Below are 240,081 nucleotides of genomic sequence, written 5' to 3' on the forward strand. Positions count from 1 at the left end.
AAAAAAATCCTCCAATGTGGTCAGGTCTGCACTTACAAGCTTTACGGCCAAAACCCAATAGCACATTGGAAATCTTGGTAATACTATCAAACCGCAGGGTTGATGAGATGGCTCCAATTGTTTTTATGCTTCAAGTTGTCAAGACTATTTAAAGCATTCTTTAGTTTCAAAGCTGACTGCCTTACAAAAATTAAGACAGAGATCTCAGGGATGGAATACTGTATTTTTACAAGGAGTTTAAAGTTAATTACACATCCAAAAAAAATAGCTTATGTGGGCCTGTATATTTTCTCTTTGTTGTTGATTTCTGAATTTCATTTAAGTTTTTAAAGAGTTAAGCTTATAAGTCATGAACCCATCCAAAGCCAGAAATGATCCACTCGCAAACCCAAATGCTGAGGCTGTGTGTTCCACTTGCTTGCTTTGTTGTTGTTGTTGCTTGGTGTTTTAATAGTTTCATCTCAGTTTTTAAAGGGGTCCCACCAGCACGTCAGAGGAAAATATTCACTTGCAAATCCAGCCCAAGGCAGGTGTGCATCACCCTCACATGGGAGAGCCTTTAGTCACCAGTCAGGCTGACAGAGAAGGGTCTGCTCATCAAACAATCCTTTTCCTGTCTATTCTGCAGAGGATCTTTTTGAAGGCCCTCCTGAAGTCCTGGTTGAAGATGGTGTAGATGACAGGGTTCAGAGAGCTGTTGCAGTAACCGAACCAGAAGAAGAACTTGAAGAGGGTGTCCGGCACGGAGCAGCTCTTGCAGACCGCGGTGAGTGTGTAGGTGAAGAAAAAGGGAAACCAGCATACGACAAAGACCCCGATCACCACTGCCAGCACAAAGGTAAAGCGCTTCTCCCGGTTCTGCCTGCCCCGCCACCGGGACGCTTTGGCATTCCTCTCCTCCTCCATCCTCCTGGGCAAGCTGTCCCCAGGCTTGATCTGGCTCAGTTTGGTCTTGCCCTTGCATCTCTGGGGCCTCCCCTGCTTCCTGCACTGGTGGTTCTCATTGTGGTCCGAGGAGGAAGTCTCCTCCATGTCTATGCCATTTAGCTCCCTCTCCTGCCCTCCTTCCCCTCCTCCTCCCTCCGTCACCTTCTCCCCATTGAGCTTGGCTGCTGCTGGCAGCTCCTCCTTGTCTGCCAAGCCATTTTGCCTCTTATTGGGGTGTTCTCCTCTCTTGCCGGGGGGCACCCTGGTTCTCCTCTTGGCAATCTGATAGATACGTATATAGACCAGGATCATGATGAGGCAGGGGGCGAAGAAGGAGCCGATGCAGGAGGAGATGATGTACCACTTCTCATTGTTGATCTTGCACCCAGCGGCCCGCTGGTCAGCCTGCTGCCCGTTCTTCTTCTCAATGGAGATGAGGGGCGGGAATGAGATGACGGCCGAGATGACCCAGACGATGAAGATGATGCACTTGATGCGGCGCGGTGTGCGCTTGAGGTTATACTCGATGGCCTGGGTGATGGACCAGTAGCGGTCCAGGCTGATGGCGCACAGGTGCACGATGGAGGAGGTGCAGAATAGCACGTCCAAGGCCAGGTAGATCTCGCACCAGACCTTGCCAAAGTACCAGTAGCCCATCACCTCGTTGGCCAGTGAGAAAGGGATGACCAGCGTGGCCACCAGGATGTCAGCTGAGGCCAGGGAGACCAGGAAGAGGTTCTGGGGAGCCTTGAGCCCACGGCTGGTGAAGACGGCAATGATGACCAGCACGTTGCCGAAGATGGTGAAGAGCATGAGCAGCCCGGCCAGGCTGATGAGGGTGAGAGTGGTGTGGAGAGGGTAAGGGGTACCTCCTCTCGGCCCGGCCTCACTCTCATTCAGGCTCCCGTTGCTGCCAGGAGGCGGGTAACCCTCCTCTTCCAGCTGGTGCTGGTACTCCATGGAAGAGAAGAAGCGCCCCCTCTCCGTGAACGGGTTCTCCAGGTTAAACATCAAACCCAGCTGCCCGCGCTCCCTGCTAGGAGTCACCCAGAAACTCCGGGGCCGGCTGCTGCACCTGGCAGGTCTGTAGCCTCCTGCCAGCGGAGCTAGTGGCAAAGCTTAATTCAATCAGCAGCAGCAGCCGCCTCTAGCTCCCATGACTTCTGTTTACTAGAGCGACAGAAGCAGCGGCGGGGGGAGGGACGGGCAGCGTCTCGGTCCTTTGTTTTGTTTGGGTCTTTTATAAGCAGCAAGCCGCTGATCCTCCCTCCCCGTGTCGAAGTCTACTTCATTTCCAGCCGGCTTGCGGGGGGCCAGATGCTTTTCCCCTGGGCTCCACGCCCAGCGCGGGTTCTGCAGGCCTGCGAAGAGTTCCTAGTTACTGTTCAAGGCTCCGAAATAAAGTTCATCTTACCTGTGCGGAGAGGGCAGGCGGGGAAGGGTCGGACATGTTAATCAGAGGGTCCAGCTAAGGGGGCTTGTCCAGGTGGAAGCGATTGGCTGGATCTTCCCCCCGACCAGCGTCCAGCAGGAAAGCAAGTCCGAGCAATCACACGGGCTGAGTGCGCGCGGCAAGGAGGGGACAGAACTTGCGGGGGTCTGGGCGGTGTCGCTGTCCCACCGGCTGCGGGCGGCTCGGAGCAGGAGCAGCAGCAGGTCCCCCCGCAGCCGTCGCTGGCCGGAGCCCGGGCAGTTCGGGGCTGCGCTCAGCTGGAGCCGGAGCGCGCGGGGGTCTGGAGCCGCGTCTGCCGCCGCCGCCGCCGCCGCTCTGCCTCCCTCGCAGCGGCCTCGCTTTATAGCCCCAGGATCAATCCGGAGCTGCGGAGCAGCCGGCGTCAGCCCCACGTGGGGAGCTGTCCTCCCCGCGCGGGTACACACAGCCTCCCCGGTCACCACAAACACACCACACCACACCACACCACACCACACCCTGGTCACCCCTCACAAACACACACACACACACACACACACAGCCTCCCTGGTCACCACAAACACACCACACCACACACACTCCCTGGTCACCCCTCACAAACACACACACACACACACACAGCCTGCCTGGTCACCACAAACACACCACACACAAACACATCACACCACACCACACACAGACTCCCTGGTCACCCCTCACAAACACACACACACAAACACACCACACACACACACTCCCTGGTCACCCCTCACAAACACACACACACCACACACACAGTCTCCCTGGTCACCACAAACACACCACACCACACACACACTCCCTGGTCACCCCTCACAAACACACACAGACACCACACACACAGCCTCCCTGGTCACCACAAACACATCACACACACACACACACACAGCCCTCCCAGTCACGACGCGCACACACACACCACACACACACAGCCCTCCTTGGTCACCACACACACACACCACACCAAACACACCACACACAGACCCCTCCCTGGTCATCACACCACACCACACACACACAGCCCTCCCTGGTCTCTCTCTCTCTCTCTCTCTCTCTCTCTCTCTCTCTCACACCACACACACAGCCCTCCCTGGTCACCACACCACACACACAAACCCCACACACACAGCCCTCCCTGGTCACGCACACACGCACACACAGCCCTCCCTGGTCACCACACCACACCACACCACACACACACAGCCCTCCCTGGTCTCTCTCTCTCTCTCTCACACACACACACACCACACACACAGCCCTCCCTGGTCACCACACCACACACACAAACCCCACACACACAGCCCTCCCTGGTCACGCACACACGCACACACAGCCCTCCCTGGTCACCACACCACACACATAGCCCTCCCTGGTCACCACTCACACACACACCACACCTCACACACAGTCCTCCCTGGTCTCTCTCTCACACACCACACCAAACACACACACAGAGCCCTCCCTGGTGACCCACACACACACTCCACACACACAGCCCTCCTTGGTCACACACCCACACACCCACACCCACAGCCCTCCCTGGTCACCACTGCCCCAGAGACCTCCCTGGTCACCACTCACACCACACACACATAGCCTTTCCCTGGTCACCACTCACCCCCCCACCCCCCCACACACACAGCCTTCCCTGCTCACCACTCACCCCCCCCTACACACACACAGCCCTCACTGGCCACCTCCCCCCCACACACACACAGAGCCTCCCTGGTCACCTCTCACACCTCACACACAGACACAGCCATCCCTGGTCACCACTCACACCATACACACACACACACACACACACAGCCCTCCCTGGTAACCACTCACACACCCTCCCCCCCACACACACAGCCGTCCCTCGTCACCACTAACCCCCCTACACACACACACAACCCTCTTTGGTCACCACTCACACACACACACAGACATCCCTGGTCTCACCACTCACACACACACCACACACACAGCCCTCCCTGGCCACCTCCCCCCCCCCAGCCCTCCCTGGTCACTCTCTCTCTCTCTCTCACACACACACACACACACACACACACACACACACACACACAGCCCTCCCTGGTCACCATACACACCCCACACACAGCCCACCCTGGTCACACACACACACACACACACACACACACACACACACACACACAGCCCTCCTTGGTCACCACTCACACACACACACCCCTCACTGGTCACCATTCACACCCACACTCACACACCCCTCCCTCTCTGGTCACCATTCACACACACACACACACACACACCTACCTCCCTGGCCACCATTCATGTGCACGCACACACACATATACACTCCTCCATCCATCTCTGGTTATCAGTCACTCACACACACACACACACACACTCACACCCCTCCCTCCCTGGTCACCATTCACACACACACATACACACACATCCCTCCCTCACTGGTCACCACTCACACACACACACACACACATGTTCCTTGCCACCATTCACACCCACACACCCTTTGTTGGACTAAAGTAATAATTGGTACACTTATATTATGGGAAAATGTGAGAAGTTCAGACCCTGGATTTGGCCTGACCACTAGAAAGAAATATGCCTCTCAAGCAGGCTGAATCTGTGCTGACTGAAATATGCTGGTCAGTTTACAAGGGCTGTGTTCCGTGTAAAACCACACCCCAAGACAAAAAGTCTGTGCTAAAGTGATAAGATTACCACAGTTTCCCTGAGCCCAGGAAGATTTGTTAAACGCCCCCTCCACCCCCCACCCCGGCCCTTGTGTTCTTAGCTTGTTTGTTTTCTTTTCATGTGTAGCAAGTGGTATGAATAGGCTTATTGAAGTCTGTCATGTCCCCAATGATTTTAGAGTGGTTATGTTAATGAATGAATAGGTAGTAAAATGTAGATGTAATAGAATATATGTTAAGTGAAACAGAGTGTGATTGCGGTCCTGTGATTGAATGGGTACTAAAAGGTTGAGGCCCCAGTCTTAGGATACCTAGGACTGTTTGGCTGAAGAATGTGCTGGGTTGGGATGGTGAACAGGCCACCCAAATCCACCCCCAACCGCCCCAAGGACAGGGAAGCCAAGAACCGAAGAAGAAGATAACAACAAACCATCATTGCTGTGCCATCTGTGTGATTGACTATCACTTCCAATGTGAGAACAGCATGAGGAGGCAAACCCCATGGACTTGTATGAGTATGAACCCCTATAAAGACAGACCCAAAAGCCTGAGGACTCTGGGTCTGGTTCTGCAACCAATTTCCAGGAGCCTCAGATGCGCATCTGACAAGGCCCGGCTCCATTCTCATGTCCAGGCCACCTGCCCAGTGACTTGGCACAAGCAACTCCTATGCTGGTAATTATAAGAACAACTTTGCAGAACTTGTGTGTGTATGAATGAATTGTGTGAGTAAATGGAATGTTATAGCTAGAACTGCTTGCTTACTCCGAGTCTCTCTGTATTCACAAGAAATGCAGCCTATTGCCTTATCCCCCTCACTAAGATCCTGCCAGTTTTCATTTTCTAAGTATAACACCCTCCCTGGTCACCACTCACACTCACACACTTGTCCCTCACTAGCATTCACACACACACACACACACACACTCTGTTCACCATTCAGATTCTCTCTCTCTCTCACACACACACACACACACTCTGTTCACCATTCAGATTCTCTCTCTCTCTCTCACACACACACACACACACACACACAGTCGTCCCTGGTCACCATTCACACACACACGTGTCCCTGATCACCATTCACATTCTTTCTCTCAGTCTCACACACACACACCAGTCCCTGGTCACCATTAACACTAACACACACACACACACACATGTCCCTGGTTACCATTCACACCCACTCACCCTGCCCTACTCCCGTGCCATTCAGCCCCTTCACACACAGCGTTACATCCCTGCCCCCCGCCCCGCCCGACACCCCTCCAAACCGCCACCGTCGCTCGTCCCAGACACCTACTGCCCCCACCCCGCCCCCACTACAGCTACAGCCCCTGCCCGGGCACTTCCCCACCAGCCCAAAGCCGGGGTGCGCCCCGAGTCCCCTAGGGCCGCCGGCAGACAGCCCCGTGAGGAGAGGTGGCTACCCGCCTGCAGAGGGGCGGCTGGGTGGGAAATACCGGAGGGGGCGGAGAGGCGCTGGGGGTCATTCATCACCTGTTTAGGAGTGTGTGCTGGGGGCTGTTCATCCCGCATGTGTGCACGTGTGCTGGGGGGGGGGTGCGTGTGCACGCGCCCGCTGTGGATTCTTAATTGTATGTGTGTGTCATGTGCAAGCGCCAGAGAGCGCTGGAAGGGTTGTAATGTGTGTGTGCGAGAGAGCAGGGAGATGATTAATCCTGTTGGGATGAGGGCCCACTGGAAATTGTTAATCCCATTTGTGTTGGGGGCAGGGGTGCTGCTCTCTTGTGTCTGTGCTGGGGATTGTTGATCTCCAGTGGGGGGGTGCACGTGTTGAGAGCCTGTGTGAGGGTCGGGTGGGGTGCGGTGCTCGCCTGTGTCAGTGCTGAGGGGTGTTGAGCCCTGTGTGTGTCGGGCGGGGCTGTTGGGATCCTGGGGAGGAGGGGCAGGGTGCTCGCCTGTGTCTGTGCTGAGGGGTGTTGAGCCCTGTGTGTGTCGGGCGGGGGTGTTGAGATCCTGTAGGGGGGTGGGGGGCGGTGCTTGCCTGTGTCTGTGCTGAGGGGTGTTGAGCCCTGTGTGTGTCGTGCGGGGGTGTTGCCCATCTCTCCGTGGGGTGGTAGCAGAAGGAGGCTACAGGGGCGAGGCTGTTACACCCCCCGCATTGAGCAGCACTTTCCCGAGGGGCTCAGGCAGGTGTTTCACCCCGGAGCAGGTGCCACCATCACTTCCTTTTTTTAACCATGTACAGCAAGGAGCTGGAGAACAAACGGGTTCCCAGCCAGAGCCCACCTCTCGCTGTGTCTGCCACCACCCCTTTGCCAGGCAGGCAGCCTGGTGTGCCCTGCAGGGCTGGTTTATGCAGCTGTCATGCTGTGAAAGCAGCTTTTACAATGCGGGGAACTGGCAGCATTTCTCAGGTGCTGCCTGATGGCACTAGATGATTCCACTCAATGCCCAGGGATAGCAGGTGTGAGAAGCTGCTTTGCGCCAACCACTACCCCGGGAGGTTGTGTGGGGGGAGAGAATTTTACTCTGGAGTATTTGCTCTGTGTAGTGATGTGTGGGCGAGCTTGGGTAATGCATGTAGATTGCAAACTGTGCAGGTCTTGGGTTAGCCACCAAGTACAGTCCCAGCCCAGCTACTTACTGGGGTGGCTAGACCCAGCCACCGCTCCAGCAAAGCAAGTGTGTCTGTCTCCTGGCCCTGGGACTTATGAGCACTGACCTGCTCAACCCAGGGGTGTGAGTTCAAGCCTGGAGGGGGCCATTTAGGAGATTGGTCCTGCTTTGAGCAGGGGGTTGGACTAGATGACTTCCTGAGGTTCCTTCCAACCCTGATATTCTATGATTCTACTTCCAGGCTACATAGGTAACCTTACTGTGAATTTCTACAGTGCCTAGCACAACGGGGCTCAGAGTGGGGCTTTTTGGTGCTACGCTAATACAAATAATTACCAATAATAGTCATTGTTTCCATAGGTGCTGGCAGTAGGGGTGCTGGAGGTGCTGCCACACCCATGGTCTGGAAGTCGTTTCCATCATAGACAGGGTTTATGCTTTGGTTCAATGGCTCTCAGCACCCCCACAATACAAGTTGTTCCAGCATCCCTGATTGTTTCAGTGACTTCTTATGAACAAGTTTAATTAACAAGGCACATGGAACCAAAGGATGGAGATTCATGTTAGGCTCCTTCCTTCTGTTTAATCCAGCAGAGTTTGCTGATGGGAGGATGTCAGAGGTGAGATGGGAGGGAAATCAGCTTTTAAACTAAAGAGTCCAGCATGCCCGACAAATCCTGGGCTAGAGCAATACTCATCCAGATGGTGCTGATTGCCCAGGGGACACAGGACTGGGGGAGAACTTACAGAACATAAGAACGGCCAGACTGGGTCAGACCAATGGTCCATCTAGCCCAGTATCCTGTCTGCTGCCAGTGGCCAATGCCAGGTGCTTCAAAGGGAGTGAACAGAACAGTGCAGTTTAGTTTGGTTTTTAAAGGACTCCAGCATAGCTTGTGTTGAATTAGTGCATGTGTATTCCAGATACTGGGTATTGTGTAAGCAGCGCTGGGCTGACTTGAGCAAGGCAGCACCAAGGACAGAGTGAGGGTGCAGTGGCACCTACTGGCCTCTTACGTTATTGTAGGTACAATTTCAGCATTTTTTTTTAATAAGGCTAAATCCCAGCTAACCTGCAACCTGAGGAAACTCTGATTTCTGATTTTTTTTGTACCATGGGGATGTGACAACTGTAAGCTTTATATTTCTGCAGAGCAGGTGCAGAGCAAAAACTTCTACCTCTAAGAATTTCAGTGAAAGGTGGGAGACTCAATTCCTTTGAGGATCTGGGTTTAGAGATTAAAGTTTCTAGTTCACATGTATGTGTAATATTCAAGAGGGAAGAGAACTTTGAAAAGCAATAGAGATGTGAACTTAGGCTGCATCTATCTCTCTCATTTTGGTGGGTGACCAGAGCAACATTATGACTTTCTCAGCCGTAAATGAAAATGCCTTCAGATTATCATTATTTGCACTAATTTAAAGAGCTTAGCCATCTCAGATAAGACAAAGGCCCCATTGTACTTGATACACACACACAGACACACACAAAGAGGCAGCTCCCTGCGCCAAAGAGCTTACAATCGAAATAGCTAAGGCAAACAGAGAAAGTGAAGCCGGTCAGAACATTTTTGATGAAATACTTTGACATTAAAAATAGAATTTTACTGACGCTGAAACATTTCCGCTTCGTGGAGACATGTCGATTTGCAACAAAGTTTTCAACAAAAGGTTTCTGAGGTCCGGGGTGGACTCTCCAATCACAGCAGGAGAGCGAGACCTGCATGGAAAACCTGACTTTGTCAATCCGGTAATGATTGTTTTGACACCAGTCCATTTCACAAACACATTTGAGCGGTTTTTGTCTTCGCTCCAGTGGGAAGTATGATTATCCACCTTCTCACAGATGGGGAACTGAAACCCAGAACATTTAAGTGATTAGCTCATGGTCACACAGGAGATTTGTGACAGAGCAGAGTATTGACCCTAGTCTAGGCCCTTAACCACAGCAACATACAGTTCACGTCATTTCCTACAAACAGAGATGCTATTGCTGGCCTGGTGCATGGTTGCACAAGTGTTTGTGGTGCATTACAAATAAAAATGCCTGCCACAAGGAACTTGCGATTTAAACAAAGCCATAACCCAGGAAAGGATGACAACAAATACAGGGAGAAGGAGTGAGCATGTGGAAGACCGCGCAGAAAGACCAGAAGATACGTTTATTGTTACATACGCTCCTGGCTAAGCCCTGTGTTATTTTAAAAATTAATATATTCAAAGGTGGAATGTATTGATCTAGGCCTTCATATCATGCTCCTTGCTTGATAAAGGAGGGTTGTGGAGGCCGATACTGATATCTTTCCACACCTTTATTATTATTTATTTGTAATACAGGAACACCTAGACGTGAGCATACAGTTCCATTTTACTAGGCAGTGTAGAAATACATAGTAAAAGACACTCCATACCCCCAATATCTCATAGTATCAATAGATGTGATGGACAAGGTTTGAGAGAAAGGGGGGATTGTGCCATTTTACAGATGGGGAAAACAAGGCGCAGTGTATTGGTTTTGGTTTTTTTTCCAAGTGACTTGCCCTAGCCACACAGGAAGGCCGGCTGAGATTCTGTGAAGCGTTTCCTGAGCAACACACCACAGAAGGCACAGCCTGGAGAGCTGGGAGCAAAGGTAGCTTTTTGCCACCGGTGTGATGCCCAGATTCTGGGTTGCTGCAGAGGTCACAATCTCCAAAAATGTAACGTAGAGCAACTCCAGAAACTGCTCGAAGTGAGGCAGCCTCTCACCGTAGCCAAGGGTCGACATTGCAGCCCGGAATCTCCATAAGGGCCCAGCCCTCCTTCCCTGACATGTGCCATCCTGGCACAACCCGCCCAGTGGGGCTTGCCAGTGGGTGGGGAGGGATGGCATCATGGGGAGCTATCAGCTGATCTAGGATCTAGTGGGGCAAGAGCACGGCCCAGACTCAATCCCTCTGGCTTTAGAGCGCTGCTATTAACTCAGTGGATGTTCCCACACCCCGGAAAAAGCAACAATGACCTCCCAGGAAGCATGTCCGGGCCCAGCTGTGTTGCACAGAGCTGTCAGTCCTCTGATCCAAGTGCACGCAAGTGACTCAGAGCCAGGCACAGTTCCTCCATCCCTGCCCTTTTTAGTTGTTCATTTCATCCTGTTCAGATTGATTTAGTGCCGCTCTGCTAGCGATACTGCGTAATGCAGCTTTAATTTAATTGACATGCTGAACACATGGGACAGTGAATCCATTTCCTTTGTGATGCCCAGGCAACACTGGAGTCCTTTCCCTAGACCACGCACAAGCGTCATAAATCACACCCCTCACTGCCGCATGGGAACATGGGGGTGAAATTCCGAAAGGGCGAGATTTCCACAGCAAGAGCTTCCAAAAGAAGGCAAAGGAAATCCCATCACGTGGGACGATGCAAACACCAGGAAGTGAACGCTGGGGAACTAAGGCCACGTTCACAATTGAACTTAGGAACCTAACGCCCATTGGGTCACAGTGTCCTAGACATAAAGCCATAGGTGCCGACTCCGTGGGTGCTCCGGGGCTGGAGCACCCACAGGGAAAAAATGGTCGGTGCTCACACAGCCACCTATCAGCTCCTCATAGTCCCCCAGTGTTTACCGCCCACTGGCAGCCCTGCTGATCAACGCCTCCCCCACCCTCCTCACCGCAATCAGCTGTTTTGTGGCATGCAGAAGGCTTTGGGAGGGAGAGCGAGGGCACAGAGCGCTGGGGGGGAGCGGGTGGAACTGGGTGGGAAGAAGCGGGGGGAGGGCAGGGCTTTGGAAGAAGGAGCGGAGTGGGGGCAGGGCCTGGGGCAGAGTTGGGGGTCAAGCATCCCCCAGCACATTGGAAAGTCGGCACCTGTGCATAAAGCTGAAGACCAGAAGGTACCACCGGATTGGCTAGTCTGACCTCTGGCATATCACCCTGCACCCGCACACTAAGCCTGAGTGCCCTTGTGAATCTGGGCCAAAGTGCGCAACTGGGAATCTCCCAGCACTTGCAGGGAGATGGCCTAGGCCACCTGCTAATATCAGTGATTCAATGGGACTTAAACATTACTGCTACTAATCGACTGGCAGGCACAGCGATTCGCACACAGTAGTCCAGGCACTAGCCAGCCTTGCAGGTAGCGAGCCTTAAAGCATAATTTTCAGTGTCTTTTCGGGCCTGAAACTTGCTCAGTAAAGGCTGCGATTTTCAAAGGGGATGAGGCAGTTAGGTGCCCAACTCCCATAGACATTCAAAGAGAATTGGGAGGCGGGGTCTAAGTCTCTGGGTATGGCTACACTGCACACAAAGCCCAGGCTCACACTCCAGTTCCAGCCCAAGCCCTCGGTCTGTTCATACACAAATCAGTCTGACTTGGGTCAGCATGCAGGCCCTGTGTCCTAGCTAGGATCCAAGTCCCGCTGCAGTTCGGTTCCAAGCCTCGTCATTTGGCAGTGTGGACACAGCTCAAGCCGCAGAGCCGAGTCAGAAGGTCTGCCCTGTGGATGCGTTAGCGTGACTGAGACCCAGGTCCAGCAACTGTAAGACCAGGTTTACAATGCAGTGTGGATGCTCAAGCGCAGGCTTGGAAACATCGAATCCAGGAGCCTGGCTCCCACAGGTCTGGGCTAACTGCACCGTACACATACCCTTTGGTGCCACTGAAATTCCCAGCCTAATTTTGTCCCATTAACTGCTGTTATCTGAACCAGTTTTTCAATACAGTATGCACAGGGCCTGCTCTCATGAGATGGGCTCCCTCACCTCCCATCCAAACCAGAGATTAGCTTGACAACAAAGTCAGAGGATGAGCATAGGATTGAGGCCTGGGACACCAAGAGCTGCAAAGGCAGGTCTGCCTTTCTAAGAGCATGAACACAGTTAGCTGTTGTGAGCCCATCACCAGTTGGCCTGATTCTCCTGCTAAAGTATTAGGAATCGAAGGCTGAGTCGTACACCCCGAAGCAGTCATCTCCCCTCCACTTGCGATAAGAGCTCCGATTTGATCTGTGAACGCACTATCTGGGAGTACAGAGGTAGGAAACTGCGCATGGTGGAGGCTTCTCGGGAATGCAAAGGTGTGGCCAGCCATAAGGGACAGTGGGGAGCAGGAGCTGTATGCAGCATGTTCCTATGGAAACGGGACAAAATTCAGTATCCAAGTGTCATGATGGTTATTAATCATGATGCTTTGCCCTTGAGCAGCACCTTCCTACTGACGATGTAAGTGAATTAAAACTCCTCTCTCTCCAGGGATGTGTCATAATCCCTGTTTAACACAGATGGAAACTGAGCCACAGAAAGATGAAGTGACTTGCCCAGATCTCTGGCCAAGCCAGGGATGGAGTCAGGAGACCTGAACTTTAGTCACATTTTTTTTCCACAGCCTCTGAGCAACACAGTTAATGGCAACCTAAATTTTAAGTGTAGACTAGGCCTCAGAGTGACATGGATGGATTTAAGCTGCCAGGGCCTGGATCCACAGCCTACAAACAGGGCCGACAAGAGGGGGGGAAGCCGGTACAAATTACCAGGGCCCAGCAGTCCGGAAGGGGGCCCGGGGCCCCGCTTCATCGGCCCTGTTTAGCTGGTCCGCCCTTGCTGGGGCGGGCCCGAAAAATTTTTTTCACCGGGGCCTGAACCCACTCTCGGTGGCTCTGCCTACAAAGCCCCAGGCTCACTGCTATCATGGAAGCCCTCGGTGCATGGAGAGCATGCAGTGGAGAAAGCACCTTGTGGATGCTATAAATAAGTTTCACCCTTCCACAGCCAGGGAGAATCCAAGACAAAATAATGTAGCTATTTAGAAATCATAAATCATGTATTTAAGTCTGTTTGCTCCAGAATGGGTTTAATATTAATACGCTGATCTGGAAACACCTAAACACACCCAGGTGTGACTGCTATCTGTAAAGCAAAACTAGTTTCCAGCTGGAAGACTACATTTAGAAGAGTTAATTGCTTACTTGTTCTTGGTGGTTCCCTTTGGCAGGTACCCGATTGCCACCGATATGCCCTGAACTCATACCAGCCAACAAAACAGCCCCAATCCCAGCCATGCCACAACTTCATGCAATCAGCGACTTTCATTTTTCATTCAGATAAAACTACTTGACAGAGATAAGCATGCAGGGCCGGCTCCAGCTCTTTTGCCGTCCCAAAGCGGTGGGGGAAAAAAAAACGTGATCGGCGGCACTTTGGCGGCTGCTGTACCGCACCGCTTCATTCTCCAGTCCTTCCCTCAGACTGAGGGACCCGCTGCCGAATTGCCGCTGAAGACTCGGACGTGCCACCCCCATCCATGGGCCGCCCCAAGCACCAACCGGCCCTGTAAGCATGGACAGACCAGCAGCCGAAAAATGGTTTGTTCCAGGAGCACAGCTGGAATTTGCACTCTTCTGCACGCTGGGGACACCTATCATGTCATTACATTCCTATATTTGAGAGGAAAAGCTCCACCGCATTGAAGACTCCATCCTACTCCTGTTTTTCTCCTTTGCTTTTGTGAGGTTTCTTTGTTGTTTTACTGACACCATTATAACTGAGAGCAGAATTTGGCTCCGAGTCTGTAAAGGGACTCGATAATATTGAATCCACTTTTTATTCTCTCTCAGTGACATAGCTCAGATTTGTTCAATTTACAAGACAAAAGGTAGTTGTGAACTGCGAATGCGGCAAAGAAACCTTGGGCTATGAAAGGTAATCGGGGATCTTTCTGGCTCATCCATCAGTATGATAGTGCGATCAACGCTCACAGTTCTAGCTCAAGTCTCACGATATCTGGCATTTTTCTTAAAGCCTCACTCCATGGAGTCATGGGATTAGGTGAGAATCTCAACTTTGCTAAAAAAAAAAAAAGTTTCCAGTCCTCATGGAGAAAAGCTAGAAGATGTGACGTGCATTCTAAGAATCAAAAACCTGAAGGGAGAGGGAAAAAAAGAACCATACATGTCTGATTGTTTTAGAAAAATGTCATGATTTTTATAGCAGTGGCATATTATTTTGGAACCAGACTCATGATACATGAAGGTTTGGGGCTGGCAATATTAAGATACTGCAGTTGGAACTTAGCTGGCAGCTTGGGGCTGATGCACAAGGCAGACCAGAATCCAGCTCGCTCTCCCATAGCTGTAGCAGTGCCACACAGCTAACAGGCATAAGAGCTTGATTTTATCGGTAAGCAGATCTCTCCCACAGACACCCACTGAGCAGACCCATGGAGGAAGGCGGTGCCATTCCTTTTCTGAACACGTTCTTGTTTACGCTAATGAGTGAAATCAAAGATTATTGATTCCTCATGGCCAGGACCGGCTCCAGATTTTTTGCCGTCCCAAGCGGCGAACCGGGGAAAAAAAAAAAAAAAGATAAAGCCCTGATCGGCGGCCCTTCGGCGGCAACTCAGCCACGCTGCTTCATCAGGGCCGGCTTTAGGAAGTGCGGGGCCCAATTCGAATAGTTTTGACGGGGCCCCGGCAGGGATGACTAAAAAAAAAAAAAAAAAACACAAAAAAAAACCCCTTTCATTTCTTCCATGTATTATTTACTTTCCATGACTATATACATAATAACAAAATTATATATTACATACATTACATCATATATTATAAATATCAATATTTATCGTACACCTCACCTATGTTTTTAAAACTTTATCTTCCTCGCTTTTTGTCTGACAAAATCTTTCAGTAAATTGCCTAACTCTAAGCTCTTCATTACTTCGCATTCAATTGACATGATTGCCAAATTGTTTAATCGGTCTTCCTGCATTGTTGATCGCAGATATGTTTTAATTAGATTTAGCTTCGAGAAACTCCTCTCTCCTGAGGCTACAGTTACTGGAATAGTCAGGAAGATTCGAATTGCTATAAATAAATTTGGGAATCCTGTTGATCGGTTATTATATGTAAGAAATTGAAGGATTTTTAGGGGGTTTGTACAATCAGATGAAATAATTGGCTTTAATGCTTCCAGTTCTTCACAAAGCATGTAGCCATTTATGTCAACTGATTTTACAGTTGAAACTTGTTCGTTTTCCTGCACTAGTTTCACATCTGTCAATGCAAGTTCCAGATCTGCAGCAGCTTTTCGTATGGTGTCCTTGGGAAGATTTTTGAATTTGCATAAAAATCCAAATAAACTCTCATGCTTTTGTAACTGTTCAAACCTTGGTTCAAGTGACTGTAAAGCTTTGTCTAACACTTGATTGAAGCACTGCACTCTGTAAGCTTAACCAGTTACAAAGCTTTTCAAATGAAGAAATTCCTGCAGAAATATCCATTGTATCACTCTGCAGCTCTTTGCTCACAAAATTCACTTGAAAAAGTAAATCATGCCAGAAAACTAGCGAAACCAAAAACTTATAATCCCTTATTTGAAAAGCCAGCGATTTAGCTTCATGTTTTGCTTGAGAATCATCAGTTGTTTCTTCTACCTCTACAAGTGCATCATAAAACTCCCCTGCTTGGTACCGCAGAGCTTTGACACTTTGCATTCTACATTCCCATCGTGTTTCGCAAAGAGGCTTTACCGAAAGGCCAGTAACATGTTTTCTAAAAATAGTCCATCTTTTAGTAGATGCAGAAAAAAGGGCATAAATACACTGCAAGGCTCCAAAGAAACTCATCGCATCTGGACATGTTTTGGCCATGTCTCCCTTAATGAAATGTTCATATACTCCTGCTGGAATACTTGGTGATACACCATCAGCCACATATCTAATTGTCAATGACATTTGTTCTTGGTGACTAATGTCAGAAGTGCAGTCGAGTATAATAGTAAAATATTTAGCATACAATGCTAATAAGTTCATTTTGAATGTTTTTTCCTAAATAATGGTCATGTATTTCTTCGTTCTTGATTCTTCGTAAATGTTCCTGTATCACTGGGTCAAACTTTCCCAGTAATTCAATAACTCCAAGAAAATTTCCATTGTGTGATGTTCCCAGCCGTTCATCAGACCCACGAAATGATAAGTTTCGTTCTGCTAGCAACTGAACGACAGCAACTAGTCTCTCAAAAACTTGATACCAGAGTTTTGCTTCTTTGTCAATAAGTTTTTGTTGTATTGAGTCAATGGTTTTTTCAGCAGATAACCTTTGCTGAAGGTCGCAGCAACTAAGCATAGCTTGTAAATGTCCTTTTGAGTTTTCGTGCTCGGACAATCTTGTATGAATATTAGACCAGTCATTAAAACCATTAGATGCTAATGAACTTGTCACATTATTGCACAAAATCTTACAGTAATAACAAAAGATCTTGTCAGCTGACACTGAGTATATCACCCATGGACGAGGTACAATTTCACCATTTGAAAGTTTCCTTTTGCAGTGAAACTTTGAAAAGTGTTTCCCAATCTTATTTTTAGGGAAATCTTCTACAATAATTTTAGGCGGCCCTTGTTTTACTAAATACTCCCTGATACGCTGGCTAATGTATTCTGGCCAAGTTGCAGGATCATCAGATATTTCCATCTGGTCAGCAGAGTTGAAGTTGCCTTTCTGCTCTGGATCTAAAACACTCACATCTTTATTATCAGAAAAGCATTCTTGACCCTCAGTACCTTCAGCATCAGTTACAGCCCTTTTTGTAGTCTTCTCTTCACCGTGACTGGCTTGAGTGTCTTCTTCAGACTGATTTGGCTCTTCAAATTCTTTGTCACTGCTGTCGTTCTCTGTCTGTGTTGTATGTTCTACTGGAGAATTTTCAACCATATCTGCGTCTTCACTGAGCTCTTCTGGCTCAACAGTAGAATCAGGTCTGCTAAAATACTTGCTTAAAGCATCCTTTTGCTTCTGTCTTTCAACTGCCTTTGCCTTGTATATGGCTCTTTTCTTACTTCCACTTGGGTACTTTCTACCAATATCTCTTGATCTCTTGCCCATATTGATAGAAGTCACCACATTCTAAAGGAATATTAATTATAGATTTTCACTTTCATATTAGGAAAATAATTTGTTTTGATAGTTGTACAACTGATTTTATTCAATAATGTCTATTCACATAGGCAAAAAGAAGTATTCCATTCTATGCATCTGAAGAAGTGGGCAGTAGCCCATGAAAGCTTATGTTGAAATAAATGTGTTAGTCTCCAAGGTGCCACAATTACTCCTGTTCTTTTTGCGGATACAGACTAACATGGCTGCTACTCTGAAACCTGGCACACACAGGGTGACCAGATCACAGCAGTAATCGCCCCCTCCCCGCTCAGCCCCACCATCACACCCCTCCTCACCCCACTGACTTGCTGCGTCCCTCCTAGTCAGTCCCCCACCCACCACTCGCCACCTTTCACTTTCTCCCTCCCCTGCCAGAAACCCCCATGCCTGCCCCTAGAACCCCTGCTGGCTCAGTGCTCGCCTCTTTGCCCACCTGCCGCTTGCCCCCCTGCTTGCCCCCAACTTGCCACCGCACCCCCCCCCGAGTATAAAGCCTCATTCAAAGACCATGGGGTCACTATATTACTGCACACAGCAGTCAATCAATGCAGTTGTAGATAAATCTCTGCATTATGCATTTTTGTATAACTTTTACATGACTTTGTATTGAACCTTAGTAATATGTTATAGCAGGCCCCTAAGGTAGCATAAAGGTAAAAGAAAAATGTCTTTTTGCTAGAAGTAGAATAAGATCTTCCCTCCACTTTGTAATCAATTGCCCCATTGACTGAATGAGGTGTGAATGAGGAAGGTGTGGAAGGCAGCACCTCCAGAGAGCTGCAAATCTTGGAGAGGGGCTGGGAGCCAGACCAAGGAGCTTTGCCCAGAGCTGAGTGGGACAGAGTTTGGGTGCTGGGTGCAGGCTCCGGGTGTGACGAAGTGGGACTGGTCTTACTGGGGGTTGGGTACAGATCCTAAGTTTCTAGCAGCAAAAGGCCATGCAACCAAATGCCTGAGGTTCTGTCGCCTAGCAACAGATGGCCGGGCCCCTCCCTGCAAAGGTGCATCTAAAGGTGCTGGAGACAAAGGAGTCAGGTGACCTCCTGCTGAGAGTCCTGGTGAATCGGCAGGGAGTTTGGGGGTGCAGGGCCTAACTCCCCCACACTTCGTGACACCGGGCTGGGGCATGGGGTGGGGTGCAGGAAGGGTGGAGGGGTGCAGGCTCTGGGAGGGAGTGCGGAGGGGTGGGTGTAGGCTTTGGGACAGAGTTTGGGGGCTGGAGGGTGGTGTTGGGGGGAAGGGACTGCCATGTGGCTTCCTTCCTCCCCTGTTGCCCCTCACCATAGCCTCAGTGGGGGATGGAGCTGCCCCTTGCCCAGTGTTTGCAGGAGTGGTGACTGGGGGGAAACCCAGTCAAACTCTGGTTTTACTCTTTCGCTGATGGGTCACTTAAACCCCTTACAAACTCCTTCCTGCCTCTCTCACTCCCCTTTTCTACTGGGCTTGTTTGGTCTTTTCAGTGGAGCCAGATGAAAACCACAAACCCCAGTGAGACCAACAGGCTGGAAGACTAGACTGAACCCACCACCCAGCCTAGTCCATCCCAGAGCCCAGGACTGAGGGCAAATGTCCCCCCACCCCCAGGCCACCTGCTTCCACTCCTGGCCTCTCCCAGCGCTGCCAATGATTCTGTGTGGCTGCATCGGGTGGGATTTCAAGCGGACCGCTAAATTCACCTGTTTTGTGACCACTCTGCACCAAGAGCACCTCCTAAGGCCGGCCCTGTGCTTCATTCTTCAGCAGCGGGTCCTGCACTCTGAGAGGGACTGAGGGACCCGCCGTCAAATACCCGGACGTGCCGCCCCTTTCCATAGGCCGCCCCAAGCACCTGCTTCCTTCGCTGGTGCCTGGAGCCAGCCCTGCTCATGGCTGCAGAAAGCTGTTTGCCATCAGCTGACTCCTCCCTCTCCCCACCCCCAGTCTCATTCCAATGACATTTGTTTTGTGTCTATAACACACCCCTTACAAGGGTGCTGGGGAAAGGTGAGTCCTTTGAACACATAACCCTTCAGCCAGGTGGAGCTGGCAGCAACCAGGGCTGGGTTCCAAATTGAGGGGTTCTTCTTCAACAATACAACACAGAACCAGCTTGAGGCCCCACCTAGTAACTTGGGAAAATTACACACCACCCCTGGGTGCCTCTGAGAAGCAATACGTCCCCACTCGCAAGCACAGAGTCTGAGTGTAGAAAAGAAACTTTTAACGAAAGGCGGGAAGTCACCCAACATTAATTAGGGAAAATGCCACAAGCAGGATTCATAAGCATAGAACTGTGAGCAGGACGCCCATCGCAGAGTGTGTGGGGCAGAGCCTTCTGCCTCATGTTCCTCAGTTGTACAACCAAAAGTTCCTTTTCTGTGCCCCTCTCTGCTCCCTCACCATACCCCACTCACAGCAGTTGTCCTTGGTCAGTGAGGATCCAGGGGTGAGAGGTGCATCTGTGTGAGTTCACCTCCCACCCAGGGGAAAAGGCACCTGGCTTGCTCTGCCATCTGAGGACTTGGTGTGGCTGGCTGCCCCGCCAGCCACTGCTCCTCTCTGCTGACCGTCCTAGCAGCTGCGCATTCTGCTCTGTTCGCAGCCTCGCCAGTTCCATTCTACTCGCCGGTCACCTTCTGTCATGACCTCTGCAGGTCAGTCTCTTGAGGTTCTCCCCTGATCTTCAGGGCCGTCCCTACCCATACACAAAGTATGCAGCTGCGTAGGGCACCAGGAAATTTGCCACGGCAGCGCTTTGAAGCGCTAAGTGTAGTCAAAGCGCCAGCGCTGGGAGAAAGCTCTCCCAGCGCTGTCCGTACTCCACCTCCCTGTGGGGAATAACATACAGCACTGGGAGCCGCGCTCCCAGGGCTGGGGCTTTGACCACACTGGCGCTTTGCAGCGCCGCAATTTGCAGCGCTGGAGAGGGTGTGTTTTCACACCCTGCTGCAGCGCTGCAAATTTGTAACTGTAGCCAAGCCCTTAGTGATTTTCAGCTCTTAGACTGGGCAGAGACGCTGTCCCACCACAAGTGATTGGCAGCTCTTTTGAGCACTTAAAATAACAAAAGGCTCCTCATGGAGCCTATTTAGCTCTCTCTGAACAGTGGGGAGGAACAGGCTAAACCAGACTAGGGACCCTTAGGGAGTGTCCCCAGCCCTCCTATTTTCACAGGAGTCTGGCATTCAAGGCCCTGGCTTAACAAGGTCCTTTCAGCGGAGGGTAAACCCCTCATTTGGGACAGATTAAGCACAGTTCTGCTCCCCTTTACTCATACAATAAAGACAACAACATTGATAACAACATTTCACTACCCTGGCATCCAGTACTAAAGTGATTTGTAACCCAACACCAGTCTAAATTTCTCACTTTGAGCAACACCGCTCTATCTGCTAGATACCTAGGCAGAGCTGGTGTGTTCATGTAAATACAATTTGCTCCGGAATTCTCTCCTCCTCCCCAACTAGCTGTCAGGGGAGAGTTCATTCAGACCCTTCTTACAAACATAAGATCAACTTCTCTGCCTACATCCTGCTGCAGAACACATGCGTTTACATGCCTCACAACCAAGGTGAACATTCGCTACTGATTCCAGTTGCTTAATTAGGCAAGCAGCTTCAGGGAACGTATGTCTCCTCCATGAACTATATCAGGAGGTTGTTTCTAGAGAATACAGGTGAATTGGGGCCACTGGCCTGCTTTTGAGCTCTAAACCAGGATTATAATAAATGAAAACACTCCACCTGTCTTCCATCTATTAACCTAATGCCATAGAGCAAATCATGAATGGTAAAATATTCCATGGAAACAATAATTATGCCAACATGTACGAAAAATATATGCTGTTTGTACGATCAGTTCCAGGAAATATTTGTTTCCAGAATTACAACGTGATTGTGGAATGAGGGAACATGACAATCAATAGTTAAGGGTTCAAAACTATTCTGTTTTCCAGACATTTGGTACAAATCAGGTCTTAGCCATAGGGGGAAACAGTGTTATTACAGATGGGAGAATGGCCTTCGGACTTTTGATGGGGAGCCAGAATTTATCTGGAGAGCAGTGTGACATGCTGTATAGCGGGGGAACACCCTATATCCCCATGTTCAACCTTATAAAATGATTGTGTGGTATCCAATGCAAAGTTTGTCATGTCAGGTGTCTTTGGGAGGCTCATGATGCACTGAGCATTGTTGTTCTAGTAATGTTATAGGTTGCAATTTCATATATATAGTTATGAGGCTGAAAATGTGTCCTCATGGCTTAAAACAAGCCCAGACAAAAACCCTCCAAGAGCAGAGGGGCAGTTCACACCTCATCAGGGCATGTATGGGACAAACCCAGCCCAGCCTCACAGGAACAAAGGACACTGGCCTAGGCAACAACAAAGGATCTGTTGGACTCTCGAGTGAATCACTCCCCTTCCCTTGGTCAGTTTGGGACTGCGATGAAGTAATGCTCACCTCACTCTGAAGGGGGGGCAGGGGGGATCAAAGCCAAGAAGGAAGAAAGAACATGATAAAAGGGAAAGACATTTGCCAGGCTCTTCCTCTCTCTTCCACCTACATCTACAGACATCACCACCACATGACCGAAGCACTGATCAAAGGGGAGAGCCTGGCTGATGGGCAACCAGCCAGCATGTGGTGAGAAGCATCTAAGTTTGTAAGGGCACTGAAAGTGTTAAGATCAGCTTCAAATGCATTTTGCTTTTATTTCATTTGACCAAATCCAACTTCTTGTGCTTTGACTTGTAATCACTTAAAAATCTATCTTTTGTAGTTAATAAATGTGTTTGTTTATTCTACCTGATGCAGTGAGTTTGGTTTGAAGCGTGTCAGAGACTCCCCTTGGGATAACAAGCCTGATACATATCAATTTCTTTGTTAAATTGACAAACCCATATAAGCTTGCAGCATCCAGCAGGCATAACTGGACACTGCAAGACGGAGTTGTGGCGGGGACCAGAGATAGTGGCTAGCGTCATTCGGTTGCACAATCTAAGGAGCACCTTACATGCCAGAGGCTGTGTGTGAACAGCCCAGGAGTTGGGGTTCGCAGAGCAGAGAAGATCAGGGTAAGGCTGCCTCCCAGAGTCGAGGATTGGAGAGACCTAGCAGGTCACCGGTCCAGATAACACCAGGGGAACATCACAAGCAGACATTAGACAAGCATGTAGAAAACATTCAAGATTGCTAAGAAATGTTTTATGAATGATTAGCCATTGGAGCAAACTACCAAGGGAAGGGGTAGATTTTCCATCATTTGAAATCATCATCTCAAAACCAGCTGCCTTTCTGGACGATGTGCTTTAGTCAAACTCAAGTTATTAGCCTCAATAAAGGGGTAACTAGATGGAATTCTCTGGCCGGTGTTATGCAGGCGGTCAGGCTAGATGATCACAATGGTCCCTTTGCCCTTCAAATCTATGACTAGGCTGAATGTCCCATTCAGTCCTCCAGCCATAAGATAGATGGGGCAAGGTACTCACAGGAAATCACAGTTCTGGCCCCACTCTTTCTCCTGTGGAAGTCCATGAGAAAAGGAACAGGGGGCTCCTTTTTGCAAGCAGGATTTTTGAGAGCTTTCCCTCCTGGAGCCTGATCCTGCAGCCCATGTGCAGGCAAAACTCCCACTGACTTCAACTCAGCTTTGCTTATGACACGTCAGCAAGATCCCCTGAAGGAGGCAGAGATGGTGTTAATGCAGAGGAACAGCAGAGATCACGATCACATGATGAAGACTAATGGAAAACTCAACCAGCGATGTAGGTTTTTCCATTCTGTTCAGGGCCCGTGTTCAGAGAACATGAGGGGTGTGATGCTTTGGTGGGAAGTTATTGTAATTATAATTTTTAATTTGAAAAAACTTTACATGCTCGTGAACCATCAATCTCTGCACATGTCCTGCTCATGTCATCAGGTGATCTCACTATTGTTAGAAGCTAGTGATGCTGGATTAAGCTAGAGATGTGCTCTCCTAGCAGTGGTAAACTAGATGGTTCTTTCTTGTCATGATTTGTTGTTATAGCAGTAGATTTGGGTTTGATTCTTTCCTATCAATCTTATGCTATTTGCTTATTCATGTCTAGACACTGACCCTATTTGTAGCTGTGTATTTCCACCACGCTTGGCTGTTCAGGTGCTGGCTGTTCTTTGTACGTTACTTGAATAAAACAGTACAAAAATATAGTTTCAATGTAGTGTTCTGTGCTGATGCCTAATCTCTTTGTTTTGATGTTCAAGCTGGGAAACTGTCTCCGACCCGCGTACATCTGGAGACTAGATCAGGTTGCAGGGATGCCATGCTGAATATTACCTACTCTTTTGAGTATGTTGACCATTGCGTTGAAAAAAGCTGAATGCAGGAGCCTGCCTGGGACACGTACGCTGAGAGATTTACATCAGTGATTATTTTGCCACTCTTTACTCTCCCTTTGCATGTTTATAAATTGCTTTTCTGCTGTTCTGGGTAAGTGTCCTATATCGGTGGGTTTCTTTTGGCTTTGGTCACCTCTTCTGGCAGGATTCTTAATTGTGCAGGGCTTGCGGGCAGCAGCATGGATTTTCTCAATATAGTGCAGGAGAAGAAACTAGCAGTTGTGTTAGCCAGTAGCAATAGGTCCATGGCAGAGATTAGAGCTCAAGGAGGGGAGAAGTGCTATTGCTGCAGTGTTTATTTTATGTATTAGTTACTGATATTTATTTTCTGGTATCATTTCCATCCAACATCTCCAATATGTTGGGTTTTTTCTCATTTTTGCTTTAGACAATATGGTGGCACAGAACTTTGCCGTGAATAACCTCAGGGGTCAGGGCTAGCTCCATTTGGACGACTATCAGGGGTTGTCTACACTGCGGGTGCTACAGTGACATAGTTATGGCGCTGGGGCCCAGTAGCATAGATGCTGTCAGGGCCGGCTCCAGGCACCAGCTCAGCAAGCAGGTGCTTGGGGCGGCCAAGGGGAAGGGGCGGCATGTTGGGCTCTTTGGCGGCGGGTCCCTTGGTCCCTCTTGGAGGGAAGGACCAGCCGCCGAATTGCCGCCGAAGAAGAAAGTGGCGCATTGGAGCAGGCGCCGATCACGATTGCGGCTTTTTTTTCCCCCCCTCCACTTGGGGTGGCAAAAACCCTGGAGCTGGCCCTGGATTCTGTCTACAACAATGGAAGGGGTCTTCCCATCTTTGTAGGTAATCCACCTCCCCATGCGGCAGTAGCTACATTGACAGAATCTTTCTTCCAGTGACCATGTCTACACTGGGGAGCTATGTCAGCATAGCTACAGCACTCAGGGGTATGAATTTACCCATGATGGACACGACTGTGTCAATCTAAATGCGCGCGCATACATGGGCCCTTAGCCTTCACCTCTTTGGGGAAGAATCCCACTCTTCCTACGGGGGCCTGGAGTGCAGCACCCTGTATATGCACCGTGGTTGCTCAGCAGGCCGGACTGGATTCAGCTGCCCAGCGGTTCTTCCATTGGGGACGGTGGCCAGTGCATGAGTCGTGTCACAAAACAGCCTTTCCAAGAACAAAGTGTTATTTAAAGTCACATAAGAAGAAAGGGTGTTTTATTTTCAACACAATGAACAATCTGCACCCATTTGTCGTACCTAAGGCTTAGGTAGGCCTCACTTAACCCAGGCACCCCACTTCTGGGACTCAGGAAGACCATCTGCTGCACCCGTTGCAGTTCCTGATTGTCTCGTCTCTGAGCTCAGGTTTTTAATCCACTTTGTTTTCCCACTTGGATTCCCTCCTCCCTGCTCTAAGGCCAGAGCGCTGAACTAGTTAACTTCCAAAGGCTCAGCGCCACCTGGATTGCTGCTTTTAAGTAGCAGCGAATGATGCTACCTGAAGCTTGTGCTCTCCCTTCCTGCAAGATTAACCCTCCCTTCCTGCTGGGATTAACCCTCAGGAACTGTATGGCCAACACCACAAGAAAAATTAACCTAGCAGATAGAACATAGAATATTCATGATGTATGACAGGCATCGTCCATGGGCACCACAACTAGTCTTTGCCAATGGCATCAGCATGACCACTTACATGAGCCAGGCTGGATCCCCAGGCTGTCCATCTTGCTATGGAGGAAAGCAAAACTAGATAATCGTAACGGTCCTTTCTGGCTTACGGAGGCAATTCATTTGGTTATAAACCAGACAGTCCCCTTTTGGTTGGCTTGTCCCCGGCCGGTACTGGTCCAGTGCTCAAAGACGATGACTGGGGATCAGGAGATCTGAGCACTAGGTCCCATTCTCCCATAACCTTTATTTGTGACCTTCTCTAAGTCCTTTATTTTCGCTAGTGCTCAGGGTTTGTCCACACTTAACTCTACAGCAGCATAGCGGCAGTGCTGCTGTGGCGCTTCAGTACACATATGAGCTACGCCGATGCTTGGTGTAGGTAATGCACCTCCCTGAGAGGTGGTAGCTAGGTCGATGAATTCGACCTAGTACTTTCTACATCAGGGGCTAGGTTGGCTTAACTGCTTCACTTGGATGTGGTTTATTCACACCCCTGAGTGACGTAGCTGAATCAACCTAACTTTTTAGTGTAAATCAGGCCTCCATTTTTCCACCTGTGAAATGAGGATGACAACACCTACCCATTGCTTAGGAGCTGAGGTTGTGAATATTCATTCAATTACTACTAGGAGCCAAAATACTTCAAACTTAGAAATTTTCCAGGACATTTTCCCAGTTTTTTTCTCAGCCAGCTCTGTCCAGTCCATGCTTGTGAAGGCTCCTTCACTGTAAAAATGCAACATTCCAGGAGCAAAGTATCAGGTGTAAATATCTTTGAAGTGAGAGCTGGAAAGAAAACAGATTCACAGAAGGGACCTGCATGAGCCTCTTGTCTGAGGTTCTGAATAACACAGGCCATAGAACTCCTCCCAAATGATTCCTAGAGCAGATCTTTTTTTTAAAAAAAAACCAAAACCCTCCACTCTTGATTTAAAAATTGCCCATGATGGAAAATCCACCATGACCCTTGGTAAATTGTTCCCATGGTTAAGTGCTCACTGTTAACAATTTACACCTTATTGCCAGTTTAAATTTGTCTAGCTTCAACTTCCAGCCATTGGATCGTGTTCCACCTGTCTCTGGCTAGATCGAAGAGCCCGTTATTAAATACTTGTTCCCGGTGTAGGTACTTATAGACTGTAAGGTGTAAGTCACCCCCTTAACCTTTCCTTTGTTAAGCTAAATCGATATGGTGTCAAAGGCTGAAAAGTGATCGTGTTGAGGGATAGCAATTGAAAACACTCAGGAGTCCCATCCTGCAATGGGATCCTGGCATCTCTGTACACTCCCAGTAGCTCCACCCACATGATGCTAATTACAGTACCATGTCCCAAGAGTGGATCCCCACTGAAAGGGCTCAGGGGATAACATATGCCTTGTATAAATGGCCTCAGAACCACTTCATTGAAAGGCAGAAAGACAACCCGTTACTATTAACTATTTAAAACAAGCGTGAAGCGATAGATTGAAATAAGCATTCATTTCACACATTTAGCACCCATTTATCCATTTCACTACATCAAGCCTGGCAGCTTCAGGATTACAAAGATCAAAGAGCCAGGTGGGTGCTGAGGCAGCAGCAACTGAGACATCTGAAACGACAAAGGATAATTGGCTGAAATTGCAGGTTCCCAGGGAGCAGAGCACATTGAAGTCGTTTCAGAAGCAAGGAGGCTCCGCAGCACAATGTTACGAGGCTTGGGTGCCTGCGTGGATTACTTATTTCACCATCTAGTGGCAAAAGCAAATAATGCTGAGGGATCAGCCCGCCGTCAAACCCTGCTTGTAAAACCTCCCTTGGTGCCCAGCCCTTCGTCATTATCCTTTCTGAGGAGAGGATGTATTTTTAAAGGCACCAAGTGGAAACAACTAAATTGCGGTTTGCACTGGGAAGGACAAGATGCCAGTTGTGATCTGAGCTTGATCAGCTGGGTAGACAGACTGGCAAGAGATCCCCAGCCCATGCAAGCTTCCCCGGTGGGCACTCACACACCACAACAACGTGCGCCATCAAATAAGATGGACGAAGGAGAATGAGGGGCAAGGAGAATGAGGAAGAAAGGATCAATGCAATGATGCCGTGCCTGCATTTCCCTGGTGCCACATATCACAGCCTGGTATCATTACTCTATGCACATGCTAATGCCTATGGGCCTGATTCTGTGAGGCGATGAACGTCCATGGACACCAGTGACATTCAGAATCTGGCCACATTTGGCCCCAATAGGATTCCACCCGTAGCATATACATGGTGAGTGAGGGTAGGATGTTCCTCTGTTTAAGCGTCATTCCTACTTGAAATGAACAAGGTTTCTCCCCTGCTCTTCTCACTTCCTTTACTCTCCTCCCCTGCTGGGGGTTACGAGTACTGCACAAAAGGGACAGGGGACGTGATGACTTTTTACAGGGGCTATCGCTGTTCTTGCTGCAAGAAGTTCCCCCCCTGTAAAGTGCTTCATTGTGGCCCCGGCTGAAAGAGGGAGCGGGCCCTGGAGGCAGGCAGAACGCTGACACTAGCGCCCCCTTGAGGTCACAGCCAGTAGTGCTGAAAGCTGCAAAGGAGGAACAGGCAGGCTGGGGGCAAGGAGAGGGCCCCCTTGTGCTGTTTTAAAGGCGCAGTGAGCACGGCTGCTGCTTGCCCTCCCCCTCCACATACTTGGTGAATGGGGCGAGCAGAAGGCGTCTGGCCACCACCCCTCAGGGTGTATCTACACTGCAAAAGCGGGTGTGTTCTCAACGCAGGCGAGCTAAGCTGGGTTAAAATAGCAGTGAAGATGCAGCAACTCAGCTTAGCGCACAAATTCAACCCCAGGCTCCCTTGTAGGCTTTAACTCCAGCTGACAACCCAAGTGAAAAGCCAAGTTGCTGTGTCTTCACTGCTACATGAACCCAGATTCACGAGTTCAGAACACACGTTTTGGGGCAGTATTGACAAACTCTCAGACACTACATACCTCCCCAGGTAGGCTGTACACGGGGGGGGGGAGGGATTCACCCCAAAGATTTCAACTAAAGGAACTGCTTTTAAATGCCATTGCTTTGTCTGTGTGTGTAAATAGCTGCCCGTCACCTGTTACAGACATAGGCCACTTTCAGGTAGGTCTCAGCTTCACTTTATGGCTCACTATAGGCGCTTTGCAGCAGGAACCAGCTTTTTGTTGTGTTTGTACAGCACCTGGCACAAAGGGGCCCTGGTCACTGAGTAGGGCTCCTAGGGCCTATGGTAATATGAATAATAATGATAATGTTTCCCCTTTACAATGGCATGTGGCCTGTGATACTACAGACGGGATAGGCTGGATAAAACCCATCTGTGGTGTACTGAAAACTGTGTTAAATTACAAGGAATCACTTTAAGTGGTAAGCGGTTTCCTGGTCCTGCTTGCAGGCAAGGGAGCTCTGGAGGGAAGCGTTCACTCTGAGCCTCAGGCAGTCAGGCTACAGCGACAGCCTACAGCAAGGTGGGGTGAGTGGTGCCTCACTCTTTGAGGGAGCAGCCTGTTTTGTCTCTCTCTGGTTTTGGTTCTTGTGTGTAAGAGTTCTGGATTCTAAGAAATAAAGTAGTGTTATGCTGCAACCTTCCTGAAAGAGTATTTTTTGTTTTTATCTATCTTCTCAGCATGTATGTCAGAGACCAGGGATCGGCAACCTTTGGCATGCAGCTCGCCAGGGTAAGCACCCTGGTGAGCTGCATACCAAAGGTTGCCGATCCCTGCCATAAACATAACAATATCCTCCTCTTAGGTAGCTTGGAAAACTCAGACATAAAGACTGCTGACATCAATACAGCAATCCATAGACTGATGATGATGAGGCTCACTAGAACCACAGCTGAAATTCAGCCATCTCCCCAGCAGATGGCATCAGCCTGTCAACCCCTCACAGGAACACTCCCCAGAACAGCAAGGGAAGAGGGTCTTGCCCAGTAGAAACTACAACTGGGAGTTCAGAAGGTGACATGATTGTCAACAGGAACTGCACCAGGCCAATGAGCTCGTGTCCTTTCACAATCAAAATCGACATCCTTAAAGGTGATGTCCTTAAAGACCTTACAGTAACTGTAGTTCTTCAAGATATTTTGCCCACATGGACCTGACACGCATGAAGTGCACGTGTGGTGAGTTATGAGGATGCTATATTACGTATAACTGGTAAAAAAAAAACCCTCAGCGCACCGCTCTACTGAAGCTCCTTAAGGAACAACTCTGTGTGTGAGAGTAAGTAAACACCTGCAACCAGCGTTTGGTATACTTGTGAACACTTCCTACAGTTATTTTGTGGTGTTCCTCTACACAGACGTCTGCCCCACTCTGCTGCTGCTATGTAAATTGCAGTGCAGGGTGCCACAGATCCAGTTGAGCGCCTCCTCCTGGCCACCCTCCAGATTGCTGTGAGGGGAATCCAAGCCTCAGGATCCCAGGTGTTTTAAGCCTCCCAGTGTCTGAACCATTCACTGCCCCAGTCCTGGAGTCTCCAGGCACATCTCTTAGGGTGCAGATCCTGTCACCCCTTCCTGAGAGCTGGGATGCTGTAGTCCAACTGCCTAGCCCCTGCTGACCCCCCCGTAGCTTAAACACATCCTCTCCCAGAACTCCACTTCTGGTTGTCATTTCTCTCTCTCAGGAGGCACATGCTACTGTGAAGCCATTACACACGAGACATTGCGCCCAGGGTTTAACATGATTCTCTCTTATACTTCCTAGTATGAGACACACACAGAGATCCATACAAAAACAACAAACCCTGCCTCAGTTTCCTCACCATTGCACAGCATCCTTTGGGCTGGAGTCAGAGCCATCCACTTCTCTCTGCTGCAGAGCATGGCTTGGGTTCCTGCAACATGGAGCCAGCGCACTTCTTGAGACCTGGGTCCAGCCATTCCCTTCCCTCCTCCTGCACCAACTTCCATCTTATTTCATCCTACGCCCCCTTTGTGACTGTGTGGGTCGGTTTACACAGTGGTCCTGTCCTCACCTGGCTTCCTTTGTTCTGTTTCAAGATTGCCCATTGTTCTTCCCTCCCCATCCCGTCGTCTACCACTCAGATAAGAGGAGGAAGCATCTTCTCCCAGCCCATTGCCTTCACAGTTCTCTGAGCAGTTGTTAAGAGTTGCTGTCCATTTTCCTCAGTCTGGGGAAGACGTTCTTTTGGGTTGGTCAGGCATGGTGGGCACACGTACAGACGGGTATTTGTGATGCAGCAGTTTTCAGAACAGCAACTCCATAACATTAGCCACAATTCATAAATTGTAGAAGCAGGTCCCCAGTATCATCACAGAAGCTCTCCCCCCCTGCCCCTCCCCAGCATGTACGGCTACATACATAGAGATGACTTCTCAGTGTTTGCAGTGCATCACCTGGATGGACTCCTCAGAGCCAGAGGAGAAAGGCAGCCCCATGGCTCCCTCTGAACACTTCAGCATCTCCTCAGCAAAAGGAGCTCAAAGAGCCTCATGGCCAGCGGCAATTCCAGGCCTGGAGTCAACAGTGTGCCCTCAGCTTCCAGCAAAAGAGAGAGGCTGCAGTCTGGATCTAAAGCGGCCCAGATTCTGGGACACTGCTCTCCCAGCAGACACATCTCGGCCTTACCTTGTTCAGCATCTGAATTCACAGGGCTGGCTCTAACCCCCCTATTTATAACCTTTCCACACTGACCTCTGATCGGCTCAGCTCACAGCTGGTGGAGTCTGCTAATCTGCTTAACCAAGGCAAAGGAAACCCTTTGCACAGCTTCCCAGACAGCTACTAAGCATGCGCAGTAACTACCACTCCCTCTCCTCTAGGGCAGCGGTTCTCAGCCAGGAGACGTCTAACGAAGTGGGTATTCGCCCACGAAAGCTCATGCTCCAATACTTCTGTTTGACTATAAGGTGCCACGGGACTCTCTGTCGCTTTATACAATGACTTGTTTGTATTGCTCTGTGTACCCTACACTGAAATGTAAGCACAATATTTATATTCCAGTTGATTTATTTTCTAACTATATGGTCAAAATGAGGAAGTCAGCAATTTTTCAGTTCTAGTGGCTGTGACACTTGTGTATTATTATGTCTGACTTTGTAAACAAGTCGTTTTTAAATGAGGTGAAACTTGGGGGTAGGCAAGACAAATCAGACTCCTGAAAGGGGTACAGTGATCTGGAAAGATTGAGAGCCACTGCCATTGGTCCCCTGCCCATTGCCCTGTGCACATGTGCAGAGATCGAGAATTCAGCTCAAGTCCACAACTCCTCCCCCTGCTTCTCTCTTTAGACTTAAAAAAAAAAAGTCAGTTGCTGCACTACAAGCATGTGGGTTACACATGTGCCCCCTAAGCTGCATCCGCACAAAAACCTGAAGGAGCAGCAGGAATTATTCTGTTTTCTGGGCTTGTTCTGTGGATTTTACAAAGGCAATTTTACTATGGCATGTAATACACTTCCTTCTCCCCGTTGACCCCCCCGCACACACACACACACGAATCTGGGACCTGTATCCCTCAAAAAGGACAGACCTCTACTGTGTGAACTCAAGGAATAACTCCATTACTTTGCACCCGTGGTAGGCTATTATCCTCTGTGAGAGCCATCCACTGGAGAGACATGTAACATACCCTTTACATGCATATTACCCTAACACTTCTTGTCATTCCCATTGCCAACAGCAGGGGATGCTGCAAGGAAGCAGTATCCATGGGTTTTAGGGTGACCAGACAGCAAGTGTGAAAAATCAGGAGGGGGTGGGGGGTAATAGGAGACTATATAAGAAAAAGACCCAAAAATCAGGACTGTCCCTATAAAATCAGGACATCTAGTCACCCTAATGGGTTTCTACCTTAACACTTAGGCCCTAACTGGAAAGTAATTGCCCCCACTCCATGGAAGAGGATGGGCTGTCACACCTGGGAGGGAAATCCTCTGAGGAGCTATAATAAATGCTGCTGGGTGACACACTCAGGGTACGTCTACACTACGGGATTATTCCGAATTTGCATAAACCGGTTTTGTAAAACAGAATTTATAAAATCGGGTGGAGCGCGGCCATACTAAGCACATTAAATCGGTGGTGTGCGTCCATGGTCCGTGGCTAGCGTCGATTTCTGGAGCGTTGCACTGTGGGTAGCTATTCCCTAGCTATCCCATAGTTCCCGCAGCCTCCCCCGCCCCTTGGAACTTCCGGGTTGAGATCCCAGTGCCTGATGGGGCAAAAATCATTGTCGCGGGTGGTTCTGGGTAAATGTCGTCAGTCACTCCTTCGTCTGGGAAAGCAACGGCAGACAAGCATTTCGCGCCTTTTTCCCCTGGATTGCCCTGGCAGATGCCATAGCATGGCAATCATGGAGCTTTTTTTGCCGTTTGTGACTCTCACCGTATGTGTACTAGATGCCGCTCACAGAGGCGATTCAGCAGCGCTACACAGAAGCATGCTTTTGCATGACAGCAGAGATGGTTACTAGCCATATTGCACCATCCAAACCCTTCCATAAATTGGAACTGAGGATGATCATGGCTACCAGTCCTTTTGTACCATTTGCTGCTAGTGCCCCTGGTCAATCAGCCAGGGGCGCAAAAGCCAAGAGTGGTTACTAGCCATATTGTACCTTCCATCGTTTTGTACCATTGGCTGCTGTCATAAGTGCCCCTGGCCGATCAGCCAGGGGCGCAAAAGCAAAAATTGGGAATGACTCCCTGAGTCAATCCCTCCTTTTTGGTATCTAAAAATAGAATCAGTGCTGCCTAATATAGGCAAGTGTGCTAGAGAACCACCTGCTCTGTGTCAGAGCCCACAGAAATTATTATCTGTATGCTATTCACAGGGGGTGCTCCTGTAACAACCCCACCTGTTGATTCCGTTCTTCCCCCAGCCTTTCTTGGCTACCGTAGCATTGTCCCCCCACTTGTGTGATGAATTAATAAAGAATGCAGGAATAAGACACACTGACTTGTTAGTGAGAAATGAGTGGAAGGCAGCCTCCAGCTGCTATGATAGTCCAGACAGGACATTAAGCAGTGTGTAGGAGAGAAGCCCAGCATCCCACTGCTAGTCCAGGGGCAACTGAATCTTTTCTTTACACATGAAGGGTGGGGGCTGATGGAGCTCAGCCCCCTGTTGCTATGATGAGGATGGTTACCAGCCATATTGCACCATCCATCCACCAGAAAAAATTAGGGCCAATAGGCTGATGACGAGGACGGTTACCAGTCCTTTTGTACCATCAGCTGAGGCTGATGATGAGGATGGATTTCCATCATTTTGTATGATCAGCTTATGCTGATGATGAAGATGGATTTCCATCCTTTTGTACCATCAGCCGCCCATGGCGGGGGGGGGAGCAAGGATGTTGGTGTTGAGTGCTGCACTATCGCGTCTATCTGCAGCATTCAGTAAAGATAGGGTGACATGTAAAAGAGTCAGAGGATTGTTTTACCTTTCGCTTCTGGGGGTGGGTGGGGGGTGGGTGAGTAGATTGCCAAGCTATGCCCTGACCCGCGGGCACTGTGTTTGACCCTAGAAGCATTTGGAGCTCAGCCAAGAATGCAAATAATTTTAGGAGGCTGCAGGAACTGTGGGATAGCTTCAGTCCTCCAGTCCATGCGCATCCATTTGATTCTTTGGCTTTCCGTTACGCTTGTCACGCTGCAGTGCGCTGAGTCCCTGCTATGGCGTCTGTCTGGAGATTTTTAAAAAAGGATTCTGAATTTCATCTTCTGTAACGGAGCGCTGATAGAACGGATAGAACGGATTTGCCTGCCCTTACAGCGATCACATCCGCATGGTCCATGCGGGAGCTCTTTTTTTTATTTTGATTTCGGACTGCATCGCCACCCGTGCTGATCGGAGCTCCACGCTGGGCAAACAGGAAATATTCAAAAGTTCGCGGGGCTTTTCCTGTTTACCTGACCACTGCATCCGAGTTCAGATTGCGGTCCAGAGCGGTCACTGGTGCACTGTGGGATAGCTCCCGGAGGCCAATACCGTCGATCAGCGTCCACACTAACCCTAATCCGATATGTTAATACCGATACTAGCGTTACTCCTCTCGTTAGGGAGGAGTACAGAAACCGGTTTAAAGAGCCATTAAAATCGATATAAGGTGCCTCCTAGTGTGGACGGTTTTGGCGTTAAATCGGTTTTACGCTCCTAAAACCGATTTAAACGCCTAGTGTAGACCAGGCCTCAGAAAGAGGAAGCCAAGCAGCTATGCCTGGGCCACATCTCTGCGGGAACAGGAGGTGGGCCGATGTTTGAACTCTGAATGGCAGACGTGCCTGCATGTGCCTGCATGACAATAGCCAAGCTACAGCTAAAAACACCAGATCTAATTGGGGAGGAAACCTCCTTACTCAAGCCAGCATCGCCTGTCCTGGTGTTGGTGCGTAGACTCCATAGACACTGTGTTTCAGAGAGAAAATATTCTTTTTATTCATGCAATTTTTTTTGTCTAGTGTTTAATTTACCACCACCCAGATCTGAGGGGTATTTGTTTTTATAAGATGCTCCGGTGAAGTTTAATGCTGACTTTCAGCTTTATCACTTATTCAGCGTTACTAGTTGCTTTCCAACTGTCTAAAACAGCTTCCTGACCCAAGGAGGTGACAGTCTGAGATTCTACAGGAGCTGGTGCTGTGTGTGTAATGATGTAGACATAATACAGCAAGTGAAGACGAGGAGGTGGCGGGGAGAAGGGTTACAACAAAGAAAGAGAACTGCCTTGCATTGTAGTTTGCACACATTTTGTTGGTTCTTATTTCCACTCCCCACAGAAATCCTAAAATCCTTGGATGAAATTCTGGCCCCGTTGAAATCAACAGTAAAACTTCCATTGATTTCAAGGAGGGGGGGGGGCAGGATTTCACCTCAGGTCTTTAAATGTCACAGATCAATTATTAAAACTCAGGACGGTGTGTATTAGAGCTAAGTGAAAAAATGGATGTTTTGGCGGCTGGCCATTCTGAAAAAATAGAAATAAATCAGGGAAAAAAATAATTTCACCTCAGACTAAATGTTTTGTTTTGTCCACTTTAAAATGCTTTTGATTTAAAATAAATAAATAAAATTAAAGGAAACTTTGAAATGAAAATTCATTTAGAATCAAATAATCAATATATTTCATTTCAAAAGTGATGAAAATGAAACATTTCAATTTTTTAGAATTTTTTTAGGGTGTTTTCTTTTTACCTGAAACGATTTGGCAAAATCAATAGAGATTCACCGACTGTTTTCATATTGCCAAACCTGTATTTCCCACCCCTTAAAAAAACAACAACCTTTAGTGCCAAAAAAATTCACCCAGCTGCAGTGTGTACATCCAGCACATACAAGTCTCTGCTGCTCTGGGTTAAGTCTCTTTCCTTATCCCTGGGGTGTGCATTTCTACCCCACCATAGAAGAACTATTGAAAATCCTCCTGCTCCACTTCAGCCTTTGAACTTGGGTGACCACCACCTTGAGTGGATATCCCCATCAATGAATTATTTCACTGTCAACATCACAAATCACATTGCCTGTTCTCCCCAAGTCATTCTGGGAGCAATGCCATTTAGGGCTGAAGAGACATATTATTCCTTCACTTATTATTCTGCTATTTACTGTATGTCAGTGTGACTTAAATCTAATGGCAGGAGGATTAAAAGGGAAAATAAACTTCAGGAGAAATGCTCACAACCTCCTACAGCTGAACTTTTCCTGAACTCAGCCTTCCATTTATTGAGCCTGAATGATTTGCTGGGTTACCACTTGATTACTGTTACAATTGCCATATGGTGTCCAAGTATTACTGAAAAGCAAGGGAAGTAGTAAATGCAACTGAATGCACTGAGAAAAAGAGAACACCCTAAATCAGGCACGGTGGCCAGACAGATCGAAAGCTCATCCCCATCCAGAATGGCCGTTCTGGGCAGATTTCAATTTGTTTTAATTTATTCAAAACCAGTCTGTTTGAATCAGGCATTACTTACTGTACTACAGAGCAACCTGCCAGCAGAGCAGGGGTGGAGAATAATGACAGACACAGGGAACAACCCACCCAAGTACGTAACCCTATCCTAGGCAGACATTAAACCATCCTGACAGATACCCTAAGCTAGGACTCCTACCACTAGTATAGCTTGTTGGGCAAATAAAATCTGATTGGTTTTCAGCAGTGAATCGAATTCAATCTATTCTGGGTTTTCAGTCAGGTTTATGGGAGACAACAGCAACAAGCCAATGTGGCAAATTTAACAACATCCTACTGTAGAAAAAGCCACGTCTTTCAATGAAGGTAGCCAGGGCTTGGGAGGCAAGAGTGAAATGTATGCGTGAATTGACTAGGTCGTAGGCTTTGTTAATATTTTTCTAATAAATTACAACTCTTTAGTGGGATTATGGGGAATGTCCTTCACTAAAAGTAATTATAATGATCAAACTATTTGAGAGCTCTGTAAGGAATGGAAAATATTCTGTATCATTTAAGGTAGTAATCAGAACAAACAGTTTTAATAAGTGGTAGGGGGCAAAGATTGACCACAGAAATAACTAACTAAATAGCTAAAACTCCTCTTTATCCAAATCTTGGCCCTGGTCTACACTACAGTTAGGTCAACATAAGGCGGTTGATATCAACCTAACTATGTCAGTGTACACACTACAGCCTTGCCTCCACTGATGTAAGTTCCCCCTCCTCATGACATAATAACTCCACCTCCACAAGAGATGTGGGGCTTATGTCGGTGTAGTTAGGGTGACACAGTATCAGTGTAGACACTGCCTTACTTACATCGGCTGTTGTTACAGCGGAGCAGTGAAACTGACAAGAAAGCCCAGCCCCTGGTTCCTCAGCTGGGCTGCTACCGAGTCTCCCCTCCAAGCCAGATTGCTGCCCGGGCTCCCTAATGGGAGCCCTGCTTGCCCCCAGGGTCCCCACCGGGAGCATTGCAGTCGACCACACTCCAGGTGCAGATCTCTGCACCAGAGGTGAGACAATCCGGGGGTCAGTTGGGTTCCCAGCAGGGAGCGTGTGGAATTGAGGGCTCTCAGCCCGCCGACGCTGCCCCACTTCATTCACTGGAAGCGCTCCTGGTGAGGATGCGCACTGCCAACAGAAGTGTGGACATCAGCCACCTCAGTAATGAGTAGGTTGACTTAAGATTATAATGTAGACATGCCCTTAGCTATCTGCACACTCTGAATCACTTATTCAGAAAGCCCCAATAATCCAACCCCTCCTGTTTAGCTAAATGTCTGTGACATCCCTGAAAGTCCAGATCAGCATGGTGTACGCTATTTTTAAAGGTATTATGATAATCAATTATCCAATGAAATAACAGCAAAGGTATGAAATCATATGCAAATCCTCTATGCATCTATCCAGCAAGGTTTTTGCCATGTTGCCCATCACTGGCCACCCATCATATAGGTGTGCTAGAGGAGGCTCGGAGCTTGTTTCTCAACCATTTTGCTCAAGAGTAGGCAGGTGGACACCAGGCTGTTTGTTAGGACTGCTGGCTCTAGAGAATAGGCTGGCCCATGGCACGTGATTAACAGGAAGCCATGGGAAAAGCTCATAAAATGTCTGCCCCCTTCTTAGCTGTTATTTACTACAGTGCATTTAAAAAGCATAGTGGTTTTGGAATAGATGTTAAATGGGTATAGAATGCATGCATCTATGTCACATTTTGTTAGGTATGTCCTGACTACTGGATCAAATAACAAAGAGGACCAGGCCCTGCATCCTTCCTGCCTCTACTTACCTCCAGCTTCTGGCTGGGGCAGCAAGCCACATCCAGTTGGATTTCATAGCTTTCAAACTGGCTGGCAGGTACGATCAGATCATCTAGTCTGATTGTCTGTATTTCACAGGCCATTACATTTCACCCAGATACCCCTATATTGACTTCATATTAAACTAAGGCATCTGAGTCCTCAGGAGAGTAAATTGTTATTTGCCACAGGCAGAGGACAAGAGAGACCAAGGTGCTACAAATGTCTGAGGCCCCTGAAGTGGCAAGGAATTGTGTAGGTCAGATATGCCCAGATGATCCCAGCAGACGATCCGCATTCTGTAAGAAGGCCAAAAATAAATAAATACCAAGGTCCCTGGCAGTCTCACCAGGGGAAAAATGCATTCCTAATGCCAAATCTGGTGACCAGTTTGACCCTGAGCATGTGAGCAAGGCATATCACCCAGATGTCTAGACACAGAATTCTCTGTACCATCTCAGAGCACCAGACTAGTGTCTGGTCTCCACCTATGGAGAATCTCTGATTCTTCAGAGAAAGGAGGGGGGGGGGGGGAAGAAAAAATAAGAAAAGAAAAAGGAAAGGAAAAGAAAGAAAGAACCTACATCAGAATACATCCTGCCAATTGTGCGTCAGTGGAAAGAATTCCTTCCCGACTCCTGCAGATGACTGGCTGAAGCATGAGATTTGCTTATAGTCAGTGTCTTAACGCAGAGCTGCAAGACTTATGAGCATATTGAGGGTAAGGCAAGCAATCTTGTTCTCCCCATGCCTCGTGAAAGAAGGGAATGAAAATGGGGGGAGGTGCCAGATTCACAGATTCCAAGGCCAGAAGGAACCACACCAATCATCCAGTCAAACCCCTCACACACACAGGCCATAGAATTTCTCCCAGAAGCTGGACTAAACCATATTCTTTAGAAAGAGATCTAACATTGTTTTCAAGACTCCGCATAAGGATAAGTCCTCCACCTCCCCTAATGAACTGTTCCAATGTTCAATTACCCTCACAGCTAGGAAACAGTCTTATTTCGAAGTTGAACTTCCAGCCATTGGATCTTGTGATGCCTTTGTCAACAATACTGAAAAGCCCCCCCAATGATCAGAGCTCTTCTCTCTATGTAAGAATCTAGACACAGCGATCAACTCACCTCTCAACCTTCTCTTTGATAAGCTGAATAAATTGAGCACATCGTGAGGCATGTTTTCCTGCCCTAGGATAATTTTTTGTGGCCCTGCTTTCAACTCTCTCTGGCATTTCCAACTCCTTCTTGAAGTGTGGACACCAGAACTGGCCACCGTATTCTAGTAGCAGTCTTACCAATGCTGTTAACAGGAAAACCGCTTCCCTATTTCTGCTTGATATTATAATCCTCTGTTTATACAGCCAAGAGTCACAGTCGCCCTTTCTGCCCCAGCATCCCACCGAGCACTCCTGTTGATGCAATTATCCGTGACCACGCCCAAATCCTTCTCTGAGTCATTGATTTCCGGGACAGTATCCATCCAGTAGGTGTAATCTGCATTCTTGATTCCCAGCTGTATTACCTGGCATTTGGCTGTATTAAAATACATTTTGTTGGCTTGTGACCATTTAGCAAGGAAGTTCAGATCACTCAATGGCAGTAACCCTGCCCTTCTCATTATTTACTACCCCACTGATGTGTGTCATCTACAAACATTACCAGCAAAGATTTTATATGGTCATCCAGATCGCTGATAAAAATATTGTATAGAATTGACCAAAAACAGGCCTCTGGGAGAGCCCTCTAGAAACAGCCCGTGTCATTGGTATCTCCCCGTTAATACTACATTTTGAGATCAGTGAGCCACTTTTTAATCCTGACCTGTCAATGCCATATAATGCTGGTTTATAATCAAAATGTTGTATGGTGCTAACTCAAACACCTTGGAGAAATTCAAGTCTATTATATTAACATAGTGGCAGCAGAGCTCCACCCTCTCCTGGGAAACAAAGGGCATGTGGGGACCAGGTACTGTCTGCCTCATGCCTCTCCATCTTCAACATGCCTCGTTTTCAGTAGCTTGCACTCCAGCTGCCCTATGCTCTCACTGTCCTCCCCAATTTGCAGATTTATCCCCACTTTCCTTCTCCCTCATCTCATTTTCCCTTCTCCTTCACGTTCCTTGCTTCTGCACCTCTCCAAAGTCCACAAACTCCTGCCCATCCCCCATCCCATTACCTCCCGTCACTTTCTACCATCCTCCTGGCTCTTGACTGCTCTGCTCTGCTCACACCTTCTCTCTCTTTTAGCCCCTACCCTCAGGCACACTAACTTTGGCTTCCATGTTGATGGCTCATCCCACCTTCACTGGGTTTCCTTAACTTCCTTACTGAATCTCCAATTCTGAACCATTTACTTGCACTCAAGTCTAGTTCTCTCCCCGCAAAACTTTCCAGTTCCTTCCTGCTGCTGTCTTTAATATTGCTCATTGCTATGTCCTGCATTCAGCCTTGCACTGACTTCCAACTCATCAATATCCATGATTTCTCTACAGCTCTCTGTCCCTTAATTCCTTCCATTGATTCCAGGGTGCTTGGACCTCCCCTCTGTTACCTCTCCATCCATTCCAACACACAAATCTCATTCCTCAGCTCACATTTCCTTCCTCCACTGATATGACTGGAGAAAATCCAAGGAGTTTACAATCTAAAGAGGCAAAAAAGTAGGAGAGGGATGGGACGTGTGGAGTCAGGACACAGATTGTTGGTTCAATATTTTTGGCTCTCTCCCCCAGTCCATTTAATGATCACTGCGTGGAGAGGAAGGGGATGGGAAAACAGGTCTTGAAGAAGTGTGATCTGAAGAAGGAGAAAATGGAGGCAAAGAACAGGACCAGAAACCATATGGGAAGAGCTTTCAACTAGAGCTGTGCAGAGAAGGTAATTCCATTTTGCGGAAGATTTTGATATGTTGACGTTTGGTTCCATTCCAGTTTGGAATGAAACCCCAAAATTTCAGAATTCTCCACGAAAGGGAACACTCAGTCCACCTGGCAGGCTACCCCAGAGCCACAGACCCAGAAAACCATGAGGTCTTGTCTCCATAGCAGTCCACTTAGAGGGCTGCCCCACAGCTCCGGATGCAGGAAGCCCAGGCTGACAAGGAGCCAGGAAGTCTCAGAGCTTGAGAGCTACAGCTTCCAGGGGAGCTCTTATATTAATTCTGATGGATTACATGGGCCCAAAGAGTCAAAGGCATTAACATGACCCTGAAACTGTTGAATAAACAGTTTTAAAGAAGGTTCAGGGTTTAGCATACAAAGACCTCAGACTGTTTAGTACCATGGCAAATGCGTTAAACATCTTTAGTGTTTTATTAAAGGCACAGAAAAAAGGGGGAAGGGTTAAAGCATTTGAACTGTGAAGTATTATGTAAGGCTTTCATTTTAACATCATCCCTTGTTCCCTTTCCCTGGAGAGGGTTTTTAGATGGAACCCTCCCCTTACCATCTCTTGGATGCTATTAACAATGGTAATAGCTGTTCTTTTGCAAAAAAAGAAGTTGGTTGTGATGGGCCGGTGTTGTCAGTGTTTCTGAGATTGTTAAAGTCTGATTCCCTTTCCTAGAAGACAAAACAAAACAAATACACACAAAAGGTGAAAGCAAAGAACAGCAAAGACAGAAACTGCATTTTCTAGCTCCGGGGTTGACTCTCACTTGCAACTTCACTGCTGAAAAAACAAAGGCACAGCACTCAGTCTTATCAGCCATCTGAGAATTGCCAAACTTGTACCAGCGTCAGGCTGTTTAGGGAGGGTGTGTATTGCTTTTAACTGCCTCTTTCTAGTCACAGCAGTGTTGCAAAATATACAGTCTTGGCAAACTGAGCCAGACTAATTAAACAGAAGACAAGAGGAGGACAGGATAGAGAAGAAATAGGCAGGGAAAGAAAAAGGACACACAAAGTGGGTGAGGACAAACAGTGTCAGATCTCAGATGATATAATTTAGCTGGAGCTGGTGGAGGTGGCAGTGACCTTCAATCTGTCACTTTTTGCATCTCTTCCCCTCAACATTTGTTGTTATAGGTTATTGTGACATTTTATGAACTTTCACTCACTTTCACAATTGAGCTCACAATTAGGCCCAATTATCACATTTGTAGGCCCAATTATCACAACAGACCCTGGCTACGTGGCAGCCTGCCAGGTGAGCCGAAGAGGCGCTTAGGAGGATAATTAACATCACGGTGCAGGACGCCGGCTGGTCTCACAAACTGTTATTATACACTTATTCCAAACCATCATCACTTTACTCTGCCAATCTAATTACCTCTTGCTCTCAAGATTTTCTCTTCTTGCAGAAGTTGACTAAGATGACTGGTAAATTAGATTTGGTGCCATCTGATTTGCTTGACCCATGGGTATAAGCCCAGCTATGGTTAGGAGACTGTTTTTTTCCTCCCCGTTGATGCTCTCTACTCCTGGTGACAGACAGTGGTCAGCTGTCCATGGTTTTATTTCTAGATCTGCAATCTTTGATACAGGTGATCATGTCCTGCCTGACTATGGTGCAGTGGAAGAGACTCCTATTCAGTGGTTTTGCTCTTTCCTACTTGATGTGTTCCAAAGAGCAGCAGTGGTGTATTTCTCATGCTCACCAAGCTCTCTCTTGGGTGTTACTGTGCAATTTTCCATTCTGTGGCCCCTTTTATTTTATTGTCTAAGCACCAACATGCTTTGTCTTGTACAAGACAATTAAAAAAAAAATCCCATTAGACACCTATTGACATTTTTAGGTGCCTAAATATATTTAAATATCTGGCTCTGTGATCACTTAAAGCCCCGACTGGGTAATGCATCCTGTATTAGTCCAGGGTCCTAGATAATCCTCTCACCCCACATGCCTTCCTAGCATTTGGATCACCAAAAGGAACTCAAAAAGATCCAAACTTCAGACTTGCAGGCCAGTGATATAGTGTTTATGATGGAGGAGGCCAGAAACTGGAACTTTATTCATTTTTCACACCAGGCAGTTTCTTGAAATTCAGGACCTGGCACAATGCCCACCAGTTCACTTTATCCAACAAATTATTTGAATAAGAAGCAGATCACGATTGGTTGGGGATGTTGTTTCTGAGTTCCATTAAGTCTCAGTGGTTACTGAGGATAGTCTAGCTGATGCCAATCATCAGCAGTCTGTTATTTCCGGTGGTGGTTGTTTTCAAGTGGGCATGTCTTAAATACAAATTTTTTCTGAAAGGGATCCAGTAAATAAGGAAAATGTAAAACCAAGTGATGCCTTGTGAGAAACCACCACCACAGAAAAGGAAAACAAGATCATTTGAAGAAAAAGAACACAACAACAATGGAGATTTATACATGGTTTCAGAAAATTCTGAACATTAAAAGCTTAAGAAAGGCCAATTAAAATATTAACAGCTCTCCTGTCATGCAATGTTAAAGCCATATCTTCCAGCACCATGGACTTCTCCAATAGCATGAAAAATTGCTTCTACTAGTAGTATAAATATTTCCTCTCACTATGTTTTAATTTAATCAATGAACTATTTTAATACGCAGCAAAGAGTCTTGTGGCACCTTATAGACTAACAGACGTTTTGGAGCATGAGCTTTCGTGGGTGAATGCCCACTTCGTCGGATGCATGTGTTGAATGCATGATGAATACGCTGAATGTGTTTAAAATGAGGGCAATTTCTATTTGTCTCAAAATTAACTGCAGGAGATAGTGTGATTCTTCCTATTATGGTTAATTCAATAAAGTATAGCAACTGCTGCAGTAGTTTCTATATAACAGATTTAACACCAAATTGATCATTTTGTAATGGGGCCATTTTCCATTAATATAATACTTCACATTTATCTTCAGAGCCCATTATGAGCTTTAATTAATTTTCACAAAATACCTGTATTATCCCTATTTTACAGATGGAGAAGTTAACACACTAAGAGGTAAAGTGACCTGCCAAAGGCCACCATGGATGGGAAAGAGGATCAGAGTTGAGATTAGAACACAGGAGTCCCTGGCTCCTAGTCCTCGGCTCAGGTAGCTAGATCACTCATAGTATGTAGATTGACGTACAAGTCAAAGATGTAATATTATAATTATGAGACACTTTGGCCAGGTCCTCAGCTGGTGTAAACTGGCATAGCTCCATTGACTTCAGTGCAGAAGGGCTCAAATACTACAGTGATGAGTGGCAGAGATACCTTTATGCTAGTTGAGAATCTGGCTCACTATTTTAAAGATACTCAACCATGATAAGCATTCTGATGAGGGGGGAGGAACTGGAGGGAAGTGGCAGGGGTTGCATCAAAGTTGAACCCTTAAGATGTTCTCATTTAAAAAAAAAGCATTAAGCACTCTCTTTTTGGTTTGCAGAACATGATGTAAATATTTACTACTTGAAACACTGAATATGTATCATATGAGCTATACATACTTGCAAGATAACTTTCAAAGCTACATAATATCACTTTGAAAATGTTTTTTTATTAAACCAAATATTAAATCCAGGTGATTTCTTGTCTCTTAAGAACTGTAGTTCCACATCTATTTTCATGTATGTGGTTATTTGGAACTCACTTTGCACTAAAATCCACAGTCACTGTTTCTTTTTCCTTCTAAAGAAAATGATCCTATACTGTCTTCTTTGCGCCTTACTATACAATAATATAACATGAAAGTAAAAGGTTTTACCAACATTTGCTTTATAAAGGTGTGCAATTTACATTTTTATGTTTAGAGCAGTTACTGTCATGCAATTTTTGAAGTATAAGTTTCCTGAAATCAGTATACATTAAACTTCATATTTTACTTGGAAAAACATCTTCAAAAGAGTGAAGAGGTATATAATGAAAATGCAGTTCTCAATCATTTTTGTGACACTGCGAAAGTATGATTTACATCCAGGTTAAGTTAGATTTTAACACTAGAAAACTTTCAAAAGACTCAGTGGCAGCTCATTTACAAATATACTATTTATAATGAATGCATTGATACAGAATGACATTTATAAAAAAGCAAGGCAATCTTTTATATTATAGACATAACAATCAACATTACAATAATTCAGATTAAAAGTACATTTTTTGTAGACTGTTTACACTTTTGTTTAGCTTTTGACCACAAATTAATGTGGTCAGGTATTTTTCCACAGCAAAAATCCTGTGCGGACCTGTTTAAGACCTAAACATCAGAATAATAAACAGTCTTCGGATTGCTAGAATAAAAACAAAAACCGTTAGATACTGTTTGTAGATACTATCATTTGTTTGTAATTGTCCTAACTGTGCCTTTTAAGTTTGTGTGTTGTGCAAATTACTGCCAACTGTACGTCTAATTAAAAGCAAGTTCTGGCATGCCGATTAAAGATACAATTGAGGTGCAATATTGACTATATAAAAATACTCTGCTGCATTCAGATTCCTTAATAATACAAAAGACATGTCCTCCCTTGATATGTTATGATTTTGTATCGATCCTTAAGAGAGAAACAAGGAAAGGAAGAAACACCTGATAGAAGGTTTTCCATTAAAAAAGGTATTCTGCACACTTCCAGGATTAAAGATGGTACTTGAAGTTTTTGCTTTGTAGGCGCTGCAATGGGTTCAAGTACTAACCAGCTGGACAATGTTTTTAAGTCCTGGTTTTTAAAACCATTTAAGTGAACAAACTTTATTGTTCTTTCAAGAAGCTTGAGCACATGATTTCTTACACAACGTTAAAAAACAAAACTGCCCAAAAAACCTAAAACCAAAAGAGGCACTGAAGCATCAAATATTCTACAATACTAAGTTGTTTTAAAATAAAGTAACATGGATTTAAGAGTTTCCAATAGCATCGGGCAAGTTAAAAAAGGCCAGGTGTGCAACCATATGACCAAACTGCACAGGGTGTGTTCAGCTCGATGTTTTTGTTTAGGAAATTAAATGTGAGGTGGCCAGAGAGGGAACATTATTATTTTTATAGTGTTTATGAAAAACAAGCATTTTCAAAGCCAAGAGTTAGCAGACAAATTTCTATTTAGTCAATTGAAACACAATATAACTTGTTTCAAAACTAAAAGTCATATTGCCAGTTATTCTTCCTTTACATTTAATCAATGTTTTAAAAAAAGACAACCCTTATAATCAGTTTTATACTTATCAGAGTACCATAATACTATACTCTGTAGCACAGTATTTTACTTGTGTTAATCGAGGCATAGTTCATGATTGTGTCCTATAAATACAAGTGCTGATACTTCCACAGGCAGGCAATAGAGGTCATAATTTGATTTGCACCCAGATTTCTCAAGATTGTCAGACTTTTTATAATCTCTTATTTATTTCAGAGACAGCACTACTCAGAACAGTATCGCAAGGGACAAAAGTTTTAACAGAAATCTGGCTCACCCCTTTGACCATCCTAGTCTTAAAAAGTACCCACAGAACCTTATTACTCCATCTTGCTTATGCCTCAATACCATATATTTGTCAGAACTGAGTTCTTTCTTCTCATTTTTAATTTAATCAGCATGATCCAAAATTCTTAAACATATATACAAACTAACACAAATCCCACTGAATGGCATTTGGCATTAAAGACAACCTAAAAACTGTACTTAGTTAACAGATGCACAATGCAACATCCTGGAAAATTAAAAAAAGTTGTCAGGTTATAGAATTGTTTTACATGATCAAGGTGTCAGATAAATAGCTGAGGGACTAAACATTTATACATTAAAGCTTATTCCAAGCAAAATGATACTCACCCATTTAACACCAAAATTAAATAACTAATTTAATAAGGAAACGTCTTGAATTCTTTGAGTTAATTCTTTGCACCAGAACTTAGTATCTCACGCTGTTTTACTCACACTCCCTCTAGACATTGCAAGAAGTATTCACTTCAAAGAGTACAAAATTAAATTCCCAAACAGGACTCAGGAGTATTTGGCATTGAAGTTACTATTTTAGCACAAGGATACATTGAAAAATATCCTGTTTTTAACATAGCTATGTTTTAATTCCTTACTTTATTCCTACAAGTGTAATGGAAATTTTTTTTTAAGAGTGTAAAAAGTATTTTTGGTAAGCCAACTTCTCATCCAACCAAGTTCTTGGAAGAGGGGGTCAGCTCCAATTATACAGTCATTAACCATGTACCTTAACAAGATGAATAAATCAGATCAAAATATTTACATACTAAACAATCTTAATTCCGTAAATAGAGCCCAACAGCACCTATACCTGACTGCCTAACAGTGGCCATGGAAACGCTTGAGGAGGAGGCAGCCTGCTATTAGATGCCCTATCACTTGAAATTTTTAAGAAGCATCTAAAATGACTCCTCTTGGGCGAGTTTCCTACTGTATTACACACCTAAAATCTTGCTCTATTGTAACAGATTGAGACACGAGCTGTCTTATAAATTAAAGGGCAAATTCTCTCATCAAAAACAGGATTAGGTATGCAAATGGGGAACACAACTGATATGCTTTAAGATACAGGGGCAGCCACCTTTGTTTTAAGGAATCATATGAATCAAAAACTGTTTTCCCAAATGAACTGAGGGAGCAAGAAGTAGGTTTCAGCAGTAAAATTCAGAAGTTAGATTACAGTCTTCAAAGCTACACATTTCAGCATTCATATTTTAACACCTTACTGCTGAGAAAGATTATCTCCAGGCAGAGCTGTAATAACTAGTTTCTTTTATAAACTAAAATCTAAACTGAAAAGCTACAGTAGATGTAAAAAATAAGAGAGAGGAACGGACATTACTTGGTAAAATCCAGTGACATCTACAATAGTTTTACAGCATGTTTGAGCCCTCTACGGTTTTATATCTCCACCTGCCTTCCATTTAAAAGTTGTTCCTTGTTAATGAAAAAACATCAGACAAAACAGAATGCAAGTTACTGTTAATGCTGGAAAAAACTAGACCAAAGGCAGTACATAAAATTAAGCATGTCTAAAAGTCAAAAATTATACTCCCCCAAACTTCTGCATGGGAAATAGATTTTTTCTGACATTAATTGATTTAATTTTTTTCAAAAGATACAGTCATCTCTAAATCACAACAATCCAGCAGCAATTCCATTATGAGTATAAATTGGACAGTTTAGTCAACATCTCAAATGTAACTGCCTTTAGAGTTTCCATCTTAAAGAAAAGGTCATCTTAAACTGGCAATCCAAGTGGAGTAACAGTATCTTTAGCTTTCTAAGCAGGCAAGCAAATTCAAATAAAATCGCATGTGAACCACTTACAGTATTTCTACTGAGCTATCAACATCTGTGCACAAATGGAAAGGTGCCTCTTTTTAACAGAACGTTCTTTAATACTGAAATTGACAGGATGAGATTAAAACAAATAGATGTGGTACTGAACTGAATATTCTGAAGCAAGTGCCCCAGCTGTGGGGAAAAGTGCATTTAGTTCAGCAGCAAAACAGCACAGTGTGAAGCTATTGTGCTTGGACACAGAAGTTCCATAATGGAAGGAGGTACAAGGCAAGTCAAGATATAAAACCATAGTACGTTGTTAACCAACCTTAAAACTTACATATATTGCAGTGTTTAAAAGTAAGACATTTATTGTACAAGGACTATGAGGAATCCTTAAAATTGCCTGTTGTAGTTTATGACCCAACACTATAACAAAAAAAGATAATATATATTATTTCCTTGCCATTCAACTATACTGTTAGACCTTATGAATCTGTAACTTCACAAAACAAAAACTGCTCTTCAATGAGACTATTCAATATTTTTACCAATCTGAAAAGGTTACCTGTGCTAGAAAAGACCAGCCACAAAAGGCTCAGTTCAGATATGTTATGCCCACAACTGATAACTCAGGGAAGCAAGACTTACAAGAATTCAAGCTTTTTTGACTGCGTCTTTTCCACCTACCAGTTGTTTTGATGAGTAAATATTTTTAGTATACAAACCAGCTGATAAAAATTCTTCAACAGAAGCATATAAATTCTAGATTGATTAAAACAGAGCAAATCAAAAAACGAAACAAAATCCAGTGATTTACTCTGACTGTAAACAATATAAAAACACCGTTTGTTTCAAATCTCAAAATAAATTAAAGAAAATCCCATGAACTTCAGGATGTGTGACCCTACCAGGTTTTGACACACAGGAGAGGGAGGAAAACAGAAAAGAAAAGTTCACCATAAAACATTGCGCATTTTTTGCTAACTGAAAGTAGATCTAAGTAAAAACTACTCTTGTCCCTTAAATTTAACAACTTTTGAATTCGTTGGCAATTGCTTTAAGTGAACTGGCATTTCCAGATTACTCAGACAAACATCCACCAAATTCAGCAAAGAAAACTTACACAAGCATTTTTACAGAATAAAAAAAAAATCTAAATGGCTATGATTCCTCTATTAGCAGAAACACATAATGCAGTCTTAAATTTGCCTTGTTATATTATTTATATATTTTATATATAATATAATATTATATGTATATTATATTATATATAAAGACAACATTAATGCAGTTTGTATTTTGTACAGTGTATGGGACAATCCAATTTACATCAGACCATGGCACGATATGGTCCCTGCATTTTTAGGAACTGAATGATGAAGGAGGGTCCCCCAGCAACGATCTGAGGTGGAAGGTGGCTGAGTGGGCAGTTCTCAATACTCATTATTGACAGTTTGCTGCAGAGCGCCAGCTCAAAGGGAAGGCCATGCAGATTGGGGTTGTCATTCAAATACAGTTCTTCCAGATTCTCCAGTGTACCTGGTTAAAATAAAACATTCATAAATATAAAAGTAAATATCCCTTTTGTTTCAAATGGCTTATCACTTGTGAGTAGAAGCTTTCAAACTCACAAGGGAAATTCAACTGGAAATTCTCTACCAGGGAAACAACCCATGTCCACTACTATTTTTAAGCATAACAACCTCCTTGCCCACAGGTGCCTAAGTAAGAGTCACATTCAGCTCAATTCTCTGTAGTGATGGTCACTGCAAGGTTTCCACTCAAAGTGTGATTGCTATATAAATCAACCAATATGACGTTGAGCAGAGTAGCATTCTCTTCCTTGCCAATGCTTACCTATCTTGGACGCAAAACAGTCAAACCAGATAACTGTATATCCCTATATATAGATTGCATTCCCTACAGATCACGTATACCATAAGCACTGCTCCTGTTCTGAGGGCCAGCTCCACTTTAGATTAATAAAAATGGTTAAAAAAAAAGTTCATGATGGCAGGATAGTATTGCACCACTGGTTTGTCAAAGCCTCCCAGTGATGTTGCATTGGGGACGTTGGCAGGAGCATTAACTGAGCAAAGACAGGTTTACGTAGAGTAATTCTTTAAGGGTGGCATGTGGAAAATGATGTACTTGGACACATACCGCAAAATACCGATAAGAGTTTCAATGCTAATTGGAAGTAGGTATTGTTAGAATTCTTTTACTATTATTTGTATTACTGTAGTTATGATTAGCAGAATTTTTTCTATCATGTAACAGTTCACAGTCGCAGAGTCAGTAATGAGAATATGTAAATCTCTACTGAATACTCCTGCTGCCTTACAACACTCACCTCTTGGTGAAACATCAAAGACCTAGAGGAGAAGCAGAGAGGGTGACAGGAGTATTAGAGGATTAAAGAGCGTGTTGAGGAAGGAAAGGTTTCAGGACCACTGGTGGACTGGGAGAGCGTGCAAAAGGTTCAGAGTACAAGCGGGGAGCCACATGTAGAATCTGAGGAAGATTGGGGAGCCAGGGGGAGAGAATGCAAAGCAGAAAGGGCAGAATTGAGCAGAACTCTGAGCGCTTCTACATGAGGCAATCAAATCTGAAAACTTTAATAACCAGTCTCTACACCTCACTAGAGTGCTTTAAATATAGTAATTTATTTTAACTCTATAGATTAGAGTATAAGGCAACTGAGCTCAACTAGTTTATGATCTAGAATGCATAGGGCCAGGTTTAGCTGAGATTTGGCCCTTCTGACTCCAACGTATGTGCAAGATTTGCGCTGGCTGTGATAGTGTTTCACTGGAGGTGCTGGGACAGCTGAAGCATCTCTGTTTCCCTCTTCTCTAGCTATGTGGTACTGTATTTCTCACTCATTTCACGGTGTTTAGGTCTCTTCTTTTAATATCTTTCCTCTCCTTTCCCTGTATTTCCTTCTCCCCTTCTCTTCGCTCAGCAAGGCAAGCAGCAGTGTGATGATACGCAAATGGAAAGATTTGTAGAAGGAAAATGCCTCTCCTAGATTCCCTCTGCAGCCCCTTCCCTCACACAAAATTTTACTTCTGCAGCGTGGCCAAAAAGTAAAGTCATAGGATTAGTCTGATTCCTTTCCTACCGAGTCTTTACAAGGAAATGGTTGGAAAGGAAAGTTAACTAACCTACATGCACAATCCTATAAATTTCTCTTTAGCACAGTGAGAGAAGAGCTTGATAGAGAAGGAAACTACTTAATCCTAGTCAGTTTCCCTCTACAAGTTCTTCACACACTAGGTAATTAATCAGAAAAAGCTAAGTCATTTCTCTCACGAAAATAGAGAAAGCATGTAATATTGTAGTGCTGGCAGAAATTTCAAGCAGAGGTGCATACTTCCTCACAATAAAAGTTTCGCCTTGAATTTTGTGGCCTCTGTTTCTGAATACAATAAATTCCTATTGTTTTGTGTCTCCTAGAGGTATTTGGAGGTTATTGCTTAACCATACTGTATACTTATATTTATCAGAAATAGCACCTTACCAATTTCTTCAGGAAGGTGTGTGAGAAGATTCTCTCCTAGCCCAAGATGTGTCAGATTAATTAGGTGACCAATTCCTCTTGGAAGGGTGGTCAATTGATTATTAGTCAAGACCAATTTCTGGTGGAGAAATAAGTTCTTAAAATTACTAACAGTGCCTTCAAACAGCTGAGTAACATCAGAAAATGTAACTATTGAATTGACAGATTGTATTTCTAGCATAAGGAGGGAAATCTCTAGTTCTCTATGGCATTCAAATTCTCTCAAATATTATTAAATTTAACAATAAACAACATGCACTTTTAACCAAGGATATAAAGGCACTTCATAAGCTTTACTGAAACCTTAGGACAATTCTGGGAAGTCTATTATTTTATTCGTTTTATACATGGTCAAACTGGGGCAGAGAAGAGAAGTTACTAAATGTAACTGGAGGTTCTTCGAGATGTATGGTCCCTGTCTGTATTGCACACAGGCACACATGTGTTTTTCCAAGCAGTGTCTGTTGATCTGAACACGCCCAATATCTCCCCTCGTGCTAGTGAGCCAGAGTAAAAAGGACAGTGTGGGTCAATGCCACTTTATTTCCTCTTGTTACTGCAATGTAATCAAGTCCAAAGCAGAGGGGAAGGAGGGCGGGTAGTGGAATACAGATAGGGACCACAGATCTTGAAGAACCTCCAGTTACAGTAAGTAACCTCATCTTTTTCTTGTGCAGCTCCCTATGTGTATTCCACACGTGGGTGACTTGCAAGCAGAGATCAGTGTGGAGGTGTGTACAAGGAGGCTCGCAGCAGGGCTTTTTGTAAGATGATCCTTCCTACTGCCACATCCATGGCTGTCTCGAGTCAGGGAACAGTGTGCTGTAAATGTGTGGACAGATTGCCAAGTCGCAGCTTTGTAAATGTCCCACAATGAGATGCCAGATAAGAATGCCATGGAGGCTGCTTGCAGTCATGTGGAGCGAGCTGTAACACTCCCGAGAGGGGGAAGTTTTGCTATCTTATTGCATTTTAGCATGCATCCCCACTTAGAAATTCTCTCTGAGGATATGGCTTGCCCCTTAATCTTTCTACTATGGTGACAAAGAGTCTCAACTTTCTAGCTGGCTTGGTTCTTTTCAGGTAGAATGCCAGGGCACATCTGACATCAAGGGAGTATAGTTTCTTGTCTTCAGGAGAGGCATGAGGTTTTGGAAAAATATAGGTAAGTGAATTTATTGGCTCATATGGAATTTGGACACAATTTTGGGGAGGAATTTGGGGTGTAGCCAAAGGGAGACCTTCTTCTTGTGGAATACTATGTAGGGAGAGTCTGCCATCATGGCCACTAGCTCACTGACCCTTCTGGCCAAAGTGATGGCTACCAAGAATGCCACTTCCATGGAGAGGTGGATCATGGCACAGGTTGCCATAGGTTCGAAGGGCAGCCCTGTGAGAGCTGACAGGACGAGGTTAAGGTCCCACTGGGGTGTGTGTTTGATGACCAGTGAGGAGGTTCTGATCAAGCCTTTCATAAACCACACTGTCGTCGGGTGCGTGAAGATATAGCATCCCTCTACTGGGGGAAGGAAAGCGCTAATCGCTGCTAGGTCTGCATGCAGCGAGCTAAGGGCTAAACCTGATGTTTTCAGGGCGAGGAGATAGTTGAGGATAACCTGAATGTCCAAGCAGAGAAATGGCGCCATTTAGCCCAGTAGCACATTCTGGTTGATTCTTTCCTGCTTTGGTTAAGGATCTCCTGGACCGAGGCAGAACATGAGCATTCCATGTCTGACGCCCATCCAAACAATGGGCCGTGAGGTGGAGTGAGTTGGGGTGCCTGAGCCTGTTCCACAAATGAGCGGATCCTGATGGGTGGGGGTATGGACAGCCTTAGGAGATGCATGAACCAGAACTGTCTGGGACAATAGGATGATGATGGCTAGAAGGATGATGGTGGCTGCGTCTCAGCGAATCTTCTGAAGAACTTGTGGTATGAGGGGAATGGGGAGGGGAATTTATTGGAGGTCACCCAGGGGAGCAGTAGAATGGCACTCAGAGTCACTGCTGATGGGCCCCTCTGGAGCATTAGATGAGACGATTTCTGTTAATCTGGGATGTAAAGAGGTCCCATAGGGGATTACCCAACTGTGAAAAATTGTTGGTCAAAACTGTGTTGTGTATTTCCCATTCATGGTCTACGTGGTCACTTCTGCTTAGTCTGTCCGCTACAGAGTTCTGAGCGCCTGGGAGATATTCGGCCTGTAAGGAAACCGGATTTCTGACATACCAGATCCACAGTCTGACTGCCTCCAGGCAGAGGAGACAATATCTCACTCCTCCCTGTTTGTTAATTAGATTGATAGATTAGATACTGTCCAATAGGATTTGCACGTGGAGGGAGCATATGAGAGGAAAGAAGGCCTTGCAGGCTATGCGGACTGCTCTCAGTTCCAGCAAGTTTCTAGGGAGCCTGGCTTCCCATGGTGTCCATGTACCCTGGGCTGCATGGTAGGCCAGGTGAGCACCCCATCCTGTAAGAGAGGCATCCATCACAACGGTGGCCCTCAGTATGGGAGGGCTGCAGGGGGTCCCCACCATGGTCTGGGTCGGGTTGGATAACCAAGCAATAGAGGTGAGAACTCCTGAGGGAACAATAGCTCTGGAGTTGATGTGGTCCTTGATCAGCTGGTAGGCTGAGTGGAGCTGGGCAAAAGGTGTCACATAGTTGCATGCAGCCATGTGGCCCACGAAGTAGAGGCACCAACGCAGCATAGTGCAGGGTTTGCGGGTGACGTGCGTGATCAGGCTGCTCATCATGTAAAATCTGTCCACTGGAAGGAAAGCTCTTGCCAAGACAGAGTCCAGCCTTGTTCCTATTAAATTTATTGTCTGAGTAGGTAACAAAATGGACCTGTCTTCGTTTATGCAGACACCTAAGGGGGCAAGGAGACATTGAAGGGAGTCGATCATGAAGACAACTTCTTGTCAGGAATGTCCCACCAGAAGCTAACTGTGCAGGTATGGGAACACCGTATTTCCCTAGCGTTGCATCTAGGCTGCTACTACCGTGAACGCTTTCACAAAGACCCCTGATGCTATCGCAAGACCAAAGGGAGGAGGCAAAACTGGTTTTGTTGCTATGTAATCCTGAATTGTAAGAATTTCCTATGTGATGAGTGAATGTCCACATGGAAATATGCATCCTTCATGTCAAGAAGTGTGAACTACACCCCCTCCTGGAGGAAGGTGATCATTGATGCCAGTGTAATCACTGTGCATTTCAGCTTCCTGATGAAAATATTGAGCTCTCAAAGGTTCAGGATGGATCTCCACCCTCCACCTTTCTTGGGGATGAGAAAATATGGGGAGCAGAACCCTCTTCCTCGCTACTGAGGCGGGATGATTGGTATCACTCGCCGGTAGAGTAGGAAGTCTGCCTCTTGTTGATTAATCAATTGGTGGGAGGGGTCCCCCAGGGATGGCCAGGTGGGAGGTTTGTGAGGAGTAAAGGAAAGGAAATCTATGGAGTATCCATGATGGATAATCTCCAGAACTCAACTGTCCATGGTAACCTTGCGCCAAATGTCGATGAAGGTGAGGCAGCCTCCAAAGATGACAGGTGGTGAAGTAGGCATCATCAGTGGTGGTGCATGAGTTTTGATCTGGATATCAAAAGTAGCCTTTGGCATGCAGTTGGGAGTACATGGACGATGTGGTAGTGGTTGGAGCCAGGAAACAGCCTCTCTGGGATCTCAGTCATTTGCAAGGGGGTTCAGGTGGATGATGGTAGTAAGAGAGAGAGGAAGAAGGTGGCCATGATATGAAGGGCTGTTTCTGATGTATTCTCTTGGGGGCTGGAGCACAGATCCCAGAGACCTCAGGGTGGATCTCGAGTCATTGAGGAAATGTAAAGACTCATCTGTCTTTTCACTGAATAGTATTTTGGACACCCGCTGGGAAGCCCGATGATTGGAGCACAGAGTTTCTATGCATGACCAGCCCTGTAGCATCCACCGGGACCTGGAAAGCCACCTTTGCCACCAACCTCCCCTCATCCATCAAGAAATGCAACTGGGGCTGATCTTCCCCAGGGGGGTTGTCTTTGAACTCTGCCAGCCTGGTATAGGTATTAAAGTTGTATTTAGCCAATAATGCCTGGTAATTGGCCATATGAAACCGAAGGCCTGCGGAGGAGAAGACCTTGCTGCCCAGGAGATCCAGCCTCTTTGACCCTTTCTATGGCAGGGTGGATTTCTGAGGGTGCTGCAGCCACTTGCACAACTAGTGAATTAGGGGAAGGGTGTGTTAAAAAGGAAATCAGCCCCTCTGGCAAGCACAAAATAGCATCTCTTTGCTTGCTTCCGGGTAGGGGCCCACTATGCAGGTATGTGCCAAACCATTCTGGCCAGTTGTAGTATGGCCTCGATTATGAAAAGGGCCACCCTGGATGGACCCTAGGGCTGTAAAATGTCCAGGAGAGGGTGCTGGGGGTCCTGGACCTCCTCCAATGGGATTTACAAGTCAGTAGGCACCCTTTGGAGAAGATCTTCATATTGCCAATGGTCATCTAGCAGAGAGGGTGGCAAAAGGGATGAACATGTCATCCAGTGATGAGGCAGTTCTGGTCGGAACCCGTGGTACCGGCTCAGTGTCTTCCTCCTCATACACTGACTGAACCAGCTGACGAGAAGGCGATGAGTAGCAGGACTCCTGCAATAGTGCCAGTGTCTGCTATAAGGGTGCCCAGTATGCCCAGAAGGAGGGATCTATTAGTCACCGTGGGCCCACAGGAAATGATATCAGACATCCCTGGGAGAGAGGGGTCATAGCCAGGAAGATAAGGTTGCTGCAGCTGTCTGGGCTTCTGTGCTGTGTCGGAGATATCAGTGGGACTATCTCTTCTGGCTCCTCTGAGTCTGAGCAGAGTGCTGTCGGAAACAGTGGTATTGCTGGTACTGGGAGGCCCCAGTATGATGGATAGGGAAGGGGTCTCTCCTGTGGCAGTAGCAGAGGTTCATGCTCCAGGGTAGGAAGCTCCCTGAGAACCGTCAGACCTGACAGAAGTAGAGACTGCGGGTAGTGGAGGAAGATCTCATCCAGGTCAGAAAAGCGTCCATGGGGCCTGGGGTCCACAGGGTTCCCATCAAGACACCGGAGGGACCTGGTTTCACTGCCGGAGCTGGCCATTCTCCATATTGCCGAGGTAGAACCAATGGTACATCTGGACTGGTGCTCATGGAGGCAATTGGTCTATCTTTATCCTTGACACTGTAGTCACCATTGGATGATTCTTCTTCGTCTTACCCTCCAGCCGAGGGGCCCTCAGTGACAGTTCTGTGGGATTTGTACATGACATCTCACCCGACCTGGGACGGCTTGGGGAGAAAATATGCTTCTTGTAGGGAGTCCACTGTGTGGATCTGCCGTTATGCCTATGAGTGTTTTTCTTACTGTCACGGGCAGCCCTGTGTCATTGGGCTTCAGTGCCAGTGGCTCTGCTCCATTGTTCATGCTCAGAGGTGTACTGCTGGCCAGCTGAGACTGATGTACAGTGGGATCTCCCAGGCCAACCTTAGGTCAGGGCCTCTTCCATCAGAAGCTTCCGCAGCCTGAGTTCTTGGGCCTCTCTGGTTCTGGGGCGGGAAGGACCAGAATGCTGCACTTCACCGAGATAAGCGCCTCACCCAGACAATAGAGACACCACTGATCTTTGTTGATGATGGAAAAGAGGCAAGGGCAGGAAACTCAGTTCTTGAAGTCCAGGACCCTGGGCACAGTCCCTGGGATAAAGAGAATTTCCCCCCGACCGGGGGGGGGAGAGGAGGCAGGAGAAGATAGGGTAATTTTCTTATGCTATCCTGTATATACAACTAAGATTTCTAAACTACAGGATAATTGTTTATAACAATACACGCACTCTTTTAGAGACTAAGAAGAGTGAAGCAGGACAGGATTTTAACTCAGGCCACGTGGCATCAACCCACACCACCCCTTAAACCCTCAGTCAGGAGCATGAGGGGAGATACTGCGCACATGTGGGTCAATGGACGCTGCCTGGAAAAACTGCTGGACTCAGGGGCATGGCACACATGTATACCCACATGTGGAATACACATAATGACCAGCACTTGAAGAATTAAATGTTGTTTTCCCAAGGTCAACCAGGGAAACAATGGCACAACCAGGAATAAAACTCAAGAGTCCTGATTCTTTATACTCTTCGCTAACAGTAAACTCCTTCCGTTAACTTTCCTAAAGAGCTAGATACCATTAATTTGAGTGGGAAAGGTACAAATTAGCCTGTTGAAAGTAAAAGCTTGGTATGTTTATCTCCTCTCATTACTGTTTCACCTGCAGATCCTTAAGGTAAGCGATTTCATTTGGCAAGGATTCCAGTTTGTTCTCCTCTAAATCTAACTCTCTTATTTTCCGTAGGTTTCCAATGCCATGGGGAAGTTTCTTCAGAAGATTATTTGACAAGATAAGAACCTGAAGGAAAAAAAACGGAAAATTTAAAGTAATGCAGCAAGCAAGTGCCAACTAAAATAGAATCCCTTTAGACTTCAGAATTAAGTAGCATTCCATACAATGCAAAATTAACATACTGTTTAACAAGTTTTGTAAAGCTCCAGTGAAACTGAACTAAAGGATAAAGTTAAACTTAAATCAGTAATCAAAACTAACACCATGTTACAAAATGGAGCTTAACAGAAGTGAAGTTTAAATTCAGAACAATAGATTTCAGATTAACAGGACTATTTAAAAATGTATATATATTTAAAATAAACAGTGGCGAAACAAAGAGCTAAGAGCCCATTTTAACCAAATGACTCAAGAAAAACAGACTACTTCCTACTACACAACTTCCCTATCATTTGTATTCTTTCACATGCCCGCCTCAGTGCCGTCTGCCCTGCTATCCCTTATGCTTGACATTCCATCCTTGACCCAATCTGCCAAACCTCCCCACCTCCTCTTACTTTTTATACCACCTTCAAGAAGTTGGTTTTGGGAAGGGACTAACAACAAAATACTTGGCTACTCTACACACATGCATTGGTCTCCTATAATGACCACCTCTCATCAGTCCCCTTTTTTAATTCTTCTTGTGCTCTCAGTTACTGTTTGCTCTCATTTTAAATTAGGGCTTGCTTACAGGGGGACATGCAGGGAAATTAATCCAAATTAACTGAAGGTGTGAATTTAAAGAGGATTCATTAAACTGCATTAAATCCCTGTGTGGGCATTCTTATTGAGAATTCAAGTGTCATTAATTCAATTTAGATTAATGCACTTCCAAAGTACATCAAATTAAGCCCACTTTAATTCTGAATAAGACTGTCCACACAGGCATTTTCTCAACTTTAACTAATCCACTTTAAAAATTATTTTGGATTAACTTTCTTGAGTGTCTCCATGTAGACATCAGATTGTAAACCCCTCCAAGTAGAAAATCTGTCTTTTCTATGCTGTAAAGTACCATGCTTGGGGTGTGGGGGAGGAATAGCTCAGTGGTTTGAAAATTGGCCTGCTAAACCCAGGGTTGTGAGTTCAATCCTTGAGGAGGCCATTTAGGGAACTGGGGTAAAAATCTGTCTGGGGATTGGTCCTGCTTTGAGCAGGGTGTTGGACTAGATGACCTCCTGAGGTCCCTTCAAACCCTGATATTCTATGATCTATGAAGCCAAGTAATTCATTCAATAATAGTTTACAGTAATATAGCACCTTTATCCAGAGCAGCTCAAAGTTGCTTATAAGCAACTCATAACATCTCAGTGAGGTAGGTAATGAGCAAGATGAGGCACAAATGCAAAGGGCTGCATTTTTAGTGGTGCTGAGCACTCACAAATCCCTGTTAAATCAATAGAGCTGCAGGTGCTTAGATCCTGATAATCCATGCTCTAAAGCAGGGGTGGGCAAACTGCAGGCCACATCCGGCCCACCAGCCATTTTAATCTGACCCTTGAGCTCCCGCTGGGGAGCGGGGTCTGGGACTTGCCGCATTCCAGCGCTCCAGCCGGAGAGCAGGGTCGGGGGCCACTCCGTGCGGCTCCCTGAAGCAGCAGCATTTGCCCTCTCCAGCTCCTATGCATAGGGGCAACCAAGGGATCTGCTCCACACTGCTACCTCGCTCCCTGCTGCAGTGTAGACATACCCTTAGTGACATCACCAAGGCCAGACAGCTCTGGACGAGTGTCCGGCTGGCTTTGGATAGTTAAGTTCTTCCAGCTAAACCCAATAGGGTCTGGGAATTGATCCTAGCACTGTGCTATAATTGCTAGATATTTCTCCTTTCCAATCCTACCATGTTATTGTTTTGCAGGATTAAAACACACACACACACACATAAGTGAGTAGTTCAACAGTTAATGCAAAATTCTACAACAACGCATCGTTAAGGTTGTATGCAGTATTGTCAGAGCTGTGCCGGTCCTGGATATTACAGAGACAAGGTGAGGGAGGTAACGTCTTTTATTGGACCAAATTCTGTTGGTGAGAGAGGGCGCTTTCCAGCTTACACAGAGCTCTTCTTCAGGTCTGAGAAACTTAACCAGGTTAGGGTTGCACAATTAAAGTTACGAAATGCCAAAGTTAAGGTTAGCATGTCAATAATAATGTGGTCTTGTTGCATATCCTTTGTATTTTAAGGCACATACTAAACAATATGAATAGTAACTTATTAAACTACATATCTAAAAGAAAAACAGAACAGAAAATATTACTGACGCACAGGGCCAGAAAGGGTTACACAACTAGCAGGCTAATTGACCCAGATTCAACCTTTAGAGACATATTAAAGGATATGGTAAATGGTAATTAGGGCCATTTCATGTTAGATAGACTAGAGTTTGAAATGCAAACCTGTATGATTAGAGAATTAGAGGTAATGCTAATTGTAAGTGTTTGCTTACATCTTGTTAGGTGTTAACCATGTAACCAAATAGTTCCTGTGTATTGCTGAATTCTGTTAATTCAGAGATCAAAAGAAAACATTAACATTTAAATGAACTGTGAATATAGTGATATCACTGTCAATTTCTCTTTGAAGTATGAAGCAAATTATCTGTCAATAAAGGGAGATAGGCAATTGCCTTACATTAATCCAGGTAGCCAATTATCGTTGATGGTTAGGAAATAGGAGGATTACTTCAAAGCTTGGATAATTGCCTGCTGTTCACCCAAGTACTGCATGCTGTCAAGAGGCTGCCCGGGAACTGTTTAAAGGGCTTTTGGGACCTGATCCTTTCATCTCAGATGTGCTTAAGCTTCATCAGGGGGAAGTTTGAGTCGCAAAACTGAGGTCTCCAGTCCCATCTGGATCACCCTGATATTGGACTAAAACTATAGACTAATTCTGAAAGAACTCTCTGCAACTAAAGTCCACCATATCTACTATGAAACTGATCTAAAAACTCTTAGTCTGTATGTATAATGATTTTTTAACCAATACTCTCTTCTTTTTTAATAAATTTTACATTGGTTAATAAGAATTGGCTATAAGCATGTATTTCGGTAAGATCTGAAATATTCAGTGACCTGGATGGTAATGTGTCTTATTCTTTGGGATTGGTAGAACTTTTTACATGATGAACAAGATTTTCAGTAATCCTCTTCATATTTGACTTGCCTGTCTGGGAAGACGTCCAAGGCTGGGTTGTTTTATGAGATCTGTGTTTTTGGCTTCTGGATAATCAGTAAGTTTATTGTGGAAGCTGTTTTGTTGCTGGCTTGGTGAATCTAAGTATTAGACTAACCACCAGTTTTGGGGATTGTCTTCGCAGGTTGCCCTAATTGAGCAATCTCAGTGTGGTACCCCTGCGACCACAGTCCACAACTACCTATGTACAATGTGGCTGAGTTAAAATTGCTGTAAGAACTTTCACTTTTGCATGAATATTGCATAAGCAGTTATTTCTGTTTAATTCCCTAGTGTTTTTACCTAGTTGTAAAAAATTATCTAATTTTACAACATAAATATGCCCTTTGCTATTGGCACTCGCTCTGGTTTCAAGGCCCAGTCCAATGCTTTCTAACTGAACTCAGTCCACTTTGTCATCCTTTTGCTGGAATATTTTGGCCCACTTTGTTTGTATGCTGGTCCCCCTGGGTGTTCAGCTCAGATTTAATTCATTTTATTTTCTGCACTGTACATTTTGTGGTGTGGGGTTGTCTATAGGTTAATAAATGAAATAGGCACACAGGCTTAAGGAACAAAACATTTAAAAAGCTATTAATGAAAGCCATAAACTTATGAAACACTCATATGTTCGGTTAGCACACTTATTATTGGGACATATACTTTTTTTTTAAAGTTCATTTCTGAGGATTTGCTTAGTCAGATGTTCACTGTATTTCTCTCACCTCAAGGGAAACTAGCCCAGACACATCCTCAGGAATTTTTGTGAGCTGATTAGTGGCTAAATTCAGTTCCACCATGCTGGTCCAAGTCCCAAAGTCCAAGGGGAGCGAGGTTAGCTGATTGTCCTGCAATTTAACAAAGAAAATATGTAGGTTTTGGCATGAAAAAACAGGAAGGTAGCTTGGAGATTAAATAAGATGAAACATTTAGATAAATCAAAAATTTTATTGGTTCTTATATAAACCAATAGAAAAAACTTTGCTAAATGGCTGAATCTTTAAAATGCATTCCCAAAATGTAATGAACACTACCCAATCTAGACACATGGAGCTGTATTTGTACTAGCAATGTGATGGACTGAAATGGAAACAACATATTACAAAGGCAATAACTCATGAAATTTCCAAGGTCTCCATAGTTAATTTTGACTTCTCTTTTCAACATTATGTACCGTTGGATAGGATGTGAACACTTAAGACATGAATAAAAAAACCACAACAAACACCACATCATGTAAAGAACCTAGCAACAATTCTGCAATCCTAAAAATATGGAGGGTGTAAGGTAAAGAAAAAAACCCTAATCATAAAAGGTCAAGTACCATTACAAAACAACTTAAGTGTCAGACATTATTTCAGGATCTGGCCTATGACAGGCAGTTGGAACAGGTATCAGCCAGCAGTGCCCATAGGCACCATGTCTACTGACATCAGGGTAGTTTTTAAAATAGCAAATACATCCAAATTGCTTATGTAGTAAAAAAAACTGGAATGAAGTCAGACACTCTCACTATTTAGAGTGCTAGTGATATAATTTGGTCCAGAGTGGACACAGTAAATTCTAAGAAATCAGGCTGTTCAAACTACTGGTACATATGTGACATTAAAGAGTGATTGGTACCTTCAGAGAAATTTTTTTCTAACTTAAGGACCCATCTAGATTACAAAAAGGAAGATGTTGCCTCTTTTGTCTGACTTTTCCACATTGCCCTTACACCTGAAAAACTCCTTCCAAATAATGTGCCAGACACTATCCTCTCACCATTCAAATCCTTCCCTGGACTAATTTCTGTTGTGAGGTCAACAAAAATTCAGTCATCTAGTAATAGATGTACTGGAGGACAGTTAAACGTAAGTTCTTACAATAAAATAAAAAATTTAACCCCTTGAAATGACTAAAACATGCACCAGCCACTTTACTTTTATGTTGCGCTCTCTTCATCTGGTTCAGACTGGAAATAAAGCATAAATTTTTAACAGTGTAAGTAATTAACCATTAAAATAATTTACCAAGGGATTCTCCATCAGTGACAATTTTTAAAACAAGACTGGGTGTTTTTCTAAAAGATCTGCTCTATAAATTATTTTGGGGAAATTCTATGACCTCTGTTAAACATGAGCTCAACTAGATAATCACAATGGTCCCTTCTGGCCTCGGTATCTATGAATCTATTTTTGTATTTTAGAATGCAAACTCTTCAGGGAAGAGACTATCTTACATAGCTTGAAAGTGCCTTGTATATTGTAGGTGCTATCACAATAGTTATCATTTACTGATATAATTACATTATAGAAAATGTATTTATCAAGACATGGGAGGGACTATGTGTCGAGTTTCAAGAGAGACTGAACATTTCTGAATGTGTATTCTGTTACATATTAAACTAAATCCACTGTTACACTATTATTCCTCATGGCTATTTTCTCCACCTGTAATCTGTCATCATATGCTTATATTGTGATCTTTAGGGGATGTAAACCGTCTCTTTAAAAATATACAGTATCTAACACAATGGGACACGAGTTCGTACTGTGGTCTCTGGGCTACCTCATTGCAAAAATAATAGTATAAACAAGGTCTTAATTTTAGATTTTGTAAAAATAAGCTTAAAAAAGGCAATAGATATTTCTTTCAATGATTCTGTTTTTAATTGAAATAAAATTATTTTAAAACAAAATATTCCCCTGCAATGTTTGCAATTCAACCATTCAGATTCCTGAACATGCAAAGTACAAACAGCTTCACTGATTTTCATTGTCCAAATGTGAAGGCAATGTGAAAGAGCTAACAGAATAAATAGTGAAAAATGAAATGGATCAGTAACACAGGTAAAGGATGTGTGTCTGTGATATCTGAGGAAGGTGACAAAGTATCCCTTTCACATGCTACAGGTTTATTCTTTGTATTATTACATTTGTTACAGTTCACAGAATCTGCTATGGATGTTACATACAGTGGAGCGTTGCTGTGGCTCACCTTCATATTCAGCTTACTTAACACTTTAGCTCTAGAGAAAATTCCAAACGGTATTTTGCTGATGCGATTGTGTTCCATGTTGAGAGAGTAGATTGTGGAGAACTGTGATGGACCACCCACTGGATATGACTGGAAGCAGTTCCTGGCCAATGTTAAACTAGTCAGGTTCACAAGACTCGATAAAAGACCCTGGATAGGGAGAGAGGGTGGGGGGGAAACCTTTCACTTGAGCTTTGCATTTAAATTTATTTGAACATATATTCTTTCACTGTATTGCTTCCCCCCAGTGCACCCAACAAGACAAATAAGAGTTGCAATATATAAACGAGTCTTAACTTCAGAAAAAGCTCTCCCATCCATACATTCTCATCCGCAATCACTAGGAGAGAACTGTATTCCTCTCCTCCCACACATACATGGTGCCAGTATATAAAAAGTACCAACATTTAAAATCATAGCTGCTGCTATTTTTTGTAATCTTTTTCCACTTGTAAAAAAAATAAAATAATGGTTTCGAGCAAAACTGATAGCACTGGCTAGAGCCATCCAGAGTGCAGACAGTGGTTGTCTGGAAAGCTCAGTGGGAAAAAAAATTACATCAGTCCTGACCAGCATTTCCAGTACTGGAGGACATGCAACCAGTGCTGATGTGACAAATAGAGTATCTATTGTGTAGAGGAGGCGATGCAGCCAGTGCTGCTGAATTGTCGCAAGTCACACTCAAACTGGAAATCAGATGTAATTTTTTTTTTTTTTTTAAACAGTGAGCATAACCAACCATTGGAACAATTTAGCAAGCGTCGTGGTGGAGTTTCCATCACTGGCAATTTTAAAATCAAGACTGGGTTTTCTCTCATAGATATCCTCTAGGCATGATTTCGGGGAAGTTGTACGGCCTGTGTTATACAGGCGGTCAGACTCGATGATTACAATGGTCCCTCCTGGCTGTGGAATCTCTGACTATAGCAAATGTCCTTTGGAGAATCGGAGATGAAACTCATCCTCGCTTTGATGACCACCCCAGTTGAAAATGGATGGAAATAGGTGTGAACCCAGTACACTGCTTTTCAACGAGGATTTAAAAAAATAAAATAAAAAAAAATACAAATCTGTACTAACTTAATAAAAGTCTATGCTATGAATTGACTCAACATCAAGAACGAATTCACTTTACAGGTTCCTAGAAACACTACTAAAGCTTCTGCCAGGTCAGCACTTTAAAGGCAGCTTGAAATTCAGATAATGCAATACTAACAGAAACGGACCAAAACATGCCCCCAATGTTTAGGCACACTTGAAAAAACATTTTTCAGAAATCCTAAATTTTTTCTGATCTTAATCTGACCATAAAATAATCTAAAAGTTACTTGTGTGTGTCTTTTTGTGACAAACGAATAAGAAAAAAGAATCAAACAGACCCAAAACAAAACTATTAGAATTAACCAACTGGGTGCTAAGTTTTGTCATTCAAACCAACTGCTTTTAGTCTTGGTTCTTGAGAGTCTTGTCTCTCTCTCTACAGGGATTCTCAGACTTTTGTACTGGTGACCCCTTTCACACACCAAGCCTCTCAGTGCGACCACAATAAATATATAAAAAAAGTGTTTTTAATGTAACACCATTATGGGTGGAGGCTGACAGCTCGTGACCCCCATGTAATAACCTCGCGACCCCCAGTTTGAGAACCCCTGAATTATTGTAAGGTCCTTTAGGCAGGAATCTCAGGTTTGTACCTGTCAGTAAAGCACCCAGACACACTATTGGCAACACAGAAATAAATAATGAGTGCCAAATTAATGCTGAAATTTCATCTTTCACTCATTACAATGCCAACCTTAATTCAGCCTTATTTGTTTAGGTATTGCAGGGATTAAAGATTCATGCATGTTACATACCAGAAATATTACAATATCTACAATCACAGAGAGAATAGAAGCAAGCTCTCAAAAATTTCAACTATCTTTACTTTTTCTGAGTTACAGTTTTAATATTACAATTACAATAAAAATTTTATAGCGTTGGTTCAGGATTGAAAGTGTTTGTTTTTTTAAATTAAGGGTCGCTTCACATTCATTATATAATAAACCATCAAATTGCAACTTGCTCTGCTTCATGTCATGACTCAACAAATTTGCGGGTATTTAAACACAAAAGAAAAAAAAGTTGTATCTCAGAAAAATCAGTGCAATTTTTTTCTTAACTGTAAACAGAAGTTTAAGTTGCAGAGATATTAGTCGTATTAAAATCTCATTGTTATTTAGCACAATCTTTTAAGAGGAAATCCTGCCTTTAGTGATTTTGTTATTTAGTTGGCATTTTTGATTCTGTACTTTGCAATAGTACTTTGGGGTTGCCTAACACCTCATTGTTTCAAACTGACCTTGGAATTTGCAAAGGCTGTTTTTTAAGTCTGGGACTATACATAAATGTTGATAATAATAATATGTGTATTAGCTGGTGCATATAATTTTTCTAACAGCTCACAAGTAACTAACAATTAAAATGTCTTTGAGGGGAAGATGTAGAGTTTAGTTACACACAGTCTAAAGAAAAACAATGCACTCAATATTTATGAAAGCTGTGGAACTGCTGCCTTTCCCAACCTATCCTTTTAAGATAAAATATTTATTAAGCATTGCATCATGAGCTTTGGCTCATTTTGCATTTCAGCAATTTCGTTGCAAATGAATTTTCTTTCTATTGCAGCCAAGAATGCTTAATTTTAAATGGATTACACTACTACATTAACATCTGAGCTGCTTCTTTGTCCCAACATATAACTTATTGTTAGACTAACACATTTAGGTAAGGTAGCACTATTTGTTAAGGGAGTTTTTGATTAGGAGTCAACTTATTTCAGGATAAGCAATCAGTTCTCCAGTCAATTGCTTTTCTATGTGTAATCACATTGTAGTTACTTTCATTTCATGCCTGGGTGGGGTGGTTCAGCTTTGTTCTTAAAAGCAGCCGAGCAACTTTCTCTCAACAGCATTTTTTTAAAGCGCAAGTCTACCTCAATATTTAATTATCTTTTGTTTCCAGTCAGTTGTTGCTGAATTTAATTGTATAAATAATAATTGTATGAATTATTACTGTACTTGGGTGCTTTCAATGGTCCTCTAATATATGTTCACATCTTTTTCCTTTTTTCTCTGTATACACATTTTCTCTTTTCTCATTAGGTAGATTTTAATAATATGATATTTACAGTATAATTTTAGATGTAGTTCTTCGTAGAACAGGTTAGGTAGACTGAACAAAATAGTAGTAATGTTTGGATCACTAACTGAAACAGAGCAGAATAAAAACTGTGCATTTTATCATGAAGCCTAAAACTCTCAAGTTCCACAGGGTTGAAGAGGGTGGAATATCCTGTGATTTGGCTGAGGCAGGAGGGAACAGCACAGGACTAGCAAGTGCAATAGCAGTGGCAGGAAGCAAGACAGCTGGCCCCTGCACAGTCCTAACCACCACAGGATTCTGCAGATTTTACCTTTTGTAGCTAGTGGGTGGTATGCCACCCAACTGAGGGATGCACTGGTAGCAAAACATTGTTGTAATTGCAAACTCCTACATTACATTATTATGGAAATGTTAACATTAAGCAGCTATGACAAACATAGGGGCTTTTTGTCCACCAGTTTATCTAAACAGAACAGTCCTGTTTCAGTTGGAAGTGGACAGAGAGATCCCTCTTAGTTTTCTGTCTTCTTTCCCCCTTAGCAACTGCTACAGGAACCTCACGTCCAACTAAAACGATGGGCCCCTGGCTTCACTGTTTAATTGTGTCATAAGAACATTTAGAAAATGGATAAAATGAGTTCGTCTTGTTGCCTTATGAGTCATCAATTGAATTACTGTCTAACTGATTAGATATACATGTCAATGTGGCAACATTGGTGGATTTATAGATCTTCAATGTTTTATATACACATATACACACATATATATACACACACAGGTTAAAGTGAGGCTCGTTCCTTAAAGCTTTTCATGTAAAAATCAATCTGCAATATTTTGATGTGCTCACGAAACTAAAAAATCTATTACATTTCCCCCAAGTGAACACCATGTGCCTCTCACCTCTGGTAAAGTGGAAATGTTGTTGTTCTCCAAATTCAGTTCATCAAGTTCACTACATTTTGCTAAAGACTTGGGGATTGCTGACAGTCTATTGTACCTTAGGCCAAGACGACTTAGACTGGACAAATTTCCTACAAATGCAAAACAAAGTGTTATTAATATATGTCATTTGGGGGTTAGGGCACAGGACTGAGAGTACGGAATCTTGTTCTACTTCTGATTCTTCCACTGTGTGCACTTAGTCAAGAAACAACCTCTCTCAGGCTCAAGTTTCCCATCTGTAAAATGGAATTATCACACCCTTCACCGGGACACTGAAAGTATTAGCTGATGTTCACAAAGTACTGTATTTTCAGATTCTTAGATGAAATATGCAATAGAAGCATAATATGCATATGTTTTTCTACAAGTTTCACAACAGAGACACACACTGAGCAATCAACAAGTCAATTTTTTAGATGTTCCTCCATTCTGGTCTTTTCACCAGGAAGTCCAGCTTTTACCAGTAGTTTTCCAGTTTTTTCCCAAAATAACAAAAAATTACAGTATTTTTTACTATACGCAGTGTTGTTGTCATTTTACTACATTATTATTACAAACTATTACAGTGGTACACAAAACATGATTAAATGTAATGAGATGAAGTCAAGTCAAAGGAAAGGGAGGCTGAATATGAGGGAAAGTATAACCAACAGTGAGATCTGTTAGCTGGGGAATAGTTTCCGCAAAGAACATGGTGAAAGCCCCATTGCCTTGAACTTTTGAAACCAGACTGGACAAAGCGTATTATAAAGGACCCCTCCCTGTATTGTAAAGGGGATAGACTGAATGATCTAATACGTCTTTCCCATATGTAATCTCTGATTCAGCCTGTTTTCTATAGAGACTTTCTGATGAGTCTCTTAATAAGGCAGGAGACACTCAGAGCAGTAGAAATATCTACCCTGCAGATATTGGGCTTAAGTCCCAAAGAACCAGAAGGCATGTCTGCAGTGGATATCTGTGGCATTTTGCCCAAGAGCATGGGAAAGTGTTTAATTTATTGCCGATGAAGACAAAGCAAAAATTAGGGAAATGAAAGTAACAGTGGCTGAGCTGGTGGCACATGTTTATAATTATTACTATTATAACTAAAATTGTTAACTACATGCAAAGTTAGTATGTCCTAACTTCATTTATAATATAAAAGATAGGAAACATCTCATTTCATTGTGCCCATATTCACAAAGATCTTCAGGGTGAAACATTCTAGGGATGAGTCAAAACATTCTAACAGCACTTCTCAGAAATGAAATAGCATTTAACAATCTAGTCTATAAATGAACAACAGGCAAACATCACACAAAACGTAAAAATCCATCACTTGTTCTTTGCTCTCCGACATGCTTCTTGAGACAGATTTTGAATCCTGAGTTGTGTCATTAGGCACTATGCAATAAGAAGTAGCACAGTAAAGGATATACATTGCCAACTGTTGTTTAGCAATACAAATGTAGGCTATGTCAATGATAACACTGTAAACAAAGTGTACTATGTCTAATCACACCAGCAATTTGGGAAAAAGGGAACCTCAAAGCAGCTGCTGTCAGAGGGTCAGAATTATATACACCTCTACCCCGATATAACGTGACCCGATACAACACAAATTCGGATATAACACGGTAAAGCAGTGCTCCGGGGGGGGGGGGGCTGCGCACTCCAGCGGATCAAAGCAAGTACGATATAACGCGGTTTCACCTATAACACAGTAAGATTTTTTGGCTCCCAAGGACAGCGTTATATTGGGGTAGAGGTGTAGTATTTTCCAGAAAATAAGATAATTTAAAAATGATTTTCCAATGTATCAAAAGTATAAATACCACCTCTCAAACCATCTCCAAATCTCATCTTTGTTTCTACCCCTTTCCATTAATCTCTCTCCTCCTAATGAAAAACACTAGTTGCTGCAATACATCATACACTAGTATTGATCGTGCCGTGCACAATATGCCTACTGCATCAGCATGCACAGCTCTCCCGAGCCCAACAATTTGGTTGCTAGTCCAGGAGCAGTAAGTGTCAAACCTTAAGTGGTTCTTATAGCATTTGCACCAGTCTGCTAAAGCTTTTTGCAATCCAAGGAGGTTGATAGTAATAAAAATGTGACGTTTAAGGTCTGCTATCTTCTTCCTCCCCCCCATTTCATTTCCATTCCAAAAATTAATTCAGCAGTAGATCGCATGAATGGCTGGAGTTATGGGGCTTGACTTTCAGAGATGTTGAGCATGCAGAGCTCCCGTTAATTAAAACTGCAGTTGTGGGTGCTCAGAATCTCTGAAAAAGAGGTCCTAATGCTTTGCACACCTATTTTAGCATTTTTACCATGTTCATTGAGACAGACACTAAACTCATACTAGAATTGAAGTGGGATTTGGGGGGAGAAGCATAATGGTCATCAGAATGAATTTTAAGGTCCACAGAAATTGAAGTACTGGATCAGACACTAGTTACTAGACACTAGAGGTCCTGCTAGTCCAGTATCCTGTCTCTACCAGTGGCAAGTACCACGATTCAGAAGAAGGTTCAAGAAATCCCAATCATGGAGCAACTTGTCCACAAGAGAAATTTCTTCCCAACTCCCCTCAATTAGTGTGACTTGTGTTGGGAGTATGAGGGTTTATATCCCTTTTAAAGACTAAAATGGGGAGTAAGACTGCAGACAGGCTAACATCTGACGTGATCACTAACAACAGCTAAACCAAAAACAGCATGTGACCACTTGATTTATTTGGCATGAGTATGTAAAATGGACAGCAACTATAGAATGATTAGGTTCACGTTCACTTGTATTTGTCACTAGAACCGTACCTCAACAATTCTTCTAGGCATGACTCTGCCAGTGTGCAGGCAGAATGTCTCAAAGGAGAGCAGCATTAGATATTTATGAGCATGTCAGTTTGGCATCAAACTGAAGAGAAGTATTAGATAGGAAAAGCAGCAAGCTAGCAATAAACAAGTAAAGATACCTCCACCTCCTCTCCATGGCAAATGTCTTAATATTTTTACTCCCAATTTTGTGATTCTTTGATACAACTTTTGTTAAGCATGATTTAAGCCTCAGCTTTTCTTCTAATGGAAGATGCCGACCCTAACAAAACCCCTGCACATTATTTTTCTTAACTTTCTTCATGAAGGATTCATATTGCCTTGGGGGAAATCAGATTTTAGACATCCACCTTTGTACCAGTTATTTCAGTTCTGTTTTACTAAATGCAAATTTGGTCAATATTAGGAGCATTACATTCCTCTTAGCAGGCTCCACTCCTTTTCATGGGGTCCTAGTTTTGCAGCAGCTGAAGCACAGAATTCCCAACCACTTCATTAGGGTGGCTACAAAACCAGACACTACATGCTTCACAAAGATGTGGCTATTTAATTTATACAAAACTGAATTTAAAAACTGCTTGGGAGAACACAGAAAAAATTCCACAAATTATTTCAGTTTAATGCATGCTACTATAAACAAAAATCTAAATAGGTTATTATAAAATAATTCTCTTTTAAGGACATTTTCAGATGCGTAGAGGGGAAAAAAGATTGACTGCTACTGTCTGCCAATTGCAATGAGGGAAGGACCGAAAAGAACCAAGAAATGCACACATGCAGAAATATTACTGCTCTGCAGAAAGACCATTTAAGGTGGTTTTTCCATTTCTCCCACATTATCAGTTTTTCTTTGAGAGAGGAGAAACAGTACCGCTTCTACTCAGAATATTTCAAAATTTGAAGAGACATGGTCTCCCCTACCTTCAGTTATTTTAAGCCCTTTGAGACTCTTCAGTGAAGAGTACTACAAAAGTGTAAAGCTTCACAACAAAATGGGTAATGATTACTCTGCACTATGTAACTTAATGCATTATAGGTTAGCTTGGAATCCAGCTGGAATTTTTTTTTAATGTTATGGAAGCACTCAGACCAACATAAAATAAAATATGTTCACCGGAACAAGTGGCTTTCATACAATTACATTAAAATACAAAGCTTTTTATGTTTATAAAACTTGTGCATTAAAAAGTCTTTCCATTATAGTTCTCTCCCCCCGAGAATACATCATAGAGAACATTGAAATCTATTAAACAAAATTGTTAAGGGGGCACATTACAAAATCTGCAATTTTTATAGACATTTTGCAGCTAATTTTGATATCACACTCTCTAAGTAGTCATGTGTTAAAATGTGTATTTGCATTATTATGCATTGTTACCTTGTCCTAGTTCACTCATAGATCATTTTCTACTGAGTGTTTATTGCGATCACATGTATGAAAGGGCAACTGATGCCATCTTTAACATAACAGGGAACTGTGGGCACAGGTTAAGTCAAACTGCATGACATTTTTCAGAGGTAGTATAAAAAGCTACAAAAAATGTAGTATGCTTAATATGACATCTGGACTTAATTCAGTGAACAAAATGTGAGGTTGCAGCATGGAAGAAAAGGAACACAGGTTCAGCCAATATAAGATGCTACAATTGAATACAAGACTTAAAGCAGACAAGACCTAAGTGTTTCTAAAAAGTTGGGAAATGGTGTTTAGTCACCTTCTAACAGAGGTTATTGGCAACCGTCAATCCACTGGCTCATGGTGAAGTGTAAAGGGTCTAGTCAGGTTTCTGATGAATAGTTTAGAGGTAGCCTAACGCATACGTAGGCTACAGTACTTTGTTTAAACATGGTTAGGCACACTGTGTAGTATAGAAGCTGTCTAAAGCTTACTTACTCTGCAGATATTAGACTTTAGTCTTTGCAGATGTCAATCAGGCACCATCCACAATCACTAAATGTTACTTCAAGGAATACAGCAAAAGGCTACTCCTCCCCATATTTTTAAGCCAATGACATAGACCAAGTAATTTTGAAATAAGGAAGGAAGAGGGCAAACTCATGAACTGGTCACCAGTTTATAACTTTCATTAATGACTGCTACCTTCAAAGCGTGTGCACATGCAGTGGATATCAGCAAGCTGCTCACAAATAATTAAGCACCCCAAAAGCCAAAACCGGACTCACATTTTGTGTTTCATTTTTACAATGTTGGCAGGCATAAAACACTGGCACACGCTTCTGGAATGTTTTCTCAGCTATGAAAACTAGACTTGATTTGTGGTTCAATCACTCAGGCTTTGAACATAGAATCATAGGACTGGAAGGGACTTTGTGAGGTCATCTAGTCCAGTCACCTGCACTCATGGCAGGACTAAGTATTAACTAGACCATCCCTAACAAGTGTTTGTCCAACCTGCTCTTAAAAATCTCTAATGATGGAGATTCCTCAGCCTCCCTAGGAAATTTATTCCAGTGCTTAACCACCCTGACATTTTTCCCAATGTCCAACCTAAACCTCCCTTGCTGCAAGGCATCAACACATATGCAGCCATATCAGACTTGCTTTTCTTTATTCTGTCTTGTTCCTTCAGATCTTTCTTGCTTCATCTGATGCCTCCTCCTTGCATGAATAAAATAATCTATTGTGGGTTTTGTTTCTTCATACTGCAAAAAAAAAACTTAAAAAAATGCTGAGTCACAGCTTAGATTCCTATATCCATAAATATCATCTGATGGTACCTACCAGTGACTGAAAAAAAACATCCTATCCCCTAACCTACAAGGATGAATGAGGGCATACCTACACTACGAAATTAGGTCGATTTTATAGAAATCAATCTTTAGCAACCGATTTTATACAGTCAATCGTGCATGTCCCCACTAAGTGCATTAGGTCGGCGGAGTGCGTCCTCAATACCGTGGCTAGCATCAAGTCACAGAGTGGTGCACTGTGGGTAGCTATCCCACAGTCCCTGCTGCCCACTGGAATTCTCCCAATGCCTGATGGGGCAAAAACATTGTTGCGTGTGATTTTGGGTACATGTCATCAGTATCCCCTCCTCCCTCCCTCCTTGGAAGCAATGGCAAACAATCATTTTGCACCTTTTTTCTGTGCAGACGCCATAGCACGGCAATCATGGAGGCTGCTCAGCTGTACACTGCTTTTGTGAGCACTACGAACACCTTGTGCATTATCTTGCCGCCAGCACGAGGAAGACTGTGAGGAGGACAAGGACACAGACATTCCTGAAAGCACGGGATGTGGCAGTTGAGATAGCATGGCGCCATTGGGCCATGTTGATACAGTGCAACGCCGATTGTGGGCCTGGCAAACAAGCACAGATTGGTGGGACCGCATAGTGTTGCAGGTATGGGATGATTCTCAGTGGCTGCAAACTTTTGCATGCGTAAGGCCACTTTCATGGAACTTTGAGAGTTGCTTTTCCCCACCCTGAAGCACAGGAATACCAAGATGAGACCTGCCCTGACAGTTGAGAAGCGAGTGGTGATAGCCCTGTGGAAGCTTGCAACACCTGACTGCTACCGATCAGTCGGGAAACAATTTGGAGTTGGCAAATCTACTGTGAGGGCTGCTGTGATCCAAGTAGCCAGGGCAATCAATACCCTTCTGCTAAGAAGGATAGTGACTCTGGGAAATGTGCAGGTCATAGTGGCTGGCTTTGCTGCAATGGGGTTCTCTAACTGGGGTGGGGTGATAGACGGAACGCATATCCCTTTGTTGGCACTGGACCATCTAGCCAAAGAGTACATAAATCGCCAGGGGTACTTCTCAATGGTGTTGCAAGCACTGTTGGATCACAAGGGCTATTTCACCGACATCAACGTGGGATGGTCAGGAAAGGTGCATAATGCTCGCATCTTTCAGAACTCTAGGCTGTTCGGAAAGTTGCAAGAAGGGACTTTCTTCCCAGACCAGAAAATTACCATTAGGGATGTTGAAATGCCAATTGTTATCCTTGAGGACCCAGCCTACACCTTGCTCCCACAGCTCATGAAGCCGTACACAGGCAGCCTGGACAGCAGTAAGGAGCAGTTCAACTATGGCTGAGCAAGTGCAGAATGGTGGTAGAATGTGCCTTTGGGCATTTAAAAGGGCGCTGGCACAGTTTGTGGAGTAGGTCAGACCTCAGCGAAAGCAGCATTCCTATTGTTATTGCTGCTTGCTGTGTGCTCCATAATATCTGTGAGAGTAAGGGGGAAATGTTTATGGTGGGGTGGGAGGTTGAGGCAGATCTCCTGATGGCCTATTTTGAACAGCCAGACACCAGGGCAATTGGAAGAGCATACCAAGGCATGCTGCGCATCAGAGAGGCTTTGAAAAACAGTTTCATGACTGACCAGGCTACGGGGTGACAATAGTGTGTGTTTGTCCTTGATGCAAAACCGCCACCTTTGGTGAATGTACTTCCTTTTAAGCGAATCTCCCTCCCCTCTTCAACCACAGCTGGCACAGGAAATAAAGTCCCTATTGTTCTGAATCCATTCATTCTTTATTTATTTAAAAAAACTTGAGATCACTGGCAATGCTGAATAGTAAAAGGAAGCCCAGGTGTACAAAGGGTTTGATAACGGGGGGGAGGGGGAGGAGAACAAGGCCACATTGCTTATTGTACCTACACTACAAATCAAAGCTGTTTGAATTACAACCTTCTGTTGCCTGGGCCATCCCCTGGAGTTGAGTGGCAGGGTGCCTGGAGCCTCCCCCCGCATTCTCAGGCATCTGGGTGAGGAGGATATGGAACTTGGTGAGGAGGGCAGGCGGTTCAAAAATGGCTGCACTGGGGGTCTGTAGTCTAGTTGCCTTTCCTGCAGCTCCACCAGATGCCTCATCATGTCCATTTGATCCCCCATTAGCCTCAGCATCTCCTCCTGCGTGTTACGATCACGGTCACTGTCTGCTTTCCTGGCCTCTGCCAATGAATGCCTCCATGCATTCAACTGTGCCCTATCAGTGCGGGAGGACTGCATGAGCTCTGAAAACATGTCATTGCGAGTGCATTTTTTTCGCCTTTTAATCTGCGATAACCTCAGGGATGGAGTTGATGCGGGGAGCATAGAAACACTTACAGCTGCAGGGGGAAAAAAAGGGAGAGTTCACTTTACAGAAGATACATTTCTGAGAACAAAAGGGGAATCTTTCACAGTGAATCAAGAAATTCACAGCAGGCAGCACATGTGTTTTAGGTACAAGGTCACATTTTGCCTTTTACATTGAACACCTGTCAGTATGGCGACACATCACACATGGCTGGGCAACAGAATTCAGTTTGCAGGCAGCCATGGTAAGCAAAAGGGTACATGGGGTTGACTTCTTCTGCGTTCATAACGTGTGGGAATGGTTTCAAACTGCAGCGCCCTCCATTCCCATAGCAACTAAAGCCGGTTGTGTTTGCCATTTAAAAGGAGGGGCTGCGGTTGCCGTTTAAAAGGAGGGGCTGCGGTTTTGGGGTGAATGTGTAGCACGCTCCTGCCCCCCCAGCGTGGCTATTCTCCGAGATGATCCCTTTTAGCCAAGCGCAAACAGCTCAGCATGCCTGGGGTCTAATGTGTTGGGCATTACCAAACAGAGGAGATTACTGTCCCCTTACAAAAAACTTCCCCTATTTCAACCAGGTGACCACGAATGATATCACTCTCCTGAGGCTGACACAGAAGACCGAATGTTGCATGAATGTGACCAAAACCCAGGACCATTCGTTGCCATGCTTTGTGCTGCAATGATTCCAGACTACTTGCTACTAGCTTGGCGTGGTAAAGTGTCCTACCATGGAGGACAAAATAAGGCAGCTCTCCCCAGAAACCTTCTGCAAAGGCTTTCAAAGTACCTCCAAGAGAGCTTCATGGAGATGTCCCTGGAGAATTCCCACTCCATCCCCAGACACATAAACAGACTTTTCCATTAGCTGTACTGGCTGCAAATGCATCCCAATTGTTCAGGGTAAATCAAACATTAAAACACTTTTGCTTTTAACTCCTGAAGTTTCATTACAAATGTGAACTCACCAGAGGTGCCTTCTCTGCCATCAGGGTCCAGGAACAATAGGCCCTGGGAGGGTATTGGCTCCAGGGTGAGGAAAAGGTAATGCTTGCCGGGGAGAATGGATTCTCCACTTGCCTGTTGCACATTCTCCTCCTCCTCTTCTTCCTCATCCACAAAATCCTCATCCATGTTGCGTAAGACTGCCACTTTGCAGGTGTCCATGGAGAGTGTTGGGGCGCTGGTATGGTCCCCCTTGGAATGGCATGCAGCTGATCATAGAAGCAGCATGTCAGGGGCTCTGACCCAGAGTGACTGTTTGCCACCTTTGTCTTTTGGGAGGCTTGCCTGAGCGCCTTAATTTTCACGTGGCGCTGCTGTGCATCCCTGGTGTAGCCTCTCTCCACCATGCCCTGTGCGATTTTGGCATATATATCAGCATTTCTTCTGCTGGATCAGAGTTCTGCCTGCACAGATTCTTCTCCCATACAGCAATCAGATCCAGGGTCTCTCATTCACTCCATGCTGAAGCTCATTTGCAATTCTTCTGAGCTTGCCACGCTGACCAAACAGGAAACGAAATTCAAAAGTTCCCAGTGCTTTTCCTGTGTGCCTGGCTTTTTCCTGTGTACCTGGCATCAGAGTTGAAAGTGCTTTCCAGAGCGGTCACATTGGAGCACTCTGGGATAGCTCCCGGAGGCCAATACCATCGAATTGCACAGCGCTGCATCTACACTACCCCAAATTTGACCCAGGAAGGTCGATTTTAGCACTACTCCCCTCAGCAGGGAGGAGTACAGCAGTCGATTTTAAGGGCCCTTTAGGTCGGCGGAACAGGGTTGGTTGTGTAGATGCATTCATTATAAAAATCGACCTAACGTGGCTAAATTCGACCTAATCTCGTAGTATAGACCAGGCCTGAGTGGCCAACATGAATAATATGGGAAATAAAGAATGTTAAAAGCATATACACACAAAGCAAATGAAATCCAGAGCTAGTAAACCACAGTTAAGACACCAGAAGTCAATCTGATTTATACAAAAGAATAGTATGTAAGTATTCACTCTAATTTGTTTGCATTGGGAGATTCCTTTTAGATAAAATGTGGAAAGTTTAATTTTTCCATTTCAAAGTTGGAAATGGGTGATGGATCCAATAACAAAATGCTTTAGGATATACATTATGGTGTTCTGCAGCAAATTGTAAAACACAAGCCAGGACTTCTTCCTCTTAGCATTTCAAATGAATTAATAATCATTAAAGTTTAGTAACGCTATTTCAGACCTACAGTGAAGTAATTCAATTTTGTTTCTCTGTATTTACTTGGTATTCACTCATCCCTCTTATTTAATCAAGGTGCAACAGTGAGTGTTAAAGTTTTAACCTCAGATTTTACCTCTAACACCCTGAAGTAGCTTTCAGCAGAATTTCAACTGTCTCACATGCTAATGCCTCTTCCCAAAATATTTGGTTCCATGTAAGTTGCCATTTTAGCACTGGGCTCAAATACAATGGAGTACAGCCTGGAGTCTAATTTCAGAACATCTCTTTTTACTCCTGGACTAGCATTTAGAAATCACACCAGTATCAGAAAATGGAAAATGTATCCAGCAATGTATCTTTTGATGCTATTAATTAAAGAATCATTTTGGAGCTACCACTACTCCACTTACAACTCACTATCCTTTTCCTATTAAAATGACTGTTGCTCTAAATATTCATAAATATGACATATCTTACTATGATCAAACTAAACACATTTTAGAACAACATTTACAAAACTGTAGAATGATTAAAGTAGGTGAGAAAGCTTGTAGATATAGAAAAATAATTTTAAATGATTTCTTACCTGAATTCTAATGTTACCTGTTGAATTTCTCCCTCAGATAACTTTTTTACCTTTTTTAAAAATAAGAAAACTATTAAATTTACATTTAGGGGATGAAACTATTTAAGTTTGCTGAAGAGAAATTATAATTGTAATGTGGTATTTAGTGAACAATTTAAAAAATCTTGTAATTCAATGGCCAGTTAATTTAAATGCTTTACTTCCCTCTGGTTTAAAGGTCCACTAAATTGTTCTTTACCTCATTTTACGTCTCTTTTGGATGCTTCCCCCAAGTTAACATTACTGCAAGTTGGCATAAGACACTTCGTAACTAAAACTAGATAAACTGTACATTTCCCAAATATTTCTTCAGCACAAAACATTGGCTCATATAAAAAAAATCACATTGTATCATAGCTATTTTAATTTTGACTCTAGACTGTCTCTTTTGCTTTATGGTACTTGGAAAATGCTAGGCTATCACACAAAGCACATTTTTCTTACAGGAAGTGATCTACATGTAAAGTAATTTACTATTTTCAATCAACAGAAAATACTGATATGACTGCATTAAGCCAATATCTGTAGAACAAGACATTAAGTCATTTCCTGATAACTAATATCTAAATTGCCATTTGTTATAGTACAAAAGTGCACTTAGAAGAAAGCGTTACTTGAAACAAAAATTATACACTTATACACAGTGACTAAATTGGCTTTGCTGCCCTTTTAAATCTTGGATGTTGCGTAGTTCCTTCCCTACCATTCCCCTCACTCTCCATTACAATTATGCCCTTTCGCTAGCAACTCCTCAACATTCCAGTACAGTCCTATTAATCTGTGAGGAAACATTCCTTTAGAGTTTTCTGTTTTTATTAGAAATCTTACAGCACATCCAGAAAGCTGTCTGCGGTAAGACAAGGCTCAGCTAGCTAACCAAGCAGTAAATGCTTCTTATCCAAGAAACACCCAGCAAGTAAATACAAAACTTGACAAACCTTCCCTCTTATAGGATTCCATTGAAAGATGTTTCGGGGGGGGGGGGGGGGGGGGGGAAGACAGACCTAGCAAACTGGAAAGGCAAAATAAATTGTTACAACAGATTGATTCTAAATTAGTTATTTATGATTAACAGATGTCTTTGGTTAGGTTTTTTGCACTGACTAAATCAGTGAAACTTCAACAGTGCTTAGACATCAAATATGCTGGAACCTGGCAATGTGTAGATGTTGCAAGAAACACTCATCACATCCAACCACCAGGTAAGTGTCACGGTGGGGGGGAAGAGGTGGGGGGATAACTAAGAAAAAGAGGAGAGATTAAAAAGTTAGAAAGAAAATTCTCCAGCCTAGAAAAAAAAAACAACACATCTGAAATAAAGCAAGCCAGACTTTGGATTCCAAAGCCATAGACGATTCACTGCATCTGTATCTCCGTGCTAAAACTCTCTCACTGAACTATTCTAACCACAAAACAAGCTATAATCTAAAAATCAAGCCACAACTTGCTTTAATGTTGTACCAAAACCGTCATGACTAAGAAATAAAGCCACTGTTGCTGAACTGGCTAAGACTGCCTCTTTTGTACTATGCATAAATGTAGGTCGATCATTATCAATCAGTGGAGTTTCGTTCCCCCCACAACTACCCCCAGAACTTATGGACTTATTCTGAACTTTATTTTATATAGCAACAAATAATGCATTCTGAACGACAGATTCATCCTCGATCAGTAATACTTATATATGACTGATAATGGCTGATAGAGATTTTTTTTTCCATTGGTGCAAAAATATAATCAGACTAAAATCAACAACAGTTAGCACAGTGCAGTGTTATCTTCCACCAGTCAACATCTGATTTGGCAGACTGTAGAGCTGCAAAGCACTGATGTTCTGTAGAGATAAGCACCATGCAGGTACAGCAATATGTTTAGAGAAAGAACATAAGTAACTTTAAAAGGCTACAAAAATGCCTTTAAAAGCCAAAAATATGCCATTGCAAAACTTAAACTATCAAGAAAATGTACAGAAAAACCATCTTTGGCAGATGAGGAGTTGATTCATTGACAGCAACATACTAAAGATTACTGCAGTATCACTTTTTCAGTAAACTGCATGCCTACAAGAGGCCCAAGCTACTTCAACTGCATTGCCAGTAATTTCCCACTTCTATTAACGTATAAACTGATTATCTAAACGTTGTGTGATTCTTTCATATCCTCTTAAGACTATCTTCTGTAAGCATGGTCTTTCCATGTAGCCTATTCTAAAGTAAGTTTTACACATCGCTTTGAGAAATTTAATGATTGCCTTTCAACAGATCTCTCAATATAGTGTATCAATATTTTGCACAGAAATTAACACTAATAGCCTAGAACAGCTAGGGAAGGTGTTCACCTATAACACATAGGTATTAGCCTATTTAAAAGGAGACATTTCTTTCCATAGTTCTCTAGGTGGTAAACTGCTACTAACTCTTAAAAATAGTTTCCATCAGGCTGCTAAGGCAGAAAGAAATTTATCTTAAATATAACTCCACTCAGCAACCTTTCTAACACACTCTTTATATTGACGAAATCAAAGGCTAAAAAAAGAATGAATACATTCTTTTACTTTAATTCTTTCTAAAGAATGAACCACATACTTAAGGCTAGAGAATCACAAATACATTAGAAGTACTAAATGACGAGTTTCTATTAGGGTGATGTGAAGAAAAGAACTTTAAGATATCCAAGCTCATTTTCTGGAATTTATATGTCAGTTAAAATGTCTAAGATCTGTGTAGAAATCTTTGAGACATAATTGATGTCAATTAGAAGAGCATTTATTGGTAGAAAGTGCAAAAATAATACAACAAGATAAAGGTAGTCTACTGGACACACAAACATAAAAATGTTAAAATCAAACAGCAGCAACTGTTTACTGGCCACATACTTAAGGAACAGAAGTGTAGCTACAGAAGAGCAACGGAGGGGGGGCTTTCTCCTAAAACATTCATATATTTTTTAAAAAGAAATGGACAGAGAGCCCTCTCCCACAAAAAAAAGTCCAACGAACAGGAAAATGATAACTATAATAGCTTTGAGAAACACCAGAAAACACTGTTAGTAAAAAGAGATAACCCGTAGTAGTGCAGAAATAATACTTATTGCTTACAGAACATGTTTTGTTATCTTAAAGTGTTTTACATAAGCAAATAATTTTTTTCCTTTTACAAAGGGGAAAAGTTAGGCCCAGAGTACTTATGTGACTTTCCCAAGGTCACATCCAGTCAGTAGCAGAGCCAGGAACAGAATCCAGGTTTCCTAACTCTTATGTGTTTCCACTACAAAAGAGCAGGTCAATTAGAAAAATGCTAAGAATTCACAGAAACCGTAAATTAGAGAGCATATTAAGTGCTTATCTACACAAGAAAGTTGAATCAGCTTAACTTAAGGTGTCATTTTAAAGCAATTTAGTTAAACTACTTCAAAAGGCTTTATGTACACTTATTTTGGTTTATCTTAAATCAATTACAAATTAATTTAATAAACTGCAATAAACTGCTCTTATTCTGAAACAAGTGTTCATACAGGGATCTGCACTGTTTTAAAAACGAATTTATGTTAAACGAGTGCACCTTTCTCATGTAGACAAGGCCTAGGTCATTGCAATCCTCCTCTGTTAATGCAGAATTGTTTCATACAGTACACTTTCTAGTGCTCTGTCTAGCCTAGCTTCATATGTCCTAGGATATGAGGATTCCACCCTCTCGCTTGGGAGATTATGCCTATAATTCTCATTGTCAGGAACTTTTACTAATATTCATCCTAATTTTCCTGTCTGAGGCTCTGATCCTCCAAAGCATTTAGGCATTTGCTTAACTTTAAGTACCGATTTAAATGGGATTACTAATGTGTTTAAATTTAAATATCTGCCTATGCATTTTGTGGATTGAGGCCTTAATTTAATCTGATGCTTTTACTTAGCTGAGATTGCAAGGCCATACACTCAGTTTAAAGGCATTTCTCTGTAACTTTTTAATACTGCATCTGATCAATTTCAAAATCAATTATCAGAACCCTACTGATTTTGGGAAAAGTCAGAAAACTGAAAAGGGAAAAATGGAGACACATGGCTCCCTGGCCATCCGTTTAGTACTGCCACAGCCTCAAGCACCTCTGCAATGGCCTACAGATCAAAGAATTGGTGGATAGCACTCATGAATGCCTTCCAGCATAACAATACTCCTATTTTAGCTCTGACCAGATTCCTAATAGAGTTTATCACAGTGATTCTCAAACATTTTTACTAGTGACCCCTTTCACATAGCAAGCCTCTGAGTGCAACCCCCTTACCCCATCAATTAAAAATGCTTTTTATATATTTAACACTATTATAAATGCTGGAGGCAAAGCAGGGTTTGGGGTGGAGGCTGGCAGCTCGCGACCCCCCCCCATGTAAGAACCTTGCGACCCCCTGAGGGGTCCCAACCCCCAGTTTGAGAACCCCTGGTTTAACACACATTGACAGCCTACGACCATCTACACTGCACTTTTCTTGTTAAAACTTTTGTTGATCAGGGATGGTTTTATTTTGCCGGCAGGAGAGCTCTCTCCTGCCAGCAAAGAGCGGCTACACTGCGTACCTTATAGCAGCATGGCTGTAGCGGCACAACTGTGCTGCTGTAAGGTACACAGCATAGACACAGCTTAAGTAACTTCTCTCCCAGCAAGAAAGAAAAACAACAGTTCTGGAGGGAGTGCACAGAGTCCCTGGCACTGAGGGGAAAGGAGGCAGCATGGGGGAGCTTGTATGAAGGGACTACACAGAACCCTTAGCCTGGGGGGAAAGGCAAGACAGAACTGCTGCCATGAGGCAAGGGGTGCACATGGAGCCCCCCCTCATAATGGGGGAGGGAGGGTGTCAGATACAGAGTCCCAGGCATGGACGGGTGGGGGAAATTGTAAGGAGTCTCTGAAACAGAGGGGAATGGGATGGTGATACACAGGGAGGGGTGTGTGTGTGTGTGTGTGTCTCGAGAGAGAGAGAGAGAGAGAGAGAGAGAGAGAGAGAGAGAGAGAGACGAAAAATGCAAGGACCCTTTGGTTTGCCAAATGAGCTCAGCCTACAGAAGCCACAAAGTATGAGACTCTCTAGTTCTACCTCTTGTACCATCCTAGTTCCTGTCATTTTCTTGGTGTTTATAACCCTCAGATATTTGTACATGTGTGTACCCTCTTAGTTTCTTTAGTTAACCAAGCTACTTGTATTTGCTATTTTTAATCTTTGACATAAATCAATCCTTGCAGCCTGAAACATTGTTGCCTTTCTCTAAATTTCCTCCTATTCTAAATCACTTTGGCAGCACTTTTTTCTACTCTAGCCCTTAACAATTTTGAAGACCCAAGGCTTGACCTTTCCAAAAATCCTAATTACCTTCCTAATGTATACTGACAATTTACAAAATCTGATTGACATGAGCAAAGAGCACTACACCTGCAGACTGAAGTTAGGACAATTTTATTTTGGTAGTGACATTGCCAATCTTGATAAACGAGTTAAAGTTAGAGCTATGCTTACAAATTCTGCAATCGGATGCAAATTCCAGATGGAAAGATGTCTCCTAGTTTTTAAATATAAAATTAACTGGACAAGATGAAATTCAGCAACAGTGGGTATTTCATCCATGTACGCTCAATTCAGGTAGAGCTCTCTGGGTAAAAAGGCCAAATATCTTCCTGGTCAACAATTTGTTACTAAAAATAGCTGGTGTCTTTCTAAATGGTTCTTCACTCTTCTGCCCCTCATCCCCCCATTTATTTCCCAATTTTATAAATAAAAATAATACTGAAATGCTCTATTAATATTAGATGTTGCCCAAGTGGTGCAGTTTTGTCTTTTATTTGCCCCCTCAACAAGGCTGAAAGCTTACAACCATGATGGGCTGTGTTTTTTAAACAACTGGTTTTATTCTACCATTTGTTCAATGGAGATTTAAATAAATAAGAAAAGTCCTCACCTGTGCAGTCCTATATGAGCTTCTGAAGCCAACTAGGGAAGAATCAGTTTATTTCAGTACTCTTACTCCCACAATCCCAACATCAAAACCTGTATTTTACTGAGCGAGATGGTACATTTGGGAACTTGGAAGTGGATTTTCAAATTATATTATTAAAAAGTAGAAAATACAAAGAATAAATTAGTACTTGAAATTGATTCTGTGAGTCTTCTCTATTTTTCTCTACTCAAAGCAAATACTGAAATACAACCCAGAACGTTATCCTTAAACTAATAATTTTTAGCACTTCTGTGGCACCATTCATCTACAAATAGATTTATTAACATGAACAACTCACTACTCAATTTCACTATGTGGTGGATAAGCAAACAGTATTCCTATTTTATAAATGGGAAATCTAAGACAGAGGTTACGTGACTCACCCCAGGTCACAGAAAACAGTGGTGTCGGAGCCAGGTTTAGAACCCAGGAATTTCTTGTTCTCAGCCTCATGTTTAGACCACTCTTCTCAGGGTATGTTCTCACTTAAAATGCTATCGTAACACAGCTGTAGTGTAGACACTACTTACACCAATCGGAGAACCTCAAGAGGTGCTAGCTAGATCAATGGAAGAATTATTTTGTTGACCTAGCGATGTCAAGAAGGGGATTTAGGTTGGCATAAGTCCGTCACTCATGTGGGTTTTTTCACACCTCTGAGCGACATAGCTCGGTTGACCTAATTTTCAAGTGTAGACCACCTCTTACAATAGCTAGAATTAACAGTGTTTGGGTTTGAGAGAGAGTTTACATTTTTAGAAAGTGTATATCCCTTTGAGATCTTGATAGTGAAAATGCCCACAACAAAATTCCTATCCCTTCTATAGTTACAGTCCACATTTTATTCTTAGATTTTCTATTCTTATTGTTCAGTGACTTGAACATTTGGAAAGCAGTGATTTCTCTCCCCAACACCACCTCCACATACCTATGGTTTCTGGTAGGTCCAAGAGCTCATTGTGCTGCAAGTCAAGGTTGGTGATTTGTGTGCAATTTCCAATCTCCTTTGGAAGATGTTCAAGCTGATTGTGCGCTACATCCAGAGTTATGAGGTTACACAACTCACCTGTGAACACACCAAAACACACTTTTTTTTAATGTCTAGTTCCACCAAATAAAACTACAACATGGAAGTAAAAATAAATGGTCAGATATACACAGCTACGGTTTTAAAACAAAGTATTGTGTGTACCTTAAATTTACGGCTGCAAAATATTTCTGATGTACCAGGATCACAATCTAGTACAGTCAAATTCAAAACCGCATCAGCATCCTTCGAAAGCATAAAGTATAGATTCCAGCTATCTGAATGAATCTCAGCGTATTCAAAAAGACCATGCCAGCTATCCCTGTTTTTGATTTGGTACTGTGAGAAGTATAAGAGCTTGGTTATTCTCATTATTCATCCCTTTCAGCTTAATCAAAGCTAGGAACATCATGGAGGAAAGCAGTTTGTACTGAATTTTGAAAAATTCATTACAGTAAGTTACATATAGAGAAACCACCACCTAGAATTACTTTCAGGCTGCAAAGAACAAATAGCTTGTGAAACATCAAAACAGAACCAATTATTTTGCTGACAAGCTGGAAAACCAAGAAAACTACTGCTGATTGAGACTTAAAATGGCATGTTTGTTAAGTTAAACAGGAAACATATTCCTACAGAATAATGTATTTTAAATACTCAATAATAGCTAAAAATGTAAGGAAGGTTGAAATAAAATCTTATTTGTTAAGTCTTAAAGAAAAAGGGCCTGGATTCTCTTCTGATTTATATCTGTTTTACACCAGCAAAACTTCACACCTGATTTACCCTGATGTATGGGAGGTAAGAATCGGGCACAAATCTCTGCAAGGATAAAGTTTCATTGACCCATTCACCAAAAGACTTGCAAAGAACGCATGTTGTCTATTCACACTTTTTTTATTCTGATTTTCTCAGCCTGTATCACTCTTATGCGCTGCAAAGATCTACACAACTCAGAGGTACATAGTACAAATAGTATTTTGTCACCAAATCCCACACTATACTGTCTATGTTCATTGCACTTCCCCAAAATAGTCTCACATCAAGTGTGAAAGTATTGCTTATGGTCAGGGGTGGCCAACCTGTGGCTCCGAAGCCACATGCGGCTCTTCAGAAGTTAATATGCGGCTCCTTGTCTAGGAACTGACTCCGGGGCTGGAGCTACAGGTACCAACTTTCCAATGTGCTGGGGGGGTGCTCACTGCTCAACCCCTGGCTCTGCCCCCACTCCATCCCTTCCAGCCCCCTCCCCTGAGCTGCCATGCTCTTGCTCCTTCCCCTCCCCCTCCCCGTGCCTCCTGCACGCCATGAAACAGCTGATTGGGAGGTGTGGGGACGGAGGGAGGGGGAGACGCAGATCGGCAGAGCTGCTGGTGGGCAGGAGGTGCAGGGAACGGCAGGGGAGGAACTTATGGGGGGCTGCTGATGTATTACTGTGGCTCTTTGGCAATGTACATTGGTAAATTCTGGCTCCTTCTCAGTCTCAGGTTGGCCAACCCTGGTTTATGGTGCTCCTGCATGACTGGATATGCACTCAATTTATGCATGTATTATAAGCAATGAGCATTGCAATGGAAACAATCAAGAGAGGAGTGAACCCAGCAATACATGAGCAATGAGCAGCAATCCCACAATACACACACAGAAGAGAATGAAAGAGCAAGAGTAGGCAACAATAACGTCCTATAGTGCCCCTTCTAGACTATTGGGACATACTGTTTTTTTTAAATGACAAAATATAAAGAGAAGGGAGAGAACACTAACCCGTTTTTATACCATACTGCAGGTGTTATTAAAGGTAATCAGAGAATGCTGGCAGCATTTTAGGGCACTAGTTCTTAATTTATGATCAGCAAAGCTTAGGTTTGGAACAAGATTCAAGTTCTGTGGCTATAACTTTACTGTTATGTCTCAATGACGAAGTCAAGTTCATGCTATGGCACATTCCATTTCATCATATTTAATTCTCATCCTCCAGGGCCAGTTGTGGGAGGGAAGGGTCAAGTATATCTGCTGAAGCTGGAGGAACACTTTGACTTGGGGAGCAACATTCTCTCCACTCCATTCCTTGCACCTACAGAGAATTGTGGCAAAAGACACACACGTGGTTGTAACAACACATACAGACAGTTCATTTTGTTTGGACATGGCTGCCTTGGATGCTAGGAATATCTGGATTTTGAGTCTTGGGAGAAAAGTGTCAGTGCCTATCTAGCATTCTAACTCAATTCCAGATAGTTATAGATGAAGATCATGCTGCTTTTGCTTGTGTGGGATTAAAGACAGGTTTTATTTTAGACAAACTGTTGGTACAAATGACATGTGCAACAGATCTTTATTTCAAGTAAGTAAACTGAATCCTAAAACTGAGTGAAGGCTGTTGCCCTGTATAAATCAGATTTTAGAATAGGAAGTGGATGACATCATGACATTGTTTAGTGAGTTGAGGAAAGGAATTTCAAGAGACAGTATAGTAAACACAGTATAATGACCACTGTTAGGCCTTCAGTTCTACATACACCTCTACCTCGATATAACGCTGTCCTTGGGAGCCAAAAAAGCTTACCGCGTTATAGGTGAAACCGTGTTATATTGAACTTGCTTTGATCCACCGGAGTTCGCAGCCCCGCTCCCCCGGAGCACTGCTTTACCACGTTATATCCAAATTCGTGTTATATCGGGTGGCATTATATCGAGGTAGTGGTGTAGCATATAGAGCATGTGGTGAGAAGCTGTCAAACCATGTGATGGTCCAAAATAAAGTGCAATATCATTTTATCACCTTTTTTGGGGTGAAGGGGTTACAGAGACGTGAACTTTTTAAATCTTTGTTACATTCTTACTCTTGTCAGTCTACATTGACATACAACTCAGCAGAAAGATCCTGATGAAGCATCAAAACTAAGTTTCCCTTCTTGCCCACTTCATTGCAAAGGGAAAAATTCTCACATTGGAGATGCTTTCCTTACTGATATGGAAAAAACACAAAACAAAAAAACACTGGAAGTGATTCTGGCAGCTAATATAAGCTAATATAAGTGGTAGAGTACCACTGCCCAAGATCAATGCACTGGGTGGATTGAATACACATCTACTGACTACAACGGAGAACACAGAGATGCTATAAGAAATCAACTGAATAAGTCAACAGCCATAAGTGGGCATGTTCCACTAGATGATCATGATGGTCCCTTCTGACCTTAAATTCTACGAGTCTATTTGAACCATTTGCTTTGTGGACGCAGATGCTTTCCAACAGCAGTTCTCTTGAAAGGAGGGCCAGAATGAACAAATGGAGTCAACCGTTGTTATGACAAATAGCTAGCTGAAAGAACAAACATTTCTCTGGCCCAAATATGTTGCCATCTGCATAGAGTAGTTCTGATAACAGAAAATGTAAAGGGATTTGTGTCAGTAGTGAAAAATCTATCACAGTAACAATATCTCACTGCATTCTTCACGAAGAATTTCTCATAGCCTAAACTGTGCCCAGTGAACTAAGTTGTGAAGATGATACATTTCATCAGGATATAACTGAATTCTTGGATCTTTGCCTTGTCAGGGAGATAATTGTGAGCAGAGCATTAAAGCATACAGAAGATGGCTCTCTCTCAAAGAAAGATTCTGTAGGAACTAAGAGGAGAAACACTGGTGAGCTAAGAACTCAATGATATTCAGACTAGAAGAATCAACTTTTTTGGTTCTCACATGATTCCTGGTGCTAAATTGGATTACTTTGTTGAAACGTTGGGTATCTGAATCAAACAAACACAAACATGTGAGTTACAAACATCCGGATCTGATTATTAGAGAATGAAATTAGCCTTATGGAGACAATATTTTAATGCATGGAAAATTGATATGTTCCCATTACTTTTTGAGGAAGATCCAGAATCACTTCCACACCTGAAGAATATTTTGGACACTATAAGTCACCAAGAGATGCAAATGATTGTTTTAGGAAGAAAACCTACTCATATACGAATAATCCAAATTGAAATAAACTTACTCTTTCAGCTACATCTAGTGGCTAAGATAAAACACAAACAATATACTAAATAGAGTATAAAGTGACCTGCTAAACAAGTGCTGGCTGGTCTCATGGAAAGGTCATCTCAAAAACAAGGGCAGGATTAGTAAAATAATTGAGCAAGTGCCATTATTTGGGGGCGGGGTGAAGAATCATTCTGTGCATCAGCTCTCTTGATAGAGAAATCCACTAAATGGGAGCAATTTTCATATAAAATGCATTATGGAGAGACTAAAATTTCTCCATAATTAAAATAATCTCCCTTATAAAGTTAATGTTCAATTCCCCAATAGCTTCAAAAAATTTTAAATGCTCACTTTCTGCAAATTCTTAGAAGGTAAACTTAGTAGACTGTTCATATAAATGTTCAGAGAAATAAAGTACTTTGAGAAGATGCCAAAATGTCTTCTTTTTAAACATGTCCGTAAAGTCTAAAGAGCAGCAAACACCTCACCATCATCTTCTCATGCACAGTATGTGTTATAAAAGCAGCATGACAAAATCACACGTAAGTGCTGATTGACACTCATATTGTTATTATGAAAAGACTAATAATGTCTCCATAATTAAGGCTGAAACCTGAGTCCCATGTAAGGCTGATTTTGAATACCTGTCATGACAACGAGACCAACTAACATGTCCTACATCCAGAATTTTTTAACTGTTTGAGTTACTCAAAAAACAGAATGCAGCTTTGTTTTTTATCCATCTATCTATAGATAGATATAATTTTGTTAGTATGTACATATGTATTATATACATACACATCTAGAGATTAATATTAAATTAGAGAGAGCGGTTATTTCAATATCAAACAGGGTTCAGTATCTCCTGCCAAAATTCACTGCGGAAAATAACCTTGGGCAGTATACACAATTTGCAATATAGCTCCTTTTCCACTGTATTAAATCTTGTGACTGTCCATTCTATCTCTTCCCATATTTAAGCAGATTGAAATTCTGAAATCCTTTACTACATGATAAATCCTGGACCAGATGACATAGCAATAGAATAAAGAGCTCTTGTTGGACAGTACAAGGAAGAGGACAGTGCTAGTATTAGTGATATCTTTTCATTTTAGTATCAGTTAATGTCTTAAGTAGTGTATCAAGTTGTATTGCTTTCAAGTTTATATTTTTAAAAAATGAATCTATGTTCACTAGCGCCAGCAACAGATTACAAATATTTTCCATAGCTGTGGTATTTATTAATCCCTCACTAGGTTCACTGACTGCAGAATAAAGCAAAATAATCTAGTCTACCCAGAAAGCGATACGAGATACATTAAAGATAAAAAATGTCCTGACCCTAGAAAGTATTACAAAGTAATTGTATAACTTCAGCACGACATACTTCCCCCCCTCTCCCCCACTATTGGATTTGAGTGCATCATTATAGTGGATAGAACGGACCTTTTACCATTTATTTCTGACCGCCCTAAGGAACAGACAAAGAAATACAAGCTAATGGTTTTGATTAATAAATGTAATTTATGTGGAAAACATACTGAGTAGAAAGAATTTAGCCTTTTAGGTGAATGGTCACAGTTATAATTGTTTTATCATTTTTCTGCACAATGATTATAGCATTTGTATAAATGGATTTCATGCATATTTTAAGAGAACTTGAATAATATTTTCTTTGAGTTTAATTTAAGATCTTCCTAACTTACAATATGAATTAATTACAGCACTCAACAAGGAGGAAGGAGGATATACTAGAACTCCAAAATTGTTTCCCACCTGAAACCTGAGGTAAAGGGAGCTTGTATGAGTGCAGCATGTAACAAAAGAAATCAATTACTTTCAAGTGAAGGTTGAAAAATTCAGGGAAATTAGGAAATTATCGGTAAATGTCATCAAACCCATTTCCCAAGGAACATCACACCTTGATTGCAGTCACAATTCCTGGAATGGGGAAAAGAGGTTCCTGTACACACGAAATAAATTCCTCTGTATTGTCAGATCCGCTGAAAGGGGGAAATGAAATGGAAGATAGTACTGGACAGCCCTTGAACTGAAGTGTCATTGAGTAGTGGGACACAGTATTATGAGCTGGAGCTAGGAGGATGATTAACTACACCAGTGCAGCTGCTACACCCACTGTCTACACTGGTGGAGACTGAACAGGTGCAAGCAGAAATTGTGTGTATTGATCTGTGTGCTAAACCAAAAAGTAGACATTTTATAAAATGCAACATTTTATCTCTAACGATTAGTATCAACATTTTTTATGCAAGACAGTTCTATACCAGCAACATGGAAAAATGTAATAAAAATGAGATCAAAGGACTGCGCAAGGTTAGACTAAGTAACAGACTTGCAAACTGAAATGCTTTCTTGACTTCACCACCCCAAGACTTTTCCTCTGGTTCTTCATACTTCTCATGCACACAATCTGACTCACTATCACTTTTGCATTTTTCTATTCCAATATTCATCACTGTGACCTCAATGGAATGGAGATTTGCTAGATATGGAGACTAAGCTGGAGTCCCACCTTAGAGGCAGATTTCTACAGTTGACATTAGGAAGTTTACAGAGTTCAGCTGTATTTTTTCCGTTGGTATCTTTCCCATGGGGAAGAACTAACAATTCAACAGCTAGGTGAAAAGGAAAAAAAAAGCTCTCCTCGGTGTCATCCTTCAGGGCAATTTTACTGACCTTCATTTCTTTCGTTTCTGAGGCTAGAGCAGAATATAACTAAAAGCAAGATTTCAAGATATTCATTAAACCAGGGTAAACCCAGCTGCACCATGGATCTTTAATTGCAATGTAGACCTACCCCCGTATCCCACAAAAAATGGAAACGTAACCCTAGTGAGGGATACAGAAAGGAATATTAATTATAGCAAGTAAAATGTAAGGTGGAAATTTGAAGTTAAGAGTAATTTTGAAGAGCAAGTAACCAAAAGCCTCCTAATTTTATGTCCTTCATAAAAATAAACAAAGCAATCTTTAAGCCTATTTAGAAGCAAGAAGACAACTGCTGAGTCTGCTGGAGTATAGGAAGCAATTAAGAAAGACAAGGATATTGCAGAGAAACTAAGTTATTTCTTTACATCAGTCCTCAAATACAAGATGTTGGGGAAATACCTATTCAGAATCTACTTTTTCAGGTAATAAAGAAAAAGTACAGCCAGAAACTAAAGAGTCAAGAGGAGATGGTTCTGGAACAAGTTTGAAAGGCAACAGTTCACCAGGACCAGATGGTATACACCCAGCACTTCTGAATTAACTACAGGATAGCAAAAGTATTTAAGTTTAAAAAAGGCATTAGATGACCCTGGGAAGTACAGAGCAGCAAAACATTAATACAGCAATAGTTAAAGTAATTGAAATGGCCATTACAATAGAATTATTAAACTGCTTACGTACAGTAGAGCCACAGAGTTACAAACACCTTGGGAATGGAGGTTGTTCATAACTCTGAACAAAACGTTTTTTCAAAAGTTTACAACTGAACACTGACTTAATAACAGCTTTGTACCTTTACTAGGCAGAAGAAAAATGCTACTTTTCCTTGAGTTTTTTTTAGTAGTCTACCTTTAAAACAGTACTATACTGTATTTGCCTTTTTTTCTTTTTTTGGGGGGGAGGGGGTCTCTGGTGCTGCCTGATTGCATACTTTTGGTTCCAAATGAGGTGTGGGGTTGACTGGTCAGTTCATAACTCTGGTGTTTAAATTCTGAGGTTCTACTGTACATGTGATATGACAGTGACAAATCAGCATTGTTTCTGTTAAAGAAAATCTTGTCTCTAATCTACTACAATTCTTTGAGTATGTTAAACCGATTGACATGATTTATTTGTATGCATTGTATGTAGCTGTAGCCACATCGTGATTTATTTAAGACTTTTAAAAAGCCTTCGACAAATACCCTAACAAGACTCCAAGGAAGAGGCGCAAGAACTGGTTTGGGGAAACATTCTTTTGGGGTAAGAAAATTGTGCATTTGCATTTAGGATGGGATTGAGGGGAGGATTTGGGAGAGGGAGAGAGTTCTAGATAGGTGATAATTTTTCACTGGAGAAATTCTCTCATCCTACAGGGAGCATAACAAAAGATCTGCTTCAGAGTATAGGGAGAACGGCACTACCAGAACACAAATTTACCACCACCATTATCAGGGAAGGGGAGAGATGAGGGTGGAGTAAAAAATGAGTGAAGTAGTTAGTGATGAGTACACAAGTGAAAATGTAAATAATGCATTTTTGATGTGGTACTGTAGGCAGGCCAGCAAGGACCTGTCTCATTCTGTCTATGAGGCACCTAGCATACTTTTGTGTTCTGCGTAAATACGAATTCAACTATATTTACAAAGACCTTTTGCCTCTGAACATGTGATTTGAAAATATTCCAGGAATAATATTTCATTGGTACTATGGACATTTTATGGTATTGTAAAAGTAAAAAGTGGAGGGAGGTGGGGAAGGTAACAATGGTAACAAACGAAAGGTGATCCAATTATGAAATATAGCACCTGATTCTGAGACGCGGCTCCTGGTTTTGACAGTTCATAGCACTGTAAATAGCTAGATACTTGATTTGAGGGTTCAATCAGGTAGTTAGACATTATGTGCTATGAAGTACACCCACAAAAATCACAATTTACACTAAAACCTATATATAATTAGAACACCCAGTTCTTTTGGCAAACAGAGAGCAGGAAAACCCATTTTTGCATCCTTTGGTACACATTCCAATATATCCAATAAAATTGTCAAGTTTTGCTGTTACTTTATAGAGAGGACTTCAAAGTGGGATGGCAGTCAAATGCAGCTCAGTAAAAATGGCACATACCAATTTAACATTTCTGCACACTCAGTTTGAATCAGTTTGGCTTACTTTACTCACAACATTTTCACTTCTATGGGTACAGAGCCTATAAAACTCTGGAAGAGCAAGATAGTTTCTATTCTGCCTTGTACACAGTGAACTAAATAATCACTTAGGTACTGATGGAAGAACTTTGTTACTGGTGATAATTTAAAAGGGAAATGGGAAACAGTTTGATTTTCAGATAGAGTTTGCAGACCTAGCAATTGGGGAAAAAATCGATTTCTATGTGGGCACATTTGAAGTACGTTTTGATAAATATGCAATCTTAATGTTTTTACATGGTTTATTTTCTGACTAAGTATTAGGATGTTGTAATATGACTACTGTTTATTATTTTTTCTACAAAGAGGTCAGAGTTCACGTAGTCCTGTCTTATTTTCCCTTTTCTAAATTTATATTGTTCTTAAAACAAATCTCACCAATTCAGCTAAAATCTTTGCTCTGTAAGTTTAATTCTAAGTAGCACCCCTCTTTCAGAAGGCTGAGATTTCAAGATAATGCACACTGGCAGATCAACACAATTTTAAGAAGGCTTTCAATAACACAATCCTATGACCCACTTTTTTTCAAAGCTATATATACTTTTAATTAGGTGTTTTGTTTTATTTATTTGAAACCTGTTTTACAGACCAACAATCTCCTGAAGTCTTCATCATGAAGCCATCACAGTTAAGTACTTCAAGGACATCTTCTACTTGACTGAAGAGAAGGCTATCACAATCCCTGGTGCACCATGACAGTAGACAATGAAATTTCAGTTTCATGACATAATTCTACCCAGCCACCTTTGTTTTTTTAATACCATCTCTCACTGTAGCATAGTAGCAATATTCCCACCTTTTATGCAGGAGATTAGGATTCTATTCCTTGTCCAGGCCAACACTCCGAAAAACACACTCATTACCACAAGGACGTAACTCAGCACCTTCAGCACAGGATTGTACCAATTTAGCTAAATAAGTAATTACCTTAGGAATAGCTGACAGCTGCAATAGGGTCTTATCCTCCATGGATCATCCACTAGCACAGCATACTTAACCAGCATGTTATGTAAATCTGCTTGCTAATACTTTTACTACCAGAGAGTGTTGAACCTTAGAACAATGTAATACTTAAAATGAGAAGAAACTGAATCTGACTTGTTCCATGTTTCATAAAAAGATAATGGTTCATTCTGCCTCCTGCTCTGGAACATAAATCTTGGACTATTTACAAACTGATATTACACAGCATTTATTATACATATACTAGACCTCTATATGTGAAAGGAAAAGACTTAAAAGAATGTAAAGGGACTTGTGTATAATTTGGCCAAAATATAGATTTTGAAAAAATAAATTCATTTGTAAAAGCTTAAAACCAATAAGAAATGCTTCAATGACATTTCTGAAAACTATCCAGTGGAAACGAACAAATACATTTCTCTGCAATTCAACTACGTACTAGCCAACAGTACAGCTTTGTGCTAGATTAGCTCAGTGAAATTGACTAGAAACTGATTACAAAAGTGAAACTGATTAGTCTTCTCATTGTTTAGGCTGAGAGAAACATAAGTGAAAATAAGACTTTTTTCAGTGCCAGGTTCTCAAATTTAGGTGCATACAAATTTAGGTGCATATGCCTAATTTATACACACAAGCCAATTATTTATTGACTATAACCTGTTATATACATTCTCAGACAGCTGATTTGCATACATCAGGTGAGTAAAACTTTGTGAGAGCCTAACTCTGAAAGCTGAAAGTAATTTTTTAACTCTAATTCTTCAAGTTATAAGTAAACTAAGTAAATATCTTTAGCTTAAATGTTTAAATGCTGTTAAGCCCGACAGTGTTCTTTTAAAGAAACTTAAAATTGTAAATTCTTGGGGGCAGGAACTGTCTTTTTGTTTGTACAGTGCTTAGCACAATGGGATCCAGGTCCATAACTGAGTTTTCTAAGCGCTAGAACAATACAATAATCAAGATACAAACAATATCTGGATGTGTGGACAAAAAACATGGTGCTCAGGCCAGCATTTGTCCTGTTTGGTAAAATACCAAATACATTTTCAACAAAAATAGTAAATAATAATGACATAAAAAGTCAGAAAAGGCTGTAATAATAAGAACTCTGAAGCAATTCAAAGTATATGCCTATTATACACAGATAGATACTGTGTGTAAAATGGCTTCATGGAGAAACTTTCAAGACTCTTGAGACCAAGTGTATAAATGGGGGTGGGGGGGGGGTTAAACACACATTTTAATACAACATTGGCCTTGAGATTTAAAAAATACAAGAGTCAGGAAACCAAGTTTCAGCTTATATAACAGTCATTCAAGATCTCCTTTGTATATGTAGTGTTAAAACTATCTACACAAAGCTTTTAAGAAGCTATGCCAAAAGTAAACTGGAAAGCAGCATCTCACTGCATTTTATTTCATATGTTAGTATTAGCATATGTTTATATGGAACACTCCCCAGCTGCATTTTACAGCTATGTCTTTACTGAACTACTGAATTTTTAAGTAACAGAGGGAGAGCACCAGTTTAAGTACCAACACTGCAGAGTGTCCACACTAGCTATGCTGTTACAATTGCAGTTTTGCCCCATATCTATATTTGTGTTGTATGTTACTGTTACAGATGCTTACCTCCTGGTTCCAGACACAGATCCTTGAAGCAATGGCTTGTGGAAGATTTCAAAAAGCTTTTTGGGAGCCCAACAAAATTGTAGGGGAGGCAGGAGCGCCGCCAGCTTTTTTGGCACCCTAGGCGGTAGAAGGTCCCACCCCCAAAATGCTGCCCCTGACAGAGGCGGCGGAAGGTCCTGCCCCCAAAATACTGCTGACGACCAGGGCGGCCGCAGACCCCCCAAATGTTAGTGCTCTAGGCGACCGCCTAGGTCGCCTAATGGGTTGCACCGGCCCTGAGGGGAGGTCGTCAAATTCCTACAATTCCATGGGAAATTCCAATAATTCTGCCTGGAGAAAACTCCCAGAAGGGCCCAGGAGCTAGTGCCATCACCAAGTAATTTGCTCAAAATAGAGGCCAACCTGAATTCTTAGCTCTTTGCTTTTTGCCTGGCAAGAAATGTTTCTGCTGCAGCTTTAGAAAAGTTTCAGCAAAGCACCGAGGCAGCTGTAGCAGGGGTGGGCAAACTTTTTGACCGCATCGGGTTTCGTAAATTGTATGGAGGGCGCCGAGGGCCGGTTACGGGAGGGGGCCGGTTACGGGAGGGGGCCGGTTACGGGAGGGGGCCGGGGGCCGGTTACGGGAGGGGGCCGGTTACGGGAGGGGGCCGGGGGCCGGTTACGGGAGGGGGCCGGGGGCCGGTTACGGGAGGGGGTCGAGGGCCGGTTACGGGAGGGGGTCGAGGGCCGGTTACGGGAGGGGGCCGAGGGCCGGTTACGGGAGGGGGTCGAGGGCTGGCCCCCACCTCCTATCTGCTCCCCCACCGGGACTCCTGCCCCATCCAACCCCCTTTGTTCCTTGATGCCCCCCCGGACCTCCACCACCCCATCCAACCACCCCTTCTCCCTGCCCCAACTGCCCCCGAAACCCCTACCCCTGACTCCCCCTGCCACCCCATCCAACCCCCACTCCTTCCTGACTGCCCCCCCGGGATCTCTGCCCCCATTAAACCCCATGTTCCCCCCACCTCCCCTCAAACTCTCCTGCCCTCTATCCAATCCCCCCTGCTCCGTGCCCCCTTACCGCGCTGCCTGGAGCACCGGTGGCTGGCAGTGCTACAGCCGCACCGCCCAGCTGGAGCCGGGCCACGTGGCCGGCGGCGCTGGAGCCGGGCCACACGGCCACCACACAGCACAGAGACAGGGTCAGGCTGTCCCTGCCCCAGGAGCTCAAAGCCCCACCGCCCAGAGCAGGGGCCGGGCCGGGGCGAGCCTCCCAAACCAGGAGCTCGGGGGCCGAGCAGGCCAGTCCCGCGGGTCGGATGTGGCCCGCAGGCCATAGTTTGCCCACCTCTGGGGTAGAGGATGTTTCAGAAGCACCAGCACAAAGCCAGAGACTGAAATCAGCAGCTGACAGTTCTGAAATACTTGTGCAATGTCCAAATTATCCTGAGGAAGCTGTGTACACCAGATATTAATGGTCAGCTGACCAGCAGTTTGGGGTTTGGAAGTTCACAGTGGGTGCTACTGTTATGAAGATGTGCAATCAATACACTACATTGCAGGAGCAAGAGTGTGGCTAACTTGACAGAGATCATTGAGGGATTTAAACAATTGTATAGAAACAGATAGAACCTATGGACCAGTTCTATGGTCCTAATCCAATCAGCCAAGGAGTTTATTAACAGGGAAGAGTTCTAAGTGCCTAAATCAGTTCTGAAAATGAAACTTACTCCTGTCAGTGTTGCAAGTCCTAACACCTAAATACTTTTAAAAATCTGAGCCTAAAAAACTGGGAATAAATTAGAAGATAAAAAAAACAACTTATTTTAAATCTCTTGTGAATGTTTCATGTTTTTAAAATTGCATTTAATACTTATATTTTTAGAACTGGAGATTAACACAAGAATTTTTTTTGTGTTAAACTCACATGCACACACACTTCATTCATGTGTGTAAGTACTATACGGTATTGCTTAAAATGGTTTTCGAAACAGAGATGCTTCCCTGAATCAAGGCCTGTTCAAAAGTGGTTCAGGAATTCCTGACTATCACTACATCAATCGCTGCTTGAAATGACTAAACTACATTAACTGATACCCCATTTACTTTAAAATTTGAAAGATAAGTCTGTATAATAGATTTAGAATAGTTATTTGCTAGTTATATACTTTTTCATTTGTTCAAAAAAATATGTATACATTAGCAATGATGCATGCAATACCTGGTCACAGCACTAAAAGATTCCATTTATAAATAAATTCGTTAACCATTTATAAGCAGCTGATGTTTCATACACGATTGACCAATTGTTATAGATTGTTACTGTGTCCAATATGTTTCTTATAATTATAGTTTATAACCATCCATAATGCATTTTACTGATGTGCTTGTAACCATCTATAACTTCATATTTACGCCTGTAATGTGCTTATAACATCAATAAATTTATTACCCTTTATAAATGAAACTGTGACCCAACATCTTTTTTAATTAACAGATATACACACAATATATTGATTATACCCAGCACGATCTAACATCATGGTAATGTGGCTGAGAGCCAAAGAAACTAATCTAAGATTCTTCTTGATGATGACGATGATAAAAGGAGGGCAGTATCTATAAAAAATTTTATAAAGCAGTGATCTGTGTGTATCTACCTGCATCACAAAGTGAACTACAAAAAGATTTACCATAAACTTTAAATCACAGTGTAAATGCTTACCAATTTCAGCAGGTAGTTGCTTGATTTTGTTCTCTCGTATGCTAAGCATGGTGAGTTTTGACAAGCTTTTGATATCCTTTTCCACAGTAGTTATACGATTAAAGCGTAGATAAAGAGTGGCAAGAGAATTTAGCCTGTACACCACTGAAGGAATTTCTCTAAGTTTGTTATGCCGTAGATCAAGCATGCGCAATTTCTTCAAGTTATCAAGAGAGTCAGGCAAACTGGTAAGCGAGTTCTCACTTAAAGCCAGTGTCATCAGATTCACAAGACAGCCCACCTCTGCAGGTAGAGACTGCAATTTGTTACTGTATAAATAAAGTTCCGTTAACTGTGTCAACTCTTTGATAGATGATGGAAGCATGTGTATAGACCTCTTGGACAAGTCCAAGCGCATTGAATTCTCTTCTCGGCATTTATTTAGCTCTTTGATCACCTCAGCATTGCTGGATTTTTTGCGAGCCGCTGGGGCTGGATTAGGTCGTTTTATTGTGTTGTCTACTGAAAAAGCTACCCCAGGCTGTGCACTACTGGAGTCCTTCTTTCCATCTTTGGCATCTTTCCCTTTGGTCTTAGGCTCCTTTTCTTTGCTTTCTTTCCCAAATCCTCCAGAGGCCTTAGACTCCTTCTCCCGTTCCTTTGCCAATGGGACTTTCGGATCCTTCTCTTTACAGTCTTTTTCTTTTCCTAGATTACTACTCATGGTGATTCAATGTTTAACAAGCACCACATGAAATCCACTTTTTTCGGTTAAGAAAAAAAAAACAATTAATTCACTGCTGAAAGTACAAGGATCCTTAAAACACAAATATGTTGGCTTGATGGACCAACTTCAGTTGAGTGATACCCATTTGCTACATATTGATTCTGAAGACACTTGTTCCTAATCCTGGTATCGAAAGGTTCAACTTTAAGAGATCAGATGGTCAAATGCTCCTTATTAGAATTTCTGCAACACAAGAGAAAAAAAATAAAACAATGTTAATGTAAATATAACTTTCTTTTAGGTTAAATAATGAGTATTTTGATAGCAAGCATGTGGATACTTAATCAGGTCTATAACTTCCCCATATATTTCATATGAAGAACCCAATCCTAACATTCAAATCCCAAGAACATTGCTTAGGAATGATTGGTATGTAATCTAACACTTAAATCAGCCTCTGTACCGGATGGTTGGACGATAGCTAATGTAATGCTGATTTTTTTTAAAGGCTCTAGAGAAAATTACAGGCTGGTTAGCCTGACTTCAGCACCAGGCAAACTGGTTGAAACTATAGTAAAGAACAGAATTATCAGACACAGATAAACACAATATGTTGGGGAGGAGACAACATAGCTTTTGTATGGGAAATCATGCCTTACCAACATATTAGAATCAACAACCATCTCTTAAAGTCAACAAGCATGTGGACAAGGGTGATCCAGTGGATATTGTCTACTTGGACTTGAGGAAAACCTTTGACAAAGAGCCTCATCAAAGGCTCTTAAGCAAAACAAGCAGTCATGGTATCAGAAAGAAGGCCCTCTCATGGATCAGTAACTGGTTAAAAAATGGGGTGGAAAAAAGGTACCAATAAATGGTTAGTTTTCACAGTGTAGAGAGGTAAACAGTGGGGTCCCTCAAGGATCAGTATTGGGAACAGTGCCGTTCAACATATTAATAAATGATCTGGAAAAAGTGGTAAACAGGTGGCAAAGTTTGCAGATGATACACATTTACTCAAGATAGTGAATGCCAAAACGGACTGCAAAGAGTTACAAAGAGATTTCACAAAACTGGATGACTGGTCAACAAAATGGCAGATGAAATTCAATGTCGATAAATGCAAAGTAATGCACACTGGAAAATATAATGCCAACTATACATACAAAATGATGGTCTAAATTAGCTGTTCCCACTCAAGGAAGATCTTGAAGGTCTCTGAAAACATCTGCTCAATGCACAGCGGCAATCAAAAAAGTTAACAGAATGTTAGGAACCATTAGGAAAGGGATAGGAAATATCATAATGCCACTCTATAAATCCATGGTATGCCTGCACCTTGAAAACTGAGCGCACTTCTGGTTGACCCATCTTAAAAAAAGATAGATTAGAAATGGAAAAAGTACAGAGAAGGGCAACAAATATGATTAGGTGTTTGAACAGCTTCCATATGATGAGAGATTAAAAAGACTAGGCCTGTTCATCTTAATGACTAAGGCGAGATATGATAGAGGTCTATAAAATCATGAATGGTGTGGAGAAAGTGAATAAGGAAGTGTAATTTACCCTTTTACAGAACACAACCAAGGGTCACCCAATGAAATTAATAGGCAGCAGGTTTAAAACAAACATAAGGAAATACTTCTTCACACAATGCACACTCAACCTGTGGAACTCACTGCCAGGGACATTGTGCAGGCCAAAAAGTACTACTGGGCTCAAAAAAGTATTAGATAAGTTCACAGAAGATAGGTCCATCAATGGTTATTAGCCAAGATGGTCAAGGACAACTCCATGCTCTGGGTGTTCCTAAACCTCTGACGGCCAGAAGCTGGAACTGGATGAATCACTCAATAACTGCCCTGTTCTGGTCATTCCCTCTAAAGCATCTGGCATCAGCCCCTTTCAGAAGACAGGATACTGGGCTAGATGGATTGTTGGGATTTGACCCAGTATGGCCATTCTTATGTAATACTACTTGACTGTGGAAGAACTGACTATTAAAATAAGATGAAAGAGTAAGCTTCAATTTTTAAATGTAATATTGCCTTCATTGAAGTGTATGAGTCACCTGCTCCTGTTGCTGGAAGCTAATGCACAACTTTAGCATATCCCGCTGATTAGTGTGTGGGGCACATCTCCCTCTGTACCTGATCCACTGAGGATAAGGGTCCATGTTACAACTTTAATCTGAAGAGACTTGTTCTTTTGTTCAAGCCATAGAGACCCTTGTTTTCAACTATGGAGGCCCTGAGTCGAAGCTCTGGTGTTAGCTAAACTGGAGCCATCAAGTTAACGTTTTATATCAAGAAATCTCTTCTAACCTATTCTGAATCACAATCCTCTCTATTTCTGCAATACATTAAACAGAACCTTGTCACCTATCAACAGGTTTGTGGATTTCGAGATGCAAACAAGCAGCTGAAATTAGATTTGAAGTTCTATTTCAAACAGTCTTACCAAAATAAACAGATACATAAATCAACCAAAAAAGTTTTGAAGGGATATAAACCCTGACCTTACAAGACAGGCAAACCTGCAATTAAGGTGGTAAGGAAGAAACCTCTCCTACAGGCAGTTTATTCCATTACAGCTCGTTTTAGGATATTCTGCATCTTCCTCTAAAGCAGTGGTCCCCAACGTGGTGCCCGCAGGCGCCGTGGCGCCCGCCAGAGCATTTATATGCGCCCGCCTAATGCCCAGCAGGGGAGAGAAGACGCGGCCCCACACCTGCCGGGGACAGAGTGCTGCAGGTGCCGGTGTTCTCTGTCCTCGTGGCTTCTCTCAGGCTTCTCTCTGCACTGCCCAGAAATACTGCCAAAAAAAAACCACGCTCCACCTCTGCAGAATGGACCAAATGTTTATGATATTTATTTTGTAAAAACGCCTTAATTTTTCCTACAGATAGATAAAAAAGAGCAAATTCACATGGTACGGTGAAAGAGTAATTGCCGAATAATTTAATAAATATCTTTTATGTGTAAAATTACCTTTTTTATCTTATGGATTCATATATTATGTAATATTAAATATGATGTTTTTCGCATTATTTAATGTACAAATACAAAATAAGCCTTGAAAAATTGCTGGTGCCCGCCACACTCTTCTGAAAACAGGAATGTGCTACTGGCCACAAAAAGGTTGGGGACCACTGCTCTAAAGCATCTGGTATTGGCTACAAGATTTGAATGACCTCTGGTCTGAATACTGTCCAGCAATTTCTATGTTCCTAAATAAATAGAATTATTAATAGTTCTAATTTGATTCAATCCTGTGACAGAGATCAATCATATTAACCATCTGGTCATTTCAAAGCTCACCAGCAACACATTTTGAAGCTGCCTCTCCAATACATGTCTGTAAAAGACAATAAAGTCAATTTTAACCTTTGATGCTAACCTGCCCGTTTGCCTACAAAAACAACACACCTTAGGAACATAAGAATGGCCATACTGGGTCAGACCCAAGGTCCATCCATCCCAGTATCCTGTCTTTCGACAGTGACCAATGCCAGGTGCCCCAGAGGGAATGAACAGAACAGGGAATCATCAAGTGACCCATCCAGTTGCTCATTCCCAGCTTCTGGCAAACAGAGGCTAGAGACACCATCCCTACCCATCCTGGCTAATAGCCATTGATGGATCTATCCTCCATGAATTATATAGGGGTGGTTTGTTTGTTTTTTTTGTTTTTTTTTAACTCTGTTATAGCCTTGGCCTTCACAACATCCTCTGGCAAGGAGTTCTGCAGGTTGTGCATTGTGTGAAAAACTGTGCAGTGTGTGTGTTCTGCAGTATTTGTTGATGGGGAGTTTCTTAGCATTCTACAAAAGGGTCTTGTTTGCCTCAACCACAAAAGCTATTTTCATTCTTCTTATCAATTCCACGTAAGGAACTGCATTCCCTTTCTGCCACTTATCTTCTGTACTAGCTCATATGGCCCACAGTTACAGTCATAGCAAAATTAAATTTTATACCGTTAAGTAAATCATCAATAAGAACTGAAGACACTGAAATCTTACAGCTAAAATGCAAACTTCTATTAATGTTTAAAATACTCATTCACTTACTTATTATGAATAGGCATACATGCACGCTCACACAGTTTGTTTCCAGGAAGCCTCTGATATCAAAGTATGATCAGTCACTATCCACCATTTTCAGTCACACCAAAGAGTATCAAAGATGAAAAACAAATCTAAAATTATATATTTGAGGGTGGAAGTTGGAGGAGAGAAGGCTACCATAGTTTTCCCCTTGTGATCTGCAGATAGTGCTTCCTAATGGCAGAGATGGGAACAGAAGCTTTAACTTCCAGTCCTCTGCTCTGACTTGTTACTTCTATAGCATCATGCTGTCAAGTAATCGCTGTGCCTTAGTTTACAATGCTTTTGAGAACTTGGCTGAAACATGCTAATAATAATACTTTGTACTCTAAATTGGATTCAATTTACAGTAGCCTAAATGATACCACATTAGTCCCACTTTAATGTACTCAATTGATCCTGTTTTCTTTTAATCCCTTTTGGGGTTCTGTTTTTTTGTTTGTTTTTTTGCCTTTTTTAAAAAAAAAAGAATAATCCAGTTTGAACACTCTTCTAATAGAAAGTGTCTCTGATGTGGAGTCCTCTGAACGTGGGCCAAATGGGGTCAATTAACATCAGACACGTTTTCAATTTAGACTCCTATGTAACTTTTAAAGTATCCAATAATTTGCATTTTGTTCTAGCATAGCAACCCCACTATGTTACATTTTAAACCATTTTTCAGCACTGTATAATTTGTATGCTTTTATGTGGATAGTACAGGAAAGATATTGGCAGAATCTTCAATATACACAAATCCGGGTGGAGCTCAGTTGCCTCACTATCAGCTAACTAAAGTCTCAAATGGTAGTTAACTTGTTTTCAGTACAACTAGAATAGAATACAAACGTTTTGAGGCATAAGTCACAATACTGTCAAATACCATTTCAAAGTTTTGATAAATATGAAAACTATCAATTTATTGTTAATACTGAAGGTCACTCAGGATCCAGGTCCCATTGTGCAAGATGCAGTAAAAGCCACACAGTCCCTGCTCCCCAAAATAGCTTTCAATCTAGTCAAACTTAAGCCATGGCAAGTGTGTTTTGCCTAATACGTTATAGGCAGCGCAAAAGAGGTGGCTCTCAAAGGTATCTGAAAGAGGAGATAGTTCAGGGAGGACATTCCATATGTAAGGGATGGCCTGACCTGAAGGGTCCAAATTATTATTTTTTATATACATTTCAGTTACCTATTAGCAATTTTTCACAAGTGTACCATAAAATCAGCTTCTGTACTTTCTCAGTAACAGCGTAAGCTTTTCATTACAAATATAAAACTATAATGAACACATACACACTTTCACCATTACAAGGCTCCCCATCCCCATTTTTACCCATTTAACCTCTTTCACGTCAGACACTTTTTAAAAAAGTATTCCTTTCTATGATCAGAACAAGATAAACAGTTACTACCAGAGAATTCAATCTTTCATAGCTTTCTTCGAAGCTGATGGTGTCTGCAGGCAGTCAGCTCTGCAACCAAGTGACATGCAGAAATTTAAGACTAATGGCCAGATTCGCAGCACAAAACATACATTCAAAACAGTAAATTAGAAGCAACGAATGGGAAAAAACTAAATGTTAAATATACTGCACACATTTATCTTAAGGATTTTATTTTATTTTGTTTTATTTAAGTTTGAGAACGGAGGCTGTACTGGAAATATACTGCGTCTTTTCAGACCTTGTCTCTTCAAATTAAATGTTTCTCCTTCTCCGAGAAAGATTTGCAACTAGCACTTTCTATACAAACTTAAAATTAACAGAGAGGAAGCAGTTAGTGAGAAGTTCTTTGGACAAAACATGCCTCTGAAACCAGACTAGAGAACACAGAAATACTGTTAAGTCTGGAAACAAGGTTCTGTAGAAGATAAGAATAAGGAATCGAAGCTGACTACACAGCCACTTTTGCCAAGTCTGATTACACTAGCATCTTACACACTGGTAGAGCACCCAGTGTAATGGGGCCTTGGATCCTGATGAGGCCTCTGGGCTCTAGTACTATAATTGTAGGTGGAGTTGGTAGCATCCCCTATTGTTAAGGTTGCTTGACACTTCCCCTTATAAGACCCAATTTTCAGTTGGTTATAACTAGGGTCCTACCAAATTCCTTGTCCATTTTGGTCAATTTCACAGACATAGGATTTTAAAAATAGTCAATTTCACAGTTTCAGATATTTACATCAGAAATTTAAGGGTGTTATAACCATGGAGGTCCCAGCCTCAAACAGGGTTGCGGGAGGGGTCACAAGGCTATTGTAGAGGGGTCGCAATATTGCCACCCTTACTTCTGCGCTACTGCGGACAGAGGTGCTCCATTCAGAGCTCGGAAAGCAGAGAGCAGTGGGCAGCATGGTGTGGGGAGGTCATCACTTTTGGGGGGATGTGCAAGGCTGGCCTTCTGGGTGGGTGACCATCCAGGACCCTATGGTCAGGGGCGCTGTGGTCCCCCCACCACACACACCCAGCCCAAGTCCCCTTTAACCCCCAAGCTCTGGGCCCAAAACCAGACAGGGGCAGGACTGGAGGCAAGGGTGCCAGAACCACCAGCTCCAGAACAGGAGGGGCCAGGGAGTTACATCCTCCAATTTTTAACATGGGTGTAGTTTGGGGGGCAGGGATCACCATTCCCCCACTCCAAAACTGCAAGCCTCAGGCAGGCACAGAGCAGTGCCACAGCAGGGGAGCTGATAACAATGGTATCAATGCTCACCTGACTCCAGTGATATCCTAGTCCCAAACTGACCAAAGGAAGGGGGGTGACTCACTTGAGAGTCCAACAGATCCTTTGTTGTTGCCTAGGCCAGTGTCCTTTGTTCCTGTGAGGCTGGGCTGGGTTTGTCCCATACATGCCCTGATGAGGTGTGAACTGCCCCTCTGCTCTTGGAGAGTTTTTGCCTGGGCTTGTTTTAAGCCATGAGGCCACATTTTCAGCCTCATAAGTATATACATGAAATTATAACCTATAACATTACTATAACAACAATGCTCAGTGCATCATGAGTCTTCCGAAGACACCCGACATGACAAACTTTGCATTGGATACCACACAATCATTTTATAAGGATGAACATGGAGGATGTACAGGGTTCCCCCAAGGCACAGTGTGTCACAATGTGATCGTAATTAAAAACTGAATCATAATGCACTTACACCAGGGAACCAAATTAAGATTAACAGGCTACTTTAATTCTGGAATTTCTTAACTTTTGAACGCTTGAGTTTGCACCTTAATGTTTTTCAAAATAGTGTGTGTGTGTAGTAATACAAATAGCTGACAACCTATATTTAAGGTTGCAACAAAATTTGCATTTAGCAGGATTTTAGTCCTGCTATCTCACAATTTAAGGACTAAATTTATCCATGAAAATTAATACAGTAACTTCAGACTTTTTTTTTTTTGTTAAGTTGGTCCCAATCTTCCAAACACTTATGCAAGTGAAGTGCTTTACATTCATGAGTAGTTCTACAGAATCTTGACTTCAATGGAGCATCATTCAAGTCAAAGAGAATACTCATGCATAAATTTAGGCATTTATCTAAGTGCTTATACAATGAGGGATAGAATCACTAATTTTACAGAGGCAACAAATGTATTCATGTCTCATTCACATTTTTCAGATCCCTCTAGCTAAAGAACCAGTGTCACCACCAATTCTAAGCCGCATACAAACATTCATATAACATTTCAAGGAGAGGATTTTTTCAACTTTTAAAACTTGAGCTATTTTTAGCAAAACAAAGTTGATCAGAACTGGACAGTTCTGCCAGCTACTTCTAGTTTTCAATGCTGTTCAGACTGTGTTCCTGATATACTGAGAAAAAGTAGGTTAGGTAATATCTTTCATTGGACCAACTTCTGTTGGTGAATGAGACAAGCTTTCAATCTTACACAGAGTTCTTCTTCAGGTCCTGATATACTGACAAAGAATATTTTTTAAAACTATTAGGTGATGAAGGGCTTAGGGGGAAACAGGAGGTTACTCTGGCATGGTTGAGGATACCAAGCAAAAAAAGAGTTTCAAGAGAATTAAACAAAAATCTCTCTCATGGTCTTTTCTGAATATTACTAAAGAAAAATAGATTTTATGAGATACTGAATATTGTTTTTCTTGTTTTATATGACCAAAATATATTTCCCAGAATTATTTTTAATCCAATTTATCTATGGAAGTCCAGAAGGACACACAATTAAACTCTTCGAAACTAAGTCATCTTTCTTTAGTGGTCTAAAAAAGGAATACCACCATTTAGTTCTTGTATAGAATTTTTCATCTACAGATCTCAATGCACTTTACAAATGGAGGTTAGTTTCATTATCCCCATTTTATAGCTGTGGAAACTACCTATCATACATGTTATTTGCTAAAAACTTTAAAGATTTATGGGTAATTGGGTGACAAATAAAAAGGAGAATAAACCTGAAGAAGTTCTGTTGAATCAAGAGAGCAAAACAATATATAAAAATCTTGGGGAAATTGTATGAAATGGTGGTTATATTTCTATTGTTGAATACAATCCTGAAATGTTTATTTAAATAACTGCTTTACAGAAAGAACCTTTTTTCCTGGGTCTCATGTGTGGAAACTAGGAATAGTTACTATTGCAATTCCAAGAACAACATGAAATTAATCATCTGCAGCTCAGAAATATAAGTACTACTGCTTCCTGGTCAGCTATCAAATGAAACATGGTCCTTGACACAAAGGAAATCCAGCTAACTGGTAACCTGGAAGAGCTGGGGACTTCCCTTAGACTTAGTGACTTAGTATCTAAAAGTAGGAAACGTTAAACTTTGTAATAGCACAATGGGTTACCAAAAAATTACACTTGCAATCAGGGCTGGCTTTAGGAAGTGCGGGGCCCCATTCGAACAGTTTCAGCAGGGCCCCAGCACGGATGACTTAAAAAAAAAAAACAACAACAACACAACAACATGTGGGGCTTCTACTTACCAGGCAGTGCTTCGAGTCTTCGGTAGCACTTTGGGGGCGGGTCCTTCACTCACTCCAGGTCTTTGGCGGCACTGAAGGACCCGCCGCCGAAGTGCCGCCGAAGACCCAGAGCAAGCGAAGGACCGGCCGCCGAAGACCCGAAGCGAGCGAAGGACCCGGAGCGCCACCAGGTGAGTAAAAATTAAAAAGGCACCTCTAGCCAGGGAAGGGATTCTCACTGGGTGCGGGGCCCGATTCGGGGGAATTGGTGGAATAGGCCTAAAGCCGGCCTTGCTTGCAATATTAGTTATCCTAATATTAGTATTAAGATGTTTTACTTGATGTTGTTTCTAAGTAATATGGACACAGGCTAGCATCATTTCCTGGTAGAGACAAAGAACCAAGAAATATTTAAAAAATAATATTAACTACAGAAAAAAACTAACATCTTTCACAGCTGCTTGGACTAGCAGTCCTAAAAAAGAAGGATTGCTAACAGTCATCTCTTTAAGAATGGTCATTTTTGATTCCACTGATGCATTCAGAGTTAATGGCTCATGTCAGCATGTTTTTGTGTAGGGAAAGTAGATATCTTAAAACAAATCAATCTTGGATCCAGCATATTCCAAAATTAAATGCACTACCACTAAATTATAATGCATTGCGATGTAAAATATGACTAATTTTAATATACCAAGAAGTTTACCTATATAAAGGAGGACTGCTATTGCATCACGTGTAATTCTGAAAGGATGACCATTTTCCCCACTCAAACACAGCTCATGCCATCATGTGCCAGCAATGCCCCTCTGCCATGTACATTGACTAAACCGGACAGTCTCTACGCAAAAGAATTAATGTACACAAATCTGACATCAGGAATCATAACACTCAAAAAACAGTAGGAGAACACTTTAACCTGTCTGGTCATTCAATGACAGACCTGCCGGTGGCAATTTTGCAACAGAAAAACTTCAAAAACGGACTCCAAAGAGAAACTGCTGAGCCGGAATTGATACGCAAACTAGATACAATCAACTTAGGCTTGAATAGGGACTGGGAATGGCTGAGCCATTACAAACATTGAATCTATCTCCCCTTGTAAGTATTCTCACACTTCTTATCAAACTGCCTGTACTGGGCTTGATTGATTATCACTTCAAAAGTTTTTTTCTCTTACTTAATTGGCCTCTCAGAGTTGGTAAGACAAGTCCCACCTTTTCATGCTCTCTGTATGTGTATATATATCTCCTCACTATATGTTCTATTCTATGCATCCGAAGAAGTGGGCTGTAGCCCACAAAAGCTTATGCTCAAATAAATGTGTTAGTCTCTAAGGTGCTACAAGTACTCCTGTTCTTTTAGCTCACAAAAAGAAACATTTCCCTTACTCTCTTATGAATATTAAGTGTACTAAAGGAGTCAGGTATAGCATTACCAGAAACAGATCGTAACTACAGACAGAATTGGTGAGCAACAATTCAAATCCATAACAAAGGAGAAAAACACTTTGACGATCCAACTCTGACCTAGGAAAACTCAGTTTAGTCAGATTTAGGGAGAGGTTTTCTTTTTGAGGGGGTAGGAGTGAAGTTAAAAATGCTATTTTAGTAATTTTAGCACCCACACACAAACAAGCAGACAATCAAAATCCTTAAAAACATACCTTCCTGGAAGTACTGAAATTTTACTGAGGAACAGTATGGGATGTATCAGAAAAATATTCCATTATACCATAACTTAGCACGTATGGGAAAGCAAATAATACGTTTTCTAAAATTAGCTGAATGAACTGCAAAGGACTTCCCTCTTCTGCACCCCCAACCACACTACTTTCATTTGAAAAGCCAAACAACCCAAGCCAATCAGCCTGCTGCAAAAGAAGCAAATTCCCTCCCACAATTTACAGGTTTCAGACATCTGACCTACAGCTTTTTCATCTACAAAAGGGGTATACAGACTTCTGCTACTGCAACCACCTCCAGATCAGTTGGGATTAACTGCTCAGTCAGTCACCAGGTAGCTGCACTACTACTACAAAAACAAAGCTTTTTAGAAAGCATGTAGACACCATGACAATCATTGACCATCATATGTATGGCTGGCCTGCATCAACTGTTTTTATAAGTGTGGGCATCAGGCAGAATACCAGCAGAATAGAGAGACGGTATCATAGCACCCCCATACAAGAGTAAAGGACATAGGCGCTGACTTTTATTTTTCCCTGGGGGTGCTCCACCCTGAGGCCCCACCCCCACTCCATCTCTTCCTGTCTCCACTTCACCCTCTCCCGAGGCTCCGCCCTCTCTCTGCCTCTTCTCCACTACACTCCAACCCCTCCCCTAAGGCCCCTGCCCACCAGTCGCTCGCTGCTCTCTGCCCTCCCCAAGTGCCTCGCCCAGCTGCCAAACAGCTGATCAGCAGCACTGCCAAACAGCTGTGGCTGGTGGGTGCTGAGCACCCAGTGTTTTCTTCTCTGGGTGCTTGAGCCCCATAGCACCCACAGAGTCAGCGCCTATGGGAAAGGATCTCACACTGAGTGTGGCAACAACAAACTAATTTAATTATTTTCAACCCCTGGAAAGGTCTTCACTCACATGCTTGATAGGATGTAGCCGCTTAACAGACGTCATCCACTGCAACAACCAGGTTTCACTCCTAGACAGTCAACAATCAACTCTATCCTTACTCTCCAGCTTCTGGCTGACTTGCATTGAGAATTTAGCCACCTGCTTTACATGGCATTTATCAATATCAAAGTGGCTTTTGATTCAGCTGACAGGTCAGCACTTTGGCTCCCACTGAAAGGTGCTGGCGTCCCAGCTGTTCTACTAAATCTTGTGCACTATCTTCACACTTGTACCAGTGTGAGAATGCACACTGCTTCATGGCTTTCACTGCAGTTCTCCATGACCTCGTGTATGCAACAGGGATGAATTCTCGCCTTGGTACTACTCTGTTGAGCTATCAACTGGACATTAGGACTTGCCGCTCCACTCACCAGAATCAAGGTTGGTCAAGAATTATTCACCAGTCAAAACTACTATGGGGTTGAAGTCTCATGGCAGAATCTCAGAGCTGGGCCTAGTGCAGGTAGGGTCGAACACTGTAGAGAGCATTGACAAGTTCATCTACCATGGTCACTCTGGCTGGCAGGACGGTCCTCAGTAGACTATGCACATTTGATATGTATAAAAGCTAAATAAAAAAAGTTAATTGGATCTAAGTTAGCAAATTTAGTGCTCATGAAAGGTGCCAGACAGTTAGCCTGGGACAGCAAAATCCTTTCTTTCACAGTTCAGGAGTGGTGTAAACAAGCATCACAGCTGGCACTCAGTTTATGTGGTATAGTTCACTGAGACTGCTAAACTCATTTCACTCAAGCCAATGAAGAGTGAGACGGTAACTTTCAGACTATATCAACCTGGTGTGAATTCAGTATGTAAACCTATGAGCTCCATGGCACACACAAGCAGCAGCTTATGTCAGCACAGATCCAGCTCTGTGGGCTCGTCATGGGACAATGGGTTGCAGAAAGGATTGGCTAGGCAAACCAGTTCAACCAAATTTCTCTCCAGGGTACTCGAAGTGGGGAGTGGAAAATTCTCAGCAGCAGAACAAAGGAATCAAGTGTTGCTGGTGGGATATACTAATTTGAGAAACTCACTAACTCAGAAACAGGAAGCTTTGGGTAGGACAGAAAAAGTGACAGGCATGCTTTCATGGGAAGGGAGACGGTATGGTTGAAGTGCAGGAATGGCCACGGTCAGAAAAAGCTGGCTGACCTAGAAAGGCTCCTTCATTCTGAGGAGAAATCTTGAGCGATTGGAGAAGGATCCCAGACACGCCAAACCCAAGAATTCTCTAGAGCCATGAGGAAACTGAGGCAGGGAAATTCTGTATAGGTGTGTATTATTTTGTCTCAATATGTGTATTTCCCACACTGCTAGGTAAAGATTAAGTCGTGTTTTAGAATCCTGTGCAAAGTGTGTCTGTTAGCATTCCCTGTTATGTCTCTGAAAAGTGAAGTTGTAAACTCAAGAGTACCCACATGGCTGAAGATGTGGGGAAAGGATGTGTTTAAACTGTGGGGAAGCCTGATGGGTCAGCTCTAGTTCCAGGGGAAAGGCAAATGGAAAGTGGGGTTCTAGCTCTCAGGAGGAGGTGCTATTCAGAGGAGCTGTACCCAGAGTATGCCTAGAGATGCCAAGCCAGGGACAGTGCTTGGACTCTGTTCACACTCCTGAGACAAAGCCCAAGAAGCCCAACAGGCTGGGAGTGCCTAGCCAAAGGGGGAGCTCTACTGTGCGTGTGCGCGCGTGTTTGTGGGTATCAGAAAGTATATTACAATGCCTCAAATTTCAAAACACTTCAACCCACTACAGGATCCTTTATATATCAATTGCATATTAAAAGCCTAACAAGCAAAGTCCAGTACTGCCAAAATGAATGAAGTGTTATAGTGAAAACAATAAATACTAGTAGAAAGGCACCAATGTATTAACATATACTATGCATTCACATCTTCCTACTAAATATTTGTTTCCATATTTTCACTTCTGTCCTTTCTGGATTATTATCTTGCATGGCTAACATATAATATTCCAGTCTTAAAATACCATTTTGTATTGGTTTGCAAAAAATACCTGAACTCTTTCTGTGTATTTAGCATCTAACTCCTGAAAGCAGCTTATATTAACACACAGGCTGGTAGCTTCTGCACATGTGGATCCTCAACATGTACATTTTGAGTGTGCTCACTGTTGCCATGGTAATTTGTAGTGCCACCAGGCAGTGTAATCTTGCATAAATTATGAAATCTGAAATCTAAAAATTGTCATGTGAAGTGAGTTTGGAGCCCTGCTGGGCAGAGCCTGCCTAAAAATATACATCACCACAATGGTGGTATTGACAGTCTCAGCAGAGACCAAAAACTATGGGTTATGTCTGTTCAGGCTGCAGCTGAGGCACATTTAGGAGCATGGAGAACAAAACAGTATACTGTCACTGCGTGTATTGTACCTGTTTTGTGAATACAAGACTTAAGCTTTCAAAGCTGTAGGTCACCTTTTGCTATTGCAAAAAGGTACAAACTCACATCTTTTAAGAAGACATCTATTAATTTCTCTTTCAAAGAAGGCTACATTGCTGTAGCGAAGCTTTCTTCCTTCCCTCTGTGGGGGGAAAAAAAACCAAAACTTCACTACCACCATGTGATCATTCCCCTCTACTCGGCATTGGTGAGGCCTCATCTGGAGTACCGTGTCCAGTTTTGGGCCCCGCATTACAAGAAGGATGTGGAAAAATTGGAACGAGTCCAGCGGAGGGCAACAAAAATAATTAGGGGGCTGGAGCATATGACTTATGAGGAGAGGCTGAGGGAACTGGGATTGTTTAGTCTGCAAAAGAGAAGAATGAGGGGGGATTTAATAGCTGCTTTCAACTACCTGAAAGGGGGTTCTAAAGAGGATGGATCTAGACTGTTCTCAGTGGTAGCAGATGACAGAACAAGGCGTAATGGTCTCAAGTTGTAGTGGGGAGGTTTAGGTTGGATATTAGGAAAAACTTTTTCACTAGGAGGGTGGTGAAGCACTGGAATGGGTTACCTAGGGAGGTGGTGGAATCTCCTTCCTTAGAGGTTTTTAAGGTCAGGCTTGACAAAGCCCTGGCTGGGATGATTTAGTTGGGGATTGGTCCTGCTTTGAGCAGGGGGTTGGACTAGATGACCTCCTGAGGTCCCTTCCAACGCTGATATTCTATGATTCTATGATCACTAGAAGTTGCCCTGTTACCAGATTCTGCAATAATTACTCTAAAAAAGGCACTTACTATTTTGCTACTATTGAATATGAATTTCTCAAGAGGGAGCTATTCACATGTACACCTCTACCTCGATATAATGCTGTCCTTGGGAGCCAAAAAATCTTACCACGTTATAGGTGAAACCGTGTTATATTGAACTTGCTTTGATCCAGCGCAGCCTCCCCACCCCAAAGCACTGCTTTACTGTGTTATATCCAAATTCGTGTTATATCGGGTGGTGTTATATCGAGATAGCGGTGTATTTCATTGGTCTCCTTAGAGGGAGGATGTGGATACAGAGGGAACTTTGTTTAGCATGGAAGAGAATCCATGCTAAAGCAAGCTGCAGATCCTTTCCTTTTGTTCATTCATTTCCCCTCAGCAACATAGCAATATACCAGAGGGTGAGGAAAGAAGAGAAAGCGAGGAGGTGATAACTGTGTAATATATTCTCTATTATACACTTAATTTCTTTGAAAACTCCCTTGCTACCTTGACAACACAGGTACATAAACAATTTCTGAGACAAGATGGGTGAGATATTTTTTATTGGCCCAACTTCTGTTGGTGAGAGAGATGAGCTTTTGAGCTTCCAAAGAGCCCGAAAGCTTGTCGCTCTCACCAATACAAGTTGGTCCAATAAAAAAAATATTACCTCACCCACCTTGTCTCTCTAAGATTCTGGGACTGACATGGCTGATCAGGTATTGCTTGATGAACACTATGGCAATCTTCCACCCAAATGACTCCTCTACCACCTGCCCATTTAGCATCCTCCTTTGGTTTCCACCAACACTGATCATTCCAAATCTCTCCTCCAGAAAATTAAAAGCATATTTATTCTAAAATGTTTGGTTTCTCAATCTGAATGTGTGATCTAATAAGCATCCTGTTTGCTCCAACCCAAAATACTTTTAGATGCCACAGTTCTGGCCTGTACTACAAAGTTTAGAACTGCATGAAACGTTCAGTGCTTGAGTTTTCTGTCCACAATTAGCAAGTCTCTGGAAGTCACAAGATCTTTTTCTCAGAAAATAAGGATTTTAAAGAAAACTGTGTGTTTAAAGATGCAAGCAAGAAAAAAAATCCTATTAGGTCAAGATTAAACAAAAAAAATTAAGGATATCTGCTAAATAATGTGACAAAGAACCTATGCTACATTAACGCCATAATACAGCTACACACACCGCAAAACCTGCATATCAATAAATGCTTTAAAACCAAAATTTATTTTTTACCCTTGTTCTTCAATTTGGGACAGAGAAAAACTCAGATTAAAGAGAAAGGAGGCAATAGTTTAAACAAGGGGTTCGCAAACTTCATTGCACCTTCTGACAACGAAAACCACTACACGACCCCAAGAGGCAGGACCGAAGCCTGAGCCTGCCCGAGCCCTGCCACCCCAGGTGGGGGCTAAATCCTAAGGGCTTCGGCCCCAGGCAGTGTGGCTTGGGCTCCAGCAAGTCTAATGCCAGCCCTGGTGACCCCATTAAAATGGGGTCCCAATCCACAGTTTAAGAACCGCTGGTTTAAATACTGACAGTAGACTTAAAAATAAATGTATGAAACATGGGCACCTACAATAGATTTATTTTCCAGTCAATCTAGTAGTTTTGGAGGAAGCATGACTGCCAAGTTAAGGCCAGAAATTCCATATTTATTTAATAGACTGCTACTAATGTCCTGTCCATGTGAGTGGCATGGGGTTTAGGATGGAAGACAGATGGACTGGTTCAGATGAAACTCAGAGACAACCTTTCGGAAGAAGTTGAGGTGAAGGCGCAGGGAGACCTTGTCTCTATGGAAAACTGTATACAGGGGGTCAAGCCATCATAGCCACCAGTTCCATGACCCGCCAGGCAGAGGTGATGGCCACCAGGAAGAGGAACCTCCTGGATAGGTGGGCTAGGGAGCGTGTAGCAAGGTGGACATGGACCAAGTTGAGCGCAGGGCCCAAGTTCTTGATCTCCAGGATGTAGTCTAAGACAACCGGCATAGAGATAGCGTGGAGGGGAAGGTGTCAGCGTTTTGACCAGGAGGAAGAAGGAGGGTGTCACCCTTGGAGTCCTGTCCCCTTGCCCCTCCAGAGCAGTAAAACTTGCAGTTTGCATGGGTTGTGGCATAGGGTCTTCATGAGGGCCGAGAGGGTAGCGAAGCTGTCTGCGGGGAGGAAGGCTTGCGTTACGATTGAGCCTAGGTGCACTCTGATGAAGTGGATCGTCTGTGTTGGGAGGAGCACAGACTTCTCCAGGTTGACAAAGATGCCCAGAAAGGTAAGACGACACTGGAGGGTGGCGACTGCTGACGCCATCTCGGCAAGGGACGGAGCCATCAACAGCCAGTCGTCCAGGTAGGAGAATACAAAGTGCTCCCCTTGGCGGAGGTGGGCCATTATGACCCCGCAAAGACTTTGGTGAAGACCCTGGGGACCATGACAACGCTGAATGGAAGGACCCATAATTGACAGCGGTTGTCGCCCACACAGAAGTGAAGAAACTCACAGTGGATCGGGGCTGGGGCAGGGGATCTCAGGACTCTGGCTGCGGGGGTTACGGGTGGAAAAGGTGGAGTCAGGGGCTAGCCTCCCCAAAGGGGGGCTCCACCCACTGCCCATACGTCCACCACTCGCCTACTCACCCTCACACCCGCCACTCACCTCCTGCATCCCTCCTCACTCCCCTGCCACAGACACCCGCCCGCCAGCCGCAGGTCAGGTGGTCAGTAATATATACCTACTGCTATATTCTTATTATTAGAGCATGGAATTACTACCCATAGAGATTCAATGGTACACTTTGATTCATTTAAGATTTTTACTTAATTTGATTCTACGCTTTCTTTAACATATAGTGCCACTCCCCGCGCCAGCACAACCTGTTCTGTCTTTCTGATATATTTTGTACCCTGGTATTACTGTGTCCCATTGATTATCCTCATTCCACCAAGTTTCTGTGATGCCTATTGTATCAATATCCTCATCTAATTGATTTTGTTATATTTAATCTGTAGCATGCTGAGTATGCTAACTTTAGGAACAGGCATTTCCTCTTACACACCCATTAGCTATGGCAACCCCTGGGGGAGCCTAGGGGAGCCAGAAGCCATTGAAATTATAAACAGATCTGCATGGAATATTCCACCCAGTGCATAAAGTTTTCCGCATGTATCATCGGGAGCCTTGTACCATTATCAACTTTGTGAGAACAGCACTTACGTTTTCAGTTTGCAGGAAAAACTTTACTATAAGATAAGAATCCATTTTCAATTTCAGCAACTTCCCTGTCTCTAGAACCACTCTCCTCAAGAACCCCGTGCTTTGGGCCCCCAAAACCACTCCTAGCTCTTTTCCTACCCCTAATGAAGCCTGCTGAGATCATTCTCCCATACAGACCTTCAGAGGCCTGCAGAAGCCTTCCCTCAAGCTTTTTACAAAGAGCATGTGCACCTTCAGTTCACTCTTCACTATGCAGTTAGCTATGCACACTGTACTCTTTCTTAGCTGCACATTTTATGAGCTCAGCATGCAAACCCTGATTTTAAAAGGTAATGCTTATGAACAAAATAGTTTCAGGTCACATCTCTGAAATCAAAACCAAATTCACCAGAATGCTCAAGACATTTAATGAGGTCTACAGCCTGTGTCTAGGCTGTAGACCTCATTAAAAATGGAGTGTTTTTTTAATAAATACAAAATTGGGAAGGCTTTTCCACCCATTCCCTCCTGCTTTCCAAGAGATGAACTCTGTTTTCTTAAACTCTAAACTAAACTAAGCTTAACAAATAAATAAATAAATAAATATTCTTGGATAAAACCCAAGCATGGAAAATTTCTGCCAGATAAGTGAGTTTCCATCAAATAAATAAATAAATAAAATAATAATACAGGTGTTTCCAATGGAAACCATCAACCCCAAATACAATGGCCTCTACAGCTCCTGATATAATTTCATACTGACCCTCTGCTCATCTTCAGAGCTTGCTTTCAAAATTTTCTCAGGTCCTTTCTATGTGAGAAATAGGACTCTCTTTTTAGGAAAAAGAAGCAGGTACTAGCTCTTCATTCTGGATTCTTTATCTCCTGAACAAATTCCATAATATTTAACAGAAGACCTTGCCTTTAGCATAGGCAATACAGCTTTATGAAGGATCTTCCCAAACTTGTTTACTGCCATCTCTTGGATCGCCTTTCTTTAGGGTCACTGCAGGCAATTCATCTAATGATTTGAAATCTAAAATCCTGGTCCCAATGCATCTGCATTTAAGTTCTCATACAACTTGCACCTACACTTTCTTTGTACTCTTATTTCTCCTTTGTTTTATATTAGGTTGTTTAATGCTTATATTAATTTTATAATTAAATTGTATAACATACAGTTTAAATAAAAGTTAATTAAAAATGAAGCACCAATAATAGGAATCCAATTCCCAATTTCCAGTCTAGCTGATTCTCTTCATTACATCTCAGGCTATATTAGATATACACATTCTATCAGGAGAATCCTTTTTCTTCCAGAAATTGCATGTGTAACTACAGATGGGAAAAATATGGCATATCAGTTTAGATATAGTTGAGCTTTTATTTGCTTAGCTAGTATCAGAGGGGTAGCCGTGTTAGTCTGGATCTGTAAAAGCAGCAAAGAGTCTTGTGGCACCTTACAGACTTAACAGACTTTTTGGAGCATGCATCCGACGAAGTGGGTATTCACCCACGAAAGCTGTTGCTTAGCTAATAATTCTTAATAGCCATGCCAACAGGTCCATACAACTGTACCTAGTAAAGATTGTTTTTTATTTGAGTAGAGATCTCATCCCAATATACCTGAACCCCAAGCATTCCTAACATATGGAAGAATATTGCTCTAGCAATACTCTTTTCACTGTAAAATTTTCATAAATCATTTTAAGATCATGCCAGTGAATAGCACCACTGGTTTAAACCACAGAAAGTTTTATCACTACAAAAAAGTTCCTGAGGACTAATTCTATTTCTAGTCTGCTTCTTAATTTGCTCTATTCATATTCCCCTTATGCCACTATGTAATTAAAAAGGATCCTGTTCAAATATTACATATAACTCCCAATTTGTAACTTGAAGTTAACCCCTTTGCACAATCACTACACACCAACTACCTAAGGTAGGAAAAACTTGAAATAAAAATTTTACCTATGTTTTAACATAGTATTTCCAAAATGTACGTTGAACTGTCTGATATGGAGATACCAAAAAGAAGGCAGGAATGTCTGAACAAATTTCAATTGACACCTAAGATAATTAGCTAAGCATTGACGTTTATTTCAGGTACCTTACATTAAACAGTTTGCTAAAGCATCCTCTTCACCATACTAACATCCTAGCTTCTACGTCAAGAAGGCAATGGTGTATTTAATGCTAAATATCGAATAGGAAAGCTCTGCAACCTGCACTCATTTCCCATTCTCCAACAGATCTACTTCAATGTTCTGATTTACAAAATCTTTAATGAGACTGGCCCAAGAAATGCAACTACTTCAGGGCACCACCATGACAGTTACAATTAGATATAAACTCAAAGGAGTCAAAGGCAAAGCATTATCAATCAATTACCAACTATCTAAAACTGAGATCAGAAAGAGCCCAACCTTCACCAGATGCATATCACAAATCAAGAATCACGCCTTCACAAAGCATTCCTCAGAGAACCAGACCAAGGGAAAACTCAGCAGCTCACTCAGAGAAAACAACCATTAAACTGAAGAGCGGAATTCCAATCTGGACAGACCTCACTGTGTTCTATAAACCACCCTCATACATTACAATAACACGTACTCCGCTGGCAGCTCCCTGCCGGGAGCCCAGCTGCCCATAGGCTTCCAACGGGCTGCTCCCCCCCTCACCTCCAGTGGCGTAGCCAGGTTCTAACATCAGGGGGAGCGAACACATAAAAAAAGGAACCACCCGACATATCAAATTACTAATTACATATTGTAAATTCATTTTACATATTTATTTTGTACTTAAAATAAAAACACAAGAATGATCCAGCCACGGAAAGGTTTGCACAGCCAGGAAAACTTTAGATTATACTTAGATATACTTTAGATTCTAGAAAGTAAATGACAGAATACAGTAGTTTATAATTGTCACAGGTTTAAAAAAATACTGGTCATTGTTTCCAGTTACTAATTTCATTTTAAACTCAATCAATGAAATGCACTTTATTTATAACAGATTGTAATACTAAAGTCACCAAAAAGGCATGACGGATACAAGTTTTATGAGAATTGGTGAGCAAAGATCTCATAGATCTTCGGGGTTGGACAAAGCAGTAATTTCCCTTAAAGTAGCTTTATTCATGGGTTTTTTTTTTTTAAACAAAAGACATCTCTATGACACAGGCTGGCAGTCTAACATTTTTGAAACATTGAGTACTGAAAGTTAGGGTTTTTAACCAATTTAAAGCTGTTCACACAGACACACACAGACACAAACAACAAAAAACAAACCTCTTCCTGCTTTCCTATCACCAGTTCTGTTACTACAGGAATGAAATCTAGACATCCCATAAAATAGCTAGTTCCATACTGTTCTTCAAACCTCAGATCAGTGAAATGCAGCTTTGCATTTGAGAAATTGTATGACTGTAGTACATTTTGCACTGCCTGCATCTACACTGACATCAGGAGAGAAGACGACAAGACTGTCCCTAGCATATATGATTTAAAAAAAAAAAAGGGGGAGACACACCCACCCACCATCAATGCAACAAGAAGGGAGAAAAGTAGCTGGGGCCAAGAGAAAAGATGCAATGAAGCCCTCTTGTACCCACAACTGATATCTGAAAAGTATCAGTCACTCTGCAGATCAAAGAAAGAAAGAGCAGCCAGTATTCAGACAGGTAGGATCCTTATGACCTATATAGGAGAAGTGCACTTTCTAAGTAAACTGTAGCAGTTTCCCAACAGAGTTTTCTTATGGACTTATTTAATAAGCAAAAATTAAAGATTAGGAGTCTGATTTAAATTATGTAAATTTTCAGTTTTAGTTAACTGTGGAACGATTGCTGCTACTTTTATTCTACTCCTGCCTTCATAAGAAGCTACAGAGTTATAACAGATAATTACAAAGACTAAAGTACATGCTTTAATATAATTAGGACCGGGCCACCCAAGATGAAAACTACACCATGGTAGAGTCCTACAACCAGGTATTTGAGGCCAATCCCTTTATCAATGGAATCCTCAACCAAAATGTGAGGAAGGAGAAGAGTCACCCTCTAACTTTTGACAATAATTCAAGGTCAGCCACCAAGACGACCAGCACCATTCATATTCTGGTTTTTGATAAAACACCTGATCTTGCCTACATCATAGAAACCTTCCTCCCTCCAAGCCTATACCCCACTACACCCTTAGCAATAAAGTAACCATTAAACAAGTTCTGAATCAGTAGTCTTTCTTCCCAATTTAGTTTTAACAAAAAAAGCTGCGACATAAGTAGCTATGGGAGATAACAGTGCAACTGCTAGGTATCGGTAGGGGAAAAGTGTGCTAGTAATGTCCTGGATATACTGGTCTGTTAAGTGTTATTGTTTTTAATATGCTAATACAAACATTGTAATAGAGTATTAATGTCTCAATGTACTGTAGCTTCTTTTAACTTACCGTAATACTAGAAATGGTGCATGTGAAGCTCTCTTAAAAGCTGACACTACAGCAGTGATATTCCCAAGCCAGCATGCGTAGGGCTGGGGGTGGGGAAGGGGAGTGCATCTAGGTATAAGTAACATCTCTCACACCAAACAGGAACTTTTCCACAGTTCACTGCAATTTGGAAGTGTGATTATTATACCTTGTCTTACAAACACCAAACACTATTACATATGCACAAGGTCAATAATTCCCCCCATATATACTGAGTTGTGCTTCTGCACATAGTATCTATCTGAGATGAATATTGAGCTCCCAGCTCTTCAGGAAGCAGTAAAGAGTCAGCAGCCAAGCCACAGGTTGAATCCTATTGCAAACAGTATGGGTGACGCATGAGGCATTCTGAAGCAAGAGGAGATTACTGGAAAACTTTAAATAAGACACAGAAAGAATAAAGTTCTCCTAGGTTTTGTTTCTCTCGGATTTATTGTATTATGTATAGTAAGTGTTTAATATAAAAATCAGGTAGTAGGGTTTACAATGTTACAACAAGAGATTATGCTATTACCATTATCCAGTCAACTTGCACACTACTATTCTGAATTAGTGATAATTCACAGAGAGAGAAAGAAGAAAGCTGAATTTAGAGAATAATTATTAACCAGATTCCTGGTTATTCACCAGCCACTTTGCTCCAGTCCATAGCACAAACCACCATAAACCCAGTAGAATCTGGCCAAGAGAATATTCACCTCAAATTGGCATCTACTACACTCCCCCCGCCCTCCCTCATCCCAGGTCACCACTATTCAGGATATAGCTAAGTGAAAAGGTGGCATGGCTGAAGCATTTAGCAGGCAATTGAAAACTAGTATAGAGTATAGTAGCCCTGAGAACAATTCTTAATTCTGAGCACTGGGTCTGCAGCTAGTCAGCAGTGAGACTGAGGAGACATAACTGGCATCTTAAAGAACCTTTACTCCTCTTTCCTTCACAAGCTGCACTAAGCACATGTTAGATACAGCCCTGTATCTGATCCACAGTATCTGTCACACGTCTGGTTCTCACGGAATGAGTACACTGTGTGTATAAAAGAGTGCACTAAAGTATTTCTCTCTTTAAAAAAAAAAAAGTCTAACATTCTATCCAAAACTTTTGCACAAAACCAGTGATGTCCATGAGACTTCTGCACATAGATCAATGCCAGTATATAGTAGCCTCCAACATATACACAGCTTTCCAGTGTTTTATAGTGAGACATTCTCTTGCCTAGACCAGTTTCATAATTCTCTACAGATTTGTCACCAAGATCAAGGACTGCAATGAAAAGACATTCCAGGCAAAGGTGGTGGTGGGGGGGGGGGAATTAGTTATGTGTTTTTACAGCTTTGTACAGACAGATTCTGTAAGCCAATATTATTACTCAGTTAATGAATTATTGCATTGCTTAAACTCTTTTCCTAAAATGCTGACATTCTAGTTAAGAGAATTTTATGTCACATCAGATTTAGTTTTAGTTCAAGAACATATGTTTATGAACAATCTTTCTGAACTACCTTGAATTCTCTTTCATTGTGATCTAAAAAAACTCTTAAGAAACTGAGCCAATGAGGCAGAAGTCATCATTACCTTCCATATTAATCAATCTTGTCATTATTTCATAAATTAAGCCTTTAATACTTTTTTCCCCACACCAAAAAAATTCCATCTCCCCTATACAACTGTGTTGTTTTCTAGTTTGTGGAAAACAGGTTTCTTTCTGAATAGTGAAAAAAAATTATAAATACAGGCCTCACAAGGCTGCACTTCCAATTTTAACTCCTTATACACGTGTATGTAAAGGAGGGAGGTCATTGGAAGCAGTTACCTTCAGTCCTCACCCGGTCCTGAGCACTCAGTCCCCATCAATTCCTCAACAACCTGCAGCAGTGGCGGTGGCGAGCTGCCCCACAAGACTGCTGCTCCTCAGCCCCCCGCTGCACTGGGGGGCTGTGATGCCACCCCTTCCCCTCCCGGCAGAGCCCACTCCTGCCTGGGTAGCATGTGCCAAGTGGGGCTCGGCTTAGCGAGCCAGGCAGCTGCGGGCGGGTGGGAGCCTCCTCCTCCTCATCACCGGGGAGCCAGGCAAGCAGCCGCCACCGCCTGCAGCCCCGGAGCGAGCCGGGATGGGGATGCGGGAGGGCAGTGTGGAGCCGAGAGGCAGTCGGCGGGCGCATGCAAAACCCGGCTCCGGAGCCCAGTGCTAGCTGCGTGGAAAGACGCCACTTTTGGTGAATGTGCTCAGGGGAAGCAGGCGCTCCCCCCTGCTCTCCCCCAGCTACACTACTGGCCCTTACTCTGCTGGGAGTGGGAGGGAAGCTGCCTGGGGCTTCTTGCCTTCCCATTCCACAGCAGAAGCAGGAGGAAGCTGACCAGGGCTTCTTGCCTCTGGGGAGCGGGGTCCAGCTGCCCCATTTCATCACCTCCCCCCAGGTACTGGGCAGCCTAGTCAAAAATTGACAAGAAAGCCAATGTTCCCAGTTGGAAGTGGGGTGAGGTGGGGGGGGGGGTAGGGAGAAGCTGCCTAAGCTTCTTGCCCCGTCTCCCAGCTCTCTAGGGAAGCGGGGGCAACTGGGGTCTAGCTGCTTGGCTTTCCTGTCAATGTCACGGTGTCACCCTAACTACACCGACATACCTCCACCTCCACGAGAGCCATAGGGCTTATGTCAGTGTAGTAGGGCACTTACATCAGCAGGAGCAAGGCTGTAGCATAGACACTGACATTATTAGGTCAACAAAAGCTGCCTTAGTCGACCTAACTGTGTAGCATAGACCAGGTCTATGTCTACATTAAGAGGCCAGTATAGTTATACCAGCAGAACTTTTAAATGTAGATTAGGCCTTAGACCAAATCAGCTTTGTGAATCAGTATTGACAATTATGGTACCCATGTCCATGAAAAAAACTGTACTAGTTGTGTCAGTTATAAGATTGATAGTGGAGACAGAACATTTTTATAGGATCCAGTAATGCTGCTGCAGTTGACTTTTTTGGGGGAAGGAAACAAGATAGTACAGGTTAAATTTCTTGGCAGTGAAATGCTGGTTTAAAAATATGCATATAGCACTACCTACTAGGGGCCATCACAACAGCACTATCCCCACCAAATCTGGAACAGAGGAAAGCAGTAGAAAATCCACACCAGAAACCTAAATGGCATCAGAAGGAAGAGTCAGATTGGCAGTGCCTTCCTAAAAGCCTCTCTGTGGAATGACACAAGAATATAGCCAAGTGGAGGGTGGCAGGGGACAGCCAGCTTATGTGGCATCATTTCCTAACAAACTAACATGAATTTTCATCATGAAAGTTAATGTTGACCACAAAGAGAAGTCATCATCATAAAGAGGCAGTCAGCCCCTGTGAAGATTTCTTCACAGACCCGGACATTCACACAGCCGAGGACAAGGGTTCCTACCGTCTCTCATAGGAACATTAGTTGGGGACTCAGTTTTGTGCTTCCATGAACGTTCCCAAAACAGAGCATAATTTGATTCTAGACATTTAAAATATGGAGTATGTTGCTCATCAAATACTAAGAGCTCAAAAGGAGGACTGGGGCCTAGGACCGGTAAGATACTTGGCCCCATCTACAAAGATGTTCCTTTATGTGGAAAAGAACAGAAAACGTTGCGTAGAGCCATTTTTAGCACTCTGGTTTGGATATGAAATCTAGTACATCACCACAAAAAAAAGTTTAAACATAATGCAGCATTTTTATTTTAAGTTTAGCAACACAAGTCAAAATACTCTGAAGTCAAAAATTACCTTAGATTAACGAAGTATTGAGCACTGTTGTTTTCTGAACTAGGAGCCTGATAAGATTAGTTTGTGTATGCTTACAATTTTGAAAAATGCTGGCACAATAAATTGAGTAACTTCACAGGAACAAGATATCTTCCTTCGTAAGAAAAAATATGATCCTTTCTAAGCAGATTCTTCAAAGTCTGCTAGGAGGAGACTTTTTTTTTTTTAAACACAAAACAAATGTCTTCAATGATATTTCTACTGTTAACTGAGAAGAAAAACATGATTTCTTCTTGCCATGAACCAGTTGGACCCTAAAAACTCTTTAAGATGTTTTAATCATTTTTGTACTGTTTAAAAAAAAAGTGCAACAGGAGCAACTCTTGTATCTTAAAGTTTCCTGTAACCTAACCAAGAAAAAAAAATCAGAAGTGAACAAAACTACATTAAACAGTTTGGATCAAACGATTCAAGCTCCAGGGCTGCTCATCGCTACATGGGAGTTGATACTATTGGTATTGCTGACATACAAAACCAAAAAGAAAATTCTACTGCATATCGATTTTTAATAAATTCACTTATTCTTACCTCTTTTTGTCCTTCACATTAGACAAAAGCAAGTGTGTTGTTTTTAAATGTTCTAAGTAATTTGGCAAGAAGTCATCTCATCTGTTCATGTTTATACAATCTACTTGTGAACATTTAAAAACTATCATCAAAGAAATAACTGACAAAGAAAAATGCAATCTTTCTACTATTTCAGCACATATTTTCAACAGTAATTAACTGGAAGAGATGAGGCAAGATTAACTGATATTATCCATTCAAACAGCACATGTATTTTGGTCTGTGGGATTGCACCACTGGTACAAAATCCATTCCAACACCACACGATTTTTCCATTTAGGACAACATGGCATGCTGTCCCATCAGAAAATTGCTAGTATGGACACTTGCATTAGACAGTGTCTGTATTAGATAAATGAACCAGTGAGACTATTTGACTATACCAGTTTGAGAACAAATAGCTCAATGCTTCCACACTAGCCATGATTACTCCTATTTTAAACTGCTTACATAATGTCTGCACTAAAAGTACAGTGATGCCTTAAACAGTTCTGATTCAGACAGGTCAAAGCAAGTCGAATCCAAAACAGTACATAACATCATTACAAATCACTGACATCACTTGTGTGTGGATTTACAAGCCTGCCATAGAGTCCTAACAATTAATTCTTAGCATGGTAACTTTAGCTATAGTAGACAAGGCCGGAGATGTCTACAGGTGGTAGTACTTCCAGAATGAGACACTAGAATTGGAGCCAATATTTAATTCTACAAGACTACTCTGCTGTGCAGGGAATAGCTAAGGAGAAGAATAACTGGAGTAGGGGAAAAAAAAAATCTCTGAGACCAGAAGAGGAGGAGAAAACACCGGAGATAAAACTGAACCACAAACAAAAGTAAGAAAACATTCTAGAGACAGATGTTCACATTTTATTTGTTAAGCACAAAACACTTCCTATCAAATTGGTCCTCGTCTACATCACTCAAATTCCTAGCCAAAAAATGTTAATATAATTCTCAAATGAGTAGTGCTTAATGTATTTGCACTGAGCATCCTTGTAATTGGTTACTGTTTAGTATTTAAAAGCACTGAATGCTGTAAACTTATGGTTACTCGAAGAGAGGAAAATTTGAAGATGTGCAAAATGAGATCAACTTACAGAGTGGTATTCTGTGGGGACCAAATTCAGCCCTGGCATAAAAAGAGCAATTTCCACTGAAATTAACTGGGGTCCTGCTTATGCCAGGGCTGAATTTGGCTTTATGACAGCTGGGGATGATGTAGACTGAAATGTGTAGGGGAGAAATGAGGGCCTTTATGATATACTCCTTTGTTAGTTGCTTTTCCTGTACTCCCCCTTTTACCTCCATTCATGTAATTTACATTTGTTTTGCATACCAAATCTGTGCAAGTTAAAACAGGTATAACTGTAAACTAGCGTATGACCAATTTACACAACCATTTACCCTATTACTAAATTAAGCCCAAAGGACAACGACAGTAGTTGGAGCCATTTACTCCAGGCTGCATTTGGCTAAGCGTCACATATGTTTTAGAATTTTTGTTTCCCTATCTTGCTAACATTTTAGATTTGTAAAATTGAAAGTTAGTTTTTGAACCAGGGGCTCTCAAATTTCTTCTTTGAAAGAGATCACCACCTCTCAGAAATAGTCTTGTGAATGCACTTCCCTCTCCCATTCACAATCACGGAACATCCGTATGGCAATTTCATCAGTTGCCTACATGGAACAAGTAATAGCAGGAAGGTATTTAATGAGTTTTTAGATGTCTTAACTAAATACAGGCACCATACAACAAGCCAGCTCTCTACAAACCACTAAGCAAACACTGTTTATGAATCTGTTTTAAACAATTATTTTTCACTTGTTATGTTGATCTACTTCTTACATTTCTTTAAGTTTGGGCACAAAAATCAGCTAGTCAGTTTCTTTCAGGTGCTCAAACATTGCAGCATTCTGCTAGTATGAGTGGCAAATATTGCAGGGGAGGTTTAACTAAAAACTTTGTTTGACCTGCTCTACCCTACAAAGCAGGGCCGCCCAGAGGATTCCGGGGGCCTGGGGTTTCCGGCAGCAGGGGGCCCTTCCATTCCGGGACCCGCCGCCGAAGTGCCCCGAAGACCCGCGGCGGGGGCCCCCCCGGCCCCGAATTACCGCCGAAGCGGGACCCACCGCCGAAGTGCAGCCCGGTCTTCGGCGGTAATTCGGCGGCGGGGGGCCCCTACCGCGGGTCTTCGGGGCACTTCGGCGGCGGGTACCAGAGCGGAAGGGCCCCCCGCTGCCGAATTACCGCCGAAGACCGAGCTGAACTTCGGCGGTGGGTCCCGCTTCGGTGGTAATTTGCCGGCGGGGCCCCGGAGCGGAAGGACACCCCGCCAGACAAGACCGGGAGTGGAAGAAGCTCCTGGGCCCGGCCCCGCAAGAGTTTTCCGGCCCCCCCCCCGGAGCGAGTGTAGGACGCCGCTCCAGGGGCCCCGAAAAACTCTCATGGGGGCCCCGGCGGGACCCGGGGCAAATTGCCCCTCTCGCCTCCCCCCCCCCCCCCGGGCGGCCCTGCTACAAAGTATGGTTGACATAAGCCACTTTTGCACTGACCTAGCTGTGCACATGTCTACACTTAAATTTGTCTCCCACCGATGTAAGTGCCCCATCACAGGGTCATAGTAAAACCACCTCCCCAAGCAGCATTGAGCCATAGTCAATGTATAGACATGGGATGGAAACAGTTGCAGGCTGGGAAGTTGACCCCTTGCTCCCAATCCAACCTGCGTGACTCGTTTCTCTCCCATTCTGCATTGCCAAAACTCCCCAAAAGAGAGTGTGCTGTATGGTGGCAGGTTGCACACTGGGATACCTACCTACAGTGCACTGCACTATGAATCAACACAAGCACTCCTGGTGAGTGCACACAGCGCCGAAGCAAGAAGCCAAGTATGCATGCACACAAGCAATGTACTAACTGCGGCGGCTTTATGCTGACATAACTTGTGTTGACCAAAGGTTGTAGGTAGACACGCCCTTAGAGGATTTGGGGGAGGGGAGACATGCGGGGCGGTGGGGGGTGTTAAGTCATGGAAATATTTCTATTTGTCTTTTGTTTGGTAAAAAGTTGTTTTAAAAAAAACCCTACGTTTTGGGCCAAATTTAACCCAAGAACTTCTTTTAAGAATTACAGATCTAATTGGAATGTAGTAATTTAACTGGAATTTGAGTGGCTTACTATGAAGATTGTATCTTTATAGATATGTCAGGTGTCCTCCCTCAAAGAAAAATATTGCTCCAAGTACATAACTCAGTGTTTCACTGGCTATGCATCCTCCCAGAACATTTTACTCACTGTTCCACATGGTTTCCTTTCATTGGAATACTGTTTACCACTTAAATTACATAGGACACTGTGAAACATTTGGAACCATATAAACACACAAATTATGTAACCACTGGATTTGAAAAATTTTGCCTGACTGCAAATGCTCAGGGATAAATATTAGCGATAAAGTTTGGAAAAACCACCTTGAATGTTTTAAGAGCATACACGACTTTATTTTTAGTTTAGGAAAATGCTACATGTCATGTTTGCTTCCTGAGTTCTATGTAATGGTGGAATCTCTTACTGGAATGTGCTTGGAATCTCTGAAAAATGTTTTACATTCCTTTAAAAGTTAATTGTTTATTGCTCCACAACTCTCTGCAAGCCTGGTCTGATGAAATACACAAAGATATTCCACATTCTAAATTCAGCACTTCTATTCCCACAAAAGATTGCCAAACTGAATCTCTTGAATTTAACTTGATATCACAACAGTGCTACATATTATGCGTTTAATGGTAGTTTACATGCAGTAAGTGCTACTTTTTTTAAAGTGTTATAATTATCGAGTTCCAAAAACAGTGCGAGTTTTTAAGACCTCTTGCAATCAAATGGAAAAACTCTAACACCTGAAGCCAAACAGAAGGCTGCAGCTACAAAAATAAATGTTTTTTAAAAGGATCACTACTCTTCCATTATGAAGACAGAGCTAATCAGAAAATCTATTTTGTGAGATTGCCATTTTCCTTTTTTTTTTTAAAGGCTTACTAATGTAAAATTATAGAATTCTCTATCCTCCTATTCTGGATCATCAGTACAAGAGTTTATTGCATCTTATTTTTAAACAAATCCCCAAAACACAAGAACTCTGTGCAGGTGTGAGAACAGAATAGTATTGAGCAGATTTTTGCTATGTGAATTTAAGAGACAAGACTTTTATTCCAAGTTTCTAAGCTTGTGGAATAGATATTTTCTAAGGGTTTGCCTAGTCACAGAGAACAAAACATAGGACTGCAACACAGCAGTTCTGCATTCTATTCCTATCTCTGCCATTAGTTTCCATTTTCTGAGCATGGGCAAGCATCAACAGGGAAAGAGGCACAGAGTATATACAACCCTTAGGTGTCTGAAACTCTGTGGGAAGCAAAGACTTGAGCATTAAATGAAATGACACATAAATACCATAAAATTAAACAAACCTTACTAAGATTACCATACCTTTGCTGAGATTTTCAAAAGTGAATGTGGGTGAGTGGAAGAAACATAAGAGATCCATAGGCAACTTAAACAGAAATGAGACTGAAAAATTATCAGTTTTAAAATCAAGCTTAAAAGACTACATTCTTATCCTCACTTTCAGAAATCTGACAATCTGGAGGACCCTGATTCTGAGCTGGATGCTTAAAGATATTGTCATGATGTAATTCTTTGGTTGAGAAAGAGTGAAAAAAATAAGAGGGAAACATGCATTTCAGTTTCATTTTCTCCCATACATCAGTATAGCAGAAAAAGATGACTACAGAACATAGCAAAGGAGAGGAAAGCACTGATTAACTAGGCACATACTTTTCTCTACACTTGAAATTCAGCAATCAATAGCAAGTTACCAGTAGGGCGGCACTAGTGCAAACTCCAAGGGCAAATCAAGGAAAACCACAATTTTTACCCATTGAGTTTTCCCCACCTGAACCATGAGTAAACTCGATCATTGCAAATTCAGTGTTCCTTACATATGGCTCCAGATATGTAATGGTGCAGATACATCTGCTGTTGGCCACTGTTTACTGAATCTGGGGGAGGCTAATCCTAAATACAGACAAGACATCAATGGAACAGATTTACTATTAACTAAACTGTTTGGCCACTGTGCATTTAGTGCAACACTAATATAAACTTTTAAAATGAAACTTCATTTCACTATTCCCTAGAGTGACACTTGAAATCCTCTCATGAAAGTGTTAATAATGCCAACAGGCTTCATAAATGCTCACTAAACCTCACTAAATGAGGCAGATACAGTAGGTAGGGCACATGGGAATCTCCACTCACCACTGCTACACAACCTGTACAGGGAGAAATACAGTAGCTGTCTAGCACACTTATCAGAGAAGAAAGTAGACCAATAAGTGAAGAATACTGTATGCAAATGAAGCTACACAGGGATTTTTTGGTACACAGGTTTTAATGGCCTAAATTGGAATTTAACTATTAAAGACACAATGATGAATATGCTATTAAGGATATTGTCTCAAGATCGTCAATGACCAGAAGTAGACAGAACTTGGAGTCCCCATTACCAATACTTCAGCACTATCTGCATTTTCCATTTAAGACTTCCTTCCACATACTGAACCAGTCCATCCTTGCTTAGTTTAGGAGATTTAACAAGCCAATAGCACAAGGTGTCTGACTTCAGGCAACAGATCTTAATTGTTTCAAGAGATGAGAAATTATCCCAGTGAGTCAGAGACTTTTATGTTGTTTTTTTTTAAAAAATGCTATTAAGACCACAGAAAAATTGATAAAGAACCAGCAAATCTGTGATGCTGATGTGGGTTGAAAAATACCATCTGTTGCAATTAAAGTTTCTTCCTCCCCAATTTTGCAATCAAAGAGCTCTCAATTTGTTAATTATGATTTTTCTATATTGTATCAAATGCTAATGGATTTGTTTGAGTAAAATGTACATATTTCACCAAGAACTACTGAATGGCAATCAGAAATATCAAAAGAAAGTTGAGAACAATTCAAAATACAGTCTTTTGCAAGTCTAGTTTAATTTAAGCTATTTAAAAAGACTACATTTAATCACTAAATGACATTTACATGAATACCAGTACACTACACAAACTTTTCCAGCACCAGATAGCTAAGAGTGGACCTATCAGTAAATTAAGCAGCTTGATTCGTAAGAAGAAGCTGAATCACCCCACTGGACCATTGTCTGTTCTCTGGAAAACAATCATGTTTTTCCTGCCTTGAGATAAAACACTCATTCCTGAATGTCAACATTTAAGTTTGGCTATTTTATACTACTAACTTCATATTAGGCCACAGGTGTAATGCAGATGCAAGAACCTACAGCGCAACAGCAGTCAAAAGCAGCCAGTTCTTTAACATTTAAGGGGGTTGAGGATACTATCTGTGGAGAGGGGATGGGATTATGCACCCAAATCCCCCAGACATTAAGATTATTGTCCAATGGTTGCTAATTAGAGATTTGGAAGCAGAGAGATCAAAATCCAACCCCAATTCCGAATTTTGCAGCTGGTTCCTAGCTCTACAGTGGGCCAAACCAGATCTCACATCTGAACAGTCACCTTCAGAGTGTTCAAAATTTGTAGTCACTGAATAACTTCTTCACACATTTTGTGTGTGTGTATATATGTGTATATACACACACACACACCCAACACAGCCTGCAGTGTACACTGAAGAGCAGTTAAATAATGTATTGCCTTTAATAAACTTGTTTAAACAATGTCATTAATACACACACACACACACACACAATAGCTTATATATACACACAGTGCATAATTTAAAGAAAAATCTTAATAAAACAAACAGCCAAGGCAAAACTGTGTTAAACATGGCACTTTCCCTTGTAACTTGCAGTCTCTCATTAAAAATATTCCCCAATATCTAAAGGAAAAATCCTCAAAACAACGCACACTAGAGAGGGGGAGGAAAGCTAAATTTGTGTTGGAATATACATAGTTGTGAGACTGCATGTTATATATTATATCTAAATGCCTTAACATGAACATTGTTTGCAGCGTTGTCTGTGTTTTAACATGAATAGTGAGAGAAAGAATGATTTTAATTTCAGTTTGCTTTCATGACCCACATATCATACACACAAGACTCCGTCTCTTTGGCTCATTATCCCTTGATCATCATTTCTAAACATGGGGAAGTCAGGGTTTTGTGACTGCAAAAAAATAATAAAATACACAAAAGCAAAAAGAATCCAATTAATTGTCTATTAAAAAAGTTAAATCAATGTCATCAATAGTTTAAAAGACACTGTTCAACATGAAAAAAAAAACACACCAGCCTGAAAACTTTATTTTTACCTTCGTGACAAGACCCAAGATATACATGAAGATTATAAAAGCATTTATTTTTTCAAGGGTGAGGGTTCCTAATATTTGACCGTCCTTTGAGCAATCTCAGGCCTGGTCTACACTACGGGTTAGGTCGAATTTAGCCACATTAGGTCGATTTTAAAAATGAATGCGTCCACACAACCAACCCCGTTCCGTCGACCTAAAGGGCTCTTAACATCGACTTCTGTACTCCTCCCCAGTGAGGGGAGTAGCACTAAAATCGACTTTGCTGGGTCAAATTTGGGGTAGTGCGGATGCAAATCGATGGTATCGGCCTCGGGGAGCTATCCCAGAGTGCTCCATTGTGACCACTCTGGAAAGCACTTTGAACTCTGATGCACTAGCCAGGTACACAGGAAAAGCCCCAGGAACTTCTGAATTCCAGGCCTGGTCTACACTACGCGTTTAAACCGGTTTTAGGAGCGTTAAACTGATTCAACGCCACACCCATCCACACTAAGAGGCCCTTTATATCGATATAAAGGGCTCTTTAAACCGGTTTCTGTACTTCTCCCCAACGAGAGAAGTAGCGCTAATATCGGTATTGCCATATCAGATTAGGGTTAGTGTTGCTGCAAATCGACGGTATTGGCCTCCGGGCGGTATCCCACAGTGCACCACTGACCGCTCTGGACAACAATCTGAACTCGGATGCACTGGCCAGGTAGACAGGAAAAGCCCCACGAACTTTTGAATATCATTTCCTGTTTGCCCAGCGTGGAGCTCCGATCAGCACGGCTGGCGATGCAGTCCGAAAACAAAATCCAAAAAGAGCTCCAGCATGGACTGTACGGATGTGATCGCTGTATGGGCAGGCAAATCTGTTCTATCAGAGCTCCGTTACAGAAGACGAAAGTCCAAAGTATTTTTAAAAAATCTCCAGACAGACGCCATAGCAGAGACTCAGCACGCTGCTGCGTGACAAGCGTAACAGAAAGCCAAAGAATCAAATGGACGCTCATGGAGGGAGGGAGGGGGGACTGAGGACGCAAGCTATCCCACAGTTCCTGCAGTCTCCGAAAAGCATTTGCATTCTTGGCTGAGATCCCAATACCTGTAGGGTCAAACACATTGTCCGCGGTGGTTCAGGGCATAGCTCGTCAATGTACCCCCACCTCCCACCCCCAGAAGGAAAAGGGAAAAAAATCATCTCTTGACTCTTTTAAATGTCACCCTATGTGTACTGAATGCTGCTGGTAGACGCGATGCTGTGGCACTGTACTGTAGCATCCTCGCCCCCCCTCCTTGGTGGGTGATGGTACAATATGGCTGATATCTGTCATCATCATCAGCCTTGTGGCAGATGGTGTAGTGCAATAGGACTGCTATCCGTCCTCGTCATCAGCCCATGAGTGCTCCTGACTGGCCTCCCGGTCATTCCCAGTAGACGGTACAGAACGGCTGGTAACCGTCTTCATCATAGCAACAGGGGGCTGAGCTCCATCAGCCCCTGCCCTTCATGTGTACAGAAAAGATTCTGTCCTGTTTGGACTATCATAGCAGCTGGAGGCTGCCTTCCCCTCATTTCATTTCACTAACAAGTCACTGTTTCTTATTCCTGCATTCTTTATTACTTCAGCACACAAACGGGGGGGACACTGCAACGGTAGCCCAGGAAGGCTGGGGGAGGAGGGAAGCAACAGGTGGGGTTGTTGCAGGAGCACCCCCTGTGAATGGCATGCAGCTCATCATTCCTGCATGATCTGACATGGAGCGGCTGTGCTCTCTAGTTCTCTGATACACTGGATCTCGAGTACACTTGCCCCATATTCTAGGCAGGACTGATTCTATTTTTAGATACCATAAAGGAGGGACTGACTCGGGGAGTCATTCCCATTTTTGTCTTTTGTGCCCCCGGCTGATCTCAGCCAGGGGCACCTATGACAGCAGCAGAAGGTATAGTGCAATAGGACTGGTAACCGTCATCTCATTGCCAATTTACAATGGCATGGTAGACGGTACAGAACGGCTGCTAACCATCTCTGCTGTCATGCAAAAGCAAATGAATGCTGCTGTGTAGCGCTGCTGAATCGCCTCTGTCCGCGGCATCTAGTACACATACGGTGACAGTGACAAAAAGCAAAACAGGCTCCATGGTTGCCATGCTATGGCGTCTGCCAGGGCAATCCAGGGAAAAAGGGCGCAAAATGATTGTCTGCCGTTGCTTTCCCGGAGGAAGGAATGACTGACGACATTTACCCAGAACCACCCGCGACAATGATTTTTGCCCCATCAGGCACTGAGATCTCAACCCAGAATTCCAAGGGGTGGGGGAGACTGCGGGAACTATGGGATAGCTACGGAATAGCTACCCACAGTGCAACGCTCCAGAAATTGACGCTAGCCTCGGACCGTGGACGCACACCACCGAATTAATGTGCTTAGTGTGGCCGCGTGCACTCGATTTTATACAATCTGTTTTACTAAACCAGTTTATGTAAATTCGGAATAATCCCGTAGTGTAGACGTACCCTCATTTCCTGTTTGGTCAGCATGCAGAATCGTAGAGTGTAGAATGTTTCTACGCTCCCTCTATCATCTCCGTCCCTGAGGTTATCGCAGATTAGAAGGCGAAGAAAACTGCAGTTGCGATGACATGTCTTCCGAGCTCATGCAGTCCTCCCGCACTAAGCTGTGCCCTATCAATGCATGGAGGCATTCAGTGGCAGAGGTCAGGAAAGAATTAAGTGAGCACGAAGAGTGGAGACAGGACGCGATGCTGAGGACATGACGAAGCATCTGTTGGAGCTGCAGGAAAGCCAACAAGAGCACAGACCCCCACTGCATCCACTGTATAACCGCCTACCCTCCTCCTCCCCATGTTCCATAGTCTCCTCACTCAGACACCCAAGAACACGGATGTGGGGAGGCTTCAGGCACCCAGCCACTCCACTCTAGAGAATGGCCCAAGCAACACAAGGCTGTCATTCAAACAAACAGTTTGATTTTTAGTGTGGCTACAATAAGCAATATGGACTTGTCCTCCCCCACCCCACCCCGGCTACCTTGTCCATTATCTCATTTTTTTTTAATAAAGAAAGAATGCATGGTTTCAAAATAACAGTTACTTTATTTCGAAGGGGGAGGTTAGTTGGCTTACAGGGAGTTAAAATTAACAAAGGGAGCGGGTTTACATCAAGGAGAAACACACCCAACTGTCACACCGAAGCCTGGCCAGTCATGAAACTGGTTTTCAAAGCCTCTCTGATGCACAGCGCACCTTGCTGTGCCCTTCTAATCGCCCTGATGTCTGGTGCGAAACGATTGTCTGCCGTTGCTTTCACGGAGGGCAGGGCGACTGGCATGTACCCAAAACCAACCACGACCATGGTTTTGCCCATCAGGCATTGGGAGCTTAACCCAGAATATCAATGGGCGGCGGAGACTGCCGGAACTGTGGGATAGCTACCCATAGTGCACCGCTCCGTAAGTTGATGCTAGCCACAGTAATGTGGACGCACTCCGCCGACTTAATGCGCTTAGTGTGGACATATGCAATCGACTGTATAAAATCGATTTCTAAAAATCGACCTAGTTTCGTAGTGTAGACATACCCTCAGTTACACTGTGAAAGAGACACAAAATGAAACTATAGAGACAAAATATAAGACTGTAAAGCTACAAAAACCTGATGGGAGACTGAGCAGGTTTAGCTCCTGAAATAATTTTTAAACTAATTTTCTTAAACTGTCTAGATTACAAGTGAACATTTCTCTTCAAAAGCATAATAAACCACTTCATAAAGAATCAATTCTGTACAAATTCTTGAGAGAGTCTTACTAAAAATTCAGGTAGACTGGAGTGAAAGACAATTTTTAGTAAAAATACTAGAAGTCACATCTTTCAGTACAGAAGTCATGGTTGTGAAAAACACACAGCAATACTCATTACACAAACCTACATGACGCCTGCGCCACCAAAAGAAAAAAAAAGTGTTTGTAAATTGTGTACGTAGACCATTTATTCTGACTTTGAGATCATTGCTTCCCTCCATTATTTTTATTATTTCACTGGGCCAATAATCGCTCTAATGTTCAATAGATCTATGCAAGCAAAAGTGATTTTTTTTTAAATCATGGATCATATTTGAGACCTATGAACCTTGACAGATCATATCTTACTGGTGCAAAACAGAGGGGGTAAAAACTCCAAAATACATTTTTCCTAAAGTTTGAAAACTAGAAATTTTCTGTGATATCTCCCCACCTCAGGATATTCCAAGGAAATGTTCTGATTTATGGCATCCTATGTATCTAACATGCTTATGTTTACATGCTGAAATTAAGAAATAATGCCACTTAAAGCTTTCAGAGAGCGAGAGAGAGAGCGCGCGCGCAGTTTTATATCTGCTGCTTTGCTATGTTTTTACTTGTTTGAAAAGAGAACCTGTCTAGTTGTCAGAACACACAATTAGAAGTCAGGTGTTCTACGTGATAATCCAACTCCGCTACTTAGTCATTGTGACCTTAGGCCCAGTCACATTGAGGCAGATTTTCAAAGGTACGGATAGGAATTTGACATTCATCTCCCATTGACACACAATCAAATGGAGCCCATCACCTAACTTCTATTTCTTGTTTTGAATATCTCCCCTGTAGTCTACCTGACCCAGCTTTTCCATCAGTAACACAAGAGGAAATAGTGCCTAACTGACAAAAGTGTTGAAAGGCTAAAATCTATCAATTCTCTAAAGTGCTTTGAGATCTTTGGATGACAGGCGCTATAAATGCAAATTGTAGTGTGTGTTATATTAGATTAGTTCAAAAATTTCACAAACTATTTTTAAAGCTGCTTTTGAAGCAGCACATCTCAATCAAGAGCAGTGCTATATGTTGGGAGGGACAAATGCTGAAGGGGAGAAATAGTTCCTTGCTTTCATCCTTTTCCTTCTCAATTTTACACAATTTGATGTCTGAAAAAAAATTTTGTTTTTCACTACCACAGGAGGGCAACAGTATGTAAAGCTGCTATTGATCTGTATGAAAAGAGTAGAGGAAACAGTGGGGGCTGAAACAAAGAGAGGAAAGTCAGAGACCCAGAGAGGGATGGAAAAATCAGTCATACCAGTGAAGCTAACTACTTGTTAAAGGAGGAGTGTGCATCCCATCTGTCTGTTGCAGAAAGGTTGGAACAGTTTCAATAACATTTCAGAATACACATGCCACTGAATATATGGTCCAATCATGTAATCCTTCCTCTTAAAAATAGACCCACTGATTTCAATGGGATTACACACACAAATCAGGTTTGCAGGATTTGAACCCACATCCTTGTTACACATTAACTGTCACTGTCCTCTGAGAATGAAGATCTTCCTGTTGCTAGTACTGCAATTTGTTGATATATATAAATTCTGCATTTCAGAAAAAATTCTGGTTTCCACTCAACAGCTAATTGGTTCAATAAATAAAATCCTGCTTTAGAAGAATATCACCACCACCACAGATAAGTTTGTAACTGAAGTCTAATCAATGATTGTTTGTGTGTAACTGAAGTCTTCTAGAATGATGAGGTTTGCATAAAGCCATTTTAGAATCATCATTCTGTAAAAGTCTTATATGAGAGAAATACCAGTCAACCAACACTTCTCTGCACACATGCAGCCCTAACCAGGAAAAAAAAGTAAGTGTGGTCACTAAATGATTGAACAAGACAAGGAAAATACAATTATGCGTAAAGCAATGAAAAAAATCCAGTTTGATCTACTCAGGGCAGCACTAATTAAAGTTTTACTCCCCCCACCAGACCTGCCACTTCCAAGTAGAAACCACACAACACATTACATGTCACCAAGCAAGCTACTAATCAGTTTTCCCAGTACACGAGCCAGCAAATACATAACCAGCAGTAAAACACAAATATAACAGGCTACAATCTGCCCTAATTTGCACCTTGTACAATACACTTGTACCATGCACTTCAAAGGAATTACACAAGGTACAAGTCAGCACAAAATTTACCCCTCTTCAGTACAAGTTCCTACTGTTGTAATTCAAATAATTTGCTGACACAAATCTCTTTTCTCTTATGACTAAGCAGAAGTTTAGATTAACAAAACCCTGATAAACTCAATACAAAAATAATCATCCAAAATTAAATTCTATATAGTTGGAACCCTTTGCCAGTAGTATAAAATTCTGTTTGGCTTGAAAGTAACTTTTTAGTTATTTTTCAATTTTTATATATGTTGTATGTTACTAAGCTCAGTAATACACACACACACTGATGAAAAAATATTTCCACTGATGGTAATTGAAGTTTACTGCTAGGCAAAGTAAGAAAAAATGCAGCTTGAGAACTAGAGTTTGATTTAATAATATTTACTTTATATAATTTGACATGTGACGTTAACAATTTGTGTTTTAAATTATAAAGCTTTAACTTTTTGACTCTCAACATCTAGTCATTAAATAATTGTCTGCATAATCTCCTGCAACTGTGAAAATTTAAAATAGATAGTTAAAAAAATTCTTAACCACCAAACATTATCCACTGAAATTATTTAAAAAAATCAAATTCTGCCAACCCTGTATGTTACACACAGATAGCTACTAAATTTTAGAATATATTAGAAAAAAATTGTTACAGGTTTAACAGCAGTTCAAGCCATTTTTTATGTGCATCATTTGGTTTCACCCTTCCCCATAATAAATAAATTGTGGGAAGCAGCTACTTTTGTATATTTTCTACAAGATGAGTATGTAATCTAAGGTATTAAAAAACAAAACATCTGTCAACAATATACATTTGTAAACAAATACCCTGCTATCAGAGGCAATACCAGACTCTGGGTTTTCAAGGCAAATCCCTCATATTCTTCTCTGATCAGCATTTTATACAACACACGTACTACTACATACAGAGCTCCTCTGGTAGCCCTTCACTTCCTTGTTTAGAAGGTAATATTTTGCACTGTTTATTTTTATGAAGATCTATTTTAGGCTGCTATGGGCTTTTGTTTACATATTAAACCACCTGATGCCTCCAGCTTTTACAGGAGCCGTATAGTTTGCTAGTGATGTCATGTTCTCTCTCATACATTCAGTGAGCTCCCTGTAACAAAAGGCTTCTAAAAAGAACTTAACATTTATGGAACTATAAAGGGAAAGGCCTCTGCCTACTCATCCTTTAGGATTAAATAAACATTCTTAATGCATGGTTCTACTTTTCAGATGCAGCTGATTGAAGCCATGGGAAAAATACTAAGCAATTGTCTTGGCAGCACAAAATCCACAAAGTTACAACTTCACAGATACTAGAATTCATACAATAAAAATTGAAAGGGTCAAGCAACTCTTATTTTTATCTTGGCCAATCAAGCAAGTTTTCCTTTTGATTACAGGCTCGTTAAAGGGAAAGGAAGTAGGTATCAATATTTTACTTGACTGCATACAACACAGGAGAAAGAAACATCTGTTGCTTTATTAAGGATTTGAATTAGTCTTTCATATTCTACATGCTACACTGTCTACATTTGCTTTGTACAGGGAGCATTAGATAATTATTCAGAAAATATTCTATTAATTTAGACTTACTGTGTTGTCATACAAAGCTTTAAATTACAGTGACACTGAATTGGTTTCTCTTGTTAAAAAATAGACTATCCTGTGCAAGCTCTTTTTCCCCCAGGAAGTTAAAATAATCAAAAACATTTGGAGATAATGTAAATGTTTCTATTTCCATACTGGTATTAGTAAACACTGTTAATTTCATGAGTTATAGCACAAAGCAATATAATTTAGAGACTATAAAAAGGTAGTGAAAATCTTAAATACAAGAGACTGGTAGCTCAGATATCACAGTTATAGTAGGCATATACTGGAAAAACGAGCAGAGAAGCCATAGCCTGACTAAAACATGGAGACTGAACTCCTCTTTTATCAAGATTAGGGTGATTTGGGAGCATGGAGGAGAGAGGAAGAAAGACGTTTGCAACATCATGATCCATTGCAAACACAGCTTGAGGATAAACAGTGGGCTTCAGTCTCCCTGGCTGCCAATCAGGTAGCTTTCCAATGGCACAAAATTCATGTTAAAAACATCTTAATCTACGCAAACTGTAGGGGGTGGTGGTTCTTCTACGAATTCAAGCTTTCATTTTAAAAGATGGTTCAATTTCTAGCAGTGACAATTAAGATTTCCTTTAGATTTTGAGTACTCTATATCTAATGATTTGAAAATCCCACGGCAGAACTGGTAACCAGTTGTGCTGTGTTCTTCAAGACACCACAGCAAGGTTACATGTATTACAATCTAGAAATAATTAAAAGCCAAATGCACGTGAAAAATCGGCAGTACCGGCTAAAATGTCTCAATCTCTTGGTTGCAAGATTATTTTTATTCCTTCACTGAATGCAGTACTCTAATCTTACACTTCATGGAAATGATTGTTGTCACCATAGTTACTTCATCTAAACTCCTGGTATTCACACTGCAAGATTTCACTATCATGAATACTGTTAAAAATGAAATGTTCAAGTAATATATATTACACTTTTTTGGCAGCACTTTGCAGGACACTATTAAGAGGTCCATGACGGCAGGAGAGCTGAGAAAAATTTTATGGTTTTGCAATATTTGTCACTTGCAAGTTGAGGCCCTCCCAGATTTTCATAATTAGATATCTTTAATTCCAACAGCAGGACCAATCCTTATTTCATGAAATTTCTTAGGTATCTCCTTGTCATATTATTCAAGGAGGTTTTACATATTTAAACATGCCAATTTACTTACATTAGACATTTAGAAATAGGAAAAGCTCATCGGCTCAAACTTGCCTCATTTTTGAGTGTTGTTTACATCAGTTTACAAAGACAGTGTAAAAGAGTAAACCCTAAAATTATAGTTAATAAAGCAAAACAATATAGATAACTACTTGTTATGTCATTGTCTTCCCATATATATTGTTGCCATATCACAAGAAAAGGCAGTATCTAAGGAAAATGAATTTTTAATTAACTGCATTTTGTCCCTACATGGCTAGCAATCATGAGAGCACCCAAATCTTCAGTGGTGAAATAAAATTGCCATTGACAGACAAAATGAATATTCAGCCAGACTACTGTAAGAACCTAACCAGAGATCAAGCCAGGCTGTGCTTGAACTGCAAGGAGACCATCTCTCTTTGGGATTTGCCATGACAACGACGATGACAACTAAATTCAAACTTTGGCAAAAATTGATATTTTATGGTAGTAAAACAACACAGAACATCTGCTCACCAATACAGTCAGGTTAATGGCAGGCTAGTTAGCATCACTTAACAGCTTTGAAAAGGAACCTCATAACAGACAAAGCATCTGTCCCTTTCAGTTCTCACAAATTGTGCCTGGGTTCAGTCATATGAGTGTGTAGATACTTCAACAAAAACTAAGAATCCCTTTAGTAATGTTAATCATAAGTCGTGCACACCCAACATTCCCAGTGAAATCTACAGGAGTCTGGGGTACGCAAGGAATGCAGGAGAAGGTTCCAAGTAAACAACAGTTCTGCAACCTCATATATAAAATAGTTTTGGAAATAGTTGGTGAAAAGAATCACTTATGCTTAAAAAAAAAATTTGTTTTATCTCCAAATGCCTATAACAACATGTGGGCAGAAAGGGTGGGAGACTGGAACATGGTTAAATGAAAATTGTACCTCATCACAAACAGGCTTCATCACTTAATGACGTACTTCAGAACCCCCTTAAAAAACACTGCCAGCCATGAACAAGATCTATGTTTAAATAAAGACTATTTTAAAACACCAACAGGCTAGGCAGTAAGAGAGTGAACCGAGATGTGCTGCAATATTTAGGCAGCCATTATAATGTAAATGTGTAGGGTATTAAAAAGTCTATATAAGGTGCACAGCTTCTGTGGTCTATATATAATGCTAAAAGAATGAACAATCAGAATCCATACATAATGATAAGCCTCCGAGTATTGGGGTACACAGGTCCATTGAATCAGACCATGTCTGTGTAATCATAATTCCACAGGCATACTGTCGTCTTATGGATCACATCATATACCCTGCCCACACTCTGGATGTGTGCCACTTTAAGAGGCAGACATAGGCACACAAAGGACTGGTGTGAGAAAGGTAAGAGTAAACTACATCCAATTTGCTCTGAACATCACATTTCCCATGATGAACATTTAGGCTCCCGTATAGCTTGTGTCACAAATAATATCCCTTTTAGCACGATGATTGCCACTTGCAGCCAAGTGTCAAGTTTTAAATATAAACTCTTTTCAAAATATATTTACATGATTTTCATATGATGAAGTGTACTCTTCAGCACAAGAATGTTCACAACTAAAGGGGTACGTATTTCATGCAACTTAAAATTCAATATATACTTAGAAAACAAAGATGCACTTTAACATCACCAGCACACAGACTACAAGCTATTCTTTGGCACATATGGGAAGGGAACTCAGAAGGAAAAGTTAAAACTATTCAAGCTTTTCCTATTTCTTACTTTTCAAAGGACTGTGATATGTCTGAATAATTAACAGTAAACCAATAAAATGCTAAAAGAACTAAGGATACAGACATGCCAAAATCATTAAAAGAGCTCTTTGAGCATCCACAGTGGGACCAATTTACACTACTTCAGGGTATTCTAGCATGTTTTAGCTCTGAGCAGCATGTATCACTTTACGAGATCATGTACTGTAATATTTTCCTTACAATATACCACAGATTCTTCTTACTCTGTACTGATCTTTACAGGGCTGAAATTAACTATGTGATGTGAAGTCTGAGGCTTTTAAAAAGAAGAATTACAAACACAGCACAATCTATTTATTTATTTTTAAAGAGAGGCACATATATTACCTAGAGGTTAACGACGGTACAACTCCTTTGTAATCAGAGCCATCTCTTTATAAAGAAATACTATGCTGAACAGAGTTTGATTCCAGAATATGCCGCTATTTAAAGAGAGGTTTAGTACTATGTTATCTAAATAACATCGGACCTCAGTAGTGCAGGCACAGTGAGCATAAAAATTAAAATGTTAGTACCTCAAATATTACTTTATCATCACATGATACAAGTTGTATCTCAGTACATTTTGTAACATACCAAACTGTATTTCAGACACACAGAAAATATGCAGTATTGTCACACAGGGCAATTGTAATGTAAACAAGGATTATTTTAGTCTTTACAAGCTTGATGGGGAGGCTGTTAAATCTTCCATATCATCAGTTCCTTTCCTCCCCCACCAAAAAAAAAATCTCCATAAAGAGATGCAGTCAGCTCCTCCAAGATAAAGCACAACGCAATGTGTAATCAAAATTAAATATATGGATATAAAAAAGAGAAAGGGAAAAATACAAGGATTCGTTCAATCCTAAAAGCATCCGTAACCAACCACCCCAGGAAACAAGTACACATAATAAACTTCAGATAATTTCAGAAAACCTGCTGATCCATCATCAGGACTTGTTAACAGGACTCCCCAACAGTGGGTTAAATTAACATTTGGGCTAGTGCAACATATCAACATTTACCTAACACTCCCCACCAAGGATGTAGCCAGAAGCCTCACACTGCTGCCACACTACCAAGGTAACCTGTACCAGACACAGCAAGCATCAAGCTCCTCTGAAAGACACTGAAAAAGCCAACACCTAACTGAGGATGGGAAAAGAGAAACAGTCATCAGAATCTGATGGGAGATGGAGATAATTGAGGGAACCATCCCAGCTGTAGCTAGGTAGACAGAAGAGGAAAAAGACAATCCCCAGCACAAACAAAGACGAGTCCTTGCGGCACCTTAGAGACTAACAAATTTATTTGGGCATAAGCTTTCGTAGGCTAGAACCCACTTCATCAGATGCATAAAGTGGAAAATACAGGAGCAGGTATAAATACATGAAAGGATGGGAGTTGCCTTACCAAGTGTGAGGGCAGTCTAACGAGACAATTCACTTAACAGCAGGATACCAAGGGAGGACCAAGCGCAATTAGCATGAAGGGCAATTCTTCATCACTCCTCAGAAGTTTGAAAAAGCCACTAGCAAGGGAGAATTCTCTGTATTTAATTATCATTCAAATTTAAATGATAAAGGCTGATATTTTAGCCACATCTGAAATGTTCAAATACTCTCTCAGTGAGAATTTTATTCCCTTATTGTAAAATGCAATCTTTCCAAAAGATACTGTTCTTGGGGTAGATGTGCTCAGGGTCCATCAGTCTTTAGATATCTATTAGACAAGGCTGATACCAATGTAAAATTTGAACCCTGTCTGTCTAGTTTTACATTCTTAATCCAGTTAAGATACGGACATGTACATACCTAAAGGTCTTTACTAAACAGCCCTAGACATGGTATACATATATTTTACACACACACACAAAAGTGAACAGTTCCTTCATGATGACAATACTGAAATAAGGAACATCACACATTCTTTCAGCAGAAACGCTCATTTCATAGAAAGCCATAATCATGTAACAACAAATGCAAGGATTTCCTAATGGGAGCACACACAATGAAAATGTTAAAAGAAAACCACATGCAGAAAGCTACGAAAAATATTCATTGGTCAGATGGAAGCCTTTCAATAATCTAGTGTTCTTAAAGTAGAGTACTTCCATTAGTGTGATTTAATTGTCAAGATAACAAAGGAATGCCCCTCCCCATATCCCTTGCCTTACAGATGTGTCATGCTGGGAAGACAGAACTATACCAGGATCAGCAGCTAGTCACAACCAGTACTATTTACCATCCCTACCTCTGCTGTTATGTGATGTAGGGGATTCTACTTTACGTTTCTATAAAAAGCAGAATAGGGAATATTATGTTGCTCTGATTTTGACAAAACATGGAAAAAGCATTCCCTTTTCAAATGAGGAATTCAAGATATATCAATGATGGTTTTTGTTCAAAATCATCTTGCTTTATCATCAGATTATACGTAGGTGATTGTTGCCTGATCATTTCACTTGTTACATCTACAGAAATCCAGCCCCTCAGCAAAAGTGTATATATATATATATATATATATATATATATATATATAATGTTTAACATGAACTGAAAGGATCCAGCTGCAACCTCCTAAATCTTTCATTTTACTTGCTCAGAGCTCAAGATTAACCAAACAGGAAATCAAAATATTAAAGCTCAAATCTTTTTAACAAGAATTGATAATATTAGGGGTTTTTTTTAAATTGGAATGTATCTACAATACAGTATTAAACTTTCAAGATGCAGAAATCCTTTTAAGAAATCAGCCTGGGGTTATATTGAGATCATTATACAAGCTATGCTTAAAATATGGCTGTACATGTTGTATTACTTAATATGACCACCACCTTCTTCAGGCCCTTAATTTTATAAATAGATGCATCCAATAATACCTAAAGATAGATAGATAGATCTATAGTTCCATGAAAAGTGTGTGATTTTTTTTCCTATTAGAAACAATTATATATATTTGTTTTTTCCTATTAGAAACAATTATATATATAATGACACCAAAGTAATTTGTCAAAAAAATCATTGGCTAATTTTTGTTTCAGCAATTTTTGGTTCCAAAAGGCTGAGACTGTGTCACTACTGCAGCAGTTACAATACATGCAATTAAAACTCAATCATTAATATTCTTCTGTGGAACGGTCTTTGTGCACATGTATGCATAATTACATAAAATGCATGCATTCACAGTCCATATCAATTTCAAATACATTAACTAAAAATTACAATTAGCATAATCTTTTGCTACTTTTTAATTTAATATATGACTTTTTTTTAAATTTCCATATCTATTTTTATAAATCCCTGTGCAGTCTGAACGCAAAATTTCTCCATTAAACTTCAGTCATGCTGAACTGCTACGTAGTTCACATACAAACACAACTGTAGTCAAGTATATGCAACAATCCAATACAATTACGATTACAATAACTCTCTAGTGACTTAAAGATATATTTGTGTAATTTACATAGACAATGAACACGCTTTTTACAACCTCATGTGTATTAGAAGCTGTCACTAAATGTTCTTCAAAACACATCTACAGTTCAGATACAAAAAATTATTTGATTGCAGAATACATACTTTTAAAGAGAGGCTTTTTGTATGGCTCCAACAGAGTTGCCACAAAATAAATGCAGTGAAACAGGAAAATGTCACACCTATATGAAAAGATGGGGGAGAGGTATAGCTAGTACAGCCACATAGTAGATGGAATGATTACCCTGAATGTCAGGTAATCACTGCTCTGTATGTTAGTTGCTACTAAACACATACATAAAGCATCTTTAATTTCTCTTCAGCCTGCTCACAATATTTTGGTTGGAGGGAAAATAGGGTTGTAAAAACTGTGCTTCCTTATTTTTTTTAATATCACCATTTCACTATATGAAGAAGACAATGTATCATAAAGTAGTATCCCAAGCTGCAGGGAGGCAGGACACCACTGATTAAGTGCTAACTATACACTAAAGAAATACACACATGGGCACACAATATGCAGCAATTTGAGTTCATCCCACCTGCTCATAAACCTGGAGGCTATACAACTTATCCAAACCATAGCTGGCAAACAAATGCCAGGCAAAGGTTTATTAACACTGTTCCCTGCAAAGCAGGGGGCAACACACAATATATTTTTAAATAATGACTGCTATGTTTTGTCTCCTGCAAGTGTTTGAACCTGCCCATAAGCAGTCTCTGGAAAGGGTTTCCCCTAATAAGTATAAAGCTGACAACACCCCTCACTTTGTTTATAGCGGGGGTGGGGAGGGAGCACATAGAAGATATATTTTTGAAGCATGACACCATGGCATTTTATTTCAAAACCAATAGCCACCATATCCACGCCCCTCCCCCCTTCTCCCAATAAGCCTGTTTTACCTGCTCATAAAGGGGTCTTAGTGCCTTTGTGTTTGGGGCTTCCTGCTTCTGCTCTCTACCATCTCGGCTGTTGTTCCTGCTTCTTCTGTCTTGCTGCCTTTTAGGCCCAGCCCCTGCCTGCTGTCAGCAACGGCAGCCTCAGCCCAGCCTGGAGCCGAGACTCCTCCACCTACAGGCTCTCCCTGGCAGCAGCAAGTGATATGAGAGTGTCTGTAGCTAGTGCTACAGAACATAACCCTTTCACCGCCACAACAGCCTCTCCAGTCCCTTCTCTCTCCACCCTGCCCTCTGCCTTAAGCCACTGCCACTGGATTCCCCTCCACACGCAGCCCTCTGCCCCCCCCCGCACAGCCCCACTACCTCACCCCTACCCCACCCCTATTTCCCCCAGCCCGACTCCCTCCACCTCCCACTCCCCATGTTCGAACCCCTCCATTCCCCAATCCCCTCCATTCACCAGCCTCTTAACCCCCCAACTCCCTCCACCCCCCAGCACCCTATTTATGAACCCCTTCACCCCAGCCCCTTATTCCCTAACCCCACTCTATTCCCTCCACTCCCCTATTCCCTAACCCCAACCCCCACTACTCCCGATCCCCTCCACCCCCAGCCCCCTATCCCCAAACCCCAACTCCCTCTTCCCTAACCCCCATCCAACTGCCTCCATCCCCCAACCCCTATTCCCAAACCCCTCCACCCTCAGCCCCCTATTCCCTACCCTAACCCCCAACTCCCTCAACCCCCATCCTGTAGCCCCCAACCCCTCCAGCCCCATCCCCCATTCCCAAACCCTCCAGCCCCCATCCCCCTACATCCCAGCCCCCACCCAACTGCTTCCACTCCTGCCCCCTATTCCCTAACCTCCACTCCTTCCCCCTATTCCCTAATCCCACCACTAAGTGCCTCCACCCGCCAATTCCCTAACCCCAACTGCCTCCACCCCCAATTCCCTAACCCCAACTGCCTCCACCCCCCAGCCCCCTATTCCCTAACCCCCATCCCCAACTGCCTCCACCCCCAGCCCCCTATTCCCTAACCCCCATCCCCAACTGCCTCCACCCCCCAGCCCCCTATTCCCTAACCCCCATCCCCAACTGCCTCCACCCCCCAGCCCCCTATTCCCTAACCCCCATCCCCAACTGCCTCCACCCCCCAGCCCCCTATTCCCTAACCCCCAGCCCCAACTGCCTCCACCCCCCAGCCCCCTATTCCCTAACCCCCATCCCCAACTGCCTCCACCCCCCAGCCCCCTATTCCCTAACCCCCATCCCCAACTGCCTCCACCCCCCAGCCCCCTAGTCCCTAACCCCCATCCCCAACTGCCTCCACCCCCCAGCCCCCTATTCCCTAACCCCCATCCCCAACTGCCTCCACCACCCAGCCCCCTATTCCCTAACCCCCCTCCCCAACTGCCTCCACCCCCCAGCCCCCTATTCCCTAACCCCCATCCCCAACTGCCTCCACCCCCCAGCCCCCTATTCCCTAACCCCCATCCCCAACTGCCTCCACCCCCCAGCCCCCTATTCCCTAACCCCCATCCCCAACTGCCTCCACCCCCCAGCCCCCTATTCCCTAACCCCCATCCCCAACTGCCTCCACCCCCAGCCCCCTATTCCCTAACCCCCATCCCCAACTGCCTCCACCCCCCAGCCCCCTATTCCCTAACCCCCATCCCCAACTGCCTCCACCCCCAGCCCCCTATTCCCTAACCCCATCCCCAACTGCCTCCACCCCCAGCCCCCTATTCCCTAACCCCCATCCCCAACTGCCTCCACCCCCAGCCCCCTATTCCCTAACCCCCATCCCCAACTGCCTCCACCCCCCAGCCCCCTATTCCCTCACCCCCATCCCCAACTGCCTCCACCCCCAGCCCCCATTCCCTTACCCCCATCCCCAACTGCCTCCACCCCCCAGCCCCCTATTTCCTAACCCCCAGCCCCAACTCTACCTCCCAGCCCCCTATTCCCGAACCCCCACCGCCAAACTGCCTCCAAACCTAGCCCCCTAGTCCCCACCCCCCGCTGCAGCTCCCCCCACCCCCGAGCTCATCCCCACACCCCGAGCTCCCCTCTCACCCCCAAGCTTGCTTCGCCGTGCCAACCGCCCAGCCCCCCGCCTCTCCACACCACCCTCCCTCGGTGACCCCTGCCTCCCGTCCTGCCCCCACCCGGGACTGCCCAGCGCCTCGGCTCACCTCCCCAGCCCCACTCACCGTGAGGGATCCGCCATCCTCCTCAGCCACTCTCAGGCCCGGCCCCGCCGCCCCCCCTGCCGGCCGCCGTCACCGCGCAGCGACCCGTCACGGGACTCCCCACCCACAGGCCTCCGCCACAACATAGAGAGCGGCAGGTAGAGCGCCGCGTGGCGCCGCCATCTTGGATTAGGGCGGAAGTGCCCTTGTTGCCATGGGCACGGTGGGGCAATGACAGTGGGTGTTGGGGTTTGTTTGTTTTTTTAAAGGGGGGTTAAAATAAAGGGAACTGGTAAATGCTACAAGTCGGCGAGTCAAAAATAATGAAAAAAAGACAAAAATAGCCATGTTCCCACTCCCCCACCATGAGGGGTCTCACCATGGACATTCATATGCCCTAGCCTGGCCTAACGAGGGGCCTCACGATGTAACACCCCGTGCCCTTCTCAACACCATCAGAAGCCCCACAGGCCAACGCCCACCACCCTCTGCCATGAGCAGCCCCTTCTTTTACTAGTGTTCTGACAGTACTTGGTCTATCGCCTTAGCGAGCTCGGGACAATCTAGTCCAGCCTCCCTGCCCCTGCTCTGGGAATTAGCAGGAGTCTCTAATACACGGATTCAGAGCTTTCTCCCCCTCCCTAAGCATGCAGGGGGCAGGTGTTAATCCCACAAAACCATCCCTCCGTGCAAGTACTCCCTCGTTAAATAGACGTTAATGAATGCCAACCGTTGCCACTCTATCCCACGGCTCACAGTGTTGGCTGTTTGTCTGGAAGCCCCAGCTGCTGGAATCAGGAGACTAAGTGCGAATCTCAGCTTTCATTTTAAAAAAATAGCTAGTGGTTGCATAGAAAAGCTGGAAAATGTGACTCATGCCCCCTCAAGGCTCAGAAACTGGAAAGAACCCCAAATTTGTTATTTTTAATAATATAAGAACAGCCATACTGGGTCAGACCAATAGTCCATCTAGCCCAGTATCCTGTCTTCCACCAGTGATCCGTGCAAGCTGCCTCAGATGGAATGAACAGAACAGGGCAATTATCGAGTGATCCATCCCATTGTCCAGTCCGAGCTTCTAGCAGTCAGAGGTTTAGGGACACCCAGAGCATGGCGTTGCATCCCTAAGTCATAGTGGCTAATAATCATTGATGGACCTATCCTCCATGAACTTATCTAATTCTTTTTTTGAACCCAGTTATACTTTTGACCTTCCCAACATCCTCTGCAGCAGTGGATTAATGCACAGGTCCATGGAGCCCCCAGCTCTGGCTGCGGGCCCCAGACTCCAGCCGTGAGGCTTCAGGCTCAGAACCTGGGATCCCAACCGCAGGCTTTGGGATCCAGCCACATAGCGGCAAGCTCTGGCCCTGAGCTTAAACCTCCCTCCCCCTCCTTTCTTCCCCCCCCCAGCAAAAGAAATAGCAAAAAAGACAAGAACATGCAAAGCACCTTAATTGTGTTTCTATTCTGTTTAGGTACTGTAAAAAATAGAGACAACTGTATATTTTTATTACTGAGTCTGCAAAAAGAAAAACTCTACATGAATAAATTACAATGATTTGGACATGGATATGTGTATATTTATTTTTCCTAAAGTTAATTAAGTATTTTAGGGAAAAGTGTCAGAGCGGCCACCAGCAAGAGTCGCAGCCACTGGCGAGGGTCTCCCCCTGCATAATGGTCAGGTTTAAGAAAATTGGGGGAGATGCAAGAACCACTTGTTGACCTCTGAACGACTGATTCTTGTAATGCCAGTGTTGTTGAGATCAGCAGTGAACATCTTTATGTTATGGTATGGATAATATTTAGCCATATTCATTGTCTATGTGGAAACTTTGAGCAGTTAATTTAGGTATAATGAACTGGGATATGATTTGCTTCATTATTAATGCAGTGTAAACAGTGAATGGAGTCTTTGTATTAATGTGTTCTGATATAGTCATGTTTTTAATAGAGGCTCAAATGTTCTTTGTGTCCAGGGCCCCGATAAATTTTAATCTGTTTCTGATCCGTGGACAACGAGTTCCACGGGTAAAATATCTCATGATTTTTAAGCCAATCTCATCATTTCTTTGGGGCCTGACTCTTGATTTTTGAACTAGCACAGTTTTGAACAGTTTGACTCAAATCCCTTCCTTCTTCAGTTGCTCAGACTTCAGTCTCTTAGTTACAATGTCACAATTTCTAGACCTGTTCAGAAAATTGCTGTCAAAATAATGTTAATGTTACCTCTCCAAGCAGTAACAGGTCTTTGTGAACCAGTTTCCTGTTTGGAGCAGAAATTGGTGACATTGCAGTAACCAAATACATCCTTCTATCTGTTTATTTACAAGATATACACAGGTCTGGTTTTTTGAAACAGGGGTGGTGACAAACCCCATTCAGGAACACAGGCACCACTGCTCTGCCCCAAAGAAGCAGCTTTCTTCCTCTGCCTCTCTCCACAGACCCACAAAAACTCATAGCCAAAACCGACTGCAGTTGAACACACAGGCTTTCTGCAACAACTGGTAGCTCAACACTTAGTTTAAAACCCATATGATTTCAACACATGGCCCTTGCTCTAGCCCCACCTCTAAGACTACAAAGTCTGAAAGCCATGCGCATAGGTGTCAACCTTCCTTTTGCTTAGCTGCTTTCCAACACAAAAAGAATGTAACTAAGGTTTCCCTGCATGATTAGGAGAATCCATAATTAGTCTCTAAATCCAATAATTGCATCAATAACTGCTGATGACACTCTATTACACTATTATGAAAAATGGGAACATTTCTCCCATTTTCTCCCCAGCTGTAATAATGTATCTACTACTCCAGTCCCCATACTGTCCTTCAGGGTATACATGACCTGAAATACTAATGTAATTAACAAAACAAAACCTTTAAGTCATTATACGCATCCTAATAATATTAAAAGACTCAAATCAAATTTTCCCCATTGCAGGTCATGGTTAACTACTGTTCTGACATTGCAGGGATAGAGTGGAAAATTTTAAAATATTTTGCTACAGAATAGGAACTGTCCCTAGCTGGCATTCATTATGACCTTACAGCAAGGTACTTTGCATTATGTTTACATCAGATCTTACAAGCTATACAGGGTCAGGCTACCACTGAAAGGAACATGTGGGTACTGCAGGAAGTGATTTTGGCTGTGCAGCAGGATGACTACCTTCCTTCTGAGTCAATAATGAATGTATATTCTGCAGCCTAGTGATGAGCACTCTCTGCTGCTGGAGCTATCTTCTTTCGTATGGCATGGAAAAGCAAGCTCCCAATACTCATTATTACACACCCCGTGACATTTTTGCCAAGAGCAGCTTTAGCCTCAGTAGGGCATGATGTTAAACTGCATCCTCCGCTGCCTTGTGGATACTTCCTAGTTGAAGAAAGGCTAAGGGATCTCATCCCAACAGAAAAGGCACTCACGCTGAAGCAAAAGGCAGTTAGCTGCTCTATCTAGGTTGCTCTCTGGCAGAAGCTACAACTTTTGTGTCACTGAACGTCCAGACTCACTCTGGTGGTTGGATTCTGGCTCAGTGGTCATGGGCAGCGGGTAGCATAGGTAGGGGAAGGCTGTGCCTCCTCAAACTGTCCCACGCTTTGCCCCGAGACCCCCTCCTGCTTGCCACTAGTTGGCCCCAGCCCAGGCAGCCTGCTCCTCTTCTGGGAAGCCTGCTAGGGCTGGGACTGGAGCTGGGGCTAGGGCGGCTGGGACTTGGGTGGCTGGGGGGGGGGATCGCGTGCCACCCGCCCAGTGCTCCAGGGCTGGGGGGGCATGCACCACCCACTCAGTGCTCTAGGGTTGGGGGGGCCACATGCCGCCCACTGGGTGCTCTGGGGCTGGAGGTGCTTGGGTGGCCTGGGGCTGGGCAGGGCTGGCGGCCATGGGGGGTGCTCTAGGCTTCCCTGGGGGAAGGGGGACAGGGCCTCAGGAGGAAGGGGTGGGCCAGGCCAGGAGCTAGCCTCCCCGATACTGTGGTTCACCCACCACCATGTCAGTGGTCTAAAGGGGGGGATGACAAGTCTTTGGCAGCCTCCAGTCCTCCATACCTTTGCCTAGGCATATGCACTGAAGGTCTTGGCAAGATGGTCACAGGAATCTGAGAGAGAGGCATGGGGGCTCTGGGGCAGCTTCCAAGAGTTCCATGAAGCCCTGTTTCTGGATGGCCTGCTTGCCTCATGTGAGAGTGACCCTAGAAAAGGTGGGTCAAACAAGTCCTGCCTCATTGTTTACATCCTGGCTCAACTGTTTTTATAAACAGAATTGCTTGCTGGAATATTCGGACTTTAACCCCAAATACGACTTTGACCTGAATTCGGATTGGAAGAAAATGGTAGTGTTGAGTAACAAACCCGCATCTTTCAGAATTGATAGTGCAGCTCTTTTGGAAACGCACTTCTCAGATACAGGCTTCATTAAGGAGAAGGACTACACCATTTACTGGCATGGGAAACCTGAGGGAGTAAGGAGAGAGTATGGTGTAGATTTTGCTATCAGAAAAGAATGTATGTCATCGTGTGACACTCCAATTGCAGTGTCCTTACATATCATGACACTTTGAGTTAGTTTACAGAAGGGATTCATCAACCGTGTCAGTGTTTATGCTCCAACTCTGCAGGCTAGTGATGAGGAGAAGGATAGTTTTTACCAACAGCTAGAAGGAAGGAAGGAACCCATCTTAGTACTTGGAGACTTCAATGCAAGAGTTGGGTCCAGTGTGGACATCTGGCCTGGGATTCTGGGTAGGCCTGGCATTGGATGTAGGAATGACAATGGTCAGAGAGTTCTCGAGCTCTGTGCCAGTCAAGGCTTATCAGTGACCACCTTCTTTGCTGGTAACATCAGAAGAACATCATCATGGAGACACTTGAGGTTCAAGCACTGGCACCAGCTGGACTTGGTACTGACAAAATGTACATATTTGAAAGATATCTTACATACACAATCCTTCCAAAGCACAGACTGTGACATAGTCCACTCTCTTGTCTGCTGCAAAGTGAAATTTCAAGCTAAGAAGATCCACCATAATAAAACTGTCATACAACCTCGTATTGACTTGTGCCGAATCAATTATCCTCTCAAGAAACAGCTTTTTAATGAAGAAGTAGCAAAGACAGCCAGAATGAATGAAACTGCTTCAGATGCAGGGACGTCTTAAAGACAAGTATGTACAATGCAGCAATCAAGAGTTTTGGAAAGAATACCAAGAAAAATGTTGAACGGTTAATAGACCATTTGGAGATACTGCTGCCACTCATTGAGAGAAAAAGATCTGCCTTGATCACCTACAAATCTACTCCTACTACTGATTCACTCAACAACCTAAGAGATGCTCATAAGGTTGTTCAAATAACTTCCAGGAGGTGTGCTCAAGAATTTCGTCTGGGTCTCTGCAACAGCATCCAATAGGCGGCTGATGCAGGTGCCCTCATATAACCGTCTACTGTCATTAGAAAGGCCATTGGACCAATAAAGAACAAGACATCTCCACTGAAAGATGTGGATGGCAATGTTATAACTTGTAAAGGGAAGCAAATGGAGAGGTGGATTGAGCACTATGGAATGATATACTCAAGGGAGTCTGTAGTAGACCAGCGTGTGTTAGATGAATTGCCTGGGTTTGAAGTTATGACTTTGCTGGATGCCAAACCTACACTAGAGGAACCTGAACAAAGCATCAAAAAGATTCTTCAGGACAACAACAAAGCTTCAGGATCTGGCTATCTACCTGCTGAAAGCTACAAATGTGCAAAGACTAGCTGCAAAGATTGCATGAGGTATTGCTACTCTTTTGGAAGGAAGAAACTGTTCTGCAAGATTTTAAGGATGCTCCTTTCATCCAACTCTATAAAAACAAAGGAGACAGAAGTGTTTTTAATAAATACAGAGGTGTATCTCTTCTTAACATCGTGGGAAAAATCTTAAGCTGTATTCTTTTACCTAGACTTCAAACTTTAGCTGAGAGAATCAATCCAGTGTGGCTTCCACTTAGGAAGGTCCACCATAAACATGGTCTTCTCTGTAAGACAACTTCAGGAAAAGTGCAGAGAGATGCGTATTCCATTGCACCTGGCTTTTATAGATTTAACAAAAGCCTTTGACAGGCCTACTCAGTCAGGGCTTTATATTGTTCTGAAGAAGCTTGGTTGTCCACCTATATTGCTAAACCTTGTGAAATCCATACATAATGGCATGAAGGCAATTGTAATGTATGAAAACCAAGAGTCTGACTCATTTAACATCAACAATGAAGTGAATTAGGGTTGCGTACTGGCTTCTACATTTTTAAATATTTACTTCTCATTACTGCTTCAACATGTGTTCCATGATGTTTGAGAGGGTGTCTATCTTAGCACTAGACATGATGGAGGTTTGTTTAACATTGCAAGGTTCAGAGCTAAGATGAAGGTGATTGAGATCATCATAAAAGATCTATTGTATGCAGCCATTGCGGCTTATAGTGTTGGTGCCCTACAACATCTTATTACCAAGTTTTCTAATTCACACAAAATCTTTGGGCTAGAAATAAACTTGAAGAAGACTGTTCTCATGCACCAAGGCTCTTCAGAACCAGGTCCACATATCACCGTAGATCAGTGGTGGGCAACCTGCGGCCCATCAGGACAAGCTGCTGGTGGGCTGCCAGATCATTTGTTGACATTTCCATGGCCACTTCCCACAGCTCCCATTGGCCAGAAACGGCGAACCAAAGCCACTGGGAGCTGCGGGCGGCCGTTCACATGTAAACAAATGGTCTGGCAGCTCACCAGTGGCTTGCCCTGATGGGCCACGGGTTGCCCACGACTGCCTTAGATGGTATTCATCTAGATGTTGTTGACCAATTTTGTTACGTTGGCTCTACTGTTACCAGCAATGTAGATCTTGATGCTGAGCTTACTAGTAGCAAAGCAGCCAGGAACTATGGTCTTTTGCAAGACAGAGCCTGGAACAATAACAAATTGTCAACTAAAGTGAAAATCCATATTTATGAGATGTGTTTTATCCACTCTTCTAAATGGCTGAGAAACATGGATGATGACTTACCCCAAATATACCAAACGACTAAACAGTTTTCATATCATTGGCTTGCAGGATCTCAAAGAGTGTGCTGTACTCTGAAGCTTAGAAAAAGAGGCATACCACTGCACAGATTTCAGGATGCTTGTGAATATGATTGGGAAAGTGCAGAATGCCACCCTGGTTGACAGAGTCAGTTTGTAGATGGAGTGAGGCATTGCCAGGCAGACTGGCTCAAGGTTTGTGATGACTGGAGTCAGAGGAAGAAAGAATCTGCTGCTCAGATTCAGAGCACTGCTAGTGCATGGGTGAGCCCTACCTTTTTCATGGGACTGTCACTGGCACATTGGACTCAGCAGCCATCAAAGAACTCATCGGCGAATGCACCATGCTCTGTAAAGAACGACAGTGTCACTGATCGCCACATTATAACTTGAGCAGTTACAACCAGATTCCCACTTCAAGTTCAGCTGGATTCTTTACTTCTCGACCGACTGCTATGTTAAACTGTACACTGTGCTGAGTCTTACATTGTCCGAAGTAGGGTAAGATCCCAGAATGTCATTTTAACCTATAAACATGTTATGTAAAACTGTTGTTAAAAAGCACAGAATGGGGGTCACAGAAATGATGTAAACCATGGACCTGGTATGCATGTACTTACCTTTATGCCCAAGGTGCCTCATCCAAAGCCCATTGGAGTCTTTTAATTGACTTGTGGGCTTTGATCAGGCCCATCACAACCCTATTGAATTGAGTGGGACTACGCAAGTGTGTAAAATTAAGTCCCTGCAGAAATTTTTGCAGGAACAAAGCCATGAAGTACTGATGTGTGTAAAGTTAAGCACATGTGTTAGTGTATCCTGAATCAGGCCACAAATTTGCTAATAGCTAATTAGGATTTTTCAGGGCTCCTGGTAAGGTATCACAGATATAGCAGTAAACCAAATAAAAGTAGTGTTCATACAGTGACTACTGGAAATTTGGTTTCATGGGGCAATTTTAATGGAATGAGGTTGCCACCCCTTTTGAACATTTCTGCTCAGTGGAGAATTTGGCAACTTAGTGTGTCAGAAAGGATGGCAGGGGGCTTTGAGCAGCAGTATTATTTCTATATCCCCTTTATTCTTACAGCAATCTTCTCCTGAGTGCGAAGGATTTATCATCATGCTCTTTGCCCTTCTTTTTCTGATCTTGGAAAACAGCCCATTTGGACAAAAGGAGGAGAGAATCAGATGACACCATTGCTATAGCTGTGTCCTGAGCCACCTAAGGCTTCTGCTGTCCTCCCTTTTTGTGTGAGTTTCCTCCTTGATACTAATCTTAAACCTCTTTCCTCTCTCCCATTTTTACCTTCTGTCTAACAACCATCTGGCTTAACCAGCCAGAACAAATCTAACCTTGCAACACTTTGCAACTAGTTTGGCAAGGTACAAGCAATTCTTGCTTGCCAGGAGTGACTAATTGGGTCACATGTTGTGCCTTATGGTCTTCCAGGAATAAATCTTCAGCTGATGTAAATTGAAGTCAATGGAGCTGTGACAATCTACCTATCCAGTATCTAAATGGCAAGCATCAGCCACAGAAGCTACATTTTCTGCACTTTTGCCATTCTTTTCTTTCTCCCTGTTGGTGTGCATTTGTCTTTTCTCTTAATGGGGTAAAATAGAGGTAGGCAACCAAAGGCGGCACGCGAGCTGATTTTCAGCGGCACTCACACTGCCCGCATCCTGGCCACCAGTCTGGGGGGGCTTTCCATTTTAATTTAATTTTAAATGAAGCTTCTTAAACATTTTTAAAACCTTATTTACTTTACATACAACAATAGTTTAGTTATATATTATAGACTTATAGAAAGAGACTTTCTAAAAACCTTAAAATGTATGACTGGCACACGGAACCTTAAATTAGAGTGAATAAATGAAGACTCGGCACACCGCTTCTGAACAGTTGCCGACCCCTGGGGTAAAATATAAAGTTTTAAGAACAAGGTCTACAAATAACTTTTCCTGTACCTCCCCCCACAAAACAAAAACAACCCCGCCTCCAAGAATACAGTATTTTTTTTTAATTTCAAACAATGTTTTTTCTTTTTAACTAGAAAGAGAAAGAATAAAAAAGTTGGCTACAATTGTTTGTAGTAAGATGAAGATTTACTTAAAGTTTCCAATAAGTTGATTGCCTGTTGATTTATTTCTTTTTATGTGTTAAACACCGTTTTAAAAAAATCTGATTTGATTATGGAAAAGGGAAATGAACTCCTTGTCAACAAAACACCAAAACCAAATTACTGTTAATGTTCTGGTAATTAAAAAGAAAACAAATAATACAGCTTAAATATTATAACCCTGTCAGGTCCTCACAACACTATTGGGATATCAAGCAAGGACAGTTCCAGTCCAGCAAAGCCGTTCACATTTGGTTAGATGCATCCTGCTAGTTTCCTTCATACAATTCTTTAGCAAATTAGCCAAAGTGACTTGTTTACATGTTTTTCTGCTAACAGATGCTAGATGGGGACACAGGCAGAATTAATTTTTAGCACTTAGGTCACAGGGCAAACGCTAGGCAAACTACAACATAGGAGGTTTAATGTCCTGGGGGCAACATTCCTTATGGTGACTACCCATTTGTTTCTATTACTGTTAATTCTTTGTGAAGTTACATCAATGCGCCCAGCCCCATGCTAGCCAAATATAAAGACAGTCCCTGCCCTGGAGACCTTACAGTTTGAAATATTTGTTCTTTGTGCAGTTTTTATTGAGCACCCATGTAGATTTGTTCCTAACTGCATCCTCTGTTTTAGTGATCATATTTCGTATGTGCTGTATATAGATATGAAGCTGGCTGTTTTGTTGTCTGTGTACTGCACCATTACATTTCTAAGTCTTCTTGTGTGCTAAGTTCAACAGCCCTTTTGTTCTCAGAATTGCTGCAGCATATGCAGAGGAGACACACTCATATGGGAATGTTGGGAATCATTAAGAAAGGGATAGATAATAAGACAAAAAATATCATATTGCCTCTATATAAATCCATGGCATGCCCACAATTTAAATACTGTGTGCAGATGTGGTCGCCCCATCTCAAAAAAGTTATAGTAGAATTGGAAAAGATTCAGAAAAGGGCAACAAAAATTATTAGGGGTATAGAACGGCTGCCATTTGAGGAGAGATTAATAAGACTCAGACTTTTCAGTTTGGAAAAGAGATGACTAAAGGGGGATATGACAGAGATCTATAAAATCATGACTGCTATAGAGAAAGTAAATAAGGAAGTCTTATTTACTCCTTCTCATAACACAAGAACTAGGGGTCACCAAATTAAATTAATAGGCAGCAGGTTTAAAACAAACAAAAGGAAGTATTTTTTCACACAACAAACAGTCAACCTGTGGAACTCCTTGGCAGAGGAAGTTGTGAAAGTCCAAGACTATAACAGGGTTAATAAAAGAACTAGATAACTTCATGGAGGATAGGTCCATCAATGGCTAGGGATGGTGTCTCTAGACTCTGTTTGCCAGAAGCTGGGAATGGGCGACAGGGGACGGGTCACTTGATGATTACCTGTTCTGTTCATTTCCTCTGGGAAACCTGGCATTGGCCACTGTCAGAAGACAGGATACTGGGCTAGATGGACCTTTGGTCTGACCAAGTATGGCCATTCTTATATATAAAATGGGTCTGGATATTATGATGACATGATACAGCATGCTAAAATAGGGGTGATCAAATCTCATGCTTCAGCACCTAAACTAATTTCTGCAACTATCAGAACGTTTTTAACAAATTTTCAATATTGCACAATTGGCCAACTGTATTCTGTGTATGGGAGCAATGTTTACTTTCCTCTGAAGCATCAGTTATTCACCACTGTCAGGGCAAGATGCTAGTTTAATAGACCAATGTTTGAACCATGTGATACTGCAACTCCTATACCACTGCTCGTGTAACCAAATCCTTTTCCCTAAAGAAACAGCCATAGACAGTACTTTGCATGTTCCTGCATCTCCTTCCATTGGAAAGCAGAGAGCTAATACTTGAGTAAATGCAAGAGTGTCCTTAGTTACTATCCATAATTCACCCATAAAAGGGGACCTATGAAAATTAATATGTGATCATATAATTTAAAGACTATCACAATGCAGCTGCACAAGTATGGTAACCTTAATTATAAGTATGGTAACCTCACAGGCAACCTCAATTCTGGAATTTCCTAACTTTTGAGCACTTAACTATGCAACCGTACTAATGTTGTTTTAATGTAGGTTTCTTGCATGTAATTTCTTTGCTTTTTAAAAACCAAAAAACCCAGAAATTCTATTGTGTGGCATCATATTGACTCTTACGTGGATCACCAGCAGGGTTGGAATCTTTACTGCCACCAGAGAGACCTCTGCCACTTGAGCTAACCGAATAACTGATACAATAGTCGATTGTCATCTCTACGGGACCAGCACTAGAAGCAATGAGACATGCACTTTGCAGTGGGTTTCAGATATTCGCTGGCTGCTAAAGAATGGCGAGAACCCAGAAGCTTGGATTTCATTCCAGGCTCTGGAGGGGTATATATTCTAGTGGGCACAGACCCTTCTTCCCACTCCCCCAAGCACCCTTCTGCCCTGTTCCTTCCAACCTGTCCCTGCCCTGTCTCTCCCCTCTCCCCAAACTCCTTGTGCCAGTTCCATTCTCCTTGCCTACCCAGCCCTAGTCTCCACTCCTTAGGCTTCTCATCCCAATTCCAATCTCCTTATTTGCCAGTCCTACTCTCCTCCTCTAGGCTCCTCCATCCTATCCCCATCTCCCTCCACTCCCAGTCTCTTTGCTCAGCCAGCTCCAGTTCCCCCCCCCACACACACACACTTCACCACCTCTTTGTCCCGTCTCCTTGCACAGCCAGTACATTTTTTATCCTCCCAGCTCCTTCTCCAATCTGTCTCTCCTCTCCCCACCAGCCTCCAATTATATCCCCTGCCTGTTTCCTCATCACCACTGGCTCCCAGTCCTAGTTTCCTTCTTCAGGCTCCTCAGCTAATCTCAGCCTCTCTTCCCACACTCTCCCTCTGGCTTTTTGTCCAAGTGTCTTTGTCCAGCCAGTCCCAGTACTCCCACCCTACACTGCAGCTCCTTTTCTGATCCACCTCCTCTCCCTCCCCACCCCCATTCCCTCCTTGCTGTTCCCAATCCTAGTCTTCTTGTCTAGCCTCACTCCCTAGCTCCTTGTCCCATCTCAGTGTCTTCCCCCTTTTCCCACACCGACCCCCAGTCTCAGTCTCCCGGCCCAACCAGTCCCAGCCTCCACTCCTCCCCCAGCTCCCAGTTTCCACACCCAAGGAGTCCCAGTCTCCCCTCAATTGCTATCCCCACTTTCTTTCTCCAGTCTCAGTTTCAGACTCCTTCTTGTCCCAATCTAACCTTCCCTGGCCCCTCCCCAGTCTGCCTCTTGTCTTGTCCTCCCCCATGCTGCCTGCTGGATGCCAGCAAGGGTGGTTATTGAAACCACAGGAAAGATAGGATCCTTGCTTTCAGTTCCAGGGCTTGGCCCCACCCTGGTGCAGAGCAGTACTTACAAGGAAAGTTCAGCTTCACCTTTGTAGCCCAGACCATGCTCAATAATGCCATTGTGAAGGCTCATGCAGAGTTTGGTCAGCACTAGGTAGTGTGAAAAGCAGCGGTGGCTCCAGGCACCAGCGCACCAAGCATGTGCCTGGGGAGGCAAGCTGCACCGGGGGGGGTGGGGGGAGGGTGGTCTGACGGTCGCTGTGAGGGCGGCAGTCAGGCTGCCTTGGTGGAATGCCTGCAGGAGGTCCGCTGGTCCCACGGATTCGGCGGTGGGTACACCGAAGGCGCGGGACCCGCAGACCTCCCGCAGGCAAGCCGCCGAATCTGTGGGACCGGGGACCTCCCGCAGGCAAGCCGCCGAATCTGTGGGACCGGGGACCTCCCGCAGGCAAGCCGCCGAATCTGTGGGACCGGGGACCTCCCGCAGGCAAGCCGCCGAAGGCTGCCGGACTGCCGTCCTTGGGGCGGCAAAAAAGCTAGAGCCGTCCCTGGTGAAGAGTGGAGTATGCTCAATTTTGATGGATTCTTCAGAGACTGTAGTGGCTAAACTCTGAAAAGTCTTCACCACGCATGTGCAAACAGAGATTTTTCAAAGACATAACTTGTACAATTTGAGTAGATTTCACTAGACCAGCAAAAAGCATATCCCTGACAAAAACACCACCCCCTGCTAACTTTCAAGCTCCCAATCCATGATATAGAGGTGCTAGAACTTCTCCAAAAAAAAATCAGCATTTTTTAACATGGGCAAAATATCTGTATATATATTTCCCTCGCCTCATTCTCAAAAATGGCCAAATACTTTCCAAACAATTCAGCCTGATGCAGATACCTGGTATGAAAAATTTCAGCCCCAGTGGTTAAAGTTTGACAAGTGAGAAGCAACTGAAAACAGGACCTTATAATCAAAAGTGTCAGGCAACCTTAGAAATAGGCATTGCTACAAGTCCTGCTTGTAATATATAATAATTCATTTCCTAAACAGTTAAATATCTTCTCTCGTGTGTGAAAGGTGCTAGTGATGGTTGAGTTTCCAAAGAAAGTGGTCTGGACTGCATTACTGGCATGTGCCAAGTTGCATTATCTCAACACTCTTGCTTTACAGTTATCAAGCTCTTTCATTTCTACAGTACAATGCAATGTGCCACAACCAGACAACAGGTCAACTATGTTTCAAGCCACATGCTTATTACATTTCACACATTACTGCCACCCTCTCCCCGACATCGCGTGTGTGTTTTCTATTTTGCTTTTTTCATGCACAAGGAGTATTCATCATCTGTTACTACAGTGCCCATTTTGCTCATCCCTAATGTCTGACAGGGCTAAAATTAAGGACTAATTACTGAATTCTTCTGATGTGGCTCAGATTTGCTTCTGCTAGGTGGTGTTTTTTGTCTTTGAACATTTATTAGCCCCACACACGCTGGTATAGCATGACACATGGCAGTGCTGGTAAAAAAGTAGCATATGTTTCTCTTCATAAACCAGGTTAACAAAGGACTACATTCTGCCCCCTGCCATTTACAGGAGTAAGTGGGGGTGGCCCTCATATACCCACAAAGCAGGACATCGTACTGACCTTACCGATCCTCCAATATTCAAGCAGACACAGGAGGGGTTCAGAGCAACTTCTCTGCAGTCAGAATGGAGCGGGTTAAATTACTTACTCAAGGCCACAGATGGAAATAGTGTCAGTGCCAGGACTAGAAATCACCACTTTTGGAAGCTCCACCATCTGAACTGTGGTATACGTACAGATCAGGAACTAAGCGTGTTTGGCAGTGTCAACATTTCAGGGTAGCTGAAGTTCCATGGTCCACTCCAGAAATGCCCAGTCAGGTCTCAGGTCTTTAGCCATCACCTGTCTCAGCAGGGGCCATTCTCCCACTCCTTTCTGACTGGGGGTTTTAAGGCTTCACAGCTCCCAGCCTTACACTGTGATATCCCCCTGTGATAGGGTGTGCTCCCAAACAGTCCTGAGAAAATTGAATTAGGCCAGGTGAGCCCAATCAGCCAATTAAGCTGTAGACAGGGGAGATTTAGGCTGTGTGGAGGGCACTAATAAGAAGGAAGCTCACTTGTGAGAGAACATAAAGTCTGGAGGTTGGCAACGGTATAGGCAAGGCTACAGGGAGGAAGCTACCAGTCTGGCTCCCTAAGGTAAGGAAAAAGTAAGGAAGTGGGGGAAATTACCCCCCGAGAAAGAGTTTACCAAGCAGGCCTAAGAGAGAGGGGTTTGATTATGAAGACTAGAGCAGAGATCGTCAACCTACGGCACGCGTGCCAAAGGCGACACGCAAGCCGATTTTTACTGGCACGCTGCTGCCAGCCGGGGTCCCGGCCGCCGGCCCCGCTCAGCCTGTTGCCTGCCTGAGTGAACGAAATCCTAGGCCGGCAGCGGGCTAAGCAGGGCCGACAGCCAGGATCCTGGCTGGCTGGAGCCGGCAGCCGGAACTCCAGACGGTCAGCTGGCTGAGCCGCTCAGCCCGCCAGCAGTCTGGGGTTCCGTCTGCCTGCCCCGCTCAGCCAGCTGCCGGTGTAGGTTTCTGGCTGCCAGCCCCTTGCTAGCCAGAGTCCCAGCCCCGCTCAGCCCGCTGCCGGCCTGAATGGACGGAATCCCTGGCCAGCAGCAGGCTGAGCGGGGCCAGCGGATGGGACCCTGGCTGGCAGGGGCCGGCGGACAGAACCCCAGACCGGCAGCGCGGGTGGCAGACGGAACCCCAGATCGGCAGTGCGCTGAGCCGCTCAGCCTGCTGCCGGTTTGGGGTTCCGTCCGCCAGCCCCTGCCAGCCAGGGCCCCTGCCGCTAGCCCCGCTCAGCCTGCTGCCAACCTGGGGTTCTGTCAGGGGCCCCTGTAAATGTAAAATGTATTACTGGCATGCGAAACCTTACATTTCTGAAGACTTGGCACGCCACTTCTCAAGGCTGCCGACCCCTGGACTAGAGAATGAAAAGCTTGGGGAAGCATGGTAGGAAGTAGTCCAGGGAAGAGAGCAGTAAGGTACATGTAGCCACATACCTTAACTGCTTGCTGTAGGGCCCTGGATTAAAACCGAGAGTAGAGGGTGGGCCTGGGTACCTCTACCATCCACTTCAGAGTGGTATTGCTAGGGGCAGTGAATAGGGAACCGGCTGGAGTAACATAGTCAGGGCAGCGGGCATGAGGACTGCCTGCAGTAGGACTTTGAAAGACTTCCCCGGAAGGGGAAATTACAGTGTGAGCTGGCTGGAGGGTTGAGTCACAAAGCAGTCACTGTAACGCCATGAGCAGGAGAAGAACCGCATGTCAGAAGACCAGAGAGGAGGCACTGAACTGGGCAGAGCTAATCACCAGGAGGAGGCACCACTCAGTGGTGAACAGAGCAGTATCGTGACACCCTCCCTGAAGCCAGTCTGCCTAAAGCCAGTGCCAGTACTTTGCTTTCTCTCCAAGGACTATGAACGGTGTAGTGCCAGTAGTTACAAGTTACCATGCAGTGCTCTCTAAGCAAGCACACTTATTCTTCAGGTAAAAGCATTAGAGAGAAAATATATAAAACCCTAAACAGATTTAAACCTACACTAAACATACCAGGACTCACTCATCGGCCTTATAGGGCCCTAGCAGGCTAAAGTCTTTCTACCCCTTCTGCAAGGATTGGGAGTGGACCATCTTGGACAGAACATCCTGTCCATTTGCTGGAGCAGAAAGAAGACCCCTGTTAGAATATAGCTATTCAGGCCTGCCTGCAAAGGCCTATACTTTAAGAACTTAGGTGTATTTTTATCACTTAGTTATAAAGGTATAAAACAAAGAATCAAAATCAAAGTCCGCCTGTATATGGGTCTTCTCTCACTAGGATAGTCTGAGGTCTTGTTCTTAGGCTAAGGCCTTTGGCTAAGCATCAGGGGCAGCCATAAGCTGGGAAATGAACAGTCCCATCCTCACATTCCAAATCAGTCACATTGAAATAAGGTGCTATTAGGCTGTTAGGAAGATGATCCTGTCCTGATAGTGCCCATCACCACCAGATAAAGAAACAGATCTTAAAATGGTTTAAAAAAAAACTTAGTCTGATAGCATCCTGTCTGGCAAGAAATCACTTATCAGTGGCTGTGGTTGTGAAACCCTCATTTTATCTTTATCAAATTATCTTTTCTATTGTTAATCTGTGGGTTCTCTAATTGTTTCTGTCTGCTGTATAATTAATTTTGCTAGGTGTAAGTTAATTAGGGGAGTGGGCCATAATTGGTTAGAGAATTATGTTACAATATGTTAAGATTGGTTAGCTAAATTTCAGTAAAATGATTGGCTAAGGTATAGCTGAGAATTTTACTATATAAACTGAGGTCAAGCAAGAAGTAAGGCGGGAAATTGTAATCATTTTTGCTAAGGGGGGAACGGGAACAGGGACACAGGCAAGGCTCTGTGGCGTCAGAGCTGGGAAGGGGGACACGGGTTAAATGCTCTGCGGCATCGTAGCTGGGAACGGAACACTGGGAAACAGATTCTATTGGCTTATAGAGATAAGCCCGACTAGTGTGAAGGGCTTTGACTACGCTTGCTTAGAAACTAATCCCAATAAACACTGCGTTGTTTGCACTTTGGACTTCTGAGGCTTCTGCTTTCTGTGTACATGACAAGAACCAGGGGAGAGGGTGAAGGGAAAGCCTTCTAACAACCCCGAGTCAGTTTAAATACAGCTTTTTATGCAAAAGCCCTTTCTTTGTCTGTTGGTCTCCGAAAACCCAGTTTGAACCAGTATATGCAAGCCTCCCAAGAGGTGGTATTTTTCTGGAGATGTTTACAAACTGAGGGAATTGCCTTAATCACCCCCTACTGTTCTTAGTTCCTGGGGAAAGTGTGGCAACGCTCCCCCTGCTGGAGTTGCATACAATCTCAGGCCCACAATGATACACAGACCATTCATACACTTAACACAATATGGTCCCCAGAGATATTACATGAGGTTGCTATATCTGTCACAGGAAGCATGGGAGAATCTAATGGGAAAAACACTTGCACTTACAGCCCCCAAACAGACCTCACTTAAGTTTCTTTTCAGAGAGAACATGACAATAGTAATTTGCCCTCAAAATAAGACTTTGGGGGGCAGAGGTACTTGGGAGGGGAATAATAAAAAATAATTAAAAAGGGATGTTTAGGCTGAATATCTGGGAAAACAGCCTGAAAAGCGGGATCTATTGAGCTGTGCAATAGTCTCCCAAAGGGACGTGTTCAAACACCCAACGCCAGGAAATGTTAAAACCAGACTAGACTGAGCACTAGGCAATATACCATAGGAATGATCAGGAAGATGGATCAAATAATTTGATAGGTCTTTTCCACCTCTCCAGCTTCTCTGGAGGTATATTTCTAAGGATAATACAACTTTCTTGTTTGACTGCATTGGGAGTTTTATGGTCTGTATGTTAAACTATTAATTTAATTTCTAGTACATTTTTAGGTATTGACATTTACTCTGTTATATCAATGATTGACTTATGTGTACTTCTGTATAGGGTCCATTGACTCATCACTTAATTTTTACCCAGTTAGTAAAGGATGATTCTCAGACTGTCCCCAACCAATTAAAGAAATATTCCAAGAGACACTCTAAGCAGCTGGGGGAGAGGTGGAATAATAAACAATAAAGTGACGGTGCATTTATGAGCAATTCTATCACCCTTTTCTAGCTCTGTAAGGCCCCAGGCCAAAGCTTAAGTGATTTTAACCGCACAAGTGATGCACTAATCTCATAGAAACTCCTTTCTGGAGCATCTGGTGTGACAGCACAGAATGGAATTTATATATAACAATAAGGCAGGCAGTGAGATCTCAGCATTTGCTGGACAATAGTGACTTAGACGGAATAGAAAGTGCAGCCAGTCAGAAAGCTACTTCTGTGTCCCCTCTGCCATATGTTTTCAGACGTTCAGCATGACTCTGCTCACACTGAACGAAGCTGGAAGGAAGAGTTTCTCTCACTGTGGCACGGATCAGCTCATTCAGCAACAAAAGACAAGCCCTTCTACCAAGCACAGGGTTTTCCTCCAGGCTTTATTCTGGCCTCAATGTGCACAGGTTGCAACCATCAAAAAATCTCAAATATAATGATCAAATCAATCAGAAATAAACCCAGGCCCTACCACCTCATTCACAGAGGCAGCCGCCGCACTCCATGTCTGACTACCTTCCAGTTTTTATAGCACCTTGTATTCTTTCTGAGAGCCAAACTGGACTTTCTGTCCTCAAAGTTACCTTGTGGTCTCACCCTGTATACCTGTATGAGTAAATCTCTTGCTTTGATCCTGGGTGAGGATGGTCTGTACCCTAGAGTGCCTGTGCAAGTTTCAAGGAAATAAAGGACAAATAAATGTATGAAAAACCCAGGACCAAAGCTTACTTGTAAGGAATGACGCACACAATGTTTTATAAATGGCACAGAGTCATGCATCTTCACATGGCTATCATCAGTGCTTACAGAGGTAAGAGTTATATTAAAAACCAATGATAGAGATTTGGGAAACAGACATTTTTTAATCTGACCAGATTGTATTAGTAGCTCCTTACTGAATATGGAATGGACACTATCAACGAAGCAAAAGACATCCCTTAAAACCCAAGGCAGATGGTCCCCCGGAGCATTGCCAATACATGTGATATTGGCTGTTTTTAAATTTTCTTAAAACTCCAGGTTATGTGATCATGCAAGAATCTCAGCTTTCATTTTAAAATACAGTGACGTTTCTAGCCCTTCGGTTGCAGGAAAAAGCTGGAAAGCATGAGATCTAATGGCTCAGAAAACAGAAAGAACCCAACAACTATTACATGATTTTGGGGGTCTGACCCGTGATTTTTTAACTCTTGGAACTGGCAACATTGCTACTCCTGAGCCCATCCTTCACCCATGGGACATGTGACCTATCCTTGGTGAAGGTAGATATTTTTCATTCAAAACTTAAAATACACGTTCATTTTGTATTTGCGGTATTGTGGGGCTTTCAGCAAATGGCTGCAATGTTATGAAACTCACTGGATTCCAGCAATGCATGTCTTTATGCTGTCTGCTGTTCTGAGACTATCTCTGGGAAGAGGAGGAAAACAAGGTTATCATTTATAACGCTGTTGCTGGTTTTGTGGTTGTGAGGCTTTCTGCAAAGTACAAGAATAACTCATTTGTGACATAACATGTTTGAGGATGGCATCCAGAATATATTATCTTCATGCTTGGCTACTTTAAGGAACAATACTAGGTTTTATGTTAAGGTCTGTCTCACGTCCTTTGAGAAACATGTGGTTAGAGCATAGGACTTGGCATCAGGATACTGGAGTTCTGTTCTGCATCTGCCACAAACCTGGGGCCAGATCCTGGCCTCCATTCCAGCTACAGTACATTGTGCCAATTTAACCAGCCAGCTGGGAACTACACTTTCATAAGGGTAGTCCCAAGGTGGAACAGAGACAGCATAGTGGCTCTGCTTACCCTATTCCCAGCACAAGGGGCATTCGCAGGGAATAGAAGATGTGGGCAAAGTACCTCTGCTCTCCGGCTATTTCTGGCAGCTCGATTGGCCACTTGTGCAACTGAGAGTAAGTCAGAGCAGCCTTCACTCAGCCCCAGAAGCAGGGATCATAAAGCCACTTTTTCTTAGCAGAACCAAAGAATCAGATCCCTGACGTATAATTTGACAAGTCACAACTTCTGTCATTTAATCACTGCTTTCAGAACGAGCAGGAGTGGGTCCTCCAAGCCTCATTTTTCTCATCTGTGAAATGTGGTAAATAATACTTGCTGAGCTCAAGACTAAATCTCCTAACATTTGTTAGGCACTTTGAAATCTTCAGACAGAAGGTGCAAACTAGCAATATATTAGTTCATACCTGTACCTCTTGCTCACTTTCTAGCCTTCCAATTCCTAATGGTTTAATATAATCTTCCTCCAAGTGTCACAAGGTGTTTTAAAAATAATTCTACTGGCAACTTCTGGAACCAATCACCAGTAACCACCCCATACATCACCACAACCCTAAGGATCAGCTTGTTTCGAAGAGTGACAAGTTGGCATTTGGCTAGCTGAGAAAATGGATTTAGCACATTGCCAGATCCCAGATCTCAATCAGTAAAATACTCACAAGTAACAAATCAAGGTGACCATTGTTTCATATCATCAAGGGAAAATACTGGCAAGAAAAACATTTTGGAAAGTAACTCCCTACATGACTGAGATGAGGTTTAGTTGCTGTAAATGCCAATACTTACATAATGCTAGACTCCAAACAACCATCTGCGATGAACAAACAGCTAGAAAGACCTAGCCCAGGAATTCAAGTTAATGCCGCCTTGTATTTAATTAAACTTCCTGTCACTTTAAGGCTCTTTTTCACTAGCACAGGAATATGCGTTGCTCCAGTGCTGCAGAATTTTCATTCATAATTGGCATCTTGCAAAACCTGAGCTGTACTTTACAATTTAATATTTACATAGTATAAGAAGCTGATTATAAAGATTTTCTAGTTCATTTCTAACTGGGCCATTTACCAATTTAAAAAAATTAGTGCCAGTTAGACTTTCAGATTGCAAATTAATCAATTACACAAATCATGTTAAATTGCCTCTTCTAAATAAGGCCCTAGTCCTGTTTTCCTCAAAATCATGGAAAAACTCCAGTGGGTGCAGTTCTAGCGCATCAGATAAAACCTTTCATATTAAAGGCAATGGGAAAACTCCCACAGACTTCAAAGAATAAAGAAGCAGGCCCTGAAGTGAATGTGACAATTTTATAGCTTCATTAATATCAAGATTATGGCTTGGGGATTTTGAATTTGGAAGAAGTGGCTCACAATAGAAGATTTTCCTTTCCCCTGGAACAAGACAGAAAGCATTACCTTTGGCCAGCTCCACAACAAGCAGAAAGTAAAAGGCTTGTTCTTGCCCTCTGCAAGTTGCAATACTGGCATCAAATGTGACAAACAGACAAAAGTAAAGTGAAAGCTGTCTTAACTGACTACTTGAGGGACCATCTGATTCCTAGTATAGGTTGCCTTAAAGGAAAAAGAAAACTGTCCTTAATCAATGCTTGCAGGTGCTTTAAAAGCTATTGAAGAGTTGGTGTTGCTAACTGGAAGTGGGATTCTTAGTACAGGTTTCACTGGAACCCCACAAATGCATTAGAAATAGCAGCGAAGGATCATCCAATGGGTCAGCTGCACAGCATCCAAGTCAGCAGAGGGAAACACGACCAAGAGAAATCAAAACCAGAAAGAAAACTTATTATGGAAAAAAATTATTTTCCTCATTCTCTTTTGATCACTGAACAGTGCCGTTGTCTATAATTTCCACAAATCTTTGTCCACAGCTAATATACATCACTATGAAAAATGTTACCAGAATCTGCTGTTTCTTACTACATCTATAGGGGTAACTAATACTAGCTGAGATTGTGGATAGCAGGTTGACACATGTGAACTGTTCCTACATGTGAGCTTTTCCCTCTACAAATTACTGAAGTAAAAGGCAGGGTGTACAGGCCATATAAACAATATCATTAGCAAAATCTAAAAATAACAGTTCAGCTTGGAATTGAATTAGTACTTGATTAGCATCTACATGCAGAGCCAGGAAGCTGAAACTGCATCTACTGACTTGTGTTAGCACATTTACTTCCAAGTGCTCTTCAACGAAAGTTGCTACTAAATGATAAAGCATCCTCCAAAACACAGAGGCCCTGCATGTATCTGAGTGATGAGAGGAATGCTGGCAAATCTGGTTTTGCTGGATTTGTGCTTTTAGCATTTAGAAATACCCCAGCCTTTGATTACATTTTAAATTAAATTTTACATTAAACAGTGGCGCCACTCATACTACAAGTTCTAGGACATCAGATTAAAACTTTGATCCGAATCTGAAATCCTGGAAAAACCACTAATGGGCAATATCTTGTTGATATTTTCAAACAAGTGTAGAGTGAACTTGATGTCAGTGAAAGGTAGGATGACCAGACACCCCAATAAAGTCAGGACTGTCCCGATATTTAGGCATTTGTCCCGTGTCCCGACCGATATTTGGTCGGGACACAATTTGTCCCAATATTTCGTGGCACTCCCCCCTTTTTTTTTTCTTGCTCCACCGGCAGCATTCCGCTTTTTTTGTTTGTTTGTTTTGCTTCACCGGCGAACCCCCGCCCCCATGTGTCCTGATATTTTCTTCCTCTCATCTGGTCACCTAGTGAAAGGGGCTGGTTTGATGGCCCTAGAGAAGGAAATCCTGCTCTTGCAAGGTACTGAATACCCTCACCTCATGTTGATGTCAGTTGGAGTTGCAGAAGTTCAGCACTTCTCAGTGGTAATATGGACTTCTCCACATTGCCCTACCAAAGACCATCAGTGCTGACAGGGAGAATCCCACTGTGGGCCGTCAAGTTCAAGTTCCCTGGCACATTCAGTTTTCTCAGGCTGGCAACAAGGGGATAATTCGGGATAAGTATGGTGGGCAACTTCTGTACTGCAGAGCCCTGTCCCTTAGGAACTGGGCAGAGGCTCACCACCTCCTTTCATGTTGATGTCATTAAGCAAGCTGCCAAGTGATAACTTAGAGCCTCCAACCTAGGCTGGGCTTCAACCAGAGATCTAAAGGCAAAGGGCTTTCTATCCCCTCCCCCTTTAGTGATTTTCCAGAACATTCTAGAAACATGTCAAATAGGAAAGGTTGCCATCTGTTTTTAACCATTTGGGCAGATTTTGTGGTGCCTGGTTGGTTCCTCATGAAAAGATTTAATATGCTAGGTTTGGTTTTCACTTGGGACCAGCATTCCTCATAAAATGCAAACACATGCAGCTGTGCATCAAAATCTTTAACTGCCATATGCATCACATGGCAGGGGGCAGGGCCAATACCTGGTCCCACTCTACATGCTGGGCCTTCAGCCTGCCGAAACTGCAACAGACCCAAGGGTTATGGGGGGTGGACGGACGACTCCTGGGTGGGATCCCTCAAGGGCTGAGGTGGGTGGGTGGTTTTTCTGTTCTCTAAAGAGAAAAAGCCTTGCAGCGTCCGGAGTAGCTAGAAGCCAGGTAGGGAGACTGAAAACCAAGGCAGGTCAGATTCCACAGCTGTGGGCGTCCTCCCTCCGAACCAGGCTGCTAAACACTCCCAAGTGAGGGCCACATCCCAGCAGCCTGGGGCGGGGGCAAGGCTTCATTTGCAATAAAGCAGGGCAGACGGAGGCGGTATTAATTATGGAGGTGTGGCACGCTGGGCTTGCCTCTCACATCCACCAGCAACCCCACAGACCCTGCCCCCGGCATACAACAAGCCCAGGGCAGCTCCAGCCTCCCCCCTGTGCTATAGAACCACCAACGCACCACAATGCCCAGCATGCAGTGGGACTACAATTCCCAGCATGCAGTGCGATACTCTCGGACTACACTTCCCAGCATGCAGTGCCCCCCACAAGAGACCAGGCTTCTCAGCATGCAGCGACGACAGGGTCGCATGGAACAAGACAGCGCAGTGCATGGTGGGAGCGCGTTATGTTTGGGCCGCTGCGCATGCGTTGCGCTCTCCAGCAAAAAGGCGGGTCGAGGCGCAGCGCGCGTGCGTTTGCGCGCCCTGCGGCTGGGACCGAGAATTACGATGTGACGACAGGACGCTGCGTACGCGGTACGCGTCCCGTGCTGGCGCGCGGATACGGGCAGGTTGCCTGCCCAGGCCCTAGCAACGGGGGCGGACCTGGCCGGGCTGGGAGCCGCCGCTCGACGCCGCCATGCCGGAGGGCAAGTCCCTCTTCCGGGAGGTGCTGCCCAAGCAAGGTAACTGCTCCCCCCCGGAGAGCGGGGGGGGGGTCACACCGCCGCCAGCCGGGGGAAATCGGGGCGCTCTGCCTCTGACCACAGCAGCGAGGGGTTAGCGGGCACGTACCCCGGCTGCTCGGGGGCAGCGAGCCCGGCTGGCTCAGTTCAGTTAGCACAGGGGTGCCTGCCCTGGGTGATCAGGTGTTCTCATTTTATAGGGACAGTCCCAATTTTTGGGTCGTTTTCGTATATAGGCTCCTATTACCCCCCTGTCCCGATTTTTCACATTTGCTGTCTGGTCACCCTAGCCTGCCCGCACAGCTACCAGCCCAGGGGTAGGCAACGTATGGCACGTGTGCCGACTTGATTGTCAGTGGCACTGACACTGCCGGGGTCCTGGGCACCGGTCCGGGGGGCTCTGCATTTGAATTTGATTTTAAATGAATCTTCTTAAACATTTTAAAAACCTTATTTACTTTACATATAACAATAGTTTAGTTATATAGTATAGACTTATGGAAAGAGATGCTAAAATGTATGACTGGCACATGAAAGCTTAAATGAGAGTGAATAAATGAAGACTCGGCACAGCACTTCTGAAAGGCTGCCAACCCCTGTACCAGGCTTTCCTCTCTGGGGTAGATGGACATGCACCCCCCCCGCCCCATGGTAAGATCTTAAGAGTAGAGACCTTGCCTTGGTTTTCTGTTCAGCACCATGCACCGCTGTGGTGTTATATGTAAATGGGACTACCCCCTGATAAATCAGTCTCACCATCTCTTACAGCAGGGGTTCTCACACTGGGGATCGTAGTCATATGGGGGGTTGCGAACTGTCAGCCCCCCGGAAAAAAAAACAACCCTGCTTTGCCTCCAGCATTTATAGTAGTGTTAAATGTTTTTTAAAAAGGGTTTTTAATTTACAAGGGGGGGTTCTCTCAGAGGCTTGCTGTGTAAAAGGGGTCACCACTACAAAAGTTTGAGAACCACTGCCTCTTACAGCAACTAGAACCTCCAGCAAACCAAAAGCCAGCTACTCCCGAACCTTCCTGATTTAGACAAGGCCAATGAAGTGTGTGTAGGCATATTCTCAATTAAAGCAGGAATCCTGTTTTTATTTTGATCACTCTTCCGCTTACCAGTGAGGGTATTTGAAAGCACATACATTTGTGTTTACAAACTATTGTAAGCCCTGACAGAAAACAGTAGAAAGGAAGCTCACATGATGATTACCATTTTACTTACCTGCCCCGTATCCCACCCCCCATCTTAATCATAAAATGGTTTTGACAACTTCATTCAAATTGTTAGTTCTAGCAATATAGTTTGAATGTTGGGATTGCAGGGCTGCTTTCAGACAGTAAAGCACTGAATTCTAGTAGCTGTGCTGGTAAAAATGTAGGCACTGAAAGGCAGGAAAGCTGTCGCATGAGGAAATAAGGTGGTATATTACATAAGCAATCTGCTTGGCAACTATTAGAAAGCTGAGACTCCTAGTCATTAACTTGATTTTTAGAAGATAAATAGAAGGAGCAATGATAGTCTAGATGTCTGTATTTTTTGCACAGATCTGAATATATAAAAGTCCCAACCCTCAGCCATGTGACTTTCCAGTTCCTGAAAAAAATATTTTTTTTCATGTGATTTAAAAATCAGATTATAGGTCCACTTAAAAACAAGCCGGTTTCTTTCAGTTGAGGATAATGACTCGTGCTTTTGCAAACCTTTTCCCCAAAAGAACAGTATATTCTTTCAGAAAAACTAATGCTATCTTGTCCAAAATTAAGTATTATCTTGTATATACACACTAGGTTTTCCAATGACATTTGGTGCTCTTATCTGAGATGTATTTCTACTGGGTTGTAAAATTATGCCAATTATATGAAATTTACATATTCTTATTTTTCCTTCTACACTTCAGGGCAGTTGTCAGTGGAGGATGTGGCTACCATGGTGTTATGTAAGCCAAAACTGTTGCCTTTAAAATCTGTTACCCTAGAAAAGCTAGAGAAAATGCAGCGAGCCGCCCAGGAGACCATTCGCCAGCAAGAAGCGGCACAGAGGGAGCAGCAGCAACAAAGCCAACAATAGGGTCCATGATGGCTCACCCCCTCTAAGAAATATTTCACCTAAATATTGTACCTTAGTTTGTGTATATTAATCTAGTGATGTTTGCTGTACAGGAATGGTAGACATCCAAACTAAACTTTCTTAGCTCATGTCTTCTTACATTGTACATATTATAAATGTCTGTAGATTTTGCTTAAGATTAGTCTGTTAGTATACTTACTACTACCTTCTGTATAGTTGGGGCTTTCAGCTTATCTCAGCTTGATTTCTTTTTTTAAAAGCTCCATAATTGTGCTGGCTTAAAAAAAAATAGCCCCATGAAGAGTCAACATATTTAATCTTTTTTTTGGTAACCTATTCACCTTAGAGTAACTCCTCACTTAATGTTGTATTTACGTTCCTGAAAAATGCAACTTTAAGTGAAACAATGTTAAACAAATCCAATTTTCCCATAAGATTTAATGTAAATGCAGGGGGTTAAGTTCGAAGGAAATTTTTGGGGGGCAGACAAAAGGCATTATATACTGTACAGTACTGTGCTGTGGTTGGGAAGTGCCCCTGGCTTACCCCACACAGGCACAGCCCACTGCAGGCAAGGGCGCTAGGAAACAGCTTCACAGCAGCAGCGGCAGCTTCCCCGGAGAAGAACAGGTGCCCACTTTGCCAGGGGATGCTCCAGGCCCGCCTCTTCCTGTCCCTGCTCCACTCCAGGCCACATCCTCCCATCCCCACTCCACCTCCTCTCCAGAGCAGCTGCATCCCCACTCCTTCTCCCCCAACTCCTAAGTGCTGCCAAACTGCTGTTTGGCTGTGCTTAGGACTTTCTGTGAGGGAGGGGGAGGAGTGGAGACATGGCTCTTCCCTACTTCTCCCCCTCCCTCGCAGAAAGTCTTAAGCTTCCCCCACTGCCAACAGCTGTTTGGTGGTGGGGGAAGCACTGGGAGGGAGGGAGCGGAGGTGGAGAAGAGGAACTTGTGCAATACTCCTGTATTAAAGTCACTGCTCTTCCACAGAATCTTACAAGCAGTGGACAGAGCAGGCAGACAAATGACGTAAGGGAGCATTGCACAACTTTAAATGGGCATGATCCCTAATTGAGCAGCGACGTAACTTTGAAACAATGTTAAGTGGGAGGATGTTATGTGAGGCCTTACTGCACTTTATTCATTACTTGAGGCTGCAGCTGTACAGCTAACACTTCTGAAATGTTACAAATCTTGCCTGGCCATTCTGGTCTACTATCATGTTAGAGCACAGCTCTGCTAGAGGTTAAGCAGTGTTTACTGTTTAAAGCACTACATAAGTGCTCTACAATCCACATGCTTACTGGAATAGTCTTGAAATGTATTGTGCCTGATGAGTATCGGATAAGGTTGATGTCCAGAGTGGGGGATCATTTGAGATGATTGGGGATCAAACCCTCCAACTGCTCTTATCCTTTCAGGATTTATTTTAGCTAATTCATTGCCTCCTTTTAGTGAGTAAAATTTGCTCTTACACCATGGGTTGATACAAATTGATGCACCAAACAGTGAAATGTGCATGCGCAGTAAGTCTGCTGCAAGCAAAAGTTGTAGGCAGTCTGCCACAGTTAAGTGGGTGGCACAAGCTGACATGCTGCAACTGTTGAACTGAGTTCAAGCTCTAGCCACAGCAGTTTTTTGAGAATGTGTTGTGCAGATGTTGCTTTGCCCTCATTGGGCAGGAGGCATGTTTCATAACTTTTGCCCTAAAACCACAATTTCTAATGTTAGATTCTAATTTGTCAAAGATCTTAGTCTTGTCATCTTTCCCCCTATTAAGTTAATATTAACAAACAGCTAGGGTAATGTAATCATGCTTCATACTCAAACCTCTTTCTGAACAATGGGACTAAGGTGGGGGGCCAGGTGAAGGGAGCACATCTTTCAAAATCCCTGGGTCCTACACATGCCTATCAGAACATGTGGTGTATCTCATCCAGTGCACTAAATGCCCAATGACGACTATGTGGGTGAAACCAGACAATTACTGTACTCTTGAATGCTTATTTCACCCACCCAGTCTCTTTTAACAGGTTTGGGGTAGTTAATACCAGTACAGCTACTCATTCCATTACTCTTATAAAGGAACAGGTGTATACATCAATACAGGGGCCCTGGATAATGTTTACTAGAATTGCAGGCTGCTGCTTTACTTATTACAAAATGGCATACAATATCAGTTCTAGGATAAAACTGTTATAGTGGGTGCTTCATATTGAAGAGTACCTTCTGCTTTGGAACACTTGCTCGTTAATGGTCTCACAGACACCAGAATTTATAATGATCAGCCTTGTTATATTTAGGATCAAGAGCTGTTTATGGGCAGTCACCTTTGTTTTCTACACTGAGACAATAGCATATACTGTTAATACCATCTACATGTTTGAGCTTCCATTATACCCCTGTGAACCATATTAGTATCTAATGCCAAAGGTTGGTTTGTTGGGTATTTGTTTTTTTTAAGATAACCCTTTTCTAAAGCAATTTTAAAAGAAGCGGTGAAAGAGTAAATATAAATCTGGAGAGGCTACTAGCTTCAAAAGCCTGAATAAATAGGAGGTCAGGCGCTTAAACAAGTTAATTTTGGAAATGCAAACATAACTAAGGTAATTACTTTCATGGTAGCAAGTACGTACTGACATTTTGTGGTTAAAAACACAAAACACAATTGCACAGTTAACACTGAGGAAAAGATGTGATTGCATAAATTGTACCCATTTTCAGGGAAATCTTTGGTAAAATGTCCCTTTCAGTTTAGGTATTCATTAATCCTCTGCAAAATGCTATGCAAAAGGGTACTTTCTAGATATGTATTTTATTGGCACCTGGTTCAAAGATTATCTGCAGAGGACCTAAAGAGTTTTCCAAAACTGCTAATATAAAAACAAAGAAAGAGGATAGCTTTACAAAAATTTATTTTGTAATACATTCTACCAGAATTGTTCATTTTTTCCAGTTTTGTAGAGAAATAGATGTTCCAGCCACCTTTTACTGCACTGGTCTTTAAGACCAATCAGTGCATTCCCCTGGAAAAGACGAATACATCTTATGACCAATCCATTTTTTAGATTCTTTAAAGAAATAACCATTTTTCCTCCCAAAGCACAGCATTTCAACAGCAGCAGCCAAAATGAGGTTACAGCAGCTTAACTTGACCCCTCTATAATAAAGCTTTGTATAAACCAGTGATTTTACTACATAAACACTGTCCTTGAAGGAAAGGAGTGACAGTCAGACATCAATGCAGAACATGGAATGATTAGGTCAAACATATGGCACTTACAAAAGGTTAGCTTATTTGAAGGCACCACCACTGAAATGTGGTTACTTGTTCTCTTCTACTATATGCCCAGAGAAAGGAATTTCCTTCCTGAATATAAATTTACAAAACTATTTCAGAAATGATTTGTACCAAAACAAGTGCTTTAAAAAATATATATATATATGAACTGTGCTAAGCAACTCTTACAATTTAGATAAAGAATATATTTTTTCCCTTTAAACATCTAAGGCTGCAAGAGTTGGTTTCTGTACTCAGTAGCTCTCTAGTTTAAGACGACCTCCATCTCCTTCACTTACAAAGCGCTTCCTTCCCCTGTAAGCAAAAAACAAAAATACAAGATTATAAATTTCACATTAGTGTCAATAGTCTTTCCTTATCTACCATAGCTTAGAGTGATCCCCTGCACCACTTTAAGGTCCTGGGAGTAACATGGAGGTGGCTGGTGATCAGCAATATTACCTGTCAAATTCTTGATCATCTGAAAAGGCCACATAATCAATCTGAATATTCTAGACAGAACACTGTTTGTGTATTTATACTAGGCTTTTCAAAACTTGACTCAAGTTTCTTAACAGGCATAATACTTCTTTCTCCCTTTCTTAGAATTCCATATAGTGTTAGAACCTGAGAAAAAAGTGCTAGCTTGACAGCCAAGAAACTGCAGCTCTATTTAGCCAAAGAGCATGAGTAGCACAAAGTCATGCAATGCATCCTTCCCTATGCTGCCCTGTCATTGGTCCTCAAACCCAAGTGGGAGAAATAATCTCTAGGACAAAGTTATAATCCTCTGCACATTTTATAGGGCATTCCAATTACAAAGCTCAAAATGCTTTGCTAACCATCTGGGGAGGTGAGAGGTTTAATTAAAGGTTACAAAAAGTTATTTTGATAGTGCTTCTACATACAGTCACTAGAACTGAAGTATAATGGAGCTTTATATTTTAAATGATGTTAAAAAAAAAACCTTATACCAGGGAATGTGTCAGTATAAAACCTAATGGATTTGACTCCTCAAAGAACAGAACAAGGGACAATTTTAGTCCCTAATTTATGGATATTGGCTCGCTCTGGGATGAGAATAAACTCATTAAAATTTTACAAACTGACTTTATTGCCATCAGGAAGATTATTTCTACTTGAGAAACCTAATTTTCAGCAGATCAAATTAAAAAGACCTTTACAAAATACAGTATCTAACCTAACCCATAGTAACAATGACTTGTGAATAGGCAGCATAATTTGCAAAACTCATTTTTTTTTAAAAAGCTAAAGAGAAGTACAGTGTTAAGAGCTCAATGTCCCAGAGTGCAAGAAATAAGGCATGGGGCCACCTACTGAACAATGAGGATAAAACAAAACATTGACTAGCTGCTCGTTACATGAGCATTATCTATTTCATGTCTTAACTGAGGCAGGGGTCCTGTGGAAAAAAAATAGTAAACATGACCATGTAATAAAGACTGCATTATAATGCATATGTACAAGGGGCCAAATTAAGGTTGCACATTTCCTGGCATTTCCTAACTTTTATGTGTTTGATTTCACATCCTTAATAACCTTCTTTTAATGTAGTTGTGTGTAAATTCCTAGGTTTTAAAAAAGAAAACTTAAATTCCATCAGCAGGGCTGAAACCTTTAGATCCACCAAGAGCTTGGCCCCTTGAGCTAACGGAGTAACTGATTGCACTAGTAGGTTGTTATCTGCATTACAAAGCTATTGGATGCTTTGTCACTGGGTTTCACAGATACTCTCCGACAGCACAGGAATGGCAAGACTCAGGAATTCTCAGTTTCCATTCCAATTTCTGAAAGGAAGTCTGATCAAGCGGGCATAGGCTCTTCTACCTCTGTTTCCTCCTCCCTCTCCCCGCCCCATGTTTGACCCTTCTACCCATCTCCAACCTCTCCCTACCCCAGTCCTGTCTCTTCCCCATTCCCCACAGCTCCACATTCCAGTCCCCTTGCCCAGCAGGTCCTATGCTTACCCCTCCAGACTCCCAGTCTTAGTCTCCTTGCCCAGCCAGTTCCAGTTCCTTCAACTCCCAGCTTCTCATCTGATCGGTCTCTCCCTGCAACCCTGGCCTCCAGTTGCTGCCCCTCCCTCATATTACTCATCCCTAACCTCCCTCCCCAGTTCATCACCCAATCTCAGTGTCATCGTTCCCCACCCCACCCCCAATTCCTTGTTCAAATCTTCACACAGCTATTTCCAGTGCTCCTTCTAACCTTGCTCTCCTATCTGCATTCAAAAATCAGGCAACTTCATCCTCCATGCTACCCAAAAGGGGGTGTTCCCTGCTCTCAGTTCAGGCATGGCCTGCAGCAGGCTGGAGCTGCAATTACAGGGAAAGTCCTGGAGTGGCGCATGCCAAGTGCAGATGGAATCTTTGGGGAATGTAGCTGTTAAAATCTAAGACGTATAAGAGCATGTATGAACTGCGTTTTCAAAGGCTTATAAATTGACCAAATTTGGGCAGATTTTCATAGGGATAGCAAAAGACACATTCCTGACACAACAGCAACCTCCTGCCAAATTTCAAATTCCTGGTCCAAAGCATGGGAGCTCTAAAGCTTTCTGCAGAAAAAGTTGACACAATTTTTTAACATTGACCAAACAATGTATTATTTCCTAGGCTCATTCTCAGCAACTGCTCTACCCTTTTGGCTGATATTTTCCAAAAGAAGTCAGCCTCAGGCAGATACCCAGCATGGAAAGTTTCACTCTAAATTCTTAAAGTTTGGCAAAGTTCTAAGCAACTGAAGACAGGGTCTTATAATGGGAAATGTTAGGCAAATTTAATATACCAGCTCTTTTTATAATTATATTAAAAGTACCTTGAAGGACAGAGGTCTCTCAGTGGTTTGGAAATGATTCCGGCCTGAAAGCATTCCTCTACAAACCGCTCAAGCACAGAGTATGAATGTGGCACATCCAGGTTAATATCTGGGATTTCACGGTAAACTCGTTCATAACCCTGCAATATCAGAATTGGGTAATGAAGTCACATTTTGCTACAAGAAAGGTTACCCTTTTATACTCTGAGGGGATTATAATAATCCAAGTAATTTATTCATTTTTAAAAAGTATTAAACATAATTTCAAGGAATCTACACCACCTCATCTGCAACTTGGCACCACACTATAGAACACAGTATTACCTAGATGTATTTACTTACCCAGGTAGATTAACTAAATTTTAGGATTCCCAAAAATCAGAGGACCTGACTGACCAGTCTCATGGGTAGTAACATCAGAGAGGGAGCAGTTTCTGGACTTTTACTATTCCTCCGGTCATTAAGCATCTCTGTAACACACCAGCTTGGACAGCTGAATAATCTGTGCCTGACACAAATCACTTCCCCCCCAGAGCAAGGGAAGCAGAGTAGATGGTAGGGAGGAGATGGAAACTAGATTGTGAAGGTGTCACAGAGTGGTTCCCAGCGTGTGGGACAACACAGCTATATGCGGTCACTTGTTCAGGGCTTATGGCAGAACCACAATTTAGTTCAGATATAGCTAAATGATTTTGTTTTTATACTCTAAGTCATTGTTTTTTTAAGTCAAGTAAATCTAAATAAGGCTACTTCAGTAATAATGGCTGGTCAAGATCCATAAAAACATCCCTATGTTATATTGAAACATTATGAAAGATTTAATTTTTTAGTAATTAAACCGCATAATTCAGTAAGACACCTCAAAGTTTCCTTGTTATTAGAACATATTTTAAATTATTCTCAACTCTGCAGCTCCACAAGACAACACTGTTAAAGTTCCTTTGTACCCCCTTGAGACAACATTTATTGCTATATCTTGGAAACATCAGCTGTAGCCTATTTGTACAAGTCACTGGAGGGCCAACAGAACCATAGCAGTACAATTGATAACAATGGATCACCATCTATAGTTTAAGAGAAGGTGTAAAACAGGAATGATGTTTAAAAACACACAATTTTTTGTGAATTACTATTCCAATTATATTTTGGAAAAATATACTTACTCTCTTCATTTGGTCCAGAGTAATAACAGTAGACGTCCAGAGGGATTTCAACAAATCAAGCATCATTTTAAAGGTTGCTTCTCCAGTTGATTCTAAAACCATCACAATTGCCTAAAATAAAGCAAGAGGAAGTGTTTAACTAAAAGACAGTGCAAAAAGTACATTTGACAAGAAATGAAAAGTGAATGCCGCAAACAGAGTTGTAACATTTCCACATGGAGAAATGTGTATTTATCACATGCGCCTACAATGCTAGTATACTACAATGTAACAACAAAGCATGGGGTGGAAAAATTATTTGGGTAAGGATACGAAGCTTGACAACAAGGACGGTGTTACTATAGGTATACAGACCACCAGGCAAGAGGAGAGAGAGAACAAAAAGCTTTCTGGACTATTTCTAGAGGTACTGTAAATCACATGACCCTGTACTCGGGCATCAGTTAGCAGCAGTGTGGAGGGCTCTACTTTCTGATGTCATGTCTTTGCATCAAACACACACCACAATGGAGAATTAAACTTTATACACATTTGAAGGGTGTAAACACCAAGACAAAGGAGCTTCTTGAGAATGAAGGAGCAACTTATAAAAAGGGAAACATTTAGGTTCAATATCAGCAAAAATGTACTGACAGAAGGCAGTATTAGGCTGTGGAATAGTCTCTCCTCCCTCTCTCAAGGCATTTAAAAATAGATTAGACAAAATACTAGGAAGTATACTACAGGGAGCAATCCTCCACTAGTGAAGGATTGACTGTATAACCTAACAGAAGTGGTAAAGACCTATTAAAAGAACAATCTATCTGCTTGTAACCTGCGGTAATAAATAGCTCACAGCACTACCAACAAGAAAATCTAGGTTTAACAAAAACTAGAACATGGGATTTTTCTTGCCATTATTCCACAGCAGACAACTGTGAAATGGCTCTTTCAGCACAAAATATCCAGTAACTGCCCCATTCATGCGGTTAATACAGTTTAATTCTACATCTTCCTGAAGACACCAACAGTTTACCCAAGCACAAGTAGAAAATTTAGACATCTGATAACATTAATATTTAGGAGCTGAACTTCAGAATTCAGTTACATGATTTACATGTCCACACTGAAATAAAAACCTAGAATCTGCTCATATTTATCCACAATTTTAAAAAAAGTTACAAAGGAAAAGGAGTCTGATTTCTGTCTTACTTCATATACAAGTTCATGGTGAAAATGAGGCACTTCTAGTTCCTGAAGGCAACGCTCAGCTTCTGATACATCTCCAGAAAGTAGATACTCCTTCAGCAACATATCAATCTATTGGATTTGTTAAAAAAATACTAGGTATAGTTTAAAATCTTAAAATTAATCTGATAAATCCCCTACTCAGCCGAGCAACAAACTAGTGACATGCATTTAAAAACAAAAACAAAAAACCCCACCTGTATCCCAAACTGCAACTAGTATTTTAATAAACACACATCTTAAATTGAGAAATTATGTCTAACTATACAGATAGTATGAAGCTGAACACTTATCCAGACACCATTTCAAAACAAGCCCATCATTAGAAATAATGTTTGATAAAATGCCCAAGGGCCACTCAAGCTTAATATGACCAAGATCAAACTCATTTTCTTTTCTCCAAATCTTCTCCCATTTTTTGTTACTTATGGTGGCACTATCATTGTCCAGCTAAGACAGGTTTGCAACCTCAAAGTCACAAACTCCTTCCTTTAAATTTTCTACTAATATCTGGAACGTATCCCAAGCTTGCTGCTGTTTCTTCCCCATCCTAACTGGAGTTTCTGAAAAAGCTACCCTCCAACCACGAGGCCAAAGGGAGACTAATCAAATACAATCATCCCCTCTGGATTTCTCAGGCTTCTTATCTTCTATTAGTCTATCTTTTTAAGATAATAAACTCTTAATTGCAGGTATTATCGTTAGGGTGGTCATTGTACAAAGCCAAGTACTAAACAAGCCTACAGAGGACAAACATCCTTTTCAGTCAATGTAATGGTCACCATCTTTAATTCATAATAAATACACATTTCAAAACAGCAGAATACAATTTAGGTGCAGGGTTAATGCATCTCTTTCCTCCCTCCCAGTCAATCTGCATGAGCTTTGACATACACGACAGGTTTTTTACAAATTAGCTACCTCTTTAACAAGATGTTTTACAGATTGCTGTCCACCACCAGATCCCCATACGCTGTCTATACGCTTTCCACCTTTTTTCATACTCAACAGCACAGTAGCTCGATCCAATGCAGCTCTATAAAGCAAAGGTTGTGTTACAAAATTATTTACATAAATTCACTACAGAGGAGGGAAGAAAGAACAAGGAGTTTCTCTTATGTCAAGACTTGATTCTACGGGCCAGGCTATGTTCCAAATTTCTTCTTCATCATCATCAAGTATCCTTCCCTTATTTGACACAAGAGGACAGAACATCTCATTCCTTTTACTCAGCTAGTAATAGCTTCCCACAATAAGTGACTAGGGAGATCCAACTCCAAGAAAAAAAATGTACCCCTTATTTCAAGGCAACCCAACAAATATACATAATCACAAATGTCATCCTCCTCAGATGATGTGCTCACACGTCATCACAGGTAGTTCAGAAGACACTATTCAGCAATGCAAGGTCCACACTGACAACTTGGAACTGACAGCCATCAGGTGAGCTTCCTGAAGATCTCTTCCCCACCAACTTCTCCCTTTAGCTACATTCTGATAGGCTGCCACCACTGTGTGGTTTGTCCCTATCTGAATTGTCAAAGCAGGACCTTAGACATTCCTCTACCCAGTGGAAAAAAAAGTGTGTTGGATTCCCTCTATGGTAAAATCTGGGATCTTTCAAGGCCCTGCATTTGCTTAGTAATCTAAGTCTCCAAACATGTGGCTAAACCTAAAGTGCCTTTACCTTGGAAAATGGTTACTCCCTTTGGGTTCAAAGAGTTCTGGAACTCCTGAGGTCTGGAGACAAAATGGTGCTTCAGCAGAGGAACACCAAACACAGAGTTTCTAAAAAGACAGGGGAACTAGAGAAGCTTGCCACCTCACTGAGAAGAAGTAGGAGGTATGAAAAATCCTAGATTCAGATTGGCTACCATATACCTGAACAAGGAGGAGTACTCAGCCATTTATTGAGGCTGATCGTAGTCATATCATGGAAAACTGTACTCACTATTTGGAGTGGCTAGGTGAGGTGAGAAGTAAACTGACTCAGAAGTGCTAAATATATGGATATACTTAATTATTGGGACCAAAAGTTCTTCAACCACAGTAAAAGGATTTGCATAATTGAATGACAAAGTTTTCACACTTGGGTGCCTAAAGTTAGGTAACCTAAACAGTAGCCTAATTTTCAGAGGTACCAAGTACCAACACCACTAACTGATGTCAATGGAAGCTATGGGTGCTCAACATCTCCAAAAACCAAGCCTGAAAGGTAAACACGGTACACAAAAACTGATGCATCCAAAATCTGAGGGTATTTTTCAAACTCTCTACCTCCCCATCCGTTGCACATAGGCTGCTCCTTCAAACAGTTTTGACTCTGAAACTGAGTCCTCATATCCACATAGGACAATATAAAGTCTGTGAATGTGAAGGACTGACACTCTCTGTGCAGCACTAAGCATGAAGCAAAAAGGGTTTGTTTGTTTATTTAACAAAATCCTTACGTTGCTTCTCCTGATGCTGTATTTACCTACTGGTCGTATACAGTCTTTTTCTAAAGCAAAATGCTCCCTAATAGTTTCTGATTTGATCAGAATTTTTCTTAAATATAAGTTAGTAAGCTCTTTTCAAGTGGCTGAGGAAAGGTTAAACTGTAAAAATTCACAATTTGCAAAAATGCTAGTCAAATTTAATTTACTGCCCGAGTTAAACAGATTAAACTAAGATACTAAAGACTGAGTTTGTCAGAAGCGTTTAGTATCTCTTGGTTTAAAAGTCTGGGGCGTTTTTTTTGTGACAGGCTTCCTTTGAGGGTTTTTGTTGTTCACTTGTTTTTATACTAGAAGAGAGTGGCCACACCTACTTTATTTTTAAATACCAAATTACAGGTTTGCTTGCTCAGGATTTAAAAAAACTGACCTATACACACTAACTACAAAGAGCAATCACTTACCGAGCCTGGACACAATCCACGGTGCCTTTGTAGCTGTCTATGTAAGTACTACATAAAATCCCATCTCCAACTGCTCTTGCAATAAACTGGCCCACTAACTGCAACAGAAGAGAAATATTTTTGAGACACTGAATTCCACATGATTTCTGAACAGACATTTTAACTTGCATAGTTATTCAGGCTTTGTTTTTAAAATGTGGAGGTTATTCACCTTGGGTAGTAGCTGGAATTATTCATCTATGGGTGCTCCACTTTGGGTGCACACAGCCCCCATGCGCCTTTGATCAGAGATTTTAGATAGCAGTGCCCATTTGACCTAGTCATGAGCTTGTCATCCTCATGCCCCATACCAAGGATATGCACAGCTGTGCAGGCAAGCCACTCTCAGTTCCTTCTCTACCATGAAGTCACATAAGATAAAACTTTGAAGCAAAGGGGAAGGAAGGCAAATAGTTGAGTACCCATAGGGATACACATCTAGAAGAATTCCAGTTACTGCACAAGATGGGTAACTTCTTTCTTTGAATATTGGCCAATGGGGGCTTCACTTCAGGTGACTCCTGAGTGGTGTCCCTTGAAGAAAGAGGAGGCTTTGGAGCTGGATCCAATACTGAAGAAAAGACTGCCGTGACAACAGCACCAACCAATCTAGAGGCATGTATCAGGATGTATTGCACGGAGAAAGTGTGCACTGATGCCCAGATTGCTGTTTAGCAAATTGAAGCCATTGGTACTTTTAACAGTGCCAGAGTTAGAGGATGGAGAGACAGACCAGAATCCTGAGACAGCAGACAGGAAACGGTCAGAAGCTGAAAAGAGGGACAAGAAGCAAGGCACATCAGGTAAGTGTAGCAAACCTGCCTCGGCCAAGTTGGTGCAACTAGAGTAACTCTGGCTTTGTCTTGATTGATCTTGTTCAATACATTCGGAATCGGTGGTGTTGGAGGATATGCACAGAGAAGGCCCTTCATTCAATGAATGAGAAAGACATCTCCCAAAAACTGATGACCCAGATCTTCTCTCAAACCAAATTTCTTGCACTTTGTTGGCGGCAGCTGCAAAGATGTCCACTTGCAGAAACCTCCAAGTCAGAAAAATCTGAGGGTTCAAGGGTCCAGAGCTCCCACTCATAATCCTGGGAGAACTCAGACCATCAGCCATGGTGTTCTGCATGCCAGGAAGGTCAGAAGCTGAGATGAGAATGTGATTGGCTATACACTAATTCCATAGCTTTATTGCTTCAGCACAAGAAAGGGGATCTCATCCCTGCTGATGATTTAAGTAGAATGTTCAGGCTACATTGTCTCAGGATTTTGACAGATTGGCTTCTGATTAAGGGAGGAAAGTGGAAAGTCAGGCATTTCTGACTTCCCATAATTCTAGGAGATTGATGTGGAGAGACTTCAGGGGGGAGGGATAGCTCAGTGGTTTGAGCATTGGTCTGCTAAACCCAGGATTGTGAGTTCAATCCTTGAGGGGGCCATCTAGGGATCTGGGGCAAAATCAGTATTCGGTCCTGCTAGTGGAGGTAGGGGGCTGGACTTGATGACCTTTCAAGAGCCTATTTCCTAGAAGTGGAAGGGACATCTCCATTAATTTATTTAGATTCGAGGCAACCATTTGTTTTGGATGGTGTGCCCCGCACCCCCTCAGCAGAGCTCCCCACCCCACAACTGGTGCATCCAAAATTACAGTAAATGGTAGGTAGAGGGTGGGTAAAGGAACTCCTGCATGGATTTTGGATGTGTCCTTCCATCGAGTGAGTCTAGCACCCAACCAGGGACAGACACCAACTTGCCTAGACCATGTTTGCTAGGGATATAAACAATTCTGGAGCAACCTGGACACAGCAAAGATGTACTGGCATGTTGTGTGACAAAAGTATAATCTGCCTCCAACTGCTGGGTCATTTGGTAATTTGTTGCAGTTGGTATGGGGGGTTATTTCAAATTTTGGCAATAAGTCTTGTCAGTGTCCTAAGTCTGTCCACAAGGAGGCATGCTCTGAATGCTATGGCATCCAAAGAAGGTCCTATGAAATCTGCTGAAGTATAGTTAGAATGGATTTTTCTGTATCATTCTGAGGTTCTAGGTTGCAGAATAGGGACATGGCTGTCTGTATTGCAGAGAGAACTTCGATGCATGACCAGAACTTGAACAGCCAATTGTCAAGGTAGGGGAAAATTCTTATTCTTCTTCACTGACAAAGGTGAACAGCTATTACTGTCAGGACTTTGGAAATATCCTGGAGGGCAGATGAGAAGCTGAAGCAAAACACTCTATACTAGAAACTTTTTGTAAGAGGAGTGAATGGCAACGTGAAAAGTATGTGCCCTGGAGGTCAAGGCTGCAAAACAATCTCTGGAATCTAGCAACAAAAATATATTTGTGAGAGTTACCATTCTGAATTTCTGTAATTTCATGAAGCTGTTTGGAAGTCAAGATCTAATATTGGTCTCCATCCCACCTTCCTTTTTGGGACCAGAAATTACTTGGAGTAAAACCTCTTCCCTCTGTGGCAGACTAGAACAAGTTCCATGGTTCCTATGCATAGAAGGGAGGTGGTCTGTCTCAGCAACTGTTTGTGAAAAGAGTCCCAGAGGAGGAACAGGGAAATGGATTGAGTAACCCAAGGTTATAACCTCCAAAACCCATTTATCAGATGTAATTTGCTCCCATGCAGGTTGAAAACCGGAGAAACTATCTCCAAAGGGAGGGAAGCAGGTAGTATGTTGTAGTTGAAGAATCTCAAGATGGAGATGTTCTGAACCCTCCGCCATACCACCAAATTTGAGGTTTCAATGATGACACAAGGCTGGGTGATATTAGTGGGGGGCCTCTTCTTTTGATATCTTGGTCTCTTAGGCAGTTTGGCTGGTCTATGAAAACTGAAGAATTGGACCAGATGGGATTTCTGTGTCATTTGGGCTCTGCTAAATTTTCTTTTATCTGCAGTTGTATATAAACCTGTGTGTGGCCCTTGAATCCAATAAAGGTGTGCAAGGATTAGTCGATGGACTCACTCAAGTGTCAGTCCATCAAAGAGAAGGTCTTCTACAGTAAACTGAACCTCCTTAGGCAATCCTGACAGCTGCAGCCAAGATGCTCGACATGACAACAGCTGAGAGATGACCCTCAGTTATGGTAGCCTAGAACTGTTCCCAGTGTTCTGAAGATGATAATTTAATTTAAAAAAGCATTGAATTGTGCTCATAGTTTGCCAGCAGAGACTGATAATTCTCTTTTCTAAACTGGGGAATTGCAGAGAGAGGACACACCCAAAGAGGTTGAGGAGCTTCTGGTCTTTACTGAACAGTGTAGACTTAGTAGGATGTCTGCCATACTCAACAACCACCTTCATAACTCTGTTTAGTTGTGAGGAGGGTATGAGAATAAAAAAAGTCCAAAATGGTCGATCTTGATAGCGACTGAAGCTCTTTTGGCACCGGGGGTGGTATCTAGGCCTGGATCCAAGGCTGGTCAGAGGCAGTATTCCATCACGAGGAGCCAAAGTTTCATCTGTTTTTTTCCTAGTTCTACTTTTAGAAACTGAGGTCTTGCACTTGGCTGAGATGTGGGATACCTGGTCGACAATGACCCCTCAGAACTGGGAGGGGAGGGGTATTAAATGCAAACCCCCCAAATGAACTTAAGAGGTATGTGTGATGGGTCTCTGGGAACCCAGGATTGTGAGTCACCTTGTTACCCACCTGCCTGCAACATAATGAAGTCTTGCTTGTGGTACCTGGGTATTTGCTTGAATGGCTAACAGGCTGGTGGTGTTAGGGAGCTCTCTCCTCTGGGCTCTTCAAGCCCTGTTTTTCCCTTGCAGCTTAACAACAGGTGCACCCCAGCCCCAGAGTCCCTTTGAATCATTTCCCTGTGATATCCAGCCCCTGTCACTGGCTAATCAAAAGAAATCCCAGATCCTCTGCCCCCAAAGGAGCTCTGTACCCCAGTTCACAAGTTTTACCTCAAACTACTGTTCCTGTAAAAAACAAATTAAAAAAAAAATACACACAACACATGTGAGCACTTACAATAAAACAAAAGTAGGTTTACTTAAAAAAGAATTCAGAGTTAACTAGGAACCAGAGAGTGGTGGAAACAAATGACTACAAAACAAAATCCTAAAACCTACAAACCTGTGTCTATGCTTATTAAACATTTACTTTGCCTATTTAATAAAGTAGGTTTTCCCTGCCAAGTTCAGTCTGTTGAAGAGCTGGCTGGCTTCACAGGAACCAGGATCCAATTTTTCATGAGAACATCCCTGCTCCCCAAGATGTCTCCTCACTGAAAGGAGGAAGAGTGTCTTTCTCCTCTCTCTCCTATATTGAATCAGTCTTTTGTCTTTAATTATAGACAGGTTGAGCCTTTGTAAGGTTTTGTCTTGTCTGTGGTAATGTTCCTTTTTTACCCCCAATGATCGTTGTTTAGCCTTGCTCCATCCTAAAACTGAGTCTTGTCATGCCATCCTAGTTAGTTGTGATGTAAGGCAACTCCCTCCTGCTTGAATGGGACACCAGAGACATATTGTCCTTTAGTGACTAACTTTACTTAAAGTCTATAAAACATACTTTCTATATAAATATATATTCCTTAAATATTACATGTACATACTGCTTGCAACAATTATGAATCTTGACAAGGGCTTTCTGTAGATACTTTTACCATGCTACTTTTTATGAATAATAAATACCCTCCAAGACACGTGTTTGTCAGGTTGAGATAAGAGTTGTTTGCAGAGAACAGGAGACACTCTGCGTTACAGTATGATCATCAAAAGAACTAAAACGGAACTAAAGACTCGAGGCCAAGCTAGAGCAAAGTTGAAGTGTGCACACGAGAAGCTCTGTCTCAGGCCATCAGGCAGCTGAGAAGGAACTGAGAGCAGTTTGCCTGCACAGTTTTATGTATCCTTGGAATGGGGCACAAGAATATCTGGAGTGCCTGCGAAGGCTAAACGGGCACTACTACAAACAAAAAATCTGGTCAGAGGTAAATGGAGCACATGCGCACCTGAAGTGGGGCACCTATAGGAACACTACTTGAATAAGGGTTAGTTTTGCTACACAAAATTAAAAAAAAAAAAAGGGAAACTTCTCAAATTAAAACACCGGTCTGGGAGTTAGGAAGGGGAGTGGTGAGACAGAAGGGAGCTACAGCATACAAGTGATAATGCCACTAAAATACATTACACCTTATTTCATGAAGCAGTTTAACTGAACAACACCAGCCACGGAGGTTAAAGTCAAAGATCTGGTGCAAAGGGCTGTAGGCATACCTGTGGTGCTCTGGGAGAATCCAACATCAACTCAGGTAATTCTTTCAGTAGTCTATCAAATGATTTTTCCACATCACTTGTGCTCACTACTGTCCCACAAAGGTCAGAGAGGAGCTTAGATGTCATTTCTCTGTGACTAGCCTTCCCCTCTAATGACAAGGATACGGCCAACACTGGCACACTGTATTTCATTTCACCAAGATTTAAATCCCTCAGCATCTCCTAAATAAGATTTGAAGAAAATATATTAACATTTTAATAAAAAATGTTAACAATTAATAAAAGATTTAAAAGATTTAATAAAAAAAAATCAAATAATCACTACAAGGGCAGAGGGAAGGTTGTTTGGGTGCCTTAACTGCATTTCCATATCAGCACCTCTATAATCTCGTTTGTAACTGGCTGTGACTTCCCATGTCAAGTGTGATATTTTTAAAAATACAAGTTGTCAGACATACCGCAACTTCATTAGTATCTCCATGTTCAAAGTATTCCTGTAACATTGGTGTTAAAGTTTTATCAAATGCTCTTTCATCCAAAGGTGGAACTACAGTTTCATAGACACAATTCTCCTGTTTAAAAAAACAAAAGAAATCAGATACTGCATCTGAACAGCAGCAGCGTTTCTCTTGTTCTCTTTATTGCAGAGCTTAAATGCTTTTTAAATAATTAACTCTTTGGTACTTGCAGCCAAGATTTCTATCAGCAATGACTGCATCATGCCTTTGTAAATCAGTCTGTGGAAACATCAGTTCTAGAACAAAGATAACATTTCCCAAAAATATAAAAGCCGAATCTACTAGTAAGTAACATTATAACTTCCACCATCGTAAGTACCTAGGATTCTTCTGGCACCATTATTGTTAGAAACAAAAGTTTTCATGTACCATACATAGAAGGGAAGGAGACAAACTCATATCCAGCTCTGCAGGAAGGCAAACTCTTAACCAGACACCTTGTATCTTTCCCCCAAAAGCTACTCTCCCCTCCACGATAAAGAAGCAGCCTGTTTTTCAAAACAGCTACATGGCCAGACTGACAATAACATGTAAAAAGTGTGAAGGAGGAAAAGGACTGGGCATTTAATTTTCAGGGTCTTTGGTAAAGTCAGTTAGAAGCACTCACAAAGGGGGAAGAGATCATAGACTCATAGCAGCAATTGGCCACGGGGCAGCCTGACCTTGCAAGGCAATATAAGCCTAAGAACCAGAACTCCAGCACAGCCAATCTTCCTCCATATCCCTCCATTCCCCACTCCTCCTGGACTGACCTGCTAATTTTCAGAAGAAAGTAGGTAGATAGGGGTGTGAGAGTGTGGAAGGAATGGGATGGAAGGACAATTCCTTAACAGGTTATGTCTGGGTGGGGGCATGGGAGGAATAGATATATTAGTGTCCTGGACCACCCTAACAGAGTCTGTGCTGCACACTGCATAGGATATTCATTTGTAGTTCACTGGGGTACTGCAGCCTCCATATACAAGAGAACCATCACAGCTTGGACAAAGTGTAACATGGTGCTGTCTAATGGGGAAGCTAAAGAGGAAACCAGTACTTAACGTAGCCTGAAAAAAACATCCCACGGTGTCTTGCATAAACTGAGAGAAGCAGCTTTGGTAAGACAGTGCTTAAAGTGTCCGACTCAGCAGTTCGGCTTGATTTTTAAATGTTTGGAGACTTTTTTTTTTAAATCTGGGTCTACAACTCCCTATGACCCACTCAACTGGAAGCCCTGGAAGGGAAAGCCACACTTGAGGGTGGATATTTACACACTTATCCTAGGCCAGTGGTCCCCAAACTTTTCACGCTCATGCCCCCTCTTTACCCCTGTCTATACCCCCACTCCCCTGGAGCCATGGCCCCACTCCCGGCCCCTGGGGGTGGGCACAGACAGAAGTAAGGGGGCAGGGCTGGGGCCGGGAACAGAGCCACGGTTGGAGGCAGAGGTTGGGGCTGGAGCAGAACTGGGGGCAGAGCGGGGCTAGGTGGTGCTCCCATCCACTGTGGGGGCTGACCCAGGCACCGCCATGCCCCCCTGAACATTCCTCTGCACCTCAGAGTTTGGAGATCTCTGTCCTAGGCTCTTTAAATATTGTCGGTAGCCTTAGATTCAGACTACCTATTCTCAGCCCTCAACAAGCTACTACAAGCTATTTGAGAGGGCCAAGATACAACAGTGACTACTTTATGCATCTCTTTTTAGCTGTCAAGATACGCCCCCTTAAGCTCTGACACAGTGTGGGTAGTGGTGTCAACATCTGTTAAAGAATCTTTTGACTTCAGCCATTCGATCTATATTTTACCTTCAAAGCAGTGCATCAAGCTGATTTCCTAGATTTGATGTGCATCACCGTATTAAAAAGCCACAGTGTTCCACTTTGAAATTGACTGTATCTTGGTTCATACTCAAATACTGAAGATAGGAACATATGACCAATTTTTCCCCCTACCAACTGCACAGAGTCTGTACAATGAGCAACTGCACAAAGAGTTAAAATCTGAAAGGTGTACTGGCTTTGAACTCCTTCAGAGACCTGCAGTAGTTAGTGTTCATGTCCAATAATTTAAAACAGAGAAAAAGCTACCACACATACTTAGCAGTTGTACCTCTGCGTCTTTAGTATAAAGTATATGTCAAGAACCTGATTTATCTACTATTCTTTTTATCCATATGCAATAGGCACCTTAAAAATCAGTACCAACACTAGCGGTATCTAAATACTGAAAATGGAATTTGTTTTCACTTCTGTTGATACCAACTTAACACTTCAAAATATTACTGTAGTAAGAGACCCTGATGATTTGTGAACACTATTTTTGTAGTAAAACCAATACAAGAATGTAGGCATTTTTATAAAAATATATATGTTACTTACAATTTAAAGGGACTGAGAAACAAACATTTTTTCTTGAATGTCCATTAGTTTTTACAGAATTAGAGCTGAATCCTGCAAGGTGCTAAGTACCATGGCCCTGATCCAGCAAAGCACTTTAAGCATATGTTTAATTTAAGCATGAGTAGTCCCACTAGACAAACCAAGACACCTTAAAAGGCTACACCAAGCTCTTTGCTAGTGAATGGGCCTACTCACGTGCTTAAAGTTAAGCATACACTTTATCAGGGCCAGTGTTTAACATCTTTAGAATCAAGCCTTTATAAATGTCACATCAATTACAGTGAATAAAAAGGCTATTTCCATCTCAAACTTGCACTGTATAAGACAAAACATTTGCTCACCTGGTCATCGTCGTAGTTGGGATCTTTAATATCCACTTCCTCCACATCATACACTTGCCCCGGTGTACCCCAAACACCTTTGCCACCTGCACCACCTAGCAAAACATGCAAAAGTGAAAAAAAAGAGATTACCATAAGCTGGCTAACGCTGGGTTGATCTCAAAATATCTCCATACTACCATGCCTCATTCAGGCATGTGTGTGTAAGACTCAGATTTTCTGGGATATGCAGAAGTATCTTTCAACTCCCAGCCATTTGAGCTTTGCATCACTTGAGTCAGGAAACTGTAAGCAACAGGAGGCAGCATGAAGAGTGCTGAAGATTGAAATAATTGTGCTTTAAGTTATTAAAGGGAGTATCCCAGATATAAATTCCATCATAAAACCTCAAGATCTGTAGATTGTACTGTACATTATGATATAACAACAACAACGTAGTATCCTAAAGAAAGAAGTTAATTGTGCTTGGTATAACGAATAATGCATGTGTGTGCACGCACACTATAATCCATTATTGAAGATTGCTATCTGCTGTGGCCTTCCCCATACAACCATTATAAAAAGAGCTACTGAATGGGAGGATAGACAGAAAATGTTCTTTAGGGAGAAGATAATCCAAATGGAAAAAACAGGCCTTTAGACAAAAGCCCATAAGCACAGACCCTTCTTAGTAGGCTACACCAACCTTTCTTTGGTAGTCCCCTTCCTTTTCCAGACCGGGATCGTCTGTCCAGAAATTTTCCCTTTGGACTAGTTGGTGCAGTGACTCCACTTTTCAGTGTCTCTCCATTATCACTAACAGAGTCTCCTCTCCCAGAATCACGAGAAGAATTTTTCCTTAACCGCCTCTTTGCTCTAGCATTAATTTTAGCTTCATTAATGGAAGATGCAGCTATCCAATTTCCATTGATTTCAGTCTTTATTTCCTCACTTCCAACATTTTCTTCCTCACCAGAAAATGGAGTGTCACTTAGATGATCAAGTTCTCAAAAGAGAAAAGAGACAAAGAAAAATCTAGTTACTGCTTTAAATGGTTATCATAAAAGTTACGCAAACTATTCATCATGATTTTAAAAAAATACATCTTTAAAATGGAAACCTGTCATATAAAAGAAATATTTGATGTAAGGTTGCTGAACCAAAGTACCTGGCCACATTCCAATTACTTTTATTTAAGGCAAATTTGTTGCTTTTCCATTGCCTGTGCAGTAGCATAATGGGAAATAAAGCTCTCCTAGGCTACATGCCAAAGAACATGTATGTGGGTGGGTGAAGAGCAACTGAATGAATATTTTACAAGTAGATAAACCAAGTAAAGAGGTTCTGTAAACGAGCATGGAGCTACTTGGGTTTATAATGTCTCTCGAACTCAGTAAAACATATCCATTTTCCTTAAGGAAAATTCATAGAGTACCACAGGCTGCAATAGAAAAAAAAAAAAGAGATAATAAACTGCAAGAGCACACACTTGGAAATTTCTCAGCATGCCACCAATGAAGAACTGTCTTACTGGTCGATAAGCAGTAACATAACTTTTTTTTTTAAAAATTGGAATCTTTACCTAGATGCAACAACATAAAATAGGAAGTGTTTCATTATACTTTATTGGGCTGGCTCTGCAAACACTCCTGGACACAATGCTTACACCTACGTATAGTTTCATTGCAGTAAATGGGACTACACTCTTAAGTAAGAGCTACACCCAATAATAAGGCTTGTAGGCTCAGACTTTAGTTTTTAAAAATAGAATTCCAACTATGTGTACATGCTGAAGGTTTGCAGAGTGGGGCCCTTAGCATTTTTTCTATTTTTAAAACATACATTTGAAAACGTCTGCCTGTACTTAATCTGTTCTGAGGATGAACAGAAAATTTTAAACTTCCCAGCTATCAATCTAGCACTTCCACATGCACTCAATTCATGTACAATTTTTTTTAAAGTGACATTACTTCATTATAGTAAATACTATCTGGCAATTTCCATTGGGCTACGTTTCTCAGAACTGAAATATTTTCAAAACTAAGCAGTTTTATGGATGGTAATTGAGAACAAAATGCCGTAATGAAGCAATTCCAACTTCAAAGTATCTGCCGGTGTCAAAGACAACTACAGTTCATAAATTTACATATTTCAGAATGAAGAACGCTTGATGCAAGTGTTTGTTGTCAGAATCAATTAAATCATGCTGCGATATTAGTGTTTCCAGATCTGAATGTTAGAATGGAATGGCTGCATTACCATTTAACTGCAAGTCACCCTTTTCCACTAATTACTTACTTAAAATGGTTCCTCTCATGTTGGAAACAATCGAAACAAAAAAACAAGACCCTTGTCTGTGAAAGATATTCCCCCTAACTTAGGCTTTATATAAGTTTGCCCAGCATCTTTATAAAGTAAAACAGAACTGTATAAAACTAAGGAGGGGGGGAAAAAAAGTGGGTTTACTTACACCCTGATCTCCCACAATGTCCTTCCTCAGCCCAGGTCTACAACTCAATCATCAAAAAACTACTCTTCCTAGCAATCCCTGCTTTCTTGCTTCTCAGGAAGAGACTAGATGAGAATTACCCTGAGCCAGCTTTGTCCTTACTACTGAAGGGAGAGTTGTGACTGTATAAAATGAAGGTGACCCTCTACTATTGTGGCAACCACCGTTATACAATTGCAGCAAATCTTGTGCAAAGGATGCCTTGTAAGGTATCACTGGAGAAGTTGCGATCTGCTGAACATTGTTATCCTGTTCATATTTATGTATTATCATTGTGTATGAAGTTATGAATCTTTGCTATCATGTGTTCCTGGGTACATGCCCAAGACAGATTTACATCAAAGCCTGCCAGCATGATTGATAGGCCATTAAAGAGATTCAAACTCTTCCTGAGGATGCCTCAGAGAGCATGTAGACAATGGATGCCTCATGACTCAGCAAGGCACATAGAACATATGAACTCTGACTCCATGTTTGAGACAGTAACTTTCCATGCACATGGACTTGGGGTATAAATTGGAGAGTGTGCCTTCATTTCTTTGCCTCTTTCCTGTTCCACATCTCTAGACTGTGATTTCTAACAAAAAAAAGCTTTGAACAATGGACTGAGGACTCCAATATTTGAGAGGCACCAGAGAAACTTTTTACGAACTGGCAGATTTAACATCACTCCTATTATCCTGATCTACATATTCTGAAATCAGCTGTAATTATATGATTCATGTTAACCATTTAATAACTTCTTTTTTATTGCTAAATCTTCAGTTAGGTTACTAAAGATTGGCTGCAGCGTAGTATTTGGTGAGATCCTGAAAGTACATGTTGATCTGGAGAGTGTGTCTGGCTCCTTGGAGTTGGAAGAACCTAATATATGTAATTTCTAGTTCTAATGGTCATTTAACACAGAAGTCTGGTTGTCTGGATGGCGCCTGAGAGCCTAGAGTGCCTGAAGAGGCCTGTCTCTGGCTTCATAATAACTAGTATAGTATTTTGAAAGCATATATTTGTTATTGGCTTGGTGATAGAATATACCACCTGTCTGGAGTACATGCCCTGTATTTTGGCAATATGACCTGAGACTGGCACTCTTAACTGTATACCAGGCAGCGTGACAAGAGTGACGCTACAGTCAACCCTGGTCATTCAACTCTTGTCTCAGTCTCTAGATCAGTAATATGGAAATCTTTTCAGAAGTACTCCTAAACCTCAAAGGGCCAGCACATTGTTGCAATGCTGAAACATTACATACTTACTATCAACGTCAAAGTGACTATTTAAAAAAAAATAAAAAAAATTTGAACAAAGGCTATTGCGAACATACTTTTTCTCGTCTGTGCACAAACAGCTTACCTTTATAATTCTGTAAGGAACTAGATCACAGTGAGAATTAGTCACCTCATTAGACTAAGAGTATGTTAAACAATTAAGCATTAGTTTTGGCACTCTGCCATACACAATTACCAGTATGTTTTAAGCTCTATCGTTTTGTCCTCCACTACAGAGCGGGGTAAATGCATTAAGTGCAGTTTGAGAAGAGTAACTAGAAGTTTCTCTCTCTAAAAAGTGTTTACTATTTAAATAAATATTTAAGTACAAATAGAAAAAAGATTTGTTTGAATAGTTTCACTGTAAGCCTTTACCCATAATAAAGAAGTGAACCAGTTTAGCTAAATTGATCTAGTTAAACTGATACAACCACTAATGTAGTAACACTTAAAACCTTTAACCTTGGCTTCTATAAATTTATCTTAAAACTGATAATCTGAAGCAATTTAAGCAAAAATGAATGTGCTTAAAGTGCACCTACATTGAGTTTAACGCCATTAATTTAGTTAAGTCAGTCCAGTTTTCTAGTATAAAGGAGAGCCTGAGACTCATAGTACTTACTGAGCAAGTACAACCAGTTCATCTTCTATTAAGTTTATGATCAGGATGAGTTTAGCAATACAGAGGCTTTCGTAAAAAGGAATCATGCCTCTCCAGTCTATCAGAATTCTTTGAGAGGGTCAACAAGCATGTGGAGGACAAGGGTGATCCAGTGGATATAGTGTACTTGGACTTTCAGAAAGCCTTTGAGATGGTCCCTCACCAATGGCTCTTAAACAAAGTAAACAGTCATGGGATAAGAGGGGAAAGTCCTCTCGTGGATCAGTAACTGTTTAAAAGATGGGAAACAAAGGGTGGGAATAAATGGTCATTTTTTTCCACAGTGGAAAGGGATAAATAGTGAGGTCTCCTGAGGATTTGTACTGAGATCAGTGCTGTTCAATGTATTCATAAGTTATGAGGAAAATGGGGAGAACAGTTAGATGGTAAAGTTTGCAGATGGTACAAAGTTACTCAAGATTGCAGTCAGCTTTGGACTTAGCTAAGAGTTACCAAGGAATCTTACAAAACTAGGTGACCAGGCAACAAAATGGCAGATGAAATTCAATGTTGATAAATGCAAAGTGCTGCACATTGGAAAACATACTCCCAACTATACATATAAAGTGATGGGGTCTAAATCTGCTGTTACCACTCAAAGATCTTGGAGTGATAGCGTATAATTCTCCAAAAACATCTGCTCAGTGGCAGTCAAGCTAACAGAATGTTAGGAACTACTAGGGAAGAGATAGATAATAAGACAAAAAAATATTGTTGTCACAATATAAATCCATGATACGCCCACACCTTGAATACTGCGAATAGTTCTGGTAGCCCTGTCTCAAATAAAGATATATTAGAAATGGAAAAGGTACAGAAAATGGCAACAAAACCAATTGTGGGAATAGAATTGCTTCCATATGATACCCCTGGGGGAATTGTGCGCCACTGCACACATGCAGAATTCATGTCCCCTGCAGATTCCCTCCCACCCCCGCAGAAAATACATTTTGCCAAAGAGAGTCGCTGCAATTACATATTTTGCCCACCAGGGGCTGCTGTGGCATCACAAGAGAGGGAAGCCGGCTCACAAGCCGGAGCAGTTAACCACAGAGAGGGAGGAGGCAGAGGTCAGGTGAGGCGGCACAGGACACGGGGGAGGGACAGACTGAGCAGGGCACATAAAGCTGCTGGGGGGGGTCATGCACTGGCATTCAGAAGGGCTAGCGGGGGGACAGACTGAAGTGGGGACACAGCACTGAGCCAGGGGCTGAATGGGTGCGGGGTGCCAGGCCACATGTGCCTGACTCAAACTTCTGCACTAATATGCCTAGTAAGGAATCTATTTGTCAAAAAACATTTCCAGAATCTTTTTTATTGTCTGTATTGTTACAGACATACTTACATGTATTTTGAAATAAATTACTGAAATAACTGAAACTAAAGCAATTATATTGTGTTACTTTGACAAATAAACTATGCAGAATTTTAAAATATTGTGTGCAGAATTTTTAATTTTTTGGTGCAGAATTCCCTCAGGAGTAATAGGAGGAGAAATTAAAAAGACTGGGACTGAGATCATTGAGGAGGAATATAACAGAAGATTATGAAATACTGAATGGTGTGGTGAAAGTGACTAGAGAAGTGTTAGTTACCCCTTCACATAATACCAGGGCTCACCCAAAGAAATTAATAAACAGCAAGTTTTAAACAAACGAAAGGAAGTACTTCTTCGCACCACATGGTCAACCTGTGGAACTCATTGCCAGGAGATGTTGTGAAGGCCAAAAATATAACTGGGTTCACAAAAGAATTAGGTAAGTTCACAGAAGACAGGTCCACCAATAGTTATAAATCAATATGGTCAGGAACACAATCTCATGTTCTAGATGTCCCTAAACCTCAGACTGCCAGAAGCCAGGACTGGATGACAGGGGATGGATTACTCAATAACTTGCTGTGTTCTGTTAATACCCTCTGCAGCATCTGGCCACTGTCAGAAGACAGGATACTGGACTAGATGGACTACTGGTCTGACCCAGTTCCCAGTCTTATGTTATGTTCTTATTATGTGTTTCCTCTGCTTTTAATCCTAGGGACAGTTACATGAGAGCAAAAATCTCTGCTGCAAAAGGAGTTTATTTGCTCTTGTTTAATTGTGACCTGAAGTCATTCCTGTGTTTGTGACATCACAACTAGTTGCTGTGACAGTAATAATAAACATCAGATTATGAGGACTTCAAAGTCACTATCATCTAGTATTCTAGTTAAGCAACCACTTGGGATGTTGCAAACAAAAACAAACAGGAGGAAAAGAGGAACTCCTAAGGAACAGATTTTATTTGCATGCAATTATTCCAATTTTAAAAGAAATACATCAGGCAGCAAATGCAATATAGTTAGAAGAACTGTTTCTAAATTGATTATTTCTTCAAGTTTGTTATGAAGATCTTTAAAGAAGCCACCAAAATACAATTTACAAATAAAAGAAATTCCAGTGTCAATTAATAGTTTAAATACAAAAACTAAAGATGTTATATACCTGTTGGGTTAACATTATATATTTGCTCATTTTCTACTTCCATACTTGTTTAATTGCACTTCCACTGAACTGACAGTAAACAGAAATCTTAATGCTTTCCTTTCAGGCCTAAAAAAAAAAAAAAGGCAGTAAATGCAATTACATTGAATACAGAAATATATTTGATTTTTCCAGTAGACTAAAGTCTGACTGAATTAGAACATTAGGAGTCTTTTACCTAATCAACATTCATTTTCACTCAAATTCAAGAATTAAGACTGGTATTTTTTTTTAAATTAGCATTAACTTACTGGTACTAGTGAAAATATTCATGGGATGGTGAAAATGTAATAGAGAGCACCATTTATAAAACAGCACAGGTAACAGTGTACAACAGTAACACCAGGACAAAGGTCAAATCTACACTTAAGTTTTACCAATATACTTTGGTTTAAATAAACCAATCACACCCCTAACTGAGCTATGTAGTTGTTATACTGGTAAAAACCCTAGTGCAGGCACAGTTACATCGATGTAAAGGTGACTCATACCTTCCAGAGGTGAAAGTAAGCCAGTACGGAGTACCGGTAAAAAAAAAAAAGGTGGCAGTAGTGTACTGGCAAGTAAGTGGAGCATTCAGTACTGGCTCACTTTCACCTCTTTTGGCTGCATAACAAAAAGTTCAAACTCAAAGCTAATAAATGCTTGGAAAGGGAAAACTCACCGTCGCATTTGTTTGTTGTTTCTCTCCCTCTCCTCCTCCAGCCAGAATGCCCGATGCGGCTAGGCTCCGCGTTCCCCCGACCCTCCCAGTCAACAGGGGCTCCCCTCTAGCTTTTAGCTGTTCACTCTGCGGTCTGAGCCCTGGGATTCAGGGCTATTTCTGGCATCCTTGTTAATTTCACTCAGGGTTGTGGGGGAGGGGGGGGAAGAGGGTGACCAAAGCCGGGCAGTTCTTTTCTGCCCCATAGATTTGAACTCGGAAATGGTTCCTGATTTTGATTGTATTTTTTGAGTATTATATTACTGCAGATCGTCTCATCCAGGGGGCAGAAAGAACTGCCCCAGCTTTGGTCACCCCCCACAGCACCAACCCTGAGTGAAATTAACAAGGATGCTAGAAATAGCCCCTAATCCCAGGGTTCAGATAGTGGAGTGAACAGCTAAATTTAAACTGTTCTTATGCAGGTAGCAGGCTACCTGGGGAGGCTTCTCCCTCAGCCAGTCCCCCTGCTACAAGCTAGAGGGGAGCCCCTGCTGAGTGCGGGGGTCAGAGGAACGGGGAGCCTAGCCACGTCAGGCAGCCTGGCTGGAGGAGGAAGGACAAGGAGAAAGATGTGACAGTGAGTTTTCAGTTTTATTCCCATAGTAAAGTTTTATTACAGACAGTACTGGTAGTAGTAATAGTAGCTTTATTTTCTATATCTAAGTCATGCAATGGGAGGGCTACATACTTCATGAATGAGAGGTGGGTTGCTTGTGTTTGGACTGTACGGGTAAGAAATGTAACTTATTTCCACCCCTGGCCCCGTCCCTTCCGTCTGGGGCAAAGTGGGACCTGTACCAGTAAGAGCTGTATTTTACTTTCATCCCTATCCCCTTCCCACATATGACTATCTATGTGGGTTTAAAGCATCTTTATGACACCATACATGCATCCACACTAGGAGAGTTGTACTGATTCAACTATACCACTATAGTTAAAGCATTATAACTTTCTAGTCTAGACAAGCCCTTACCATGCATCCTAATTCACTGCCTCCTGTACACCCAAACACAGATCTATAGGCTATATAAATTTAGTCTACAGAAGTACACACACCTGAGAAGCTCTCACCTCTGTATTCTCTCATGAATACTCTGCTCTCTCCTTCTTCTGTGTATTCTGTTAGCTAGGGGCCAAGGTCAACAAGTTCCCTCTTTCTAGAGAGATTACTGTTATTTTCCTCTCATCCCTTCCCATTCATCTCTATAAACAGCTGGATAATGAGATTTTGAAAGAGATGGCATCTCCCCTTTTCTTAAAAAAAAATATTTCAGCCAGTAAGACTACAATATGCAAATGAATCAGGTGGGCTTACACAAAGACATATTGGCTATATCATTTATCACAAACTTTTACCGGCAAAGTTTTCATGAATCACTTTGTCATCTTGTATCAGAGGTGTAGCCGTGTTAGTCTGGATCTGTGAAAGCAGCAAAGAGTTCTGTGCACCTTATAGACTAACAGACGTATTGGAGCATGAGCTTTCGTGGGTGAATACCCATCCGACGAAGTGGGTATTCACCCACGAAAGCTCATGCTCCAATACATCTGTTAGTCTATAAGGTGCCACAGGACTCTGTTGCTTTGTCATCTTGTGAATGTTATTGGTATGTGTAGTTCTCCCATGAGATTTCAATGGCTCTTCTCTTCTTCCCTTTCCACCCATTGCAGTCCTGCAAACACTTTATTGTTGAGTGGCGAGTTTGTGACATTAGGTGACATCAACCCTCCCCACTTTTCTCCTCTAGTTCACTTGCCTAGTACAGACTTATTGACTACAGCGATGAATAACCAGTGGTTGAAGGTACAAAACTTGCCTTTTTACAGTGATTTCTGCATATAATCCAATTTTCTCAGGTCACACCTCAATTTCAAACAATTAACCTTGAGTAAGGCAATGTCCTCTTTCCCATGCCATCCAATACCTCATTTACAAGTCTTTCTTTCAGCATTACCTCAATCATTCAGTTCTGAAGCACTCTTATTATGCTAAGAGAGTCTTCTCTTGTACTACTCACTCAGGAAGGGGAATCAAGATCATCTGACTATCTTAGGAGGTTGATTTTCTTCTTCCTAGCAGAATGTTCCATTACAGATGTGTTTCTCCTTTAAAACAAAAAGGAAAATACAATTATAAAGAGACTGCATAGAACACTAGAGCTAGGAAAAATAATTATAACTACCACCAGTGAGGACTTTTTTCCCCATACAGGACCTCCCACAAATCTACTTGAGACCACCTTCCATTTAGAAAATTTGAAAGGACACCTGTCTGTAATATTTCTTGGGGGGTTATGACCCTCAGGTTCAGAACCCCATCTTAGACTATAAACATGACATGGGTACCAGCACACCTCAGCTTTACTGCTCACATATTCACACTAATCAGGAGACTGTACTGTCAGTCAGGGCCACCCCTAATTATTCTGGGGCCCTACGCAGCCCCCCTGTGGGCAGGGCTGGCTTGGGGGGCAGAGAGGAACCACCCCCCAGCACTCACTGGCAGTGCGGCTAGGGCCGGGTTGCTGAACTTCCCGTCGCCGGTGAGTGCAGGCCCGGCCCCGCTGCAGTCCTCAGGGGAGTGGGGGCAGCACTGGGGCGGAGCAGAGGCGGGGCTGGAGCAGCACGCAACTGCGCAGGGCACCAGGAAAATTTGGTGCCCCAATGCTGCTGTGTACTTTGTGTATGGGTAGGGATGGCCCTGCTGTCAGTCTAGAGATGGGTAAAATTTACACCTCCTGACTAAATATTAACTTTAATTCCAAGACCAGAAGGGACCATTGTGACCATCTAATCTGACTTCCTGTAAAACACAGGCAATAGAACGTCTCAAAAATACTCCTAGAACAGTATATGTTTTAGTAAAACCTGCAGTCTTCATTTAAAAATTACCAGTGATGGATAATCCACCAGGATCCTTGGTAAACTACTCCAGTGGTTAATTACCCTCACTATTGAATATTTACATCTTATTTTCAGTCTGAGGACTTGTCTTCACTTATAGCACTACAGAATCGAAGTCGGCATCGTTAATCCACCTCCCTGAGAGGCGGTAGCTATGTTGACAGGAGAAGACCTCCCATTGACATAGCTCTGTCTACACAGGGGGTTAGGTTGATATAATTACATTGCTCAGGGTGTGGATTTTTCACACTTGTGAGCAACACCATTATACTGATATAGGTCTGTAGTATAATCCTGGCCTGAACGTCTTAATATAAATTTCCAACCTTTGGATTGTATTATACCTTTTTCAGTTAGATGGAAGAATGCATTATCAAATATTTGTTCCCCACACAGGTACTTACAGACTAATCAAGTCACCCATTAATTTCCTCTTCATTAAACTAAACAGATTGAGCTCCTTCCATCTATCACTATAAGGCATATTTTCTAATCCTTTATTCACTCTTTTGGTTTTTCTCTCAGCCTCTACAGTTTATCAACATCCCTCTTAATTGTGGGCACCATCCCTGGCTAGTAATGGTCACATCACTGTCAAGTATAGAGGTAAAACAACCTCTCAAGTCCCCTGTTTATGCATCCCAGGATCACATTAGCTCTTTTTGCCACAGAGTCACATTGGGAGCTTACTTTCAACTAATTATCCACCACATCTTTTTTAAAATCACTGCTTCCCAGGATAGAGTCCACCATCCTGTAAGTATGGCCTATATTCCTTGTTCCTAGATGTATATATTTAGCAGTATTAAATCGCATATTGTTTGCTTGCACCAAGTTTAGCGAGAAATCCAGATCACTCAGAATCAGTGACCTGTCCTCTTCATAATTGAATGCTCCCCAAATTTTGCAGTAAGCTGCAAACTTTATCAGTGATGACTTTGTTTTCATCCACATCACTGATACATTAAATACCGTAGGGCCAAAAAAATGATCCCTGCAGGGCCCCACTGGAAACCCATCTGCTTGATGATGATCCCCCATTTATAATTACATTGAGACCTATCAGACATTTTTTAATCCAGTTAAGGTGTGCCATGTTAATTTTATATCATTCTAGGTTTTTACTCAAAATGTCACCAAGTCAAAACACCTTATAGAAATCTAAATATGTCAACACTATTATCTTCAATCAACCAAACTAGTAATCATTAAAAAGATTCTATCCAGTTAAAACCTGTCAAATTATCTTCCATAAACCCATGTTGGTTTCCATTACTCTCCTTCAATTCTTGATTAATTGAATCCCATATAAACTGCTCGGTATCTTGCCCGAGATTGATGTCAGGCTAACAGACTGAAATTGCCAGGGTCATCCTGTTGTGCTAGTTTTTAAAAACTAGCACAACATTAGCTTTCTTACAGTCTTCTGGAACTCCTCAGTGTTCCAAGGCTTAATGAGAATCTACATTAATGATCCAGAGAGCTCCTCAGACAGCTCTTAAAACTCTCAGATGCATATTATTTGGACCTGCTGATTTTAAAATGTGTAACTTTAGTAGCTTCTGCTTAATATCGTCCAGAGAAACTAGCAGAATGGAAAGAGTTATCATCAACATATGATGAGACTGCATCATCTGTTTTCTCCCCAAATACAGAATTCATATTTATTAAACATTTCTGCCTTTTCTGCACTGTTATTGCTAATTATAGCATTTCCACCTAGTAATGGACCAATACAATTGTCAGGATTCTTTTTGTTCCTAATAAAATCTAAATATATAATTATTGTGCTTAACACTGCTCACCATAGATTTTTTTCCTTGTGTCCCTTTGCATCTCTTACAAATTTTCTACAATTCCAATCCAATTACTATCAACTTCCCCCTTTCTTCCATTTGTTATATATTTTTATTTTTAATAGCTATCTTCACTACCCTTCTACATCTGGTTGTTTTTTTAAATCAGTATGGTTAAAGGGGCTTGCTTAAACTTGGTAATGCTAGTATTCAACATCAGTTTCAGGACTACCTCACATTTCCTAACTAAAAACCTTTATTATTCATCTACTACAGTATAAGATCTGAAAATCTGTAAAAAGAGCATATTGGTATCATCGTGTCATAAATACAGGCCAGTCTAGACACATGATGATGTGCTCCTATTTTGCTCAAACTAATTTTCTAAAGCTTCATATAGTCAAGAATAATTTGTCATGTGTTAAAAAAAGTTTTCAAAGTTACACACAAATATTCACAAGAAGATCAGAGCTTTTGTGCCTCACAGCAAAACCAGAGCATAAGTATATATACTGTAGATATATACACTCAAACTTGGTGTTAATTTTTTTTAAGCAAATCTCAAAGGGCTTTGCAAAGGAGATCAGCATCATTACCTTCATTTTACAGAGGGAGTGACTGAGGCACAGAGATGAAGTGACTTGCCCAAAGTCACCCAGCAGGCCACTGGCAGAACCCATATCTCCTGAATCCCAGTCCAGAGTTCTACCATCTAGACCAGTGGTTCTCAACCTGTTCTCTGCGTATCTCTGGGGGGTCTGCAGACCATGCCTAAGATTTCCAAAAAGGTCTGCACCTCCATTTGAAATTTTTTAGGGGCCTGCAAATGAAAAAAGGTCGAGAACCACTGAACTAGACCACACTGTCTCAGCTGAATATACAAGACAAACACATGGTAAAAGTAAGTATTATTTTCTCGATTTTATAGATGGGGAATTGAGGCAGAGAGAGATTAAATTACTTGCCAAGGAAGTCTGTGGCAGAGCTGGAAATTCAACCCACATCTTTCATATCTTAGTCCAATTACTTAATTGAAATACCCCTCTCAGCTGACTCTGTATTTGCACTTTTACATGCAAGTTGTGCTATCATGCTTAGAAATGTTACCAGCCCCCACTGATCAATGATAAAAATACTTACTTGTATTACCACTTCCCTCTACCATACAAGCAGATACTTACTTCCTTTTTTAGTGAGGTTACAGCCACAAAATTGATTTTTGGGGGATGTCAGAGGGGAGAGGGGGGTACCACATGGATCATACATCTGGGTAAGCCACAGTAATAGGGGAAGAATGTGTACCTTCATTGACTGTTAACATGTTTAACAAAAAGTTAAATAATATTTTTAGTATTATTGGCATTCAAACTCAGATACTTAAAGCTTGTTTTTTTTTTCTTCCTCCTTTGTGTAATCCTCAACAACAAAAAATATTCTGGGATAAAAATAAATAATTTTATTGATGTGAAATAAAATCCAGGTCCCACTTCCACAGCTCTCTGTTCCATAGCAATGATACTTGGTTTTGACCAGTAGACTAAGCAGATATGAATATTAAGACAAAAGATAGCCTCTTGCTGTTGGCTCTATTTTTCCAGGGTCACTTTAATTACTGTAAACACACTTAAGAAAACAAAACAGGTTGAACATTAAATTGTTAACACTCACGGACACACCATAGGTTCATGGAGCCTTTAGAGACAAGATCTGTAGTGCAGAGTTGTTAATATGAACAAAGTAATGCATATCAACATTATGTAAGTACTAAGTTAATGACCTATTACTTAAAACTACTATGTGGTTCAAGAGGGTTATTTCTGCATATTCATACTCCTGAGACTGATGCCACCTTAGCCCTGCAGAGTAAACCCTAAAATTCCAACATATTAATTTATGTTTGAGGGCAGCCCCAAAACATTCTCAAAATGAAGACTTGCTCAAGGCTTAGGAGACTGCTGAAGATGGCCCTACAGCCTCTTACTGTGGTACTGACTTCCTTAGAGCCAAGTAAGAGTCCTGCACTGAAAAAGTACCTACATTGGCTTGTTCCGGCAGAACAGAGGAGTATCCAATACAAACACATCAGCAGATACCTGCTCGGTACCTTGTTTCTTGTTATATGAGTAACTTCCAATATCAACAAAGATAAGTTCCTTAAAAGCCCAAATCATCCGCAGCAACAGTAACAGTCCAACAATGGAAGAGATGAAGCCTCAGCACCCAGAGAAGATTTAGGTACTACAGTCATGAACCCTGGATCCAAATGGCATAATTTTCCTCACTTCCAGGGTCATTCCTGATTGATGTATCTGAAATCAAACTGGCTTACTCGCTGTGTCCCTTCCTCAGGCCAGATAGCCAATATGTTAGTGGACCCAAGGACTGGGCTTGTAAAACCTCCTTGGAAAGGCAACTGACACAGTTGTCTAGTTCGGTTATTTATATTAATGAAGTTAATTGGTGCTACTTTAATCAGGAACCAAGTATTCACTGTGCTTGACTCTACGAAAACAAAAAAAACCCCCAAAAAACAGAACAGTCTCTGCCCCAGAGAGCTCACAATCTACAGGTAGACAACACAACGGGGACTTAAAAAAAAACAAAAAAACCCTCAAACTTAAGAATTTGCAGAACATTGTTCCACTACATGCATCTGACGAAGTGGTTATTCACCCACGAAAGCTCATGCTCCAAAACGTCTGTTAGTCTATAAGGTGCCACAGGACTCTTTGCTGCTTTTACAGAACATTGTAGAGTGCTGCAAAGACTCAAAAAACCATAGGATCCTGGGAAGGTTTGTTTTGGAGGGAGGTGGTGTCTTGTTTTTTTCTCAAGTCCATTATTTTCTCTGGTCTCTGATAGGCAAGGAGCTTTTCTGGATCATTCGGTTGTGACTATTTCAATGAGACATTTCTATTTATGTAGGTATTTAAACCGCACCCATCAGCCGGGTACATATCTCACGATCACCTGCATCCAAGCGTTCCCACTAGCAGGTTAACATAAGCAAACGTACCCCAATGTGTCCCTGACCAAGAATTTGCAGTGATGTTAGATAAGGAACAAGGCTTCAGAAGCAGCAAAGAATCCTGTGGCACCTTATAGACTAACAGACATTTTGCAGCATGAGCTTTCGTGGGTGAATACCCACTTCTTCGGCTGTATTTGTGCAAGTTTCTTCATGAGGTTGATGGATTTCCACTCCATACAGCTAAATGCAGTGCCTTGCATAGTGTCAAGTATCAGAGGGGTAGCCGTGTTAGTCTGGTTCTGTAGAAGCAGCAAAGAATCCTGTGGGTATTCACCCACGAAAGCTCATGCTGCAAAACGTCTGTTAGTCTATAGTGCCACAGGATTCTTTGCTGCTTCTACAGAACCAGACTAAGACGGCTACCCCTCTAAGGCTTCAGAAAACTCTAAAAATCTCTAGATTTTAAATCTTCTTTGAGTATGCTTGATATGGCAATTTCCCCCTTCCCCAACTTCAAGCAAAAGGTACTAATCATTAATGCCATACTACATTTTTAAACTGCAGCAAAATGGCTGAAGTCACATTTAAAAACAACAAAAGAAATGTTGCTTAAACTTCACAGCATTTTTTCCTCCCTTTGAGCAGAGAACAAGCATGAAAACCTCCAGCCTGAAATATGAACATTTCAAGGTTGTGGACTTGTGAAAACAGTGTTACAGCAGAATTTTTTTGTGGCCATGTGCTCACTGCAGTACCGTAAAAAGATCCATTTCCATCTGAGGTTTACACATACATACACTTTTATAGCACAGAATGCTCTATATAAATACTAGATGTTAGTTATATAGGAAAGAGTGTATAAACAGCCAAAAATATTACTTATTCAAAAAAAGACCTGTTACAGTTAAACATACACCAATCCACCTTTAGCACAATCTTAAAGCGCACACTTTAAAGTATCAGGAATAACAGCGGAAGTGGTTTTCATACAGATGTGGCTAGTTTGTTTTGTTTTTAAAGGTGCCGCAGCCAGCTCGGTCTTTACAAGAAAAGAAAGTGACTTTACAGCATGAGGGGTAACCAACAGCTCTCCTGTAAAGAGCTAAACCAGGCTCCCTCCTCCCCAGTAACCAATTCAATCCTAGTGCTGTTTGGGGGCAGCAGGCCTGTCACTGCATCCTCAGCCAGCCAGACTGGGCCAGGGAGCAGAGGGGTTGGGGATCACTCCTTCCCCACAGATGGGAGCGACTTGTATCTTTACGACAAAGCCCTGGCTGGGATGATTTAGTTGGGGATTGGTCCTGCTTTGGACTAGATGGCCTCCTGAGGTCCCTTCCAACCCTGCTCTTCTATGATGAAGACCACTGGCTCCATTAAGGGCACTGCTTCTTAGGAGGTGTCTTTAACTGGGAGTCAGAAAGCGGGGGGGGGGGTGTTTAAGACCCTGAAATAGACAGGGTAGCGGAGGGGAAAGCCCCCACCCCACCATCATCCCCCCGGCTGGGGGACAGAGCAGGGAGCGGGCATGAAGACCCCCACCACCCTCTCCCCGCTGGGGGGGCAGCAAAGGCCCCCACACCACCCCCACTATCCCTCCCTCCGGGGGGGGCGTCCTGAACCGAAGGGGGGACCGTGAACAAGCCTGAGGAGCTCTGGGAAGGACCCCACACGCCCACCCGTCCAGGAGGGGCGTGGAGCCCAGAACACCCCCCACCCCTCGCCTCGCCTCAGAGACTTCCGGGGGAGGATCCCGAACTTCCCCTGAGGAGGCTTCTGGAGAGGGGCGAGGACCCCGCAATCCCCGCCCCATCTAAGGGGGCTTCCCAATAGGAAAAGACCCCGCGCGCCCCCCCCCGGAGCCGCGCGCGGGAGGGCGGGGTTCCCATTACCGTAGGCACTAGGCAGCGGTCCCGGGGCTGCCCTGTCCCCACAGCCGCTGCCAGGCTCGCTCTGCCCCCTTCGCTGCCCTGTTTGTTTTTGTTTTGTTCTGCCCAGCGACGCGGCCACGAGCGGCCGCCGCGGATTGGTCGCCTGGCTCCACCCGCCACAGCCAATCAGAGGGCGAGGCGTTGGGAAGGGGGCGGAAGAGAAGGAGCGTACTCAACCGGGCGAAGAGGGCGGGCGGCACCACCCGCTCGGAACGGAGGGGTGTGGGTGTGTCCTGCAGGGAAGGGAGAGGAAGGAACCATTGTGTGTTGGGAGGGGAGGTCCAGCCTACTGGGGAGGGAGGGGCGCGCATCATCCGATTGCCCCCAGGCCATTGTCAAACTCCCCAGGCCTGTTAAGAGGCGCCATATACTAGGCAGAGGGGGGGGGCTTTGCTGCCCCATAGGGCCCTATGCAGTGGTGGGGTGGGGTCCCAGGGTGCTAGAATGAGGAGGTATTGGGACTCAAATTGCCTCCGCAGGTTCTATTGCCCGGCACCTTGTATGGGTCTGGTCTAAATGAGCATAGGGTGGCAGGCACTTATGTTGCCAGTGGCCAAATGCCCACCCATTCTGCCACCCTCCCATCCTTTTGGAAGGGCATTTATCACCCCATCAGCCAGCAATTGCTGGTTTATTCACCCATCCACTGCAAAACTCCTAAGGGCCAGTGTACTCACCAGGGGCAGAGGCCAGGGCAGTTGCCTTCCCAAAGAGCCTTATTAATAGCAGTTAAATACTGGGATCTAAAGCAGAGGCATAATTGTTATTTTTCAGTCCCATAAATGTTTATGGCCCATGGCATTTATATCACAATTAGATAATGCATCATCAGTTTTTTTTCCCCATCCTCAGTTTAGCCCTGCACGACACCAGACAGATCTGCTTAACACAGGACGTTATTGCTCCATAGCTAGAATAAAGGTGGCTTTAAGGAAGCCTAGGTGATCTATGCAGCTGCATAGTGCACTGTATTTCCAGGGGCTCTCTGTCACATATGCATATGTAATGCTGACAGACCCTGGTCATCGGCGGGCAGGATTGAAGCAGGGACTTCTGGCAGAGCCGCCTGGGGGAGGGGAGTGGGGCAATATGCCCCAGGCCCCGCAGGGGCCCCCACAAGAGTTTTTCAGGGCCTCTGGAGCGGGGTCCTTCATTTGCTCCGGGGGCCCCAGATAACTCTCGTGGGGCCTGGGCCCCCGGAGCTTCTTCTGCTCCAGGTCGTCGTTGGCAATTCGGCGGCGGGGGGTCCTTCCGCTCTGGGGTGGAAGGACCCCCCGCACTTCGGCGGTGGGTCCCGCTTTGGCGGTAATTCGGCGGCGGGGAGTCCCTGCCGCGGGTCTTCAAGGCATTTCGGTGGCGGGTCCCGGAGCGGAAGGACCCCCCACCGCCGAATTACCGCCAAAGTGGGGGCCCCCCGCCGCCGAAGACCCCAGGCCCCCTGAATCCTCTGGGCGGCCCTGACTTCTGAAGCTTAGTGCTGCCTCTACCGCATGAGCTAAAAGCCAACTGGCTGTTAACTAATGCTGCAGAGCAGACTCATTTAATTCTCTCTCTAAGCCCTGGTCTACACACAGCCCCTGGTTCGAACTAGGGTACGCGAATTCAGCTACGTGAATAACGTAGCTGAATTCAAACTACCCTAGTTCGAATGACTTACCGTCCAGACGCCGCGGAAGCGAACTCCGCGGCTCCAAGGTCGACTCCGGCAACTCCTCCTGCCGCGGTGGAGTACCGGAGTCGACCGCGGCGCTTCCGGAGTTCGAACTATCGCGTCTAGATCAGACGCGATAGTTCGAACTCCGAGAAGTCGAACTCGCCGCGTCGACCCGGCGGGTAAGTATAGACGTGGCCTAAGTGGTCTTGGTGCCACTAGATGCAACAGAACACCACACTCAGAAAGTGTGTGGGTTACATATACTCAACCCACTAGGCATAGGATGGGTCCCATGTGGGTTAAATCACCGATTCCCCATCCATCATCCCATTGAGGGGGGCTGCGTGGCAGATACTAAGTTTGCTTGCTGCTCTCATCCACTTGTAATGTTGTGCTTGCATCTGAAGAAGTGGGTTTTTACCCACTAAAGCTTATACCCTAATAAATCTGTTAGTCTTTAAGGTGCTACCGGACTCCTCGTTTTTGCAGATAAAGACAAACACGGCTACTCCTCTGATTCTTTAGGATTATCTCCTGATTTCCCAGCAGCCCATTTAAAAGGATTATTAGAGCCAACCTGATACTATAGAGAGAGGCACATAGACCTCAAACAGACAGACCAATTTAGATTAGGTTTGCTGAGTCCAAAGTGTGAGACAGTATGAACACACCTCGAGCAGAGAGATAGGAAGCGGCTGGGTGAGGGAGAATGTTATATGTAAACAGGGTGTATAGGGAACCCAGAAGTGTGGAGGGAGATGAATTGGTCCCATGCCAGTTAAATCATAAGACCTACCAAGAAAGGCTAGCCTTGCAATAGTGGTACATTCCTGCTGTATTTGCCTACAGTGAGGAAATTGAAAAGCTTGAGATTTACCACTCAACACCCAACCCCAAAATTTTCTCTTTGGCAAATGACCAAAAATAAATTGAAATAAATGAAATACTTTGGGGGTTTTTTAAAATCAGAAAAATAATATATTCCTTATCTTTAAGTGATGCCAGACTAGACTAGGGCAAGAACTGTCCTTTTTGCAGTCTGCCTTTGCAGGCTACATCTTCCTCCTCCTCCTTTACCATAGTCAGTGTTTTCTCCAGAATTGCAGCACTGAATATTTTGAGATTCTGGCACCAGGTCTGAGATATCACACCAAAGCCTCAGGCAGGGTAGATATAACTCCTCTACTTGAGGGGAAGGAGGGACGCTGTAGAGTGGAAGATGACCCAGCAGACAGATCCCTTCTAGTCTTGAAATTATGAATCTAATACATACAACTCATATTCGGGGTAGACAGTGAAAATGAAACCACTATGTGCATTGGAATGCTATGAGACATCTCTAGCCAATTCAGTTTTGTTTTTATTGATCTCTCTGGTGTTGGACATCTGCTGCAAAGTGGATTTATTCAGTTACTGGCAGTGGTGTGCTCCTCAGTTAATACCATACAACTTTATTTTGTATAGCATTCCCACTGGAGTCAATGGGAGTTTGGCTGAAGTTAGGTGAGGAGGGTTAGACTCTAATAATAAGGAACTGCAGAGGAGAAGGCTTTTGCCAAAGACACCCCAGTAAACCTTTGCACCAATTCCCACTGCACCCTTTGAAGTGCTGTGTAAAATTGCAGAAGGGATTCTGGGAGGATATTTAGGACTGGAGAACTTGTGATTCGCTAAAGGTAGGGTCACTAGTCACAAGAGGATGAGAACCCCAATATTGTCCTTGGTATTTCCATGAGATAAAAAGCATTTTCTTGTTGAATATCCCTGCTCAGAGCATTGATATCAACCATCATAAATCTCAACTCAACTGGAGCACATACACTTACAGACATAGATGCTGCAAATATATCCAAGATTTAGTAAACACTGAATGCCCACACAAATACTTAGCTTGCAAACAATTTGATACATTTCATCCCATCTCTGTAACTACCAAGACTAATATTGCACAGCAAATATTCTAACAAATCACAGGTAAAATAAACAGATTTTTTCCTTTTTCCCCAGTTTTATAATTCAGATGGAATTAAATTATCCAAAGTCACTTGGAAATAATCCTTTCTCAATGATCAGAGGGATAGCCGTGTTAGTCTGGATCTGTAAAAGCAGCAAAGAATCCTGTGGCACCTTATAGACTAACAGACGTTTTGCAGCATGAGCTTTCGTGGGTGAATGCAAGTGACTTGCATCTGAAGAAGTGGGTATTCACCCACGAAAGCTCACGCTGCAAAACGTCTGTTAGTCTATAAGGTGCCACAGGATTCTTTGCTCCTTTCTCAATGGTTTCTGCTGGATCCTTGTTTCAGGTGCAAAGTGTCTGAGTTGAGTTGTCCTGTCCTGGATTCTTTAAACCCTGGATGTTGATGGCTGCCTGTTTTATTAACTTGGATTCTTGATAATGATGATGCCTCCAAGCATGGAACTGCCAGTTGGTACTCAAAGCAATTACTGGTCCCCACCCTTGCTTCTGCCCAGAATCTTGCTGATAATTCTGGAGTCAGAGGCAGTTCATAGATTCCCTTTGGAGCTTAAGCTCTGGCAGGACTGCCCGGGAGGGGGGGGGTGGCAAGTGGGGCAATTTGTCCCAGGCGCAGGCCCCACAGGGGCCCCCACGAGACTATAGTTTTCTATAAGTATTGCAACTTTTTTTTTATGGAAGGGACCCCCAAAATTGCTTTGCCCCAGGCCCCCTGAATCCTCTGGGTGGCCCTGAGCTCTAGCAAACAAGTCCCTTTCTAGTCTTTGCTTTTCACTAGATTCTCATTCTCTCTCTGGTTGTTTTCGAAGCATCCACTACTTTTCTGGCATGTTCAACTTACTTGCTGGGCCCACCCATAAACAGAGGAAAGAAAGCTATTGGCCAGAATTCCCCCCAAACAATTAGAATAGCCCTTCCTCCAGCACAGGGAATGCCCTGTTATTCTGCCAGGGATCTGTAAGCAATCTGTATAGATACAGTCCGGTTTTAGAACTTATCTACAGATGCCAGTCTGAGGTTACCCTGATACAAATGTGTTTCATCAAGGTGTCTTTTGAATGTTCGTGAATCCTATGTTTCAGAGTGGTAGCCATGTTAGTCTGTATCAGCAAAAACAATGAGGAGTCCTTGTGTCACCTTAGAGACTAACAAATTTATTTAGCCCACGAAACCTTATGCCCAAATAAATTTGTTAGTCTCTAAGGTACCACAAGCACTCCTCGTTTTTGCTTGAATCCTATGTGAATCAAAGCTATTGTGATTCACACACTTCCAGCAAACATCTAACACAAGAGAAATCAATAAAAACTAATTTGAATTGGCTAGAGATGTCCTATAACAGTCCAATGCACACAGTGGTTTCATTTTCTCAACAACTTTTTTTAGTCATTAAACCATTTAAAAAAGCAGCATGTGTGATCCAGACACCTCAGTGGTTCTGTTTGACCATAATGCAGCCTGTGGAGAACAGAGTCTAGGTTAGAGTATCAATCAATCAGTTGAGACAGCAAAAAACAGGATCTGCCAAACACAATCCCATTTATCTTGTGGTTTTATTTTCTCATATACATATTTATTCTGCATCCTTTGTGTTGGCATTTGGGTGCCATAATAAAATTAGATGCAAACATAGCAATGCTACTTGGGTAACAAACAACATAATCCCACTTTGGCCAGTGATGGCGACAGGTTGAAAGGTTTAGTTGAGGTGCTATTTGTTTGTGCTAATTAATTATGGTCATTTTTGAAATTTCCCCATGATCCTTTGCAATGGCTGCGAAACAGGAAACGCTGTTGCTGCCTGTTTGAAGTTTTACTAGAATGTGCACATTAGTAGAGTGCATGTGACCTAGATTGTAAATTAGGGGTTCAGGAGCTATGGATATTATTCTCAGCTCTGTCACTGACTATCTGAGAGACTTTGGAGGAATGACATAACCTTTCCATGCCTCGGTTTCCCCACCTATAAAATGGCTTCTCTGTTTTCTCATCTACCTACTCCTTATGGCTTAGAACAGCCTTCCATGTCCTATATTCTAGATTACCCTCTATGGCATACTACACTCTTAAAACTGGTGTTTTGTTGTTCTTGTTTGGTTGTTTTTTTGTTTATTTTCCTAGAATTTTCCTACATTGATTTACTCTAAAAGAATTGCAACACCGTGTCTTGTATTTGAACAAAAGAAGAGTCTGACTCAAAACCCCAGATGCAGGACAAATTTGAGATCTTTGAAATACAGACCCAGATCGAAGTTTTTCATTTCAGGCCCATCTCTAATTAGAGCTTTATTCCTATGTACTGTGTTTGTTTAAATTAGCTTGTAAGCTCTTTGCAGCTAAGACCCAGCCTATGTGCTTTGTACAGTATTATGTACAAATAACATATAAGGCTACATAAATAAAATAATAATAATTCATCCAATGTTCAGCCAGCTGGATTTGTAGGTTGGGGGCACCACATTTCAGAAAAAAATATCTGGTGAAATGGAAACACTTATACTGTTCCACTTCTGGTGGAGGGGAGTTTATTTAAGATATAAGTAAATTTTTTAATTGAAAAGAAATCTTAGAAAAAGCTCTGGGCATGCTTTGTAATACAGTAATAACCATTCCAGACATGTCTCTTTTGTATTATAGTTGTCACCTTATCTGTTCATTCTTGCCCTAACAACAGCAGCACTCATCTGAAAAGGCCTTCTTTGTAGAGGGCTCCACATATTATAGGCTATATAGGAAAAAATCAAGTGATCCGATTAGACTATAAAGAATTCTAAACAGTGAATTCAGTCAAAAGCCAGTACCAATGACACAAAACATAGTCTTTGTCACATGATAATTGTTCCTTTCCGCTAGATTATTGTCGGAGAAGATCTCCAGGAGTCATTTATAATTACTAGTTGATTTGTTTCCTTTTTGTTTTTTTTCATTACTTCAGAAATTTGTTTAAACTGGAAGAGTCTGTGGTGAACTGGTGAAATCATGACATAACCCGTTGATGAGTGTCAGTTACCTTCCCCCACTACGTGCCTGATCCACAGAGGAAATGGATCTATTACAGCTCTCAACTTGAGAGCTTGGTTCTTTAGCTCCATTGTTTTCATATTTGAATTGATGCTTTCAGGTCTGGAGGTCGCCAATTCATTACCCAAGATGGCCGCCATCACAATGACAGGAGACGGGAGCCTGGAAGTTGAACAACTGAGATGGAGAGGGATTTTGGAGACAAAATGTGGGTGTGTTTGGTTTTAACAGGTATCTCACCCCAATATCTAATGAACATATGGGAGAAAGAAGGCCTGTGGTAAAATTTAGCACACACATACACAACTTAATTTAAGCTGAAAGAAAACTCCCATTATACATCTGAGACCTCCCAAGTCCTCCTGCAAAACTAGGCAGGCCAAAACTTGACATTCCTGGTATGTCTAAAGCAAAACCAAACAGACAAACACAGCTTTAATGTGGGGAAAATAAATTTCTATCCTTTTTAGAATACATCATTATATTTTCAAAATATCTTTGCAGGTCACCTTTAAAGTTGCTTCATAGTTCACCCATAAGGGCATTTTATACCAGCATGGCCAATTGACAGTCTGAGACCTGTAGATGGTAGACGAGCCTGGTCTATCTTATTGCTATTTGCATATCTTCCTGTCTCTCTTTTTCCCCCTTTTCTCTCTTTTGCTCTCCCCCATCTCTTCCTCTTCAATCTCTCCGTACCTCTCTCCTCCTTCCCCCGACCTTGCTTGTCTCTGTTCAGCATCTCGGACTTGTATTGACAATTTGTAGGTGAGACAATGTAATGAAAGGCACTGAATTTATCAGCTTATGCGTGGTTGAATTCTCAAACTCAGTGTTGCAACCACATAGATTTTGGCAGCTAACGCAGCCCCCTACAGCCCAGCTGGCTAAGACAGCAAACTCATTTTACATTTAGAATAGCAATTCTAAGCTCCTGGCAGGCCCAGACTAGTGTACCTTTTACCCTGGCTATACCAATTCTATAAAAGCAGCACTTTGAAGCATACTGTAAGGGTATGGCGGAGTCGGTGAAGGAGAAGTGGGAAATGAGTGAAATAGGATTTTTTGTCTACAAAAACTACTTTCAAGGTTGTTCTTCCAACTAGGCCAACTTTCAAGGTTGTTCTTCCAACTAGGCCCTCTGTTTTAAAGGAGAAATCCCCACTGAAATCCAGTAGTTCTGCCAAGATACTGTCAGCCTGATGCATCTTTAGCACTCTGCTACAAACATTTCTGTGGACACATTGGGCCAGATTCTGGCACCAGCTATGGCATAGGGCGGTTGTAAAGGGACTGGCCTGGCTCTCTGGAGAATTCCCCAGCCTAGAACACCTGTCCCGCCCCCCCAGCAGCCTCCTGATTAGGAGTATAGCCTAGGTTTGGAGGGGGACATATTAGCACCAGGGATGGCCATAGTGCTCTGCTCTCCAGTCATTCTGAGCTGCGGAGCGGCTCATCGACAATGCAAGGCTGCTGGAAGTGAGAGCAATTCTTGGGGCTGTGCTGACGCTCAGAATAGAATCTGCACTGTCTCTGCTGCACTGCTAAAAAGGCAGAATACCTAATCTGGCTCTGCACTCCAGTCACACAACACAGATACAACAAATAAACCAGTAGTATTATCTTACGGGGTGTGGTCTAGGGGTAGGGCTTGAGACTTGGAGTCAGCAGTTCTGGGCTTTGTTCACATCTCTCCCATGGAGTGTGTGACCTCAGGCAAGTCACTTCGCCTCTTTCCTCTCCTTGCCCCACGCTGCTAAATGGGGATGATAATAATATACCCTGTATGATGCCATGGGGCTAAATTAGCTGATGCTTGCAACGTGCTTTGAAATCCTTGGATGAAAAGATGCTAGATAATTGCAAAGTAGTAGTCATAATGCTAATAGTTTACTCCATTATTCATTGCTTTTCATCCCCAAAGATTTTGGAGTGCTGCAGCAGCTACATACATATACCACCACTAACCCTTGCTGGGTTTTGGTTCTTCCCAAATCCAGGTCAGGAAATGTGCCTGAGAGATAAGAACATAAGAACGGCCGTACCGGGTCAGACCAAAGGTCCATCTAGCCCAGTATCTGTCTACCGACAGTGGCCAATGCCAGGTGCCCCAGAGGGAGTGAACCTAACAGGCAATGATCAAGTGATCTCTCTCCTGCCATCCATCTCCATCCTCTGAAGAATAGAGGCTAGGGACACCATTCTTACCCATCCTGGCTAATAGCCATTTATGGACTTAGCCACCATGAATTTATCCAGTTCCCTTTTAAACATTGTTATAGTCCTAGCCTTCACAAGCTCCTCAGGTAAGGAGTTCCACAAGTTGACTGTGTGCTGCGTGAAGAAGAACTTCCTTTTATTTGTTTTAAACCTGCTGCCTATTAATTTCATTTGGTGACCCCCTAGTTCTTGAATTAGACATCGCAAAAGGCAGCATATAGGCAAACACAGAGTAGTTTGGTCAGTGCAGCTGGGTTTGGGTGTGTGTGTGTGTTTCTGAGGGACTGTGCTTGCAACACTAGGAATATGCTTCTCTCACAAGGGGCTGTATGAAAGGCAGCATGAAGCTGATAATGGGAGGAGGGAATAAAAGCAGCAGTTAAGGGCTGAGGGGAAAGTGCATAAGGAGGGGGTGTAATGTACTGGGTTTGGAATCAGAGCCAGGCGCAGGAGGCTCCAAGGAACAGATCGGTAGTGCAGCCTGCTCAAACATCGTTCTACATGCACCACACCTGAATCCACCCAGCTGCACATGATGGGGTGGGCGACTAGTGGGACCATTAAAGGCACAGTCCACTGGCCGGGGTGTAAGGTGGAACTCAGAGCGGAATGTTTGCTGGGTCAAAGATGAGCACCTTGAAGTTATGTGGAAGGCAGGCAGGGAGGAGTTGGTCTCCTTATGTAGGCCCAGAGAGCTCATACTGAACAACTATATTATTTGTATTTAAACCTTATGAGCTGGTCTACACTAGGAACTTACACTGGTATAGTTGGGTCTCTCGGGGGTGTAAAAAATACACCCTCCTGAGAGAAGTAGCTACACAGACTTAACTCCTCATGTAGACAGCACAGGTCAATGGAAGAATTCTTCTGTTGACCTAGCTGCCACCTCTAGGGAAGCTGGATTACCTATGCCAATGGGAGAACCCCTCCTATTGGCATAGGTAGTGTCTACAGTGAAGCACTACAGTGGCTGCAGCTGTGCCACTGTAGCATTTTAAGTGTAGACCTAAAACTAACACAACAGCAGCCAGAGTCTGGGGTAGCTGGTGTGACAGATGTTGCAACCCCATGCAGTGTTTTTGGGGACCTCTGTATTGAATTTATGAATGGTTTAGGCATGGTTGTATTCTACCCCGTAGGGGTGGGTTCCCGCAGCTCCCCCAGGAACTAAAAAATGGTGAGAGGTGAATCAGTGAGACTACAAGCAACTCCAGAGACATTCTACCCCACTGGGGTGGTTTGCACATATTGGGTCAGGTTGGGGTTTCCAGAGGCTAGGAAACAAGGAAAGGGCTTTTGTATACAAGGATGAGTTTGAATTGAACCATGGCCTTCCACTGGCTTGCTGGGGATACCACAGTACATGTCGGGGGCTGTGCAGTCTTAAAACCCCAGGTCCGAAGGGAATGGGAGATGGGTCCCCACCCAGAGACAGGTGACAGCTGGAGATCTAAGACCTGATGGGGCACGGGAGAGAGAATGCAGGTGCAGTTACCCCTGAAGCTGTGACAGACAGCAGCCTGCAGCTCTCTGCAGTCCAGAGCTCCCTCCTTCCAAAATAGAAGACGATCTTTGTAGTGTCAACAACTCTCATGATTTTAGTGCAAGTCTCGTGATTTTTTGTGTATTTCTTAAACTCTAGCTCCTTGAATCAAGAGAGTGCAAGAGAACCTCAGCTTTCATTTAAGAGCAAAGTAAATTCCTAGCCCTCAAGGTGGTGGATGAAAGTGTACAAATGTGCATGCTGAGGGCTCCAAAATTGGAAGGTAAATAAAAAGAACACCAAATTTGTTAATTAAAAAAAAAATCTCATGATTTTTAAGCCAATCTTATGATTTTGGGGGGCCTGACTCATGATTTTTGAATGCTTGAGGGTGGCCTTTGATCTTTGCAGCCGTACCCACGTCCTTAAATAACAACGGCAGCTGCTCTCTACAGGGCGTTCTAGACAGGAGTGACATGCTGAAAGCTATGGGAGGAGATTATAATAGAAGCCTATTATGGCCTGACATTTCAGTGCTAATCTTTAAAGTATAAAGGCCTGGAGTCTTAACATCCCACACACCCTGCTGGGCGGGATTGTCTTTTGGTTACAGTAACTCAGTGTTCTTCAGGGGCACTCATCCTAAATTGTAGGAAATCTCCCATAGGAAGGAAGGGATTCAAAGGCTCCAGGAGCTCTTATAAGGTTATTTAAGGAGTCTGACTCCATGGCCGGGTCTCTTGTATTTGTGAAAAGTTATTCATTTTTGTTTCAGGGGTAGCCTTTTTGAAGATATGCAGGCCCCAAATCAGCACTGGTGTAAGCTTCAAAGAGCTGCATCTGCTTGCATCATTTAGCCCGTAGGGTATGTCTACACCGCAGGCTTGCTGCATGCTGTGCTAAGCTTTTGTTCCCAACCTCCCCCATCAGCCACCCTCAAAGCCCTTAGATATTGAACCTGAGCTGGTTGTGCTCATCTGGGGGCACATGGTAGAGTGTAGGTTGAGCTGTGACCCCCACCCTGTTGGCCCACTTTACCGTGTGGAGCAGTAAGGGCCTGGGGGCCTGGTCTAAATCTAGATGGGGCCGGGCGGGGGGGGGGGGAAGGGAAGCGCTCAGGGCTGGGGCAGAGGATTAGGGTGCGGGGGGATGAGGGGTTCATGATGTGGGGGCGCTCAGGGCTGGGGCAGAGGATTAGGGTGTGGGGGGATGAGGGCTCTGGCTGGGGCTGTGGATTATGGTGGAGGGTGCGAGTGCCAGCCCACCCCCAGTACAGGCAAGGCCTGAGCACCCCCACATCATGAACCCCCCAGCGAGCCCTCATCCCCCTGCCCCAGCCCTGAGCGCCCCCACCTCATGAACCCCTCATCCCCGCACCCTAATCCTCTGCCCCAGAGTTTGAGACCCCTGATCTAGATAGTCCTCTGCTGCCATTCACACAATTGCCTGCACCTGTATCTTCTGCTTTCATGAGCTATGGCAGGAGAAGGTAGGCGAAGACCCCCAAAATAGCACTATACACCAACACCCCTTGATAACACTGTTATTAGGAGGGAATAATGCCCCTGCTTGTCTCAACAGGAAAACGCAAGATCTCCTCACCGTCCTAGTGTCCCGCACCGCTCCTGTACATCTGACATTAAATATTCATTAACATGCCTCTGTGGTTGACCAAGGCCTGCAGAGCAAGGAAGTAAGTAACCTTTGCTTCAGCTAAATGTGTTGGTGGGCTAAAACCACTTCCTCCTAAGTGTCTGGGGAGGATAGACACGTTCTCCCACAATGCACCAGGATGGAACCAAGTCCTAGAGCGGCTCCAGTTGGTCAGGCACTAAGAGCCCTGGGATGTGCCCCAGAAATCCTAGCTCCAAACATGTAGCTGCAGCTTTACAGGAGATGGTTTGTGTGGAGCAATGTGAATTCTTGGAAATGGGCTTGGCTACGATATACCCACATACATGCAAGCCAGGGTGTGGGTACACATCCAATGTAGACGTAGTCTTAAAGTAAGGTGAAATAGTAGCTATGGTGGGCTATTGCCTGGATGATATTTTCATGTGTTCACTGCTTTTTTCTGTCACTTTCTTTTTTTTCCCCTTTGCTCAGTGTGCAAAGTTCTTCTAATCCCATTTCATTCACCATGTCTCAGGACTCTCCTTTCCAGCAGACGTTGGTAGGATTTGGTGACATTTTGAATAGGAGCTTAAATAAAAAAAAATGGGGGTGGGGAGGAGCTATAAGGGCCTGACCGAAAGCCAATTGAATTTAACATTGATTTCCTTGGGCTTTGGATCAGGCCCTGAACAGGTTTTGACACTGTAGGCTTCAACAGCTGAAATTCAGATGTTTGAGCAGAAGCAGCTCACAAATCAGAGGCGCTTCAGCACTGGAAGGAAGAGAATGCAGCACGTGCTGTGTAAGTATAGACAGCAGATGTGTCCGCTCATGTGTGGAAAATGGCCCTTGATAAGTGCCCTACAGATCACTTTCAGACTTCTTGTGCTCCCAGAATGCACTTTTCTGTGCTGATCACATGAACGTTTGGATACCTTGTAGGATGGGCTGCTCTGTTTTCATGCACACGCAGCAGCAGCTCTTCTCAAAACACTCCGATTAGATGTTAACCCTTTGCCTGGCAAAACAAGATTGTGCTGTCAATGGGCCAAATAAAGCCACGGAGACAAAGTACAGCTTCACCTCCTCACTTGTTTCAGTGCAAGTCACTTGCAGGTTTCTCAATCCACCACTCCTGCTTCCCTCAGGTGAGTGCAACCAGGTGCAAGTGGTGGGGAAAACTGGAAGATTCCTACTGGGAGCGGGAGTATGTGGTGAAGGGCTGGAGATGAGGTGCTGCCCATGAATGGGTGTGCCTAATAGTTCTTCTGAAAATCAGAAACACCAAAGTAAAAATCAGGACTAAAAGCCCTTAAACACCTTATTTTTGGGAGCAAAGGGACAGGAAAGAAGGACACGCCTCTGGGGCCCTTGGCTTCATCACTGACCTATTGCCGGCTTAATATCCAGCATATCCTCTCCCTGGGGCCCAAACCACGAACTGGATAATTAGTTAATGTTTCCCATCTCTAACTTCTCTGACTGATTTGAGGAGCTGGAAATAGACATTGGAATTGCCTGTTCAAGACAGTGCCGATCTCCTTGTGCATCGAGACAACAGTGGCCACAGGCCAGTCCAATGAGTTTGGCACTATGCAGTGTATCTATGGGTACAGAACTGGGGGGGACCAGAGGGAGACCGGGCAGATTCAGAGGTTAGAAACTCCGCCAGTAAATGTTTCTTTCTTTTCCAAAAGAGAGAGTGAATTGAGTCCTGGTGAAAGGCAGCAAACTGGCAAGCCCTCGAAGACTAAACGCCCTCTCCTTATCCACTGCAAGGCAGTGCATGTTTTCCACCCACACTGACCTGCCAATATGCCCAAAGGGCCGGTTCCTGGGGCTGAGAGTATCTAGTGCATATTCCAGCCTTTGGAGAGGCTGATTCGAATGCCTCACTAATTATCTGGTTTCCTTGTTCCCCGTCACAGGTGTGCAGAGCACCGTTTTGCAACACCCCCTGGTTCAAGGTGAAAGTTTGCTGCCATCAGCATGTTGCTATCTGCCAAAGATAAACTGGAGCAGTCCAACCGGCAGTGCAAACACCACCCAGCCAAGAAGAAACCTGTAAACAAAGCATGCTTCCTGTGCCCTCTAAAGACACACAGGCACTGTTTGCAGATGGTGGAACAAAAGAGAGATGTGTTAAAACAAGTCTGAGGAAAAAGGGGGAGAAATCTTCTAATTAGGAATCAAGGTCTCCAAGGCTTTGGGAGTAAATCAGTTAGATAAGCGCCATACCAATTAAAGGTCATGCTGTTGTTACTACAATCCCATGTAAAGGAAAGCTGACCCAGGAATGCTCCTCGCAATTATTTAAAGGTTTAATGAGATGAGCTTTGTAGCAATCTCTCCTGCATGAAAAGCTTTTGAATGTGCAGATTACAGCCAGGTCTACATACAAGTTGGCAGGAGTTTAGTTAAACCAATGTAGTTAAATGGGTGTAAACAGATGGGTATAAACTAGCCAGGAATAAATTTAGGCTGGAATTTAGAAGAAGGCTGCTAGCCATCAGAGGAATGAGATTCTGAAACAGCCTCCTGCTAGGAGTACTGGAGGCAAGACACCTAACTGATTTTAACACAGACCTTGATACATTTATGAATGGATTATATGTCGGGGTTGCCTGTGACAGCAGGGGACTGGACTCAGTGACCCAGGAGGTCCCTTCCAGTCCTATATCCCTATGATGAAACTCTTATTTCAGCTAAAAGTCGCTTATTTCAGGTTAGCTAAAACTTGTTCCTAATGGATTTAAGGTCCACCAAAATAAACCTGGTTTAAGCTGCAATAATAGTGTCCATACAACGTTTTGCATCAGTGTAATTCACTAAAAATCACACCCTACGTTAAACCAGAGCACTTCTGTGTGCAGACAAGCTCCAACATGAGCCTCTTTATACTGTGTACAGGGCCTGTTCAGTTCAGCTCCTTTCCCCTCCTAATCACCCACGTAACTCTGATATCACAATTCCACTCCTCAGTGAGCCCTTTCGCGGGGAGAAAGCAGAGGAGGAAGAAGACAGATAGGCAGAATGGTGGGGGAAGCTACTCGCTTGGGTTAAGTTCCATCAACCTATGAGTATCAAGGGTGCCGGCTAATGTAACATGTTTCATAACGACTAGGAGCCAGATCCCCACAGCTGTGAATCAGCAGAACTCCACTGAAGTCATGCAGCTTATGCCATGTACAGTGGAGAAGAGCACTCATTTAAAGAAGAGGGGGCAAATCCTGGCCCAACAGACGTGAATAGGTGCTTTGCCATTCACTTCTATAGGGCTAGGATATCATCTGAGAGTTTTTTTCACCTCTTACGCCTGCACTACACTATTGCAGCTCCACCACTAACAGCAATGGCGGGAGTGCTGCTGTGGCCAGGCTCAGGCATTTTCACCACTATGTCATCTAGTTCCACTAAGAGCAGCTCTAGATAGCACAACGAGAACACCTGTACCCTGCCTACCTTATGGCTCCCGCCATTCTTATCACTGATGGGAACTTTCCTAAACAAATACTAATATACACAAGGCTTAAATTAAGACTTTATCAGTATGTGACTCATGTGGCATTGCAGATAGCTCCTGATCCGGGGGCTGGTCGAAGTACTTGGAAATATGCCACTTAAACATCCATAGAAAAGCAAAGATGGCATTTGCCCTTTAAAAACCACCATGACTTGTGATTGATAAAATCAGGCCTCACACTTCCATAGCACTTTAAAAGTGTTAATGAACCAAGCTTTGTACCACCTCTTTAAGGGACATACTAACACCATTTTACAGATGGGGAAACTGAGGCACAGAGTGGTGAAGTGACTTTGCCTAAGGTCCCGCAGCAGGTCCGTGGCAGAGCTGGGAATAAGTCTGTGGCAGAGCTAGGATTAAGACCGAGAACTCCAGATTCCCATGCTTTAGCCCCCCCCAATATACTATAATATATAATATACATTACTAGCCCCCTAATATAATCCCCCCATCCAACTTTGCACAGAGATTAATGGATTTTTCATCAGTATTTTAGAGAGTATTAAGCTAGTCTTTAGTAAAGACTATTTAGAACTCAACCCCGTAGGCAATATGCCCTTGACCATTGTAACACCACATGTTCTCCCTATGGCAGTGTGTCAGGTACGTTGTTTAGCAAACACACCATGAATACCAATCCCTTGTATTGCATAGCATTCTGAGGCACAGCCTAGCATAACTGACGCAATCCACTAATGGTTTTAGCAGTTTCTGTGTTGGTTGTTCGCTTTCGTTATCACCCATAATTAGCGAATACTTGTACAGCATGTTGAAGATATACAGACCTATCTAAATGCTAGTGTTCTTTTCACTAACTCAGGCACTCACGACACATCTACAGGGTGAAAGGGCAAATGCACGGTACAGACTCATATGTCTATACTGGCAATTGAACGACAAAACTTTTGTCTTTCAGAGGTGTTAAAAAAAAATAAAAAAATAAACCTCCCCAAAAGACAAAAGTTTTGCTGATGACAAGCGCCAGTGTGAACAGCACTTTGGCAGCAGCACTCTCCTGCCGACAACATAAATGCTGCTCCTTGGGGGGGGGTGGAAGTTTTTTGTCCGCAGGAGAGCCAACAAACAGTGGCTACACAACATGAGTTTTAGTGGCATGGCTGTAGCTTGACTTCTCAGTTTAATTCTTGGACGAGCCCCGACTTGTAACGCTGACAGACCCCGCTCGTCACTGAACTGGGACCTCTGGAGCTTAGTGCATGAGCCTCTACTGCATGAGCTAAAAGCCACCTGGCTGTTAGCTAAGGCTGTAGAGCAGATTCATTTAACTCTCTCTCAGTGGTCTCGGTGCCACTAGATGGGACAGAGCACCACATCAGGAGACGTGTAGGTTACACTACCTCACTTCTAAAGTGGCTTCCTAATGTTCTAACTTCAGGGGAGATATATCTGAGAGTGATGTTGTGGTGCTGGTACTGGATTACTTGCTGCTGTGATGTTATTTAAACATACACAGGATCTTACACTTATGCTGTGCATTTCATATAAGAGGATCCCAAAGGATAATACACTGGGCCAGGGTGTTTGAGCATGTCTCCCTCTTGTAGCATACCCCAATGACTAACACCTACTAGCTCTGAGCTAAAGAAAATGTATTTTAGCTCAGTTGATAGAGGCCTGTGATTTTGGTCTTGAAGGATCTTGGGTCAATCCATATTGACGACTGTGGGTTTTGTGTGAATGCAGCCATGGCTTACAAGCAGCTATAAAACTTATGCATATACTTATACATACACAGAGAGAAATACTTAACCCACAAAGCTACACCTGGCATAAAAAGCCCCAGCTGTTTAAGAGTTTAGGATGGAAAGTGACGAATACACCATCCTAATGAAAGTGCAGAGGCCTTTTCAGGAAAGAGCATGTAATTATCCAAAGTGGACTTCAGCCAGGATACCAAGGGTTAAGTACTATTGCCAAAAGTGTTAGATTGCCTGGCTAACTTCCAGTCCAGATTTGCACAATAGGACAATCACATTCCTTGCAGCATGAATGAGTTGATGTTGATGAGCTAATTCTCGGCCTTGCTCTTCGGGATGCCAACTCCAAAAATATGACTTACGGGTCTAAACAAACAAACAAAAGCTTCCAGTTATCTCACTAATAATAACTCCTTGGATTTGGCTTCAGAAGTTTTGCTGATCCACTAGTAATTCAGATGAATTGCTGAATCTCATCCAAGAGATCTCTGGGTCATGAGGGTTAAGACCTCTAAAATATAGATACTCTGGAGCAGGTGAACATAATAGTTCTTATAGAATCATAGAATCTCAGGGTTGGAAGGGACCTCAGGAGGTCATCCAGTCCAACCCCCTGCTCAAAGCAGGACCAATTCCAATTAAATCATCCCAGCCAGGGCTTTGTCAAGCCTGACCTTAAAAACTCTTGTGCACCAGGCTCTACATTTAATTCCTTGATTAGACTCCAGAAGGAGAATCTCCTGAACCACACCGCAGTACAGTCTAGAAACTTTCAAATGTTGATTGATTTGTCTACTTGTTGATCTAGGTTCTTATATGGCCCCTGTTGCCATAATTTTGGAATGCCGAAGTAATATTTTCCACATGTACAGAGATCAGGGCAGGAGGAGGCGGCAGCCATTAGAACCAACTTTAGAAATAATGTGCTAGACATACTGAAGGAAACAAATGAGTCACAAATGGAAGAGTGAGCAAGGATACCTGAGGGCAAACCTGTTCTTCTAGGCTAACCCAATCTTTCCCTGAACGACCTTGCAAAACAGCTAACTAATCCCAGAAGTAGTAACTACAGAAATCAATAAAAGAGCAAGATTGGATGACTAGCCTCTCTCAAACTCCTTCTTTAGCGTGGTTCGCTAACCTGGATCCTGGCTTTATAGCCACTGCAAGTGAGCACAGAAAACCCCTTGTGTAAATCAGAGAACACCTTTGTGGCAATAACAACTAAGAAGTGCTGACATGAACCACAGGACCACTTCTGGCTTGATCATGCTGGCCTAGCTTATCCATGGAACAAGCATTGATTCAGTACTGACTTGGAGAGAAAAGCATCATCTATTGATTCACCAACGTGACTTCCAGCAGAACCTAGGTTTTCCTTGGATGTCTCCTGTTTCATGATTGGCCAAGCCTGGCCATGCTTGGCTTGTGCGATCAGACAAGATCGCAACACTTAGCTGACTGCCAAAATGCACTCAATTATAATTGTAGCCTTTCTTTTTAAGGCAAAGCTGCCATTTGTATCTGTGTGCGCACTCATATTTGGAGCCTATCAGCATTGATAATGTCCCTCTAAGCACAGCAAATAGTGCTGGAAACATGCCAAAATAAACAGACTGAATTTTCAACAGTGCAAACAAGTTGGTTCACACTCCAACAATGTAGGCATTAAGGGAGTGGATCTGAATAATGCAACTTTCAAAACAAAATGGCAATACACCTAAAATATGACAAACAACAACCAAATCACTGATATGAATGCTCCAGAACGTTAGCAAAAGGAATATTTTAAACCAGGGCCAAAATTCTCTTTCAGATTCTTCACTGGAACCACTCTCTGGAAGCCATCCCAGAGAAAAGAACTGAAAATGTTTGTGCTTAAAATATATTACTCCTGTGCTGCAGTCAGTCCATCCTTATTTAAAATAAGTGAAGGCAAAGGATTGAGGAGTAGACCTGGGTTCTAATTCCTGGCTTTGCCACTGATTTACAGCATGATCATGGGCTAGTCACATCGTGCCTCAGTTTCCCATCAGTAAAATGGGGGACAGTTTTCTCTAACTACTGGGATGGTATGAATCTTAATACATTCTTTATTTATGCTCTCTACCTTCCCCCGCAGACAAATGCTTTCACATTCTTTTTCCTGGCTCCACAGCGTGGCCACTAGTTTTGATACCTGGAGGAGGAGGCCTGCCAAAGGGTTTATTGATAGATGACATGAGACACTTCCTTTTTCCCAGTGGCAGAGCACTATTTCTGAAGCACTCCCAGTTCAGATCTCTCACATGGCAATGGGGATCAAGCAAGACTTGCATTATTTTCAATGGGAATTCTGTGAATAATGGGAAAAGAATCCTGGACCTTGAATTAACTGACTTTTCAGCCTGAACCTCCATGCTCCTGAATGACACAATGAAGAGCCTCCTTGAGGTACTGTGTCTATTCAATATATTGGTATTATACACATTTATGATGTCATGATATAGTTCCAAAGGATTTACACAGCATGCCTTTTAAGGTGTAGTTATGTTCTTCAAAGATACTCCGTAACCAGGACAACGGGGTATTCCAGACATATTATCCACAAGAAATCTGGCTGCTACGCAGAGTGAGTTTGTATTTCAAAGTCAAGCTGTATGCTTTGTACATCATCAACTTTTGTCACCACCCCCCCAATGATACCGAATCTGCAATCACAACTTTGTGTAATAATTTACTGTACAGCGGGGGCAAACCTGTCTCATCTTACCTTCCCACTTTCTGTCTTCTTCCTAGCTCGCCCCTTTGTCCTGTTTTTGTCCTATTTTTCCAATTTTTTCAACAGTACAGAAAGACACATAGATTTCCCCACTGCTTTTGTCCTTACAGCTTTCTTTAACTATTTAGTAGTGATAATAGTAAAGAACGGTTACTTACCCTTAAACTAACTATGATTCTTCATTGAGTATTTTTCCATGTGGATCCCACTTCTGGTGGGGGAGGTTACTCAGAGAAAGGGTTTAGTGAGAGAAGAGGGTGGGACCGTGGGACTTAGGATAGAGCATTGTGGAACCAGTAGAGAAAATGGGAGAGGGGAGTATGATCAACCAAAAAGACCCGGCAGGAGAGCCAGGGAGAAGACCATGTCATGAAAGCCAAGGAAGGAGATGTCAAGCAGGCGAGTCTAATCAACACAGCAGATGGGACAAGCAGGATGTAGGTGAAGTAGATGCCTTGAGAGTTGGCTAGAAAGAGATCAGAACAGTTTCAGAAAGTGTGGCAGGGAATCCAGGATGGAGGTGGAAGAGAGGAATTCAAGAGGAAACAGCTGTAGATAGCTCACTCAGTAAGTCTGGAGGTGAAGTGTAGGAAGGGAGTTGGAGGGGCAGTAGGTGGGTAAGGAATGGCTTCAATCATAATTACAAAGAACCAAATTCTGAGAGGTGCCAATCTCCCTGTAAGTTATTGTGAAAACATTGGCACAACTACCAGCCATTATTTATGGTCTAAAATTCTCTTTATTAAAATCCTTTTTAAGAAACAACCTGAAACACTTTGCAATCAGTTGCACAGATCAATTAATACTGGTGACACCACCTACATAACTCAACAAGTTCTAACAAATTCCAATTGTTTACAAGGCAAAACTTAAATTAACAAGATTCTATAAGCTCAATAAATAGTATGTCTGGTCCAGTTCAAGTATAATTAAACAAATCACAGCCTTAATAGAGAATAGAAAAACCCTGAATATAACCAGCCTGACACTAATTTAGTGTTCAAGCCAATATTAAAATGTATTAAGTCTTATGGGGCTAATGTTTAGATTTTTTTTTTAATTTTTAATCTTGAAGAAAGCAAGTTGCATTGTGACATTAAAGACTATTTGAGATCAGCAGATAAAAACATGTTCACTGTTCAGAAAGGCTGCAGCCTTTGTGAAATCTTTGGTTGAGACATGTTGAAATGATTCATAAATATCATGGAAGCTCGTCTTTAAATAATAATAAATAATTTTTTGGCTAGACTTGAGACTGCCTGGTGCTATACATAAATTAATCAGAAATGTAAATTGTTGAAGAACTATGCTGACTAGAAAAATACCACATCTTAGATTTTAAATATAGCAAGTCAAAAGAGAAACAGCACATTTTACAGCAGTTGAAAGAGGCAAATAGCTCCCTGTACAGGTGCATTGCCGCTCAGCAGAATAGGTATTCGAGTGATGTCTAGGGGTTAAATGCCTGCTGGCATTGCCTCTATGGGCTGTTTTCACGGAAAGACATTATATTTCAGGTCTCTAATTGCATTGGGCTGAAAGTTGATTGCACAGATTGTTAGACTGAATGCTAAGACTTGGAGGTTCTTTTCAACTGCTTTTGAATACAGGGATTTTGCAAAATAAAATAAAATTCTCAGGACTACAGCTGCCTTTTTGGCCACATTCACGTGCTGTTATGTCAGTAGTTAATCCTTAGGGGCCAGATTTTAAAACCTTTCCTGAAAATGCCTGGATTTGATCACAGTTGTGTGCTTGTGCACGTGCAGATGCCTTTCTGGAGGCGCTAAACATTTGGCCCTGCACCCCAAATACAGTAATTAGCCCAGCATCACCCCTTGGGTTCTGCCAGTGGAACCCAGGTTTGCAGGCTGTCAGAGGAGGAAACTCCACATGGAAAGGGGTGCCCCCACTTTTACAGGGGGGATTAGGACCAGCCGGCACAAGCAAGGTGATCCTGGCTGGCTGAGAGTTGTGCTGACTCAGCACAGATCCTGGGCTGCCCGTCAAGCCTCCAACCTTTGGAGCCCTGGCTGGAAACTGAAGCACTCTGCCTCAGGAAAGATCTCTGGGGAGGGGGCTGTAGGATACCACTACCAACCCACAACACAGACCTATTCTTCACTTCTGATGCAACTGGCCCTGTGAGCACAAGGTGAAATATGCAAGGGGTGCAGCACAGGAGTGAATCTGGGCCTTAGCTTTTAATATTTTGTGGGTAATCAGTTGAATCGCTCATTTAAGTCTGACCATGAGCCCAAGGGCAAACACAGAAGCTAGGTTTCATGGTTTTACGACTGCTGCCCAGAATGGTTTCACTGTCACCTTCTACTCCCCCCCATTTGTTTGCATCCACCTGTTGTCTCTCACCTTGAACTCTGATTGTAAGCTCTTTGGGGTTTGGGAAAGTTTTTGTTACAGTGCTTAGAACAATGGGGCTGGAACCTCTCGGAGCTACTGAAATACAAATGGATAATAATAATAATACTCTTCATACTTGAGTTTGGCTGGAGATAAGTTGCTAGAGATGTGGGGATTTGGGGCATTATCAATCCCACCTCCCATCCACTTTAAGCGTAACCAGGTAATCTAAAAATCTACTACCACAGTGGTGAGTGCTCCAGTTCTGGAACAGTCTGAGATATAAAAATCAGATGCTTGCATCTGGGGTGATTCCCCTCCCCACTCATATCGTGTTATAAGGCAATGAGACTAATTCTTCACATTCAGTGTATGCATCACTGCCCTAACAGCTATGCCTTGGACAGTAACTACAGAATATTTACTTCCCTTTTCATGATTTTACATCTTGCAATAAAAATGTTGGCCTAACAAATCTCATCAAAATGTAATAAGAAATCTTGTAGAGAGAAGAATTTGCTTTTCAAGATTTTTTGTTTCAATTGATTGAGGAATAAAAGCCATGTTTTAAATAAAGATGGGCCCAAATCCTGTCACACCTGAAATCTGGTGATGCTCAGATCTATGCTTAAATATTGTGTCTTTCCTTCTTTCTCTCTGATGCACCAAGCCAGACCTGGAATCCACAGAATCCCTGAACTTTGGAGAAAAATGAATCCAAGATTTGCAGCTTGCACCCAACTCCGGTTGAAATAAATGGAATGCCTGCACCATCTAATTGAAAGGGAACTTGCCAAACAACAAAATGCAGCCAGGAGATATGATACTGAGCTGAAACCATTTTCAGAGAAAGAAGAATATGGCTGCTGGTGCAGGTGATATGGAACAGGTTTTTTGGTGGGAGCAGTTTTGGCAAATTGGCCATTTTGCATTATTTTGCAACATTAATGTTGTTCTCTGTGATGGATAAGCCATTCTGGGGAAAAATTATTTACTGTGCACAAAGTCCTATTGTATTAAGTGAAACACCTAATGCCAGAGATTTCAGTGGCCTTTAATATGGTCAATATCAGAGCTGGGCAAAGAATGGGAAAAAAAATCTGTAAATTCTCCCATTCTCCATTTTTCAATCAAATTTCAAACATTTCAAAAATTTTCCTACCACTTGCCTGGAGACATGGTTTGTGGTGCATTTTGTAAAAGCATAATTCCAGGATCAAATCTGGCAGCAGTTTTAGTATATATTCACTTTGCTACACAAAGCCCATTGAAATTAACCAGAAATCTAAACAGTGCATTTCAATGGGACTTTACATTATATTAAGCAACAACTCTGAGTATAAACAATGCCATATAATAATATTTATAGTTGCTGGTGCATCCTGTGTTCTCACTGCAGCATTCTGTGAACAGTTGCTGCACTTGCCATAAAAATTCAGGGGAATGAATACAAAAACTGTTAAAACAACATTAAGAGTCTGGCTTAT

At 42.8% G+C, this 240,081-nt stretch overlaps 4 protein-coding genes across 7 annotated transcripts in view; 1 reads left to right on the plus strand and 3 right to left on the minus strand.

Moving 5' to 3' along the window:
- The window catches only part of ADRA2A (adrenoceptor alpha 2A), a 4,816-nt gene extending 2,141 nt beyond the window's left edge, over nucleotides 1–2,675 (minus strand). The window contains exon 1 of the mRNA XM_045025677.1: nucleotides 1–2,675. This exon is cut by the window's left edge and continues 2,141 nt beyond it. Within this exon, the coding sequence (XP_044881612.1) occupies nucleotides 598–1,938 (1,341 nt within the window). The 5' untranslated portion in view covers nucleotides 1,939–2,675 and the 3' untranslated portion in view covers nucleotides 1–597.
- Nucleotides 2,676–44,941: 42,266 nt separating this feature from the next.
- On the minus strand, nucleotides 44,942–152,727 carry SHOC2 (SHOC2 leucine rich repeat scaffold protein). Of its 3 annotated transcripts, XM_045024641.1 has the most exons (11): nucleotides 152,658–152,727; nucleotides 150,446–150,627; nucleotides 149,648–149,724; nucleotides 100,638–101,586; nucleotides 86,324–86,461; nucleotides 68,663–68,793; nucleotides 64,580–64,768; nucleotides 62,326–62,448; nucleotides 58,315–58,452; nucleotides 51,982–52,099; nucleotides 44,942–49,997 (listed from the first exon to the last, which is right to left on the minus strand). In XM_045024641.1, exons 4-11 carry the CDS (start codon nucleotides 101,338–101,340, stop codon nucleotides 49,789–49,791), a joined length of 1,749 nt encoding a protein of 582 aa, XP_044880576.1. In that variant the 5' UTR covers nucleotides 101,341–101,586; nucleotides 149,648–149,724; nucleotides 150,446–150,627; nucleotides 152,658–152,727; the 3' UTR covers nucleotides 44,942–49,788. The 3 variants fall into 3 exon arrangements, with proteins under 3 accessions (XP_044880576.1, XP_044880574.1, XP_044880575.1); XM_045024639.1 differs by lacking the exon at nucleotides 152,658–152,727 and having other exon boundaries at nucleotides 150,446–150,717; XM_045024640.1 differs by lacking the exons at nucleotides 149,648–149,724; nucleotides 152,658–152,727 and having other exon boundaries at nucleotides 150,446–150,717.
- A 24,032-nt stretch (nucleotides 152,728–176,759) lies between these two features.
- Nucleotides 176,760–179,262, plus strand: BBIP1 (BBSome interacting protein 1). Its single transcript, XM_045024798.1, has 2 exons — nucleotides 176,760–177,014; nucleotides 178,917–179,262. The coding sequence occupies exons 1-2, from the start codon at nucleotides 176,969–176,971 to the stop codon at nucleotides 179,084–179,086; spliced, it is 216 nt and encodes a 71-aa protein (XP_044880733.1). The 5' UTR covers nucleotides 176,760–176,968; the 3' UTR covers nucleotides 179,087–179,262.
- A 2,724-nt stretch (nucleotides 179,263–181,986) lies between these two features.
- On the minus strand, nucleotides 181,987–216,356 carry PDCD4 (programmed cell death 4). Of its 2 annotated transcripts, XM_045023692.1 has the most exons (13): nucleotides 216,220–216,356; nucleotides 208,678–208,765; nucleotides 205,915–206,022; nucleotides 199,704–200,003; nucleotides 199,019–199,113; nucleotides 196,240–196,353; nucleotides 195,782–196,003; nucleotides 190,496–190,593; nucleotides 188,518–188,632; nucleotides 187,561–187,668; nucleotides 186,370–186,480; nucleotides 185,207–185,346; nucleotides 181,987–182,683 (listed from the first exon to the last, which is right to left on the minus strand). In XM_045023692.1, the coding sequence occupies exons 3-13, from the start codon at nucleotides 205,955–205,957 to the stop codon at nucleotides 182,623–182,625; spliced, it is 1,407 nt and encodes a 468-aa protein (XP_044879627.1). In that variant the 5' UTR covers nucleotides 205,958–206,022; nucleotides 208,678–208,765; nucleotides 216,220–216,356; the 3' UTR covers nucleotides 181,987–182,622. The 2 variants fall into 2 exon arrangements, with proteins under 2 accessions (XP_044879627.1, XP_044879628.1); XM_045023693.1 differs by lacking the exons at nucleotides 208,678–208,765; nucleotides 216,220–216,356 and adding an exon at nucleotides 208,615–208,633.
- Between the last annotated feature and the right edge of the window lie 23,725 nt (nucleotides 216,357–240,081).

The sequence above is a fragment of the Mauremys mutica genome, chromosome 7, assembly GCF_020497125.1.
Source record: "Mauremys mutica isolate MM-2020 ecotype Southern chromosome 7, ASM2049712v1, whole genome shotgun sequence".
Taxonomy (NCBI): Eukaryota; Metazoa; Chordata; order Testudines; family Geoemydidae; genus Mauremys; species Mauremys mutica.

What these genes read in the sequence shown, in the direction of transcription:
- PDCD4 (XM_045023692.1), bottom strand. Translation starts at nt 205,957, where the DNA reads ATGGAAGTAGAAAATGAGCAAATATATAATGTTAACCCAACAG. An exon ending in AAGGGGACTACCAAAGAAAG is followed by an intron (nt 199,114 to 199,703) that starts GTTGGTGTAGCC and finishes ATGTTTTGCTAG; the next exon opens with GTGGTGCAGGTGGCAAAGGT. An exon ending in ACCATGAACTTGTATATGAA is followed by an intron (nt 186,481 to 187,560) that starts GTAAGACAGAAA and finishes GCTTTATTTTAG; the next exon opens with GCAATTGTGATGGTTTTAGA.
- SHOC2 (XM_045024641.1), bottom strand. Translation starts at nt 101,340, where the DNA reads ATGAGTAGTAATCTAGGAAAAGAAAAAGACTGTAAAGAGAAGGATCCG. An exon ending in TAAGTAAGCTGAATATGAAG is followed by an intron (nt 62,449 to 64,579) that starts GTGAGCCACAGC and finishes GTTAAATTGCAG; the next exon opens with GACAATCAGCTAACCTCGCT. An exon ending in CTTACCTTAAGGATCTGCAG is followed by an intron (nt 52,100 to 58,314) that starts GTGAAACAGTAA and finishes TTTCTCCACCAG; the next exon opens with AAATTGGTCTTGACTAATAA.
- BBIP1 (XM_045024798.1), top strand. Translation starts at nt 176,969, where the DNA reads ATGCCGGAGGGCAAGTCCCTCTTCCGGGAGGTGCTGCCCAAGCAAG. An exon ending in GGAGGTGCTGCCCAAGCAAG is followed by an intron (nt 177,015 to 178,916) that starts GTAACTGCTCCC and finishes TCTACACTTCAG; the next exon opens with GGCAGTTGTCAGTGGAGGAT.